The following is a 235,359-nucleotide window of genomic DNA, read 5'->3' as shown; positions in this document are numbered from 1 at the left end:
AGGGGGTCGAGGTAAACTCACACATCGAAAATATTTAACACCATTAAATATTCTGTGTCCATACACTAGACACAACTATAAATTCGACTGGCAATATTTACGCGTATTTTTTATACAGCTTAACAAACACATCGCATATACTATCCACAGAATATATACATAGAATATTCGATTATTTGCTGTTCCGCCAAAAGAATCAATTCTTTTTAGAAATTGTTTTTATTAGGTACTTTGACAAAATTATGGTAGAAATACATACAAATGAAACGTTAAGCTCCCATCGATTCTATAGCAACAGTTTTTATAAACGCGTTAGATCATTGATTTTTGATCTTTGCCAGAGGGGTAACGGTTAGCGAGGCAGGTCCTGTTATTAATGGTCGAAGTTATCAGCACATACTCCTAATATGGTTGGTTATTATGGAGTTTGGACCGTAGTGGCTTTGGGAACAGCCAGTTAATTCACCAACTTTGATGTATGTTACTTGGCAAACACAAAACAGATTCTATGTAAATTGTAACATACTAGCGGACGCCCGCGACTTCGTCCGCGTAAAAATTGATGTAAACTTCTCTACCTCTACCTTACCCTGCTCGTAAACCTACCCAACCCTACCCTACCCTACCCTACCCCTACCTTACTCCTACCCTACCGCTAACGCTAACCCTTCCCTCCCCCCACCTTACCCTACCCTAACCCTACCCGTAACCTATCCATACCCTATCCTACCCTACCCCTACCCTACCGCTAACCCTTCCCTACCCCTACCTTATCCCTACCCTACCCCTATCCTACTCCTCCCCTACCCTATACATTCCATATCCTTCCCCTACCTCTACCTTGCCCCTACCCTACACTACCCCTACCTTATCCGTACCCTACCCTACCCTAACCTACACTTTCCCTAAATTACCCCTACCCTACCTCTATCCTACCCCTTCCCTACCTCCTATCCCTACCCTCAGCAAAATTGGTCCAGCCTTTTGTGCGTGGTGCAATGACCAAAAGACTATAATTTCCCAAGCGACTTCTATGCTAATACTATAAAGATGTAAAGTTTGCGTGGTTGTCGGGGGTAATCTCTGGATCTACTGGACCGATTTAGAAAATTCTTTTACCAATAGAAAGCTACATTATTTGCGAGTGTCATATGCTATGTTTGGTCCTCATATTCATACGGGAACGGGAACCACGTAATTGAAACCGCGGGGCGTCAAATAGCGGCATTTCTGCGACTTTCAGAAATTTTGTATTATCTCCGAAACTATATAACTAATTAACATACTGTAAAGGGCAAATCTTATCTCTATAATATCCTTGTGATTATTAAATAATTTATTTTGATAAGGATTTAAGTTTAGTTGTGTAAATAATGACGTAAACCTTAGTTTAAAATTTAAATAATTTATTAAAGTACTAAAGGTACTATATCTGCTAAATTATAAAAGATAGATATATGGTGTTGCGGACTTTTTTGTAGAACTTTTAAAGGTTCAAAAAGCCTCCATACATTTATTTCAGTTATACGCAATGGTTGAGGCAGCGCATGCCAATAAGTAAGTTTTTCGGTCTGACCTGTAAGAGAAAACCCGCGATATCTCAGTAGTTATATATGATAGAAATATAAAATATAGCCTATAGCACTCCCCGATAACGTAGCATTCTACTGGTGAAAGAATTTTTAAAATCGGTCCAGTAGTTCCGAAGATTACCCAATTTCAAAAAAATGTTACAAACTTACAAACTTTACCTCTTTATAATATTAGTATAGATGTCATCGGGTGTCTACTGACAACTCTTCGTGGATATCATACAGTAGGTAGATGAAATTTCTCAGTTGATTTGATGACTATTTTAATAGGTTGTTAACACCAAATTAGTGATTAGCCCAGCAGGTATCAAGAATCCATGTTTTGATGATTGATGAACATATTTTGATGAAGTATTTTTTATTATTATCCTCTGCATTGGATCTGTGTTTGCATTGGATCATAGAGAGCGACAAAAAGTTGCCATGCTTTTAAGAGAGCGAAAGATATAAAAATTATAAATTACTTTTTGCTAAGTTTTGATTTGTCATAGACACATTACCTGAATTTTCAAAAAAAAAAACTACAACATTGGCTGTAAAAGAGTAATTTATTTATAATTCACAATCAAGACAATATGTACCCAAACGAATTCTGAACATTTTACAAACAAAAAAAAATATATTGATATACTTTAGAACAGCAGTACATCTTGTGACCGGACCTAATTGGTTTCATTAGGTACTTCCAATTTCTATAAATAACATTTTTTTTTATCAATATGCAGGCGCAATATGGTGGTATGCGTATACCAAACATTGCGCCCGTGATAGCACATGAACGATGTGTAACATTAAATAATACAATTAACTTCCTAATAATTATTCTAAATCGACTAAATATTTAGGTATAGACATGTTCTAAAATTAAAATAATAAAAAAGAATCATAGATTTCCTGTGGTGGCATTGAAATGTTTCACAATTGATAAATTCATATTACCCGAATCAATGTCTATTAAAAATTAAACAAAAAAAAAATAATTATTCACAAAAGCATTATACATAAATGAGAGCACCTGTACCAAGTAATTCAGGCCCCTTTATTCAATGTGACATTGAAATCGTAACTGCAGTTTTTGACATCAATTTTTTTACCCCTCCCCTAGATAGTACCACGAACTTTTTTGACCTAGTGGTCAAAACTAAAATCGCTGCGGTCGCCATTTTGACAAACATTATACTAAAAACGCGAAGTGTGACCCTCACCAGGCTAGTTAAAGTTTGTGGTACTACAAGTGGCAAATGTGACGTCACAAAAGGTATTTGCGACTTCAGCATCACAGAGAACCATGGCCCCAGTTCAATGCAAAAACTATTTATGAATAAACATACACCTCACCTGAACAGACACCACACGATTTTTTAAAACCAGGCAATTGCGAGATTTGTATTTCCAATAGTTAAAATACTACAATGATTATACACAATAATCATCGCATGGTATCGTCGGGTGGATAAGGGTTGCTATACACAAATCAATTTGACAATTTTTATTTTATGGACTTATTTTTCAGCCACAGTTGGCAATTTTATTCTCTACTAGCGGACGCCCGCGTGGAAATCAATGTAAACTTTTAAACGCTATTTCACCACTTTAGGGGTTGAATTTTAAAAATTTTTGAATCACATTCTTGAATTTCGTATTTTTTGTTACAATTTATGATCTAATTTTTAAAACTATAACTCTAAAAATGAAGGACTTTCCAAAAAACTTTTAACCCCTTTTTATTTTATTTTCGCAATAAAAAGTATCCTAGAACCTTCTCCGTCTTAAACTGTGCCAAGTTTCATTTGAAGTCATATGTAGTTTCAGCGTGATGCCCGGCCAAGAAAATCATGGACAGACAGACAGACAAAAAAATCGAAAAAAAATATTTTTGGCTTCGGTATTGATTATATAATGTCCTCCAACAAAAATTTTTAAAATTACTTCAATGTACACAATTTGACCTGTTACAGTTTTATTATCAGTATAGTTTTATTATTTATATAGAATAACATAATGCACAAGTTTATAGTTAAGAAGACAGGCACACTCTGTACATCAAGAAAATCAGATTTTACGTCACCTCTGAGGTTTGAAGCTGTATCCACTCTAGGCTTCTACTGAGAGTTTATAGACAGGGTTTATAGTTTATAAATAGGGTCTGAATAGGGACCCAAATGTTGGTCTAAATCATCCAATGAGGTAATTTTTTTTTTTTTTATAACACAATTGAAACCCTGTTCTGTGTATAGCAACCCCTATAAGTGTGCCAACTGCCAGTCCAACGGCTGATCATTCCCATTCAACCCCACTTATATTTATTACAATGTAACAAACCCATAGAAAAATTTACACCAATCAGTACAAGGTTGCAAGCCCCAGCCTACACTGTGACAGCTATGTACGTCGTATTGACAAATGACAACTAAATAGAGTCACAGATTAAAAAATAGATAAGGTAGTCAAAATACATCACTACAGTACATGCAATGAATTGTGCAAAAGTTCAAAATAACTCATGTATATTTTTCATAATAGTCCAGTAAATAATGTAAAAATATTCAATAAATTCATCAACTCGAGAAAAAATAGGAACATCTCTTGAACACTTGCAAATCACACATAAATAAAATTAATCAATATAAATATTGTTTGTAAAAAAAAACAAGTTGTGAGTATGTATGTATTAATCTGGTACAAACAGAATATTAGAGATTCTTATAGGTGCTTTGCAGAATATTATTATTATCGATAGAAAGTCCTAATTCTATTACAATAAATAATAATGAACTTTTGTGTATGTTCACTTGATTTCTTGCTAAGATTGATTTCTGAATGTGAATATTTTTATTAAGAGCAAACATTTATTTACCTTTTATCAAAGTAAGGAATGAGATTTTAATTAAATGTTGTCGCCACTAAAACTAAATATACATGCTTCGCTATACCCAGCCAAGCTTCGCTTTGATCCATTAAACTTGACAACTTCACCCCATTGGCCAGTACGCGCAACCAATGAGTTATCGGCGACGAACAGAAACTTTAGCCGCTTATAACAAGTATTGAGTATAGATCAAGTTTATTTGCAGAATACATACATGGATTTACTGCAGCAATTGTTACAAGGAAATCGTAACTCTCCAGTCACAGTATAGGCTGGGGCCACCGCCTAAGCAGTGTCAGCATTCACCCAAGCACACACCGCACTTATATATTGAGACTAAATGAGTTCTATATCATATAGCACAGTCTCTGAACAGTTTTTTTTTAAACGTTAAACACTTGTTACTCGCAATTTTTTCACTTCACACTCGAGTCACAGTAAACCGACTGTTAAATATTATTTAGTAATCAACTGTTTTAAGCGCGTCTGTAGATCTCGCCGCGCTAGTCCGAGCCGCCGTCGTCGGCGTCCTCGAGGAAGCTGAATTTGTTTGATGCTACAAAGTTCTGTAAATGTTAAAATATTTTATTTTATTGGGTGTACTCAAACACTTGGTCGCTAACTATGGGCCTCATATGAAGGCTCAGATTCACACAGCGGGCGATGGAACAAGCCATGTTAGGAGTATCTCAACGTGATCGAATCAGAAATGAGGAGATCCGCAGGAGAACCAAAGTCACCGACATAGCTCAACAAGTTGCGAAGCTGAAGTGGCAATGGGCGGGGCACATAGTTCGAAGAGCTGATGGATGTTGGGGTCCCAAAGTGCTGAAATGGCGATCCCGCACTAGAAAGCGCAGTGTTGGTCGACCCCCTACCAGGTGGACTGACGACATCAAGCGAGTCGCAGGGATTTGCTGGATACAGGTGGCTCAGTATTGTGATGTTTGGAAGTCCCTACAAAAGGCCTATGTCCTGCAGTGGACGTCCATCAGCTGATATGATGATGATGATGATGACTCAAAGGACACTTTATAACTATTTAAAAAACAACACAACTACCCCAGTATAAGTTAATTACGTGAGAGTATTGGCAAAAATGGAAATATTGCTATTGAATGAAGGTTTATCTCCTAATTTCGAAAAAATTACAATGTTGAACCATTTTTATTTTAAATTAGTTCTTCTCTGTTACCAAGTTAATTTATAGTGCATCTTAAATCATCATAAATATTTACCACAGTGCGCAACTTCACTGTAAGTTATTTTTACTTGTTCAGGAACAGTTTGAAGATCTGTTAAAATGTACTCTCAAGACAAGTACATAATTGCAAACTTATTTCGTGGTTGTTCATTACGAATATTATTTAAACGGATACATACCACGATAAAATGCCGACATTTTTTAGACGAGACATTAAAAATCTCGGCATTTTATCGTGGTATGTACCCGTTTAAAAAAATATTCGTACATAATTACAGTTGAGTAGTTATAGCGTGAAAACGTAAATAACAAGGATTTCGCTTTCACAGTTTAAACTTAAGTAAAGACACAGACATCTACTGTCATGTGTTTTGTATGTAAAATAAAATACTGAACATACCGGTTTCTCTTGCTCTTTCAACTTGGGCATGGGTTTATCGTCGGGCTCGTGTCTGTCGCGGCTGCGACTGTGGCGACCGTTGCGCTGCGCCTGCTCGTCTTGTATCTCCCGCGACGTGTCTCGAGAGCGTTTGTCCCGCGACGAGTCTCTCCTATCATCGTCGACCCTGTCGCGCCTGTCCTCGTACCGGTCGCGTCTGTCGTCCCTACTGTCGCGGTCCCTGCTATCGCGTCTATCGTCCTTGTAATCATCCCTGTCATCGCGTCTGTCTCTGTCGTCGCGCCTGTCCCTGTCGTCGCCGTCGCGTCGGTTTCTATCATCCCCGTCGCGTCGGTCTCTATCATCCCCGTCGCGTCGATCTCTATCATCCCTGTCGCGCCGGTCTCTATCGTCCCCATCGCGCCGATCTCTATCGTCCCTATCGCGTCGGTCTCTATCGTCCCTGTCGCGTCGGTCCCTATCGTCCCTGTCGCGTCTGTCTCGATCGTCCCTGTCGCGTCGGTCTTTGTCGTCCCAATCGCGGCGATCGTCTCGGTCGCGTCGGTCCTTGTCGTCTCGGGAATAATCGCGCCTGTCTCTGTCGGTGGAGTAGTCGCGTCTGTCGTCGTCGCGCCTATCTCGGTTGTAGCTCCGCGAGTCTCTGCCGCGATCGCGATCATCTATAATCAAGCATAAACAATTTCCTTATGAAAATGTACATGTAAACACAATAAAACTATTATTACATGATTAGTTACATTTTCATTACATTTATAATTCTGTGTTATATGATTTTTGTGTACCATTAACCGTTTTTGCAGTCACACAACAGAAGCTAATAAAAGAAATAACTTTTTCCGTTCTTAGTTCTTGGCTCATTTTTCATTAAAATGCTCCTAATGGTTGTAGAATAATGTTATATCAATGTAGCCTTCTTCGATAGACTGTAGAACAACACAAAAAGACGTTTTATATGAAAACTGTAATATTAGTAAAGATAATTTATAACACATTTGCTTGTAGAGTATCGCTTATTTCACCAATTTCAATATCGTAATGTATCTCATTACGCACATGTACCCTAATGTAAAGTAAAATGCACATGTGCCGTAATGTAATATAAAACCTTAACGGTACTTTTTTAATCTTGGCAAAGAGTAAGAAATTGTCAGAAAAGTGCTCAACATTATATTAATAACATTAACTTTGTGGAATAAAATATAATAATAATTTTGACAATAAATGTAAATCTGTATCAGAAACACAAAAATATTAATTTACTTTATTACTAATACTGGCTGTTTTTGGTGCATTTGTCTGACAAACGCTGATGTGCGCACTTTGTTATCTGTGCAAAAATGACAAGCGTATAAAAATGTCATCGGAAAACAGGCAAAGATGTAAATAAATTTTCAGAAAGTGTGTTTCCTTACAAAAGTGATAGTTATAAAACGTTGTATGACATACGTGCGTTTTGATAATTACAGCCTCTGCTTCCTTACTATAGCTCTCGCCTTTGGCTCGAGCTGCAATATCGCCACGGCTGTAATTTTCAACTAACGCACTGAATAGAATGTAATTAATATGTTACTAACCACGTCTTGGGGCAGGACGACGATCTCCTGAATGATCATTCTGTAATGCAAATGTTAAGTTGAAATTTAATACATAGGCATTTGAGTAAACTATTTTGTTTGTTTGAAATGTGAATTAGTCAGACGGTAGTGATCTTAGCTGTGTTTGATAAAAAGCGGCCCAAGATGGCTGCCATTACAAAATGGCGGATGACATAGTTTTTCATAACTCCTTCAATATAGATATCAAATGAAAGGGCTTGACTATTATAATATTATACATTATGACAATGTTTATATCCAAGATGGCCACTGCCACCTACCACAAAAGTTTACATATTTTTGTTATTCATCAAATGAATTGTCATCTTACCCTACGACCCCAGCGCTCTTTCTCCTCTGCAGCTTTCCTAGCTTCTTCCTCTTGCTTTCTTAGCCGCTCCTCTATTTCTCGTTCCCTAGTACATAAAAGGATATTAAAGTATATTTATATGTCACTGTTAGATTGTAAAAATTTATAATCTCACTTGTGATATTATAATCTGCCGTTATATTGTGAACTCAAAATACTGATTACAATTTAACGTGTTATTTTTCGGTATATCGGAAGTGAAACCGTTAAATTGTCAATCAGTATAAACCTTTAATCATATAGGTTACCAGATTTAATCAGTATTTTCAGTTCACGATATGACGGTAGATTATAATATCACGAGTGAGATTATAAACTAACGTATTTTACAATTTGTCTTTAACATATATATAGGTTAATTCTTTCATCATTAGAAAGCTACATTTTCCCCAATTAACAGGCTGTGTTTTATCTCCGTTTCATGGGAATGGGAACTACGCGAACAGCTAGTCTGCTAGTTAATAAATAAAAAAAAATATATAATTACTTAGCCGCTGTGTCGACAGGTTTGGCAGCTCCGAACACCTTCTCAGCTGGGACGGGCTTGGGCACGCTCTTCTCAGGAGCCTTCTCTTCCAAGGGCGCTCCGTCCGCGGGCTTCGTGGGCGTCTCCAGCTCCCGGGGCACAGTGCGCGGGAGCAGGTTCAGCTTGGGACGCTCACGGGGCCTGCTGTCTGGATATACATATTTGAAGTAATTAGGAAATTGAATTTTCATGTGTATCTATACTAATATTATAAAGAGGTAAAGTTTGTAAGTTTGTAAGTTTGTAAGTTTGTAACAATTTTTTGAAATGGGGTAATCTTCGGAACTACTGGACCGATTTTAAAAATTCTTTCACCAATAGAATGCTACGTTATCGGGGAGTGCTATAGGCTATATTTTATATTTATATCATATATAACTACTGAGAGATCGCGGGTTTTCTCTTACAGATCAGACCGAAAAACTTACTTATTCGCATGCGCTGCCTCAACCATTGCGTATAACTGAAATAAATGTATGGAGGCTTTTTGAACCTTTAAAAGTTCTACAAAAAAGTCCGCGACACCATATATCTATCTTTTATATTTTAGCAGATATAGTACCTTTAGTACTTTAATAAATTATTTAAATTTCAAACTAAGGTTTACGTCATTATTTACACAACTAAACTTAAATCCTTATCAAAATAAATTATTTAATAATCACAAGGATATTATAGAGATAAGATTTGCCCTTTACAGTATGTTAATTAGTTATATAGTTTCGGAGATAATACAAAATTTCTGAAAGTCGCAGAAATGCCGCTATTTGACGCCCCGCGGTTTCAATTACGTGGTTCCCGTTCCCGTATGAATATGAGGACCAAACATAGCCTATGACACTCGCAAATAATGTAGCTTTCTATTGGTAAAAGAATTTTCCAAATCGGTCCAGTAGATCCAGAGATTACCCCCGACAACCACACAAACTTTACCTCTTTATAGTATTAGCATAGAAGTCGCTTGGGAAATTATAGTCTTTTTGTCATTGCACCACGCACAAAAGGCTGGACCAATTTTGCTGAGGGTAGGGATAGGATAGAGGTAGGGAAGGGGTAGAATAGAGGTAGGGTAGGGGTAATTTAGGGAAAGTGTAGGGTAGGGTACGGATAAGGTAGGGGAAAGGTAGAGGTAGGGGAAGGATATGGAACGTATAGGGTAGGGGAGGAGTAGGATAGGGGTAGGGTAGGGTAGGGGTAGGGTAGGGTTAGGGTAGGGATAAGGTAGGGGTAGGGAAGGGTTAGGGTTATCGGTAGGGTAGGAATAAGGTAGGGGTAGGGTAGGGGTAGATTAGGGGTAGGGTAGGATAGGGTATGGATAGGTTACGGGTAGGGTTAGGGTAGGGTAAGGTGGGGGGAAGGAAGGGTTAGCGTTAGCGGTAGGGTAGGAGTAAAATAGGGGTAGGGTAGGGTAGGGTTGGGTAGGTTTACGAGCAGGATAAGGTAGAGGTAGAGAAGTTTACATCAATTTTTACGCGGACGAAGTCGCGGGCGTCCGCTAGTCCATCTATAAAATAATGATTTATATAAAAACGGCTGAACGGATTTATCTTATCTTGGTCTTGAAATGTTCGTGAAGGTATAGGGAATGTTTAAAAGGTGAGAAAAATTAGAATACTCTATATTTATAAAAATTAATTGCTGTTCGTTAGTCTCACTTCTTCTGATTGGTATTGGAAATTAAACAATGAGAAAAATTAGGATAATAGCCAGGGAAACCAAAACAACCCTTTTCTTTCCCATACAAATGTTTAAGAATCAAGTAGTAGGGGAGGGGTAGGGGTAGGGGTAGGGGTAGGGTAGGGTAGGGTAGGGTAGGAGTAGGGGTAGGGAAAAATTGCACATAAGTCAAAGCGAAGGTTGACCAGGTTTGCTAGTCTATAATATAAAAATGAATCGCTGAATGTGCTGTTAAGCGCAAATCTCGAGAACTGCTGAACCGATTTGACCTTTTTTTTTATTTTCTTGAAGAATGAGGATGGTTTTTACAGAGATAAAAAAATTTAAAATTGGATGAAAAAATAAAAGGTTTTTCTATACTCCCATACAAAGGATTTGTAATATGGGCCCTAATTTGAACTTTAACACCACACTTTATGGTTCAAGTGTGAGTGGACATGTTTTGGGAAGGCAAAGCAATTGAGTGACGTTAGGATATTTACCATGATTCATTTCTTTGTAAAATTATTATATAGAATTTATATTTAATGTTTTATAGACATGTGGGTATAGAGCGACCGAATCGCGCACATCGCACGAGCCGGTGTCTAGTTAACCCTCACTTTGATGTCGCGCGGTGAGACATACGAGTATGTCTCAAAACAAACTCGATATTATATCGAGACTGCTTCTTTTGGCGCAATGTTACACTTAGTAGAGACAATGGCCGACGTCAGATGCTTTTTTTAAAGCAAGAGTCATATCTTTGTGTAAATTAAACATGTACTTACTACCAATACTATATGGTATTTTTTTTTCTAGAAAAAAAAAATCGAATTCCATCAGGCTATTGCAGCCAAGCGGTGGCATATACATTATAAAAAAAACTTACAGGTCAAATAAACAACCTTACTTGATCTTTTTTGAAAAATTTCTAGTCTGATTTGAATGTGGAATAAAATGATTTATGTATTTTAACAATGAATTTTTAATAAATACTGTTATTATTGTGTAAAAAATTACCTTCTCTAGGTGGATCACGGTCCCTGTCACCAAAACCTCTGCCGCCAAAGCCTCTGCTTTCACGATTTCTGTAAAAATAAATAACCGTCTTAAAATCTCTTTTTTGTCGTCTGTGTTCGCATTATTATACAAGTAATAATTTGAGAATAAACAACATTAATTTGAAATAATTATATGTTAAGTTTTATTAAGGAATATGTAAGTTCTAATATTGTGTTTACAATAATATTCTTACCCAAAGCCGCCTTCTCTATCAGCTGTGCGGAAACCATCTCGACCACCATAACCGCGCTCTCGGCCACTGTAAATTAATTTAAGTAAAATATTAGCATGTCTATACTAATAATATATCAAAAAATCAGTTTATAGACGAGTGACTAATCACTAATGGATTTAACTAAACAAAAATCTACATTTTGGCACTTTTGCCCAACCTGAAAATACACTAGTTGGTATGGCCAGTTTCATGTTCTATAATATTCAGAAGTCCTTTTGGATTTCAATGTAGTGTTCTGGCTTTGACGCCTTTGACAGTCGACAGACAGCATGTTACCCAAAGGAATGTTCTTTACGAAACAAACCTTCAGTTTACTCCCGGAATAAATTGCTCATGTAAAAATAGTTTTAGACATACAATGCAATATTCATAGATTTTTATCTGTGTACACTGTACATGAGAGCCGTGATAACCCAGTGGATAACATCTCTGCCTCAGATTCCGGAGGGTGTGGGTTCGAGTTCTTTACCAAACAAACCTTCAGTTTACTCCCAGAATAAATTACTTATGTAAAAATAGTGTTAGAAATACAATACAATATTCATTGATTTTTAACTGTGTACACTGTACATGAGAGCCATGATAGCCCAGTGGATAACACCTCTGCCTCAGATTCCGGAGGGTGTGGGTTCGAATCTGGTCTGGGGCATGCACCTCCAACATTTCAGTTGAGTGCATTTTAAGAAATTAAACATCACGTGTCTTAAATGCTGAAAGAAAAACGTCGTGAGGAAACCTACATATCAGAGAATTTACTTAATTCTTTGCATTTGTGAAGTCTACCAATCCGCATTGGGCCAGCATGGTGGACAAGGTCTAACTCCTCTCATTCTGTGAGGAAACTCGAGCTCAGCAGTGAGCCGAATATGGGTTGATAATGATGATGAAACTACACATATTTCAGATTAGTATTACACATGATTAAAAAAAATAGCAAAAACCCACCCGTCGCGGTCTCTGCCATAAGAGTCCCGTCCCCCGTAAGGCGCGCGCGCTGCCTCGGGCCGCTCCGCGTCGCGCCACCCGCCTGGTCGGTTATCCGCACTCGCTGACAGACAGACAAACATGTAACGTAAACGATAAATGTTGTATAATAATTTTAATATACATTGCTTTCACACATATAAGAGCGATGCCCCTATAGGGCGTTGCGTTATGTTACGCACTAATGAGGCATCTACCTAAATGGCATATGAATTTCAATAAAAAAAACAATAACATGGTCACTCAGAGAAGTAACGAACATAGAGCAAGCTAAAGACTAGTCTGAATTGAGTTACAGCATAAACGCCGCGTCACAGATTGTGCTAAAACTGCCGGGCGCAGGGTGCTTCCAATGACATAAAGAGTATACTTCTATCCATAGAGCAATGATCATTTGGAACATTTTCCCCAAAGATATATGGATCTTTCTAATAATGAGTTATGAAAAGTATATAGAAAATTGTTATTTGTTGTGGTAACTAAATATAAACCACTTTCTATATCACACAGTTCAAAGCAATCATTTATTTAAAATTTTCTGTACATCCAAATTGATATAATTCTATGGAGTCCTCGAATAACCCTGATGTCATAGTTTCTGGTGCCCTGCCATCACTGTAAGCAATGCCTCCGTTTAGAAGGTTGAATTGTGCCCTTTATGCCCTTTACTCAGACCTTCCCAAGATGAAATGAGTAACGATAGTGTGAGATGCCATTACCTCAACTTACCATCAAGTTTTCTTATGAAATTAATATATCTTAAAACACGGCTTAAACTCACGTGATATTAGGTCGGAGTATGCCCGACTAGTTTCGAACCCATACGGGGCCCTTAGTCATGAGCTGGTTCTTGCATCGCGGCACGACCCAAACTGCGAAGCGGCTGCGCGACACGCTGCCGCACGCATTGCGCGCGCGGAGAGGGGTTGAGTGGTGGGGAGTTAAGGCGCCGTTACACTCTCCGACGGTTCATTAATGTCATCTTCATTAGACTCGTCTTCTTGTAAGCAAACCGAACTAAAGCTATCTTGTTCCAAGTTTGTTGTATGTGACAATGAAAGAAATAGCGGTTTCCACGCTGTGGGCAGCAACCCACATTTTAATCGGGATCATGGATGGTTGCTGCCCATGACATGCTGAAGATGACATTAATGAACCGTCGGAGAGTGTAACGGCACCTTCACTCCCCACCTCACAACCCCTCTCCGCGCGCGCAATGCGTGCAGCAGCGCGTCGCGCAGCCTCTTCGCCGTTTGGATCGTGCCGCGATGCAAGAACCAGCTCATGACTAAGGGCCCCGTATGGGTTCGAAACTAGTCGGGCATACTCCGACCTAATATCACATGAGTTTTAGCCGTGTTTCAGATTTATTATTTTTATTAGATAACTCAATGGTAGGTTAACATAATTTGGATTCTCCCACTATCAGAATATCATTATTGACAATGTATCCCAGTACTCTGTGTGTGCATCCTAAGTGTGACATTATAGCTTGCTCAATGTTTAATCACTTATAATCATCAAATTTCATCATTGTGACAGTTTTTATATATTAATACAGTGCCTCAAACCTATCTTGCCAGTGAGATCCCTTCTTGGTTTAGGCATTATTTATGCAGTTAAAACTACAAAATAATGAGAAAATTTACTGCAAGCAATAACTGAGTATATACAGCAAACTAAACAAAATTTATATAGGCCTGTTGGCCATGACAGTCTATAATTATACTGTTTCGTGACGTCACTATAATAAATCCCGTAGAAATGGAGCGATTGACAAAAATATTAGCTAACAATTATTAGTTCAACGTTTAGTATATCAAGTGTGTTAGTGACGTCACAAAATGGATGACAGCAGTTTTGATGTATGAAAACATTGATAAAATACATAATTTTTAAATCAAGTTTATTCATCTATTTCTTAACTTTTATTAATTATTAATATCGATATATTTCGAATCCTTATTCAATCTATACGAAATCAATATTGTTTATATTAAATTTGGTACTAGTAAACTAGCCTATCGTATCATTCCAGTTTTGGCCACTAGGTCAGAGAAGTTTGTGGCACTGTAATGAAGTGATAGATAGAAATGAATGATCATTCAGTACTCACAGTCTCGCTCTCGGTCGCGCTCCCGGTCCCGCTCCCGGTCTCGGTCGCGCGGCCCGTCGCGTTCTCTCGCGGGCACGGCGCGCGGCCCGGAGCGCCAGTCACCCATCGTGCGCTCCGGATCATATTCTCTATAGTATCATTATTTTGTTTAATACATTGTTCTTTATTTACTTAACCGTACGTAAACGTATGCCCGCGACTTCGCCCGCGTGGAATTTAGTTTTTCACAAACCCCTCGGGAACCATGGATTTTTTCCGGATAAAAATTATGTTGTTATCCAGAGTAAAATCTATTTCCATTCCAAATTTCAGCCAAATCGCTACAGTAGTAGCGTTGTTGAAGAGTAACAAACCATACAAGTAATCCACATAAACTTTCGCGTGTATAATATCAGTAGGATTTAGATTCTGGAGGGTGTGGGTTCGAATCCGGTCCGGGGCATGCACCTCTAACTTTTCAGTGGTGTGCATTTTAAGAAATTAAATATCACGTGTCTCAAACAGTGAAGGAAACCATCGTGAGGAAACCTGCATACCAGAGAATTTTCTTAATTCTGTGCGTATGTGAAGTCTGCCAATCCGCATTGGGCCAGCGTGGTGGACTATTGGCCTAACCCCTCTCATTCTGAGATGAGACTCGAGCTCAGCATTGAGCCGAATATGGGTTGATAATGAATGAATAATAATTAATTCACTTAATGATCTCTCAAGACTCAAGTCACAGTGTAGCGTTTTGTTTAGTCCGTGAATTATTCAGGGGAAAAAGTAGTCTATGTTCTGCTCCAAGGTGCACTTTATCTCTACACCAAATTTCGTTCAAATCGGTTCAGCGGTTTATCCGTGAAAAGGTGACAGACAGACAGACTTACTTTCGCATTTATAATCTTCTAGCGGACCGTCAAGCTTCGCATGTCTTATTTGCACTTCTTCCCTATCCCTACCTTACTCCTAGGTTAGGAGTAGAGTAGTATAGGGTAGGCACATAAGTCCAAGCGAAGCTTGACCAGCTCCGCTAGTATTAGTATAGATTAAAGCTCCCTTTTTAATAGTATACGTTTTTGTTACTAATTTGATCATCATTGTATGTTTCAGATACTGTCTGGGTTACAAAAAATAGGTAAACCCGATCACAAAAGTAGGTACTGTACTAAATAGATTGATAGTCTATATTAAACGCGAGCAAGGCCGCGAGGAAAGTCTATAATATATTAGTTCTATATTAAAAAGGTTTATTACCTGTCCCGATCGTTCCGACCACCTCTGCCCATGCGACGGTCATTGTCCTGAGTAGAGACCTCTATTCTGATTCTTCTTCCACTCACTAACTGGACATCAAAAATAAATAATATTATATTACGTATATATAAAATGTCAGGCAGTATATCTTTGCATTAATGAAGTGGATGCATTTTATTTCCACAAGTTCTTTCCATCATACATCAGCACATCCATCCACTCAAAATTAAAAGCCATATCAAAATTATGACAAAGATTTTTGCTAGGCATGACAAAAATGTTTTATTTAAGTATACTTCATTTATTAGCAACTAGCGGACGCCCGCGACTTCGTCCGCGTGAAAGTCGTTGTAAACTTTCAACTACCCCTATCCTACCCTACCCTACCCCAACCCTACCCTACTCCTACCCTACCCCTACTATACCCTACCCTATCCCTACCCTACTCATTAAGGCTGCACTTCTTTATTTATTCCCCCCCCCCCCCCCCCCCCCCGCGAGTCGCGTCGAGCGCGGCAACCGTTACACAAAAATAATCCATATAGTATGAATTAGTATTCACGCGCGATGGCTTAGCGTATTTCTTGTATAACTTTGGTGTTTCTTTACCGATTTTTATGATTCTTTTTTTATTGAATAGGTAATAATGTTAACTTTTTTAGTTAGGGATGAGTGATGAGTGTTATAAACATAAGAGTAGACAAATATAATTAGAAATCTCCGAACTGCTAAGCTATCGGGAGTTACACGTGTTATTGTGAGTCAACCATAAAAGATAGACATATATATGCTGTTGTGTTTTTATAGATAATTTTAAGGAGAACATTTTCGTCGTACATGATTTCTATGTAACTTTAGCCATTAAGGCTGTACACGCGACGGAAGCTTAAAAAATTGAGTAACTTCTCCCGTTTTCTCAACATTTCTCTTCACTGCTCTGCTCCTATTGATCGTAGCGTAATGAAAAGTATACTGCCCAGGAGTATGTAGAATAATTTTACCAAGTTTCGTTAAAATCCGTCCAGTAGTTTTTGTTTCTATAAAGAACATACAGACAGACAGACAGACAAAAATTTTACTGATTGCATTTTTGGCATCAGTATCGATCACTAATCACCCCCTGATAGTTATTTTGGAAATATATTTCATGTACAGAATTGACCTCTCTACAGATTTATTATAAGTATAGATTAAGTGTTAAGTTCTTTATAAGTTAGCCCTCGACTACAATTTCTCTTCATGGTAAGTGATGATGCAATCCAATATGGAAGCTGGCTAACTTATTAGGAGTTGGATGAAAATCCACACCCCTTTCAGTTTCAACACGACATCGTAGTAGTGCCGGTAGGATGTAACTAGCAACGGCCGAAGACTCCCAATTAGACCTGGACCATTTAAAAAAAACCCACAATCGGTCCAACCGAGGATCAAACTCAGGACCTCCATCTAAATTCAATGCACCACAGATACATTTTACAAAAAAAAATTATTAATTGTAAGTACTTACCAAGTCAGGCATGTTCATAGCGCTGACAAGACTCTCTCTATCTTCAAAGTCTACATCTCCAAAGCCTTTAAGACGACCGCCTTCTTTCGGGAGTCTCAGGTTATTGATCTGTGGACAAACAAACACCATTCGTATATCTTCAAATAACTAAATAGCCTTACTAGTTGAACAGTTAGGTCATTGAGACTTTGCTTTATACAAAAGACTTATTTTGACCTATTACCTAGCTGGTGAAAAGCCATGACCTACGGATCCGAGACTTGGTCGCTGACTATGCCTTAGTAGAAGGCTCAAAGTCACTCAGTGGGCGATGCAGCGCGTCGCGAAGCTGAAGTGCCGATGGGCAAGCCACATAGTTCGAAGAGCCGATGGACGTTGGGGTCTCAAGGTGCTGGAATGGCGACCCCTCACCGGAAAGCGCAGTGTTGGTCGACCCCATACTAGGTGGACCAAGGATATCAAGCGGGTTGCAGGGAGCCACTGGATGCTGGCGGCTTGAGACTTGTGCTTGGACTTGATGAAAGAGGCATATGTCCAGCAATGGACGTCCATCAGCTGATAAGGTAAGGTAATGAGAAGCCATGTATTGTAAGTTGATTCTCTCAAAATGAAGAACACAGTATTGAAAGAGATTATACTAGAAAGCGCAGTGTTGTTCAACCCACTACCAGGTGGACTGACAACATCAAGTGAGTCACATGGATTCGCTGGATGCAGGCAGCTCAGGATTGGGATGTTTGGAAGTTTCTTACAAAAAGTCTATGTTCTGCAGTGAACGTCATTCAGCTGATGATGATATAAATTTATTTTATGAAATTAGCTACCTTAGCACCCATATTACAAGCTTACTTTAGAGAAAGGTAGTGATTTGTATAATGTTTAAGTATAATAAAAATAAAGTTAACATCAATATTCTTTTATTTATAGTAAATTATGGTATAGTATGGTTTATTTGCTTTTTCAAATAATTGTTTTTTGAAAAAATTAATAAATCATTATTTCACTTTCAAATTGTAATAAATTAACCAAAACCTTTCATGTCATCAGCCAATTTAGATATAAATGTTATTAAAGACAATATATTTTTAATCATAAACTGGTTATACTGGTTAATATAGAGCACAGGTATAAGGCAATTTTAAATGTCTTGTTGACACAAATGTAACACAAGGTGAAACTACAATACATTCAGTGTTATGTTCAATAATAATTACAGAGAAATAAAAAACTGCAGCATTAGCTAAGTTTAACAATTCTACATGTTATGAATCACTGAGGACGCAATATCTTTTCATCCAAAAGTCCTCAGTGCCTGAAGACAAGTCTTTGAACAGTGTGTGTTGTCAGTGATGACCTATGGTTCTGAGACTTGGTCGCTATCTATGGGCCTCATAAGAAGGCTTAGAGTCACTCAGTGGGTGATGGTGCGAGCTATGCTTGGAGTTTTTCTGCGTGAAAGAATCAGAAAAGTTGATAGACATTGGGGTACCAAGATGCTGGAATGAAAACCCCACACCGGAAATCACAGTGTTGTTCGACCCCCTACCGACCATCTAGATGGACCAAGCAGCTGGATGCTAGCGGCCTGAGACCGTAATGTTTGGATGTCCTATGACAAGAGGCCTATGTCCAACAGTGGACCACCATCGCCTGATAATGAGGATGATGATGAGGAGGACTAGTATTCCAGCTAACAGGTTTTTATCTAGAGTAAGTACCGTACTGTACTGTAGTACCAACTGGAATTCCTTCTATACACAGTGTTGGAATAAGTCCTCAGGATAGGCAGTACATTTCTATAAAGTGCATGTAATTTTCAGCTACACAGGGCCAGACTGAAGGCGTAGAAGGCCTGGATTAATTCTTACTTCTTTACTTATGAAATTCTACAAAATTATTACTGTGAATGTTCCAAATCACCCTGATTCAATAAGAATGCATGTCTACATATAAACCTAAGTCAAGGTTAGTTAATTAATCCAAATACATGTAAATGGCTGAACAAATTTGAAAGGAATTTTCCAATGTTCTCATAATTATCATCATAATTAGCAGATGAATGTTCACAACTGGACTGTTCTGTGGAAATATCTAACACCATAATCTTAGCTGCCGTTATCTAAGTCTTCCTGCAACTTGGTTGATGCAATAGCCTAATCTAGTTTGCAACCAATTAACTGTTAATAGGTTAAGCTAGGTGGGGTTTGAACCAATACTGGATTAAGATTGATGAAGATTCATTGGTTTAGTCCAAGTGGCTTCAGATCACAAAGTCCTGGGATAAATCTTCATTTATCTACTTACTATAATAACAGGGCTAAAAATACTGAGCTTGGTAATGTTATACCTTGTGCTTCAGCAAGCATTTTAAGCATTAAGCATTAATAAGGCATTGGTCACAGTCATCATTATTAAAATCTGATAATAATTTTCATCTATGTCCACCAGTTTAGTTTGAAGAGCTGATGGCCGTTGGGGTCCCAAGGTGCTGGAATGGCGGCCCCGCACCAGGTGGACTGACGACATCAAGCGAGTCAAAGCAGGCGGCTCAGTATAGTGATGTTTGGAAGTCCCTACAAGAGGCCTATGTCCTGCAGTGGTTGTCCATCGGCAATCTGTTAGTCTACCTCTGTTAAAAATGGCTAATACACTGACCTTGAGTCCTGCAAAGAGCTCCATGATAGCGCTCTCTTCAACATCATAAGGCAGGTTGGAGATGTGCGCAATGAAGGGCGGGCGCCGCGGGATGGACTCATCGTCGACGGCCAGGCCTCCGCGAGCAGCTCGCGAGGCTGACGGCAGCACCACGGGCGCCCGATGCCGCGATGAAGCCGAGTAAGTGCTTTCTGACAATGGTGTAAACAAATATGTAATTGTAGCAATGACTCCACCAAACTATCTTTGTACAAACATGGAGGACAATACTGATGTATTTATTTTGTGTATATGAATTTTTAATAATGATGTAATGATATGTATATATCATAATAATTTTTATTAATTGGTGTGACATAAATAAATTTGTACTTAACTTCATTAAAGTTGATTTGAACAGAGAGATTTTTCTTAATAAAATCTAAAAGATTTTAAAATTTTCAACATCCATTCAGTGTATAGAAAAGGTACATTAAACTATCAACTTCTTATGAACTAATAATAGAAGAAGGTAAGTTTAAACTTTTTTATTTAAATCAAAAACTATTTCACTGAGGATTTTGAATTTTTTTTCATATTATGAGGCTAGATGTAACACTGGTGTTCTATGCAATCCCAGAATGCTGGTAAAGCTCAAGGGACTTATCTAAAACTTAATACAACCCATACTGCTGTATGCTTGAGAGAGTTGGCAGGCCTAGATGAGGCATGTGTAGGAACTCTAAGAGTCACAGAGATGAAAATGCTATGATGGATGTGTAACATCACACATTGTGACTGACAACTTAACAAGCACATCACAACTCCGAGGCCGCCCCGAAAAACGCTGGCTGGATTGTAAACTTGTACTTGTGTGCCAACAAACTTAAGGAGTTGGCCCTAGATCGGGCAAAGTGGGAGAGATTATGCCGGAAAACAGACCCCACAACTGGAAGGTGTTGTTCTAAGTTTGTTACTTTATTTATCATCAACCAGATTTAGTTAAATACATAATATATAGTAAGTAGTAGTTTGAAAACCAGATGTAATAAAATATATATTATCACATTTTAAAACCATATGGCACCTAGTGTTATCTGTATTTATGTTTTTACAATTCAAATATCTATTATGTATGTTTATAGTAATGATGAAATAGTAGCTTTATGCAGAAGCATCAAAAAATATGTACTTTAATAAAATTGTAGAATATAAAAAAACAATGTTTTAAAATTTTCGTCTGTTTTTGGAAGCACTAAACAAATTTTCATATGGTTTTGACAGATTATGCAAAGCCTGGAATGGTTGCAACACATTGACATTGTTTTATTGTATTACAGAGAGCAGAACACAAAGTGGTGCAGTGAACAGATTTGAAAGACAGAAGTCCTGGATTCAATCCCCGGCTGGGCCGTTTGGTCCAGGTCTAGCTGTAGGGAGGCTTTGGCCTTGGCTAGTTACCACCCTACCAGCAAAGCCAAGTGATTTAGCTTTCCGGTATGATGTCATGTAGAAACCGAAAGGGGTGCAGATTTTCATCATCCTCCTACCAAGTTAGCCCACTTCCATCTTAGATTGCATCATCACTTACCATCAGGTGAGATTGTAGTTAAGGGCTAACTTGCATAAAATATAGCCTATGTTATTCCCTAATAATGTAACTTTCTATTGGTGGAATTTTCAATTTGGTCCAGTAATTTTACATTACATTACATTTATTAAGAGGACAGATTTGTAATTTTGTACATACAAATCTGTTCCCTTTATAATATTAGTGTAGAAAATAAGATCAAACTCAAATATCATAATAAAATTCCAATTTTAATTAGTTTTTAACTTGCTACCTACTAAAACACAAAATGGAATGTGTAACTATTTGAGATATTCATTTAAATTACAAGCTGACTTCAATATTAAATCTTAAAAATATATACCACACTTAAAGCATACCTTTTTTATATTAATAAATTACAAAAAAAAAAACACCCTCAGTTAGTGCAGGGAGCAAGCCAATGAAAGACTAGTCTGAATTGAGTTATGACCAAAGCCATCTCGTAAATTGTGCTAAAATTGCTGGTCATGAGGGCTTCCAACAACACTGCATTAGCGCCTCCACCTTAACAAACTCGTCAGGCATCCTAGGCTCAACACAGCATCGAAATTTCTGGTTCCCTCACCTTCCTTGTAAAGGAAGCATCCGGCTAGAATGTATCAAAAACACAAAGACCTTTCCTCAGACCTTCCCGGGGTGGATGGAGTGACAAGCACCCAGCGTGTGCACCCCAAGTACGAGATTAACATTGGCTTGCCATTGCCCTTTATATCATCATTGGGTATGCAGGTAGGTATTCTAAAACATGTTAACAAGTTAAATGACAATCAACTCACGTTCTTCATCTACAGAATCGGCCCAATTGTTCGAAGTAGGGATTGTAGTGGACTCCGCAATGAAGTTTGTGGCGTCTGCTTTTATCCATTTTGTTTTCTTGGATTTCTTGCCTGTAAAATTAGGTGGTCGTTAATTATGTATCAGCGGAGCTACATAGAGTCTGTACGCGTGCACAAAGGGTGTATTGCGATGACGCATTGAGAGTGATCGACCTACTCTCTGATTTTGGAAAGTGGTTATTCGTGGACGGTCAGACATACATAGATACGTATTTCACAAACATCTGGCTACATTGTCGATATTTTAATCATAAACGGGAGATGCCTGTGAAATGAACAAGATCATAGGGACATAAATTATTGGAAATTAAAAGTTGAGAAATGTGGCCACGCGGTAAATCCAAACGTCCGCAAAGGTGAATTGATGACACGTTAGCATTACCTAATTAAAATCAATACTTGTTAAAACTAGGTTTTACACTTAGCAGAATATGAACTACATAATGCAAGCAAAATTAAAGGAAAAACACAATGGGAAATAGTAAATTTCGAGAGTTTTTCAAATGACAAAATTAATAAAACTAACCTGTAGCGGCCATATTACAAGGCTGGGGCCAGTGTTGCCACTGACAAAATCAATTTGAATTTTGATGTTATACCATATCTTAAAATATCGAATTCTACCAAATCTATCATTTCTTTTCAATAAAAAGTTTAACTTTTGTTAAACTTAAAACTATAATTTACGGAAGATTTTTTTTATTTATTGTATATAAATTATTTACAAATAAATAATTCAGTTTTAAAGTTAGGTCCATCAATTCACCTCTCAATATCCATTCGCCTCACCCGATTATGCTTTTCTTAGCGCATTCATTAGCTTATTCCTTGAGTCAAACGTATGTAAAGAAGTTTTACTTTAATAAGTAGACTTAAATAATGTCATTTATTATCCAATTAGCAATAGACAATGTTTATGGCAATACCAGTATGAGGTTGCAAAATACCAGCGGTAGATGTCGCTATCAGGTTTTTATTTCGTCTATTTATTGTGATTTTAGATATTGGCTGACCACAGACGAATAGTTCGATATGAGTACGTAAACTACTTATTCGGGTACTTACTTTAGGACTTCCATATGAACTTGTGAGAGCCTCTAGACTCTTTAATCCGGCCCTATCGCAAAATCCATTATGAGCAGATACATACTAACTATGGACTGCCTCCCTGCCAAATTTCATCTTTGTACGTCAAGCGGTTTTCGTAATTTCGTGAGAATGACCTTTCGCATTTGTATATTATGAAGACTAGCGGACGACCGAACATTATCTTCCCCGTTTTGGTCGGTGCTTTGGTCCTATTGGTATCTTGTTATGTAGCTTAAAGCCTTCCTCGATAAATGGGCTTTTCAACACAAAAAAAATTCAGTTTTAACCATTAGTTTGTCAGTAAGTAAGAAAGAAGTACGAAATTGCCTATAACAGGTGAGCAAATGTTGTGTGATGACGTCACGTACAATATCGCGCGCGTTAGCAGGAGTCGATATTTATGCGAACTTTGAATGCATGTAAAATCATAACTATTTGGTATTTTAAAATAAAATACATTTATCCATTGCCAGATCTAGTGGGAATTCTACTGAATTGGCAACTCTGACGATACGATTAAGACGAGTATCCACCATTATATTAACGGCACTTATCGTGCACTAATTTCCCGCCGAACAATAATATTATTTGCACGAAAAGAGCAAAAGTAAAATCCCGGTAACGAGCCGAGAATGTACGAATATTTGTGGTAGGTACCGAAATATCCTTTGACTAGTCGAAGGAAATATCCGATTAAGTCGTTTACATGCTTTATGGTGCTTCGTCTGTACTTGGCCAATATCTAAATGCACCCTAAATAGGGCGTAAAATCTCAGACGAAATAGTTAATTAATATCACAGACTAGGGTTGATCACAAACGGCTAAAAAGATACAGACAGCTTACTTCATAGAAACTGCTTAGCACATTTGAGAAATTTGAATTTCATTCATAATTTTAAAATCATATAACCACAAATTTCATTCATAAATTTATCCTTTATCTCTCTCATACAAGGCAAATCTTCATTAAAAATCCCTTTGCCCTCTCTTTCTATTCTATGTATATGTAGAATGTGCCTACACGGCGGAAACGGAAATGCTTGTAGTAATTTGAAAATGGTTGGAAGGGGTCGTAGGTTTATTCCGTAGTTAAATTGATTTGTGAAAGTAGGTTATGCCGTACTATTTGTGGTTATCCCATATAACCGCAAAATGTTACCGGTCTTCTGATATGCCGGTTTCGTTTATCTCGATTATTTATATTGTTACTAGACTTTTTCTTTTGTATGATAAAAAAAAGGCAAAATCTTTTATTTATTTCTTTAATAAAAATGTAAACATTTCCATGCAGTAAAATACTAAATTGTACAGTTACAAAATTATATGACTACTTCACAAAATATATGACAGATGTCGCGTAATTAATGGATATAACGCATTTAAACTGGATGGAATGTGGTCACTGCTCTTTAGTAAAAAAAAGTTCTGTCTCCTATAAAAATGCTTGAACCCCTTTTTCATTTTTAGTGAATTATTTATAACTTTTGCAATTTTAGTGAGCGGGCCTTCAAATTTTTCAAAAACTATGTATATTCAATTCCGAATCGAATGACACCTCAACCATTTTTATAGGAGATGGAGAACTTTTTTTTTATACTAAAGAGCACATGTAGATCAGACTAATATGATAGATACACCACCTTATTATTTATAACTAATTTGACTATTTTTTGTGTAATAATTATTTTTCTTTCATTAGGACCCGATTTAAAACACATTGTCCGGTAAAAAATGATGAAATCTAATTTTGAATCGAAAAAACCATTATTTTAAAAACTTGTACACTTATAGAGGGTAGTAAATTAGTATAAAACGTAGAATTGTAGAATTAGGTGGCGTATCTACCATTTGCGTTTTATCCATTATTTACGGGACGTGGCCTTGTCCGGGACAAGTTAACATGCACTCTGAGGCACAGGGTGTAACACCACTAAATTCCCAACTAAGGACTGAGAATTATAAGTCAAAATTTCTTAGATGAAAAGCTCAGTATCTTATATAACCCCGGACCTCGTGACCACATAGGGTAACCACTGAACCAGAGAGGCTTATGTTATAAGTATGTAAGAGTGTTATGTTAACATAATTGTGGAACACTATAACTAAGATCTTCGTATGACTTCATTTTCCCAAGTAAAAGGCAGTGTACAGTGTACCTCTGTAACTGAAGACGTCCGAAGCATAATAATTGACCTGTAAGGTAAAATTAAGTAAATTAGTATTATGTATATAAGTATAAAGTATTTCTCCTGGAAATAGTTTACAACTGTTAAAATTATTTAAAATCCTACAGAATTTATATACATAACTAGCTGACGCCCCCCGGTTTCACCCGCGTAGTTCCCGTTTTGGTGAGAATAGGAGGATAAAAATATGCCTATGAAACTCACAAATAACATGGTAAAAGAATTTGGAAGTCAATCAGTAGATCCAGAGGTTATTTAGTTCAATAAATATTAAGCCAGACTTCTAAAGGTTATAGTTTTTGTTAGCAATTTTCCTCTTCTTTTTGAATCTTTTGGCAAATTGGAAATATCTTAAATAGTTTTTGATATTAAAAAAACAAACCCCTTATATTTTAGTTAATTGTTTATAACTTTTGCAATTTTTGCAAGCAGCCCTTTAATTTTTTCAAAAGCTTTTCAAATGTGTTTCCGAAAAAATGACACCTCAATCTTCTAAGTTCTAGGAGAAGGAGAAAAAGTTTCAATCTAAATGGCGTTTGTGAACTAGAACTAATGGGGTGTAATGCCACCAACTTTCCAACTCACGGCTGATAATTATAACTAAAAATTTCTTAAAAGAAGGAAAAACTCAGTATCTCATTTAGCTCTACCCAGGATTTGAACCCAGGACCTTGTGAACACACAGACTAACCACTGGACCACAGAGGCAGTCATGTTGACATATGGAACACTATAACGAAGTTCTTTATAATATGACTTCATTTTCCAAAGTAAGGCAGTGTACACCTCTAAAACTGAAGACATCTGAAGCATATTTGACCTGTAAATTAAAATTTATTATCATGATTTTTTGATTTACCTTCGTCAAATTCGTAAACAATTTTTACCAAAATTATATTAAACTAGCGGATGCCCGCGACTTCGTCCACGTGGTAAGTTCAGTTTTTCACAAATCCCGCGGGAACCATAGATTTTCCGGGATATTCCTAAATTAATCCAGGGTAATATCTATCTTTGTTATAAATTTCAGCCAAATCGGTTCAGTAGTTGCGGCGTTAAAGAGTAACAGCTACCCTACCATACTCCCACCCAACACCTACTCTACCATACTCTACTCAACTCTACCTCTACCATAAGTATCCTATGTTCTTCTCCTAGATCTAAGCTCCTCTCTACCAATTTTTAGCCTAATCGGTCCAGCTGTTCTTGAGGTATAAGTGTTGTAACAAACCTGACTTTCTTTTATATTTATAGATTTCTCAGACATATTAGTTACAAAAATTATACTATTATATACCACTCATAATATTCCCACCCCACAAATGACAAAATTAGTCAAAAGGATTATCAGAGCGAATCTTCTAGTGTAGCCTTATTTAAATATTTGACATCCGTATCTATCTCCTGTATGGAGACAAGTCTGGTGCTGTAGTGGGCTGTTAGTTAATTAGTTAAATCAATACGTAATTACCTTCATCTTAAGTAATTTTTTATGTTCTCGGACACCCTCCTCCTACACCAACAGTAGCATATTCTTAACATTGATGGAAGCATATTGAGCACGCAGATGCCCAGTGATCCAGGTATTCTGAAAAATATTAGATAAGCATTTTAACAAAATATGAAACACCATGTGATATTATGATATACTAACAGACGCTTGCTACTCAACACAAATCCCACTGTGTTTTTCTTCGCAATAAAAGTAGCCGTGTTAATACAGAGTAAACTGTTCCAAATTTCAGTCAAATCGGTATGCAAGCCGCAGCGTAAAGGAGGTACAAACATACTTACACAGACACACACATTCGTGTGATGATATGGCTTGTTCTTGTTAATTAATAAAGCCTTACGTGATTCTTCCCTTGCTTTAAGATCACCAGATTATTGGACCAAAATATTTGCGCCAGTAATCCCTCCTGTACTCTCGTCTGTTTGTCGACTCCGTTTCCCACTGGGATTTCTCCTAGTCTTCCACAAAGTTGCTTGAAGTAACGGGGTCCACCGCATGAAAGTGAGAGTGGAGTTGAGGTGCAGAGGCTAGAGAGTTACACTTCATTTGTAACTCTTATATTGCGCTTGTCACCCCCATAAACCCCGAAAAATGGTATGGAGTTATAATCTACAGTTCATATTAATTCTCAGTCTGGAGTAGGGAAGCTGAAGTTGTTACACTCCCTTCCCTCAGAAAGCATTTCCTAATTTAATGTAATGCATAATTACCTTCATCTTATCGTAGGAACTTGGGTTTATATGTTTATCGTTTAAATCAATGGTTCTGGCACGTCCTCCTGCACCATCAGTAGCATAAGCCCGTTCAATGAAAGCCCATTGAGCATGCTGATTTCCAATGATCAAGTCCTTCTTCTGAAAATTATTACGGAAGCATTTTAACAAATGAGGAACATCATGAATATGATATACCTTGTTGTTATTAATCATATAATAAAATATATTTTCAGCGTCTTCATTACTATTATGAAGGCATTCTCTGTGTGTATCAGTTATTAATGAATTTATTGCAGCTACATTTGCAGAACCTTAATCACAGATCGTAGCTCTTAAAATAAATCCAGATTTAAATATTGCCTCAATTATTTCTCTAAGAATTCTTTTTAAATTTAAAGTCTTTATTCCATCACAGAGAAAATAATAAGGTAAAGGTATTTTCCAAGATGGAAATAAGCCACGTAACATAAAAACTAAAACTTTATCTGCAACATTATTTGCTCGTTCACCACCTATGTTCCTAGGTCTTCAAAACCCTCAATAACCCCAGAATGAATATTAAAAAATAAATTTTTGTTGACAGCCATTTCATCAAACAACAATATACACTGCAAACCCATAGTCTGTGTGTTCTTAGCACAATCAGCCAAATGCTGGAAAATAAATTCATTAATACCTGGTCTCACAGGTATTTTAGTTAATAGAGAGTTTGTAGTTGATTTGGATAGGAATATTAAATATTTCTGTAAGGCTCAACTTAAATAATGTAAGTGCAAAGATTTTCTCATCATTAGTGTATCTAGGAGATTTGACTTTAGAATCAGATAATCTTAACTGTGAATCCACTAATAATTTCCCAAACTGAGTTAACAAAGGATAATTTGAAATAAAATATTGTCCTTACTAGCACAAAGTTTTGACTATAATTGTTAGCATTTGTAAGTCTCATTGCGCAACATTTGTTTTAATGTTCTAATATTCTGACGTAACTTTTGCTTCCTAGGAGTTTCAAACTTAGCTGATCGAACTCTAGGAATTATGTCAGACTTTCTATGAGGCTTGTGTCTAAAATGAGGCCTAACATGCACAAAGGGATTCTGTGAACCAGAAGGCAGGGGATCAGGTAAAATTGAACTCTGTAAATATTCGGACTGGGATTGTGAGCCTAGACAGACACTATTTGTAGAAATATAATTGATTGTTCGTTAATATTGACATTTAATGCGTTAGTCTGCATTTCAGGCTATTTGTTTGTTTGTGAAGTAGTAGTTACATGGTCAACTATCGTTTATTCGTATTTATTAGGCCCGATGAAAGATACCTCTAGGAACTTGGAATTTGTAGGTGCTAGAACAGCGTTTTGGTTTAAATCACTAATTTCCAAATTCAAAGTAAGTATCGCAGACTTAGTTAACCTTAACCTATGATTAATAACATAGCAAGGTAAACAGGAATATTTACGCAAAAACAGGCAATTGATCAACCATACCTTCCATCTAGTAACATCAGTATATGGTACAGCACGTAAATTAATAGCTGTTTTACACTTAGGCACGCAACAGCGCTTCATTTTGAACGAAAAACAAAAACACTTTTGCACTTTTACTATCGAACACTGAAATTAACCGAGCACAAATCAAACTATAACTCTTTATTAACAATACTATACAATAATATACAGAAAATAAATAAATAGAAATAAAATCCTTGATAAATTGATTTGTAGTTTCCTGTAGTTCCACTGGTTTCACAGTTTCACTCAAGGAACATATTTACATTTCACTATAATTGCAGCCATGTTTTTTTACAAGGCAAAAATAAAACTTTAATAAAAAGGTTCAGCCAATCACAACAGAGCATAGACTGGCTTCGGTTCCGAAAATGATCGGATAATTAAAAAGGGATGGAAAAGGCATTTTCCATAAACACCACAATGTGTGCGTAAAGGATGGAGAATCCGTTAAATTGACGAATCTTTTGGCCGAAGGCACACTGGCGTGGGGTTGATATCGAGACGACGTTGCTACCAAATATTACCAATTTGTTCCGCGAATTCATATTGTTAATTAGCGGACACCCGCGACTTCGTCCGCGTATCATGTAATCAATGTAAACTTTCAAGCCCTATTTCACCACTTTAGAGTTTGAATTTTAAAAATTTTTAAATCCTGTTATATTTCGTATTTTTTTTTATGGTTTATGAACAAAATTTAATTTTTGTTTTCGTGTTAAGTACCGATGACTCTATATGGGACCACTACGGCGTCACCGGGGGGTTTGGGCGAGCGCAGAAGTATCACCTGATGAGACCCGAAGGCTGAAAAAAATTTAAAATTGTAACTCTAAAAATGAAGAACTTTCCATACAAACTTTCAACCCCTATTTAGTATTTCTTCTCTGTATTATGGTCTCAAACCGTGCCAAGTTTCAATTGAATTCATTCAGTAGTTTTAGCGTGATACCCGAATAACAAAAAAAAAAACACGGGCAGACAGACAAAAAATCGAAAAATATATATTTAGCTTCAGTATCGATTATATAATGCCCCCCAACAAAAAATTTCAAAATATCTTCGATGTACAGAATGTACAGAAATCGTATTATAAGTATAGATTCTAGATGGCGCTGGCGTCCGTTATGCCAAAGTAATTTTTGTTGGTGTTACAAATTGGTCTAAGTAAAATATCAAATTGCGTAATTAATAAATGTATAGAATTCGATCAGTTTTATTATAAGTATAGATTGTCATTAATTTACTCTTTGATGTTTGTTCAGTGGACGCTGCGAGTGATATATTATGTATGAGAGAGTACGCGTTTCGTATTATTTTCTGATAAAATGTTTGACGGATAGTGTCGTAATTGATCTAGGGGTTCCGCCCTCTCTTGTGCAGTAGTGCCACTTGATGGCGCTGTTTTAATTCTTAAGAAATTCGCGCTTACGTTAACGTGATCGTCACAGTATCAAACTGCCACTAGGCCCTCTGTATAATATGATGCATTAGCGAACATCCGCGATTTCGTCCGTGTAATATTTAGTTTTTTACAAATCTTGCGGGAAATTTGGAACTTTTCCGGGACAAAAAGTGGCCTATGTCACAGTAGATATAACAAGCAGTATAATAACTCGGCCGTATTTTTGAAATAAATACCTACAGCCGCGCGCTCCGTAAACATGTGATAGGGCTGCCCGCTTCCAGCATTTTAATTACATTTGCCAACTTTGTGTTTCCATTTAGTTATGTGATTGTAAATATACTTTTTTTTAAATAAACAAATAATATACTTTGTAAATTGTAGTAAAATAGGAAGTGATCAATAAAATGCGTGTTGTTTTTTGATTGGTAGATTTAAATAAGGCTGATACTAATCAATGATCTTGAAGGACCTTCATATATTTATTTTGGTGATGCCATCTAGGTACTACCACCACACTAGGTGACCAAATAATAAAAAATCAGTCAAGTGCGTGTCGGGCCACGCGCAGTGTAGGGTTCCGTAGATTATGTTAGCACTTTAATCCCTTATGTAATGCACAAAAATACCGATAACGATACCCCCACACTATAGAATAGACGATAAAAAATTGATCCTGACTTGGCATATAGGGAAGGAACTACAAAAAACAAATTGAGATTGACCGGGTTCGCTAGTAGTTTAATAAAAAAATCTGGATAGGTATATTAATATCAGCTGGCTCTTTACTCTTTTTATTCAAATACATTAAAGTATGAGCAACACAATAATGTTGTTAATTTCAAACAACTTCTCTACTTAACTTCTTTATTACATTAAAATACAGGTATACAAAACATACATGTCATAATATTTAAATCTATGTATTACATAATAATCAAAGAAAACAAGCAAAATGAAGAAGTTAATAAATAATTATTTAATAATATTATATTACCGTTTACGTCATTTACCTATTACATACACAATTTTATCATTGAAGCATTTATTTATATATATATATATTTTAAATTATGCCTTTAGAATACAAAATATTAATCAAACTTTATAAAAAAAATAACTTCTTTCCTAGTCGTCATAATTAAAAAGTCCAATACACTGCGTTCGTCACCGCGGCACAGTCGCAACGGTCTTCACCCCACGATCACCCCACGTACGAGGTGCGTAGGTATAGCTCGCGTTTCGACCTTTAGTATGAAGTCCACCTACTGGTTATACTGTGCCTATGTGTTGATCCAAGGAATAATCTACCTCCATTCTAAATTTCAGCCAAATAATTTCAGTAATTTCGATAAGAATTAACACTTTTGCCTTTATATTATTAGTGTGAAGCTTGATTAGTTGGTTGGTCCATTGATTAGACTTTGTGAATGCGGGTTCTGGGTTCGAGTCCTAATTCAGATACTGAGTTTTTCTTTCTTCTAAAAATTCTCAGCCTGGAGTTAGGAAGTTGGTGTCCAGCAGTGGACGTTTATCGGCTGATAAGGTAAGGTAAGGTTGTTAAACATTATAACCGTACGTCCGCCAAGCCGCATTGGAGCAGCGTCATATAGGGAGTATTGCATGATAATAATGTACCTATTACCTTTTGGATTACGAACGTCCGAGTTTTAAAAATGAACACTTATGGGTTCACTTACGTCTCTGTCCGTCTGTCACATTTAATTTTCATTGTACTAATTATGAAAAACTTACGTATGTCACAGTTAATTTTCATTGTACTAAGCAAAGCTGAAAATAGGGAGTCACTTTTGGGCACAAAATGGAAAACAAACAAAATTGGAAACTACGTCGTGTGGCGTTACAAATGAAAGAAGTAGTGAAGGAATCTCAATTATTTTTTTAATAAAAAAAAAATACCATCAATATTTCGAAACAACAGAACCTACAATTTTGAAACAATACATAATAATTCTTTCTACTAATTGCCATAATTATTATGTTTTTCCTTCCGCCTTTGTTATGAGTGTGTACGACAAAATAGTAACAACCGAAATAGATTATAGAATCTATGACCCCTTGGCGTTGAGTCAGGCTTTTGATCTACTTGAGCATTTTTTGACGAATTAAAAAGCCTAAACATATTATAATAGGTTTAGATCAATCAAAACGCATTCACCAGATTACTCAAGCCAAGCATGCGTAAAGAAGTATTACTTCAAAAACATAAAGATCTGTAGACGTTGGCATTCAAACGCGGTGTCCCACAGGGTTGAATTTTATCGCCATTTTATATCCTTACTTACATTTTTTACTAAAGTATCTCGATCACAGAGTACATAATACGTATACGTATCCGTACTTAGTTAACTGTTTAGTAGTTTAATACTCATAGCTGGGCATTAACTCGTTAATCCGTTAATCGTTAATTAACGAAGTTAACATTTTGATTAACGGATTAACTTTTAAGTTAACTTTTAAAAATGTTAACGGACCCGTTAACTTCCGTTAATGTGCAGAAGTCCGTTAATCGTTAATCCAATGCTTACTATTTACCGCGCGACGTGATTAACAGGTTTAGACAAGTAAGAAATTATGAAAGATTTTTTTCAAAGAAATCAACAAATTACTATATTTATGTCAAAATTATAGAAAAAATCAACTAAAAACAAATTATGGCACTTTTCCCCAGTGCTCACCGTTATTTTTGCAATGGGGATCTCACACAATGATATAAAAATGCAATATTAACCAGTCATATTAACGGATTAACGATTAACGTTAACTTGCGTTAATTCTTCCGACATGTAACGCTTTAACGTTTAACGAAGCTAACCTTTTTTGTAGCGGACTAACGATTAACGAAGTTAACTATTTGATTAACGGTGCCCAGCTATGTTAATACTAAATTATATAATTCTAGAAAATTTACTAAACTATTTTTGAAAGGAGCAATATATTAAATAGGCATATTAAAACATTAAAACCAATGTATTGTACAATACTTTTTATTATATACATCTTAATATCATTTTGGGTAAGTTTATTGAGTATATTATATGGTGAATTGATGAATTTTTAATTGGATCAACAAAAGCGTAACTCGACCCGCCGCGCGATCCGCAGACTGGTTCGATCTCTTTCACGTAATAAACAGGCTAAACGGAGAGGAGGATACTAAAAAACTTGTTCCGTATTCTGGAGTAGCCTGTGTCTGAATCCTTGTAGCCGCGGGTGACTGGGCCAGACGGCGGACACGATCTTCGTAGTTCGTGTATTGCGATAGATGGCCCATGGCGTTCACTGGCTGTGGCTCAGTCTAATCTAAAGTCTTTACTGGCATTCACGTCGCGCGCCGTTGTCGAGCGGACGTATCGCACGTCGTTCGCCGCTAACAGATTGCACTGTTTTTTGTTCGGAACTTTATATCAGACGGCTTTGAAAGCTCCGTCCGTTGTACGTTAGTACCAGTCGAATTTATCTCGTTAATAGTTTCGATTGTGACGCAAAAGCTGGTTATAACTCGGTGCAGTGATAACGGGGAGTGATGTGATTTGTGTTGTGTTTACGTTGCGATGTGCGTGGTAGTGTAGGCTGTAGATCATGGGGTATGCGTCGAACGGTGCGGGGCGGGCAGCGCACGAAGCGCTTTTGGCGCGGCAGGATGCGGAGCTCCGTCTCATGGAGACTATGAAGCGAAGCCTGCAGGCTAAAATGAAAAGCGATAGAGAATACGCTCTCGCGCTTTCCGCCGCCGCTGTACAAGGACAAAAGATGGACAAATGCGAAGAATTGAACGGTACGGTATACGAAAGCTTTATTCGACATTTCTCATTATTTGGATACTCTTAAGTTGCTTCGACAACGTTCTACGTTGACAGTATATATTCATAATTATAATATAGACTTGAGCTACAGTTCTTCTTATCAATGCAGGCACACAGTAATTACTTACTATAACTGAACAAACAAAGGTATTACTGCCTACCCTCCTAAAAATACCGTTATATTTCAAATTTTTACTTACACAAAGATATTGACATGTTAGCAAAAACCTGCACAAGGTATCTCTTGTTGCTACAATGCAAGAATTGTTTATTTCGATGAAAATAATAATTTGTGGCATTCTTACCTACTGACTGTCGCACTAATCTCTTTGTTCGTTTACTTGTTTTGTTCATTTGATTTGAGGTTAGTAATCAATTACCTACTTACCTGATTCGTAGAATTATAAAAATGTTTATTTAATAGGTTAATAATAATATGTTTTTTACATACTTTTACATTTATACCAAAAGTATAAATTTAGGTAGGCGCCTAGGCAACTTTTATTGCGTTTAGTTAATTTGGTAGTGACAGTATTCTTACTTCTTAATGTCTATTTATATATGATTTTTGCTTATTTATTGAAGTTTTCCGCCTACCTACTTGCTTTCATACAACAGTTTTTGAAGCAAGATCTTCTATTTTATATTGTTTATCTACTTTTGTTACGCTTACCGTAAATACAAATCTTTGCTAGATACTGCAGACTGCACTCCTTAATTAGAAATGCCTAAATCTCCTATAGATATCGGAGAAATTATTTTATTATCTAAGCATTCTTCTTTTCTTCTTCTTCATTTTGGGTTTTTTTAGCACTTGGCCATCCATGTGCCTAAGTATTTTAAGGAGAGAATACTACCAGCGCTACACAACTCTACAACACTTGAATTAATTAATCTCTAATTAATTACGTAGAAATAAAAATATTTACTAACGCAATAGGTGATGCTATTATAGACGTAATAAGAAACTAAGCTACGCGTTTTTCACACAGGTTCAGTGATCGCTTCAGCATGGAGGACAATGACAGAAGAATGGGAGAACACGAGCCGTTTGATCAAAGCTAACGCAGAAGCTCTAGAGTCGAGAGCTCTGGATCGTCTGATCACGCTTATGACTGAAAGACGGAAGGCACGCAAAGTTTACCAGGAAGATCACACCAAGATATCTTCGCAGTTCACACAGGTAAGTCTTGAGAATGGACATGTGTTATAGACATATAGGTATATTAGGATAAATTTTGACGGCCTCCGTGGCGCAGTGGTATGCGCGGTGGATTTACAAAACGGAGGTCCTGGGTTCATGTGTCATTAAAATCCAGAATTAATTCTTGACATTCAGCGTTAATTTTCACATCATATACCTACCTACTAAAACCACACCAAATTGGTTATATAATTTTCTAAATCAAATTAGATTTCGATTGCGCTTTTGATTAGGTTTTCTTACCGACTCTAATAAAGTTAACAATTATTGTTTGTATGTACAAGAGCAACCAACCAATCAAAATCAAATCATTTCTGCCAAAGACTCTAATATAGGTAGGTTTTTATACAATTTCTTGTCAACTAACTAACAGTTTACTACCTACTTAGCCAAGTTCAGTTTGCAGCTGTCGAGAGTTAAATAGGTACCTATAATATAAACCTCGAAGAAATCCTCGAGAAGTGAGAACGCGATAACAAGTTTGATGTTTTAAGGATTGATGTGACTTTTAGAGCAAAAAATTGTTTACATCTTTGTTACAAAAAGAGGTCATTAAGGATGCATTTATGTAGTCTTCAGTTTTAACAAGTATTGTAATGGATTTAACCAACCCACAACGCTGCTCCAGTATAGGTTGGCGGATTTAGGGTGTTAATGTTTGACTTTGTAATTATAATTATCTATACTTATAATAAATCTGTAGAGAGGTCGATTCTGTACATGAAATATATTTCCAAAATAACTATCAGGGGGTGATTAGTGATCGATACTGATGCCAAAAATGCAATCAGTAAAATTTTTGTCTGTCTGTCTGTCTGTCTGTCTGTCTGTATGTTCTTTATAGAAACAAAAACTACTGGACGGATTTTAACGAAACTTGGTACAATTATTCAACATACTCCTGGGCAGGTTATAGTATACTTTTCATTACGCTACCATCAATAGGAGCAGAGCAGTAAAGAGAAATGTTGAGAAAACGGGAGAAGTTACTCAATTTTGTAAGATTCCGTCGCGTGTACAGCCTTAATCGTTAAAGCTACATAGAAATCATGTATGACGGAAATGTTCTTCTTAAAATATCTATAAAAACACAGCAGCATATATATGTCTATCTTTTATGGTTGACTCACAATAACACGTGTAACTCCCGATAGCTTAGCAGTTCGGAGCTTTCTAATTATATTTGTCTACTCTTATGTTTATAACACTCAGCGGTCATCCCTAATAAGAAAGTTAATATTATTACCTATTCAATAAAAAAAGAATCATAAAAATCGGTAAAGAAACACCAAAGTTATACATGAAATACGCTAAGCCATCGCGCGTGAATACTATTTCATGCTGTAAGGATTATTTTGGGGTAACGGTTGCCGCGCTCGACGCGACTCGCGGTGGGAGGAATAAATAAAGAAGTGCAGCCTTAATGAGTAGGGTAGGGGTAGGTAGGGTAGGGGTAGTGGTAGGGTAGGGGTAGGGTTGGGATATGGTAGGGTAGGGGTCGGGTAGAGGTAGGTTAGGGCAGGGGTAGTTGAAAGTTTACAACGACTTTCACGCGGACGAAGTCGCGGGCGTCCGCTAGTCACTAATAAAGTTATAATGATTATGATCGCAACCAACGGCTTAACGTGCTTCCGAGGCATAGGGTGTAGCATCACCTACTTCCCAACTTCACGCTGCTTCTGAAAATTTCTCCATCATTTATTATTATCAACGTTATCATTAGTTCAACGGTACATTGTAGAGCTAGGGTCCCTCTTTATAGGAAACGGGATACCGGTTATGAAACTTAGACCATGCTGCTCCAATGTGGCTTGGCAGTATTTAATAGGTACATATTTAATTAGCCAGTTTGTCATCATACTGTTGGTGTATACCCTTATCAGTCCGCGCTATCAGCGTGTCGGATCACGTTCCGCTGTCGATAACGACGTTCACTGCTGACTCATTTGTATGTTCAGCATTTACTATTTTCTTGAATGTTGTGATTTTCTCCTCCACTGTGAATACCTATGTTGTCCCACTTCTGAAATTAGAACGAAGCAAATACTCTAATTTCCAATTAATTGATTTCAGTTTATACCTACCATCGAAATGTTTGTAAGCAAATGTGATTTTCGTTTGGATAGGTATGTATGTGGCATTATAAATTATCTAAACAAAACTCACAATTTCAGTTTTGGAAGTTTCTTTAAGGGCTATTTTATATTAGAGCAAAAAATATTTCAAATCATTTTTTGAGTTCAAATTAACAGCAATTCATTTTCATATAACTGATATGTTATCTATTTACTTTTACTCCAAGCTTATTGTCAAGTGTCATATCCTGTAAGAAACTAGACAACTGAATAGATACATAATAATTTGTACTATAAACCCAGCAATCAAAAATACTAAAATAGCAATAAAAATCCGCAATATAGTTGAAAAATAACAGAAATAACGATGGCCGCTCTACATCATATTCAGTGATTACCCGAAAGCCTTTGATACAGTTTCACAAAAAGATGATTAAAATCGGCCGAGCCGTTTCGGAGAAGTGCGACCACAAACAGTGTGACATTAGATTTTTCTATCACTCTATAAGTTGGACACCCAAAACAGCTGTATAATTTGTTACTCATGCCTATATGTATTTAGTTAACACGTTACAAAGGTTCCGATTTCCCCAATTCGTAAGCGATTATGTACGTATATATTTCCTAATCGTTGGTAAACATTTTCAATGATATATCGTCATGACTAGTTCAGTCGTTAGTAAAACCATTAAAGTGTTTTCCGTTATTGACCGGTTCGGCACGTTTCCTAGTCGGGCCGTCCGCTTCCTATCGCCGATCTACTCTTATTACTCGGTACCCGTAATTAGGTCTTAGAATGGTGCAAGAAAGAACTATGTCAGGGTCAAACTGCGACGGTTAGCTTTTCCAATCTCGTGGACGTTGGATACTGCGAATTACTTACTGTGTATTACCGCTTTAACTAATGGTTAAGGTAATGGACCGGGATAGCGAGTGCCGCACGCGATAGTTAAAGTTTCTTTTTATTTTTGAAAGAATATTAGCCATACTTTTTAAATATGATCAGTATTCCTGTTCTCCTCCAAGTAGTCGAGAAAGACTGTATTAGGAGCTTACCTAAACTTACCTAAACCGTTCAGGCGGTAAGGGTTTTTATGACACCGTATTAAAACTTTCCACTGGATACAGTGGGTCAAAACCGTGTTGTTTGGAAGTCAGCGACCAGCAGTGGACGTCCGTCTGATGATGATGACTAAAACTTTCACTGTGGCAGCACAGAGATATCATTAACTTCCTAACCTCACGCTGAGAACTTTTACTGAAAATTCATCAGAAGAAAGAAGGGCTCAGTACTTCATAGTTCAATCCAATCCAGGACCTAGTGTTCCTATAGACATAGGCTATGGCTATCCTTTGGATCAACCAGACTGTTTATATAGGTATATCAAAAGATGCAAAACAATGATTTGACCAATAAACATAGTTTGTCTAAATGGCGTATGGTTACGTAATTAACACAATGTCGAATATTACGTCCTTATTGGCAAATGTTCAAATATTTGGAGCAAGTGAGAAATGTTTTAAAGTGACAGTGATAAAACTACAAAGACACTGGTTCCCCAAATATCGAATGAACTCATGTAACTATTAGATATAACGAACAGATATTAATTTTCATAATAATTATAATTTAGTACCTATGATCTGTTATTTATATGGACAAAAATAATTATTGTGATGGACAAAATACATTGAAGGAGTTGTATCAGACGTTATTTTCTTTAATTATGATAAAAAAGCAAAAACTGAATGTCTGTATATTGCATAAAATTATGATGATAAAAAATATAAATCATCAATTTGAAGTCTGTCTGTCTGATCTATGTTTCGTTAATCTCCAAAACCACTAAACGGATTTCACAACGTTAACGAGAATTCTGCAAAGCTATAATGAATGATACTGGTAGACTGTTTCCCTGAAAAATTAAAATCATACAAGCACAAGTCATAATATGATCAAGTGATATTATCGCAGAAATCAAGGATTTATACACCTGATCTACACGGACGAAATTGTAAGTTTCGTCTATTAAGGTATAAACTATAAAGCTTATCAATTTCAAAGAAGAGCCCGTCGATTCCCATGGTATTTAGTTACGATATTTTGGTGTAATTGAATTAAACGTTCGAAGCGTTGTGTTGTACATTTGTCTCGGTAGCTTATGTTTTATGACTTGAAATGCGATAGTAAAAAATACAGCACACGTGTTCTTGGCCATACATAAAAATGTGCTAGAAAATTACATGCTTGAAACACATAAAAATCGTATAATATTATGAGAATTTCTTGGTGTATGTTACACGAAGTCTTATATTTTTTCATTGACATTGATAATGTTAAGTGCGTTTTAAACTTTGATTTTTTTTACACCAACATTATCATCAACCTGTTTTAGCGATAATTTACCCTATTTTAGGGTCAAACTTCCTTTTTCCCAAGAAAAGGAAGTTAGAGTCACCATCCCCCAGTTCAAGTTTGCAGCCTGATAATATTTGACTCCTATGTATACTAATCAGATGTTAACAAGCAGGAAAGACAAATGTGCTCTCAGAGGCACAGGAAACCATCATTCACACCAACTTCTCAATTCTGATCTTCGAAATAAACAAATCTCAAAATTTCTTAGACCAATCCAAAACCTTAAAATCCTAAGCCATAGGAGTAACGTCTAGACCCAATAGGCGGTTAAGTTATGTAACTAAAATTATGTAATAGAATATATTTACTAAGACAAATACGAGATACTATTCAAAAGGTAAATTCTACCACACGCCACGATTAAACTGGGTCACTCAGTATTATTAACAGCTGCAAACATCCAAGTAGACATCGCGTTGTTCGCGATTCTTTTGGCCTAGTTCCTGCATTTTATTCACTTTGTAACGCAGACACGAGCGGGAATCTCGATTTTCAATCCGCGTCAAGTAGTGGAATAACAACTGGGTCAAATCCGGTCCAATCAGACCGAGCCGACTGCGCTGTAGATGCGATTGACATATTGAAATTGCAGCGCTAACTTTCAATGCATATTTAAAGTTAAAGTATGGGAATACCAACAAACAACAACATGAAGAATAAAAATCACCAAGTATCTTTTTACAATTATCTTGGAATACCAATCTCTTAAAAATGTGGGATGAATAATTTCTTAAAATAGTAATTATTAGCGCTAATAAATAAGTATCTCATTGGGAAGTAGAAGTGAAAAACTGAAGTAAATAGCCCATAGTATAACCCACATGTTAATCGTACAAACGAAGGTAGCACAATGAGGGAATTCTTAAAGGAATACGTCAGAGTAATAAAAACAAAGGATACAGATTTTTTACTAATAGTAACAACAGAACAAAAGCTAAAAAGATTGCTAAAGAAGAAATCATCGTTGCACGCTATTGCGGGCGAAGGGCCAATGAACGATGACAGGTGCCGGGCAGCCAATCACAATACACCACAGAGCAGACTTTACGCGACTCACTTAGAACTTACAAAATTACCCATTTCATATCTTTCTCTAAAACATAGAAAGAAAGAAAGGAGTGAGCGAAAGGACATCCGCTACATGAGGCAATTTGTAGTCCTTTGTTGATTATTATTAGCTCACAATTTTAGAACTTTCAGAGCAAATTATAGTTCTTTGTACAGAATTATGATAAACAGCGGATTCAAGATAGTGCTAAACAATATGTAATTTACAATTCATTTAAATGCTAAAGACTATAAGTTGTATGCTAAAGATTATGTCTTATATGGCTTATATCGATTGGCATGCTATTGTCAGTACATTGTACACAATTGCGTACTAAAGTAAATGCCAAGGCAATGACAGTCAGTCTCAAAGACTGCATTTAATACAATAACAATATGGAAATATTGAAAGGTTCGAGTGATAAAGCTCGTAGAGTGATTAACTGTTATTAGAATTTCTTTGACGTGTTGCTAAGTAGTTCTGACGACTGCTTTTTCCTTGTTGTTAAGTGCCACTTGGGGTTTTATTAATATTGTCGTTTTTATACAGTAAAAAACATTTTCGGTCATAGTTCAATTGTTATTCGGAATGTGGAGTATGTATAAATCTTTGAGCAAGTTTTATTGCTAATGTTTTGGGAACTAGTTTAAAAGCAAGATTATTATTTTGTTTTGTACTAGCAACCTCGCTGTTTCAACCGCATAGTTCCTTTTGACGAGGAAATACGGGGATAACATTTAATGAACAAATCAGTCCAGTAATTTTAAAAAGTGTAGAAATCTTTAGATATTATTTGACGCTAAATAAATAAATCTTTTGAAATCTGAATGTGATAATAATAATTATTTGTAACACTCCAAAATAATTATTAGGGCACCATCCCAATTTCATACTCCAGTTATAATTTCAAACAGATGCTAGTCGTTGGCTGGTTAGTCGAGGCGCGAATTTCGCCCGTTTTATTTACAAGCCGAAAAAATTGGCACTTCGCCCAGCTCCACAGTAGTAGGTGGCCTTTTGTGATAAAAGTTTTAATATTTAGAACACAGGGAACTATAACAACGTATTCTGTAACAGCAGGAAAACACGAGCTTGTGATTTGGTAACTGATGATTTACTTATAATAAAAATCTGAGACATCGGTAAGGAAGAAACTAAAGCTAGGTGAATTGGAAATCGCTCAAGAAGAAACTAGTTAACTGCTTTGTATCTTTTACAAATGATCATATCATTATCAATCGTATAACCACTGCTAAAATAACATCTTGCCTGTATAAATTTCATGTGAAATGTTACAATATTTAATCAATGGCATTACAATAATTATGTAATCATAACAATCAATTTTAGAAATAAAAGTTATATTTAAAAAATCAAATAACAATTTGCAAAACTAATTTTCAAATGAGCTCAAATATGTAAAACATTAGTTCTTGAAGTATTCGGTAGAAGTAGAGAATAATAAAATAAAGCTTGAAATTATATATTGAAAACTGGTAGGATAGGTATTGTTTTGATGTTTGGGCGTTTTTATATTATTACCGGTTCATTTGTTTACTTTTTGTTTGATTTTGTTACCTATCTACCAGCAGCATTGTGTGTTATTTTTCACAAACATTGCTAAGCACATCGGCAGATTGTTAGACAGATGGGTCATTGAAAACGGCAGTGAGCACTATCCTCTAACCGACTCATTAATCTATCTTAAGAAAGTGAAATCCGCCGCCGATAGGTGAAAGTGCTGCTCAAACGGTTATCTAAATTTAATAACTAAGCTCAGGCAGGTATTATGAAGTCTTCATAATCGTGGACAGTTACTGTAGACGAGTTTGTGAACAATATAGCAACAGATGACTTAAAATCGTGACCATTGTAGACAATAGAGTTGCTCATGCCACAAAGGGCTTTTTATCTACAATTCCAGTTGTTCAAGTCCCTGACTCAATAAAGTGTCCATTTGTTTGTTGCTGGTAACTTATCTTTGGAATTTCCTTTTACCGATAATACTATCTGTCGTATGTATGACTTTATCCATGCAATTGCCAAGGTCATTGTATGGCTAGTTTTTATTAGCATAACAAGAAAATATCTTTATTTTGTTTTTGATATCTTTTGTTATGATTATTATGATATACTGTGAACATAAGTAGATATTATCAAAATTCGTCATCATAATGTGTACTAGTGCACCTCTAAATATTATCACAGATTGTCGATTATCAATGATTATAAAAATAAAATGAAAAACTGATCCTTAGCACATACAGGAAGGTACTTCAAAGTCTAATGGGCATAATGATTTAAAAAAAAAAACCGAAGCTCGCCGGATTTCAGTAGATTCTGCTGACGGTAAAATTACAGGCACATGAGATTTCGAGTGCCTTCAATTTCGGCGTAGGTAGGTCTAACCTACGCCTCTAAGACGTGTCTACACGCTAGGCACTGCGGAAGCTTACACATTTTAACGTCAAGGAGGTTTTCAGCTAGTTCCTTCAACTGTAACTATACAGAATCATAAAATTCATTTTGCGTCATAGTGGTCATAGTAATTACATCACGTTCTTAGTTACCAACTAATTTTTGCATCTATTACAATTATGACGTAAATGCATTTACCGTAGCCACTTGACCACAGTAAAGATATTACAAGCAGTATAATAACTCGGCCGTATTTTTGAAATAAATACCTACAGCCGCGCGGTACGTAAACATGTCATAGGGCTGCCCGCATGCAGCAATTTAATTACATTTGCTAACTTTGTGTTTCCACCTAGTTTTGTGATTGTAAATAAACTTTTTTTATATAAACAAATAAAATACTTTGTAAATTGTAGTAAAATGGGAAATGATAAATAAAAATGCGTGTTTTTTGATTGGTTGATTTAATTAAGGCTGATACTACGTCAATGATCTTGAAGGATTGGTCGTATTCTTAAACATATTTATTTCGGTGATGCCATCTAGGTATTACCTCCACACTACGTGAACAAATAAAAAAAAAGATAAATACCTTCATGAAATTGTAGTGATTTAAAATAGATAATGAAACAATGAACAAACGCACTAATTGTCCCTACGATACGATAGTTCCCCTAGATTTCTCTAGGATGCCATTATCAGATCCTGACATGAAAAAAATGGGACTAACCTGAAAGAATATTCATCCAAACAAAAAAGAAACGGTTTACAAATGACGGAAATATCGCTGTAAATACGATACGATTCTTTTTGGAAGTCGGTTAAAATTCTTGTCACCAATGCCAAGCTGAGCAAAAGTTTTATGAGCTTGCACATTAAAGTGCATAAAATCCGCCATTTTGATTTTTTAAAAACTAAGTTACCCAGTGACACTCGGCCTATCTAGACGAGTCTAATGACATATCATTTATCAGTATGTGTGCTTGGCAAATTTGTTCGTAACACTCCCGAAGGTCGGCGCGGTCCAGGAGGGGGGTAACGATGCCCAGCGCGTACGACTTCACACCCGCGCAGTCCTTTCCTCTCGTCGCCCGCATACAACAACAAGTCATAACATTCAAACACATACTCCTCCTTTGGGCTTCGCCGCAGTCGGGTAACAAAACACAAATGATCCGAGCACAGTCACACAATACATTGTACAAGCAGTCGAGGTTTTAATACAAGCTTATCGTACCTACTGTATCGTGATTCATGAACCGCGTATAGCTACATATTTCAATCGTGTCAATCACTTTCCTTTACTCTATTCACTTTATTTACTAATCCAGATACCTACCTTTATTCTGGAGATAAAAGGAAATACCTTATCCATTAAAAAATACAAGATTATGTACCTACCTACTAATAAGTAAATTTATTTTAAAGTTAACCTTTCAGAGTTTCCAGGTAACTTAAAAAAAGTTATCTCTGGATGGGATAATTTTGAATTCATGCATCCAAAAACGGCACAGTATTTCCTACTGGTCATAATTAAAAAAATCTAATACTATTAATACACTTTACTCTGTTAATACACCGTGCGTTCGTTCGTCACCGCGGCACAGTCGCGACTGTCTTCACCCTACGATCACCCCATGTTCAAGGAGCGTAGGTATAGCTCGCGTTTCGACCTCTAGTATGAAGTCCAACTACTGGTTGTAATATCTTTTCTGTGACTTGACCCTTGCCAATTTGTGTTGTTTTTCCCACGGTGCATTGTTACATTTTCATTGTGCTCCCTATAGATCACGTTTCACAATAGGTCATTTGCGTGCCGTTTCTTTCTATAGAACTAAATCTTGTCACTGTGAGCATATCTAACTGGTAATTTATCGTTTAGTTTCTATTTGCAACTTTTGAAATAAACTGCAGGTTCGTTGCTTAACTTGCACCTTGACCCTCCTGAACTATTACTGAACTGAAGTAATCTTCTTATTGCTTTTTGGCCGTTGGCCTTACCTATTACAATAAAATTTCGAGGATTATTTATAATTTTGTTATTCGTAATCATATCACTATTGGATTATTCAGTGGTCAAACCTGTGTCATAGGCATATATACTTTTTCTTATAAATTAAAAGCTTTTGTTGACAGGAATCAACGACCTTGAGTATCTAAAAGTTATATTTGCTCTTTCAAGAAAGCTTTAAATTCAAATTTGAATTCATTAATTACAATACCGTTTTAAAGATACGCGAATTTTTATCTCGATAGTGTAATTTTATATTTTTTTATTAGGTAAAACTTTAGGTACAGGAATTAAGATCTGTTTACTTAGCTTAGCTTTCAGTTTTTATGGATAACTTTTTGTTTTCAGTTCTGTCTTGATTAAATGCCTCCTTATAATTGTCTACGCTTTGTCTACGCTAATCTACGAGTATCTATAAAAACCTCATGAAGTTATGTTTAGAATGTGATCCGGAAGACAAGAGATAAATTATTAGAAATATATTTCAAGTTATAATAACTTGTTATAATAACTCGTGTTATATTTTTTTCTCTCAATATGTGTAATTATGTAAAATGTTCTAACAAGGACTAGATTCTGATTTATTATATCTTTGCTTTGAACAATAATACTCGTATTACGTTTCATCACTATTCATTTGATGTCACGTTTATTATGGAAGATATAAAAATACACACGGTGTCATCAACAATGTGTAATTTTATATCTATAATACAATCTGATATCGTGTTATGTTCTAGTTTTATGAAATATTTTATTTCCTATTATCTTATTAGATACTAGCCGTCGGCCTCGCCCAACGGTTTCACTCGCGTAGTTCCCGTTTCCGTTAAAATACGGGGGTAAAATATAGCATTTGATTATATTGACACAATTAATCTACTAATGATCTACAAACAGGGCAAGAATACAATAAATTAATTATTAAACATAAACATTAAAAATAATTGTTGACTACGCCGTCAACAATTATTTTTATTTCGTTTAGGTATTTTCCATGTGAAGTTAAAAGCAAATCTGATTGTCTTCATGTAGTAAGTTGTAAATAATAACTAACTATATGCTGAGTTCTAGAAATTCTAAAACTAAACAACACGACCCAGTTTATATAGTTAACGAATTCTCTCGACCATTAAGATCTGCATGATCGAATCTAGATCCAAGTTCTAATTTTAGCTTGATCTTTAATTTTGTGATTCAATTTTCTCAAATTTACTGAGAAACGTGACCTATTTTTATTATTACTTATTAATTTTATTTATTATTTTTGTATTTTCTGTAAATATCATATACCTATTTTCTTTACATAAAATTTAATTTTTCTAAGTGTACAATTTTAGTATGATTTTAGCAACACAGTTTGTCACAGAACGATGAATGATTATTTAATCTTAAAGGCATAGACATTATTGTCATTTTACCAGCAAAAATAGCGAGATATTGTCCAAAAAGTTGCTCTAGACGCAGTTACTGATGGTAGGGATGGTAGTAATTTATTTATTATTCGCATGGCCGCCAGAGCGATAAAATATAGTTAATTGGCGCAACAAAGTTCACAGAAAGACTGGCTCGCGGCCGAGCTTCTTGGAATTATATGGCGCACTGCTCTAAATAGTTCGTTGCACTGTCCCCAGCTCTCGCCTCTCAGTCTTCTGGTTTCGGTTTCTCAATTACGCATACATGTTAAATGCTTAATAAATCAAAGCTAATCAAAACTGCCTTACTTAACTGCATATATCTTGGACTCTCGCTATGTTTACCATTTTGTTATTGTTTATTCTGACTGACGAAGCGAATCTTAGGGAGTCTTTCGAGGCAAGCGGCCCGCGTTGTTTCAAAGTCCTTACTTTAGGTCTACTTGTATACAATATCTACCACCTGACTTTGACAGCAGTTGTCCTTTTGCTGAATTGCCTTATTCTGATTGACGACCTGAACCTAAGATATCGCTTTTTATTAGACTTCTTAAACGTGTGGAATGTTGATCAAAGGCGTACTTCCAGCGTATGTTTTCTGGCACCTTTAATCTAAACACTTTTAGGGCAAGAAAGAATAGGCACTATCTTCCTAGGCCTCATTATTGCTTCTCATCAAGCATAACTGTAATCAACTGCGACTATTGACAACAACAAACCATTGGTCCAGACAGTGCTGCATAAGTTAGGGATAACAAAGAGGATAAAGCCCCTGCATTCTTTAAAGTTAGCGATGTGACATCGTTGTTAGTGACAATCGTACTTTTTGGCATCCCATAGAACTAAAGTTCAAATTCTAATAAAACTTGTCATAGGCGAGTATTACATCGACGAGTATAATAATACCGGAATCGCCTGGTTGACTTTAAAGTACGAGTACTAGGTGTTCTTTATAACCACTAGGTAGACACAACAGAAGTATTCGGGGTTCGTTTCGGTTCGTTGTGCTTAATTAGTAAATTAAAGTTGCGATATTATCTTTTGAAACGTCAATATGAATTAAGAAATGATCGAATTAATTAATCGATTAACAACAAAACGGTTTTATTATAATCAATCATATTACGTAAGTTGGGACAGTAACATATGGATGCTGACATATTGAAACAATGCAAAGTTATAGAACGTGCATCGTAATTAGATGTAGAATAATGATCGTATTGTATTGTTTATACAATCGAAGTTCAATACTGGAGTTTTCGGTTATTTGAACAATAATCCATTTGATCGGATTATTGTTCTAAGACATATAGAATAGTTAATATGTCGTTTCTATGGTCTGCATAGTGCACAATGCATATTCACTGATCTATCTATCCTAGATCTAGATCTATTCACTAACTTTAGTAACTCTAGTAGATATACACTAACCAACTAGCTATTGTTTGTGATTCTTAAGTCTAAAGTTTCGCGCGTATTCAATATTAATAATTAAAATATTATATGTATAACACTTTGCTTAAGTTACTAAAGATTCCATGATTATTGTATTAAAGGAATATTAAAGAGCTAAGTAAGGTAATAAGTAATTAAGAATGACATTAGCTCAATTGAATTTCTAATAATTCTCTAAGTAAAATCGAAGGCTTAAATCGTTTTTGTTCTGTTTACTAAGTAAAGGCGCCTAAGCTTCGAGCTTTCATTTTCTATTTTTGGCAAGACTTGTCTTACTGGCTACTTGTTACTAGTACTACAATTTATATGAAATCTTATGAATTGAAAATATAAAAAAAGCAAAAATTAACATCGTTACTTAAATAGAAGCATAGTAAGAAGCTTGAAGTTTAAGCATTTAAAGAATCTTGTTTGTTGAGCGAGATAAAGATAAATAATAAAAAATTGAAAATTTTGAAAGCCCCCGAATATCATGAACACACTCTCGATCAAGTCATCAATATTCTCTCTATCGCAGGGGCCTCTTACGTGTAAAAGCTAAAATTACTAAAATGTAATCCTCAATCTCCTTTGGTTTGAAGAAGCTATGAATTCCCGTATATTCATAGGTTCTTCAAACATCTTTATGTTTTAAGAAATCTTTACCCTTCACATTTACCCCCCAACTAATATGATACAGGGCCCCACCCAGGCACGCTACGCCACTGGACATAATATAGGAAAAAAACATAGTGTACCTAATAATAACCTAATTGTTTTTCATAAATGAAACAATAACCCACATTTTACTGAAGTACGTAATCTCTCATTCCCACGCTCTGCATCTCTATTCAAGTTTAAACTGGGTAGTTATGTTATGTCATAGTACGTAATATTATAATTTGTAGTTCTCGCAACTTTACTTTGTTTCTATCATTGATATCGTTAATTAAGTTAGTTTGATTCTTAACTACAAGATAACGGATAAGTTTTACATTTGAATGTGATGTAAATTGGCGTAACCGCGTTTATGTGCAAAATAACAACCTTAATTATTCAAAATGTTCTAAGTTCTTTCAATTCAGAAAGCTTAGTATTTTACCAGCACCTTTCGTCAATTTTGAGACTATTACGGATAGTCTCGGTCCGAAAGACAGTTTAGTTGTCAGTTACATTGATTATTTTCGCATCAATGTAATTGAAAACTGTTTTTTCGTTTAATATAATAGTCCGCTGTGTAAGAATACAATAATGCATCAAATATATCGTCATTTGAGATGAAGGATCTCGAAAACAGTTTTTTTCATCTCTCTCTTTTGCCCAAGATATTGGGCAAAAACGAAGTATATTGGTAAGTTTCTCCTAGAATTAATTTTGGAAAACAGCTTTCAGCTTTTATAAAGTGAGGTCGGTCTGACTATCATAGTTGTGGCTCTCTAGTCCATTATTAATACATACTCGTATAGGTACGTGTATGTATAGATATACGAAAGAAAAAGAAAAGCTGAAAAAAAGTAAAGCTCAAGAATTTATGTGTTTGTTTGAACGCGCTAATCTCAGGAACTACTGGTTCGATTTGAAAATTTCTTTCAGTGTTAGATAGCCTATTTATTGAGGAAGGCTATAAGCTATATATTATTCCCGTATTCCAACAGGTACGGAAACCACGCGGGTGAAACCGCGCGGCGTCAGCTATCTATTATATATATATATAATATATTAATTAAAAATGGGTTGTATTGATACTTTCGATCGATTCTTTATCTATACCTATACATATCTGTTACGTTAAGCATTCTCTTGACCTCGAAACTATTAATTTTAACGAACTCAGACAGGTACCAAAATTTTATTATTCAAATGAAGCTAGGGTGAATACCTAGATGACTTACTGTGTTAAGGAAACTGGAATTACTAAAAACTAGTTTTAATACGACAAAAAATTTAATATTATATAGTACCTAGGGTTTTTAAAGTTTTATTAAATCTACTGAGACATACATTTTGACCTTTTGGACGTCTCACGCAAGTTATTAATTCGCGAAAAAAGCTTTCTTTTTTACATCATGTATGTCGAAAGTACCTAATGCCTGTTTGTTTAATACTGTTTTGTCTAGATTCGGCCATGGCTGGTTCAAATTGAACGCGATACAATCTTGCATCGCCACTTACCATTAGATTTCAGTCAATCTTTGTTTTAATAAAAAATCTGTAAGCTTCGCTTTCGATTATTTCAAGTTGTTTCGATTACATAGATCTCGAGTACTGTGTTGCGTTAATTGTCCTGGTCAAACGGTGGGTCAATTGACAATATCCTTTGTGATTGTCTTCGTCTAATTGTCCAGTTGAGACGTCGAGCTCGTGATTATTTGACTTGCTAGTAAGTTCAGTTGAATATCCATATCTTAACTTTTTAGCTTAATTTGTCTTTTATATATTACCAATATTTCCATTCTCTTATTAGTTGGCTAGACAGTGCTAGGAATGGATATATGGCTATAGTCCAATGGGTGTCTTTGAGTTCGGTTTTATTATTTTTGATCACTTAGTTAACTTGTTTGTTTGTGGATTATATTGATTATTTGAGGTTAAATAGGTATAGATTATGGGTTTAAAAATTAGACCTGGGTTGGGCTTTGAAAAACATACCTATTACTAGACTTTTCTTCCAAGAAATTTTCAACAAATAAACCCCGACTTAGGAAGTTGGTAAGTGGTTTAACAATTAACGCCTCTGTAGCTCCGAGAGAGCTCGTATCTTGACTGTTAATTTCGGACCCTATTATATCATTAACATCTAATAGAGTCAAATATAAAGAACAATTTGGTGTTAGCTGCAAATTCCTGTCCTATATTAGAAGAAGAAGTAATTACTTTTTTGCACACAAAATACAAAACAAATGAAATATCAAAATATAATAATTAAAACTAACATGCAAAGAGAGCTTTGTTGCTATAAGCAATTTCTAACAGGCAACCCCTGATACAGGACTATCGGCGAATGAGCGGGAAGGTGCTATAGCAAAGAGAGAAAGGGTGATCCTTATACCTCCCAATCGAAAGTGGCAGTCTCAATCTATTAGTCAAGCTATCACCAACGATCAAGCCCATTTAAATAAAAAGAAAGTTCGTTCAGTAAGTACGGCAAAGCGCTCTTTTTGCGTCACTGTATCGGTAATTGGTTAGTAGAAACTACAGACTAGGTAATAACCTACAACTCGTAATGCGTAGTCTAATGCAAAAACACTGTAGGGAAATGTATGCCACTCATTCACTTGATTACTAAGCATGGTTACCTCCTAAGTATGCAAAAAGTGACAAGTAAGGTTAAGGCTTTCCATTGTTTTCCCACCGCAAATCGTTGCCTTGACAGCGAAGCAACGGACTTTTCAATGTAATTGATTTATATCTGACAGTTAGTTCGAATTTCGAATAATATTCGTACATTATACGATCGACGAGCTTTGGCAAGTGGCCAACGGAATACTATATTATGGTATAACTATAAACATTAAAAATTAAATAACCAATAGTACGTTACCATCGACTAAAAAAACAAAATGTTTTGTCTTGTTTAAAAATTGTTGGTGACTCGTGTAAGTGCGAGATCGTTAATTACCAAATTATCTAAGAAATCCATGATACTCGTAATCTTAAAGGAGTCCGTCACAAATGTGACGTCACAAAACTTAAGCTCAAGCATTAACGTGTGACGTAATTTATGAATGGCTCCCAATTAGGTTATTATTATTAGGTTACCCCTCAATATTTCCCACTTACCCCCGACTATGCTTCTCAGGTAACTAATTCTGGCAATCAGAAAAAAATGACAGCACCCGTCCAACCTAATATATTAATGAAAAGATGGAGTAATAAAAAAAAAAATTGATTCGAATTTTAAACGGCGCGGCGAGGCGGCGCGTTCAAGCAACTGTGCCGGGGTTTATTTTGTTCGAGACTTTTGGTAAAGAGAACAAAAACTCGTGTGGTTCTTTTCTTCTATTTGCCTCTGACCTCGACTCTTTATTGACAATGGTTGCCGGCATAGATATTGTAGAGCCAAGATACAGCGATGACTACTATGGTATATTAACCAGTTCTTTTTACCCGACTCATAATTATTATCAGCCTTTTTTAACTCCTTACTAAAGAGACAGGTTTCCTTCTGTATCGTGGACGGATTTATGGAGGATTGGTGGATTTAGAATGATAATGTTAAATAATTTAATGACCACTACCAGATTTATTATTATTATAATGAGCGAGACCGACAGATTAATGTGCTCACTGAGGCACAATGACGTAAAACCACTAAATACTTTTCTGAAAAATTCTGAAAGTTGAAACTGGGTTCTTCTTGGGTTATAAGTACAGTACATATAACCCAAGAAGAACCCAGTATCGCGTGATCCTAATTTGGACATTGAATAGTTTATAATGTGACATTTTTAGCTGAAAATATTTTCTTATTTCATACTTTTCGGAGCTTGATTTTTCAGTAGTTTAATTAGGTTTTATTTAGCGGTCTATTTCAAACAAAGCCTTTACTACTTTGGGAAAATGGTTCAACTATGGGACCAGATTTTCAAAAACAGTTCCTTTATAATATTTCAATGGCTGTCAGAATGAAATATGGCGCGCTGTTAACGAAAAGTGTAGCAACCCGTACTTTCTCGCGTATGGTACCTACTACGTAGGATAACACAAACATACGTAGGTACATCCCACAAACCTCCAATAACTTGTAAATCCTATTTTGAATTACTCGCTTTTTTAGCATTAACAGTCCAAGTCCAAACTATAAACATACTTAAAATAATGTAATTCAAGATTTTTTAACAATTGTACGCCGAAAGGGTTAAGAATAGGTGGAAGTTTTTTAATATTAATCGTAAATATCTTGAGCTATACTTTTGTAAAATGATTATTATACTATTTATTATATTTAAAACATGCGAAAATATAAATAGAATGGGGTGAAATAGGGGTTACAGAGTTTACAGCGATTTCCACGCGCGGGTCCCGGGCGTCTCTAGTAGATAATATCATTGGGAGTTTTTTTACCGTCTGACTTTGTGTAAAACTTTCGACCTCCCCGCATTGTCATGAACCCATAGAGAGAAGAGATTAGGTGGACGCTATTCCTCGTCTATTGTACGACGCGGCGCGCGGCGGCTCTGTTTGCCGTTCTAAACCTGTCACGTGTTTTTTTTTAAATCACCTGTTTGCCCGTGACGAAGGTTCAATGTTTTCCTAACATCGCAGCATCTATCATATCTGATAATTTATCGATTTTGTGCGACGGATTTATTTAAAAAAGTTATTATTTTATTATATGGTATGGTATACTGGCTACATATTTAAATATTTTTTGTTTTAAATGCTTTTATGTATTGTTTATGGATAACTGCCTCGTTGCCTCAGTGGCTTCCTAGAAATTTTCAGTGAAAATTTTCAACCCGCAGTAGGCAAGTATAGGTGGAGTTAGGTACATTACATTACACCTGCCTTAGCTGGAGTGATAGCCCAGTGGATATGATCTCGGCCTCATATTTCGGAGGGTGTAGGTTCGATACCGGTCCGGGGCATGGAATCAGTTGTGTGTAAGTAGTTAAATATCACGTGTCTCAAACGGTGAAGGAGAAACATCGTGAGGAAACCTGTGTGTGTGTGAAGTCTGCCAATCCGCATCGCATCTCATACTGAGAGGAGACTTGAGCTCAGCAGTGAGCCGAATATAGGTTGATAATGATGATGATGATCCTGCCTTAAAAGCTTTCATAAAAACTCCTAATAAAGGGCAGGCATAGGCATACTACTATTATAATACTGAAGAGTTTGTTTGTTTGGTTGAATGTGCTAATCTCAGGAACTACTGGTCCGATTTGAAAAATTCTTTCAGTGTTAGATAGCCAATTTATCGAGGAAGGGTATAAGCTATATTATCCTCGTATTCCTACGTGATCAAGAACCACGCGGATGAAACCACGCGGCGTCAGCCAGTAAGATCTATTTTCTTTTGCACCTTCAATTTAAGTTGGTATATTTCGCGTGCAAATCGCAAGTTAACCGATTATTAAGTTACATCGATGTAGGCAGTTAGCAATAAGCCGAGCGCGCGGAGGGCAGACAATAGCGGAGCCTTCTGAGTCTTCTCGGAACCGGTTTGGGGGCCAGCGATCCGCCGAATTTCGTGCCGACCACCCATACCCGGGCCGTGTCCGTCCCGGCCGATACTTATCGCGTCCGTATTTATGGATAGGGACACCGTTTTTGGGTGATACCTTTGAGAAATAATGATATCCGAATAGCATAATTTAAGGAGCCCTCATATTAATTTGTTTTAAAAATCTCGTATCTTCTTAGACGAGTATTACTAGGTACCTATATTAAGAGAATTTTGAATAAAATTACCGATTTACATATGACAATAGTCCAAAGGGCGAGATCAATTCTCCTCCTCCTGTAACCTCTCGATGTTGAATCCGGCCTCACAATGCTACCAAGCCATCTGATAAGCCTGCATGCCTGTAGTAGGTACTAACGGCTTGACATCCGATAAAACTGATCGTGTGTGTTGATCTGCATGATGTCATGCACCTGATCAGGTGAGATTTGGATGGTGGGTGGCTATCATAACCGTGAAACTATTAAGTTGTATATGGTAGTATCCATTCAATGGGTTATCAAACGGCTTACACTAGAACTTTTTGTTTCATTAATATCGGATATAATACTTACGGGTCGGATACTTACCTAGAAGTTAAGAAAACTATACTTCGCGCTGTTGATAGTTAACTTAGATAACACTTAAAGCCATAGTACATTGCCCGATCTTTATGTTTTCGTGTTGGAATCGATTTCATACGTCTTTCAGACGTGTGTTCAAACCTCCAATCACCACGGGGGTGTCAGAATTGTTACATTTGGTCCACAAACACAATCTGTCTGACTGCCTCTTTATGGGGCCCGAGTCTCGCAAGAACTCTAGAGAATCATTCCACTCCTCTCTACTACATCTAGTTCTCGGGCTCCAGAGCAGTTAGCAGTACTTCTGCCCTAGTGACGCTGCTGAGGTCCCATTGAAGGTCCAATTGAGGCTTAGGTTACTACCACGGTATAGCAAATACACGATCTAGAATACCGTACACCTATGTAATATCAATGATGGTGCTTTTAAAAGAGCAACTGGTGAGCTTCTTGCCGGCTCTTCTTAGCAGAACCTGTCATGCCAACTTTTGGTAACCTCTACAACGTTTCTAAAGTGGTTGTAACCTGTGGCCTTACGGGTAATAGCCAATTTAGAAATTTTGAATTTCTTTACTAGTTGCTGATGTTCATATTTTTATTAAATCTTAATTACGACTTACAATTGGAAGGTGTACGGAGTCCTTTATCCATCCGTTTCCGTTGCATGGATGCGTGCGAGCGAGACGGAATTTGCACCGCTATTTGCTGCCCCAGTCACGCCTACTCTGATATTTAGTGTTGTGCTGGTACATTCGAATGTAGTTCATCGATCTTAAATACGATATTTGTGTTTAATATACAAATATCGTGTCTCCTATACAAAAGTTATGTTATAGGTAGGTACGTTAGTATCTATTGTAAATAAGACTTACAATTTTCAATGGTGTTCTCAACGTTGGCTGACATATCTAGTGCAAGTGATACATACTTACCTACTCGTATGTATAACCTAAAAGCCTCAAACATAAGCAGCCTTAATTGATAAAATAAATTGTTAGGACAATAGTTAAAATATGTATTTATTTCGTTACCTAATTTATTGAGATTTGCAATAAGTACGATTTCTATTTAATCGATTAAATCTGTCAAAAAAAATTTAAAAACATCTCATAATTCAAAACTTACTTCACAATCAAATACTTACTATACTTCAAAAACTGTTCCCAGTTCTGATTATGAACGAAAATTCGTCAAAATTGGTATAGCTGTATAAAGAATACAGATATTTAATATTAGTATGGAGACAAACTCGAAGTAATAACTAATAACTGAGCCTCGTGGGCGTCATAAACAAACGTTTGCCGCAAGTAACTATAAGTTTATCGTCTTTTATTATTTCTGTCCGTGATGCTCGGAGTGATAAATTATAATAAGTGACTGACATCAAGTTGATCGTAAATGAAACTGGTCTATTGATATCGCCTTGTCGCGGCCACATATAACGATCATGACGCATCAACCGAAATATATTGGCAGTGATTCTCAATCAGTACTCAGCATATGCGACTCTCGAATTTGTTAATAGCTTCTTTGTTTATTATTGTAGTAAGTAAACGATTGATAATCATTAACAATCAATGATGTATTATTATAAAATGTCATTGTTAATAAAAGAATCCGTGTACGCCATAGAACTATAATGACTGTACCTACTCTTCAATCCATGTTGTACGCAAGTGCAAGTGCTGATAAATTTAATTATGACAGCTTGTGCAAAATAGCTTAGCATTCTTGTAATTGTAACGGTCATCACCACACTTTTAAAAGAAAATGCAGATACTTAATTGAGAGTAAACGTTTTTTATTTTTGTAATTATTCCTATTTAAAAAATAATACTACCTATGTTGAATAGTCCACATATATTATTGGTAATCTTGATTATACATACTATGTACGGGATCGTATTGAAGCTGGGAATTATCTTAATAAATTGAAGTAATGATGTTGAATGACTAGAAACCTTAAAATCTAAACTTCTAAACGCTAACTTCTTTATTTTATCGAATCGATGTTCTATCTGACACTGAAATAATTTTCAAATCGTTTCAGTAGTTCTTGAGATTAGGTGCAAACAAACAAACTCTTCAGCTTTATAATATTAGTATAGATACTAATATTACAAAGAGGTAAAGTTTGTGAGGTTGTAGGAGATAATCTCTGTAACTACTGAACCGATTTTGAAAATTATTTGTAGTATAGAATAGAGTGTATTTTATCCCCGTATTCCCACGGGAACGGGAACTACGTGAGTGAAACCACGGGGCGTCTGCTAGTGTTACAAACACATCACAAGACCAATGCTTGTGTTGTGTTTCAACCACAGATAATAAACAATAATATATACGTTTTATCGTCGAAAAATCCCGAGGCAATAATCGTTGGCCAGCCCTTAGCCTTTGCCACAGTTCATTGAGTAAAACATATAGGTGTGTGTGACTGTGTGTGTTGACCGCTTCGATGCCGGCGGGCGAACACGATACTGCGTGTGTGTGTGTTTGGGCCTCGGACACTTATTTGTAGTAAACACTCTGAGAGTTGAGACTTGAGATCCCATTAGCGATTTGTCGCTCGATAAATGTATCGATTATTTTACAAGTAAAGCTTATCATATCGAAACGAATTTTGGCATCACAAAAATCATTGTCATCATCAGCCCATTTTAACGACCCACTATTGGACCTCCTTTCGATACGATATGGAGCTTAGACCACCACGCTGCTCCAATGTGGCTAGGTGGGCGTAGAGTTTGACACTGCAATGATGTTGATGTTAATGATTTATAGATTGGACAGGGATCTAGGAGCTCATGATCCAAACCCATATAGGCTAGTCACTAGACTAACGAGACCGAGGTATAACATGAACATGAAGGTAGAACCACAGAACAAAAAGCACAAGCTGCAAAATAATAAAAAAATCTTAAAAATCCAGCATCACTATTAAAGATATACAAGGAACCTTGTTTGTATCTCATCATCATCATTATCAACCTATATTCGGCTCACTGCTGAATTCGAGTCTCTTCTCAGAATGAGAGGGATTAGGCCAATAGAGGTCATATCCACTGGGCTATCACGGCTCAAACAACTCAACTGTATGTATACTTATGGTTAATGGTCCAGTTTCTAATGTAGGGAGGAGTCCTGTTTTCGTAGATTCATTTCGATTTTACTTACAAATAAACATTTTCTTGTATTTGCGGCATAACTAGATACAACGAGTATATGTTTTGAATAAAATAGTGAGTGTTCTAAATTGATAGTGACAAAAACTTCAGCAGCATAACAAGATAAAAATACGGCTCTATTTCTGCAGTTTGGTCCGGTTTATGGTAGCGAGTTTAAAATGGTCTGAGTCGTCGACCGGAAGGTGACAAAACAGAACAAAAAATTTGGAGACAACCTAGTATCTTACGCTAAGTTTAGAAGCAAAATGTGAAGTCGACGTCGCGTCGCCAAACTGAACCAGCAGCGTGTTTTATTAGCTTTTAGGGTTCATTTACACGAGCGGCGAACTCTACCGACGAACGCAGTCGACGTCTCGGCGGCAGACGACGGCGTCGCCGACTGCAGTCGACTGCCGTCGGCTGCCGCCGCGACGTCGCCGACTGCAGTCGAGTGCCGTTGGCTGCCGAGACGTCGCAGACTGCAGTCTACTGCATTCGTCGGTAGCAGCTTTTCTTTTTAATCTTTACAAGTTAGCCCTTGACTACAATCTCACCTGATGGTAAGTGATGATGCAGTCTAAGATGGAAACGGGCTAACTTGTTAGGAGGAGGATGAAAATCCACACTCCTTTCGGTTTCTACACGACATCGTACCGGAACGCTATATCGCTTGGCGGTACGTCTTTGTCGATAGGGTGGTAACTAGCCACGGCCTAAGCCTCCCACCAGCCAAGCCCTCCAGCTGCCGCTCGTGTAAATGAACACTTAGTCGTTAATTTAGATAGATATAGATATACACATCTACATATACATGTTTGTGTTTTCAGTAAGATTTTGGTGAGAAATATATTGTTGCACTGCTATTGTTAAGACGTGATAGCCCAGTGCCTCTGCCTCCAATTCCGAAGGGTGTGGGTTCGAATCTGGTCCGGGCATGCACCTCCAACTTTTCACTTGTGTGCATTTTAAAAAATTAAATATGTGTCTCAAACGGTGTAGGAAAATATAGTGAGGAAACCTGCATACCAGAAAATTCATCATGCTGGACTGTTAGTAATTAGACTCAAGTTAGGTAGAGTGTTTTATTAAATGTTTTATCCTTTGAAAATTCAATATTGGGATTAGGTTCTAGTTTAGCGACCCGAATACATATAATTAAGTTAGCTGTTTACTTTTGATTTATCAATTGTATCAACGTGGGAATACGGGGATAAAATAGCCTATTACTATTACTGATGTAATGATGTAACTTTCTAATGATGAAAGAATTTATAGAATCAGTCAAGTAGTTTTTGAGTTAAATCGTAACAAACAAACAAAGAATAAATAAATAAATAAATAAATAAATATACTTTATTTGCACACCACAAAGACAAAAACAAGTGAAATAAAAAACAAATTAGGAAGAGATCAGCATACAAAAGGCGGCCTTATCGCTAAGTAGCGATTTCTTCCAGGCAACCTTCGGTTTAGGAAAACTTAAAGACATCAGCAGGTGGCGTAAAACAAAAATAACCATAGTATTAGTAATACACATACATACAAATAATTTACATCCTAATACATAAACAATATTACACAAATACCTACAATAATGAATAAAATACATATCAAAATATACTAATAAATACCTTATATTGAAAAGAAATAATATATACAGATCGTCTTTACTGCACCAGATAATGAGACTTTACGGCATTTTTAAAAATGTCCAGTGTCTTTGATTGCCGTATGTTTAAAGGGAGAGCATTCCATAACTTAACGGCTTGCACAACGAAAGAATGTTTATAAAATTTCGTCTTATGCACGGGTAAACATAGAGTTAGTAATCGACACTGTCTCAGTTCAGACTGCACTCCCTGAAACGTAAATTTCTCCTTCAGATACACAGGAGATTTTGGATTAAACAACACACAGAAACACACAAAGAATCTTACTTACAAAGAATTAAATCTTTATAGGTATAAGTTAAAAACGATTATCGAGAAATCACCATTTTCATAACTTTATACCTACCGGCCTAAGAAAATTGTTTTCTTAGAATGAGCGAAGAAAATTCAAAGAAAAGGTCGACGTGCTAGACTGGTGGACAGCGCGAGGGAAAGTTAAAACTTTCGGAATACTGATCAATAAAAAGTAAAAGTGACTCTATGTCACTTGTGATAGGTACTTTGGGAAAGGTCCGCTAATGTAATGTAACGTAACTTTTTACAAATTCATTGGATGTCTGTGGCATTGCGTGACCAATTTTAAATACACTTACGTAAAGTTACATTATTCACATTACACTTGCCAATACAAATAAGATATTATACAAGTGTTTAACAAAAAATATCCACAAATGGAACAAAAACAATGAATACAATATTTTATACGTAATTTTATTGTTTATGGCTATATAATTCCATGACGATTACATATTAGCATTCATCATTAGTATCCTTTTAGTGGGTAACTTATCCCTCATCAAAGGCGAGAGAATATGGAGTTACCCACCATGCGTCTCAAACGGCGGGCGGGCTAACGTAGGGCCTAATGCTGGCCACTCATAATCCAATAAGTTCACGTTCCTGCAGCGCTTACGGCAGGACATACGATAAAATAATCGTGTGTTGGTCGATCAGTTTCAGTTTTTTACGATCAGTTTTATCGCATTTCCTGCCGTTTGCGCTGCAAGATCTTAGCTGGATGGTCAGTGGCTAGCATATTTAGCCCTTATTCGCACGACAGTTTTTTAACGGACCTTAAAAAAAGCGTTCAAATATAACAAAATGCATTACGATTTCCCAAGTATATACTTAGTACACGACAGCGATTTTAAAATACAACGCAGTGTTGCATTTTGGGCGTTGGAAACAGTTTAACTTCATACTATATTTGAACGGTTTTTAACGCCCGTTAAAAAAAACTCTCGTGCGAATGAGGTTTAAGGACACCAAATGAATAACAAGTCTCAGGCAAATTTTGTTGTATTGTAGGTGTAATCTATAAATCTACAGAACCAATTTTGAAAATTTGTTTACCAGTAGAGAGCCACGTTATTTGCGAGTGTCATAGGCTGTATTTTATCCGCGTATTCCCACAGGAACAGGAAATATACAGGTAAAACTGCGCGGCGTCCGCTACTAAAATATACATTAACAAGTAGTGTGTAGGTAAGCAACTCGACCTAGTTCAGTGATACCGTCTAGCAAAATACAATCATAATGTGTATTTTACCTGTAGTTTTGTACACTGCTGCAACTTCGTCATTAGACTTTGATATATTTTAACCAGAACTGTATAAGCACAACGATTCGTAGGTATTATAAGTCATTTTGTCAAGACAGAGGTCTTGTAACGATGGTTACTGATAACAACAAACACACAAGTTTGCTTAGCTGTTCAAATATCGCCGCTTTGATAGCACCACGCGTCGATGCTGGGAACATTTTCTTTTTGTTTTGTGGTAAAAACTAGTTACTACTGAATGAAAAGATTAACGTTTCTATTTAAAAGTGATAATATTTAAGTTACTAGCTGAGCCAGCAAACGTGTTTTGCCTTATCGCTATTAAAAAATAGGGGTTGATAGACTGGTCAAAATTTAGGGTTGTGTGCAAAGATTTAATAATAGAGATATGCTACTAGCGCATTAAAAATGCGGGCAAAAGCGGCTAATTGACCGAATTTCATTGAGTCTTTGAATAAGTGTCCGAAATATATCAATTAGTTTAAAAATAATTATGTATTTAGTAAATGTTTTCAAACGTCAAAAATTCATTTTCTGACGTCACGATGTTACTTGATGTCACTAAAGGAATAAACTTCAAACAGACTTATTTTGACAAACACTAAACCGTTTTTTAAATAAAAATTAATTTGTGAATACTAAATTCACGTCTCGAAAATAAATGATATTTTTTTTCAATATAATAGAACGATAATGAAAAATTTAGGACCATTTAAAAAAAAGTGACAACTAGTGATATTTCTACGGAATATCTTAAGAAACCATGTTCCCAATCACTAAGTTTCAACTAAGTTTCACTAAGTTAGCAACCCGTCGCTGGAGCCCTTTAAAAGTTTCATCTTTAACGGCAATTTTCAGTAATCTGAGCGTGAGAATTTGCATATTTTAAAATCGAATTTGCCATACAATCTAACTATAAATAATTTCAAAGTACCTACCTAATATACAGGTAGGACCTTATCCTTTCTTTTAATGCAAAATACATAAGTGCTTACAAATATCAAACAATGGAGTCGTTATCAGCAAGTAAGCGGTTTTATGTTAATAAAGCGGTAAATAAGCATGTTCAAGCAATGCCGAATGTTCTCAGAATCGGCGAAGGTATTTTTTGCATTAAAAGGATTTTTTGTAGGTAGTTACGCCGTGTGACAATTTGGGAAACCATTAAGTAAATAATATCAAGTGTTTTATGTAGGCTTTTGACGTGAAAGTCAGCTAAGTTAGAACTCTGTTAGAGAGTTAGAGAAGTGCTGCCAATTTAAGGTCATTTTGTTGGTTTTCGAGATTTTTTCATTTCTAATAAAATAGGATCACTAAATAATAAATTAATAAATAATTTATATAGGCTATGAGCATGCAATCTACAAGAGATATGTCTAAGAGCTCGGGGTTGCCATAGTTTCGTCATATTTAAAAACTGAAAGCTCTTGCTCCTACCATAGTATGGGTATGGTATACCTAGTACGGCAAGCAATTATGAAGTTTAGTATGGACCCCGGTGGCTTTAGGAGCTAGCAGGTTTCAAGGGTCGATTGTTATTGAACGGGGTTTTTCGAAGGGTTCCCATTAACACAGAAGCTAAGTCATCGGCTACTGAAGACATAATTTTTCTTATTAGCATAGGCTGTTCCAGCTTCCAGGTAAAGAAAGATAAAGGAAAAACGAAGACCTGGTCGTAGACGTACATCTTGGCTCAAGAATTTACACCAATATGAGTCTGGCAACAGTGAATAAAGTTAAATTAGCCTTAATGATTACCAACCTCCGATAGGAGATGGCACTAACAGAAGAAATACAGTCTCACAAGCTTTGAGCTTTTTTTAAATCACTGACTCAATCTAATATGCATGTATGCATCAATGTCAACAAAAGATAATTAAATTTTGAGAATTAGAGAGAAACAAATAAAACCAAATTACACAACATATTCTAAAGTAATAAAATGGCGCGCTAGACTAAAAAGTACGTGCCGGCACGCCATGTCAACGTCCTATGGTGTTTACATGCGACATTCGACAACAAAGCGAAATAATATCTACTTTGTATCCCGCCTGTGTTACATACAAAACAGCTACCTGCCATCCCATGCTCAACTGTTTGTGCCATTTTGTTTCACTGGTATGTAAAGCACCTTTTTATTTTATTACTACTAGTACTTCATAGGAACACCCAACAGAAAGTATTACACATAGATTTCATGATGACTTTAACTGTACGTTGTATTAAACTGTTGCAACTAATGTAAGTTCTCTGAATTAAATTTGACGCAATAATGTGGTTTCATTATTCATTTATTATTGTATTAGAGTCTCTTATATTATTAGTAGTGAGCCGTGATAGCCCAGTGGATATGACCTCTGCCTCCGATTCCGGAGGGTGTGAATTCGAATCCTGTCCGGGGCACCTCCAACTTTTCAGTTGTGTGCATTTTATGAAATTAAATATCACGTGTCTCAAACGGTGAAGGAAAAACATCGTGAGGAAACCTGCATACCAGAGAATTTTCTTTAGTCTCTGCGTGTGTGGAGTCTGCCAATCCGCATTGGACCAGCGTGGTGGACTATTGGCCTAACCCCTCTCATTCTGAGAGGAGACTCAAGCTCAGCAGTGAGCCGAATATGGGTAGATAATAATGATATTATTAGTATCTAGAATACTACGAGTATATTAATAGAAGAGGCTCCTTAATGGGCGGGATATAGAGCTTATACTTCACCACACTGTTTCAATAAGGGTTGGTGAAATTAGAGATAACGATCCCTATCAGATGTGCTCTTCGTGGCACGGGTGTGCTTCTTCCACTCCGCCAACTTCCCTACTCTGATTGTTTTTATTGACTGAAAATTTGTTGGAAAAAAGAAAAGCTCAGTACTTCGCAGTCCGACACAGAATTCGATCCCAAAACCTCATGATACCACTTATGCTAACCACTAACCACTGGACTAAGGAGGCAAAATAAACAATAACATAAAAAAACAACTTGTACGAAACCTCAAGCATCCGCTAGCATATTATGACTAATAAAAATACATGCAGTATAACCAATAACAAACTAGGAGCCGTGATAGCCCAGTGGACGTGACCTCTGCCTGCGATTCCGGAGGGTGTATAGATTCAAATCCGGTCCGGGGCATGCACCTCTTAACTTTTCAGTTATGTGCAGTTTAAAAAATAAAATATGAAATCAAACGGTGAAGGGAAAAACATCGTGAGGAAACTTGCATATTATCTGATAATTTTCTTAATTCTCTGCGTGTGTGAAGTCTCATTGGGCCAGCATGGTGGACTATTTGACCTAACCCCTTTCATTCTGAGGAAGAAACTTGAGCTCAGCAATGAGCCGAATATGGGTTGATAATGATGATGATGAATAAACCAGTTACTGGTTAAAATCTAGAACGAAAAACCCTGTTTCTAATATTTCGCACAGACTGCTGTTAAAAATAAACTGGTGGTTGCGTAAGCGTTGAACTTTTTGCACGGTCTTTATTAGATTGTGAGTTTATATCAGGTTATAGGCGGAGTGCATCTAATTGGCACATATCCGAGCCGTGGGAAGGGCCGCCGGGCGCAGGCAATGAATGAGTTTTAACAGGAAAATTTTGCTTTAAAACTTATGAAGTAATTGTACTTTACCTGTTAAGGAAAAAGTTGAATCGAAGTTTCGTTGAAGCGATATTTCATTCATCAACGTTACACTTTAAAGTTTTTTGGGGGTCAACTATGTTCGAAAATAGTGTCTGGCAGGAATGTTTGAGGTTAACTTTACACACGAGTATGTACAAGTATTGTTGTGTGTATTAGTGTAACACGCGTACATATATTTTTGGAAAAGCAGATTTTATCAAGAGTATCTGGAAGTAAACTGAACAATAGGTAACAGTTTTTTTTTTTAATATTTTACAATTCTTATCATCGTGTCTTGTCTGCAGAACCAAATTGTACAGTTAATGTTGTCCTGCCATGATTTCTTCTGCACACAACAGTAGAAAGCATGGCCTGATTGCTTCCATAAATCTCAATCAAATAAGAAAGATCATTAATTTATTGTATACTAGCGGACGCCCGCGACTTCCTCCGCTCTTAGACCTCTTTAATCCAGCCTTTACAGTAGTAGCGCAGTAAAAATGGAGTTACTTCTTCCGTTTTCCCAACATTTCCCTTTACTGCTCTGCTCCTATTGATCGTAGCGTGATGAAAAGTATACTATAACCTGCCCAGGAGTGTGAAGAATAATTGTACCATGTTCCGTTGAAATTCGTCGAGTAGTTTTTGTTTCTATAACGAACAGACAGACAGACAGACAGAAAGACAAAAATTTTACTGATTGGCTTTTTGGCATCAGTATCATATTATCACTAATCATCTCCTGATAGTAGTTATTTTGGAAATATATTTCTTGTACAGAATTGACTTCTTTACAGATTTATTATAAGTATAGATTATAAGTGAAATTAATCAGAATATTTTTTTCTAACTAAACTTCGCGAATTATGAATGTTTCGCACTGTCTTTCAGACAGTTGTCATATTCCTGCATGTATTTAATGCATGTCAAACTTGTCGTAACCGTATTGCGACACGCGCGAGTCTCTAGTCATTGGTGAAAGCAGCGACCACACCTTGCAATCGGCTTTTATGTTCATTTGCACTTAAAATCTGATCTGTCAACATCTGAGATGAGATGATAAATGAAGATCAAGTCGAAAAACACTGCAGAACACATACAGAATTAACAGGGTCTCTGGCAAAATTACACAAAGTTAGAATAGTTTGGCGACTGGGTACATTACTTAAACGATTGAGGACTAGATCTTTTAAACCTGCCATTTAAACCACCATTGTCTAAATTCCAAACCTGCCTTTAGCGCAATTAATTAAAGTAAGAGCATGGGTTAACAAAAGACGAGTTAAAATTGACGAATCATTAGCAGAATCCAGGTGAAGCCAAAACAGACATGACATTATCTACTGAAACACAGAACATAAAACACATAAGCTGCGCTGAAAGAAATGATTTGAAGGCTTGTATATCGACAAAGTTCTTACCTAACATTATCAACCCATTCGGCTCACTGCTGAGCACGAATGAATCTTCTCTCAGAATGAGAGAGGTTAGGCCACGCTGGCCCAATGCATACTTCATAGATGTAGAGAATTCAAAAAGACCAAGATAAACAAATGTCCAATGAATTGCTGGAAATAGATACATGTAGGTACAGAAAGAATAAGAATGCATTTGTGGAGTTAGTAAAAAGTACGCTAATGCTAGGTGTAGGGCCCAGACGAGGCACGTGAGGAATTTTAAATAGTATCACGTCATATGCCCAGGGCGTATCCCGTCGCAATATGTACTCGGTGAATTCATAATTACACCACTAGGAACTCCAGACAAACAACATTCTGCGGAAAACATCCTTTGTAACAAGAAGATGATAAAAGTTTTTAGATCATATATGCATTTTTTTTGTAAAATAAATTATGAGAAATGAATGTGGGAGGACAACAAAATATGGTTGGGGTGTGTTAGCAGCTATATGCTTTATCTAACTGAAGCCGCTTGGTTCCCGGTCCTGTAAGAATACGGGGATAATATACAGCCTACATAGCCTTTCTCGATAAATGGGCTATCTAACACTGAAAGAATTATGCAAATCGGACCAGTAGTTCCTGAAATTCATGCGTGTACAAGCAAACAAACAACAAATTCTTCAGCTTTATTAGTATAGATTAGTAGAAGATACGAGTAAGTATACCTTTGAGGATTTAGTAAAATAACACAGACAAGAAGACGACTAAATTATGAAGACAATGAAGCATACTCGTATTTGTCCTGAAAAAAAATATTTTCAAGTAGGTAGGTAGTTGAGGATATTTGCTATACAAGTAGATGGATTTTTTATCGCATCCTGTGATCTTAATATACAGCGGAGAGACCTATTCTATCTTTGACATACATTACATTTTTGATTCAATAGAAGAAATTCAGTGTTTAGCATATATTTGTTGGGTCGGTACGGTCTTGTACATATTGTTTTCTGTGTCTTTAGTGTGTTTTATCGTCTGCGCACGCGCCGCAAGAACGGTTGAATGACGTAGATACTCTAAGTCAACTAACCGCATTCGCCGAACTGTTATTGTTTGTCATATAACAAGTCTTATGTGCTCTGTGGTGTACATGATCGTATTTTCAAGACCTCGTTTTCCGAAACCGCATAGTGTAACTATTGAACCCACTCATCATCATCATCATATCAGCCGATGGACGCCCACTGCTGGACATAGGCCTTTTGTAGGGACTTCCAAACATCATGATACTGAGCTACCTGCATCCAGCGAATCCCTGCGACTCGCTTGATGTCGTCAGTCCACCTGGTGGGGGGTCGGCCAACACTGCGCTTACTAGTGCGGGGTCGCCATTCCAGCACTTTGGGACCCCAAAGTCCATCGGCTCTTCGAACTATGTGCCCCGCCCATTGCCACTTCAGCTTCGCAACTCGTTGAGCTATGTCGGTGACTCTGGTTCTTCTGCGGATCTCCTCATTTCTGATTCGAACACGCAGAGATACTCCTAACATAGCTCGTTCCATGGCCCGCTGTGGGACTCTGAGCCTTCTTATGAGGCCCATAGTTAGCGACCAAGTCTCGGAACCATAGGTCATCACTGGCAACACGCACTGTTCGAAGACTTTTGTCTTCAGGCACTAAGGAATTTCAGACGAAAGATGTCGCGAAGTTTCCCGAATGCAGCCCGACGGTTGGATTCGACGGTTCACCTCTTTCTCGAAATTGGACCTACCTTACCTAACTGGATCATATGTCCTAGGTATATGTCTACAATTTCGAGTGCAGCGTTCTCAACTATAACTGGGTGGAGCGATACATGAGCATTACACATTATTTTTGTTTTGGCCATGTTCATTTTCAGGCCCACCTGTTGAGAAACTCTGCTGAGGTCATTGAGCATGGTACTAAGGGAATTGAACCCACTAGGGGAATTATATTTTTTTTATAGAATTCAAAAGAAAACTTTCTGGGGCAATGGGGAGAGGGCTCAAAGGGTTGTCGTGTCTACCGGCGACCAACAAGATAGTTTAAGTTTAGACATTCACATTCAACGAGTTAGTGCTGCCAGATTTTATTTGACCTGGTATATTTAAACTGATAAAATTTCACAGGACAGTCTTCGAAGTCTCAAAACACAGAAGCAACTACTTACGACCATTACTCAGACAGGACTCGGGCGATCATCAATTAAAATGTAACTTACGAAACGTGCCTGCTCGCCACTCGACACAAATGATCGGCATTCTTGTTCAAACTGTCATCATAATATTTTCCCTCCATGTCTACCGATATCCGTCGTGTATTGTTTTTTCTTCAAATACCATCTCCTTATATTCTGTATTAATTGAGTTAATTACTACCGTTTAGTATTGAATATATGAAAAACGTGGGAAACATTTTAACTCAATGTCGAATTCGTGTGCCTGCCTAATATGGTTTTTATCCATTATATTATTATGTATATGTATACGTGGAAGTTATTAGATTTTTATGGTTGTGTTTATCTAATGTAATAAACATGTGTAGTATTTTCGTGCTAATCTTATCTTACTCGTATACCTACTGTTCTAGAAGTTTATCAGTAGGTAGGTAGTAATCTTAAATAAGCTTTTTTCGTTATCAACCCATATTCAGCTCACTGCTGAGCTCGAGTCTCCAAAGTGAGAGGGGTTAGGCCAACACTCCACCATGCTGGCCCAATGCGGATTGGCAGAGAATTAAGAAAATTCTCTGGAATGCAGGTTTCCTCACGATGTTTTTCCTTCACCGTTTCAGACACGTGATATTTAATTTCTTAAAAAATGCACTCAAATGAAAAGTTGGAGGTGTATGCCTCGGACCGGATTCGAACCCACACCCTTCGAAATCGGAGGCAGAGGTCATATTCACTGGGCTATCACGGCTCAAACTTTTTTCAGTAGGCTTAAATTACAGACAATCGTTATTAGGTTAAACATACTTGCATTGGAAGAACGTGGTGGACGTGGTGGTGATACGAGACGGAGATCCTAGGTTCGATCCCCGGTTGCCGATTTAGGTTTTCTTAATTGGTCCAGGTCTAACTGGTTACAGGCCTTGACCGTGGCTAGTTACCACCCACAAAGACGTACCGCAAAGCTATTAGCGGTCCGGTACGATGACGTGTAGAAACTGAAAAGGGTGTAAATTTTCATCCTACTCCTAACAAATTAGCCATCTTCCATCTAAGATTGCATCATCACTTACCATCAGATGAGATTGTAGTCAAGGGCTAAGTGGGCTATACAAATAGATAGGCAAAAATTAATAATGATGACAGTTTATGATATTGTTCTTCTAAGTCGTTGCGTACTTGTGTATAGAAATACGTTAACGGCTAACGTGCTGTCGGCGCTCAAAGTGGCTGGTCGGCGTGATTTGACGGGTTTTCTTAGAAAAGCGCTTTCTCTAACAGGTAGCGGCGAGTGGTCATTATGTGCATTGCGGTATCCACAGCCCTTGTTGTTTATGGCTTATCTATACTAATATTATTTAAAGGAAAGAGGAGTTAAGGAGGGGCAGCTCTTGTTTTATTTTTATTGATTTGCTGCATTTTAGAGTATTATTGCATAAAGAAGAATGCATTTTATTCAATATAGTTCTGTTAAGGTGCACATTTGAGGTGGAGGTTCAAAAAGAGTGTTTCAGTTATTAAATCGATTGTAATATATAAATATAATAAATACCTACTCGCCACGGGGAGGTAAGAGGTCATCTAGTGTCGTTGAAAGCGCTTCAAACTTCAGACTTCTTTTATTTCAATTAGGCTTAATTTAGCTATTTCGAAACGTCATGTATATGACGAAATAATATTATTAGTTAGTTATTGATGATAATAATTGCTCAAAAACTTAACTTTCAACAAAAGCTCAAAACAACATTGGGAACATTAAAAGAGTCAACAACTCCAGGACTTAATATCTCCGGTGCCAGATTTTAGATAAACCACCCTGCGCCAATGCTAGTTTACTGATTCTAAATATATCCAAGATTTGTTAAATTTAAAAATGAAAAAGAGAGAGTCATACAAAGAAATAAATCTGTCCGTAGCAATTGACCTGAAATTCAGCGAGACAAATTCGCGCCGAGTCCCGTTAACAGTTTACGACACGAATGTTTGTAACTGTATGCTAAAACGTTTTCGTTTTCACCGAGGAGTGCATTTGTTCTACTTAACATCGTAATAACGATAAGAGGAAATTCATGTTATTTATGACAATCTTAGTTAGGGTCATAACTCATTAGATCCACCCAATACTCTACCGAGCCGTGATAGCGCAGTGGATATGACCTCTGCCTCAGATTCCGAAGGGTGTGGGTTCGAATCCGGTCCGGGGCATTCACCTCCAACTTCTCAGTTGTGTGCATTTAAAAAAAATAAATATCACGTGTCTCAAACGGTGAAGGAAAACATCGTGAGGAAACCTGCATACCAGAGAATTTTCTTAATTATCTGCGTGTGTGAAGTCTGCCAATCCACATTGGGCCAGCGTGGTGGACTATTGGCCTAACCCTTCTCATTCTGAGATGAGACTCGAGCTCAGCAGTGAGCCGAATATGGGTTCATAATGATGAATACTCTACAATAAATTACCATCCGATATAAAAGAAGCTAAATCTATGTAAATTTACAAAAAGAAATTAAAATTTCATATATTGGATAAAATGTCATTGACAATACATGAGGCAAGGCGGAGCTCAGCGGTGCCGGGTGGCTTTAATGAGTTACGATCTTTAGAGCTTTAGAGGGATTTTACACGCTGTGCAAACAATAGTGCCTCTTTTGCTCAAGTGAACTCTTTTGATATACTAAAATGACTAACTAGTAAACTCTAGAAGAATTAAATGGAGCAGTTCATCGGAGAGCTGTAAAGTAACTACCTATTTAATATCTTTACGTATGACATTTGAAGCATTTCGATACACCTCTATTATGTTGTACTCGTAAGTGTGCTGTTCTACTTTTAGATTGTATATTTACTTATAAAACAGTCGTTAAATAAATAAAAGAATACCGAATGACGTCAGATACAGTATCCACGCTAGGACCTTGAATAAATATAATATATTTAGTAAATAAAATGTATGTTATGTACAAAGCATTCGTCATATTATATGTATGCAAAGAAAAAGGTTAAATACCATTAATGAACTTTAAACTTTAATAAGAATGACATTTGAAATATTGTATGTCTTGCATGCTCACATAGATCCTGGCCTTTTGTGGAGACCGGAGTATCGCACGTTACGTTGCTAGGTTAAGAGGAAAAGTGTACCTACAAACCCACCTTCCGTACCTATACAATTTACATATCACAAAAATATTTAAACGAAGTCAACGTTGTGTAATACAAACATGAATAACTGGGAAACGGGTTAGACAATTTAGATTTGGTCTTACGAAAGTAATGCGATTTAAAAATAAACAAAAGCCAAGCCTTGGTGTCAGAAGAGTCGGCTTCTGGCTCATACTCGTATTTTGCCTAAGGGATCAGCCTGGCTGTCCAACGCGGAATCGTGCCACCATTCCACGTAGACTTTATTTGTGTAGTTATTAGGATAATTTGCTCGTAGATTAAGTTTCCTATTTAATTATTTCTCATTAAAAAAAAAAACAAAATAAAAACATATTAGGAAATAGTTGACAGAACTAGTAGAAAGCTTACAACAGAGCAAAACCTTGCAGGTTAGGTTATGAAGATGTGTTACTAGCGCTGTCAGTCACTCTAAACTCTAAAGCAGAGATGAATGTGTCCTCATGTGTCTATAATTCCATCAGTTATCATTCCTCTGAAGCTCAGTAACGGTGCTTGGCGGCAGATAAGTATAAGCAGATCGACATACACCTTGGGGTGCTGTAGATAGTTTCGTAGAATCCCTTCGAAAAACACAGCGTTAAATATTAAACCTTGAGAATTTCTGGCGAACGGTTGCCACGGAGCTAATATCTGGCGACTATTGCGACATACCAAAGAAAATACGCTTGGTCGATTATTATCCTTCGAAACATGATGCTACCCAAAGCCGCCATGGTCAAACCCCATGGTTGCTGTAGTCACCAATGGTGTCAGCATGGGCTGACAAACTTTCACCTTTTAAAGGTAACGACGACAAAGTTCTGTACAACGAAGACCTGGCAATTAGAGGATTTTAAGCCAGAAGTATTTTCTTCGTCAAGATCACAGACAGTTTACTGATACAAAACTTTTTTTTTAAAAGAATATTTGTCATATCTTATTTTTTAAAAAATGACCAATATTTCCAAAACTGTAAACTACAGTTTGTTTGTAAGATTTCCACATATCTTAGCTAGACGCTAATTTATTCATTGGCTGCCATAAGCGAAATTACGAGCATCATCGATATCCGCTACCTATTATTATCTACTATTATAGGTAGTGACAAAGATGTAGTATGTAGGTCGCCATTGAGATTCTGTTTTATAATATGTATAATCAAAATAATCATTAACTAATAATAACCAGTATGATGTCATTTATGTAGGGCGGGTAATGGAACTGATGTGAACATTTTGTTTATTGTTGAATGTTGCACAGGTTAAAAGCCAACTTTTTTTTGTCTGTCTGTCCGTCTGTCTGAAAAATACTCAAAATTATGTAATTCAATCCCTTTTTAACCCCTTAAGGGCTAAAAAGGGATTGAATTATTTTATTATTGAAATCGTTTATGTTTTGACTTGCCATATAATAAATATAATTTTGTAAAATGATTAGTGGACTATTTATTATAAGTTATATAAAACATGCCAAAATATAAATAGGGGTTGAAATAGGGGTACATCGATTTTCATGCGGATTTTCCTAGAATGTACGTGCTTACATGTGTTACTGCTTTTTATTTTGTTTAATGCGAACAAAACGAAATCATAAAGTAACGTAAACAGATGAACACAACATTGTTCAAGGAAACAGTAAAACTGCCGTTAGTTTTATGTTGTTTGTCTTCAATCTGTGCCACGGTCTTTTTTTAATAACCTAAGGGCTTTGTAAAAGTAAATCCATTACGGTAACTAACTAACCACTAGACGAATTATGGTTATTCATCATTATTATCAACACATATTCGGCTCACTGCTGAGCTGGAGTCTGAGGAGAGGGGTTAGGCCAGTAGTTCATCACGCTGGCCCAAGACTGGCAGACTTCACACACGCAGAGAATTAAGAAAATTCTCTGGTATGTAGGTTTCCTCACGATGTTTTTCTTTCAACGTTTAAGACACGTGATATTTAATTTCTTAAAATGCACACAACTGAAACATTGGAGGGGCATGCCGGAATCGAAGGCGGAGGTCATATCCGCCGGGCTATCACTCTTTAGCCCTGTGGATATATAACATGGTTGTTACTATTGATAAAATATAATTATTGGCCCCTTTGAATAGCACTTACAGGGTGGGCCTCCCTTCATATAGAAAACGGGATTTAGAGTTTAAACCTATTAGGTACGTTACTCCAATGATAATAATGCTGAGATGTCCGATAGTCAGTAATCATGATCATCATATTTTGCAGAACTTTGGCGTTTTGCATGGACTTCCGAAAACAACGGTCTCGACCGCTAACATTCAGTTGATCCCTGCAACCTGCTTGATGTCCTCGGTCAAGGTAGCAACACTGCGCATACCGGAGCGTCCATTCATTCAATAAGACCTCAACATCCATCGGCTCTTCGAACTATATCACCTGCCCATTGCTACTTCAGCTTCATGAATCGCATATGTCAGTCATTTTGGTTCTTCTGTGGTCTGTGGATCTCACCTCACTGATTCGATCGCGCAGAAAAATTCCAAACTTAACTCGCTCCATCGCCTGCTGAACGACTTTGAGTATTCTAGCCCATATTTAGCGAAAAAGTCTCAGATCCGTAAGTCATCACTGGCAAAACGCAATCTTCGAAGAACTTCGTCTTCAGGCACTGTCATTCAGTAGTATTGGCAATATTAATATAGGGTTAGTTTAACAGTTGCCTAAAGCCATACCTCGGCAATATGACAGTATTAATTTCTTACCCTAAAGATTATTTGGGTTGAGTTGGGTTGGGTTGATCAATAACTGACGTAAATGATAATGATAGTTACCGATGGATTTTAACGTACTCTTCATGGCTCAGGAGTGACATTACCATCTTCCCAATTCTGTACTTTAACTAAGAAATTCTTGGAAATAATAAAACCTAATATTCCAAGCCAGGAGGTATAATTATGGTATTATGATATTTATTTTAATCTTAATCCGGGTGTTGTCTGACAGGTTTCTAGGTAGCTTTAAGCTTGCACAATACCTTTGCGAATTTGCTGCAACATTAACTTTCTCTTTTCGACTCAATATTAAGTCAACTCATTATAATAATATTGTGTTTTCTTGTTACTTTGGACATCTAGGAAACATCTCGATAATCATGATATGCAAAATGAGAAGTATATAGATAGGTATATACCTACCTATATTTTATTAGTAGACGGCCCGCGGTTTCACCTGCGTAATTCCCGCTTCCATGGGAATATTGGGATAATATACAGCCTATGTTCATCAGGGATAATGTAGGTCTCTAATGGTGTAACAGTTTTCCAAATCAGACAATTAGTTTCATGGCCTAGTCAATTCAAACAAACAAACAAACAATCAATATTATCTTTAAAATGGATAATAGCTGAACCGAGGACGTTGTCCTGCCAATGACCACTTTCTATATAAAGCTGCATAAAAAATTAGAATAATATGCATGACGTAACTGTCAAACTTTCCACGAATGATGTGGAACGATATGGCGCTTACACCCACAATGCAGCTCCAACTACTTAGGATACCATTTACATTTATTAAGGATACCATTTGTGTCCCTGACACAAATGTTTTTTCAAGTATATCTACATGCCTCATTCTCTGGGATGTTAAAATACGAAAATATTAATCTTTTTTGGTTAAACATACAAGTTTTTATATATTTCATTGTTAAAACTTTCTTTCGGGCATGATGGTGCCTGTAACAGAAGGCCTCACTCTTCCATAGCCAACATAACATCTGTATGTATTTAAATTTATTCTATATCTTAAAAGTTTTAGGATTTTAACATATGCGGTGTTATTAGACTCATCTCAGTAGAAGTGTCATTGGGTTTATATGCCGGATTTCCCGTTATTTTTAATTCAACAGTCTGATTTATTAATTTTTTCATTTTACTATTTATGGTGTATATATTTTTTTGATAAATCACAACAATCACTAATTGGCCTTCGTTTTATGTTTAATTAATATTAACACTGTACCTACATTTATTGCTGCTGTATTTCTTATCCTTGACACTTGAATCAATGTTACAAAATCATTTAATAGTTCCGTTAACTAATGTCGTAAATATAACCGAAACGATTTTTACATTGCAGTTAAAATAAATTTCTTTTGCCCAGTGTTACAATTACCGACGGCGCAAATGCTAAAATATGACCCTTTGTGTTCAGTTTAAGTCCCTATAAAGTTTTAATCTCGTCGTAAGGATTCCATTCTAAGAAACCGAATCAAAGCATTCAGTTATCGGTGTCTGCGAGGTATGAAAACCCCATAAAATTCATTACTACTACTATAACTATACTATAAGTAGATGACTTTCCAGTAGCGGGCACATCATAGATACAATAATGCATCACTTATTCTGAAGGTTCACTACGAACCTGTTTTTGAGAAAGAATTTTCCGTTTTATACAATTTTTACGTATAATGAATGCATACCTAAATTGACTTTGACCTAGACCTTAGTCATTGTGCTCGCCACTGGACTGAATCCTCTGAACTTATTTAGTGAATTATTAAAAGACAAAATAAAAAATAATCTTTACGCAAAATAACTCATTTCATGTCCAATAAGAAACATATTCTATGCGAGTAGTTGTGTTGAAAACTGAAAAAGATATTTTACGAGTAAAAGTAAGCCGCAATTTCACCAATCACGTTTTGCATTAAAAACAACACTAAATGTTGTCTGCCAAAAAAATATATTAAAGTTAGTTTAGCAACAAGCACAACGACTTAAGTTAAAAATCTTTTGATGGATCGTTATTAGAGTTTTCCATGAGTCGACAACAGTAAAAATCAAGTCTTGGCTATACTGATGGCCTTGATGGCCTAGTGGCAAGCTTCGAATCATGAGGTCGTGGGTTCCAGTCCTGTACTGGGTCGGGCTATAAAAATTGCGCTTTTCTTTCTTACAAGAAATTATTAGTTGGGCAGTTGGTGGTGTAACACCAATTTGGTCATTATTATTATCTTATATGGATGTCATTCTGTACTTGGCATTTAAGTTGGGATCAGCGTTTTTCCATTCCGATGTCTTAACCATCTAAGACATCGTCAGCACTGCTCAAAGACCTCCTCCATCTTCCAATGAAAGTCCCATTAAAATGATGATGGATGATGATGAATTAATGTAGGTTGATAAAGCAAGGCATGCACCAGAGAATTTTTCTAAAATTATAATTGCCAACAGTGTCTACATGGCCTTAAAAAAACGACCGACCGCTTTCGCGTGATTGGACGTTTTGCATTGTAGTAAAAAGTGTTGTTCATCGAATGTTTTCTATGTACACTTGATATTTTTTACCGCATTCACTTTCTGGCGGTGTCAATGTGACCATTATGTTGAAAGTGAGATTTTGGAAGCGATCAGTGTATTATTATAATCCCACAAGTATCACCTGTATCTTCTACAAGTAGGTAGAGATTACCTATATCCACAACTAACTGACCCCTGAGCAAAGAAAGTTATTTATTCCTTAAGAATAAGAAAAAAAAATACTGATGTACTCGTAGGCCGGCGATTTCACTAGGTTTTCGGGTACATCTCGTTCCCGTGGCAATATTGGGATAAATAATGACTGTGCATTATTCCGGACTATTATTAATCTCTTTGTGACAAATTTAATTTATAATCTAAGCAAAAGTTTTAAAACCTTTATTAGTAACTAATGAGTATTAATCTTTAAGTATACATATATATTATAAACTGGCGGATGCCCGCGACTTCGTCGACCTGGAAACACACAGCACGTATTAACCCGCTTTTTGAACCACTGTGACTATTGTGGAACACCCCATTTAAATTCGTTGCTTAGTTTAAAATACCTAAGCGTACAATTGCAAGCATTATAAAATATTCTATTATTTATTTTTTTCATTTCTTATAATAGATAGTGACTACCTAAAAAAAAATATTTACGAGCAAACCTGTGAAGAGAAATGATAATCTGATCCTTCCGAAAATTTTACTCTGTATAGTGGATTGACACTTCATAATGCAACCGCGTCATAAGGCCAAGGCTACATTATGCTGCGAAGCGTTTTGCAATACGTATAGGCGATCAAAATAAACTCCGAGCTTCACTATACGTTTCGGTTTGTCGGTCGTAACAGTATGTTATCGTGTTAATTTTTAAATCTTAATAGATTTCATTTTTATTGCATTGCTAAATTGGAGGAAACATCGTGAGGAAACCTGCATACCTGAGAAATTTCTCAATTCTCTATGATTATTCTGCCAATCCTCGTTTGGCCAAAGGCCTAATCCCTCTAATACTGATAGGAGACGAGAAGAGACTCGATCTCAACAATGAGCCGAATATGGGTTGTAAATAATAATGATGATTGGTAAATTTATTAACTTGCGAATTGATTCGATATATTAGTTAAAAAAACTGTATTTTATATTGTCCTGCCGTTTCTAACACATCCATTGTAAAATTTCGTCTGTACAGTGTGTACGTCTACTGCTGGATTTTTGTAAGGGCCCTCGTTTAATGTCATCAGTAGTACTAGTGAAGGGGTCAACTAAAACTGCATTTTCCGCTGCGGGGTCCCCAACGTCAATGTATACACGATCTTAACTGATAGATATGTGATGCGTGCAAGTCACGTGCGAATGGTTTCGGTGTATCAGTTTAAAGTTAACGGTGTATTGTATTGTACTGATTAACATAGACTGAACTCTCTATTCATCTGACTACAGGTCAATTTACTTCGTTTAAAATTTACATTTTGTTTGTAAATAATAGTACTTTTGGACCCCAACGTCCATCGGCTCTTCGAACTATGTGGCCTGCCCATTGCCACTTCAGTTTCGCGACTCGCTGAGCTATGTCAGTGACTTTGGTTCGTCTGCGGATCTCCTCATTTTTGATTCGATTACGCAGAGAAACTCCAAGTATAGCTCGCTCCATAAGTTTTACTATAAAATCATAATCAATCAGCTTATTAAAAGGGTTTAATATTGTGCCAATTATGTCCCTGTAAAAAGTGGATTTGGAGATTAAACTTGCGGGTTCCAATGCGGGTTAGCGGACTTTGAACGTTAGTTTGTAAGGATTACCATTAAATGTTAAAGATTATGACTGATACAATGATTTACGGCGCTCTGAAGACATCAGAATATTTTTCACAGCAGTCGGGTTTTATATTTTCAAATTATTTTTTATACTTAATAATTATTAGCTAAACCATTGAGGCTTTTATATATTAAACATATGACTAGGTATTTAGTTCTATAAGTAACCTATGATCGTAACACGATACTAAAACGTCTATACTCTATATACTACATATTTCTATGTAGTTACCTATCACTTGAGCCGTGATAGCCTAGTGGATATAACCTCTGCCTCTGATTCCGGAGGGCGTAGGTTCGAATCCGGTCCGGGGCATGCACCTCCAACTTTTCAGTTGTGTGCATTTTAAGAAATTAAATATCACGTGTCTCAAACGGTGAAGGAAAACATCGTGAGGAAACCTACACACCAGAGAATTTTCTTAATTCTCTGCGTGTGTGACGTCTGCCAATTCGCATTGGGCCAGCGTGGTGGACTATTGGCCTAACCCCTCTCATTCTGAGACGAGACTCGAGCTCAGCAGTGAGCCGAATATGGGTTGATAATGATGATGACCTATCACTTATTCACGTTTGCTGCAATTAAAATGCTAACTTTACACTTACCTAGATATCTAATGTTTTGTTTGTTTCACAATCGTACAACGTTTGCATTTTCGACTATATTTAATGAAATTATAACATGGTTCAAGTTAATACCAAACTATGTAAAAGTCGCAAAAACCGTCACAATTCATTATAATTATAAGCAATAAATATTCATCGAATCAACTAGTCCTGTTGGTACAATGTATTATATTAATACACAATGAGTATATTGACATTACAAGACACGCTGTCAGCCTTCCAGTGGAACCGGAAATGTTTGGCATACATTCCCAAGCCTGCGCTTGCGTCACCAATCACGATCGCCGGTTCGTCTCGTCACTGCCGCGTGTACATAATTAATTAGTTAATTTGAGTTTGCAGAATATTCACCAACATTAAATATTCTATTAACAGCCAGTTCAGTGGTTAGCCTATATGGTTTTGGATCGCAAGATCCTCCTTAACAACCCATATTCGGCTCAATGTTGGACACGATTCTCCTCTCAGAATGAGAAGGGTTAGGCTTTAGCTTTAGTCGTCCACGCTGGCTCAATGTGGATTTTCAGACTTTACACACGTAGAGAATTAAAAAAAATCTCAGGTATGCAGGTTTTTCCTCACGATGTTTTTCTTCACCGTTTGAGATAGATGATATTTAATTACTTAAAGCACATTACTGAAAAGTTAAAGGTGCATGTCCCGGACCGAATTCGAACCTACGTCTTCCGAATCTAAAGCAGAGGTCATATGCACAAAAATTCTGTCTGGTGTTGGGAAGTTGGCGGTGCTAGACCACCGTACCTCGGAGAGCACATTAAGCCGTTGGAAAAGCATGGATGTGGATATGGAAGTACTTATGTTTTATAATTGGTCTTAAGTTATTAGCTTGTTATTAGATTGCTCTACTTACCGTGAGAGACTTTCATGACTATAAATAGTCTCTTTATAAGTAGGTACAAAGTAATTATAATTGATCTAAAGACGTACAGACGATTACGTTTGAATTTATAAGTAAAAATATGATTTCGTGAATATGTAAGATAGGTCTAATCATAATTTTCATTTTGTTCGCTTCGATAATGACATAATTAAAAGAAGGAATCGACTTTGGTTCAAATGTGGTTTAATGCTATGTTGCCAATTCGCGTATGGTCCAAAATGAATTGAACTATAATTTTATGTACTAATTAGAATAGGAATAAGTTATAACCGTTATCAACAAACAAAGTGAAGTTACTTTCTTACTTACTACCTATATAAAGAACTTAAAATGTGGACATTTTACATCACGTAGCATCAAGTCGGTATGTAGGTATGTTCCTACATTAAATTGGATGTATTTACCGTAAAATTAAAGTCTGTCTCTGACAAAGTATTGAAAGCATAACATAATTAAACCTAATTAATTGTAATATAGAGTAGGTACTATAAAATTACAAATCAACCACATATGTCAAAACTCGCCGACAACGTCTTCCGTGAAAAGATTTATATCATGTTACTCTAAATAAGCACAGTGTTTTTATTGCGAATTTTATTATGCTATGCTATTCGCGCATAATTAATACCTACTTGTGAAATACGTAGGAATTTGTAGATTAGGTATTTCATTAATTAATAATGAAGCTAAGTGATAAATTCTTCGATAGATAAAAAGCACAGTTTTGTAAGTTTAATTCGTAAACCAAAATGAAGTATGTATATCTGTAGGTTTGGGTTTCTCTCTCTGGGGTTGGGGTCTCTTTCTGGATAAAACTAGAAGAAGAAATATTTAATTGCATACAAAAATAAATAAAAAACATTAAAATATAATAATTTAAACTAAGAACTAGCGTGCAAAGGCAGCTATAACTAATCCGTTAACTAATCTCTCGTGTAACCAGGCAACCCCTGGCGAGAGGATTTAAAGAGCTAGATCTAGATGCTAACATATTTTACCAATGTATTTAGCAATAGTATTATAAAAACATCAATAGAATTACAAGTATCGAGTATAACGCTTCTTTACCAGTCGTGTACCAAATATGGAACGAATAAAAATATGAATTCTCCCATTTTAATTGCAATTTGAAATTACCGTACCTAATACATTTAATCTAACATGAAAAGTTATATAAATAAATCATTTTTATTTGAATGTTTAATTTTGTGAGTTTTTCTCGACAGGAAGGTAGGTATTTCAAATCTGCGGTAGTAAAAATTCAATTTTAAATTCATTTCATTATCATCATCATTTTCAACCCATATTCGGCTCACTGCTAAGCTCGAGTCTCCTCACAGAATGAGAGGGGTTAGGCCAAGTCCACCACGCTGGCCCAATGCGGATTGGCAGACTTCACACACGTAGAGAATTAAGAAATTTCTCTGGTGTGCAGGTTTCGTCACGATGTTTTTCCTTCACCGTTTGAGACACGTGATATTGAATTTCTTAAAATGCACACAAATGAAAAGTTGGAGGTTCATCAGGTTTACGAATTCATTTATTTCAATTGAAATTGAATTGAAGCAAAGTTTACAAACACTTATGAAACATCAAGTTTGTCTGTTTTTAACGACGGTTTGTAAAGCAGATCCTACTGAGAAGATAACTTAGAAGTTGCTCTTTTGATCTGTTTAATTAAATTATTATCATTTACAATATGATTTAATAAATTATTAGACTTAATTTACAAATTATTAATACTTCTATTTCCTATATGAACATGGAAGCCGGTCTACTATCTCCATCATCCTTGTTATTTCAAGTAATTCATTAATCGTATAAGTTACTGAAACACTTTTGACGCTTTAAATTAACGAAATTAGAATGTTTATTACCTGCTAATTCTTAGTTTTTTATTACACTCTTATGTAAAGCATTTGCTTAAAATGCATAATTAATGCATTTACTTAAATTTCATGGAGATTTTAACATCTTGTGACCATTAAATCTGTTCACACTTGAGTGTATATTTTCACGTTTGCTTTACGAATGTGTTTAATATATTTGTAAAGATAAATGTTACCGTTAATGACGAATGTTTGTTTGTTCATTTCATTTTATGTATCAATAAAGAGCGAGAAGAATAATAATTTAAATTAATGAACGCTTAGGTAACAATATTTCACTTTTCACGAAAATCTATCTATACCGGAGTTCCGCAATATTTTTTGCGATAGTCAATCTATATACAGGAGTTTCCCAATATTTTTTGCACTAGCAATTACATCGGAATACGCAGATATTTCTAAACAATTTTAAGTGAATAAATGTAAGCTGTGTCATAAATATGATTTTACTGATTTATTGTCATTTTGTTAACAGCTCTCGGAAGAGGTGCAGAGGAAACAAAGCGAGTACCAGAAGTGCTTGGAGTCCTACAAGCAAATGAGGGCGAAGTTCGAAGAGAATTATCTTAAATGTAAGTATCCACTTACTTCGATACTTAGAAGAAGAAGAAAAGAAGAAATACTTTATTGCACACAAAAATACAATTATAAATTAAAACAATAAAAAGATAAATTAAACTTAGCATGCAAAGGCGGCCTTATTACTAAAAGTAATCTCCACCAGGCAACCCCTGACGAGAGAACTTGCGAAGAAAGAGCTTATAATAATAGTCACAGAAATAGCTTTATGACAACCTTTCGCCCTTAAAGTCTGAAGAGCTAGGTACCACCATTAGCTAAATGTTAAAGAAATTTAGCTGAGGACACTATCTAATGTGGAGCTTTGCTACCTGTAATGACATAGCAACTATGTCATCAAAACTTCATAGTTGCTATGTAGGTCTAGGGAAAGAATATAAATAGGGAACTAAAGCTAACATAGCCCAATACCTATACAAATCATGCCCACGTGGAATGGTGTCAAGGATACTGGACTACTTCCGCCCTGGACAGCCAGGCTGATCCTTTGCCCAAAAAATGTAAGTATGTATGCGCAATAAATGTATAGCCCTTTTGTCACCAGTCGAGGCAACAAGCCGCGGTGAAATGAATCAGTGTTTTTTGGCACTGCGACTCCATCGCCCAAGGGTCTCCAGGGCAAAAGGAATAAATATGTAATACTCAATCAGAAAGGCCTACTTGTGCCTTTCAGCTTTTTCTGCTGCGGCTCCCGGTCTTGACTCTGTGTCTGATTTACTGATTATTCTTGACGATACGATTTGCCCAGAAATATTTAAAGTGGCAAAAGTCCTTTTTATTTTTAGTAGAGGTGGGTATAGTTGCCAACCATACTTACCAATGGAAGCTGCATGATCTAAATTCCTTCTTTCTTTCTTTTTTCTTCTTCTTTCAAAACTACAAATGCCGGGGCATCACCGGCTTCCGCTTTATTACTTCACCCGAGAGCAAATACATGGTTAACCTTCGCCCCGACAATTGACTTTTAAACGCCATTTCTCTTTCACATTCAATCCATTAGCCCATGGCACTCATATTTCATTTCCATTACGTCGGCCGGTGAACACAACGCGTCGCCCACGCTGATTGCCGGCCAATTGTTCCAGCTCAAACACCCAGGTGCTAATATGCACTGCAATCGGCGCACATGAAAACATTTACGTCTATAAACTGCGTTACACACGTTTGCACATCTAAATAAATTCAAAATTCATTTATTTCAATTAGGCTCAGTTTACAAGTAATTTTGATACGTCAGTTAACTATTTATAAAGGTTCTACCACCGGTTCGGAAGGCAAGGTCTGCTGAGAAGAAACCGGCAAGAAACTCAACAGTTGCCCTTTTAAAAAAATCATACGATATTATAATTTACAATTGATGACAACATTACAATTTCTTATAGTTTTACTTCCTGTGTGAAGGTGGAAGCTGATCCAATGGCCACCAAGCATCTTTATCATTGAGGAACTCATCAATGGTGTAGTAACCTCGACTAAGTAAATGTTTTTTGACACATTGCTTAAAGCTATGCATTGGCAGGTCCATCACAGTCCTGGGGATATTGTTATCTAACGGTAAGCCGTGGTAATATTTGACTCTGTAGCTATATTATTTCTTCTGTGAGGGCCTTTTCCAATAGCATAGCGTGCCTTGGAGAGGCCCTATATCAAAATTAGTTGCGAGCCCCAATGAGGGGTAAAAATTTCTCACAAAAGAAACAAAAATGCTAGCTTTAAATAAATATGAAAGTGAGTTAACTTTTGTGGGATGTTTCCCAGTTTCCAGGAAAAAAGATATTTTACCTACTATATTTTTGCTTTTACACATAAGGGGCCCTGTAATTCGGGGGCTCCGTATCATTGATACGGCTGATACAGCGGTACGCCCCTGACCTTTTCCGCACTTGATCAGGTTGCACGTTATGCATGGATCCGCTTGGAGCTTAGAAGCCTATCATTGTACTTGTACGATGGCTTGACGTACTAATATAGCTTTTATAAATTCTGTGTTACCCATTTCCTGCACAGTAAAGAGGCCGGACTTATCATCGAGAGGTGGTAGTTCGACCCTCACTCGCTGGACTATTGTGGTACGACAATAGTCCACTCCTAACACAGTTTTTTTTAACTAATTGGAGGGGAACGAGATTCTTATAAAATATTATTGTATTATGGTTTCTGATATATGGATTTCATGAATAGAAGTACAGTTTGTAACATGTAGTATTATGCGCATTCACTCTTGAACGTTTGCCGCGATTCACGATAATAGTACGTATTATGAACGTCTTACAGGCGACTGTCACTGTACCCATGCTATCTGAAAAACACTTTAGGTGTCACTTTGCGGTAGTTTATCATATTTGTATTTGCAATTAAATATTGTAGTCAACATCTTCTGAGGATGCTCTGGTTTTGTAGTGAAAAGTAAATGTACAAAGAAGATTTTCGGGGATAATAGCAAAATAAATCAATTATTATTGTTATTCACTGTTCATGATGGATTGTTACGAAAAATACCAGTTGCTAATAAAACTAAAGCTCTTGAGTTATAGAGACCTTGATAAAAATACCGGTTGGTGGCTGCACGTGTACCACTGGCTTTAAATCAAACCTGCCCACAATTTGGCGTAGGGTAACCGAGCCAAATATCGGCCCTTTACACATTTTTTTATAGTAATTAAACACAGACTATATTCAAAATCAAAAACCATTTATTTCAAGTTGGCTCAGTTTACAAGCACTTTTGACACGTCAGTTGACTATTTGTAAAGAGTAATCTACCACCGGTTCGAAAGGCTACTGAGAAGAAACCGGCAAATAACTCAACAGTTGCTCAAAATCATACAGTATTATAATTTATAATTATTGGCAACATAACAATTTCTTATAGTTTTACTTGCTGTGTGAAGGTGGAAGATGATCGAATTTATTTATTTATTTATCGTACAAAAGCGTCATAGACTACAGTTAATAATGAATGACCTCTAATCGCCTTTATTTATAAGGAACTCATCAATTTTAACACATTGCTTAAAGCTATGCATTGGCAGGTCCATCACAGTCTTGGGGATTTTGTTATATTATAGGAGCTGTGACGTGTACAAGGTTCCTAACTAGATATGCTATTATACGCAAAAATTTGACAAAATTCCAATACGGGTCTGAAATTAAGTAATGATAATTTAGATTGTGTCTCTATTCGATTGTTAGACGTTTTTCGAGGTGAGACATAAAAAAATCCAATACCAAAATCTACGCACGTGTACCACTGGCCTTAAATCAAACCTGCCCACAAATCGGCGTACATTAACTCGGAGATATCGGCCAGACCGCACCAGTCTCAGCTTAACTGGCGCCAGCGGGACGTAATTTCGCAAAAGCAAACCTATTTATCAGTACACATGCGAACTCGAGTAGCAAGATTATACGTGCAATTATTCACGCTATTTTAAACACTTCCCATTTCACGTACAGGCCATTTTAGTGTGCACGTCCCGAGTCCGTGCCCTATGAGTGGTGTGACCATAAATTTTTGCCTCAAAGCGGGACATTCGACTGTAATAGACTATAGCGTCGCTATTCGGGTGCGTTTTAAAAGGCGTTATACTTCAAAATTGATATCGTTGTATAAACAAAGATAAGTTAGTATCATCGTTTGTAGAGATAGATTAAAGGCGTTATAAAGAAAGATAGAAAGATAGAAAGCTTTTCTAAAGATAGAAAATAATTTTATTAATTTTGTAATTTTATAAATGCTGAACGTTTGTTAGCTCATGATCCATTCAACATAGGGAAACACACTACAGTAGGCAACAAGTATGGAGTTTGGATCGTGGTTTAATTTGGATCCTCAATTGATTAAATATGAAACTTAATTTTTAAAAATTACTTTTTATATGTATATTATCTATACTTAATATTAATAAGCTAAAGAGTTTGTTTGTTTGTTTGTTTGACTGAACGCGCTAATATCAGGAAGTACTGGTCCGATTTGAAAAATTATTTCAGTGTTAGATAGTCCATTTAACGACGAAGGCTATAGGCTATATATTATTCCCATATTCTTGCAGGAACGGGAACCACGCGGGTGAAACCTTGCGGCGTCAGCTAGTATTATATAAATATAAAAGTTGTTTCTGGTAGACGCTTAGCTTCGATCTTTGATCTTTATCAAGACTCTTCGAAAACTGCTCTTTCCCTCCAAACAGGTGAATACACTGTGAATGTGTTAGGTCTCAATCATTCATCCAAATAAGACTGTCTCTACTAAAGCAGCATTTATGGCCACGTCATCCTTAATGCTGCTTTAAATGCATTCATACAAATTGCGTGCGAGAGCTGTTTCATCAATGATTTTTTGATGTCATTGCACTCGGTGTCCGTTCATACGCCACTTTACAATGTTTATAGCGTTTACGCGATTATGGAAAATGTATAACTAACTTGACATTTACGCACCGTTAGAACCGTTTCAGCTTTATTAGGTCACGTACGCAATGACTAAGCACCGTATGCGCTATTCGGCAATTCGGTGGCTTTCAGATAATGAATATCACCGAACTAATTGGCATATTTTAATGAGCCGTGATAGCCCAGTGGATGACCCCTGCATCTGATTCCGGAGGGTATAGGTTCGAATCCGGTTTGGGGCATGCACCTCCAATTTTTCAGTTATGTGCTTTTTGAGAAATTAAATATCACGTGTCTCAGACGGTGAAGGAAAAACATCGTGAGGAAACCTGCATACCTGAGAATTTTCTTAATTCACTACGTTAAGTCTGAGAATCCGCATTTGGCCAGCGTGGTGTTTGGCCTAACCCCTTCTCATTCTGAGAACAGGCTCGAGCTCAGCAGTGAGCCGAATGATACCTAATAATAATGATGATGAATGAATATAAATAAGAATAAGGAATATTTCTTCATCCTTGCCATTAAACTAGTTAAACCCATATAGCTGGCCCCTAAGGTAACTTAGGGGCCAGTGGAATAGTTTCTTTATCTATGGCGAGGCTAGATCCATTATGGACCTTAACTTGACATCGACTTTGCGAGGCATCTCAATAGTTGAAGGAGCCTGAATTCACTACCAGTTTTTGAGAATAGGTTTTATCACAAGCCAACAATGCTCCGCGGTTTCAGATTTTTGTAAATATTTTCTTTTAATCTACGAAAAAGTTGCTTAACTAGTTTGATTTCCTTTTCAGGTCCAACCAGCAGAGGCGGTCGTAAGTTGGACGAGACGCGCGACAAATACGGCAAGGCATGCCGTCGCTTGCACAGAGCACACAACGAGTATGTGCTGCTGCTGGCCGAGGCGACGGAGTGCGAGCGAGCCCTGCGCACCGCCTCGCTGCCGGCGCTGTTGGACCAGCAGAGGAGGCAGGGTGAAGCCACGGCTTCCTCATGGTAAGGTGTTGCCTGGCAGTAATTTTATAGCAATAATTGACAAAACTATAGGCCTATTGTAATATCCTGAATACTCTCCAAGAGCATGGAGCAAAAATTAAACTCTAAGCTTCTTGCATATCGTAAGTGCATTGATCCCCTTTCTGAACTTCCTTTACGAAACCCGGTTTCGTAAAGAAAAGTCAGCTGGAGGTCTTCTTTTGTATGCAACTCATGTTTGGGGTGAGGCAATAGACAAGCACGGGGAGGCCTTTGCTATTGACATATCTAATACATTTGACGTACCTTATTACAAGTTTGTATTTTCACATACATACTAGTAATTTCTGTTTGATCTGTAAGGTTTTACAGAAAAAAACGGAAATTTGAAATTTTCATTTGTCTTAGGAAAGGAATCCTGGTTGAAGTGGTCCAGAGGTCAGACTTCAGCACGGACAAGTTCAGGGAGATTCAGTCTAAAGTAGAGTCAACCGTTCAGAACCTGAGGCCGCAAGACGAGTACAAAGAATTCATGGAGAAGTACAAGTAAGATTAACATAGACGTTATTAAGACTTGCACAGAATTGCTTAAAAAATAAATTTATTTGAATATACTTGAGGATTGTGACATGAAAAAACATCTTAAATAAAATTTTGGGAAAATATTGTTTGATGTGAGAAAAAAATTACGTGTCCCCTGATTGTGTAATCGTTTGTTGACGAATTGCTTTCCACTATAGAAATGATTTTAATTTTTGATGTCAAAACAATCTTGGTAAAAGCTAAAAAGGCTTTTGGGGATTTGCTTTTCACCAAGTTACATATTATAACCGAATTATTATTTTCAGATCACCCCCTTCAACTCCAATTACCTTTAACTTCGACGAGAGTCTTGTTGAAGATACAAGCGGCAAACTTCAACCAAACCAGCTCACAGTTGACAACCTTACAGTGGAGTGGTTAAAGGAAAAGTTAACCGAACTGGAGTCCAGTTTACAGGAGAACAGGGAGAAACAGACAGCTTTACAGGGACCCGAAATCATTGGAAATGGTGTTTGTAAAAATAATAATACAGGGATGACGAATGGTGTTAATGGGATAGATAGGTGAGTCAAAATTATAAATGTATAAAAGGCAACCGTTAGTGACTGATCTGTCATCACTCAGCTCAAACCACTGAAAGGATCGCGCTGGAATTTAGCACGCAGATAGCAGTAGGTAATTATAACTTAGGCCTCCGTAACGAAAAGATTTTCTGAAATCTACTACTCTATGTGGAGTTGTCACAGAACATGCGATGATTAAGGACTACAAATATGATTGGTGAAGAGGATTCCGAATACTTAATCGATTTTTAACATAGACTTTGCAGTTGACTATTTTGTAGAATTTAAATAAACGATGTCTTTTTATTTCTCAACATTTTCGAAGATTGATGTAATTTAACTATTGATCATCAGTGATTCAATAGGAAAACCAAATGTCTCAATATTTATAATCAAGGAAAATCGATACAATATGTTACGTGTAGCAGAATTTACATTTATCTCAATCATGGTCCTTGACATCTTACATATTCGTATTAGTCACAAAAAACAAGCCTACTTATTTATTCAATATTAACATGGTATTTCAGTATATTTTATGAACCACTTCTTACTCTTCCAGGCATTCACCGCCACCAATTCCGGTAACAACACCTGAGCCGATGAAGTTGCTGGAACTAAGAGTGTCTGAACGCAAATGCGCCAAACAAGCTGAAATGATTCGAGCAGCTTTAGCAGAGTTGGGTTGTGAAGAAGCACCTAGTGGCTGTCCCGATCTATCCGCAGAAGTTGTAGGCGTCGATAGTCTGGATGGCAGCTCACCAGATCATCAGGTATATTTGTTTTTCAATGACAAGCATTGGCGAATCTAAGATTATTTCCTAGGATGGACATGGCCCCCGCCATCAAGCCTGTTATTAGTATCAAATTAGCCCAGAATCCTAGGGTGGGCACAGGTCCAGTGACGATGCAGTCTATGAAAGCGAGCTTATTTGGAATAGGTACAATTTAATTTTACCCATACTCTTGATGGTATGAATTCATTCTTAGAAAATAATGGAGAACAAGCTATCACACATTACGTTGTGGGAATTGAAACAGGGTTTCCTTACAAAAGAGAGATCGATATTAGGTACTTATTCCTAAGCATTATTTTATAAATAGCTCTAAAATTATACCGTATTGTATTATTCCGTATTAGAGTCATATCAGATATTATTCATTTGATAATTCTAGCCCATGGAGATTTAGTGGCCAATTAGTTCAGTATTAGTTGACTATGACGATATGAAAACGAAAATAGTATTACAATGACATAATGCAATTGTAGATTCTGAATGATTTGTTTAGGTCACTTTATCTCATAATCTTAAGGTCGAAACTTTAAGCGGCAAGTCTTTTGATATTATAATATTATCTTGTGTAACGTTATACGTAACTACCTAGCTACCTTTTAAATCAGGCACTTTTGAGAGACTCGTTGCTTGTTCGATAAAATCGATAGCACTGTCACATTACAAGCAGATAATGGACCAAATTAATTCATTCGAAAGTAAAGAGTCCTAAGATAAATTGAAGGATTTACATTAGTATAAAAAGTACGTCACTAAGGATGAAACAGTAATTTCACAGAATGTTATTTAAGTCTGACCAAGTAAATAGTAATTTTTGTAAAACAAATTGGTAGTTTTGTGGTTATAAAAGTTAAAACTAGGCATTGAATTGTCAGGACGGCGCGTCACTCGGCTCGAAAGCGTCGATGGATACTTTGCGGTTGCACCTGCATTCTATCATACCACCAAAGCCGTTCTTCAGACTATTCACGCGTCCCTTCCGACGCAAATCCGTTCCATCAAGCCCGGCGTTACCGCCAAAAACGTACAGAAGCAGCAGCGAAGGACCCTCAGACTCGGTAAAATTGTTGTCGACGCTCCGGAAACAGAGAGTGGTTTTGAAAAGGCGTTTCCGCAAACGCTTAGATGTCTATGTTCAATGTAAAGTGCAGAGTGATGTGTTTAAGAAGCGGAGAAAGATCCGCTGTAAATGTCCTAACCGCGTGGTGAGTGCCACTAACCAAACGATATTCGCACGCATGTCACGTCTAACATGCATGATGACGACGATTAGGTAATTCCAGTTCTCTGAGGAATTATGTTGAACTGTAGGAGCAATCATCAGGAGCTTCTCAATGTCTTCTATTTGTTCTTGTTTTGGTTAGTATTTCAACTTGTTCCCACGATGAAGATTTTCCGATCGATCGCAGTTTCAAGAAAGAGATAGGCATTTTTCGATTCATCATTATTATCGACGTTATAATATATGTAGTTTGAGAACCACCTTTGGCTGAAGCGATGTTTTTCTTCAACTATTAATTTACTAACCTAAACCTTTAAAGAGTATGTTAAAAAGTTAGCAAAAACAATACTATGTACCACATACATAGTTCTTAGTCCAATAGATTTCAATTACATACCTACTTAAGTTTTCCAAAATGCACATGTGGAAAACCTTTTTACGTACGTGCGCTGCGTTTCCCGAATTTCTATTTTCGTATTTCAGTCGGCGTACTGACGAACTTCACACCGGAATATGGCTTCATATAAAATTAAAATAGCATCGGTTCGCTCTAAAACTCGATTTCAAAATCAAGGTGAAGACGCTTGAGTCGTTCCAGAAATGTTTCTCGAGTGCGTCGTGCGTGTCAGTGGGAGATTTCCTTCAAGTTCAGACAATTGCGGAAAGTCGTTGGTCATCTACAAAATGATACATCGGTGATTTTGGTTTAAACTCTTTCTGGAATAATGGATCCCTTTGAAATGTATATAACGCAAGCGGATTTGTTGCCGCCGATACCGATACCGCGGCGGAAGAAGAGGTTGAAACAATTGCAGTTGGAACTTGAATTGGAACTCGAGAGAGACGGTGTATGTCACGCTTTTGCTGTGGTTTGATTTTTAACCAACGTGTTCTGTGCATGGTTTATGATACTAATTATACAATTGTTTTGTAAAGTGTTCCTTTTATAAAAAAATATGAAAAGTTAAATCGTATTTTACGATATAAAATAAGTAGGTACTAGGTTCACGTTAATATCTTCTTACAACATACCCAAAGAGCAGTTGTAATGAATACGTATATTTTTTCAAAGTTTTCCTGATATCATCAAACTATTTTAGTGAAGAATAAATTAACGCACCGGCTTAGGAATTATAAGCACTGCACCAGCCTACGCACATGAAAATGTGTCATTATTAAATGTAACATCAGTTAGTCATCTCCTTCTTTCTTATGTCAACAGGTCAGTGTGAGTGAGACAGAGCGGTCACTGGTCGACCAGGAATGGTTTCATGGGGTGCTACCGAGAGAGGAGGTGGTACGCTTGTTGAGGGCGGATGGAGATTACCTGGTGCGGGAAACGACGAGGAATCACGCCAGGCAACTAGTCCTGTCCGTGTGTTGGGGGCAACACAAACACTTTATTGTACAGACCACGCCAGAGGTAAGAAATATTTGATTAAAATAAATCATGGCATAAAAAGGAAACTAATGTTCTTGTCAAGTAGGCTTGACCTTTGAAACTTCACAATTGTCTGCCTGTAGTGTACACTAGTGTGTCTACTACCTTTTCAGAAAATAGGTACATTCTACTGAGAAGAGCCGTCGCGAAACTCAGCAGTTTCGTATTAAATTAAATTATATTAGCGGTTACCGGTTGCGTGATCCAATGAACTCCAAGTCACTTTTATATCAATGATCCTTATCAGTCAGAAATTTGTCGATAGCACTAACTTATTTTAATTTCTAGATTGTTTTAAAAACTCAAGATAAACATTAAAGATTGCTTCTAGTTTGGTGACCTCTATTATAATCAACCAATCCCCTACGTCGATTTCAACATAAGAATATTTTCCAGGGTCACTACAGATTCGAAGGAGCAGCTTTCCCGTCAGTAGCAGAACTGATAGCGTGGCAGAGAGCGAGCGGCGTGCCCGTCACTGCGCGCTCAGGAGCTTTGCTGAGACGAGCTGTGCCACGGGAGACGTGGGAACTTAACAATGACCACGTGCAGCTTTTGGATAAGATTGGGCGGGTAAGTAACATCATCAGCAGCCGATGGTCGTTCACTGCTAGACATACTCTCTTTTTGGCAGCTCAAGAACATGGTGTTATAAGTTTAAGTATACTTATAACACCATGGTCTTAAGCTGCCAGCATCCAGAGGCTCCCTGTTATCTATAGATGTCAACGGTCCATTTAGGTTAATTTAAATAAAAAAGAACATTGTAGCTTTTGCATTAATATCGAATTTTTGGCATAAATGAAATTTCCTTTTTGAATTTCCCCACAAATGACTATGAGAATAATTTCTGTATCTAGTCCTAACTTCCAACATTGTACCTACCTAGTTACATACTTGGTTCCATAAGTAATCTTCAAAGAAAGAACTAAAATCTGAAGACGAAGAAAGTTTCATGTGTTTAATGATTTCCTCAGTGATGGATGTTTTGTCGAAAACTATGACTGAAGTCCAGTTTTAGATGTTAAAAGTAAACATAATTAATTTTTCAAGGGTAATTTTGGAGACGTCTACAAAGCGCGGCTCAAGACTACAGGCCAAGAAGTGGCAGTGAAGACGTGTCGCGTGGCACTCCCTGAGGAGCAGAAGCGCACATTCTTACAAGAAGGACGCATCCTCAAGCAGTACCAGCACCCTAACATCGTCCGCCTTATTGGCATCGCAGTACAAAAGCAACCAATCATGATTGTCATGGAACTAGTCTCGGGTAAGCATACCTACAGGATACAAAGTTGCACAATCATTTCGCATAATAAATAGATTATAAATAGATTATATAATTAGTTATAAATTTTATTTAAACGGGTACATAGCACGATAAAAAGACAAGATTTTTATGTCGATATTTCGAGCCAGTTGCATGGGATCGTGGTCACGACGAGACGACGGGACGTTTAAAAATCTTGTCTTTTTATCATGGTATGTACCCGTTTAAATAATATTCATAATGAACAACCACGAAATAAGTTTAAAATCATTAGAAGTTTAGTTATATTCCATACCAAACTACTGCTGGTACTTTTATATTTAATAGCCAGCCAATTAATAAGCCTTAACGAAAATCCCTTGGAAAGAGGGTAATGGTCTACTTTCCCACGAGGACCAGTCGGCTTGGGAAATGGTTTATATAGTATAAGCCATAATTCTATTTGGGACACATTATCATCACTGGACATTAACAGAAAGTATATAAATATCCTGAAGTATATATATAACAACGCCACAAGCAGAGTTAAACTCGAAACCAGAGAAGAAGAAATAAGAATAGAAAGGGGAGTAAGGCAAGGTGATCCTCTGTCACCAAAACTCTTTATCGCTGTCCTGGAGAATATCTTCAAACAACTAGACTGGAAAATGAAGGGATTATATGTGGGCGGTGCCTATCTGAGCCACTTGAGATTCGCGGACGACATTGTTATACTCTCCGAAACATCGAGAGAATTAGGAACTATGATACAGTCACTGGTTAAAGAAAGTGCTAGAGTTGGACTTGAGATGAATGCTTCCAAAACAAAAATAATGACAAATAGCCAAAAAATTCCTATAAACATATATGGCAACTACATAGAATATGTGGATAAATATATATACCTGGGTAAACAAGTATCTTTCAGCACAACAAATAACGAAGAAGAAGTGGAAAGAAGGTGTAAAATAACCTGGAACAAATTCTGGTCCTTGAAGGAAATTTTAAAAGGTAATTATACTACAGATATGAAAAAAATTGTAATTGACACTTGTCTTTTGCCCAGCTTATTGTATGGATGTCAGACATGGGCTTTCACGCATACAGTGAAAACTAAGCTAAGAACAACACAAAGGTCGATTGAAAGAAGTATACTAAAACTAAGGAAAATTCAAAAAATAAGGGCAGAAATTATCCGACAAAAAACAAAAATCACTGACGCTGTGACACAGGCTCTAAAATTGAAATGGCAATGGGCTGGGCATATATCAAGAATTAAAGACAGTAGATGGACCATAAAAGTCACAAACTGGAAAGGTCCACCTGGAAAGAGAAGCGTCGGCAGACCAACTAAAAGGTGGGCTGATGACATCATTATCAAAACAGGGCGAGAATGGATGTCTCTCGCAAAAGATAGAGATTACTGGAAGAAGAAAGAGGAGGCCTTCACCCAAACGGGATCCACATCACAAGAAGATAACTAACCATACTAACATTAGAATTAATATATAGATATAATTATAATTTAAACTAACACACCTAACAAACGTTTGAAATGTAAATTGATGTGGAAATAAAAGGCTTTATTATTATTATTATTATTAACGAAAATCCCTTACATCTTGCTTAATTTAATCTAAAATATGGATTAATTTAGAAATATCAGAAAGTATTTTTTAGTTGCGTGTTAAACGCCCATGTAAATTACGAGCATGTTAGCAGTTTAAAGATTAGTACCTAGCCTATATTGAAAGAAATGGCAATTTATGTGAATTCTTCCTAAAATGCTTAGATTTTATTCTTATCTATTGTTTTCAGGTGGATCTCTCCTCACATTTTTGCGAACAAGAGCATCAAACCTCAGTTCACGATCACTGTTGGCAATGTGCCGGGATGCTGCTGGCGGGATGCGATACCTCGAGTCCAAGAACTGCATCCATCGAGATCTGGCTGCCAGGAACTGTCTGGTGGGAGACGATAATATTGTGAAGATATCCGACTTCGGCATGTCGAGAGAGGAAGAGGAATACATCGTGTCTGGTGGAATGAAGCAGATACCTATCAAATGGACGGCCCCGGAGGCGCTTAATTTTGGTAATTTCTATAACTAAACTATTAACAACCTAATACAGTAGAGATTATTGAATAATTATCTTGATGGGAGAAGTTGCTGGCAGAAGAGGCGTTGGTCGCAAAAATGTCTTGTTTGATAAACATCAGAGAGTCACAGAGTGGAGTGGAGTCTTCGCCAAAAATAAAGAAGAGTTTACGAAGCTGATTGCCAACCTTCGCTAGTCGGAGAGGCACTCGAAGAAGAAGACATACAATATCATTTTGTTTTCAAAAGTAAATATAATGTATTCTTCTTGATTTCAGGAAAATACACCTCTCTGTGTGACGTGTGGAGCTACGGCGTGCTGATGTGGGAGATATTCTCCAAGGGCGACACGCCCTACGCCGGCATGAGCAACTCGCGCGCCAGGGAGAAAATTGACAATGGTAAGACCACATAGCTTAGCTATATATAATCCTGTACGCCAAAGATACGCAATTTAATCTATACTTATAATAAATCTGTAGAGAGGTCAATTCTGTACATGAAATATATTTCCAAAATAACTATCAGGGGGTGATGATCGATACTGATGCCAAAAATGCAATCTCTGTCTGTCTGTATGTTCGTTATAGAAACAAAAACTACTAGACGGATTTTAACGAAACTTGGTCCAATTTTCTATATACTCCTGGGCAGATTATAGTAAACTTATACCTACGCTATGATCAATAGGAGTAGAGCAGTGAAGGGAAATGTTGGTAAAAAGGGAGAAGTTACTCATCCATACATTTTCATCCATACAGGTTTCCGTATGCCCGCGCCGGAAGGATGCTCAGAGGATGTGTACGCTTTAATGCTACGCTGCTGGGAGTATGAACCGGACAAACGACCGCATTTCCATCAGATATACACAATCATAGACACCATATACAATAGGTAACGTTATATTAGCAACTAGTAACGTTATTTTATCCAAAGGTAACGTTATATTAGCAGCTGGTAAACGTTACATCATCAAATCAATCAGTACATCATACAACAGTTAGGTATATTGTCGATAGGTAATGTTACTTTAGCAACTGGTAACATTAATGATTAATGGTAACGTTACATTAGTAACTAGAACTGGTAACAATAATGATGACCAATGGGTAACGTTACATTAGTAACTAGTAAGTGTAAAGTTATATCAACAATAGGCAATGTTACATTTTCCTAGTGTAACATTTTCTGTTACAACTTGGGAATTTCCCGTTGCATACGTTTGGTTGTATAAATTAAACACGGAATATTGTAGGCCCTATTCGGTTGTAAACAAATCCCCATATAAATGTAACTAAATGAAAGTGTAATGATGAACCTATTTAAAATAGGAAAATCCTATTATAATTTCACAATTTTTCCCGTTAAAACTAACCTCGTTTTTGAAGTATTGGATTAGTTCTGAAATATATTATCTATAATGTATTTTATTATGTGTTAAGCCAAAATACCAATGCTTAAATTTCGATTGACTGATTTCAATGCATATATTCTGATTGAAAAAACTGTTTCGACATAGAAAAAAATTTTGAATCCGAAAAAAGAATATATCTTGGTCACCCTAGGAATTTTTTGAAAACTATTAAAATGAGTTTTAGATAATTAGGTGGTGTATCAACCACATGGGTTTTATCCATTAATTACGTGACACCCAGTATAATAATTTACTTTTTGTATTAATGACTGTTTCAAGTCTGAAATCCGAAACAGGGGTCCAATACAGGGGTCCAATACTTTACAGGTAATATACACAAGTAGGTATATTTTGTGTCAAACTCGGTTTTCATGATTTTGATTATATGTTAAGAGTATTAAGTGCCTATGTAGTAGGTACATTGTATATTATTTTGTACTTCTTTTTTGATATTATGTCAGTAAATATTATAATAAAGTATAAATTCACCTTATTTACCCTAAAAATATTGTTATGCCTTTTTTATGTAACACAAACTAAATTAAACATTTGGGACACATGGGTAAAATCAAAAGTACATTTTTTTCCCTATGGGACATCGTCAAACACTATTATTAAACTTGTCGTTTTAGAGATTTTTATTTAACCGACTTTGAAAAGTTACGGTGCCTATTGTCAATTACAGCAAAAATATTCAAGTATTGCAAGTAAATAATGCAACTTACGAATATTCCAGTAATTAAATATGAAAACCACGAATTTTGAGTTGGTAAGATGCTTATGATAACTCGACAGTCAATCGAGATCTTGTACTAATGGATCTATTTCGTGTCTGAGATAATTTTATATTAAACTTAATTTCAAAACATTTGTAATTTTTCTTTATTTGTAAAAAATAATTATAGTGTCATTTAGTTTCGCTTCGTTGCTATACAATTTATTTGATAGCAAGTACAACTTTTTGACAACAGATGGTGTGAGTAGGAAGGTACCTATATAAATATATAAATGATATTTACATTGTGTAAAATACCTACTCGGTTTTAAATAAATGGTATAGCAACGCAAATTGGACATCTGCTATTTTTTATTATGATTATAATAATTATTATGTATTAAATAGAGAATGTGATAACCTTACATAGTGCTTCCATTTATTTTATATTTTAAAGCTAGTATTATGTCATAGGTATTAAAATATATGTAACTGGAAGTAAGATATAATTGGTCTACTTCAATGAGTGTTTAGTATACTCAGAGGCACAATTATCCCCCTCTTTAATATGACGCGAGTATATTAAAGTGGTTAAATTGTGCCTCTGAGTATATAATAATTATAATGAATATATGATGTTGATGATAATACTGTAAATATACTTATATGATATTAATAAAGTGCCACATAATTTTGAAACTGTTTTTTTTTCTCAAAACCATTAGTAACTAGTCTCAAACAAGTAAAATGTAAATATCTAACAAGGGTTGAAACTAGTAAGAAAAACCCCATTCATTTAGTACTAAAACGTCTAGTCTATTCTAGCGTTTTTCAAACATTTTCTGAATGAAGACCATATTTCCCATTAACCATGATTGTATTCAAGCGCAAGCCTAATTAAATTTTTTCATTATCATCATAATAAGCAACCCATTTACGGCTCACTGTTGATCACGAGTCTCCTTTCAGAATGAGAAGTTAGGCAAATAGTCCTCCACGCGTGGCCAAATGCGGATTGGCAGACTATTTAAGAAAATTTTTAGGTATGCACGTTTAATCACGATGTTTTCCCTTTACCGTTTGAGACACGTGATATTTAATTTCACAAAAGAGCCGTGATACTGACAGCCCAGTGGATACGACCTCTGCCTTTGATTAGGGGGGCGTAGGTTCTAATCCGGTCCGGGGCATGCACCTCTAACTTTTCAGTTTAAGTGCATTTTAAGAAATTAAAAGTGGTAATTGAATAAAACAATGTGTTAAATAATAATAATCATTTATTAAACATATCAGTACCATATAAAAACGTTATAAATACAATTTTATCAGTTCATCGCTGACAGCAGATGGCGTTAGTATACCCAAGTCGGTAAAAAGGAGGGTAATATACGCGGGGGGTGTGTAGTCGACCAAGGGGTGTTGTTTGGAGAGGTTGCCGGACTTGAGCGCGCTGGAGAGGTATTTGAACTCCTTGGGTATGTCCCTCTGGTTGAGAGGGTACACTCTTGAGAATTTGAAGCTTTCAGTGAGAACATACACTGGTTTCTTGAGTTCTAGCGCCGCCATTGCCAGGGTGTATGTGCCAATCTGTTAATAAAGAGTCATTTTAGCTCGTCTCTTCGATTAAAGAAAGGAGTGGTGTCCTACGAACTGGTAGTCTCTACAAAGTCAGACTTGACATATCAAAAGTGCTCATAAATTAGACCTATTTAAAATGAACGAATTTTGATTTGATTTGATTTAATTTAGAGTTTAGCAACACTTCTCCAATGCAGGTTGGTTTAGGGGGCTTTTAACACCAATTATCAGCAGAATGGATTTAAATCCCCTATAGTTTCACTGTAAAGGAACTAGTCCGCGAGGTCATGGGTCCGGTCCCTTCTCCCTCAACCCTTGTAGTTCTGTGTTAGGCTAATTGGAATGAGATAATCCATATTTCATAGATATGGCAAATTATATTTACAAGAAAAAAAAATGCACACGTTTTTATTACTTCAGTAAAGAGGTGAAAAACAGTCTTACTTTTGCATTTATGATATTGGTCTAAATAGAATATTTGGATTAAGACATTGATGTCTGTCTCATTCATTAGTTCATTACACTAATCTGCCCAACTGCTAAACATATTTCCATGCAATTTTCTCATTTAGTTTAGCTAATTTACAGGCTTCAATGTGATCACAGTAAGAGATTAATGAGCGAAAACACCAATTTTTTTTGTACACACCTGTTGCTTTTGTATATTTAGATTGCTTCAGTTTGATCAGAGATTTATATGCGAAAAAATCAAATGTGTATAAAAACTTAATATAATGTTAATAAAAAACCATTTTTGTTTACCTTATTAATTATCCCACCACTCTCCGTGACCCCTTCCGCGCCCAACATCACAATATCAACTTGCTCCATGATGTAGCCCACCGCCGAGTCCAGTATGAGCGTCGCCTCGATACCGGCCGCTACTAGCTCCTTGTGCATGCGTTCTCTGCAAGATATAATAGCACTTTGAGCACAACTGATGACAGCTTAATAATGTACTAAATGTGCAACATTTCATTTGAACACAGATTTGCACATGTTAAAAGAAATGTTTAATTTTCTTGGATTTTTTTCTGATTGAATAATTGGTGCGGGCTCCATAATCTAAATGGACATCACAGAGTGTTTTGAACAAGCGCAGAAGCATCAACTGGTGTATCTGAAGGCAGAAAAAGAGACCGGCGGAACAACTCTCTGGGTGTCTCAGACAAGGCCTAAGCCTACTCCTGATGTCCCTGTGACCTTGGACTTTTTTTTTTAAAGTAAAGCGACATTCTGCCTCCTAGCTCTCTCTATTTAACTGACCAGAAAAATGCACAAGTAAACAGAAATTGGACTCTCACTTACCCACTGTTGTCTGGACATGACATTGTTACAAACACTTCAAACCGTTTGTTGTCCTCCGCAGCTTCTAACATGGCTTGAAGTACTACTCTCGACCTGGAGTGTGTTAGGATTTTCTATAACAATTAAAAAACGAAATATAATCCAACATTTCTACCTACTTCTGCATCATCATCATTATGATAAACGTTGGCTGATGAGCATATTGGCCTATTTATACCTATTATTGATTAACCTGACCTGACCTAAACAAGGCCTTTTGTCTTATAGATCAGTGAGGAGGGAGGTTAGAGAGAGTTTCGGAGCTTCTACACTGCTCTATTAAATGTGTTTAGCTTAAGAGTGAAAATGTTTAACACTGTAAACAGGATCAATGGGGAATCTGAAAGTTTTAGAAACCATAGGTAATCTGATTTCTGTTAACTTTTATTAGAGAACTTTTCAAAAAGTTGTAAAAAGTAAACTTCACTTACACATCCATCACTAATAAAAGGCAGCGCTTGTTTAGCAACCTTCCCCCGAGCCTCTAAAAGTGTGTCTAGGAAGATCTGTCCTCTCTGCAACATTATCTGTTCACATTCTTCAAATGACTGAAAAAATATGAAAAAAATTATGAATTAATACACACTTTACTGCACATTTAGCTTTAGAAAGAAAGAAAATAAATTTATTCAAATTTAAAAGTTACAAACAGTATCCTTAACTAAAGACAGCATGTCTGTCTGTAACCCTTAAAAAAGAAAGGGTGTACAGCTCAGCATATGCCGTGTACTATATACAAGCATAACACACGGCGCTGATTTTCAGCTGAGACCCGTGTGACGCCACAGCTAACATAACAAAAATAAAAATGAAAATGAAAACAAATTCAAGTGAATTAAATTCAATTAGAAGCAGCAAATATGTTTAAAAATAATAATTAAGTATCAATTAAACTACAGATGTTTACAGAATTTATAATGTGAAGTGTATTTATTTCTTAATGTATAAAATATATATCTAATATCTTATCTCTCTTTATACCTTAGTACTTATAAATTACGAGAATAAGACATGTGATAGCCCAGTGGATATGACCTTTGCCTCAGATTACGGAAGGTGTGGGTTGGAATCCAGTGTGGGGCATGTACTTCCAACTTTTCAGTTGTGTGCATTTTAAGAAATTATCATGTGTCTCAAACGGTGAAGGAAAACATCATGAGGAAACCTGCATACCAGCGAAGTTTCTTAATTCTCCGAGTGTGTGAAGTCTGCCAATCCTCATTGGGCCAGCGTGGTGGACTAATGGCCTAACACCTCTCATTCTGAGAGGAGACTCAAGCTCAGCAGTGAGCCGAATATGGGTATACTTGATTTAAAAAAAAAAAATTTCTTTATTTATTACATAACCAACAAGAATTTACTATTATTATTATTATTATATTGTGACTTTGTTATTATTGCATGCATTTTAAAATCTTCAAGAATTACCTTGTCATCTAACTTGGCAAAGGTAATGAACCTCATGAAGAGTTTGCACCCTGAAGACACAGCAGTAACAGGCTGGTCACAGTGTCTCATGGCATCCACAGCCAATTGGAGATTGAGGTGGAGCTCTCGCACTGTGGTAACTAAGTAACAATTTGAATTGTTAACCCTTGAGCTACCAGGGTATGTAGCCAAGTTACACATCAATTAGCTTTCTACAAAGACTATGGCTTTGGAAACTAAAAAAATATATGAGAATGATCATGTGATATATCAATAATGAATGTTATTTATTAGTTTCAAAACATTAGCCATTGTGGAAAGATACCCATACATTTATTGCTTTTAAAGCTTTTGAGGAAAGAAAGTTGATATGCCATAAAAAATCAGGCAATGTACCCAAGTTGTACAAGGTCTGATTTTTTAATAGGTGCATAAACAGTTTGTCTATCTAGTAGCTCATGAAATAAACTAATAATATAAAACAAAATAGCACATAATATTGTCATTAAATGTTACATAGAAGAAATATTATTAATTCAATATTATTAAATGAATTAAAATTAACAAGAGCTGTATGGTATATCAAATAAGTGAATCAAATAGTAGTAAGTCTCCACAGATGGACTTTTCTTATAATTATTTTTAAATCTTCAAATATCAAGGTGGTGCATGTCACACTCCGTCATTCATAAATCACACATTATACCATTATAGGTACTTTTGGTATAATTAGTGGAATAAGTATACCTTGGTACTTTTCTTAATAGTTTAATTCAACGGAAATTGTAGTAATAGCTAGAAAAGCAGGTGTAATACAATATTTCGCATAATTGCATCATCAAATCAAAGCATTTTAGTAATTTTTTTTTTAATGTTTTTATTTATTGTTTTTTTTTTGTGTGCAATAAAGTATTTCTTCTTCTAATTTCACGAAATTTATGACAGAAGTAAGCACAGTGGTTTATTTATGACTTTACCTTTATACTTTTCTATAACAGTTAGAAGTGTTTTTATCGCAGCCACACCAGCCGAAACGTCTGCCTCTTCCTCAAGGATTTTTAAAAATATTTCTTGCACTTCTGTAATATTCAAATTTAATTAATAAAATATAATAAGTAATAATCAAGTTTTCACATTTCCACTTCAAAATTCCTTACCTTCTTTCTTCATATTGTGAGAATAATCGGGGCCTAAAATAACTGAAATTTGTTTTATGATTCCCTCTTTTAATTATAGTAATTAATTAATTGTTTCATTACTTTATGAATATTTTAAAAATATTTATTCTAATTTATAACCTCCAATTTTTGGTCATTTGTTAACGTCACGCACAGATCACTATAACTAATGTCATACGTCAATGTCATTGTCAATTGTCAAATGTCAATGAGGTTTAGGACTGGAAGCAGAGTTGCCAATACCAAGAATACCAAGAAATACCAAGAAGCGAACAATACCCTGAATCGGGAAAAGACTATATATCCCAATATAGGAAAAAAATATAATAAGGTTCTTTCCAGGGTTGATTTCTCAGGCCGGACTATGAAATATTGGATTTTTGGAGCAATACTTCTATAAGCCCGCTTGACTTAGGGAATAAGCTGGTGAATGCGTTACGAAAAGTGTAATCGGGCGAGGCGAACGGACGATAAGATGGAGAGATAAAGAAGTTTTACTTTAGTCTAAGCACTTATTATTTTTCGCTCAATTAATAGCCGAAACCTTTGCAGTCGCAGGTTGGTGGTGTCACTCCTCCATGCCTCGGAAAGTAAGTTAAGACTAGTCGGTCCCGATCATTTCCATTAAAATTCTGATCTGATAGATGATAGTGATGGTTTCAAAGTCTAACAATATGACACTAAGCCGTACGTAGCGGGTGTTCCAAATCGCCTCTCCCACCTTTTGAGGTCTACCATAAAGGTGGGAGAAACGATTTGGTTTGGGATTAGGTCTGGGTCTGCCAATAAACCTTAGATAGACTGACGATGTCGATCTCTAACCGACTTCATTTATCTTATTTTATAAGTATTTACTGAGTTAATAATCACGCCATCTAGTGTTAAATAGACTCAAAACCGCCTGAAATATTTTTCATGGATCATCGATTAACCGGGTGCTTCAGCGTAAAACAAGTCTGAAATAGTTTTTTTGTATGGATTAGTAATTGGAAGTTCCTACAAAAACTATACCAAGAACATAATAATCAAGGGAAGGGAATTCACGGTCACTGACGATTGCAGGTTTACCTGCGCTCATACCACCTAACTATTACAGTAAATCGTGATGTTGGTACGATAAGACGCGTTAACTTAATTCTTTGTTACCTTGTTTTATAAGTTCATGTTAAGTGTTAAATAAAAAAAACTGTAAGTGAATAAACTAAGATGGGAAATTCCGCTTCCCTGAAACTGAATGATAAGAGAAAATGGCAGTAAGTTATTGAGAGATTATTCTTGATTAATGTAAATCTTTGTTGAATACTTATAATTTTAATTATATATTATTATTTAATGTTGTTTTTATTCATAAGTGAAGTAGTAATCAATTTAATAGTTATATTATTTTATTTTGTTATAAGATAATAATTCATTTTACTTTACCTATTATTTTTTGTTAAAATAAAACAACTCCAATTAAACTCATCAGAACAGCAATAAGAATTTAATTATTATTGTCGCCTTTATAAATCCGAGTTTGACTATGTAATTAAGTAGTAATTCTTTATCTATCTACATTTTGATATTTACAAAAAAAAATATCTACGTATGTTTGTATTTTGTCTTATTATCGCGAAACGCGGCCAACTTACAAGAGCGAAACTAACAGTCACCCGCACCATGCTATCTGAAAAACACTTTAGGTAGGTAAGTCAGGCATTTGCTTACGAAAAGGACAATTTGATGAAGTGGAACCAATGTTGCATGGATATTTCCGTCAATTTGTAGGTAGACCAATTGTACTCGTATGTTAAATAATGCTATAATCTTGAACGATTGATGGACCTATGTTACCTGCTACCTCCAAAACCTACCTACCAGCCTACCATCATACTTCCTACGATAGCCTGACAAATTAGCTTTTTTAAGATTGAAGTTTCAATTTTCAACATCAAAAGCGCCGGACTCACGCCGAGAGGTCCCGGGTTCGAACTCCGCACGCTAAGATGTCGTACCCACTTCTAACACAGTTTTTTCGACTAAGTAATGGGGAGGGACAGGAATATTAGTCATAGCGGACATAGAATTCAGTTTTTCACACGCAGGAACCATGGATTTTTCCGAGAAGAAAAGTAGCCTATGAGTTAATCTAGAGTAAATCTATTTCCATTCCAATCAGCCAAATCGCTTCAGTAGCAGCAGCGCAAAGAAGAAACAAACATATACACGCCTACACACTTACAAACTTTCGCCTTTATAATATTAGTGTGATACCAAAATATGTGCTAAATTAAAAAAAAAGATGGCAAAGATCTGGTCATCACAGGCTTAGACCATAAGCATTCTAGAACACTGCAAACGCTCGACGGAAAGTAAAAGTGAGGCCGTTCGGTTGTTTGGTTTACGATTACGAGCGAAGCGGAGCGCCATTGTGTAGCGGCTTACAACGTTCAGCTGAAACTTCCTTTTGCTTTCAATTGGTGTTATTGATTGCCTCTGTGATTTTGCGTTTTTCCGCTCGGTCTGGTGGTGTTAGGTATCGAATAACTGCCTACGTAATACTTACTATCTGCTATATTACTAATCTATGTGTGCTTCTATACTATTACAGAACAAAAGATATATTATATTTGGTTACTAGCGGACGCCCGCGACTTCGTTCGCGTGGAAATCAATGTAAACTTTCAAGCCCTATTTCACCACTTTATGGGTTGATTTTAAAAAAATTTTGAATTACATTATATTTCGTATTTTTTTATGATTCATGATCAAATTTTTTAAAACTGTAACTCAAAATGATGGACTTTCCATACAAACTTTCAACCCCTATTTCACACTCTTCTCATTTTATTTTCGCAATTAAAAGTATCCTATAACCTTCTTCGTATTATGGTATTATGCCGTGCCAAGTTTCATTTGAATTCAAAATCAAAATCAAGTTTCATTTGAATTCAAAATTTTAAAATCATTAGTTTAAAATCATCATTTGAATTCATTCAGTAGTTTCAGTGATACCCGAATAACAAAAAAACACGGACAGACAAAAAATTCGAAAAAAATATTTTTAGCTTCAGTATTATATAATCCCACCCAACAAAATTTTTCAAAATATCTTCAATGTACAGAATGTACAAAATGTACAGAAGTCGTATTATAAGTATAGATTCTAGATGGCGCTGGCTTCCTTTATGCCACGCTAACGTTTGCTGTTACAAATGGTATATGTAAAATCTCAAATTGCGAAGAAGTTTATAGAAATCGACAAGTTTTATTATACGCATAGATAGATAAAAAGCGCTACTATTACTTGAAATTCTAATATCAGCCACTGACGATCAAGTAAACATGCCTGTAGCGCTAACGGCTTGACGTCCGATAAAACTGATCGTGTGTTGGACGCGATGCGTTTAACATTCATGCCGATCGCGACTAACACACTATCGGTTTTATCGGGCGTCAAGCCGTTAGCGCTGCAGGCATGTGAGATTACTGGATCGTCAATGGCTGACTTAATGGATACAGCTATGAGTGAAGTTGCGAGCATCCGCTAGTACCAATAAAGTACATTAACGTTATCGCAACTGTAAACTGTAGGTTTATAGCGTATTAACACTCAATTTATTCCTTTAGTAGTTATTATACTATATACTTAGTAAGATGGAAAAATACTAGACAGTTGTAACTTTGTATGAATCTAGTAGAATCAGTAATTTTTAGACATAAATAATATATGATCAGAGACATAAATATTGAGAGTATTTAAAAAAAGTCATACCTACTTACTTGCATTTTAAACAGTAGCATGTTCTGCTCCAAGGTTCCGTTAATCGCTCTATCAAAATTCATCAAAATCGATTCAGCAGCTTACCCGTATAAAGGTAAAGGACAGATTTACTTCCGCATTTATAAAATTAGGATGGAAGTTGCTATTTATCCAACTGACACTGAAATAATGTATCCAATTATTGTGCATATTTTAATGTTTTAGAAAACATTGTGTTTATATTATTTACCTACAGTCCCAAGGCTAGGCAAGTAAAGTATCTATACTAACGTTGAGTTAAGCAGGAAAAACACATGTATTAACTGTAGGTACCTAAATATTTATTATTATGCGGTCACCTACGTTCCGGGACACAGATGTATGCAGATTAATGCCAAGAGGCAGAATTAAGCATGTTCTGGTACATCTAGATCTAGGGCTATTTATTATGCACCCGGTTAGAGTAGGTATAACTTAGACGGACATACCATTCCTGATCTTGAACAATGGATCAGCAGAAAGCATGGCCGAATGTCATACCGACTTACACAGTGATTCACCGGAGATGGTGTTTTTGTGTGCTACCTTGCATTTATCGGTAAAAGAACAGTCGCAATCTACTGCAACAATATCGGTGATGCAATTCACACCATATTGCACTGTGGAAAGTAGGAAAATGACAGGAGAGAAGTTTCTGCAAAGGTGGAATTATGTGTAGAAAATATACTACCTAACTGGAAAATCATTAGTAACCTCCTTGATAATATTATAGAGGAAAAGGAGCAGGAGGATAAGAGGAGGAAAACAACAACAACAACAACTTAAGACATAGACGAAAACGTTACTGTGTTATTGGCTGAAAGGCGGGTACACCGCTAACAAGGCGGCAAAAGGGGTTTTAACCGAAAGAGTCCGGCACTACCCTTTAGGGTGACCATAAGGATTTCCCCTCCTGAAGGTTAAAAAAAAGAGTAGGCAACACACGTCTACTCTCTCTACTCCAGCAAAGAACTTGTGCTTTCGTGTTGTGGTGCGGAAGGACGGAGTTCCTCTTTCCTTATTATATCTCCAAATAAATGGAATGCTCTTCTAACATTCATTAAATCCGCTACCTTCAATGTGGTATCTTTAAACCAAGAGTAAATAGCGTTAAAATCCCTAAGGATCTATAGTCAAGCACGATCCACCATTGGCACCACCGTTAGGTACTATCAGGCGTTATTGTAGCTGAGTCCCAGATTATGATATAAAAGAAAAAACATACTCAAACATTAATTTGATATGATAATGTCATCAAATAAAAAATACCATAGCTGTGTTGTGCTACCTGCTGCCTACACATGGTGATACGAAAAAACTGATGACTCACCGGATCCTAAATTTTTACAAGTCATTGCGACGAACTGTCTGATTCTGTGATGATTGCGTGTTTGCCCGACTTTCTATCAGTCTAACTGTCAGCAAATTCGATACAAATTCTGCATCTTCATCTTGTACTTTTACGTTGCTAAACATTTAGTTAAATTAATATAATACCTTATTATATTGCTTTACTTCTACTTCCGTTTAATTTGGATGAAAAACTCTAATGCAAGCCACTCACCATCCGATAAGTCCACGAGCCTATAAGCACTAACGGCTTGACATCCGATAAAACTGTGAACTTGTGATCGACCAACACGTGGGATGATGGCTGGCTGATAGCATCGATCCAAAACGAGGTACTAAGCGTATTATAAATGCTGAAATTATATGAAAATGCTCTTAGTACCTTTATTACTTTTCTGATTATGTACTTGTAAGTGCCGTAGGCTTCTTAATGAAACCTCGGCATTGTCAGGGAGGATTTTGGGCGAGCGCAGAAGCATTGCCTGATGGGCCCCGAAGAACTTCAGCTTTTAGATGAACAGTGAAACTAGAATAAAAGCTTCTTATTTGTTGATATAGATAGTAGATGGCACTGCTACCTACTACCCAAGTATATTAAGTCTTTTTTGCATACGACTGAACAGCGCCGGACCGAGGTAAATTTTAGAATGGAGCGAGATCCAATTATGGCGCCTTTCCTGTTTGCTCCTAACATTATATACTAGAGACGTTTGAAAAGTTCGTAGCCTAACGTATATCGGAATGTCATACATTTTTAACCGACTTCAAAAAACGGAGGAGGTTTGAAATTGAAAAGAAATAAATTTCTTTTCGGTCTTGTCTTTACCATTTCGGCGCCCCCTAGGATTTGGCGCCTGGAGCGACCGCTCCGTTCGCCGTATGGACGGTCCGGCCCTGCGACTGAAGTATAAACACTTATACTTTCAAATAATCATAATACAATAATATATAGTAACGTCAGCTAGCTGTGGAGTGTAAAATAAAAGTATGTTTCCGGCATTATTACTTACATTTCGTAACGTCACGGTCACAAGAAACGACGAAACAAGTAAGTCAGGGTTTACCGCCAACCGCATACGACTTATAATACTTCTAATGTTTTTTTGGTTTTGGTAATTCCTAATGTTTTACGACTTTGGTAAAAAATAAATATGGCACCAGAATTATGTTACCACACTGTAGATACTTCGCGACATCTTTTCGTCCGAAATTCCTCAGTGCCTGAAGACAAAAGTCTTCGAACAGTGCGTGTTGCCAGTGATGACCTATGGTTCCGAGACTTGGTCGCTAACTATGGACCTCATAAGAAGGCTCAGAGTCACACAGCGGGCGATGAAACGAGCTATGTTAGGAGTATCTTTGCGTGATCGAATCAGAAATGAGGAGATCCGCAGAAGAACCAAAGTCACCGACATAGCTCAACGAGTTGCGAAGCTGAAGTGGCAATGGGCGGGGCACATAGTTCGAAGAGCCGATGGACGTTGGGGTCCCAAAGTGCTGGAATGGCGACCCCGCACTAGTAAGCGCAGTGTTGGCCGACCCCCCACCAGGTGGACTGACGACATCAAGCGAGTCGCAGGGATTCGCTGGATGCAGGTGGCTCAGTATCGTGATGTTTGGAAGTCCTTACAAAAGGCCTATGTCCTGCAGTGGACGTCCATTGGCTGATATGATGATGATGATGATGACTGTAGATACTTATTAATATGTGCAATAATTACTTATGTTTAATGTTTACAAAGATATACTCGTATTAGTTATTTCTTTTAACATTTTTCCGTAATTTGTGTTATTACTGAACTTAATATTTTCCTCAATCAAACCCTCGGTATAAATTATAATACACGTTTTATATAATACAGTATATATTTAACGATGCCCACTTACAATAATTACTTGATAATATACAGATCGGACTACGATTTTTTTTTATTTATGCAATCGTGGTTGTGGTCGTTGTGGAAACGAGCTGAGTATGAGTCGACCGAAACATTTTTAACAGTTCTTTTTTTATTCTTTTACAAGTTAGCCCTTGACTACAATCTCACCTGATGGTAAGTGATGATGCAATCTAAGATGGAAGCGGGCTAACTTGTTAGGAGGAGGATGAAAATCTACACTCCTTTCGGTTTTTACACGGCATCGTACCGGAACGCTAAATCGCTTGGCGGTACGTTTTTGCCGTTAGGGTGGTAAGTTAGTAGGGTGGCCTCCCACCAGCCAGACCTGGACCAATTAAGAAAACCTCAATCGGCCCAGCCGGGGATCGAACCCAGGACCTCCGTCTTGTAAATCCACCGCGCATACTACTGCGCCACGGAGGCCGTAATTTTTGAATAGTTGTTTAATTACTTGAAACAACTATTCAAAAATAATTACCAAGTATATAGTCAACGTTTATACAATTTTTCAGCACGACGACGATTTTTTTACGACTAAATTGTACTGAAGGAAAATTTTGTGTTTTGTAGAAAAATCAATATAACTTAAAAACCGTAAAATTCGGCTAACATATATTGTGATAATTTAGTAGTCATTGATGTCAGCTATAACCCTTTATAGTATGCCGTACTATTTACGTCTAGCTTAAGCTTGGCTATTTACGGGGCACTCTGTATGTACAGCTAGCTTAAGCTTAAGCTTGGCTTGACTTGAAGCTTCAATTTCTTAGCTATATTAGCTATTAGCTGTATAAAATTTTTATTTTCGTTCGTTCATGTTGTCTAAAGACTTTATGAATACGAGTAACTTGCTGATCATTCTAATAATAATTTGTTTAAGCGCGTGCTATGGGGCTGATATGAGAGATAATGTTTTAATACGAAATCGTGATTTTCTTGTATCAATTATGATTCATACTATAATCGCATTATTACAATTAACATATTTATATTGCAAACTCTAGATGATTAAATCTTTTGTTATTTATATGACTAGTTATCTAATATTAGCGTATACTCGCGTATTCGTGCATTCGAATATTTTTAACCAAAGTTTTAATACCATAGATTGGCTATATACTAAATTCAAAGATACAAAAATATTATTCGAAAATGGCTGATCTGGGATGGAGTTTTTGAAATATACTTAATCTCTCCACCGATTTTCAATAATATAATTTTAAAATAAAGTATTTTCCTTCAACGCTTATTTCATGTCTTGTAAAAAAACATCATGAAAAAATATGTATCAAAATGCTCAGCCATATAATGTAACGGACGGACAGACTTACTTCTACGTTTTATTAAACATGGACAATGGACATGGATAAAATAGTAATTACAATACACACAATAAGTACAAATAAACTGCTCATAATCGTGATATTATATTATACTTTTATAAGCATGCTTTCAGGCGATAAGAGATATAATGTAACCAAAATAAAAATAAAATAAATAATAAAAATAATAATTATTCCATGTGTCTATCTTGATACATCTAATCACAAAAGTACATGTCTGCTTGTACTGCTAACTTTAGATAATATTGTCATTTTACAGCAAATATTATTGTAATCCCACATGATGGTGACGATGCATTAATTTTAAGTAATTAACTGTAAAAAAACATTGTATATTCACAACGTTACAGGTTTATTTTAGAATGTTTCCACACACTACCCCTAAGCAGTGCGTTTGGTACCAAACGCTAAATCACTTGGCTTTTATTTTGTTTTCGGCATTATGGTAGCTAGCCACGGCCAATGAAGTAGGCCGTGCCCTGGCATAACCTACTAAGTACATTGGCATATAACCTGTTAGATCTGAGTCAATTTCCTCCTTCTCCGTGAGTCGTAGTACTCATGTGTGAGGGTTGTGACAACCTCCATATCTGGACTCCTTAAGATGTTGTGCCATCTTTCTCTCCGGCTGTTTGGAGAGCATCGTAGATAGCAGACTCGAGTGTGGTGCGGATCTGGTCAGATTAACGCATCAGGCTGCGCCCCCGCGTCCTTTTTCCTTCCACCATGATAGTAACAACTAACTTTTCAGATTGCTTCCGTCTTTCCTGGCAATGTGTCTGAAGTACTCTAGAATACGTTTGAGGCGGATGGTAAAGAGCCTTGTTTTAACTTTGAGCTTGGCAAATATAGATGTGTTGGTCCGAAATGCAGTCCATGGGATCCGCAGCATTTTCCTCCAAATAAGAATTTCTATAAATTCTAAATTGACCCGATATAGAGATATATTTTATTAATTAAACATTTGTATACCTGTTTCTTGTAAATAAATGATTCTGAAATTGAACTCTGAACCTTTTTTAGAAACTCAATTTTTCGTAGCCCAATCTAGGACCTCATGAAGCGAAGCCTCATTGGTTAACCACTGTACCAATGAGGTAGCATTACCCTAAGTACATCTACTTACCATTTGTATACATACCCTCTCTATTTGTAAACTTGCAGGATGATCTAGGTATACCTAGTGCAAAGATATGGCGATATCACTGCAGTAATAGCTATGACCGAGCTCTTGACCTGATCTTGCCTGTGACACGCGCATGCATTCATCAGTTACGTACTTACTGATAGTAATTGCGATAATGATCGTGACAGACAAGACGCATTTGATTAATTACTTTCAACTGACTCTATTTTACAAGGTTCTATTTAACTTATCCTGTTCGTATGATGGAGAGTCTGGAGATTTGTTACCTGCTACTAAAAGCATCAATGATACAATCTTTATTGTTACTTACTTACAGTGGCAGCATATACTTCTAGTAGAAATCTTGTGCTTAAAGTGAGTACGACAATAAATAATTGAACTGGGGCGGGGATCGAACATTAGACCTTTTGCATTTGAGACCGTCCTTAACCATTGAACTATTGAGGCCTTTGGCATGGCCATTCAAAACAAAGATAAAAATACCAACATGACACGATCTCATCATAGCTTATCATAATACTTGAGTGTGATTTAAAATAATTATTTGTATCGTAAAAATGACATGCAGAAATTGTGACACGTATGGATCACAACTTCTGTCATAATTGTGTGATGTCATGTATTAATTGAATGATGACGGAAAGTTAAATTATTCTTGATGTTGTATGAAAAGGTATCAGATGGAGATGATAATGACCGCGACATTTTTCACATGACCCGACCCAAAACTCGAAACCCAGGTAGGTCGGTAGACATTAATATTTGTGAATACAAAAGTACAATCCATCTTTTTGATGGAAATATAGGTACTATATTTAATGTGAGCATTTTCTATTGAAATTCAATATTCTTATTTCAAACCAGGCTTGAGTCATTCGGCAGAATTGATGAAATATCGCCAATTGATTTACCGCTCCGGTTAAATAATTGAAATTAAGCATACTCGTAGGATATGTCTACACGCAGAGCTTCCCAAAATTTTTTTTATAAACAACTTTCTAATTTAACAGGTTCCAGTGGACCCCTTGCTAATTTTCTATCCAAAACTCGACAAAAAATGTGATTATATTCACCTATGAAAATTTTTGTTACAGCTGAATCTGTGAAAGTGTTCAAAAAAGAAATTTGAGATTTTTATTAAGTTTAATTCATTGATTGTGCTGTGAGTGGATGACAAAAAGTAAAATTGTGAAAAGTTTTACCCAACTTGAATTGAATTCTTGGATTCTTGAATTTTTGATATGATTTGATGGAAGCAATCATTTCACAAATTATTTTATTTAGAAAACTTCTCATTCGGTATGAAACCAGATAAATTTACGAATCTTCACGATTCGTAAATTTATCTGGTGTCCCCCACTTTTGTGTCACGTTAACGTAGACCCCCACCGAGTCTTCCGCAGACACCTGGGGGTCCATCTGGACCACTTTGGAAATCGATGGTCTAGACTCTAGATTGTACAGAGACCTATCGGATATTGATACCATGCCAGTACGGGATATGGATGGAATTTTGTATTTCTTCCAAGTCAGTAGGTACTATGTCTGCATCGTCAATCGTCACTTAACATCAGTTGAAAATTTGAGATCGCAATAATTAACTCGTCGTTGAATATAGAAAAGTAAATAGCTTTTCTACATAATATGTAATCGTGTTGATATAGGTAGGAATTTACCCGCGTGATTATAAAACGGGTCACAGCTATGGTCAGATGTGTTAGGCTATTGTCACAGTACAAATGCGAAGATATTTTCAATATTATCTAATAGAGTCGATTTGTTTCACTTTTTGAGGACGGCAGTTTCTATGAAGAAGTTCACCTTCGGCTGTATGTACCTCTAAAGTCTAAAATAAATAATGGATTTATAGATACAGTAAGATGTTCTGTGGGTACAGTCGCAATGATTTCTAATAAATTTTCGGATTGCTCTATTTTGACTCGAAGCTGCACTAGAACTATCTATATTAATTTCGATTTTTTTTTGGTCTGCAAAATTCGACTTAAACTCCATGTAAAAAAGATCTTTTCTCACATAATTCGAGGCTGAAGACTGTGCTTAATCTTTTTTTGCTTCGACGTCATCGATCGACCAAGAAATAGGGAACATAATTTCAGCAAAAACATTTTTAAAGAGTCTAATTCCGTTCTACAGATGGAAACCCATATGGATAAAGTACCACAAGTAAATAGTGTTACGTACGGCTGTAGCTTTTATCTAATTGGGAAAAGATTGGTATCTGTTTGTTTGTGGGTAAAGATTTTTTTACGCCAATACTAGGTAGCTTCTGCTTTATCAGTCATCTCTTCGGTAAGATAAGCAATAATAAAATGATTTGAAAAACATCGAAGAAGCTAAAAAAATAGTTACGCATCGCTACGCTTATACCTTAACCGCGACCTAAGGATGCGGAATCAACTGTTTACATTGATTTGGATTTAATTAGTAATTGCAAATGGCGTGATGTATTTAACAAGATCAGCTTCGCTCCGACCTTCAGTCGTCATTTAGAGAGCGCGAGCTCTGTCTGACACTCAGTCTACTTGCTCATAGTACTATTCCAAATTAAAAAAAAATATTATCCTATAGAAACTCCTCTGTGATACACTTGATCTCGTAATTCAAAAATGGAATTCCTCACACGCAAAGTCAAATCTAACGGCCAGTTTGACAAACGTCAGTTGAATGGCGCGGGCGATCTATCCAGGCATAAGTCGTAAGTCTAAGCTTTTTAATATATTGAAATCTTTAAAAAAAAAGTTTATTTATAATTAAAACATGTGTTCGCGATGCAACTCGAAGCACCGGTCAGGAAGAGCAACGTACGTACAGATAATTTGGTAGTAAGATGCGTTTGTGTGTGAAGCTTATGAGACGTCAGCAAAACTGTAGGGTAAACTTCGTAACGCGTTACGTTACGACGTCACTCTGTCTGGCTTCCCTTTCTCTGACGCAAACGGCAGCAAGTTTAAGTTATTTCTTCTCTTGAGCATCCCGAGACGCACACGTTTATTTTTGGGGTGTTATAAGTTTGACGTGTCTTTCTGTCTGTCAGTCTGTTTGTGGCACCATAGCTCCCGAACGGACGAAGTGGTTTCAATTAAGTTTGTTTTGTATTGAAGGTGACTTATGGGTGAGTGTTCTTAAGCATGTTTGATGAAAATTGGCTAAGCCGTTTGAAACTTGTGGGGGAGTGAAAGTGGGGAAGAATAACCGAATGTCTGCAAATATACTCGAGTGGGGTGTCAAATGAAAGCGCACTGAAAGATAATATTGATGACTTGATCAAGAGTAATTAATAATTTCATGACGTTTTGGGGGTTTTTCAAAATGTTCAATTTTGATGACGTTCTTTTAGTTACACACTAAAACGCGTTTATGTTGTCACCCCCATAACCTCATCCAAAGCCATCTTCCGAAAATAGAATATCTATAACTAGCTATATCAGAAGCTTAACAGACCAGACCTCAACCAATTTAGAAAATGTAAAATTCTAAATTGACTACAGCATGGACAGGAAATCGAACCTAAGACTTCTTTTTTGAAAACCTATGCTTTAGAAATAGCGCTAGGTAGAGAGGTCGTCAATAATTGCTGTTAAATAGGCCTAAAACATATGTTAACAGATATCAAAGCTGCTATATATGCTGTCACAAGCAGAACTCAACTTTGGTAATTTACTATACATATAACTAAGTAGCTGCGATCATCTTCATCATTATTAACCCATATCCGGCTTACTGCTGAGCTCGAGTCTCCTCTCAGAATGAGAAGGGTTAGGCCAGTAGTCCACCACGCTGGCCAAATACGGATTGGCAGACTTTACACACGCAGTGAATTAAGAAAATTCATATTATGCAGCTATCCTCACGATGTTTTTCCTTCACCGATTGAGACAGGTCATATTTAATTTCTTAAAATGCACGACCAGTAGCTGTATGTACCTACTTCAAATTTTCGTAGACTTAACTACGTACTTTGTTTAATTTATCTAGGCTGGTTTATAACTGTGTACTTATTACTCAATAGTCAATACCTACTCCATTAAATCTATACTGTCGCAACTAATTGATACGCATTAGTTAATATTAATTAATAATAATTAATTATCAATTGTAGTTTAATAATAGAAAAATATGTAAGAGGTACAGCTTTTTGATAATGATGCAGTGGCGTGTATAAGGTTTTTAACTAGGGTATGCAGTATAAGTAAAAATTGACGGCTTCCGTGGCGCAGTGGTATACGCGGTGGATATACAAAACGGAGGTCCTGGGTTCGATCCCCGGCTGGTCTGATTGAAATTTTCTAAATTGGCCCAGGTCAAGCTGGGGGGAGGCTTCGGCCGCGGTTAGTTACCACCCTACTGACAAAGACGTACCGCCAAGCGATTTAGCGTTCCGGTACGATGTCGTGTAGAAACCAAAAAGGGGTGTGGATTTTCATCCTTATCCTAACAAATTAGCCCGCTTTCATCTTAGACTGCGTCATCACTTACCATCAGGTGAGATTGTAGTCAAGGGCTAATTTGTAAATAATAAAAAAAAAATGGAAAATTCCTTGTCTATATACTCTGTGGTATAACATAGGTTTGTATTGAGGTCTTTAAGGTAAGTAGGTAGCAGCGAAGAAGAGTTCATGCAAGGCGATTCCCGTCGGGTTACTTTTCAAAATCCGTGCATATTCATTGTTGTACTGTATCTAGATATGAGAAACCGGAGTTTGTTGAAACCGCTGTATGAATTTCCTTTTCTTTGGGACGGCTTACCTTCATCTAAATACCATCCTTCGCCACTGGTAGGCAGAGCTTTTTTGCATCTATGGAGTGCATGATTGATGGACAGGTTCTCGTGGTCTCGTGGTTTTTCTGTAGGTACTTAGATACAAATAAAAAATTCCAAAACAATAAATTACTATTTACATAACCACAGGTCAATGAACCCAGTTTAAAAACTATCAACTTCATTGACCACAATTAAAATCGTTTTTACATCACATTAAAATAGAGCAAAAAAATATGAGTAACAATTGATTATTGTTTAATTAACCACATAAAAAATGTGTGGAGAATAATGTAGATAGTGGAGTTCAAGGGCCAACGCCATCTGTTATCGGGCGGCCGCAACCTCAAACACGTGGTTCGTATCTAGGTAATGTAATCGCTGAAAATTTTCCTGTTTTCCCAGGAGCGAGACCGCAATGAGTCCAGCGCCCCCCGCGCCTCGAGACAAAAGCGGCGCGCCGTACGCTTCCTCCAAACAGTCGCTCGCTGCTGCCGGCCGGACTTGTACGTACGACATGGAACGCGATCGCATCGGTGTGTGGGGCTCCGGGGACGGACAGTCCAACAGCAAACTGTCCGGGCTGGATCGTCTGAAGCATCCCGGACTTAACAAGGTAAACATTGCAACACATAAGTTTGATGTTGAAGTTGTAAACTACGCACACTAACTAGTTGTACACACACATCTGACATTACCATTTGGCTAGGTCATGGCATAGGTGATACACGCGGTAATGTCCAGCATTTCTAAATGCACTTTTATTTTTTTTTATCTACATTTCAAAAAATAAAGTTGCGTCACACACCAACAACACCAACAACTTTTTATACGAAAGTTATAAGAAACCATTTGACTAGAGGATACTAGGGCATAAGAAAATTCATGAGGAAAATATGCAGCATTTTTGTTTTTTTTTTTAATTTATGAAGTAGGTACTAGCGGACGCCCGCAACATCGTCCGCGTATTTTTTTGAAAATTCGCGTTTTATTTTAAATTCTTTAATCACATAGTATTTCGTCTATTTTTATTATCATTTATATTTAAAACTGTAACTCTATAACTCTCTCTGTTACCTCTGTAACTGTAACTCTAATAATGAAAGACTTTCCATACAAACTTCCAACCTCTATTTCAACACCTTCTATTTTTATTTTAGGGTCAAAAGTACCCTATGTTTTGCTTTAAGGTTTCCAAAATTATTCCAAAATTCATCTAAATCGGTTCAGCCGTTTAGCCGTGAAAAAGTAACTAACAGACAGACAGACTTACTTTCGCATTTAATATAGATTATGCATAATAATATAGATTATGAATTTCGTATGGTCCATAAGAGTGACCCAATAAGCGACATTAGCATTCAGTTAGGTCATGGCTTAGGAACGGAAGTGTTGAATAAAGCGGTTGTTGTTTTATTAATTAAAAATATAAAGGGTTATTCATTCTACCCATTCACTTTTTAACAACAATGCATTTGTCTTTACGATACTTATGACTTTATTCGCTCGTAATACCGGAAACAAATAAAATATATGTAACTATAATTGCAATTTCGTCGATGGCAAATAAACATCGTATCGATGGCGATGGCGATCGTAGATCGTTAGATAGGCCACAAAGCGTCGCAGAATTGTCATTAGTTTCGCACATTGAGTACGTCATCACTCGTAAAACATTTCTCTTTATTCATGTTGTGGCTTGTGTTTTAACACTTCCCAAATGAACACGAAGGCATAATTAAGGGATTAAAATGAAAAAAAAAACAGTCAATATTTTTTTAAGTCCATATCCACTCACAACATGCGCTTGTTACGTACCAAGATACGAAGTGCGTGCACGTCTTTGGATAATGACATAACATTGTGCGTTCTTTAACATGGAAGGGCCCATCTAAAGATTTATATCGATGGTGATACATATAAAATCATTCATTCAGTAATGGAGGATGTTTTGCAAGCGCGACCAAAATACAAGTTTTGCGATTCATATTGCAGTGTCAACATTACTCGTGTTGCACAACACTGCACCGCTGTTGCGTTTGCAATTACAAACAACATAGTTTTGTTTCAAATTAACTAATTTACATTGTAAATAGTGTCGTAAAAAAACGTAGGAAACGATTAAGTTGTAAGCTGTACAGGTTTATAATTATTTCCCTGAAAAATATTTCCCATCTAAATCGGTAGTTTTGGGAAACTCACGTTCATACAAACATTATTTTAAAATTATTGTGTATATAATTTTGAAATTAAATATCACGTGTCTCAAACGGTGAAAAAAAACATCGTGAGGATACCTGCATACCTGAGAATTTCCTTAATTTTCTCCGTGTATAAAGTCTGCTAATCCGCATTTGGCCATCGTGATAGATTAGGGCCTAACCTCTCTCATTCTGAGAGACGACTCGTGTTCAACAGTGAGCTAAATATGGGTTTTTAATGATAATATATTTTTTGAAGTCGGTTAAAATCTACAAATCACGGGTGTCGAGTAAATATGCTAAATCGGACCGGTAGTTTTGAGAAAATCGCGGACATACAAACATTTTAAATAATTATTGTGTATCTAATTTTTTGTACATCGGTTATAGCCTACAAATCACGGGTGTCAAGTAATGTAAACAATTTTAAAACTTATGTAGTTACAGAGATATGCGTGTCCAAATAAACAAACTTGTCAGTATTATTAAAATGTTAAAATATGCGATTCGTCAAGAGTTTACTAAAACAAGGGCATTGCTACACTACTAAGTAGTTTCTTATATACCTAATTGTTTTCCTATTGGTTTGCTATTTTTGGCAATAAGCTTGTTGTTGGTTTTCCTTCAGCGATTTGAATTAGGAAATCCCATTAAGATTTCCAATCACACAGCCGAGTGATCGTTTAATTACGTGAATGTAAAATTAAATAAAATCTATATTCTTAATGAAGGCTGGCAAACATTTAAAACAAGCATGTTTCATCTATTTAAGGAAACTAGTCGACGCCCCTTGGCTTCAGCCGCGTAATTCCCGTTCTTATGAGAAAACGGGGATAAAATATAGCCTATGACACTCACAAATAACGTAGCTTCTTAGTGGTAAAAGAATTTTCAAAATCGGTTCCTTAGTGTACCACAAATATCAGTATAGAAGCGTTAGGTAGATAATGTTGGATCTATACAAAGTCTAGAGACTAGATACGGTAGTGTTGGATTATCTCACAATAATAGAGCGACAGTGCACATGAGTTTAAGTAGACACTTGTGCATTTCATTTAGAATTAGCAACGCTGGAATCTTCTTCTTCAGTGATTTGCATATTTTGAAAATTCGGCCCAGAGGAAAATTAGTTGATATAGGACTACAACCTACGAGTAGGACCTCGCGATCCGTTGCCGCGTAGGCTAATCATTGAACCAACACGCTTATTCGAATCGAACTTCGAAGAGTAGAGTTTGTCCTGGATTCGAGTCCTGGATAGGACTGCGTAATATTTTGCTTTTACTTCTCCCCAATGATGTTACTCTTACGTCCCTGTGCTTCGGAGAGCACGTTTAGCCCAGTCACTCATTATAACATCAGCTGCTATTGTGAGTGTTAACGTCAATAAATTATCATCCTAAAACCCTCCAACCCGCATTGGAATAGCGTGGTGGGCCTAAGCTCCTAACCCCATTCTTATAAAGAGGGAAGTCTGGTTAACGGGCCGTTAACAACAGGTGGATTTAATTAAAAACTATAGAATCTACAAGCGAGCGAAAACGCAGTCAATAGCCAGAAACTATATTGTACTCTAGCAGTTTAGTGAGTACTAAAATCGATAACCAGTCGACAGCTATTGTCCCCACCCTACAACAAGCGCAGCAGTATTTGGTTCTCTTTGTATGTCGCCTCTGATTTGACCTTTTACAACGGTTTTATGGGGTACCCGGTCTTAATTATAAAGACCCTTTCAGAGTTTTAAAAGCTTTCGGATATTGTTTAGCGAAGTACGGGAATATAATGTGATTGCGTATCCTACGGCCTCAAATCAAAACGTAACTTAATTTATATTGTTTAGCGAAATACCTTTGCGGAAATATAATTTGATTGTGTATAGGGACCTATGGGCAACGGGCTTAACTCAACACGTAACTTAATTTAAGCTCTTTGATTTGTAATCGCATTTGGAATGGATATTTTTATATTTTACATAAATAAATTTTCTACTCTTTTTTTTTTATACACCGCCAGAAGTCCGAAAGGTAGCGGGAAAATTCTCGAAATATTGGCCAATCGATAGTTACTTACAAGCGTATCAAAATTTCATAATTACGTGAAAACAAGCAAAGATGCAAATTAATTTTCAGAAAGTGTTTATTCCCGCAAATCTTACTTATATTGTAATCGCGAAAGTTTGTATGGATATATGTTTGGATGTTTGTTACTCTTTAACGGCGCAACTACTGAACCGATTTACTCTGGGTTAACACATACTTTTCATCCCGGAAAAATCCAGGCTTCCCGAGGGATTAGTGAAAAACTAAATGGCACGCGGACGAAGTCGCGGGCGTCCACTAGTATGTTATAAAACGTCGTATGACATACGTGCGCCTTTATAATTACAGCCTCTGCTTATTTGTAACCCTCGCTTACGGCTTGGGCTAGCAATATCACCCCGGCTGTAATTTTCAACTTATGGCACTTATATCTTAATAATCTTTAGATATAAATATCAATAATAATTAGATGTGACTGAATAGGCCGAATAAACGCCGATCAGCGTCTGAGTCGTCTTATAAAATTGCAATCTTATAAATATAAAACTAATAAATGGAAAAACTTAAAATCACATTCCTATATATATTTGTCTTTTCTACTTATACATCTTTTATTTCTTTGCTAAAGAAAAACAAACTTGGAATCTACACGGAAATATAATAAATCTATACGGAATAAGTACTTACTATTTTATATGTACCCAGGTATTGGTATTATGTTACAAACATGTAAAATCGTACTAATATACGATGCGGTCTTTAAACTAGATTGTAATACAATTACACAATCATATCACAATACAGTAACCTGTACCTACCTACCTATATTTTCTATTATTCGTGTAATAGATACCTAGATAAATTATATACATAGTAATACATACTACTTAAAATATACAGTAGGGGCTATTATGTATTCTGTGGTAGGCGTCAGAACTGACCATCATGTGTACTTATTGTATTCATGTAATAGTTATGTACTCGTATTTCTACTGCGTTATTTATTTACACTACTGTGTAAGGAATTAGAGTTTGGCTATGAAAATAGAGACTAAAATCGAACGGCAAATTTTAACACAAAATGACGAGGCGAGTAATGGTTATAGTAGTATTTTTAAAATTGGTTTGGTTGATTGTATCGAGTTACTAATCATAAGAAAATAACGTCGTGGTTTAAGGACTTATAATCAAAATGTTTAATTTTTTTTTTACTCTTGAAACGTGGTATCACTAAAAATGGAAAAATAAAAAAAAAATATTAAAAAAATAACATCGTGCTACCTTCTGATTTGAAGGCGGTACCAAGTTATTGATGTATTAATTCAAGCCGTTTAAATCATAAAGGTTTAGGATTTTCAGACAGTTCTTTTAGAAACGGCTTTAATTATTACATCACTAACTTGGTACCGCCTTCAAACTGATCACAATGTAGCACATAGGATGTTATTTTTCGCTTTTTAGTTTATTAAAAACATTTTTGTGATTTTGAAGTCGGTTGTATTTTTTTAATTATTTTTTTTTATTTTTCCATTTATTATCTCATTTTTTTGAGACGGCTCTAACGGGATTTATGGAAAGTTGACATTAGTCGTGGGCCTTCGCTAGTCATAATATATGAAGTATTTCATATTTCTATCTTTTTCTTTTTTTTTTTGAATAAAATAGTACCTACAGATAAAGTTTGTTATATAGCAAGTAGAGCAAATATATCGCGTGATGGCTTCCTGTGAAGCTAAGCGTTATAAACACATGCCTATATCACTATATTGGCACATTGTCGATTATCGTAGCTATGGGAACTAGATAACACTATTCCTTCTCAAAATTGCTCTATGTAGTTCGTTGTGTTGCGCTAAACGGTATAGCAGCAGAAACGCGAGTGAAAATACAATTTCCAAACGTAAATTCCTTTTTCGAATTTAGCTGACAGTTTAAATTAAAATTTCTGAAGTAAATAATGGACTCGTTTCGAAATTTAAATACTTTTTTACTAGTTTTTGACTGCCAATACGGTTCTGGGTTCTAGATATTTTAACAAATTAAAAATAATTTTTTTTTAAACATACAAATTTCAATAAAAAAAATATAAATCTCAACAAACGCCCGCGTGAAATTCAGTTTTCAGTTTTTGACTGCAAACACGGCCCTGGATTCTAGATGTTTTTACGAATTACAATTTAATTGCTATTTTTAAACACAAAATAAAATTCAATAAAAAAAAATTATAAATCACAACAAACACCCGTGTGAAATTCAATTTTCAGTTTTTGACTGCCAACACGGCTCTGGGTTCTAGATGTTTTACGAATTAAAATTAAATTGCTTTTTTTAAACACATAAAATAAAATTCAATAAAAAATATAAATCACAACAAACGCCCGCGTGAAAATTTTTTTTAAAAATTTACAAATCCTGAAGAAATCAAGAATTTTTCCGGGCTAATAGCTTAGTGTCCATCCAGGCTATACCTACCTAATCTGTCTCTATTTTAAATTGAATTCAAATCGACTAAGTAGTTTTTTCGTGTAAGAGTAACAAACAACCAACTTTCGCATTATTAGGATTAATAAATTTTTCTAAAGTTTATGAATGGATTGACAAGATTTTTGTATTTCCGTCCACATTACCTCGCCGCGGTTTAATTAAAGAAATACTAATGCCTCTGGCATTATTTATTAAGTGATTAATATCCGATATCCGATACGTGTATAAATACCCCACCCAATTAATCACCCAATCCACCTTGTGTGTAACTCTAACTATCTAACTCATTGTATATCTTAGATGGTAACCTAGACTTTGCGGTTGCCTTGCTTTATATAAATAGTTAGGTCAAGCTAACAATCACTGTACCTGTCAGACATAGGTTTTAAGTGTTATTGGAAGTGGATATGACATACGAATGTGAGGTAGATACTACCTACTTGTATGAAATATATTATCTATAATGTACTCGTATATAAGTCGCCGTAAAATTGTAAATACCGTTAGTTTATATGTAATCTATCTCGCGAGATTGTGAATGCTTACAATCTAACGTTATTTGGTCAATTGTAAGGATTTTTTTTTATTTGTACGTTTACAGGCAACATACTGCTTACAATCTAACGTTATTCGGTAGATTGTAAGGAATTTTTTACAAATAAAAAAAATACCTAACCTAACCATTGGTTTTTGAGCCACTCAAGTTCAGGTTCTTAGGAGTATGTATGGAGTCCTCAATCTATCGACTGTTCACAATCTCGCGAGATAGATTATAAACTAACGGTATTTACAATTTTGTGACATATACAAGACTAGCTGATGCCGCGCGATTTCACTCGGTAATATATAGCCTATAGCCTTTCTCGATAAATGGGCTATCTAACACTGAAAGAGTTTCTCAAATCGGACCAGTAGTTCCTGAGATTAGCGCGTTCAAACAAACAAACTCTTCAGCTTTGTAATATTAGTATAGATGTTCCGTAAATAGTACGATATACTTTGCAAAATGATAGCTTATTTATGTACAAAAATCAATATACTTAACTTAAAAAACCGTAAAATTTCGGCTAACATATATTGCGTTATTTTAGTAGGCCTTGGTGTCAGCTATCACCCTGCAAAGTATGTCGTAATATTTACGGGACACCCTGTATAATCTTACCTCACGAATCACAATATATTGATGAAAACGGCCATTAAAATACGACCTGTAATTTTCAAGTTTATTGCAAACAGACAGACAGACACGGCAGAGAAATTTAACTAATAAACTATTGAAGCAGAAATTCGCGTATTTTGGAATATCCGTATTTTCGTATTTCGTTCGTTTCCCCAAAACACGTAACTCATTTAGTTTGATTGATTTACATAAGACTACGTCATTATTTGGAGAAAATTGAAATACCTACAAGATTAACGACCGGATTTACTATATACACGCTTTACTGACTAAGCTAAGTTGATATGTCTCGAAGCGAAGTCGCATTTCATCATACGTTTGCCGTTACGTCATTACTATCGTATAGCAGTCTACTTTGGCAATAATATGTGTCTGTGTATGAGTAAGTAGGTATCTATATAGCAAGCTGTCGTTAAAAAGGTTCGTGATCTTGAGACTTGACACATTCTGCTGAGTTTTAAGGCCAATGTCGCACAGTTAGACGTCATGGTAATTATGAACGATGACTGCTCGAAATACGACTAAAATCGTAATTAACATGTATTGAAGAATCATCATCATCATATCAGCCGATGATCGTCCACTGCAGGACATAGGCCTTTTGTAGAGACTTTTTTGTAGAGACAAACATCATGATCCTGAGCCGCCTGCAGCCAGCGAATCCCTGCGACTCGCTCGATGTCCACCTGGTGGGGACCAACACTGCGCTATCTAGTGCGGGGTTGCCATTCCAGCACCTTGGGACCCCAACGTCCATCGGCTCTTCGAACTATGTGCCCCGCCCATTGTCACTTCAGCTTCGCGACACGTTGAGCTATGTCGGTGACTTTGGTTCTTCTGTAGATCTCCTCATTTCTGATTCGATCATGCAAAGATACTACTAGCATCGTTCCATCGCCCGCTGTGTGACTTTGAGCCTTCATAAGAGGTTTATAGTGTTGAAGAATATTAACATGTATTAAAAACTTAACGATCAAAATGCCGAACTCAAAATTCAAATGATTCATTTCTAGCTATCAAATTCCTTAAAACTTTGATTTTTATGGTGCACTGAGGTAACTGACTTTTCAGTTAGTTAGCGGTTCGGAAAGCATATTTAGTGGAGAAAAACTTATAATTATAAACGAATCCAATTTGAAATGAACGAATGTGATTTAATTAAAAGTCACCCACCCAGAAGTAACTGTCAGTAAAATATTCAAGCAGTCAACGCTTCAATACACCCTTGCTCCGATTGCCGCTAGGAACTTTGATTAAATGCCTTCTCGACGTGACCTCAGAAAGGTTTAACCTTAATGTCTCGATATGTGGAGCAAACTTTCAACTAGGTTACGCCATGCATTTACTGTGCCAATCGTAATTCACACACGTGAACTTGTGAATGTCGTTTCGCTTGTAATGTCTTTGATTTATGTAGGTAGGTACTTGTGTAGGTACTTTATAGTGGCCTAGAACTTTGTACCCGTGGAGTTTCTGAGTGATTGACATAAAAACATAGTTTTTTTTTTATTGTTTTACAAGTTAGTCATTGAATGTATTCTCACCCGATGGTAAGTGATGATGCAATCTAAGATGGAAATAGGCTAATGTGTTAGAAGGAGGATTAAAATCCACACCCATTTCGGTTTCTACACGACATTGTACCGGAACGCTTAATCGCTTGGCGGTACGGTAGGGTATTTTGTATTGGAATGTGAATTCTTGTTTCTAAATAATAATCCATATTTCATCCTATTTAAGTTTTAATTTTTCGACAAAAGGTTACTCATGCCCTTTTCTGGGGATCCTACTCGTATAGGTATATTTCTACCAAAAATTGTTAACTGGTTCTGCTTAGACATGATTTGATGTTATATTAATATGGACTTCATCACAAGTAACACAGAAAAACTTTTTATTAGATCATTTTTGAAAATTCTAATTCATTGAGATTGTCATAAGAAGAATTGCGAATTGCGAAGAAAGTATTTATTTTAATTTGTATCAATTTGGACTTTACAGATATATGCTTACATAACTATTTATAGCTTTTAATTTTCATAAATGATTCTTCATCGATCTCTACGAATAGTCGTCTACGACATCGGTAATTTAATACTTGCAACAAGACAAGTAGGTTATTGGTCTATAATAATGGTATTGGTATTGATCGTGCACCCAGACATGGCGACTATATTTTCTTATATCCACTTATAATAGGTATGCATTATTAGACTAAAGACATAACTATGACTTTATAATTTCATATCACTTGCTTCAGTTGTTAAACTGCAATCGTCGGAGACATGTCTTGGTAAAGTTGGATCAATTGAACCTAAAACGGCTAACGGCTACAATAAAAGTGGAGATATTACAAAGTGAAGATACTGTACTTTGTATAATATCTTCACTTTGCAGTTCAAAGTGTTTCTGTTTTATTGAGCGTATTAAAGTGGATAGCTGTTTGAACTCGAGATTTACGAGACGTCGTCTTTCTTCACTCCCCTAAATGTTTAATTAATGTCGAAGGGAAATTCTTGCTTAAAATTATCTTTAAAGGCAAACTTTATTGTCTAGTTGCAGTAATTTTGGTTTATGATGTAGATTTTGTTTTATGGATATGATAAATAATGGCCTAGATTTTCTCTGTCATTAGGCATCAAATGGTACTCCAACTTACACTAATGCCTCTCTTAATAACTCTTTTAGCGTAACCTGCTTTTGGTTAAATCGCAAAATCTTTTAGATTCTTTACGATAAAAACTCGAGTCCTTGATCCTTCAACGTACCTAGAAGCATAATTAATTAGTGAACACCAACCCAGATAAAAAAATTAAAAGTAAAACCACCGGAATTTTAAATAAATTTGCAGGAAGTAAAAATACCAAAATTAGGAAAAAATATCTGAAATCTAACTTATATTTAAGATTTGCTAATTAATGAATAATAAATATTATTATCTGATGTATAACTAATTAAGATAAAACAAAAAATAAAAGAAACATAAAAAGATACTTTAATTTCAACAAAGAAGATCTCTACCCTGATGGAGTGTTGAAGAGGGTCAAATAAAAAATGGACAGAGATTGGTGGCAGTTGACTCCTCGACGGGAACTCTATTCTGTGCCCGACAGCCTGGCGGCACACGACTCACGGGTTTGTTGTTGTTGTTTGCTTTGTTGTTTTCCTTTTGCATTATTATTGCTCGTTGTTGTTTTAGCGAATATTCACGCTTATATCGTTTGGTCAAGCGATTGTGTGAGTAAATATTGAACTTTCCGTTTACACTGAATCGCAATATCAAGTGTGTTGTACTTCAATGCATTATGAGTACTATGAATTGTGATTACATACTTAATATTAGGTAGGTACCTACCTACCATTTACGTTTATTTATTGCTATACGCTGTGGGCAGCATAGGGTAAACAAAAATGCAGTTTATCTAGGGTAGGGGTAGAGTAGGGGTAGGGCAGGGGTAGGGTAGGTGTAGTTTAGGGGTAAGGTAGAGATAGGGTAGGGGTAGGGTAGGGATAGTTGAAAGTTTACATCAAGTTTCATGCGGACGAAGTCGCGGGCGTCCGCTAGTACCTCATAAACACAAAGGTCAACTTAGAGGCATTTGAGGCGCTTGCATTCTCCAATCCCATCGCAAAAAATGCACATCGTGATGCGAGTATTGATTCCCACTATCATTAATGGCATGGCTTTTGATTGATGAAATTTTACGTTTCAACGAACGTGATTGATTTAATAAAATGATATAGTACTGTGAAAAATGGTGTGAACGCACGAATGTTTGCAGTTGGATGTGTGCGTACTAAAATTTTCGAAGTACGAGTACATAGAGGGTTGCCAACATTTTTTCAGAAAATATAATATTTTTCATATTTAAGCTGTAAAAAATATAGTACACACATATTACAAGAAAATATAGTATTTTATAGAATAAGCAAAAAATAGACGAAAATAATTTTTGTAGTCTATTTATTTTAAAATCAATATATTTTATTAACACTTCTTACATTTTTCAAGAGGTTTTTTTTCTTAAAATAAGAATGTCACATGGATTTTTCACATTTAATTTTGAAATGAATGAAAAACAACAATAAGACTGACTCGTTCGGATATCCTATACGCTACTATTGCTTCAAAAAAAGAGTATTTTTGCGTACTTTATATTTCAACAGTATATAGTACGCAGGCCCAAAATATACTTAGTACAATACGATATATACGGTTGGCAACCCTATGTATATTCAAAGACCGGTGCCGGTCACCGCACGGTCACTTCGTTCACGTCACGGCCGCGCCTCCGGCATTTTATAATTTCAAATTACGTATTCGGTGCACGGATTGAACTTAAAATTTGATATACCTATTATAGCGAGCGCCCGTAATTTCGTCCGCGTGGAAGGAAACCCTTGGTTACCATACCAGATAAATATGGCGGAGTTTTTTAGAGCTTATTGAGGAACGATTTCGTCATAGATACATGATTTTTGCGTAACTGTAGCGTTTACGCAGAAATCAATAGAAGGGTGCCGCTGAAAGTTGGCGGCACGAGACCGATGGTGTTTGGAAGTCTATACAAGAGGCATTTGTCCAGCAGTGGACGTCCTTCGGCTGATAATGATGATGATGTTGAATCATATACGCAGCGCACGCGAGAAATTCACGTTGTAGTCTCATTTTTCTGATCCTAACATACGTATCGTATGTTATTAAACCTACTAATAGGATAGCCTTTCTTGATGAATCCAGCACTGAAATATTTTGAACAATTTGAACCAGGGTTAAGCATAAGTACGTACTCATATTCATACTCCCAAATGATGGATAACTGCCAACAGTGAATTTATGAGAACAGATTTTAAACACTTTGATTTTGAATGTGGTGTTGTGAGCAATTTATTTTTTGTTAATACATTATGTAACTAAACACTTTATTAACTGCATAATATTATAATCATAAAGTACCGACCTACCTACCCGTTTGTGTTTGTTTGCTATAATGGAGGGATATTCATGTGGTTTTTTTTAATAGTAAAAGGAAAATTATATTATACCTCAGTACAGTCATACAGTCGGTTAGGTTGCTTCCTCTTTAAAAAACTAAAAAAAAAGCTAAGACACTAAGACCAAAGAAAATCGTAAGAATTATAGATAGTTAACCTTAATGTCATTGTCTTTATTTAAGGTTAACTTTCAACAATTCCTATGATTTTCTTTGGTCTTAGTGTTGCGAATGCAAAACCGTCTGGGAACGTAAGTCCCACTAAACCTACAAAGGTAAATATTTGTCTGTATGTAACTCCTTCACGCTGCAACTACTGAATCGATAAGCCTGAATTGGAAATATACTGTACCCTAGATTACCTCGTAGATTTTTATCCCGAAAAAATCCACGGCTTTCGCGGAATTTGTACAAAACAGAATGGGGATGATGACTAGGTTGGAATATATTGATTTTTATGATACATTCGGGTGAATAGGGTCAATGTTAACTAATTTATTCATAAAAAGCAAAGACTGTCTGGATATTTGCAAAATAAATGAGATTATAAAATTTCAAAATCTATTAAAAATCTTTTATCGTTATTAGATGAAAATTCATACAGTTTTAGCTTCCTTACATTAAATGTGACTTTTTTAATAGATGAACTATAAACATAAACGCACAAATAACAAAGATATTAATAATTTTGTTTGAATGCACATACAAATCTAACGATCATTACATTACCTATGACGTCATTAGTTCGTGCCATTTTGTATGGGGCGTTTTTCAGGGATCCGCGGCAGCGCAGCAAATCTGACTCTTTAAGTCCCTGTAGCTCCGAAAGTAATGATCGCAGATACCCTGTTCCTTTTACAAAATTGCTTTACTATTAGCATACTCTTAACTTATATACAATTTAAAAAACTGTCATCATCCCTATTCGCAAACGAATTTACAGGCGCTAACTAAAGATCAATAAAAACAAAGTGCACGCACGTATTCATAACACACTATTAATTATTAATAGCTCGCAGCTAATGCGTCAACATAATCGCGTTATGTAACCGATTTGTTTCCAACGTGTTCCACAAACCATACGGAAAACAAAACATGTAGGGAAGTAGCACTGGATTACTCATTGTTTATGTGTGGTTAGTACCAGCTGACGACAGTAATGGGTATCTAGATATTTTTTATTCAAGGACCATTAGCGCTTGTCGGCGAATTCACTATGACGAGGCAAAAATAAATATGAAACTAAGTCCTTCTGTTAGGAGTTAGGACCGTCTAAATATTGTACAAGATCCGTTATTAGAAATATATACCCTCATCTGTTTTTTTATTGTGATTAGAAATAAATGATAGATAACATTCACCTTGACTCATTGCACATAGGTTGCCTGTTCTGAAGACTCAGGATGTAAACAACATACAACTATATATATATATATATATATATATATATATATATATATATATATTTGGAATACAAATTAACCGAGAAAGCCAAATTTTTATTCATGAAGAAAATTGATTAGGTTTCTGGGAAGATGATTTTGAATCGACAAATTGACAATATAGGTGGTACCTACAGTATAATAAATATCTACCTAGTACCTACGTATCAATAAATCAAGGAACAACTTGTGAGATTGCCAATTTAGCATTGTAATTCTCGTAACTATGACAATCTAGATGCTTTGGTTTTTTACGAATATCATCTCTAATCATAAAAAACATTCCATAGCGGGAATGTATGAAATCATATATTGTTAGACAAACAATTCGATGTTGTATTTAGGACATTGTTTGATTAATAATGAAATCGGAAACTCAGACATACTTTACTTCGAGTACCTAACTCTGTCTGTACGAGTGTGGTCATTGGCCTACATAACGGACGTCCTAATGGAAACATTTTGATTTTACTCTTGATAACTTCATTAAATAAGAATAAAATCACTTGCACAAATGTATACTAACATTATAAAGAGATAAGTGGTGTTGTGTAATCTCTGGATTTACTGAAACGACTTTGAAAATTATTTTATTACTTACGTAGATCTATTATGTCATAACTCTCATCTGGGGCCACACTAACGGGAAACGCCGTGAATTAAGGCGTTAAACTTTAGTGTAGCCACGATTTAACGCGTTAATTTTCACCGGGATTGACGTTTTCCCTTAGTGTGGCCCCAGCAATAGGCTGTTTTATAGTCGTATTCTCACGGAAACAGGATGATGATGATTCAAATTTAGCTAGTCCACTGAGGCACACATGCACATTCTGTGTTTATTTATACAGGGTGCTGGGGAGTAATTATCATAACTCTGGGATTAAATTCTTTACCGAAAATTAATTAAAAATGTTCAAGGAATATGTGTTCTAAAATTAATATTTTCGGGGTAAATAATATTTATTTTGTAAATAGATCTTAAAATATGTCCCTTAATACGCATCCTTATCATTATGAAGTAGCCAAGTTTTACGTATTTTAAAATGCAAGGTATTTTAAGATTAAGGCGTGTGTTACATGGATAGTCGGAATTATTTGAATTTCTTTGTATGAAAACATAAAAAGTTTTTATTTTTTGGTTACAAAAATATTAGTTATGCCGTTTGGCTCCTATAAGTGGACTTGTCAACACCTTGAAGTTATGGGAAATACTCCCGAGCACCCTGTATAATGTTATATATTTATGTAATAGGTATATAGTTTTTACACTTCCTGAACATATAACTCGATAATAATCGACATTGTACACAATATTTAGTTATTATTTGTTTAAATAACTTTCATTGTTTTACTATGCGGCTAAATACGGCTAATTCCGTTCGCCATCTTTGTTCGCCTCAGTTTAGACGCGTTAGTGACATATCTAATAGTATAAAAGCTTTGGATTTGGGTGATTGAGTTACGTGTTTGTAATCCTGGAGTTTCCTTGTCCCCAGGGCATGGCGTTCACGATCGAGGAGCGCCAGGCGATGGGCATTCACGGGCTGCTGCCGCCCAGGGTGAAGAGCCAGGAGGAGCAGGTTCAGCTGTGCAAGCTATCCATCGACAGATACGCGGACCCGCTCAACAAGTACATCTACCTCATGGGACTACTTGTGAGTCATCATTCTATCATATACGAGTATACTTAATAGATAAACATAAGCATCTACTTAGGTACATGTTTATAGTATACTAGTGACCTGCCCTGGCTTCGCACGGGTGCTATGTAGATACTAATATTATGGTTTGTCTTAGTCGGGTATCTTTATAGCGCTCCCTGATCGCTGCTCATTACGCTAGTTCGGACTACTTTCGCATTTCAGTCGAGTAGTGCTACTTGCAGTGAGCCGGTTATGGGTTGATAATGATGATGATGATGATGTATGACTTCTGATCAAAAAATCAAAACAGTCCGCCTGAAAATTGCGGTGCTTTCGATTAGTTTTATGCATAGATCTCCTATTAAAAAGTGGATGCACAATCAGCGACCAAAAAACGTCCCCACTCAATGAGTGTCAACCTTAAACTCAATACTTAAGGTTGAATTTTCTCTGAATTTGGGAAATTATTGAATATTGGACTATATGTAAAGACATTTAGGTATAATATTTTTTACCAATAATAATTCTAAAACTATCAAAGTTTTTAAGTGAAATTTTCTACATGATTGTGCGTCCTTTTAGTATAATAAGTCAATGCTTTTATGAGAAGTATATTTAAATTTGGAATTATCCTGATTAATGCAAATAGTTTTTTTTGTATGACGTAATTAGCCAGTCATACCTACTTGCCTGTTGGCTGTTACCTACCTATAATTAGTGGGTGTTTACTATGTAGAGAGATTTCTGATAAAGTGATGCTTGTTTTAAACTATACGATAAGATAAACATAAATAACTTACACATACCTATAGGAACATCATTACAAATAAACAAGATTTTCTAAATACTTACCTATTTACCTAGGTTTTATTCATATGACTCGGTCAATATAAATTTTTTTTAAAAAATATTGATTATTAATATCTAGAAAGTCCTGTTCTTTTAGTTTAATGTTTATAAGGACGTTTTATAAATACTATTATGATTGGAAAGACTTCATACAAACATTACAACGTAGAAATAGCTTTATACGAGTCACTGATTGTTTGGTTACTAAAAGGAGAGACTGAAATGACCCGGCAAATTTAAAAAAAAAATCTACTAATTGTTAAAAAAACATCAGGCAGGTGATACACCTATACAAAACATTAAAAGGCAGTATAAAACTGAGTTATTCTAATACATTATGGACTATAGTTTTGGGAATGCCATTCGAATGTTTATTAAATTTGCCGGACGATTTCAGTCTCTACTTTCATCTGCCAAACTCTATTCAATGCAGTGTTACCAACTCTCCAAAATATTTACCCCTAAAGTTTGTGTCAAAGACCCCTAAAATCGCTTTAATTATTGAGTTGTCCCCCTAAAAAGTATAAATTCATAATAATTTTGAAATAGTATGCTGTAATATGTTTCAAAAGTCTATATTTAATACAGACAAAATATTACGTCTTTATCTGAAGATTTAGATTTTTTGAAATCATACATGTTGACAATGAATAAATTTAACAATTTTTTTTATTCGATAAAAATTGCTGCCAGTTGCCTCAGAGTGGTTGTAGAATAACGTATTATATGTCATTATAAGTCGCTAGGTCAAGAAAGAAATATTAAAATTATCATCAATTTAAAAATATTAAAAGAGTCAAAAAATCCCTGAAAATACCCCTAAAAATTTCAGACCCCTAAAAAATCCCATTTCACTTAATTGCCCCCGAAATCTGGGGGGGAAACCCCTAAGTTGGGAACCCTGATTCAATGTTCTTTTTGACGTCATACAACCATATCGCGTCAGAGACAGAGAAAAATTATTATCATCTGTAATGGCGGATAAATATCATAAGCATAATGTTATTGAAATTATTGATCAGAGAATTAATTTATTACCGTTTTCGATAACCTATTTTTCGTAATCCATCGCTACGGTGCTTGGGCACATTATTGCATTGTCCAATATACGTTTTTGATCAATAGCAACGTTGCTAAGCAACTTAACGATAGATTAAAATTTCTATACAGTAGGCCTAGCATACGACTAACGACGTATTAACTAGAGTGAGTTTAAATTTATATTAATGGTTTTGGAAGAGTGAGGCCTTCTGTCACAGCCATCGTCATGCCCAAAAGAAGATATCAACAACGCTATTTATAAAAACTTGTATGTTTAAACAATAAAGACTTGTATTAGTATTGTATAAATAGACAAAATAATTAATGGCATAGGTCTCACAGTCCCATCTCTTTTATCCCAAGTCCCAATGAAAGATAGCGATATTTCCGGGTGCGCCGCTATTGGTTAACATTTGACTTTCTCTTCAAGTCGTTGGTTGCCTGCTAGGCCAACAGATTGGTAACTGCCGTTAAATGTATAAAAAAATAACAAGCGGACTCTCGTGTCTTCTATAGTTTGGACGTTGGTGGTGTTATATTCGCCTTCCTCAGAGAACAGCTCGTTAAGCCGTCGATTATTATTATTATTACCAAATCCTAATTAATGATACCATTGGAGCTGCGTGATGGTCTAATATACAAATCTCCTTTCCTAGTTCGATGCTATATTCGCCTATAACAAGTTTTATTAGAACCAATTTGAACTTTATTTGTATGGGATGTCAAAAATAAAATGTCATTAAAACGAAGTTGGCTAGGAAATGAGCGATGTGACATCGCTGTCCCTTTACAGAATGCAGGGCCGGATCTGTACTTATTAAAGTGTTTTTCAGATAGCATGGACACAGTGACAGTCATTTAAATGACGTTCATAATACGTACTATTATCCTGCGTTGTGGAAAATTTTCAAGAGTGAAACGAACTGTCACCAGCACCATCCATCAAACGAACTGCAGGCTATTAAAAACATACATACAGCCGAACGTAGAACCTCCTCCTTTTTGGAAGTCGGTTAAAAATAGATTGATGATCATGACTCGTACTTTTTTCCAGGACCGCAACGAGCACCTGTTCTATCGCTTCGTGGGCGAGAACGTGGCGGAGATGATGCCGATAGTGTACACGCCCACGGTGGGGCTCGCGTGCCAGAAGTACGGCCTGGTGTACCGCCGCCCGCGCGGACTCTTCATCACCATCAACGACAAGGGGCACGTGTACGACATGCTCAAGAACTGGTGAGAACATACAGAAATTACCGTCTTGCAGAGTAAAGTCGACCTAATTACTATTGGTTAAAGTTCACTTTGATTTGTAGAAAGTTGAAGTTTAAATCTGTTTATGTCGCCATTTAGTGCTGCCGCGCACAAGAGCCTATTTAAGCAATGGTTTAGGGCATCCAGTCTAGGGAGGCACCAGAGACGACCGAAATAAAAAACCAGCGCATGAAAGTTAAATCAATTTCAAAATCCGGACGCTTTAAGAACGCGCAGCGCGTCGGTACGACATGGATAAAATTCGAAGCGCAAACGAGACGCCGAATTATGACTTTCACGTGAGTGAAAAGCACGGAGCGATTGACGCGCGACGCGAATTTTATGACGTGAGCATCATAAAAAACCATTTTTACCTAATTGCAAGTAAACAACATAACGAAAAATAAAATAGCCATGTTCAAGATATATACCTAATTTTCTATACAAAACAAAAATTTAAGAATATAAGTTTGCTTTTCCTGAGATTGAAAGCAAAATGTGAGCAAAACATGTATTTTTCAAAAAAATAAACTACCGAGAAAAGTTTTGCAAATTGTGTATTTTGTATAATCATAACGAAGCTAACACTTTGAAATATCATTTACCCAAATATCAGGCTCTTAACTTTTCCAGAATCTGAGATCCAGAACCATTTGTAACCACCAAATTACATATTGCACACTCTTAAATTGTCGATGATTGGTACATATTCTACTTATGATAGGTACGTAGGTACCAATTCTTTGTAGTTTACTTAAGGATAGGGGGCACACAGGGTAAGATTGCCGTCACCAACAGCTACGAGTAGAACTCAAAGAGTAGAGTCTAAAGAAAATGTATGAAAACTATAGAAAAGAGGTCTGTGGCGGTGTTTTGTGCATGTCACGTGGCAGCCGTGTGCGGTGACCCTAATCTTCGTAGCAAAGTTTCCGGAGTATAAATGATGACAGTTTTGCTTTGCTTGTACTAATGTGTACCTAAAGACAGGAGTTGATATGGAGCGATGGTGTGTTACATTGCAAACACTTATTAAATTTTCATCTTCAATGTTTTTTAGATGAGAATTTCTTCTGTATAAATATACCTGTATAATAATTTAACAATCATGTGTTTCTGCTATTACATTACTTTAGTTTACACACACCGAGCCGAGGCACGCACTGTTTGAATGCCCAGGTACCACAGATGTAAGAACAGCCGCTGAAGGTACTAATGAGGGGGTAAACGCAAGTAACCTCATCTCACGTATGCTGTCAAGTGAGGAGCAGTGGCAGAAGTACGCCCATATGCTTCGAACCACAATGAAAAGAAGGGAGGAAAAAGAGACAGAACAAAAGAGAGAGAGTGAAAGAAAACAACAGGAAGGTCAGCACGAAGAAATGCATAGCGGTTCCGTGCTGACCATGGAGTCCAGGGAAGGTTATTTTTAGTCCGTGCAAGTCGGACATACCCTGCCGACTGTCGGCAGAAGTCCGAAGGGATTTTTTTCCTACCTGAAAAAAAAAAAAAAAAAAAAGTTTACACACACATACTTGCTTTTCCTCACTGTCTACCTCTGACTAAAGATGTAAAAGATATTTAGCCTTGTATACGTATTACGTAATAACCACTACTAAATAAAAATCAAAATATATGTGTGACGTAAGTAAATACGTCATCGGGAAAACTCATAGTGCGTGCATTTGTGCGTAAAGGCACCACAACTACCTACGTTTCATATATTCATTATTATATATTTCCATGGGTTTTTATCAATGTTTCAGTACTACAGGAAAACAAGCCCCTTCGTTTTACCTGTTACCATTGGCTCACAAATAAGCAGACTTTATAAACATACCAACCGATACACTTTTGATTATTTTGTAACGGTTTCATTACAGAATGCGTTCTACAAACGTGGAATAGTTTTCTGTCCCATTTATAGACATGTCATGTATGTCCATAACGGTGGTTATTCTTCGTCTTCCACAGCATTCCAAAATATTTTCAAAGTCAAGTACAATATCAGCAAGTGACTCTCATTTACCTACTTAATCTCCTTATGCTAAATCTTAGACACTCCTCAGAAAAAAAACCTTATTTTAGACCCATAGGTACTAATATATATATAGGTACTAAAAACTTGAGAGGTGTCAAGGGACACCCAGGGTTATTATTTTTTATTATTTACTATGTACAAAAAAACCTGTATACACTCAACAAAAATAATCGTCGCGACACCACACTGTTCATTGCGAAATAGAAAGACGAAACGAAAATAACTGGCTTGCTTTCTATGAGAGAGAGAAAGAGACAGACATACAGAGAAATAAGCGCACGCCGCACGGCTTAAAACTATAGCAAAAAGTGTCGTTACAATTTTTGGTCTTAATTTTTTCCGAAGCCCCCTTTCGCAATGCGCGATAAGGAACTTCGTCCCAAAAATTGGGCCCCACTACTATCTAAACTGGTTAGGTTTTATAAGTAAAATATTAAATACATGCTCAGCTACTTTATCATCAGCTCTTTTACGTTTTCGAAATTTTCCAAGTTCAATCGATCGCGATTTTCTGATAAGAATTCGAGGGCTCCCGTAACTCGATGGTGCCGGGTGCGTTGCACCACCGAGCCCCTGGGTACCTACGCCATTGTTTCTAACTAAGCAAGGTTACCTAAACATGTGTAATATGTCATCATATCACATGTGTGTTTGATAGGTATAGGAGTGGTGCAATGAACGGAGATTGAACTAAGGACCTTGTATGTTTCAGACTACTGACTACCTTAATTATCTAAGTAGGTATGTAGAATGTAACGACTACCTACCCAATTAAGTATGGATTTCTTTATGAAACAACATCATTTTTTAGTTAAAATATAATATTTTTGTGCTTAATTAAGATACTTAAAATTATTATCTACGCGGAAGGACCATCAGTTATGTAATTCCTTATTTTTTTAGGTTTCAGCGCATTGTTCTTTTAATGTTATTAGGTAAGTTAAGTAAAATAGGTACCAAACATATATATATATTGGTGGAAAATGTTCTATTTCATAAAAGCAAGATATATACTTGGGGTATTGTACAACAGGAAATAAGACGCGGAGTGACATCCGACCTTCCGTTCAGTGAGTAGTGAAAGTGCAATTACCTACAGGGAAAGGACTCGTAGGGTTGTAGGGAGTCAAGAAGTCCTGGGGAAACACGCAACACACATAATGCACTTATGTACTTGGTGTAGCCTTTCCTCGACGCATACCGTAACTCGTATGTATACAAGCGCGAGGTCGAAAAACCATAGTAGCTGGTGGGTTGCCCCTTTATCGATAAACTATTAAATCTTACTATATATATTTTTACCATCAGGCCGGAGACGGATGTGCGAGCTATCGTGGTGACTGACGGCGAGCGTATCCTGGGCTTGGGCGATCTGGGCGCGTGCGGCATGGGCATCCCCGTGGGCAAACTGGCGCTCTACACTGCACTGGCGGGCATCAAGCCTCACCAGTGCTTGCCCATCACTCTGGGTGAGTGGTTATTCTTCTTGTTTTTAAGTCCTTTAACTTCTTTTGGAAGTCCGAAGATTCAAATTAAAATCATTTCGTACCTAATAAAAACTTCCAGCGAATCCCTGCGACTCGCTTGATGATGACAGGGATTCGCTGGAGGCAGGCGGTTCAGGATTGTGATGTTTGGAAGTAACTACAAAAGGCCTATGTCCTGCAGTAGACGTCCATCGGCTGATATGATGATGATAATTAATATAACTTGAGCGCGATCCAGTGTCCAGGGTTAACTTTGTCTCCGAGGCACGGAGTTACAACACTGGCAACTTCCCAACCCCGAAATGCAATTGAAAAATTTGCGGACGAAAAAGCCAATAATTATTTCCAAACCAGGGCTCAATATTGAAATCGTGAACGTAGTCGAAAAGGCTAACAACTGGATCAACTTGTTAGTTAAAGTTCTTAGTAAAAAGCATAACGTTGCTATAACTCCTGTATCCCCATTAGATGTCGGCACGAACAGCCAGACGATGTTGGACGACCCGCTGTACATCGGTCTGCGGCAAAGACGCGTGCGCGGCGCAGCCTACGACGAGTTCATCGATGAGTTCATGCAGGCTGTGGTGCGCCGCTTCGGACAGAACTGCCTCATACAGTTCGAGGACTTCGCCAACGCCAACGCGTTCAGGCTGCTGGAGAAGTACCGCGGCAGGTCAGTGCTATTTATCTATAGACAATCTGCATCACGGAGCCTACAACCTCGCAGTATGTTGGGAGCGAAAAAGGTGCGAACGGCAATGTGCGCGCCCGTCAAGAAACGAGTGTACTTTAGCGACTGAAATAAAACTTCTTTGGCTCTCCCTCTCAAATGTCCATTCGCCTTGTGCAATTGCACTTTTGGTAACGCAAAAAAAGCATTCCCCAGCTTCTGAGCTCTTCAAGTCAAGTGTGCTCATAGAAGTTATACTTATATTTTTTGAGAAATAGCAAAACAAGCTCCTTTTTAAAGAGAGCCAAGCACGCAATCTTGGAAGTTGAAGGCTTGCCTACTTTTAGATAGGTATTCTTTTCACCACCATAAATAGTAAATACCATATCTTATCAATTACCATTTATACTCGTATTTATTGTTTTAGTTTCATTTCCTTGCATTTTAAGTCTAATTCTTTGACTACTTGTGAGAGATTTGTGCAGCTATTTCAGTTTCTAAAGAATAAACTATTATGCTTGTAGGTACTGCACGTTCAACGATGACATCCAGGGCACAGCGGCGGTGGCGGTGGCAGGTCTGCTGGCCAGTCTGCGCGTCACCGGCAAGAGGCTGTCGGAAAATGTCATCGTGTTCCAGGGCGCTGGAGAGGTATGCTATAAGCACTGTAAAGTCAGGAATAGATGCTTATTCGTCCATTTTCTACTGCAGGGTGCATACTTTCTATAAGGACTTCCCAACCTGCGACTTTTTCATATTGTCAGTCCATGGGGTGTCAATGAATATTTGCCTTTCCGGATCACTTACCTACTTGACATTTTCATGAATTTAATGGTCTTTATTTTATGCCATTCCAGGCGTCGTTGGGTATCGCGGAGCTGTGTGTGATGGCGATGAAGGCGGAGGGCACGCCGGAGGCGGAGGCGCGCGCACGCATTTGGATGGTGGACTCCAAGGGACTCATCGTCAAGAACAGGCCCGAGGGAGGACTCAACGAACACAAGGAGAAGTTCGCCAAGGACTGCCCACCCATCCGCACACTTGCTGAAGTCGTGAATATTGCCAAGCCGTCCGTACTTATCGGTGAGTTAAGCAAGATAAACATAGCTATCCTACTCGTACAAAAATACACACATTTGTTTGGATTGTCTACTTTCATGGCTTACTGCTACAGCTATCCCAACATTACAACCTTGGATCTAAATTGGTTAACGATTGCGTATTGAAGGTAAACTAAAACCAAAGCTAAAATAAACCCATTCAATGTAACCTGGGTCGGGGTTAATTAAACTTCCAGATAACTTCAAGATATAAGCTCCCTATGCATTTCCAATGGTCCCCAAGTAAAATGCTCCGAGTTGAGTACCTAAATTACCTACCGGTCAATCCAAATAACATGGATGTTTGTGAACGTGTCTTGTCGGTAACGTGCAGGCGCTGCAGCCATCGGCGGCGCGTTCACGGCGGACATCCTGCGCACGATGGGCAACAACAACGAGCGGCCCGTCATCTTCGCGCTCTCCAACCCCACCAGCAAGGCGGAGTGCACCGCTGAGGAGGCCTACTCCAACACTGACGTAAGTTTCTTCATAGAGCTTCATAGAGCATATTTCTTTGACGGCCTCCGTGGCGCAGTGGTATGCGCGGTAGATTTACAAGACGGAGGTCCTGGGTTCGATCCTCGGCTGGGCAAATTGAGATTTTCTTAATTTGTCCAGGTCTGGCTGGTGGGAGGCTTCGGCCGTGGCTAGTTACCACCCTACCGGCAAAGACGTACCGCCAAGCGATTTAGCGTTTCGGTACGATGCCGTGTAGAAACCGAAAGGGGTGTGGATTTTCATCATCCTTCTAACAACTTAGCCCGCTTCCATCTTAGACTGCATCATCACTTACCATCAGGTGAGATTGTAGTCAAGGGCTAACTTGTAAAGAATAAGAGTTTATTGACGGCTCTTTTCAGGTGTTCTGATCTGGTAGTAGAGTCATTAAACAGGCATCTCTTGCCGTGTGCTCTCAGAATGCAAAGGGTTAGGACACGCTGCCTAAGTATAAGTTGTCGTACCTAGATACTTCACAAACGTAACATCGCAAAGTTACGTTTTGTCTTGAAGTTTCTCATCCAAAAAATTCAAGGTGTGTAGAAAAAATGTGTTAACGCATTGCCAACTAAGCAAACTGTCTCTCTGACTGGGCCGCCACACAAGATATTTCTGACATCAAACATAGCTTCAGTAGATCTCCACGGTAAAAGTCGGTTTCAAATCCGAGAGGTCTAGATATCTGAACCATTGGCTATAGTTGTACCCACTCCTCGATACTCTAGGACTCTAGGTCTTTTCAGAGTACCTTAAACGAATGGTTAGACATATCTAAGGTTGGATGAAGAATACCTATTATTTCCTAAAAATGATTGACGTAATATATCCGGTGCAGGAGCGCGCGATCTTCGCGTCAGGCTCGCCATTCCCGGACTACCGCACGAAGGACGGGCGCGTGCTGCGGCCCGGACAGGGCAACAACGCGTACATCTTCCCCGGCCTCGCGCTCGGCATCCTGTGCGCCGGCCTCGTCGACATCTCGGAGGACTTTATGCTGCTCGCTGCTGAGGTGAGTTACTAACTACTGGCACTAACGAAATTAATGTAGTGTATGTGAAAAAAAATAATAAATGATCAATGTGACCATTACACAAAAAGGAAAGTCACTGTCTCTCTAACCATGCAATGCCCGAACACATTTCAAGATATGTGGACAAAAGATGACCCACACGATGAAATGACCCGATAGGGAAAATAAATGATGGAAAACCAATGAGACGGTCGGCAACGGCAGATGATATCATTCAGGTAGTGGGAATAGATGAGTTTTGGCAAAATTGTGTAAAATATTTGTGTTTCAGGCTCTCGCTGAAGTGGTGTCGCAAGAGAATCTGGACCACGGCAGCTTGTACCCGCCGCTTGAAGACATTCAGGAGTGTTCGGTCAGAATCGCCAAGAAAGTCATGGAACACGCGTACACTACTGGTAAGAATATAATATTATTATACTTCTTGATACTTTTTTTTATTGGAGTTTACTCCTTAAGAATCAATTTTTTCACATATAGCCCCCGGTATGAAAAAATATGGGCAGTAAAATTCGATGAACCAATGACAGCGTTACGTTTTTTGTGCGCAACCTATTCTGCGCACCTTTCACCGTGCGCTGCGCCTTCAAACGGCCTATTGATCCTCGATTGCGCGCACCTTTCACTTTTCAGGCGTAAGGTATTGAAACGAACATAGTGTATGCTGCGGAGCAACATACACCTATTTAGACAGTCGATCTGAAAGAGTAAACTCCATTCGTGCGTCAGACCTGACACACACATTTTTTAATTTTATGAAAAAAATAAACAACCAGGCTTACTAATCAAACTCTTTTAGACACAATTTAGACCGAGTTAATTGGCAGGCTAAGTTGTTTTCTTTTTTGAGATATATTTTTTTAAATATTTTTTATAGGTAAAGCATCAGTTCAACCACAGCCAATCGATATGGAGGCGTTCATTCGCGCGCAAATGTACGACTCGGTGTACACGCCCGCTCTGCCGCCCGTGTACTCGTGGCCCGACGACTACAGCGGGCCGCAAGTGCACGCCATGTAGACTGCCGCAGTATGAGAACTTATAGCGCCTCCCGTCTATGACATCCTGGTACTTGCGTCCTCATACTCGATCCAAGGTGATAACAAAAATGTTAATTTAAATCAATAAAAAAAAAATTATGTAATTTGGATACAAATACAGATTGTCATGATTATTTTTTTAATATTTTTTTTGTATTTTTTTCTTGTTTTTAAATCCATACATTAAATGAGTAACCTGGGATCATTATGTAGGATGCATATTCGCTGCTGTAACTTAAATATATCCTATTTACTTATTAAAATTGTTGAAAATTTTTGAAAACAAATAAAAAAAAATTAAGCGACAGCAGCGTTTTTTGGGACGTATTAAGCAATATATTTATTAATATTTAATGATGTTACTGTATTTAATCTGTGTACCTATATAAAAGTTACCAAGGCTTAAAGCAGAGTGTCAATATAATCGCGATGAAGCAATAAAAATGTTCATAGTGCATTTCATTTGACTTAAATATCTTTTGATGCTACTGAAAATGTTTGAAGGCAATATTTTTTAGCAAATTTTAATTTTGGATAATTGCCGCGAGTTGTTCAGATGTAAAATACGATAAGCAATTAATATTAAACGAATTAGAAAAGTAATGTAATAAACATTCAAAGACTTGGCAGTAGTGCAATGCCAAGCTGTGACGCCGAATCTATTTTGATTGTGATATGACGTGATATATTTTTTACCTAAGTATTTCTATTCAAGTGTTGTAAATTTTATTTGAATACAAGAATAAATTTATTGCACGTCTACAAATTTTGATATGATGCGACGTGTATGTACGTTTATATTTGTAAGTTAACGGCTATGATGAACAAATAAATTGTGATGTGGGGAAAAATTATATGAGCAATACATAGTCTTATGTATACCTAAGAAATTAATTTATATTATTGACAATTAGGCTACTTGATCTTTGTCTATTTATAAATGAGGATAATACAGTTGAACATTCCAATTTTTAAATTTTAATGTTTCTTTATTTTAGTTAACTATATTAAAGTGTTATAAAGGTTACACAAAAATTTTAGTTTCAGTAATAGGCGATTTTATTTGTCTTGAAAAATTCGTAAAGCATGATGGAAATAGACGTTAAATTGCGCGATTCCAATGCTGTCGTAGAACTCAAAATTATTAATATTTTTTTTTTTTATTCTTTCCCATGGGGAAAAGGCAAAGGTATTACACTGTACAGCCATTCAAAATTATTAATATTATGATCGCTTATAAAATCTGTATTGTAGGACCTTATTCTGTGGTCATCTCTCACGCCCGCGCGCGCCGGCTGCATACATCGGTCCTAAAACAAGTCCAATTTGTGGATTTAGAAGTACTTCTAGGACCAACATGTCAATTTCTAGATTCATACGTTGGACCAGTTGTCATAAGGCCAACGTGTATAGCCGGCGTTATAAAAACGGCGCACAAAGTTAACGATCAAACATGATTGACAAAGTTTCTTGTCAAAACTTGACTATTTTATTAGGTAATGTTTGACAATCTGCAAAAAAATCCGGAGAAGATCAAATTGTTTGACAAACACGTTTGATCGTTCACGGGGAGTGACAACATCAGATCACAAAGTCCAATATTACTTCAGCACATTCATTAATAGTTCTGGTTTGTTTTTTATATGTATATAGTAACTAAAATGTACTATTTATTTGTGAAGAGGTTTTGTGATACGTTGAGGAGTTCAGAGACTAATGCGCAAGTGATTTATTCAGATTTGTTCAATGTTTTTTTAAATTTTTTTATTGTTTCCTAACCAATTTATAAATTGACATTAATTTATTTTGTATTAAATTATTTTCAATGGCGATGAACGTTGTAGGTTTATTTGACAAAAATGTTTGAAATTGACGCAATATTGTTTTAAATTTGTAAAAGGATGAAAATAAAATGTCATTAATGCACATTTGTCTTTTTTATACCCTTCCCAAACGGCAACCTTCCTATTCGTCATCAACCCATATTCGGCTCACTGCTGAGCTCGAGTCTCCTCTCAGAATGAGAGGGGCCAATAGTCCGCCACGCTGGCCCAATGCGGATTGGCAGACTTCACACACGCAGAGAATTAAGATAATTCTCTAGTATGCAGGTTTCCTTCACCGATTGACACGTGATATTTAATTTCTTAAAATGCACTCAACTGAAAAGTTTGAGTTGCATGCCCCGGACCGGATTCGAACCCACACCCTCCGGAATCGGAGGCAGAGGTCATATCCACTGGGCTATCACGGGTAACCCTTCTAAACCTTCCTATACTTCATTGAAAATATGTTAACAAACGCCCCGCATTTTCCGTTCCCATGGGAATACAGGGATAAAAAGTTTTCCAATGCGGGATACAGACCTTCAGTTTTAACTGTACAGTCGAACTGTTATACGTAACGAAAAAATTAAAATGTGTTACCTCTTTTTAATATTTGTTTACAATTTACATAATTAGAAACACAGGAGTTATAAAGATTTTTGAAAGCAGCGTGCATATCCGTTTAGTAGTTCTGGAGATAGGAGATTTATATAGACAGACAAAAATTTTAAAATTAATTCATCCTTTCTGATGAATTTTCGATATTTGAAAAAATTGTACAGCCAAAAGTATTTGCCCTCTTATTACGAGTACAACAATAAAGTATTATTATTATGTACGAGTATAACAATAAAGTAAAGGTCAATAGGAAAATTTGTAACTAAAGTAATATATTTGGTGAAGTTTGTTAACTTTTGCTATTTTCTGTTAAGAATTAAAAGCAATTTTAATAGTTTGACTACAACAAAGGGACTTTGCCGAATGTAAAATGAAAGAAAATATTTTACAGACCAACAGTCTTTATTAAAGATAATTATTTCATTAATCATTACTTTTATAAATACAAATTGAGAAGTACCGTTTCACAACAAAATAAAGCCTATAATTACGCAGTTCAAATTATATCACTTATCACTTCATAACAAATGTACATTGTATGTATAGACGGGCCGGTCCGGCCGGTGCGGTACGGTCAGGGCACGGTCTGCGCACGGTCAGGGCACGGTCAGGCGCGGGCGGGCGCCTCACCTGCTGAGCGAGTGCGAGCGCTCACGCGAGCCCGAGCTCTCACCGTTGCACCGCGCGCGGTCATTGCCTGCAACACAATCGGTTACTGATTAATATCACTGTTATACTTACTGCATAATATTATCATTCCATGAATATACCCTGTATATATATGTCGGGGCTGACCACTCAAGCTACATCTACCACAGAAGTCACTGAAGTCACGGAGCGTAGACAGAGAACCTCAGAACATCCGAACATCCACATCGATCGCACATAGATTAATATTTGAGAAGTTCATAGTTACTCGTATTAATTCATAAACATTTTAAATAGAATAGAATAATTACAATTCAATTCTATTTAAAACTAGCGGACGCCCGCGACTTCGTCCGCGTGAAACTCGATGTAAACTTTCAACTACCTCTACCCTACCCCTACCCTACCCAAAAAGTATATAAAAAAAGTAAAAAGTATCCTATGTCCTTCTCCTGGCTCTAAACTACTTCCCTGCCAATTTTCAGCTAAATCGGTTCAGCCGTTCTAGAGTTATAAGTGGAGTAACTAACACGACTTTCTTTTATATATATATAGATGTTTATGTTGATGTTGATGTTTATGTTGACAGACGTCCTGAGGTTCTCGGTCTACGCTCCGTGACTTCAGAGACTTCTGTGGTAGATATAGCTTGAGAAGTCAGCCCCGACATATAGAATAAGATATATAAAGAAAGATCTACGTATATATATATCTCGCTATTTATCAATAACTATTGGGTATATTTGCTATTCTGTGGTTCTAGATGAATTGCAGGAAAGTTCAATTCAATAAATAATAAGAAGTATGTATAACAATTATTTTCACGCCACATCAGTAAACCTCCATGTTGGCATGATTTATACATTTTCAAGCAGTAAGCCCTTAATTAATTTTTTTTAATCTTAGCTGTTCACTAAACACACTAAAATCCGTTCACAAGTTTCAAGTTAATAACTTCAGACAAACAGACACGGCAGGGGCTTTGCCTTACAATATATAGATTATAGAGCTTAAACAAAATTAATTAACAATAGCAGTAATATAATTATTATTGACATAGGAATAATATATTTCTAGCAATAGTAAATCAAGCCAGCGTACAAGCTGCCTCAACTTCAGCAAATAATTGTGATAATTTGCTAAATAAAAATAAAGGAACACATGAACATGAATCAAACATGACAGTGATATGAACTAAATGATATTATGATTTTTAAATAAACACTATGAATGTGAACTATGAGTGAATTCATGCTAATTTACTTGTCAATGCTTCAAACTTTGTGAGAACAGTGCAATCATTCCAACTTTACGCTGCCTAATAGAACAAAATACGGTCATTACAACTTTTAATTATTTTCAAACAGCCGCGCGTCTAATGCATATAGAGTGGAAAAAATATTCAAAATTACTGAGCAAATATGCCAATAGCAGTAAGTCTAATAAAGGACATCTCGCTTTTAACTTAGTCGAATAGAAAGGAAAGGTTACGCTTTGGCCTATACTCAAACGTATACTAATCAAACAGACATGATTTATTTGTTAATGAAAATTATATAGAAACCGCATAACAGACTCCACGCCAGCGCAGTTTTTTTTTAAATAATGTTAGTGCCTTAGGCTTTAAATGGGACCTCAGCGGCATCACCGGGGTGAACGCAGAAGCATCGCCTGATGGAGCCCGAAGGCTGAAGCAGAATACATGGGCGGGACGACTCTAAGGGCGCCTCCTCTGAGACTCGCACCCCGGCTTAGAGGACCGTTCTGGTAGGGAGATTAGGCGTGATTGTATCAGTTCAGACGCCCCTGAGATTGTGAGTTAAAAAGCACAATATGGTGACAGATCACCCTATCGGTGACCTTGATATTTGACGTCACTTGTGTTGCTTGGGAAGTAGTTTTTGTCATCTTAAGGACGTGTTTTGGACGTCTAATCGTGCGGGGTGTGACAATAGAGGAGTGCGAGAGGGGTGCGAGGCGGATGCACGCTATATTGAAAATGATATGCCTTTGCTGTCTGTTTCTCATTCACTCCCGCCAGTCCTCATACCCTGCACCTGTACTGCGAGGGGAGGACTTTATATATTGGGTTGGCTATAGTAATTTAGTCTAGACAAAATGCGCGATGCATCAATTGATGTCATATTGTTGTACGCAAAACAACAAGTTTTACATACAGATACAAGTTTTAATGACCAGATTTCGCTATGAGCGTAAAATTAATTAAATAAAACGTGGAAAAGAATATTTAACAGAAAACTAAACAACAACATTATTAAATATTTCCATGTAAAATAACACAGTTTGTAAGCGAAGTTTATACACACAGACACGATAATTAATCAAAAGAACCACATGTTACACCATGTGTTTTGTATATTAAACGAAAATAAATAAGCTGTCGGAAGCATCTAACAAGGTAAAAGTGGCCTGACCTAAGAAATGATGGCCTTGTAAACTGGAATCCTATAACAAAGAATCTTTATCACACATCGGCGGGTTTATACTATATGGTGCTAAACAAACAAAATATTAATTTTGCGTATTTATCCAAAAAATATATGTAAAAATTATAAATTAGTGTTTCAAGAATCGAGTGGTCGAAAGCTAGTTGTGAGCATCAAACTAATTTAAGTCAAGTATTGAGATTATATTTCCAATGATTAAAACAATACATTTTATTCCAATATCTTTTCTACAAACAAAGGTCGACTAAAATGTTTCAAAAAGTATTCAGTTTGTTTATTTCATTTAATCCTAACTTTAAATCTTATGCCATATTTGTACCTCACATTACTGAGTGACAGTAAATACATTATAAAAAATCACTATGTCGATTGTATATTTTAAATTTCGTTAATAATACTACTCATTTTTCATTGTTGTGTTAAGAAAACTATACACTAAAGATGATGGAACTATATGATAAAAATATATTTTTTCGGTTGATAACTAATAACTAAGATTAGACTACTTTTGATGTAACTAAATGCGTAATGTGTTCGCGCTTCAGCCGAGATAGCTTAACATAAAACTGGCTACATTCCACACACAGTCCTTTGTAATGTTTACCTGTGTCCGAATCGGATGCTAAAATAGCATAAAAAATATCTTGTTTTATCAGATTTCGATATTTTAAATATATATTTCAATTTAAATGCACATTGTATGTATTAGATTCAATGCATACCGCTTACGGGTTAATGCAATATAAGAGTAGTCCATCTTTAGTCCAACTGACAAACTTAGAAGTATAGTTTTTTATTTAAACATTTTAACTGCTGTAAAATTTAAAAGTATCGTGAAATTTTTAAATTTAAGGTAAGCATTTTTTATTATGTTCGAAGTTGTCTGGTGTATTTTATCAAGATGATATTGTATTATACCTATAGTTTTATTTTGTGATGTTAAAAATTACAATTAAATAGATTTAAAAAATTCAAAATTACATACTAGAATTATGTTAACCTAGTTTCAAGTTAAAAATCTAATCTAATAACTAACTATATAGCTGCACAATCTCACGTGATAATCAGCAATGACAGCTTGCTGAAGAAGGGTGCGATACTAGTTCTTATGTAATTAGTCTGAGTACTGTTGCAACTTCAGAGAGGACTGGTTGCTTGGCGCGGTGTGTACTGCCCCTCTGATAGGGTGGAGGACTCACCTAGCCTCTGGTGCACGGGCAGTTTGCTGAAGAAGGGGTGCTTGAGCGCGTCGCGCAGCGTGATGCGCTGCGTGGGGTCGTACTCCAGCATGCGCGCGATCAGGTCGAACAGCTGTCTGTGCTCTTCGCTGTTGCCTTGCAGGTACCTCTGCAAAGATACATCATCCAGTTGAGGGATAATAATAATAATCATCATCATCATCATCATCATCATCATCATCATCATCATCATCATCATCATCATCATCATCATCATCATCATCATCATCATCATCATCATCATCATTATCATCATCATCATAATCCTAGCCTGTTTAGAACTGCCTAATCATCATTATCAGCCTACTTGAATGGCCCCTCCCTTTAACTCCTTCGGTCATATTATATTCTTACAGGACCGCCGCTATCACATGTAATAAATTACAGATTAATTGATAATAGCAGATGGAACGCACAGAACACGACGGTGTCGTACCCGTCACAAATACAAAATTCAAAAACTAATACATTCTCGCGTCAGCATGACTCTAAGCGTCGCATCAGTAATTTTCAATATTATTCAAGAAGAATGGCGTCTTCTGTTTTTAAATATTTAAAAAACTGTTCTCAAAAACTAAAGAAATAAGATGGGAGTATTTTTTATTAGTTATTAATGATTATTATAGCAATTTACGTAATTGTTTTGTGTCAAATTTTGAAATACAAATTATGAAAAATGTTTGTATACAGCACGCAGTTTGTAAAGACTCACTCTGTTTCCTCTGTGTTATAAATAGACAATTACAATTTCCCAACACTGGACTGGGCCAACAAAATACACTAATAATAATGATGATGATGAATACTAGGATTTGGTTCTTTGGTTAGCGGGCTTAGCGTCTTAATTTTTTACTTTATAAGAATCACTATCAGATTTATTACTTAATGATAATGGAAAGTAGTTTACGTTTTTCTCGTGCTTATAAAATATATTAAAAAAATCATTAACATCGATCGAGATTATAACAAACTATAATAATAAGTTATTAAGTTTGGATATAAAAACGGCTTACGAGTCATCTTTGTCATATACACACAACTTTTGTTTAGTAAGTTTAAAAATTCGTTATGATTTCTTCAAAAGCAAAAATTTTAGGCCGCTGAAAGATTGGTTACATTCTTCATCTCGTCTCATTGTTAATGAGCAATAAAAAAAACCATTTGCTAAGACTAAGACCAGTGGGTCTTAGTATAATAGCGAATTATTTTTATAGCATGTATAATAAAAAAAAGAGACTTACCGACAATGGTTTACAATTTTCTCTAACATATCGTCCAGCCGACGACTTTTCATCCCAATCTAATTTACTATGATAGAAATATTTTGTTCTTGTTTTTCTCGCCATTCTGAAATAAAATAAAATCATATGGTTAAAAAAAAATCATATAGTTTAGGCGTGAATATGTAACAAACAAAAAGTCACATACGCATTTATAACAACGGCTAGTTTTTGGGTTCACAATACAGTACCAAGTTGAATAAGAATAAGAAAATAAGAGATTTGTAATTTTGACTAATCACGACTTTTGTCAGTTTTTGAATTATAGTGAAAGTTGACGGAACCAACAGGTGGCTTTACTAATTTATTACAAATCTATCACCTATAAGAAAATAATGTTTCTAAAATCTTTTAGAAACTAAAGTAGGAATATGGTGGCCGCCACGACACATCTCGTGACGAGATACGAGTATATAAATATACTAGCGGACGCCCGGACTTCGTCATTTCGTCAGCGTGGAATTTAGTTTTTCACAAATCCCTCGGGAACCATGGATTTTTCCGGGATAAAAAGTAGCCTATGTGTTAATCCAGAGTAAAATCCATTTCCATTCCAAATTTTAGCCAAATCGCTTCAGTAGTAGCTGCGTTAAAGAGTAACAAACATCCAAACATCCATATTAGTAGGATAGTAGGGTAAATATTATATAAATAAAATTATGGGGGTAATTTTTTGTCAAGTTATGAGATATCGATAACACCGCTCACTTTTACATAGCAACAGAACGAAAGAGAGAGCATTATTTTCCATTCCGCCGCTATTGATCGACAAATATTTCGGGACAAATAAAATTGTCCTGAAATATCGCGTTTCGTGCATCTCAGACTAGGGTATTCACGATTCGCAGCAACATAGGCTAACCAATAGGCCATAGAGCAGTTAGTTATGTACCTGCAGGGGATGGGCCCCAGGATGCGCTCCATCATGGCGAGGTGCTCCCGGTTGTCGTGCGTCTGGAACAGCGTGTTGCCCTGCTGCAGCTCGAACATGATGCAGCCGATCGACCACACGTCGCACGGCTGCGACCACCCCAGCTCTGCAAACAATATGGTTCATTGTGTAACTTTCACCAATTACTCTTTTCTCTTCTTCTTTATTTTTCCTCTTCAAACAGTGCGTGTTGTCAGTGATGACCAGTGGTTTCACAAGACTTGGTCTCTAACTATGGGCCTCATAAGGCTCACAGCCGCACATGAGGCGATGGTACGCACTACGGAGATTCTCTGCGTGATCGCAGAAGTCAAGGATATAGTTTAACGAACGAAGCTGAAATGGACGGGGTACTTAGTTTGTAGAGCCGATGGACGTTGGAGTCCCAAGATGCTGGTATGGCGACCCCACACTAGAAACCGCAGTGTTGATTCGCTGGATTCAGGCAGCTCAGGGTTGTTATATTTGGAAGTCCCTACAAAAGGCCTAAAGCCCTGCAGTGGACGTCCATTGGCTGGTATGATGATGAATGAATTACTATGTCGACGACAAGTGTTTTCTACACTTGTCCCTACATTCGAAAGTCAAAAATTTCTAATATATCGATAATTACGAATATTATCCTCCTTCTGATGTTAGAAAATTTTCAAGTGTTACAGTTAGACTGATCACTGTTCACTGTAGAAGTTCAGTGTAGAATTTTGTTATTAAACACTTTTTAGTTATTAATATTATATTATTTATTACTTATTTCTTAGGGATTATTTAATATTATAGGTTACAATAAAAGACCACACTAAAACCGGTTACCAAAGTGTTGTGGTCATTTTCTCAGTTGCTGTCATTCAAACTTTATAGACTTTTTTTTTTTTATTCTTTACAAGTCTAACTACAATCTCACCTGATGGTAAGTGATGATGTAATCTAAGATGGAAGCGGGCTAACTTGTTAGGAGGAGGATGAAGATCCACGCTCCTATCGGTTTCTACACGACATCGTACCGGAACGCTAAATCGCTTGGCGGTACGTCTTTGTCGGTAGGGTGGTAACTAGCCACGGCCGAAGCCTCCCACCAGCTAAAAGACAACACAATATAATATGTTGCCATTCTTACATCTTCCCCCTTCAAACAAAATTATAATTACTTACATAATTTTATCTCTCCCTTTTTAAAAAAATTATAATTTTACCATTTTATATATCATACATAAACATACATAGCGAGTCGCTAGTAATAAGTACAGATTATTTACCTAATATAACCTCTGGCGCCCGGTAGTGCCTCGTGGAGACGATGGTGCTGTGGTGCTCGTGGTCGAAGGTGGCGCTGCCGAAGTCGATGAGCCGCACGTCGCTGCGCTTCACCCGCCGCATCTCGTGCTTCTGCCGACGACAGATAGCTCGTGTTAATCAGGGAATTAACATCATCAACAATCAACTTTCGAATATTATGTAAGAACTAGCTGACGCCGCGCCGTTTCACCGGCGTGGTTCCCGTTCCCGTAGGAATACGGGGATAATATAATTATAGCTTTCCTCGATAAATGGGACACAAAAAGAATTTTTCAAATCGGACCAGTAGTTCCTCTTCAGCTTTATAATATTAGTATAGATATTACGAAAATGTTTACGTCACAATTATTATTGTTATTATTATTTACACTTGACTATTAGGTGCGGGGGGATAGTGCCTGGTGTCTTGAAACACAGGTTTTTTACCCAGTGCGATCTCCAGTCCCCACATTATCTAAATATAACCTAACACAATTATATTGTCATATATGAAGACGTGTGCGCGCGGCATCGCTACCCCTCACCCGACCCCCGCTGACAATCGGGAGTGTTACGAACGAATTTGCCAAGTTATACAACTATCAAATGTTAATGGATGGCTTACGGCGGCTACAAAGAGTATGTTCTCTAGTTTAAGATTTTTTAATCTACAAGTTATCACTTGACTACGAGCTCACCTAAAGTTAAGCGATGATGCAGTCCAAGATAGAAACGGGCTTATTTGAAAAAGGTACAATTTTATTCTACCCATACCTCTGACGGTTTCAACACGGCATCGTATCGTAATGGTAAAGCGGTACGTTATTGCTCGTAGGGTGGTAGCTGGCCACGGCTGAAGCCTATTACGGACCAGGCCTGAGTCAATTTAGAAAATATTAAATTCTAAACTGACTTGTGCCAGGAATAGAACCCAGGACTTTTCTGAAGATAATAACACTTCCAACTGCACCAGAGAGGTCGGCAAAACATTGAGGTCGGTGTTCCAAGTTAGATGTAGTGCTGGTACAGCAGCTAAAGCGTAAAGTAAAGAGATAAAGCTTGCAGAAATGCAGAAACAATCTCTTACGTAGTGGGAAAAAGAATGAAAATAAACTTTTATCTAAGATAATCGTCCCAAGTAGGAAGAAGAGCATGGACGAGGGAATTGATAGCTGATCTGAAACGCTGATTTAACAGACAGAGGTGGATCGCTGGCTGAAGCAGGCGTTTAGTGGTCACAGGGTGTTCAACACTTATCTATTCGCAATTTCAAAAAATTGCTACTTCTGCGGAGAGGACGACACCCCAAGAGTGTGCACTGAGATCTGTGGCACAGGGGACACACAGCGCCGAAAACTTCCAAAATTTGATAACGCGTATGCCGAGTAGCGGAGAAGTTTGACACACTTACGCACAAATCATAAGAGAGACAGTGAGGACAAAAGAGATTGAGAAGGGAAAAAGATGAGATGAGGAAGAGAGAAAACTCTTAAAAGCGGGGCATGAAGTAAAGCATTGAGTACAGAAGAGGTTATTTTAATCCGTGCAAGTCAGACATGCCCTGTCGACAGGCAAGAGTACGCAGGGATTTTTTCCTCCTCCTTGAGGAGGAAAAAAAGCACACTGTACACAATTCGGTACGTACCTTCTTTAAAGTATTATATATACTGACGATCTCGTAGTCGCTGTCTACGAAGAGTATGTTCTCGGGCTTGAGGTCGGTGTGCGTGAGCTTGTTGTCGTGCAGGAACAGCACGCTGTACACCAGCTGGTACGCGATGTGCCGCACTTGCTCCAGCGGGTACGGCTGGTAGTTGTTGTCCTTCTGAAATAAACAAACACGCTCGTATTCAGAACGAGTTGGAGACAATCGACGGAACTTGTATAAGACATTAAGTGCAAGTGTACTTAATGCATGTGTAACGCTTAGTACAATGCTCGCCACGGATCTTTATGTTTGTGAAGTTAGCTGCAGAATGAGTATGAGAATTCGTACAGACGCAAACACACCCGCCCGCGCTGTGTGTACCGTTATTGATTCATTGCGCAGTTATTTTTGCTAACTTCACAAACAAAGATCCGTGGCGAGCACTGTAACAAAACTGATCCGACTGAAACCAGTTAAGAAGTTTTGTACACTTGTAAACTTGTAAAACTTTCAACAAAAGTGACCAAAGGTGTACAAAACTAATTATCTCTATTGTGAGTTCTAAACACAAAAAATCCAGGCAAAATATCATTTAGTGCTAAAAGTTTTCGATTTAAAACAACAAACCGACACTTGCATTTATTTGTGGATAAAACGAAATTTTCCAAAACTAATTTGTCAGTAAATATAAATTGTCCTGTCGTAAGCGCTTAACTTGTCTAACGTAAGTAATTAAATATATCACGGAAGTCAACTATTTATATGCTTATGAAATTATATTACAGTGAGTATAAACCTATCGACAGAGACATTACATTAGGTACGAAAAACAAGTTACTCACCAGGAAGTCAAATACACTTTGTCCAAGCATCTCAAATGCGATACACATGTGTCCGTGGTACTCGAACCAGTCTAACATCTTAACACATAAACTGGAAACAAACAGAAAATCACAATTAGTTTCACATGTTTGTAATGCTATTACAAATATACTATTAACTAAATGAATATTGAGGGTATATAATTGTCTTAATGTTAGCACATTCATACTAATACATGCCCCGCAGTTTCACCCGCGTAGTTCCCGTTCCCGTAAGAATGGGGCATAAAATATAGGCTATAACTAACACTCATAAATAACGTGGCTTTCTAATGGTAAAATAATTTTCAAAATACTGTTCAGTAAATTCAATGATTACCCTATTACATACACAATATCACAAACTTTACCTCTTTATAATATTTAGATATTATATTAATAGGCATTTAATAGTTTTAAGTTTTGCGCATAATTTATTTTTAGATTATAGACGTATATAGTAATGATGTAAAGTTAGCCTATTTGAATTAAGATATTTCTATTTCGGATCGACACATTCAAAGGCGCAAAAATAATAATTGACAATAATTTGAAACGACCCGCCAATCATGTCTTCTCTCAAAATATATCTTCTAATATATTTAGACTGTACCCAGAATAGAACGTAAACTCAACTGCAATAAGTAAGTGCCTACATGTATAAAAGGACCGGACGTCGATTTATTAGTCAGCTGGCAGCACCCTTAGTACAATTTTATATATTTGTGTAAAACGATATTCGATGTAGAATTGCTTTCATGCATAAATATAAAGCTGAAAAAGTTCGTTTGTTTTATGAAACGCGCAAAAAAAAAAAAACCATTTATTGAGAAAGTGTGACATGACGGATAGCAGCGACAGTATTGTACCATTATTTTCTGGTAGAGGAAATACTTCGAGCAGGTCCCAGAACTTGTGACCTTGGGAGTAGCTTTAAAGGATTCTTTCAGAATGCAAAAACACCTACTTTCCCTGACCAACATGTACTTCATGCCCACACTAAACAATTTGTGATAAACAATAATTACAACACAAAACATTATTGCACAAAATCACTAACGCGACTATAACAAACAACTGAGCTCAAGTCATCAAATACCCTTGATGACTCGATAATTTTACCGAAACCGAGGGGCGCAGCTAGTAACGAAATAAAATCAAGTAGGTATATGACAAAGGTTTGATATAAAGCGATGATGCCTAAGTTGAGGCGCGCTTGCCTAGAAGATGCCTATATTTACTCTTGCTCTAAAGGTGCTCGAATCATACACCAACTAAATACCTTACTGATGTAGTTGGTAGCAAAAAAAACGTAGATGCCATACGTCATTGCAACCACATAAGGATGTACCCAAATAAACAAATTAGCTACAGCTAACTAGCTAGCTTTTGAAATGTCAATAGTCAAGACCGTTCACAACTTCGTTATTATGTCACAAACGACTTCAAAAAATAATCTTTTAGTTCAATCTCTGAGAGCTTACGAAAACCACCTTCACGGCAACATATATTATGCAAACTCGTCCTAGGGACACAGATCGTGAGCGAGACAGTGAGGAAACATCTTTTTGCACGTATCGATTAAGAAGCGAAAGATGAAAAGAGATCCAGTTATCGGGGCGTGCGGTGGAAGCGATAGGTATTTTAGTGTTTCGGTTGACACCGGTCGGTGTTTCTGGCGCTCGGCCAGCGGCGGTCGGCGAGCATCGCGTCGCGTACAGCGGAGCAAGGTCACATATTGACACCAGCGTCAGCCTAGCCGTCATCTGCCCTCACAGGAAACTATCGATGCGCATTGATTTTTTGCGCTCGTAGTACGAATAGCCGTGATATCCTAGTGGGAATAGTAGTGATAGCCCAGTGGATATGACCTCTGCCTGGGTTCGAGAATCCGGTCCGGGGCATACACCTCCAACTTTTTAGTTTTGTGCATTTTAAGAAATTAAATATCACGTGTCTCAAACGGTGAAAGAAAAACATCGTGAGGAAACCTGCATACCAGAGAATTTTCTTAATTCTCTGCGTGTGTGAAGTCTGCCATTTCTCATTGGCCCAGCGTGGTGGACTATTGACCTAACCCCTCTTATTCTATTTATTATTATTATTATAGAGGAGACTCGAGCTCAGCAGTGAGCCAAATATGGGTTGATAATGATGATGCTGATTGATTTTCAACTGATCTACACTGTAGGCGGTCAGTGCCGGGTTAAGGTAACTTCATGCCCTAAGTAAGCTTCCTATGTGGCCCTCCCCCTATCCGTAAGTAAACTACTGATAAATAATACTTAATTAAACAAAAATGATAAGTACCATAGGTAGAATATGTATTTTAGAAGGAATGCCCTAAGCAATTGCTTAAATAGTTTATAGGCTAATCCAGGACTGCAGGCGTTGCGTAGTTATTGGGACGATTTAGTTAAATAGTGTTAATTGATTGATTTGTTTTGATCTAGCTGTTATTTATCCATTAGAGGTATAATTGCGTCATTTGCTAATTAAAGATTACCTTCTGATGACAAATAATATCGAGCGCGTGTCTAGATGTATGTTTCGTTTAAATACAACTCATCACCTCAATTGGCTGGATTGAGGTAATGACGAATCTTTAGACTTATTTCAAACCCGTACAAATATCCCTGAGATACCCAAATAAATACTACTAACAATAAATTGAGAAACAATAAATGCAAAGCTTTCTTAATTAATAATGTCAATTATTTATTAATTAAATTGAGAATATATTTAATTTTTGCGCTATTAATGCCATAAGATCACACCCCGGGAAAGAATAAAATACTTATCCGATTTTCGAGATTAAATTAAGAAATGGAATTGAATTTTATAGGCAAACTTATCAAGCTGGTAAGCAGGTTAACAATTATATCAAAACAAATATATTTCTGTATTTTTGAATTTGGTCAAAAGTCTAATACTCGGACCAACAGTTCCAAACATCTGCAAAGTCTTCAATATATGAATATATGATATGATTCAATATATGATGGGCGTTCGAAAATAACTCTTAACTCACACGTATACAGTTCATTTAGTACTGTACTAAAATCAATTTTTACTATGTCATTTAATGGGCGCCCAACGCCTTGAGCTGTGAATTTACAGTTTGATACTGTTTTATTAATAAACGCGGAATAAGCAACATCTTCGTTTACTATTTATTTGCGGCAACTACAATGTCAGACATGCCTGTGCCGGAAACAATGAAAATAAGAAGATAAAGTAGGTTCCATTCTTTCCACTTGAGATATTTCAAGAAGAAAATAACGGCTTATAAAATAACCAGCCTGTAAAGCCCATGAAGCCACATTGGATCAGCGTGGCGGGTCTAAGCTCCATATTAACTAGTGGACCGTTGAAATAGACTGTTAAAGGTGATTAATTTATAAAAACACATCAACAAAATTAATTTAGATAAAAATAAGAATAAATAAATAACTAATACTTTCAGGGACGATTTTAACACATTCTGTTAAGTGTTCACAAAATTTTCTTTATTATCTATGCTAATATTAAAGAGTTAAAGTTGTTGCTTGTAGAGGTAATCTCTGGATTTACTGAACCGATTCTGATTTTTTAAGCCACGTTATTTATGAGTGACATAGGCCATGTTTAATTCCCATATTCCTACAGAAGCGGAAACTATGCAGGTGAAACCGCGGGGCGTCTACTAGTTTGTCATAAAGTAAGAAAGTGACAAAACTTACGAAGGTAGTGAAAATCAGCCACAAGTCTTAACTTGTGCCCGTGTTTATAAATCAGCCTATTTTTTTATCAATGGCCAAATCAGGGCTAGGCCTTTTTCCTTACAAGAAATAGGAAATTTAAAATTTTAACCCTCCACGCTTCTTCCGAGATGGATTAGCGGTTTGCGCGTTTAATATTATTAAAGTACGTACATATATATGATAAAAATTAATATACGAGAAAGTTGAAATATACTCACTTTTTACAATCAGGGTCAATGTCAGCTAACTTTTCTAAAACATTAATTTCTAATTTTGCAGCCTCTCTGTACTTCTCAACATTCTTAATTATCTTGAGAGCCATCCTGTGCTCCCTGAAAACACATAAAATATACCATTTTATTTATGCAAATACAAATATACACAAAATATAAAAGGAGTAGGTACTACTAATAAAAATTAGTAGTAGGTACTCCTAGGTAAAAATTCCATAGTCTTAGAAAGATTATTTTTAATTTTAAATACAAGAGATACTTTGTGTAGCAGTTTCATTTAGCAAACCATGGCATAAGTCCTATAAAGTAGTTGGAATATGTCTGATCTGACCAATAGATAATAGGAAGATTCTGTTCTCTAGATCTAGTTTGGGCATACTATGACAAATATCAGTGAACATATTTTATTAATGAGATTTGTTGTTTTTGTATTCAGTATATGGTATGAGTTTTCATAGTTATTCACAGTGTGAAAGGATAACTGGGTTCTCAAGTGTTATGTGCCAGTTTCTTAAACATCCCCAAACTTAATTTATTTGTATTTCATTATCAGTACACAAGTACTAGCAATAAATCCCCCTAGTCATCAGTGCCTATACTACAGCCTTTCTTTAATGAGTACTGTTTACCAACTAACAAATTAAAAATGAGGGTATAAATCACTAATCATTTCACACCTAATAATAATTATAATTAACTAGTTCATAAATTAATGAAAATAAATTTGAATAATAAGCTTAGAACAATTAAATAGGGTTAATATATTTTATATAACATTTTATAAACAAACCATATAGAATTTAAAATAAATAAGTTATGAAATGACATGCATTTATTACCTTCATTTCAAATTTCTTTGTTGGTAAACAGTACTCATCAAGAAAGGTTGTAGCATAGTGTTTTTTCCGTTCATGATTGTACCAGTAATACTGTGCAGCTTCTTCGTACAATCAATAAATACATTATATTATTATATTAAGTAAAAATTAATAAATCTCATGCATTAAAAAACTGCAAATAAATACAGTTACAGTCCGATACAGTTTTCTCGTACCCATTGTGAAAGAATATAAACTTCAGTAATTAGTTTACAACAGTTTCATTAAATATTAACATTATTTTCTACATGGCAACAGTATACAGCTCCTGCAGATTATTGACACCTGACTCGAATGACGTTTGTACTGTGTTTCGTTTGATTGTTTGGTAGCCAGGTGTCAAGTTAATGTGCACGAGATATATGTCTCATTGTCCGAAAAGAAATATTTATTAATATTAACGATATTTTGACAATGGCCGGCAGAGGAATGGCGATCGGCGAGTGGCTAATATAAACAAATGAAAATAGAACTCTATTAATCGATACGGAATGCTATGCCAAACTTTGTTTATGAGAGACGGTATTTTAATATCCACGAGACTCATTGATAAATAACATTATGGAGAAATTAATTAAAAGTAACAATCTGTGTTGCAAAACCGCGCGAACTAGCGGATGATAAAAACTAATACAGTCTCTTTTCTTTACGATATTGCAAAAAAGCATTAAATATGAAATAAATTAATTAATTAAAATTTTTTTATAAAAAAAATTATATTCCAAACCGTTAGAAACAGAGTAAGATGCTTGAACCCTTCCATGTAACCCTTTTACATTTCGATTTTCAGATAAATAAACAATTAGACACCATTGTTACCAAATTGTTACTATGTAAATGGCATAAGTGTACAACAAATGAACCATAATCAAAAACTAATTATTCATATACTAATATTAATATTAAATAAACATATCCAAAGCGACAACTGTTATATTATGTTCACCAATGAATTGAAAATATGAGACACCAAAATATAATTAAAATATTCATAAAAACGTAGACGTTCATCGAACCGACATTCAACGCAAATATCGTGTATAGTTTCTTCTACCTCAAAAGTCACTTTAGATGTGATTATGTTTACACCACAATAATCTTTGTATTTGTAAACTTAGCCCTCATTCGCAGTCATTCAATGAAGGTTTACGGAATCTTGGCACAGTTATACAGGAGTTATACAGGGGATGGGTGATATAGAATCCCGTTTACAAACAAATAGTTGCAAACACTTACAAATAGATGATAATTTCTATACACATTTCTGCTTTGCTAACACTTCACTAGTTTCACACACAGTCAGTCGGTTGACTGGCGCTTGTCTGTATACCGTATACCTATTACAATCACAGCAAAACTGTCTTTCAAAAAGAAACCGGAGTTTCTTTCTCACAAATCTACAATCATAAATAGTATGCGCCAAACTTAAAGTCCGTTCTAAACACGACGCGTGGGGATGTAGTAGCAATGTCCAAGCTGACTAGACGTTTGCTAGCGCTCAAACCACTCGACGAACGTCTACGTTTAAGAAACTCGAAAGAAGTCAAAAATTACGCTTCTCTTATAATTTACTTTCATTTTATTGCTCGTTTTTATTACTACTTTCATTTATAACATCACAAAGTTGTATCAAAATTAAGATACGAGCAGGTATTATAAATTAAAATATAGCAAAATAAAAAAGAAAGTGTGTAAGGAAAGAAACTTGCAACTTACATTTCCAAGTCCTTCACCTCGACCACCTTGCCGAAGGTTCCTTCACCGAGGGTCTCGATGATTTTGTCTGCAAGAAACCAAGGCACGACGATTAGATCGCTGTACACGGGACAAAGTTATGCTGGAATCTCGCGTTGGTTTTTTCAAATGTTATGACAGCTTTGACATATACACAAATCAAAAAAGAAAAAACATTTAATACAAATAAACTATGTATCACCGGCTGTCATCAGCAAAACCAACGGATCGTATCGCCAACATAACTTTAATGAATTATTAACAGAGAGTTAAAGATGTCGCAGTTATTTGAAAATGAAAATAAAAAACCACAAGCGGTAATTAAATGTAACAAAAAGAAAAAAAAGTTTGAAATCTCAAATGATCTGGGCTTGACTGATGGTAGCGACAATATTTTTGTCACACCGAGTTTCTGTCCTCTTTAAAAATTGCTAGTGTATGTGTGTGTGTGACGAGATTTACATGAGTGTTTAGTGTGTGTGTGTGTGTGTAGTGTATGAAGTTGACATTGGTAAGGTACGGTGTGGACACGAACATCTCGCTCCCATGACATATCCGGGCCAGTACACCAGGTGGCCGTCCTTGTCGTCCTTGACGGATGAGCGTGCTCGGGAGCTCTGCAAGCGCCGCACCGACCGCCGCCGCCGCCGCCGCCAGCGCCGACACGCCACACGCCACACGCCACGAGCACCACCAGCGCACCAGCCAATGCCACGGAGAGCGCCACGTTCGCCACGACCCGAGTAGTGTTGTACCCAACAATCAGACAATGGAACGGTTGCCCGTCAGACAAGCGACAATTGGTATGGTGTGTACATGCTGTTACACAGCCGCGGAAGGACGTGGGACCGCGCTCGGCGGACGCCCGAGGGCTCAGCTCGGGTGCCCGCCCCGGCAGCGCCGCTCGGAGGATCGGGAGGGGTTGGGCGGACGGGTGCTGGAAGAGGAGTGACATCCTCACACACTTTTCCCTTTCACCATAACCTAGCACTCACTGTTTCATCATAGTTATTCAGTATTCAATCGATTCTGTCTAAGACTTGTTATTATGTTATTCACTTGCCAATAAAAACATATTCGCCGGTACTACTAACGTTTCCATGTGGAGGTACGCCGGGATTCTTTTTGGTTTTTGCTTTAGAAAATAGATTCACGCACAAGAAGGACATGTTAAATTTACAAACACTCACAAACAATTTAAATACATGCACTATCATGGCAAGATTGTTTTTTATTTACGTTACACTGTCTTGAACACATTAAACTCGTAAATTGTGACTGACATTTGTTATGCAGTGCACAATGCTAAAATGACATTTTTTATTTTACTACCGTCAAAAATTTTTCACTCGCATGACTTATTTTTTCAAAGAATAGTACTTGAAACGTTTGCAAAATACATACAATTCTTTAGATTTAAACAATTATTTCAAAGAATCTGTAATTACTTTTAATTAGTAACATTTAACTAAATATTTAGAGCGATAAAAATATTAAGATTTATATTTGTAAGAATAAATAACTTTGAAAGAGTGTTTCATGTATGCCAACGCATTTATATGACATCGGTATGGTATCACGCTGTTTGTTTGTCCGAAGCCTATGTTGCTTCGAAACACGAGGTCCAGGATTCGAGTCCTAGGTCGAGCTATGGAGTATTGAGCTATCTTTCTTCCTAGAAATACTCAGCAAAGTTCTCAGACCGAAGTTAGAATTATAGTTGGACTAGACCCCCTTACAGAGCACGGCACGTAGTTCAATCATTATCATTAACATCTGATAGTCATAGTCATACAATTACGATAAGCTTGCGGACTGGCATGGTGGGTCTAGGCCCCATAGCCTGTCTTATAAGGAGGAAAGCCTGACGCTTTAATGGGCCTTTGAAATAGACTGATAATGGTGACGGTTGATACTATTAAACATCACGGACCAGGTATAAGTTAGCGGCACACAGACGCAAGCGGGTTTAGCTCGTGCTTACAGGCGGCGTGGCCGCGCGTCGCGTGTGGTGGCGCGGCCGATGGGGCCGCTGCCGGCCCCGCAGCTCAGGGGGAAGCGCTACCACATCACCAACTCCGATAGGCTCCACTTTCCTCGGCATCAGCGCACTGGACACTCCATTCGGTTCCTTCTCTGTGATGCGACTGTAAACTTCGTCCAAGTGCGCATACTTCATTATGAGGCTTTGAATTTCTTTTCGCCGCGTTTCGCGTTCGTTGAGCACGCGGTCGCCGACCGGAGTCTTGTCGTCGTCTTCGTCGCTGGACGGAAAATATATTTGCTTCTGTCTGCAGACGTCGTTGACGGGCGAGGAGGCCGGTGTTTTGGTCAGGTTCAGCTTGGCATCGTTGGCTCTGTGTTGCGGGGGCGAGATCAAGTCCCGGGCGCCCGACTGTATGCTGATGTCGATAGGCCTCAGAGACAGTTTGCCTCGTTTGTTATCGCTTGCACTCTTTTCGACTCTGAGGGATCTTCTGTGATGTTTGCGATACACGCTGTCACGGTCTTTCCCGTAGAGAGGACGTTCTTTAGGAGTTAAATCGAACCCATTCTTATCACTTTGTTTATGACTAGATAAACGACGATCGGTCGTGTTTCTGAACGGAGTTTTATCTCTAGTTTTCTCGTTCGACAAATTGTTTCTTTTGAACGAACTCTCACCGAACACTGCCGTCGTGAAACTTCTCATTAGACCTCTGGAAAAAGTCGACGGATCAGGTTCCAACGTTTTGTCCCGATCCTCCCTTTCCTTCCTAGCCCTTTCCTTTTTCTGTACGGCGATTCTATCTAGAACAGAAGAATATTTATCTTCCAAACGACTACGCGTGGTACCTAACAAAATCGTGCTATCTAAATTGTTATTATTAGTTTCCTTGAGAGGATATCGTTTAGTGAGAGGCGATGATTTATTATCTTTCATGTGAGCTCTCCGGAATGAGTCACTGCGGCTGAGAGCGCTAATACTCGGATGGGAATGCACAGGTGATGTGTCGATTCTGGTTTTGGGCGAGTTGAGGTAACTCGAGTAGTGTCGCTCGTCGCTGTACTTCTTCGCCGCGGCGGCCGCTGGGACGTACGACTTGTACGGGGACATGTTCGCCGCGGTCTCGTACCGGCGCACGTTAGACAGAGCGGAGCTTTTGCTAGAGAGTAACTTGTCGTCGTACCGGTTACGGGCTGCGGTGAGCTTGGTGTCGACGATGTTTTCGTTTTTCTCGGACGGACCTCTGCGCGTCAAGCGGTTCATGATGCTGGAGTATCCGTCGGACAGCAGCTGCGTGACGCTGGTGGTGGAGGAGCGGTTGTAGCGGCGCGGGCTCGTCGGCCCGTTGCCGCTCACGTTGGCCATGTTTGCGGCGAACAACTAAACTATACGAATGTAAAACACTTCAACCCGGGTGTATCACATAGTAATTCTTGAAAATCATACTTCCACGTTTACAGGTTGTACGATGCCCTCGAGCATTATTAATTGGGCTTCACTCGTGGCACATAGGGCTCAGGGCTCAGTACTGATATGTATCGGGAGCGGGCGCGAAGGGATGTGAGAGAGATCAGCGGCGCAGAGAGTGCGGCCGTCGGTGCCAAGTAATGGTCGCGGACTAAAAATATCAGCAACCCGTGGGAGCGCCCTCCCGCGCACTCCGAGGTGCCGCCGCACGCGCATTTTCGTCGCATTACACCCGCCACTCGTATAAATACTCCTTTTACCAAACTTAATACATTTTTAATGTCATGTTTGGATTACGGATGTCATTTCTAAATTGCTTGGAGAGAGGCCTGGCCCAAAATATGCTGATAATGATGATATAAATTATTTGTGTATCAAGGCATTTCTTTAGTCTCAGCTGTGTCATTTTCACCGACACATTCTCATTCTAATTATATTTCACGCGACGTTTCTAAAGTGAAACGTATTTGTACAGCGGTTTTTCTTCTAAAAAGGGATAACAATTTAGCACGCTGTCCCAATATCGTATTTTTACTCGCGCCTGCAACACAGTTTTTCCTTGGCGATAGCATTAGGCCCGAGAGCCAAGACGATTCTGTCAATAGGTAAGCGGTTACTAATTGGGTCAGTGGAGCGGTGTATGAAACTGAACAATTAGTTAGCACGTGCGTGGGCCACGGGAACACGAATGGATCGCATCTTCCCCTTAATCTGTCACTCGGAGTTCAATGTTTATCTCTAAACGTTTATCGTGTGCGATAAACATAATCTGAATTAATATGTATTTTATCAGTTATTCAAATCCAATTGCAGGTTGTGAAATCGGATGCAAGCATCGAGACACGCGATGGATATCTCTCATATGACACGAATACTTTGCGTGGCGTCTCGTGCTTATCGTATCGTAACAAACATTTATATTAGTTGTCTTATCATCAAGTGTGGATGCTTCTCAGTTTTTTAAATGTTCAATGATGAAATATTCCTTGTTTTATAACATTTTGCGATCCACAATTGTGCCGGAACAGTCGTCCGTCCGATCGGCTTGGCTCAGCGGAAGCGTCAGTATCGTGCACATTCTGGACATTGTTATCGTTCGTCGATTTCATACCACTTGCATACTGTATACCTACTGTATCGTTGTATACTTTCCCCGAGCTAATATTTTCAACCGCGCGCCGCATACATTTTTTAACAAATACCAGGCTAATAATGGCCTCGTAAATAAACGTTGATCGATATCTATGCCAAAGAAATACACACAGAATTGGATATTTCTCGAAGGCACTAAATAATTTCTAGATCTAAGAATGCATGAATTTTGCACGTTAATTGTTATAGATTAGTTTAAGAACGCGGACTTCGATCAAGTTGTGGTATTTTGTGAAGAAAACGTGTGTTTTATATCATACGTAGTTTTTAAAGGCGGTGAAGAATTGTTTACAATCTAAACGGATTTTGATTGAACAAAAAAAAAAAAGCAAAAACCAATAGTAAATAGGGCAATACTTATATTCCGAGTAGAGTATAATTTATCAGCTAATATTTAAACTAATCATAATAATGTAGTAGGTATATACGTTGAACATTTAAAGAAAGTTGAGGTTAGAAAATAATAAATTTCTTATAAAAAAACATAGGATTATGGCAATATTCGTACCTCGGGAAAAGAAATATCCTCTGTCACAATATAAAGCAGATATGGATACAACTTCTGTGCAAAATCTTTAAGGGCGTTTACAAAGTTAACTGACATCATTTTGTGCGCAAAATAGCTCAAAGTCAATAGTAACAACAACACTGATGCTAGAGACTTGTCAGCCAACATGAGCGAATAGCACAGCTTTAAAACAGTGTACATTTTGAGCGCTCGGCAAACACATTTTATCACATATGAAATGAAATGTCTGTTTGTAGAGACGCTTTCATTGCGCCAGCTGTTTACTCTGTTAGCAACTGCACGGCACAATAAGACGGGGCGCAGGTAAAACGACCCCCTGTGCGATTGGTCTGAAGCTAAACAACCCCACCTTTGTAATGACGGTTGTGAAAACACGTTTCGCCTTGTGATAAAGTTAAAAATTGGTTGATATTGAAATTGCATCCCTACATTGTTATTATACTGTTATCAGATTTCTGTACACTATCAAACGTTAATCCTGCCACGATAAACAAGACTAGACTTGGAGACTGACCTTGCCCGCGATTTTACTACACGCGCCGTCGACGTCGAAAAGGATGTCGGCGACGACGTTGAGGAGTTTCGCGATATCGTGCCACTTGCAGCCGTGCTCCTTGAGGAACCTCTTGTACAGCTCATAGAAGGAGGCCATGCGGAGCGGCAGGCGGATCCTGTCGTGTTTCACTGCGATCTCTGTCATATTCGTACACTAGTAATCACTTCACAGGTGTGTGGTGGAGCGAAAAGCGTAAGGGGCGAGCGGGTAGGCGTCCGGCTGACTAACAACTGCGGCCGAGGCTATTAACCGAGTGCACCACAATATTAGCTCAGCTGTATACACGACGCGTATATTAAATATTATACACTTTATTAGAATAAATACAATAAAAATGTAATAAAAACAACTTGTCACAGATAAGTCAGCGGTGTGATCAGTTCGCGCCTGTCAACGTCTAAACGTAAACTGAGAGGACAGTCGTCGTCGCACTCCAATTAAAACATGGTTAATGGAGCGAACAATTCATTGAAAGCTTTCGGTTGAAACAGGATTTATCCGCGTGTCAAATGTACCGACCGATATAATTTGCAATTGTTTTATATTTTTTCCTTAATTATATTTGGATGAAGGGTTTCAGAGTTCAACCTACATTTTTGGACGATGATTTCGCAGCTTATATCTATTGAATAAAAATATTACATACAGCTATCATGATCTATTTGAAAATCAAACACTGCTGCAATTATTGACATGTTTACATCAAATTATAGTTGCAGGGGAAAAAAACCAATTCCACGAAGACGTGGAGTAATTTTAATTTGTCAAACATTGGTCACAAGATAACACTACGGTTGTGTAAAAGTTCAACCACATGACCCTAAGTGTGTCCAGACATGGCGTTCGCTAAAGGTCCGACATCCGCGTCTATTGCCGACTGATTAGTACCTACTACCTACGTGATGTTGGTCAACTAAACCAGTGATCACGATACGTGCGCGTGTTAATAAAGCGGTTCAAGCCCTAACGACTAACCATATAGTGACATTAGGGAACTAGTATTGTAATACTTTTGTTAAACGTAATTAAACTGTAGGTAGGTGTCAAATTGCATGAGAGACCTCAGCGGTTCAAATAGTGAACTAAAACAAACAAACAATTTAATAGTTGCAATATTGACACTATTCATTATAGTCCACATTCTACAAGATTTTTGAGTAAAAGAAGTAAGTGAATATTGACATCATGTTCTTAAACAAATAGAAACATGAAATGTCAAAAATGTCTGACTCTTTTGTTGAATAGTAGGTAAATAGACATACAAATCTCTGCTGCAACAAACATACCGAAATTCGTTATACCTAATACCTACTCCTTTCAAAGTTGATGATTCAAAATGTATTCAGCTCATTTATCTCATGTTCGCAGTAATGTATCATTTTGCAGCATTTGTCATTTGTTTTGCCACGTCATATATTGTTCAAATTGTGTACCAAATGCGACTGGCCTATTGTCTTGACATGAGACGAATTTCATACGTAACACAGACGACTAATTTGCTTCGCCCTCTAAAGTCTTTGAAATTAAATAAAATACCCACGTACTTATTGTAATTTTCCTTTCAATCATAAAATAACAATATAATTACTAATTCGTTGTATTTGGCAAATTATTTTATTTCAATTTAAACTTATTACATACCTAAGAAATATTCTAATAACGGTTATCACAAAGGGTTTCCTGATAGTTTATATCACGAGGTTTATGTAATCTTCAAGGCGACAGCTACAAGATCACAACTGAATGCACAGTTAATTTATAGAGTTTTAACCGTTTAATTAATGATTTTGTTGTGTTCAGTAGGTAGATATAGCCTCAATGTTGATTGTAAAGCCTGTGCTCATTAACTGCATAAAAACTTTTATATGACTGCATAAAATCTATTAATTGACTTCTACTAACAATATTAAAGTAAATATTCTCAGTCTATTGATTGATCTTCTTGGGAGCTTGAAATCGATTGAAATTTCAACGATTTTCTATCAATAGCAAACGCTAATAACTAACTAACAACTAACGTGGATTATAGTATCCTTACAAACGCCAGTAACTAACGTGGATTTAAAGTATTCTTAAAAACGCCAATATTTAACGTGGATTATACAATTAACCTTACAATTAACCCAAGGTATAATCTACTTAAATAAATTGAACGTTAGTTTCAAACAAATCTGTAATATTCAACAAATTTTAAAGTTTGTAAATAGTATAGATAGAATGCATGCGAAATATGTAAACGAAGATGTTAGTAACTGAATCACGCACCGACTGAATGGACTCGAATGCAATTTGGCACACTACTATACTATGACTTATATTACATCCCACAGGATTTAAACTTTGACGTGAACGGAGTGTGATCAATATTTTGCTAAATACCGCGGTATTTAAGTTTGATTTATCACGTATAGTTTTCATATATAGATTTTTTTATATAAGATTTGCGTTTTACCATGATCTCACCTGATGGTAAGCATAGATATAGACTTGCCTAGATGTCTATTCACTATTGTTTTGAAGATACCCAAGTTGCCGCAAAATGTTCTCTTCGCAATAAAAACGTCACGTACATCGGCTAGCAAAGAAGTGAAAAACAAAAATATACGCTCGTTAGTTTGATGCAAACAAATTTTACGACTTCTCAGCGATTTGGCAGAGACCTTGAATCGGAAATTCAAAAGCGAGCTACAAGTATATGTCAACTAAACGTCGTTTTCAATTATTTATCAGGATTTACGGCACCGTCGCCAATTATGATTTATGAGAATTATTACAAGAAAACCCCATAATAAAAACAAAATTTAAAAGTTTCTATACTTAAAGAACAAATGAACGGGTAATCCTGACACTACAGGATTTAAAAAATTAAAATAACACAATTTAAATAACACAAGAAAATCATTTCGAAACTCGATTTGCTAATGTTACTTGCTACTAAATTAAATACGAATCCGTCCAAACGTACCTAATACCTACGCTGAAACACAAGTTGCAAATTAGTTATTTCATAAGGACATCGATTACACTACTACAGTGAGAGGACGCAACGTAAAGGCTGAAGAAGAAAGTTAATGCAAACTGCCAACGAAGCGTGAACATTCGCAACGGCATGACGATATCGGCAGAACGACAAGGCCGGCCGGAAGGAACAGCGCATTAACTAAACACGATAGGCTAACAGAGTATCAGATAGGTTAGCCTGGGCACGGGCACACTTATCTGAACCTTGCATGCCGAGCGTATTAACCATTCGCGATAGCACCCCCACTGAACTTGACCTTGGGGTGCGCCTAGTACCTGCTATCACTAAATTGCGAGTTTGCTTTGATTAGCGTTTGTTTTTTCAATACGACTACAAAATCATCTATCCTCATCTTAACACATTACGTTCACAATATTTATTTATTTTAAAGCATTTCTCGATTTAAAAAGTCAGTCAAGACGGCTTGACGGCTAGAAGAACTAAAGTTAATACTTTGAACAAGTGATTTTTTGTATTCCGTGCCTTATCATTGTGTATTTTTTTAATTAGATGCGGGAAGTTTTAGTACCGGTAGAGAAGAACCATCAGTCACGGTGATTGTTTTATCAGTATCAGATATCATTGCTACTGCATGGCCCTCTTGACAAGGTAATTATATCATGCGGGATCTTTTTTACGTTGTTTTATTTATAACAGTTTGTGATAATCGAATAGGAACATTTTACTTCTTATTTCATTGTCTATAAATAAAGTTATATGTTAAATCCTTTAAATTTCAGCTTTAGTAACTTATCTACTTCGGCAGTTAATTTGAAGTATAAAGTTAGTGAATACGAAACGATCTCATTATTATCATATCAACATTAAGATAACGGTTATCTTTTATTCTGAGTCAAAATAATAGAGTCAAAAAATAGTGCATAAATTTTATAAAATAATATATACTTTGTATAGTTAGTATCTGGCACAAGGCTCGACAAACTCCATGGTACATGACTTGTCACGGTAGTGCACTCTAGGTCTGCAGATTCATACTTAAAAAGATTGCGAAGGTCGCTGTCAAGCCCGTGTTAAAACTGGTAGCCTGCGAAAACTGGGTCACAATAACAAGCAGAACGTCTTTAAATACAGTGAAATTATAATGTCAAAAACTTGTTACAAGACTGTTTTGTTCAAAACAAATGGTAGAAAAACTAAAATTGCTGCATTTAATGAATCTAGTGAAAGAACCCAACTTCCTGACATTGGACGCCGAGTATGAAAATAAATTGAAGTTTAAAAAATAGACCGTTTTGATATAAATTAGTGTTTATCACATTCGCCGGGAATGTAAGATATTGCCGGGAATTTTGACGTTATGCCGTCTGCAGTGATAAAACAAAGCATCTGTCGAAACGTCACTGTAACAGAACACTGTTTACACAAGAATGTCCGTAATGAAATCAAAAATAACCGATACCGAATGGCTCCAGAAGGTTGTATTAACATGTGAATTTACAAACATTTACTGACCAAAAAAATCAAGCGCCGTTTTTAAAACTAAAATAAAGCCAAAGATTATAATTTTCAAAAAGCTTCAGTTGATTACCGATTGTTCAAACTGTACAATCAGTAGAGCGAAAGCCGTGTGACGTCATCTACGATCAGATATACTTCGTACTGTCTCTATCTAGGCCAATTCAATTTATTTCAAAGCTCTCTTAATGAATGTTAAACAGGTGGAACAAAATCGAACACTAATAGAGCTCTCTATATAAAACAATGAAATTAAAATAGAGTGAAAGTTCAAGTTTAGCAATTGAAACATTAAGTACTTAAGTTTTCATTCAAATTTAAGGAACTTATTACTAATTTACGAGTATTGTTCAAGAAGACAGTTAGCTAATACTCTTTAGATTGTAGGGGACAAATATGAAAGTACGAGTAGGTACAGATTTTAGCTGACGATGAAGGTCAAGATCATTTTGTTAAATACTTGTGATGCAATTTAAGATAGCGTCAAATGTACTCGTTAAGCGTAAGTCGGTAAACATTTACAACATATTTTAACCAATACAGTTATGTTAAATTAAATTTTTAGACTAGATCTAGAGAGATCATAATATTACAATCATTCTGTTTAGTTTGCGGTAAGTTCATATGATAGGAGAGAAGAGTTCCATGCCACAGCTAATTTTGTCAATTTCTAATTTGATCAAGGCCTATTAGAGATTTCCACCATTAGAGTTAATATCATCGATACACCAATAAAGTTAATCAAGTTCGTCTTATTGACCAATTGTTTCGTCTTATTTTGTTTCAACCATCCAGGACAGGTCAAGGCCTGGGTTTAAAAAAATTGTCAATTGAATACTTAAGAGAATCAATTGCCATTTCGCATTTAACTTCATAGGCATTTTAGTAGTAGTAGTAATATCAGTTATAATTTAAGATTAGTCATTTTATAGGTATTTCGACACAACATGCCTATTGCTCAAGAGCTCGGAATCAAGTTTCTGAATCATTTACGATTATGTCTGGCTGAAGCTGGATTCAGCGAGTATCAATTTAACAATTCCAAACAATTGAAATGCTAGCGCACATGTTCATTAGACTTGATTAAACGTGTGGAGTACTACACGCTTTGAAGTATATTTTGTCAACACACACCCACCAACATTCAATAGATTATGTATAGATATATAAAAAAATATCTACATCTAATTATCCAAAAATAATATGTCGGGTATTATAAGTTCTTTATAAGATTTTACACAATTTCGGCTAGACAGGGTTCATATTCAGAATTCCTTGGACGATGATGCGATGATAGCTGATAGAGTGGGCGGCGCGCAGGGGGTAGCGGGGGCGGGGGGTTAATACAAAGCGGTCTCGCCGACGCTCCGCCTAGGTGAAGGTAATCGTGCTATTTCCGTGCGCATGCGTGAAAAGTTTGCAGAATAAACGCGACACGTGGCGCCATCTAGCGACCGCTATTGGAATTTGCATACTCGATGCCAGCTGCTGTGCTATTTTCGTCAATACATCTAATAAGCAATATTGTTTACAGCTTTAGGTTTATAAGATTGCGATTAATTTTATTAAATGAAATGGCTATAATATATCTTTCGTATTTATAATTTCCCATACTATACTAACTAGTAAGTGGTACTACTTATTAATTGTTGACCAACATAAAAACTTGGAAGATTCAACAAATTATAGTGCTGCTGATCTCTGTCAACAGAAGGAATTTAAATCGTGCATTTTTGTAAAACGGTTTTAAGAGCGAAAGGATTGCGCTCGCACATGGAATCCTTGACCTAATTATATAATTTAAAATAGATTTAATGCCGCCATCTCATTGCGTAGTTGTTTTAACAGTCGAAACGAGTAAATGTAGTATCAAATAAAAATTACTATCTGTTTTACATACTGCAGTTTCAAAGTTCATTTTTATAATAACTAAAAAACCTACGCGCCTTTTAAATGTGTGTACATAAAAGCGATAATAAACACACTTTCATCTGTCAATTTAATTATGCAAATAAATTAATAAAATACTATTGAATAGCATTGATTACAAATTGGTATAAAAAATTCAATAGAATATAAGTTAGCTGACCTCTACTTCTTTTGGTTGTTTATCAGGTTTAAGCTGCGAAGGCTGCGGCGGAACAGCCTGCAAAGACTGTGCGTACGAACACGACGGCTGGGGTTCAGACGTTGGTTGATTTACTATAGCTGCACGCTGCGTAGAAGATGCTACGCTGTTATTATGCTGTCGCACTTCTTCCGCATTTTGGACTAGTATTTGTGGCACTTCTTGCGCTGCATTCGCTTGCGGCTTGCGTTCATGGTTCACCGTTTTGTTTAACCACGCAGGTGGCACGGCCGGAGGATTAGGGTGATGCTTGAATATTGGCGTTTTTACAATATCTACACTATTTACAGGAGTCTTATTAGGAGTCACAAGTTTAACGCTGTTGTTCTCGCTATGTACACTAGGTGTTGCTTTGACACTTTTGGAGACTACAGGTTCACACGCAACCACAGTACTTTTAGAATCCAATTGTAATTGTTTTTCATTATTTTTAACATTATGAGGCACTGGTGGAAGTTTTTGGGTCAATTGTTTTTGTAATGGAATGGAAGGCAATTGATTAAGAGGTAGACTAACCACTGGATTAACTACTGTTACCACTTTTGGTCCATTACATTTATTATTAACTATACTAGACGCTGTTTTATCATCATCAAGTAGATCATCATTAATCGGAGAAATTTCATCTCTGCTTTGGGAGAAATCTGTGCTATCACAGGATAGTTCATCTAAACTTTGGGCTAAGTCAAGTGCTGAAGCTTCATGATAATCAGTTGAACATGGGGAGGTGTCGTCACTGGTATCGTCACTTCCGCATTCCCTTTGTGAACTTTTGCTACTGGGCATAAACGCTAAACTAGAAGTTACGTCGTTAGAGATATCTGCATTGAACGATTCAAGGTCTTCACTAAGAGAAGACTCTCTGTTTGTATTAGAATCCACAATGCTAAGCTTATCTTCTTCATGCAATGCATTATTTGGTACTATTTCAGACGTCACAGGCCCTGTTCGCTCTTGTTGATTCGTAATAATTTTATTATATTCCTTTGAAGAATTAGAATCATAGTGCTTGTTATCTGTCTCTGCTTCAATGTTTTCAGCTATGTTATTAGTACAAGGCTCAATTTGTGAAGCTTGCTCCACTTCTGGGAGACTCATGTATTGAGGTATGTTAGCATATTCTAAATCGCTTAAACGCATATATTGGACGCCAGCTTCTTCCGATGGTATTTCGAACTGTGGTGTATAGTACTGGAAAGAATTGTTTTGATTTCCATACGTAGACCATGGATCATTTGGAGGTATTAGTGGTAGTCCATCATAGTAAACACCAGGATTTAATTCTGGATTCACAATAAATTCTGGCTTATACTCCCAAGTAGGCACGAATGAATCTTCAAAGGCTAAATAATTTTCTGGTAACACAACCACATTCTCACTTAAGTCGTTGGGAGTAATAGCATATGCACCTTCATAAAAAGGATTATTTAAGACAAGCGGAGGAGGTTGCAATGGTTGCATAGCTATTTCAGCTTCAACAAACATACTATACTTTGATAAATCGGGTTCAGATCGTCGGTGTCTAAATACGCTATCATCCAAATAGGTTTCATACGTTGGTTCATAAATATCTGAAATATCAAAACTACGCGTACGTCGTATATAACTATACGTATGATACTGGTCATCTAGATGATCTTTCTCGAACACGTGCTTGTCTTCTTGGTCACTGAACGGTTCATCATAGTTAGGTACACCCACGTTGTTTATTTCGTCCAAGTCATCCGCATCGTTGCTTTGGTCAAGGACAGCATGCAACGCAACGTCGCAAGTAGTTCGAGGCACAGTAGGGTCACTGGGTAATAGAACTACTCGCGGCAAGGAGGGCGGGGGCCCGCTGAAGAGCAGGTTGTTGGGAGGTGGACGCGGCGGTTGGGCAGCCATTGCTCGCGCTGGCCGCCCGCGGCGCGAGCGTTTGGGATATTAGTGCGGCGGCACAGACGCGCTGGGCGGCCGGCTGATCTTTCAGACTGACTGAAGGCGTACCGCGTGACGAAGGCGAACACAAATAGAACGGGCGCGAGCGTGAAGAGGTCGCCGTCTCTCGCTCGCGTCTTCATGGACGAAGGCGCATGCGCACGCGCATTCGGGTGCCAATCCTGTCCCGCATGTTCCTCCCGCAGGCTTCTGTGACGTGGTACGCATTTTTCTGGTTCCGGACCGTAGAGCCAGTTATTTTACGAGTTTTAAACGCAAGTCTTAGACAGATTTTCGATTGAATACAAATGTCGGGTATAAGTGATAGTGGACGTTGGGTTTGATAATTCAAATAATCCATTCAAACATCCTCTTCAATAAACCATTAAGAAACGATACTAACCTGCTCTGGGGGTGAACGCGGCGACGACTCGTCGCGATGGTGCCTCCTCCGGCGGTGCGAAGTTGGCGAACGCCGATGATGAGATCGTTTAGAACGCTCATTCCGCCGCCTCCACGAGTGCTCCGAGCTGTGAAATCAGCGATCAATAGGCTGTAGGGTTAGTGAACGGGGACTACGGTACATACATAATTGGTAAACAAAGAAATACTGAGGTGAGGTTTGAGTGTGCATTAGGAGCGAATAAATACGTTACTAACGTAGGCGAGCGTTCTTCATACTCGTAAGCGGAATGTAGATTTATAAGTTGGTGGAGGCTGTCAGGCGGCGGCAGACAGCAAGCGCGCAGCAGCGCCCTGACAACGTCCCAACGTTGGCACCCCGTCCCTATGCTTTTAATGCATTATCTTATTTTCCAGCATGCGTAGATGTCTACAAATGTTATAACTATTGTGAAATAATTTGAAGATCTTTTAATGAGATGTCGAGTGTAGGTATAAGATTGGAAAAAAAGCCAAGGTTACAGTGAATAGTAACGGACGAGGTAAAATAGCGGCAACGGCTATGACATAGTAACAACCGATGTTTGTTATGTCACTGAGAGACGATCCGGCGCGCGCTGCGTTCGCGAATGAACTGCCAAGCAAGCGGCGCCCGCGCACCATAAACGAGCTAAGGCAATGCCTGTACAATCAATGCCCTTTTTACGAGACGCATCTAGAGAGGAACAATCAAACGCCACGTCAGCTGGCCGCTATGACGGCATTAGTTTGCATTTTACACAATATTTATTTGAGGAAATAAACAAAAACGACCGACGCCGCTGTTTGATAATTTATCACTTATGTTTCCTCTGCTTACCACAAACTTTGGGACCTTACAAGAAGATTCACTATAACAGAATCGAGCGACACCATATCTATCCAGAAAAGAACATGTTTAATAAACAAATCAAACTACATAAAATAGGAAGTAATGCACGGGCTGCATGTAAGAACGTAACAATAACAGAATGACTAAAGAAAATTATATCTATACGTTCAGGGTGGTTCAGTACCACTAATAGAATTACATAGGTACAATATAATTGGTTTACGTAGGTATGGAGCGAGATAAAACAATAATGCGTGAAAAGACAAGGATATGCAGTTGTTCATCTATAAGTAATTTATGCACAAATATCTCACGGTGATACAGTCTAAAGGAATCAAAGGTACAATCAATTCAAAAGTTATTTTTGGTGATATCTTCAAATCAAATTTGAAGATTTTCTCATTTCATCCTTTTTGGATATTCTAGGTACCTAATGTGCAATACCTCGTTCTCAAGGACATCTGAGGAAACATAGGTACTTCTCATCAAAAAAATCGAAACAGTCCGCCTGAACTACTTGCGGAGTGTTTTGATTTTATCAAGGAAGTAAGTTTTATTATTTATTTTTAGACATTCGTATTTTACAGTTATAATCATACGAGTATGAATGAAACATGAAAATCATTTTAAATCTAATTAAGGCATAAACATCCTCACACCTGCCTTTTTGTATTAATATTAGATTTCTAGCAGGTGAGTTGAGTCACCTTGTGAATTCATAGGTAACACGAACATTCGATACCCAGTTTAAGTTAATAGTTTGCTACCTATTTTGTTCTGTAGTCAACGATTAATTTAAGTTCAATGTAAATTATATTAACATCATTGGTTTTTCGTACACAACATGTGAATTTTAAAATGTAATGATGACACTTTCTTTAAATAGAAAATAGTAAATATTTTAGGTTTGCCTACTTGACTTTAATTGACCGAGAGACTGTGATAACCAAACATGCTTCATTTTAGGAAGGCTAAAAAGTTTGACAGCCTTGGTGCATCTATGCTCCGCGCCACGAAACAAGTCCCGTAGACGTAGAGCTAAATGTCTTAATGGCGCTCATTGTCATTTGGTAATGGCGGTCATATTTTCATTTTGTATAAGGCGCTGTCAATTTTAATTCAGGTTTTAGCCGCGGGACTTCCTTAACTTATATTAAATAATACCAATATATTTCGGACCCTTATTCCACGTATTAAACGAAATTAATATAGCTTATATTAAATTTCGTATGAGTAAACTACCCTATTATGTAATTTGGACTGTGGTGGCTTTGGAAGATAGCTGGTTCCATGGTCCAGACCTTCAACAGTAAAATACAACAGTGTATTTTCTTTAAAAGAAATTTAAAGGCCTCTAACGAAGATTAAAAAAAAAAAAAAATCGTTTATTTCACTTTCTAAATTTACATAAATTAGTGCGAGTTTGGAACCTTCTTTTAGGAGTAGTAAAACTACCTTTGTATTAGAAGGCTCCGCTCTTCCATAGCTGGTACAGAAATATTAATTATATCATCTAAATGAACATTACAAAATTAAAGTGTGTGTGTGTGTGTGTGTGTATGTGTGTGTGTGTGCGTGTTTTTCAGAAGATTTGCTACGAAGCTAACGGTCTGGCTTCTGGAGACATGATGCCTCATGATATCCTGTAGAAAATATTTAATAAAGATTTATACTTAGACTATTAAAGATCTGGAGTCTTGAAACATGCTACCTTTCAAAGCCACCACTGCTCTTGTACCTCTGGTAGGAGCATTGGCAGGGACGTGCATTTCATAGATACAAACATGCACTGCCTACCCTGCGGATTCAGTAAAAACAGAAGGAATTTTCCATTTCTTACGATTTGTAAGTGTCTACCCTAATTAAAAACCTTGTGTACGCCACTAATCGTGGGCTGACAAACGTTCAGCCTTCCTAAAATGAAGCATGTCTGGCTATCGCAAGCTCTCGGCCAATTCAATGTACATTCGTTCCAGATTCATTGTCATAATACATGACATTGGCAGAATACATTCCGCTGTGTTGGCACTCTATAGTGCAGTGCTATAATGAAAGTAGGTATAAATTCAGATGAATACAGATACAATGGCTCGTGTGAGGCTTGGCCGGTTGGCCGTGTTGTTTCAAGTGATCTATAAATAATAATGGGCCAACTCAATAGACGAATCTAAGAATACTTTTATTTATGATTCACATTCATGGTTTAAAAATATAACAATGTTTGTAAACGAATAATACTAACATTATTAAAATAAGATTTTTAAATGTCTCGGTGGTCTAGTGATTAATTTGCTTGGCTTAGTCTAAGATTCGAGTACCGGATCAGTCTTACTGTTTGACTAAGCGTTGCTTTATTACCAGGTGTGCATAGAGTGAAATCAGTAATATACCTAATCATCAAAAGGGTAGCTAAAATGTCATTTTAATTGATTTACTCATCGAGGTTTTAATTTATTAAATTGTGCAAAGTCACGCAAAGTTAGCTTTTTTGTTCAGTGTTGCTATTTAAAAACAAGAAGTACGTAAAGATCCAAAGTCTGTTCAAAACTTTCAGTATCATTTGATATTAAACTACATTATGTTTAGCCTAATGATTTAAGTTTTTCTTCTTAATTTATTGAATTATCAAGATTAGGGTACCGTACAGAGACGTTAAATCGTAGGACGCCAGCCCTGGCCCATTTACAAAATTATTAAACTCCCAAATTGATCTAGCTGGAAATCGAACCCGAACCCTTAAATAAAGCACAAATGCGGCAGTTGAGTGAGTAATAACCGTTAAGCGTGCGACATTGCCTAGCGCCGGTGGTCAGGCGGGCACGGGCGCCCCATCCGACATCGACAGGTTGAACTTGAGCGCGCGCTCGCAGACCTTGCTTGCATGCGTTACAGTATACTGGTATGTTACGTAAATGCTGGTCACTCCATGTGTTGGCACCAAATTTTTTGTTCGATTTTTATTTGTATTCTATACTAGCGGACACCCGCGCCTTCGTCCGCGTGGAATTCAGTTTTTCACAAATCCTGCGGGAACCATGGAGCTTTTCGGAATTAAAAGTAACCTATGTGTTATATCAGAGTAAAATCTATTTCCATTTTAATTTTCAGCCAAATAACTTCAGTAGCCGCAGCGTAAAAGAGGAACAAACATACTTACACACACACAAAGTTTCGCCTTTTCGTGTGAAGTGTAACAAGTTAGCCCTTGACTACAATCTCATCTGATGGTAAGTGATGATGCATTCTAAGATGGTAGCGGATTAAGTTGCTAGGAGGAGGATGAAAATCCACACCCCTTTCGGTTTCTACACGACATCGTACTGGAACGCTAAATCGCATTGCGGTATGTCTTAGTCTGTAGGGTGGTAACAAGCCACGACCTCAATCGGCCCAGCCGTGGATAGAACCCAGAACCTCTATCTTGTAATTGTAAATTCACCGCGCATAACACTGCGCCACGGAGCAGGGGCGTAGCTACCGCCGTATGAGCCCTGGTTTTAACTCTTGAACAGCTCGAGTTCAATAGTTGGAAACATCCAAAATAGGTCACTGTCATATTTACTTTTAACGAGCTTTTCCGTTTCTTTTGTGAATAATCTTTACCCTTCATTTGGGCCTCCCAACTTATTTAGATACTGGGTCCCTAAAAGGCTCGCTACGCCACTGCCACGGAGGCCGTCGATTCCACTTATTATGAAGTCATTTACGATTTGCTAAAATATAATCTGCACTAGTACTACAAAAATAAAGAAATTGACGCCAAATTCGGCCAGGACACGAAATTATGTACCTACGACTATTTATTCTATATTTCTACAAAACACAAATGTTCAGTCGTGTTTTATTCAACCATAAATAATTATACTCTCTTGTTGAACCCTCGTAACTTTAATTTTAAGTTTTCGACTAATTATTATCACCATTATCTTATATTATTATTACCTAACGTTTCGAAAGTGCTTATAAACTAAGCCTAATTGAAATAAATGAAAATTGACATGACTTCATTACACTGTACGACTGTACGTATTGAATTTGTAACCAGTAGTTACAACATCCAACTAATTCAAAGCAAACCTGAAACTAACAAGTTTGCTCTGTAATTTATCGATGGCGCTTCAACAATTCTCTCAAGCAAGTCAAACAAAAATGGTGAAACCGTCTGTTTTTTACTAAAGATCAGCATGGACAATATGATCCTTGTTCTATCTAAATTATACAAATAAAGAACATCATAGCGATCGCCTCATAAAACTTTCTTGAAGTAGGAATACGTCTATTTGCAGTGATTACCCACTCTAAAGACTACAAACGAACGAAAGAGAAGAAACTCTATTATCTAAATTGATTATTAAATCGGTGTCCTTTTTAAATAAATGTTTTTCATAAATAGATGTAGTTTAATAATAAACTTGTATAATAAATAAGAAAGTGAGTTTATTTGTTTGTAACATTATCACGCCTCACAACTGTTCAATTTTCAAATTCATGAAATTTTCAATAAATACACGGCTACAGAACCTAGTTTTTTGTATACCGTAATATGTATATTATTCGTCCGGGAGAAGTAGATACGAAAAAAAAATCTTTCTCACGCGAATGATAACTAGTAAGAAAACAAATGAGCAAGACTCAAGGACATATTAAACGTTTTTAAACCGGATAAAAAAAAGCTAGATTGTCTGTCGGTAGCAACGTACAGAAACATGCGTCACACGACGCTCCTCGCGAATAACAAACACCGGAACATTCACTTTCGATGGCACATCAATATTGTAATTCAACCTGTGATGTGTTTCGTTGTGCGACTCAGTGCTATACATCGACACATGTCCGATAACGTAATCAATGAACAGTCAACAAACTTTTATTTATTTTTTGTTTTTAAAATATCACACACATTATCAAAGTGATACTGTAGCCTGTGTTATGGGTATACTTAGTGTGATATTGCAATATCACACTAAGTATATCACCTATAGTAGAAGTCTAGAATGAAAGGCCTTTCTAGGATTTGAAAATACTCACAAGAATGGAAAACGGGGAAGCTATAGGATTTCAATTTACCATACTTTTGCAAAAATCGGCTCATAGTTCGTGCGCTGTATGTAGTGCCTGTATGACGTTCATAATACGTACTATTACCGTGAATCACGGCAACATTAAAGAATGAAACGAACTGTCACCGACACCATGCTACAGCGGACGAGGTTGTATTTATTATCAATAACCAACAAGCAACCTTATAAAATATAAAATGCAAACTTAATACTGATTTTTGCAGTATTGATAAAATTTATAAGCAAGTGTCGGCCAATTGTTAGGGGCATATTTGATAAAGGAAAATGTCTTGGAAGGAAAACACCCCACTACCATGGTTCGCTACGTTCATTTTGTACGAGTCATCATGATTATATTAAAAAGTTTGAGCAGTATGGTCATTAATAAATATTTTGTTCCTGGGCCATGGACCACAACTAGTACCTAGTCGTTTACATAATACGTACTTAATTAACAAAATATCGGTGACGCGATACGTTGTCGCATTTATATTCGAGGTGTGATGTATTTCGTTATACAAGATAGAAAACCGGCCGTCGCGCTGAGCAGTTTCTAAAATGTTAATGTGGGAAAACGAGCTTTTAAAAACTTTTAAAAGCGTGAGTTTATAAAAAAACCAGTTCTGCTTAGACAGTTTAACGATCATTGACTATATTTGGCTGAGCGAAATCTTATTGGTATGATTTTTTATGACCCACCGGAGTGATGGTTGAATTCAGAATTATATATTTTAATTTTTCCCATATATACCTAAGTACACCTGCAGTTGCGGCATTTTATTTACGAGATGCGCATTATCGTTATCTGAATATGTTCGAGCGAGTTGACGAAAGTTGTGAAGAGGAGTCGCAATTCACAGTATTAGTGAAAATGAATTTGAAATTATAAAAATTATTTTATGCCTCGACATGCTCATAATATAATTTAGAAGCAAAATAACGTTTTAGTATTAGTTGATAGAACAAGCAAATTACGACCATAAAATAGTGGAAACGGAAAACTAACAAAGATACACAGTTCTCAGGACATATTAGGAACACGTCAAAAACGCTGCCCTACATCCAACAACCATATAAGACTGCTTGGCGGTAGAAATAAGCATAACTAGCGGACGCCCATGACTTCGTCCGCGTGAAACCCGACCCCTAGCCTACCCCCTACCACACCCCTACTCAACCCTTCCCCTACCCTACTTCTACCATACACCCTACTACCCTATCCATATACTACCCCTACCCTACCTTAAGTATCCTATGTCCGGCTCCTGATTTTCCTCCTATCAACAAAATATCCAGCCAAATCGGTCTAGCCGTTCGTGAGTTATAAATAGTGTCACTAGCACTACTTTCTTTTTTATAAACGAACTCTACCCTAAAGATATCTAGAACACAATATAGGAGTAGGTATATTATAACACATACAAAGCCATTGATAACGACGGGGATCGAAATAAAGCAATTGACTGCTAACGAATATTGATTCCATCCGCGGCGTCAGCAGAGACATTTTTAATTAAACGGAGCTATCTATTACTCGTTATTTTAGCAGACTCGTACAGCAGTAATTGAAACAAATGTCGTGTACCTAAAATAAGCTAATTGAAACAGATACTAGCTATAGTAATTATTTCAAGAGGTCGTTTGTATACGAAACTGTATACTAATTAAGATTAACGTTGTGTTGGAAATTGTCGGGAGTGAAACTAAAAAGGTGTCTTTTTAATGTTAAGTTAGAATTTTGAAATAATAAAATCTATTTCCAATTTTGCAATTGACAACAAAAAGAAGATGTTCAAAATTCGGTCCACTTTTCAAAACGATAAAGAAAAATAAATTTACTGAAAATCTTGTATTTTTTAATACATTACTCCATTAGAATCTTAGCCAAAATAATATTCGCCAACAGGGATAATAAGCCTATTTGATTATTTTAATACTGACTGTAGTAATTCCTTTTTGATGCGTATTTTACTGATTGTCATGTCTCTTTCCAAACGCCGGCTGTCAATGTCAAAGTCAATCAATTAATGAGATGTCATTGTCAAATACCATTATTCTAACTTATGAAACACTTTTGAAGCTTTAAGTTTGACTATTTGTAGAATCTACGACCGGCTAGGAAGGCAGGTTAGAAAAGTGTTCTCAGTGATAATCAGTTTTAAATGTACTGCACTGACTATGTCCACTAAAATCAGTTACAAAAACAAACAACTTGAGCCCTTTCCTTTCTCAATCAAAACTGACTGAGCAATTAGATAGCAACATAGTATAAGTTGGCAAAAAGCTAATTAAGCAGCCGCGTTCCGGTGAAGGGGATCGAGTCAAGATCAATTGCAGGGCAAGTTTACATGGGACGTGTATCTACCAATGCAACAGATAAAAATAATAACTCATAATTATACCTAATTGCTATTGCTTCCGGTTTCGAAAATCAATTAAATTTCGCACAACTAGTTTTGTAATTTAGTCTATACTCGTAAGAGGTAATTTTGGATCTACCTACGGCATCGATTTTGATAATTCTTTTAACACTATAATGCCACGTTATTTGTGAGTATCATAAGCTGTATTTTATCCCCGTTATCTCACGAGAACAGGAACTACGCGGGTTTAACCGCGAGGCGTCGGCTAGTATTATGTATAGATTGCCGTGATTACTATGTCACCATTGTCGGTGATAATTTTATAACAACAACAGTTCCAAATAAAATGTTTTTTATTATGTAAATATAGGCATAGGTTTAACACCATTGCATTCTCACCGGGCAGGTTTGTCAGGGAAATATCAAATACTCGGTATATGAAGGGTTTTTACCTATGCCTCAGGTTTACAGTTTACATTACTGATAAGCATATATGCATAAGCAAAAGCATGCACCTAGCAGTGAGCTTTTATACGCGATGAGATGCTTTTGTTAGTGAAAAACAGTTTTCTATGTTTTCAGACGTACGAGTATGTAGGTTCTGTTGGTATATTGCCCTATTCTTTTGTGCATCTAACTATAGTGCCGTCCGTTAGGCATTTTTAATTTACGTATTTACAATAAATAAACTAAGTACCACTTTGGTACCAAACACACAACAATCTTTTGATTTTATTTAGGATCTTTTCATTTTAGTTTAATAATTAATAATATTTTTTTTTGGTGTCATCTGTGTATTGTGTGTGTGTCAAATAAACAAATTATCTTTCTTTCTTTCAAACTGTTATTACAAATAGCGTCTACTCACTTGCATCAAAAAGGCGTGGTGGGTTTAATACCTACATTTCTCGACTATAGGAAAGGGGACTGCATTTTGCAGTGATATATGAACAAAAGCTAATGACTGGCTCATCCTGTTTTAGAGTTTCGATAAGGCAATAGGGCAAAGTGGTTGTGTCATTATAAATTTAGTTGGGTAATGGACGAGCCTAATAGAGTAAATTGCACTCTGCCCTCTAAATAATTAACATCCTGTTATATGGCAAGGATTAACCTACACAAATGTTAGAACGTGCTTGTATAATCGTAATGGTAAAATTATCTTGAAAATAAATAACCTAATAAATAGAGTTATTTAATTATATAAATTAATCAAAATAAGGCGAAAATTAAAGTAAAAAGAACAGAACAAGGAAATAACATAAATAAGTTAGTAGTTAATTAGATAACGTTTTAAAATTATATAATAACATAGCTTCCTGGATTATTATACATTTACTTTTTGAATATATATACTTTTTGTATCTACAACATGAAACGACAAAAAAAATGCGCATGCAATTTTGTTTAAATTAACCACTAGAACATGGTGAATTTAAAAGTAGTAATATCTCAAATTATATAAATTTTGATAAATTCTAGGCTACAATTTGTGATAGTGATAGGTATATAACTGTCCGCCCACCGTTACATAACAACAAAGTAACATAAAACATCTTTACGGTCTTGGCATCTAAATTAAGAAAATTATATTACAGTTAAAGAGGCTGAAACTGAATACATTTATAAAGAGCTATTACGATTATTATCGTCACACATAATACATTGTTACTACTAACGGTTGCCAGTGAGAGTACCTACTAGATATTTCTTCATATTTTTTTGGTAACAGATCAAGAAGGACACTAGGTAATTGTTATAATGAACTAATTAACAGTATTTAATAATTATTAACGATGTAGAAACTAGAAAGTTGATTTATTTAAATTTTGCTGGCGAAATAATAATAATCAGAATTCGTCTAACTACTATCAGCCTATTTTGAAAGGCCCATTATAGGAGCGGGGATAATGGAGCTTAGATCCACAACGCGGCTTCAATGCGGATTGGCGGGCTCAATTAGGTATAATGTTTTCTAGAACTACTGCACATATTTCAAATAAGAATAGAAATTCTATTACCATTTGATAGGTACATAATTAGCGATGAACATTATGTAATTATATATGTTTAATTAAATCAAAGCAGCAAAGCTATAACCATATTCATCGGACTAGTTACTAGATCGTCCCTCTTGAGATTTAGCTGGTCGTGCACTGATTAAATGGTTGGAACACTAAAACAGTGATGGCTAAACTAATCGTCTAAAGTTCTAGATATTAAATGCTAATAAATTATTTTAATACTTTAAATGTATTATAAGCTAACATATATAATTTTGCCGTTTTGCTCTGTTTAAAATATAGGTTAAACAAGCATTTAAAGTTGAAGAAGGTGAAAGTTGCAATTTGCGATAAGTGGTCACTGTCGCCGAGGCGCCGCGCGCTTTCAGATTCAGTTTGCACAAACAAATAGGTGTCGGCCGAGAGATTTATCTCAAGTACAGAGCTACTAACCGTACAGTGAAGTGTACAGATTTGCCCTTTTGTATTAAGTATTATAAATTAACTCACCGATATGTAGAATTGTATATTTTATCACCGTAGTCCTATCGGAATAAGAACTACGCGTGTAAAACTGCAAGGATCTGCTAATATCAGTATGGAGAGAGAACATAGTAAACAAGTAGGTATTATAGTACGGTCTTATTAAATATTGGATAGAAGCAGGCGTTACTTTGCGGAAGTTCATCATGATTATATAATGATTTATTTATTTTGCTATCATCCGCGAAAATTCGGCGAACCCATGCGACAACGTCACCCAGGTCCGACAAAATACTCTTCCTTAAGTCCTTTTGCATTTGCATTCCTTTTGAAATTGCAAAGTCCTTTGCATTTGCATGCAATTGCAAATCTTTGCAATTGCACGTTGTAGAGTCAACATCTCCTGAGGATGCTCCGGTTTCGGGGTGAAACGTACGTAGAGAGTATTTTGTCGGACCTGGATGACGTTGTCGCATGGGTTCGCCGAATTTTCGCGGATGATAGCAAAATAAATAAATCATTATATAATTACGGTCTTATTGTTTATAGCAATATCTGTCAGACAACCTTTGGATATAAAGGATTATTATTTGTGCTAATATTATATGAGCTAATTTTTTCATACTAACCACCGCAAACTTTTACTTCTACTTACAACTTTCCCAGTAGATGTTATGATATATTGACATGATTATGCTATATTCAAGTAATACAGTCGAAAGACTTTGAAACCTGTGTGTGTGTGTATGAGTACACGACCAATTTACACGTTTTTATCCGTCGATATAACAAATGATTAGGAGGCAACGTGCAAAAGCGAATGTCAATGTTAGTAGAAACAGCTAACAGGGGAAAGTGAATTCACTTTTCTTTGTGTTGCTTACTTACACGATTCAAATATCGTATAAACTTCGTAGTGAACGTTAAAATAGTAATGACATTAACTGAATAAATAGCTCAAAAGCCTTTTAGAAAACTCTACAGAGAAGCAAATAACCCAATAAGAATTTCTTAACTTAATAAACTGTAAGGTCCCTCTTTGAAAGGAATAAATTTTTACCTTTTACATATATTTCTTTTTAAACTGTTCTCTCTGATTTTATTTTATTCTTTACAAGTTAGCCTTTGACTACAATCTCACCTGATGGTAATTGATGATGCAATCTAAGATGGAAGCGGGCTAACTTGTTAAGAGGAGGATGAAAATCCACACACCTTTCGGTGTCTACACGGCATCGTACCGGAATGCTAAATCGCTTGGCGGTATGTCTTTGCCGGTAGGGTGGTAACTAGCCACGACCGAAGCGTCCCACCAGCCAAAAGAGCAAACATCAAGAGAAATCTAGTAATATATTGCTACGAGTATTTGAATGAAAACATGCAGCTGACGACAGAAAGTCTATCTATACTAATATTATAAAGCTGAAGAGTTTGTTCGTTTGATTGAACGCGCTCATCTCAGGAACTACTGGTCCGATTTGAAATATTCTTTCAGTGTTAGATAGCTCATTTATCGAGGAAGGCTTCAGGCTATATATTATCCCCATATTCCTTCGGGAACGGGAACCACGCGGGTGAAACCGCGCGGTGTCAGCTAGTATTGTATAAAGTTTCAACAATAGCAAGCGCTCCAAGTCTTTGACCCAAAGCTTGTCGAATCTCTACGCCAATCATCAAATAAATGAAGCGCAATACAAATTAAAATGGCAAACAGAAAACGCAACGGCGGAAAACGATAAGTTTGTATCAATTAACGGACGCGGTCAACGTTCAGTCAAATACGGTATTCGTACAACGGTTCTTTATTTAGACACTCCGAAGTTCCGAACACGTGTGTTGTACTGAATCATCTCGCGCCTATTTACAGTGGACACCGATGTTTCCTGATGTCATAACATTTCGCACGTAGTACGTATATTTGACGGCCTCCGTGACGTAGTGGTATGCGCGGTGGATTTACAAAACGGAGGTCCTGGGTTCGATCCCCGGCTGGGCATGTTGAGATTTTCTTAATTAGTCCTGGTCTGGCTGGTGGAAGGCTTCGGCCGTGGCTAGTTACCACCCTACCGGCAAAGACGTACCGCCAAGCGATTTAGCGTTCCGGTACGATGCCGTGTAGAAACCGAAAGGGGTGTGGATTTTCATCCTCCTCCTAACAAGTTAGCCCGCTTCCATCTTAGACTGCATCATCACTTACCATCAGGTGAGATTGTAGTCAAGGGCTAACTTGTAAAGAATAAAAAAAAAAATATGTATTTTAGGTGGCATTCCTCACAGGAAACACATTGTTGATCAAAATATTAGGCACGGTTCATAACAGGCGTGGTGTATCGGTGAATGGAGTAGGCGTGGCTGGGACAACGTTCTAACTTTCAACAGTGTCTGTCTGCCCTATTTTCTTCATAGGTATATGACCTGTACCGTAGTCTATGGAAGAAATACCCATTTAATCAGACAAAGATTTTAAAAGAGCAATGGGTTCCTTGTCGGCTCTTCTAGGCGGAACCCGCTTTCTGAACCGACGCTAGTCATTACAAATAACTTGACGTTTCAAAAGTGCTTTTAAAGTAAGCCTACTCAAAATACGCGATTGTTTGAATTGTGAATGTTCTTTTCGTCCACAATAGCAAAGTTTATTTCTCTTTCCTAGATAAAATGTTAACAATTCACAGGTATTTTCCCGCGGAGAATCGAACGAAGCAAAGACGAGCAAGCGACACTTGAAAACTCCTTTATGTGTGTTGTGAAGTTATCATTAAATCAGATATAAAATAATGCTGCTTGGCAGAGATCGTCAATAATTTCTGATTTCTCACGCCCACCACAGCATCGGAGCAGCGTGATGGGTCTGAGCTCCAAATTCCTCTAATATAAGTAGAGATAGATTCTGCAGGTGGTCCATAAAAAACAGGCTGATGTTAATGCTAGCCACTCATCCATCCATCCAATAAAACTGATCGTGTGTTGGTCGCGATCTGCATGATGTCATGCACATAATGACCAACACACTATCAGTTTTATCCGATGTCCTGCCCGTAGCGCCGCAGGCACATAAACATATCGGATGGTGAGTGGCTAGCATAATGTGTTAAAACAAATACTAACCAGAATTTTTTTCGAGACACAATCATCTATGCCAATTCCCATAATCTTTAATTTACACATTATGCTCAAAAAGGGGTACAAAAAGCTACCTTTTCATGTGCCTATTAGTATTTACACATAATTTCACAGGAAAGTGTAAAAAACCATTTACGAACCTCTATAAAAACGTTAAGACTGTTTCATCGCGAGCAATAGACAAACAACAAAAAATGGTTGCAGTGATAAATCAACCTCAAACCAGATAAAATACTAATTCGTTCGCCAAGTCTAACCCTAATGCGGCAGAGGTCAAACAGTTCCGTGCAAAATTTTTGGTAGTCTCCGGTAATAATCGTTAAAATATACAAGCTTGTTATATAGACACATTTCTAGGTCAAAGAAGAATGGACCATTAATAACTGAACGGACGATGAAATTATTATTAATATGAAAATACAAAAACGAGTTCTATAATGTTCTAGACTTCGCAGTGTTCACAGATAACATACAGCTCCGGTGGTATTATAACGGGACCTTGTAAGAGGAATATGTAAAATGAGTCCAAACATGAACGTACAATGTTTACTGGCTACTAGTTTAGAGACTAAACAAAGTTACAGACTAATAATAATTTGATACGGCACCATAATGGTACCACACGGTACAATAACAGTACTAAATAATGGGCAAGATTAATATTTATTAGGGGTTCAGTATGGTAAATACTTCGAGCTGAACCTTATAATCAGCTCTTATCAAAAAGTCGAAATTTAAGAATTCAATTCCAAGTGACGAAATGTTTAAATTCGAGTGCCTATTAATCACACGAAACGAAACAATAAATTACTATATCAACGAAAATTCGTGACGATATTAAAATCACAGCAATTTATTACTCATTTCCATTATCAACGGAACTCGTTTATCAGTAGCCGTCGATAAAGAAAATGAGTAAGGGTTACTGTAATAACTTTGACCACAAAAAATATCTATTAGATAACATAATATTTCGAAACTAGCTTCTAAGAAGAAACTCATTATCAGCCCATTTTTATGATGGTAATGGTGAACAGGGCCAAGGCTCCCTCCTTCGGAAGAGGAGGATGAGGAAGGATTTGAAGCTTAGACCCACCACGCTGCTTCAATGTAGGCGCTTAGGAATAAGGATCGTCCTAACTCAAGTAATACAATATGGAACACGAATATTAAAAAAAGCGATCAACCTTTACTAACGCAGATTAAAAAAGCCGCGGGAATGAAGGAAAGGAAAACGCGGGATGCAGTTTCTTTACACTAATTTAAGTTTCCTCGCGTGCGGCCATACTATCATTTACGAATGAAACTTTATGTATAACTTGTGAGCATTAACTTGACAACTGGCTTTTAAACACAGTACAAACATCATTCGAGCCAGGTGTCATGTTGATCCGCACGAGCTGTATAGAGTACAAAGACGTAACGCTAAGCGAATTTTCGTTTCTGTACGATACTGCTAATAGAAATGTTACTTCGCAATCGAATTGCAATAAAAAGAGGATATACGAAATACTGGCTATAAGGATATTATTTTATGCTAAATGAAGATTATTAAGTAAAGCCAAAGTGCAGCACACACGAATCAAAGTTAAATGTCAGAAGTGGAACAACTAATCCAAATTTCAATGTCACTCGAGAAAAACACGCGTGGAATGTCGAGAATGTGCGGAAGAATGGGCAATATATCATAACAGAAGTCCAAGGTCCACCGATGCGCCAATTGTGTCGAGCTGTGAATTTTTGGCACAATGACCATAATCGATCTGGGCCGGTGCAGTGCGGTCTCTTACGAAATCGAAAGCCACCGCTCTTCAATGCGAAACGAACTGCGACTGGTCAAGGATTCCCACCGCAAGCCGCTGTGTGCTTATTAAAAAAAAAATGTATCGTACGACCTGTTAGTTTCACTAACCTCGTTTTTTAGGGCAGAACGGTTAACGTGCCAACCTATATTGTATAGCATTGCCGCAGCCCGCAGGGCGTACCAGATCCGGCTAAGTGAGACAGATTTATCGGATCTTTGTTACCGAAAATTCGCTTTATTATTGCCATATATAATATGACACCGTAAAATTTTAAATACCGTTAAATACCGTTAGATTATAATCTATCTCCCGAGATTGTGAAATGTCAAAATATTGTGAACCGCAACATTCTCCAAAAAACCGGAACTAAAGTGGCTCAGAAACCAAGATTAGGTTAGGTTAGGTTTTTTTATTTTATTTGTACATTCTTCCTTACAATCGACCAAATAATAACACGTTAAATATTATGTCGCAGTTCACAATCTTTCGACATTTTCAATCACGCGAGATAGATTATAATCTATTGGTATTTACAATTTTACGGTGGCATACACAATATAACAGAAAAAAAAGATAATATATTTTGTTTATCATGTTATATTTTCTATTTATAGTACTCAGTGGTATCAATATCATGTGGGTTTAAAAACCTACATCTGCAGCTACACGAGTGAGCGGTTTAACTATGTGGTTAATAGGCCAGCCAGCCTAGTTGTCGACATACAAACAAATGAGTAATTTATGTTATACCAATACTTTAATATCAAGAACTTTATATAATGATAACTTCCATTTACGAATGATTTTTTATTTTAGTAACAGGCCTAGGCCAAGTCATGGCCTGTAATGAAGAATAGTTCTGTGTCTTTTGCCTACGTAATGCCTATTCTGATAAAAAAAACCTGTGTCATACCATAAAGCAGCTGCACATGCGTACATTTGCGTTATGGCATATTTTTCATCATTTACATACCAGTTATGGAATATAATAACAGTTATGAATATAACTATTAATTCTTGCTCTATCCCACGCTTTAGTCTTTTGCCTACATAAATTAAGTTATTTTTTGTTTTGTCCAACAACCTTGTTCGTAGAAAAAATACAAATTAAAAAAATGCAATTTAAAATTATATAGATCGCACTATACAGTTGAATGTTTTTGTTTTAAGTTTATGTATACCTACGTAAATAAGCAAACAACAAAAAAAGAAAAAAAATTAGCGTAAATGATTTGACGTGATTTTTTTAATTCTCATTGTGAATTTAATTTAATTAGAATTACATAAGGAAGAATTTTTGGTTAAGTACAAAATGATGCATTAGGCAAGTAGATAAAATCATACCAACAGTATACGATTAATAATAATCATCAAATTAAATACAATTTTAATTCCAATTATTCATTGTCAGTTGTATTCAGTCTAGCGTGCAGTATATGGAATTATGGATATTTTAGAGGAACAAGAAGTATGTTTAGGCGCATACTGATTGCATTAAGCCAACTACGTACGTAATTACACATACAATACCAGCCTTTAATAATAATATTTCTGCATAATGTTTCTATTGTAAATTGGTATAGAATTTACATATATGTAATATGTATATAATTATGTATTTTATAATAATTCATAAATACAAAACAATACACTGCCAAATCTAAATCAAAAATTTTTAATGAGTAAAATAAAATATGAAACCCCTTTTGTCATACTAAATTAATTATATCAATAGCGATTATCACACTAATATTATAAATACGAAAGTTTGTGTGTAAACACACACAAACTTTCGTATTTATAATTTTAGTGTTCCTCTTTTACGCTGCGACTAATGAAGCGATTTGGTTGAATCTTGGAATGGAAATAGAATTTACTCTGGATTAACACCTATGCTACTTTTCATTCCGGAAAAATCCAAGGTTCCCGCGGGATTTGTGAATGAATTTCACGCGGACATTTTAGTCACTAAATCAGTTACATTCTACACTTTTCAAAAGTTCTCACATTAAAGCCTACATGATATAAGTATTGATTTGATTTGATGCGAATTTTTGGCTGTTTTCCCTTAGAACAAAACAATAATTAAGTAAGCCAACAACCAATTTTCGAATTTCGAAGCGAGACTAACAAATGGAAGTTCTTTTTTATGTACAAATATAAGAGCATAAAAAAAATAACGCGTCAGGCATTCCTATTTTTTACCAACATTCATTTTCTACGTACGGTCTCCTACATAGAAAACGAACGTCGACGTCGGCTGCAGTTCGGCGGACCAACCGGCTGGCAGGCAAGGCTGACAAGGCCGCGCCGGATGAGCGATTACTGTGAACCGTGTCAACGCTGGAGTCGAGACTAATCGTCCGCCCGCGTTCTCGGGTCAATGACAAGCGGTGCCACCAAAAAAGCCACATAAACGTTTAATTAAGCCCAATAGAGACGTACATTCCGTGTGCGAGAATAAAATTAGACACGACCTAACGAAGCTTATGGGTTGCTGAGCTCTTTCTAATTCGAATCTTAAGTAATAAATAAAAAATTAAGTACAATAGATACTTATCTTTCGTGTACGAGAATGAAATTAGACACAACCGAATAATTTCTAACGAAACTTATGGATTGCTGCATTGTTGTGGGAACACTATGATTGACGACATCATTATATGAATTACTTACCTTTACTAATAAATTAATTTAATTAAAAAATAATGTAGTATGAGAATGAAATTTAAAATCTCTTTTGACTCCATCGCAGCGAGGCACAGTCCCCAAAACTGTGAGACAGCGTTGCTTCTTTGTGTGGCTAAACTATTTGGACTCTCATTTCGTGACCGATACCTGTGCTACGCTAACTCTACGATACATCACCTAAAGCAAAATATAAAAACGGAGCGTCGCACGATCACCAGCTTTGCACCGCACAGCCGGAGGAGGCACAACAAAAACAGAATCACCCGTTGGGCACACCGTCTGGTACTGTTACATCAGCCAGCGGCGGCCGGGCACGGGCGGCCCGCGCACGCGTGCGCCGGCGGGACGCGGGCGGCGGGAAGCGGGACCAGTCCGCAGTGAAAGTTGATCAGCGCGTAACGCGGCCCACAGACGATCAAGCCAGCGGCGATGCCTGCAGCGCGCACAGGGATGTGGGCAGTGGAAAAATATCACCATTATCAGCCTATTTTAACGGCCTATTACAAAGACCTCCTTATGGTAGAGGGGCTATGGAGCTTAAGCTGCTCCAATGGGGATTGGCGGGCTTAAGGTTAAATTCATGAACGATCACTATCAAATATTAATGATAATGATCGGGACCGCACGAGGCACGGCAGTGTAACACTACCAACTTCTCAAGTCCGGTTTGAAAATTTAACTAATTATTTCATTAAAGACAGAAAAGCTCAATATCTATAAGTTCGATCCAGGATTAGACAGAATTACACATAGGCTAGCTACCTAGACTAGACCAACGAGGCAGATAAAAATATCGAAATATGGTTAAGATGTAGTTTCGACATTTTTTCACTGCCCACATCTCTACACGCGTTACAGGCAGCGCTGCCGACATGATAGCCAGTGGCCGGCGTAACTGCAAGCAGCTCCTGACATTTAGTCAGATGTACGTGAACTGGCCGTTAATGCCACCGATTATGTATCACTATCACTACACACGAGTAGGTACATGTTACTAGACTTCGCGTGTACCATCATTACATACATGTTATGTAGATGCACGTGAAGCCAAACTACCGATCTGTCTGATCGAATAAAAACGCAAGGATTTTATTATAGGTTTCATAAACAGATAAGGCGATTTACATAAGGTTTTCCTATGTTGCTACGATTTAACATGTAGAGAAACAAATTTAATAATGTCAATCAATGTATTCGAAACTATCCTGGTTAAATCTCTCATCATCTAAAACGAGGTACAAAGGTTAGAACCGAACATCCTTGCGTGACACAATTGCCAGGGACACATCCTACGATGCTCTGCTTGAGGCATGTGTTACCATACAAAGCATGCACAATCAAGGTCAATCATACATTTTAGACCAAAACACAGCGCGGAGGCAGAAATAATCACTGCTATAATACTAGACATCTCTGACAGAATGAGCTCTAATACTATGCAATCACTAATATGTTTACATTAGTAGGTATGTACTATATCATCATTTTACCTATGTTAGGAACATGGGCTGACAAACCTTCAGTCTTCCTAAAATGAGGCAAATCTAGGCTATGTAGGCTCGCGTCTATATATACGCGGGTACGCACTATAGGTGCACATTGTACAAAAATGGAAAATTCCTCCTCCAATACAGGTACGTTACGAAATACGAATCTTCAGGGTATACATTGCGTTTATGCGTCTATGAAGTGCATGCCATAATGTAAACAAAGCGATGGGGGTAAAGGCAAACAACACAACAACAACAACAACAACAAACTCTGGCGTACGTCAACCCGCATACGCGTCCAAACTAGCAAATGATGTAAACACAACAGGGTGAAAGTTGTTGCAGACTGGATACACCATAACATCTATTGATAAGAGGAAGGAGACGAACGGGTGTACGCAACGTGTATAATTTGTCATGTAACGATAAAGAAAATTACACAGTAATTAGTGTCACTTTTACGACTCGCGCAATACGTTATATGTAAATTGAAGTGTCGCAAAAAAAGATACAGTAATATTACAATGTTTAGAGACATTGTAACGGCTTGTTATGCCTGTACATTAGTCTAGTTATACAATATTATAATGTTACTCGTAGATAAAAAGCCGCAAACTACGCCGCAAACGTAAATAAAAGCGCTTTCTCTCTGCTGTCGCTAAGTTAATTATCACTTATTTTCCTCAAGATTTTTGTTTTCTCCGCATAGAAGCATATTTTATTTAATGATGAAAGTTGAAATGAAACGTTTACAAAATATACATATACTTATAAAAATCATAGTGTCTGGAGTTCGTAAGAGTTCAAGCATGTTCATAAAGAAAACAATAGTAACGGAATTTGTATTTCATTCAAGGTGTAATCCTGCTAATGATTGCTGCAAATTAAACAGTTAGAAACTTTAAACCGCCAGCTCGTATTGGAATAGCGTAGCGGGTCTGTGCTCCAAATCCTACGTGAGTAGAGACTTTTGCTTAGCAGTGCGCCACGTTATTTACATTGATGATTTTAAAACAAAATCAAGGCCTGTAGCTATGTGGCATGAGTCATGACGATTCTCTTTCTACAAATGCTAACGCTTCATAAACTAAAAAAAAAATATGGGATTGACAGATCCGCTCGATAACTTGATCACGTGACCTGTCGATATTAAATGTCATTCCCATACATTTCTGGTAGTTTTTGAAAAGTTTGCGATTGTAGAAAGAGAATCGACGTGCCACATGGCTACAGGCCCTGTACCCCTATCTATGGCTAAATACGTATAAATTAGTATCTCTAAAGTATCTTTGTTTGGTTCCACAGATAGTAAGTTTGATACAATGATTACTTAGTTTACTACGGTACCCCAACTAATGTGTTCTGACATGCGCGTGACCAATTTTAAATCTGATATACAACAATAAGATCTTTATTTATTTTTTATAATAAAAGGTTTATTGATTATATCATTGGTAAGAATGACTTGATATAAATTCCATGTTTCTAATTCGTAACAAATAGCCGATACATTTCAGTCCAAATTCGTAAACTTGAAAGGAAAACCAATCAATGACTCATTTACCGGACCGGCCAGTTTTATTTATTATAGTTTTATCTATTCTATTTCACAGATACACAAAACTAATGACTTTACGTATAACATTAGCAAATCTCCACTTTTACAAACAAATCGTGATTTTAACTTTAACGGCATTAAACAAAGACTGTGTATTTTCCATAAATTGTCGTCGGACGTAAATTACGATTGGACAATCATATTAAACGAAATTCGCAGTAGGTATATAAGAAGTTCCAGAACTATACATCGCCTAACTAATAGTTTTTCATCTTATTTCAACAGTTCTTAATCAATAATATATAAAAAGCAGGATAAATCTGTACTAGTATTATAAAACGGGAGAGTTTTCATTTATAATTTCAGAATTGCTGAAAGAATAAGAAAGCGGCACAGACAAAATTAGAAAGATAGAGGTCTGTAAGTCATTTAGCTAATTTAAAAAAGATGGAAGCGGGCTAACTTGTTAGGAGTAGGATGAAAATCCACACCCCTTTCGGTTTCTACACGACATCGTACCTCTAAGTCGCTAGGCGGTGCGTCTTTCCCGGTAGAGTGATAACTAGCCACGACCGATCCCACCACCCAAAAATCCACGAGAATCTACGGAATTGAGACCACGGGGAACTATTTTTTAACTTAAAAGTAAATCTTTATGAATATGCATCAATTTTCTAATCAAATATTATCCAAACACAATGGACTTGACGACAACCTTTATCGCCTAGAGAAAGATATGTAAAAAGACAAATACAACTTACGTCATAATGTTAAAACCAGGTTGACAAATCCTTTACGAGTCAAACCGGGACGAGACCTTGAGGCATTCACTAAAATGCTATCGAGACGAATCAGTAAGTTATAGCCGAGAGAGATCGCCCACGGGTTTGCGAATGTTTGCTTGTTATTATTATATCTGCCTCATTTTGTAAGGCACACGTTTTATTAGCAATCGTTGAATACTAATCCTATTGTTTATTACGGAAACAAATATTTACACTACACAATAAATAAACAGATATACAAATTGAACTAAATAACGAAGAACAGTGGATTGATTCATCCAATATAAATGTATAATATATTTATGTTGCATTATGGTTTGGCTAAATTCAATATGTATTTTGTAGAATAACGAATAAATAAAAAATAAATAACTTTTATGACATTCTTCTTTCTTTAGTCATTAATAATAATTTAAATAAAAAAATCAATTGGATTGCAATTATTTCAATCTTTACCGTTACCGGTAAAACAAAAGGCAGATATCACTTTTCAAAAGACTAAAATATGAAAATAATAAAAATTTATGCAATGTACAAAAATGAAGCTGTTGATTTTTTAAAACGCATAAACCATTTATATACTTTCTGTTTTACAACTTGACAGTCATACAAACGGTTTCTCTTTAGTTATTACATCATTATCAGCTTTTTATTTTAATTTTCAGCTTTTTTTGTAATTTTTTGAACACAACCAATTTTCTCGTCTCGATAGCAATTTTATTCACTTTTCTCTCATGTCACGTTTGTGGTAGGAGTCAAATACGCGTATACAGTAGAGCAAGTAGGGAATCGAACTTAGAAACTTTGAGATATTAATCGAACTCTATATCTGTGAGTTATTCAATCCTAATAAAGTTCAATGACTGAGTCGGTACTTAATGCTTACGTATGCTAGAAAAGTTTGAAAGTTCAAGGTTTTGTAAAAACATAACTAAATGTGCTTTGTTATTGTAATAAAATAATAAAAATTTAAAAAAAGGAAATAACAAATCGCCATAAAAATAAAACCGTTTCGTTTCCTATGAGTAATAAATTGTAGGCACCGAGGTACCCGTGGAACAGAGCTGACCATTAAATCTGACATTTGAAGCTTTTCTTGAACGTTATATTACGAGAAATAAAATAAAACAAGACCACTTGAATAAAGGAAGGGATAAAGACCCGGCATGACTCACAGCGTTGTGCAATGACTTTGCATAGCCCGGTCGCTGGTCGCTAGAACTTGCCTCTACTTAGGTCATTTATTATCATATCTCAGGTAAATAAAAATCCAGACACAAAAAGTTAAGTATATCTATCATCAATCTTAGTATTCCATTGCAAGCTACATCTATTCTATAGAGAACATGGATTTGACTCTTGGCCTACCGCCGACGCAGATCAAATTTTAACTTTTAAGCCTAATATAGAATTTGAATTTGGTTAGCAAGGTTCAAGGTAATTAAACTCTAAAATGAACATATAACAAAATATAGACGATACTGCCAATAGAGATAGGTATGTAAACAAACTAACTATAGCTGTTACTGAAAGTTTCTTGAAAGAAAGAAAATCCCAGTAATGTTTTTTAGATTGCCTAACTCATGGCTCCAACTCTAAATCACACACCTGAACTCGCTAGAGACAATACTTCTAAAGTTATGATTAACAATATGTACTCAAAAGCTTCTGAAATGCAACCCCTTGCAACGAATCCAAATAGATCTTTAACTTAACTTCCTTTCTAAGATCAAAATTAAAAGCAACGCTAAGTACGCTAAAACTGTCCAGAGAGATATGAACTTTCTTTTGTAGTGGAAAACTTCAATAAAATCCGTTAAGTACTTATTGAGTTAAGCGATCTCAAACAGACAGGCACTCGATCCTTACTCAAACGCCGTGCTTGACCTTTTCAAGTTCCATCACTCGAACATTTTTGCAAACCTCACTAATTATGGCTAATATTACCAATATTCTTTTAATTAAATCGTACTTGTTTGTTTGTTTTGTCATCAATAGCGTCCCTGATTTAATTTTCATTGCACCAATTTGAATGGAATTAGTCAATTCTGGATTCAATCTATATTCGTAATAGTTTTTTGAACGTATGTTAGGAAATATATATATTTTCAAAAAATTTACAGGGGCAATTCAGAACGACGAATGAACGAAATTTCTTAAAAAGTTATGTTTGTTCGCAAAATAACATTTTATATAAATATACATACACTCGCGTTACAATAGGTCTATTAATAGAGAAATAGAAAAACGCAGTTCACGGACAAAACTGTCACAAAATAATAACATGAAACCTAAACACAGACAAACCATCAATGACTAATGTACCATAAAAAATACCAATTGCTCCAACACTGTAACCTCGTTTTTTATATACGAGTCTTGATACTCAATTGACTTGACATAGTTGTTTAAATAAAAATGAACATATCGAAGGTAATAAGCAAGACATTTCATTGTGCTGCTAGAGAATGTTAGAAAAATATATATAAACGACAACTAACAACGTACGACACTAAACGTGATATTATTATAGACCACAACCTACTTACAAACTAATATCATAAAGTTCCATTAAAGACAAATAAAGTGACAAAAGCTTTACTAAAAATTATAAAAGAATCTAAAAACTTATTCTCTAAACAGAGCTACAAATAAAATATCTGTATAAAGATTGAGAGTTCATTTGAATTGCAAATCAATAGGTAACTAAACTAAGGTTGCTATGGTTGGCGAAACGAGATTTGTAATAGCGCTCGGCAGTGCACTCTAAACCAGTAGCAGAGTCGATGCACTCAGACTCCCGGCAATAAGCTCGGCTGGTTTTGATTATTTTTCTCTATTTATATTGCAGGCGACATACGCTGGTATTCATTGCTATAGCTTCGCTTGACTTTAGGTTAATCAAACATTGTTGTGTTTACACAACTACGACGAAAACATCGTAATTCTTGGCTCGTATTGTGAACTTAAACCGTGGAGTTTTAAGGAAATGTTGATCGTTGTTTTTGTTGTAATTTTATCCCTATGACCAGTTAATTTTTCGATTCTGTTGTCATCATTAACATCATGACACTTCTAAATATATCAAGCTCCTGAGCACACTCAAGGTATATAATATTGATTGGAAGGATGTAAAGGGATATATGAATGTTAGTAAGAGATCTAGACGTGTGCAGTACATACGAAACGCTCCACTCGTGTTCGCGCATACTCTTCTGGAAAGCGGCGGACTTGGGCGTCCACGCGTTGACGCCGAGGTAGAGTGCTGGCAGCTCGGCCACCTTGACTTCGAGCCGCTCCGCCAGCCGCTGCTCCACCACACACTTGGGCCCGCTGGTGAGCGGCCGCGGCGGCTCCCGCGCGCCGTGACCGTTCAGTTTCTCCCCGCTGCAAGACGTCACGCTCTTCGGCCCGTCCGTCGTGCTGACTAATTTGCTCTTAACGGTCTCGGTTTTACCGTAACTTTTATATTGCACCGATTCTGTTCCGTTCGCGACTCGCGAATACTTCAAAGAATCGTACGTCTCGCCGTTCTGGCTGCCGTATTCGACGTTGTTCAGGTTGACGTCTCTGTCGAAACGTTTGGACGCCACGTCGTAAGCGTTCCGCTTCTTGTGGCACTTGTAGCCGAAGTCGAGGCTCTGTTTGAGGAAATTATTTTCGAAACTAGTTTTACATTTAGGAACATTGTTAAGGTAATCGCTATAACCTAATTCGTTATTGTGTAAGCCTTTATCACAGTTCTTTTTCAGCGTCTCCTGGATGTCTACACCGTTGCCGTTAAACCTCCCGTACGTGAAGCTGGCGGGCTGGCTGCTGTCGATTTTGCTATCGCTCTTCAGGGTGCATTCTGCGTCTTTGCTTTCAAACTCGTGTTTGACGAGAGCGACGCGCGACAGCTCCTCGCGCGGTTTGCCGGCGAAGTCTGCGGTGGTGATGTTGGCGCGGCTCTGCTCGCTGGGCGCGGTCCACGTGTCGTGCTTCTTCCTGTCGCCACTCTTGGAGGACCACGCCTTGGCGAGCGCGGCCTTGAGCGCCTCCCGCCTCTCGTGCACGCTGACCCGCGGGTACTCGTGGATGGGGACGATGGCGGGCGCGTACAGCGCCGAGCGCGGGGTGGCGCGCGTGATGCGGAAACTTCTGAACTCCCTGTTGAACTCCGAATTCAGAGAATAAGCCGGTATTCTCGAAGTCACCATTTTGAGATCAAAATTTCCAGTCGAACGTTAAACGTAACAAATTATTTAGTTCACAACAAAACTTGTTTAAGCAACGAGCTCACTGAACACATGTCGGCTCTACCTGCAACGTGACACCGACGATGGAAATGTGTTGAACGGGCACAGACACGAACCGTAACCGTCGCCGCGAGATGCGTGCCGCTCTTCTAGTTTAGTGGGTCTCGCGGGCCCAGAGTCGGAGCCAGGCTGCGGCGGTGTGGGCCGCGGCGTGCGACCTTCGCGGTGGGCGGCGGCGGCGCGGCGGGACAATGCACTGGTCAACGAACCGCCCCAGTGCACCGCGCACCCGCTCGGGGCTTGCATAATGCGCGCGTTTATGCAGTTATGCCATTAAGCGTTAACAGCGTACACACAACCGAACGCGACTGACACACGAACCTCAACATTACGCGCCGCCCGGTGATAAATTCATCAAATTGTTGATAACGATAAGACGTCGCTCCCGCGTAAACTCGTTATGTGGAGCATGTATGCCGTATAAGTGCAACAAGTGTCGCCTTGGTGCGCCCCCGATATGGCGAGCGGCTGCCATATGGCCCGACCTCACATCCTCGGCCGCTCAGCTGCCCGACACACAACGCCACTATCGAAACGCAAACACTTTTCTGGGCCAACGAAACACTTGTTGCATTTATTACCTCTGTTTACGAATGACTTCAATTATTATTATCAAAATATACTGTAACACTTATCACGGTACATATTGTTTTCCTTAAACAAATTTAACTTTAATTGTAATGTTATTAATCGCTGTTATATTAATTTATATACGCTATATAAATAATATATTATATATTATAATCAAGACGCGTTATTTATAGGAGTAAATAAATAATGCATGAACGTATTGTGTCTATAACATTGAGATAACACAGCAAAACAATCTCCTCATTGAAAGACGTGGTTCCGTTCAGCACATTTCCATCGCAACCCTAAAGCCAAGCACTGTGACACTGCAGCCCGTGGCCTGCACTACAACGAGCGGCGCCGGAAGCGAGTGGAGACGAAGGCATACCTTCTCGTCCGCGCGCGAGAACTGCGTGCGGCGTGCGTGCACCGCTGCTACTCAACCGAGTACTGACTGAAGGGAGGCAACGCACGCTCGGCGGCCTGCGAGGACCCCACCGCCGGCCGCCTCTCTCCTGCCGCCGCCACTTATGACTCTAACGCGGAGCAATACAGCCGGAATCGCAGGAGCACTGACCTTCGCTACCGCTGCACCGCGCGCCTGCTTGCATCTCGTGCTATATCTAGTCGCGCAACCATTGCAACTAACACTACTTCCAAAACACGCCTAACAACCTACTCGCACGTATACGGTATACGCGAGGTTGCATATGTATGTACGAGTTACAACTAAAGGTCAATTGTATATCATATAATTTATGCGTACGCTTTGTAGTAAGTAAGTCAAAAAATTGTGTATTAATTTAGCTTCGAGAAGTATAATTAAATAACAAATCCAAATTGATGGTTCATTTACAACGCTACGGTAGGTACAATACAATTGAAATGCAACTTTCCATGAATGTGGCTATATTTTTATTAGATTTCGAGTTGAGATGCAGCACATTCGCCAATTTAAATAAATAATAATGCAAAAAACCACCTACATTGAAATTACTTTCAATTTTCTGAAACGAAAATACCAACCTAGGAATAATAGGTTAACTGTTTACGTAGACTTTGAAATTAGATATTGTTCATCTACCTAATGCAATAAATATTAATGCACCGAATAACTAAATTACATCATCAAAATTTGAGTTACTTTCTTTTTTCCAGAAACGAAAATACCTAGTAAGTAGCAGCAAAAATGCAATTAACAAAAAGTTTTCTAACATAAGTATCGCTGTAATTTTTCCACCGTCTGCATTTGCTGTATACAGCTGGTAGCGCTCAGCTTCGTTACTCTCGCGAATGCGAAAAAAAAACCCGCTGAATTTGTTAATTAAACCGTCAAGCTACAACGATGAAAGTAATTAATGTTTTTCAGCCTATTCGTGTCGTACACACTTTTGTCACTTGCGAAATTAAAATAATAAAAACCTCACCCAATATTTCTTTGTATTTTATAATGTAACTGCTTTATGTTTTACCTGTAACAAAAAAAAAATTTGATTAAGATTATTTCTATACATGATAGTAAAAGTAACTTACTCGTATATATTTATGCTGCAAAGTATTGATATCGGAGAAAAGGGTTGACGATGGCAGTCTTTTTATTACTATTTGATGCGTTTAACTTTGTCTGCGGGAATTTAGGTAACATAGTATCGGAAACTCTTTACAAGATCTGTTGCCAAAATTTATAAAATCAGCTGGCCTATTCACTAATTTGATCTTCATTAACAACTTATTAAAATAAACATCAAATCAATTGACGACAAAATGCCTCTACATACTGTAGATGACATTTTGATGATAGATGATATCCACCAGTAAGCACCAGACATTTGTTCCATAGAATCTCAATTTCGTATACATAATATGTCAAAGATATTGCATAAGCCTACGGACAGATTTTTATAAAATTTCGACATGATTGAGTATCAAACATCCAAACTTTTGCATTTTACATGTCATATCTTAAATGATTGTTATACATTTAATAAAATAATGTCATACAAAAAAAAAGTAAAAATATTGTTCATGTATTCAATAAATAAGTCCCAAGTAAGAATTGAGAAGGAATAAAGCACGACAATACGTATATACGCATGGAAAATCTACGTTTCATCAATATGAATGTATTGTTACAGTTTTCCCAAATAAAAAAAGTCGCTTTCGAGCTAACTGCCACTGTACACGTACAATGTACATCAAACATTCATTGTAGTCAATTTCAGCGATAAGGTGGAAAAAAAAACTGTTCGTAACAGATTCTTTCTTTAACTAAACATAGTAGTAATATATGAGAGAATGCAATGATAGATGTAAGTTAAATAAGTTTTCTAAAAGAAATATACGAAATGCTATTTTGCGATTGATTCAATAAAACTCTTTTTTTATTAGCCAAACCATTTAAAATGTCCAATAGTCCTTGTCCTTTCTGATTTAATGAAATCCCTTCTAATTAATATTGTACTAGGAGTGGATAACTACGACAATAGTCCTACAGGCGAGAACCGAATTCAACGGTTCTCGGGCAAGTCCAATCCCGTGACCGTTGGAACAGTGGCGTGCATAAGGACTTTACTAGGGTATGCACGATACATACAAAATGGAAAATTCTTTCCTCAATCTAGGTTCGTAATGAGTGCTCAGGTTAGGCAGTGCAATTTTATACCTATGAAGTGCGCGCTACTGCGTAGAAGTATATCATTCGGACACTGAACTTAATTACAAAGTAAAAGTAAATTGTAAAATAAAATAAAGTTTAGGCAAGTAAATAACGGAGGCGTATTTAGCTAACACTAAGCTTTTACACCTATTAGAATAGTCATTACTAATTAGGATTAAGTGATTGTAATTTGAAAGCGATTGAACTACAATTAAAAGAAACCTAATCATTGTTCTTACCACATGCGGCCGATAATAATAAATGAAGTTCATTAAAAAAAAGAAATCATTAAATCATTATGCGAAGCGAGGCACAGAAGGTCGATACTGTTTCGAAACATAACTGCATGTTAATATAATATTATGCATTTGGGCCACTGGAAAAAAATAACAACGCACTTGACTACAAACGTATTATCGCCTTGTTAAAGGTTTTATTATTAATAATTGGATCGACGTATACAAAATATTACATTTATTTGCTGAAAGAAAACTGATATTTAATCTGTATTTTCTATATTTCTGAAATACTGAAAGAAGTGTAAGATAAAAATAACTACTTCGAAAATTTTTTCATGTTCGTTTTGATCAGAACTTGATTACACATTGTCAAAGAGCTTAAAGAAAATACTGCTTTTAATATAAATTCAAATAATACTTTTTTTTTCATTGGTTGAAATTTTGGTTTGCAAAATTCAACTTTTCTTTTTTTACCCAGAAAAATTAAAGTGAAAAAAATTAACCAAAACAATGAATAGATGTTGGCAGAAGGTTATCTTATCTGGGAATACAGTACAAGATATAATTACACAGATAAATAATGCGTCACATGAAATCCAATAAGCCGATTTTTTTTTAAAAAAGAAGAGTCAACCGATTATGGAACAATGATTGACGAATCCATAAATATACTTTATTAATAACAAAGAAACTATTTTTAATGCGCAATATTCCGAAGAAAATATTTCCATCCTGGAAAGAACTAAAAACAAATGTAGTTTTTCGAATTTTAAAGTTACTTGGTCACATGTCCTAAAATGAAGATTTGGTTGCGCCTTTGGTTAAAGATGGTAGGAAAAATCTTCGAGGGATTTACGATAGAAGGACCTAGTGAAGGCGGCAACCCTCGAAGCCAAGTGTTCCAGCTACGCAAACAACGACAAAAGTGTAGGAGTATTCGCTTTACACATTACAGCCACCACTTTTGAAATAAATTTATTATAGAGAGCAACATTTTAAATAAAATTAAATATTTACCCAATTTATCTTACAGGTGTGAAAACTTTAAACTAAAATTTTCTGTGACCGAAATATCTGACAAGTGAGAACCCACACTAAGAAGAAAATCCATTAAAAATATATTTTCGAGAAACGTGACAAGGCTTTCTGTGTACTACGCTCCCAAAATAGAGTGAAAGTTTGAAAGTAAATTACACATAAAACAAATCAAATTAATAATAATCTACAGCTAATGCGACATAAATAACGTCGGCCTACGTTGTGTTACTGAGAAACATCAGCGTTTCAAATGAATACGGCCAACGTTAACAACTAACTGATCGAAATTAATAAGGATACATGACAATCAGGCCTTTCTCCGAATCAAAGATGCGTTACATCTGTGTTGTTGTATCGATTTTATATTATTTGACGTATACAAATGTTAGATAGTTGTAAGTACGTGTTATGTTTCATGTTCATACAGTGATTCCTATCGGTGTTATACTACTTATGCTATAAATGAGAAAGTTCGTATGTTTGTTCTATTAAGATCGGATATAGGGATTCTTTCCGAAAAAACTATAGAAGTACGCAGCTAGCGTATAACAAAATTATAATTGCTTGATATAATACCAACCATTGCCTATAAGATACCTATAGCCTCATTTGAAGCTCCTATTAGCCGACTAAGCGAAAGTATGTGCTAAGTAGAAAAAGAGGTTCAATTACCACACGTTATGTAATATGAACCTAAGTCCTCTCAGTCTTTATTTCACCCATTGAAATTATTTCACTCAGTGAAACGGGAAAAAATATCTCGTACATTTCTCGTACGTTTTTTACAAGTTATTTATTACCTGTTACTTTCAAAAACAAATGCCTAATTTGGAATTGCTCACGTCTGCGTTTCTACGAATATGGTATGCACAATAAAGTGACAAATTACAAGCAATTCTGAAAAACGTGCGATCGCTTTCCATGATTCATTACAAGTAGAAAGGACTTTTGTATACTATTTATTGTTTATCACTTACATTCTACTTGGAGCTTCAACAGGTGTATGGTTAAGGGCCTCCCCTTTCAAAGGTAACGGATTGGAAACCCTTTGAAATATTGTCATACCCATTCCATAAAGTCTTTACGATAAGTTACGAGGGGAAAGAATTCCACTAATAAGTATTATAAACGCGAAAGTTTGTATGGACGTTCGTTACTCTTTCGCGAAAAACAACTGAAATATTGGCTGATATTTGCAATGGAGATAAATTTTATCCCGGACACATTTCCCGCAAATGAAGTTAAGGGTGTCCTCTATTAAATAAAGAAAGAAAGATTTTTATTTTTAAGTAACGCCACATATAACATTCTATAATATACATACTAGTATTGTTAAAATCATCAAAATTTAGGTAGGAAAGGTTTTCTCAGCTAGGAAATGTATCGATGTTCTAAATACCTAATACCTGAGCGCATCCTGCTGATTTTCTTTTAAAACCTATCGAATATAATATAATGAAAATGGTCGTCGTAGCAGCGATTAATCGTAGTATTTTGGAATAAATATAATTGGAATAGATTTATGTAAGACAAATCATCATAAATCTATTCCAATTATAAATCATTATTTGTTATTATTTTATTTGTAACTTGCTGACGTCCCGCGGTTTCACCCGCGTGGTTCCCGTTCCTGTAGGAATACAGGGAATATATAGCCTATGGCCTTCCTCGGTAAATGGCCTATCTAACACTGAAAGAATCTTTCAAATCGGACTAGTAGTTCCAGAAAAATGTAAAAATTGTTTCAGTGTATAGCTCATAGACATGGATGTACGGACTCACAGGGCTTTACGAGGGCTTAATCAATGTAAATAATACGAACAATTAGTAACTCAAACTAATAAATGGTCGCTTAAACGATTTAACATTCGAAAATCCAAACACATAAATGTTGGTATAGTTAAAATATGTTAAAGACACGAAAGAGCTATCTATGGGGAAAAAAAATATTTACTTAACCTAAAGCTCTAAGTGCGAGTTCTATTTATACATTCAAAGCATAGTTACATAGAGGCGGCCTGTTCAATATTTATAAACGTGTGAGAAACGACATGGCTATACAAGAACGTTATTATTGCTAATTCAGTAGTTGAGTGTGTCACTGTCAATAATTACTATGCGCGCCGATCGACTAGGCGCCCCTTGGGGTCCATTTGTCGCATATTTATTTTAATATTTATAGAAATCGTGGGATAAATTAATCAGAAATACAATTTCCGGGCCTTCACCCACGATCGGCAAGATTTGAGTGACATTTTATTAATTAAAAAAAAACTAGCTCGGAAAAGTTCAAATATTCCGTAAACTTTTTTGTTTTGTATCGTATACAGTCAAAAACAATCTTAATCTATTTGCAGATTCCCTGAGGTTCTTATTTTGGGTCTTTTATCTGGGATTTATCTGTGTGGCGTTTAAAGTAAACTTTTATAAGTTAAGTTAAAAATTAAATTCGTAATGCAGTCGAAGTTCGTAATTAAGTAGGAAATTGTGTAATATTAATCGTACTTTGTTAATCAAGACAATGATACAATAATTTTGACATAGAGACTAATACTTTTTATATTGCGTATTGATCACAATTCGGTAGGATATATAGGAGGATAGTAAAATATAAATTAAATTTAAATCAAGTAGCAATGTAATTATTACAAAAACTTTGCGTTAACAACAACTTATTAAATTTGTAAGTAGGAGATTTACTCCTCAAATACACATTTTACAATAAGGTTAACGAACTCAAATAAATGTTGTACAACATTGCGAAAGAAGTTACCGAAAATTAGCTATGACCTCTCTGAATCAGATTTTCCTCGACGACCGTTAGGCTCGCTTTCCGTTAGGTTTTTCTTACGCCCGAAACGGCCAGCGGACGAACGGACGAATTAATTATGCACACCAAAACAGTTTTTACAATGAAGAAAAACATTGTATTATTGGCGCAACACAAATCGGTCCGCTCGACCGAGTCAGAGTCAGTCGGTGGTATTCAATCGGTGGCGGCACGTAAATGGTGGCAAAAAAATAATGGCACCGGAGGCGGTGAGTAGCCGACGAGCGGCGAGGTCCAATGACCCAAATGGTCCAGTACTGGGCCGCCTAGCTAGACTAACGAAAGAAAAATCGGTCGCCGCCTCATCGCTCTAGCGCGCGCCATTGCTTCACCTCATTGTCTCTCGATGTTAGAAATTACGAGGTGACAGCGTGAAAAGAATGAACACAACTAACTTTAATGTCCTCCCGGCTCGCTCTACAAAACGGCACCTAGATATTTTCACTGCAATGGTAGTGTCTCTCATTTATACTTGAATATTGTTCGACTATGTACTAACTAATATCAGCGTGGCGCAGTGGTGTGCGCGGTGTTTTTGGTCCTGGGTTCGATCCCCGGCTGGGCCGATTGAGGGTTTTTGAATTGGTCCAGGTCTGACTGATAGGAGGCTTTGGCCGTGGCTAGTTACCACCCTACCGACAAAGATGTGCCGCCAAGGGATTTAGCGTTCCGGTACGATGTCGTGTAGAAACCGAAAAGAGTGTGGATTCCATCCTACTCCTAACAAGTTAGCCCGCTTCCATCTTAAATTGCATTATCACTTACCATCAGGTGAGATTGTAGCCAAGGGCTAACTTGTAGAGAATAAAAAATAAGCCTGGTTATAATTAAATGTTACCAGACAAAGTCACGATTACATGTTTAGCTTTACATAAAATAGCGTTATTTTTTTAATTTTACTTAATTATTTAACTAAATAAAAAATGACAGTCGAAGGTTTCGCTAAGTATAGTCAAACACGAAATAAAGGCAAAAACAAACACGTGCCCATCTTCAAAAGATTCGTTATAACCCTTTCATCATACAAGTCACGCGTCACATGTCAGTATTAGATAAATTCGTAACTGAAAAAGGCAGCCACACAACAGCGATCCTGTTAGCATAGAAAAGTCGATTGTATTCAAAACAAAAAACGAATCGTGTACGCATAATAAGGAATCGTTAAAATGTTTTCAAACCGCCTCAGTGATTCAAGCAATGACCACAGTGAATTAATCCTACGCCGTAAAAGGTGCTCCCACAGAAACCTGATCCGACAGCCACGAGTCCAACACAATCTAAACAATTTATCAAAATAGCACCTATAAATGGACTTCCTGGGATACGTCTCGACGACGCCGTGTATTCTATGTCCAATCAGGAAGGGACTCAAACGCAAATAAACGATGACGGGTACCGCTAGGCTGGTCAGTACATTTTACTACGTAGACTTAGACATCGCAACTTGTACGGAAACTTCCCAATACATTTGTAAGCATCAATAAATTTATGGACAAGATACTAATCCGAGGGGTCCAAAATTCAATCCCCATGCGTTGAACTTTTGAGGTTTTTCGCTTTCGCTTCGCAATTCGCTAAATTGGAGGTGATCGAGGAATGATTGCCAGATTTCTATTCGGAAAAATCGTATCCTTCAAAGAGAAGAGTTGTTATTGAACATTGTCGAGCCAAAATTTGGAAATGTCTCAGTTTTAGAATAAAATCTGAGGGATTTTCGTGTTTTGTCTGATAAAGGTGGCGTTGCCACACATTATTCATTATAAAAATGAAGACTACTGGACTTCCAAATACTTAACCACTATTATGATTACCTGGTTACCTGTTAAATGGATGTATATTTGACTCAGTATTCATATTTGTCAAAATTGAATAAATCATAAACGTGTCAATTTAATATTCCTTTCACAGTTTTGTTTTTGACCGAAATGACCAGATATAGTACAAGATAGAAGGCTAGATGTCTAGCTATTTACTATTGCCTTAAAGGTATTTTGTGAATTGGTATGCGGAATGGTAGTTTCCATAGATCATTTCTTAACGGGTATCTCTGAGACCTGGTTTCTGAGATTTATCACTTACTTGAGTAACGCGCCTGAGTTTTGGGATTCCTATTGTTTAATGTTAAGAAATGTATAATTTGTTTATTATTCCACTTATCTTCATTTTAGTTAGTTGATATATCTATTTATCTTATGCTAGTCCATTGTCTTGAGTCGAAAAATTATTTGCAATAGAGCAAAGCTTAGCAAGCAATAAGCTTGCTTGCTAAGCTTTACACACACTCTATTTACATTATATATCTTTTATATATAGTTATTCAACTTTTTTTTTGTGCATAAAATCTAAATATCAAAGACTGGAGACAAAATAATGCATTAAATTAACTTTTTCATTACTGCTTGTCAATCGATTTTCCTAACAATAACAATTTTTAGAAATTGTTACTTCAGGCTTTCATAAATTTAGTAGATCCAGAGATTACAACATCACACACTTTACCTCTTAAAAATATTAGCATAGATGATGGTTTAAAATCAAAACAACTAACTAATAAATAGACACCAAAAGTACTATTTTCTGATATGTGTACAACACCGACTTCATCTCAAAAACCAATTTCAAAGTTGCGTTACCCATCAAATAATTTGTAGTTTATCTGGTAGTGGTATAATCTGGCTTATACATTAGTCGTGTACTAAATAAAGTACGTAAATACGATTTGATTTCAAGAATTTCTACCAATAAATCATACATTAAAACGGCACTCGCTATAAGATCATCCGGAAGTCAAACTAGGCATTAATTCATTGGGAATATTGATTTGCTCATCATCATTACCTCGTCAGTAATGGACGGACGTGTTTTTATTCGTAAACGTTGACTCGTTTCTCGGTAATTATAGCACATTAGCGGAAGGCGGAGATGGTCATGTATTTCAAAAGTTAACACAATAATAACTGAGTTAAGAATAACGGTTGTTTATTAATCATTGAGGTCAAAATTGGTCATACGCTGACACGCGTACGCGGTAGGTACGTGAACATTACTCTTTCACATTGTTTCATCATTTCTCTACTGTTGTTTTAATTTATACAGCCTACATATTGTAGAGATACATAACACCGCAACTTATAGAATAGAATAATGATACTCGTAGAACAATATGTAAGCAAAAAATGTCTTATAATCTTGTGACAAATCTTCATCATTAGCCCCATTCCAATTGATGGGTATAAGATTTCCAAATTATATACAAAACCTAAAACAACAACAAAGTTCCAAATGGAAATCACAATACATTAGAAATACTTGAGAATTTTTCAATTTTTTCGAAGATCATCATCGGGGTCAACATTCTTCATTCACTAAAAACGTGGGTACTTGTACCTATTTTCGCAATAAAACATGATTCGTCATTCGCAATTACTCCAAATTAATTTAATGGGTTTTCTAAGGAGGCACTTTAATAACACCCGTTTAATGCTGTCAATTTTTTAAAGAGTTACTCCGAAGGCACTAACCAGTAGATCCTGATTCAACACCCACGAAGATCATTTTGTATCGACATTTCCAAGAATAAACAAACTATGCAATTTAAAGTATTGCGTAAGCCTTTCACGACTACTCGCTAATATAATAGTAGCTTAAGTACTTTAACAAAATATCATTACAGCGTTAAGTTTACTACGTCAAGTATAGTTAAAATAATAGCGACAATAAAAATATATACATATACCATACCACAAAAAAAAAAATTACGTTAAATATTCCAAAGAAGGTGCCTTCCAATTATCATTAACACATTAAAAAAGACAGAAATCTCGCCAGTACCCTGTCGGATCTAATGCGCGGTAAGGCAGACGTCTAATTACATTAAAAGGTCTGCCTCGTAAGCAGGACAGGAGAAATCAGTCCGTCGACCTGCATTAAAATACCTTTGCCACAAAGACATGGCCGTTGTTCTTCTGAGAAGAGCAACAAAGATCCTGCTGCACGTTGTGACTCACTGCATCACTGGTCTGTCGAGTTTACGATCCAGACAAAAAGGGCTAAAGAATTCGTAATAATATGGTGGCAATTGAGATTTTACTCATCGCCTCACTGACACAGTTCCCATGTATTCGATATCGATATTTTGGATACCTTTAACAGTTTTTTTTATTTTTTAATAATGTATTGATTGTCCTTTACCTTACAAAGAGATAAGATTTGATTTTTTGTTTGTTTGTTACGAATAAGCTTCTCAAGTGCAGAACCGATTTTATAATTTGTTTCACTAATAGAAAGCTTCGGTATCAGCGAGTAAGGATATTTAATCCCCGTACTCCCACATGAATGAGAACTACGCAGATAAAACAGACTAGTATTAAATAAAAATTCCTTAGTAAGTAAAAACTAATTGTAAAACATGTCCGTTTTTCCCGGATACGCCCTTCTCGTGATTTTAAATTAATCAAAAAGAAAAATAAGAGTAGGTAACCTAATTAAAATTTATAAGGCTGTGAGAGTTTTACGGAAAAATACACAAATGAGTCAGAATATTCAACACCCAAAAATTCGGTTTTCATCAAACGGAAGCGAGCATTTTACGGAAGCTTTATGTCGCAATGGTTTAGATAAGACAAATGGGGGGAAATCCAGTTCTCGAGCGTAGATCGTGGATACTTAAACGAGTCATCGGTTAATGGGACTTTTCCGAGTACAGATACCGTTATCAAAAATGTGAGAGTAATTGGGGCAGAAAGCTGTCAGCACGCTGGCGTATGGTACAGTTTGATTCGTCGAAGAGCCGTGTAGGTGTTGCCACATGACTACCGCGGCGGACCGTCATCCTTCGGTACAAGAAATTACTTGTTCCCATAATTTATATTCGGGGTCGCCGTCACAGTTTATGATGAGCACATTAGAAAGGAGATAGCAATTGTATTGGTATGTAAAAAAATGATTCACACGTGGGAGGCTGTATAATACGTGTTATTGTTAAAATGTAATACGATCCTTCCAAGTAAAAGTTCGAGTCAGTATTACAGTATAGGTACGAGTACATTACAGTGTATCATGAACTACTTTTTCTTGAATTGTTACGTTAAGTAGAACGCCATATGAGTGCGCTTTTGCGCTATACGTACCTATGACAAAGACGTAACAAAAAATTAAAACATTGAGGTCACAAAAAAAACCTGTTGAGTTATGACCGTCGCATTTTTCCAAATTGGTTTTCCCTTTTATTTTGTTTCACATCAGTTAAATAAGTATAAAAGTTATACTGAGATGAATCACCATTAGTTAACTTGGATCTGAAGGATTCTCGATTTACGACGGTGTAATATGTTGGGTAGTTAGATTTCCAGCACCAATTAATTCGCTGGACAGACCAAGTGAAAACCGCTCTCCATGGTTCGCTCTACGAATGTGCTAGGAGAGTCACACTATGGGAGGAGTGGCGTCGGATAGTGATTAGTGAGGTTTGCCACCAGCCCTAAATGACGACCACGACCACTCTGTCAAGAGAGTAGCGACAAAGAAGAAATTTCCAGCTGATGTCAAATTAGCAATTAATGTTTGACTCAGTTCTATCTACTCTACTGGTCTGAACTTCGCACAGGGCTAGTTTCCACCATAAATGACTGAATATTATGAAAAAAAAAAAAAACAGAACAAGGCAGAAAATTTTGTTTTACTAGCATTAAATCCATCAGAGTTTCAAACTCAGTTAAATAAAAGGAATCGTACTGAATAGGTTATAATTTTATATAATAAGTTGTTGCACAAACGTTGGGTCATTACTCGGTGGATACTGTTTTGCATGTAAAGGAAAATAACAGAGCAGTTTACGTTTAATAACGAGCACTTACAGCACTTACTTACCTACAGCAGAACTAGCTTATGCCCACAACTTGGTCTACAAACCAATTTGTAAACTAGCCCGCTCTTCATATAGATATTTACGACTGCAATGTAAATAGTATTATGTCTCCCAAAGTCAAAGTTAAGTTTATTTTGGTATTTTTAATTAGTTAAAAACATTGCTCTCTCTAGTGTTAAAATATCAGATAGGTGTACTTTTCATATAACATATTGTAGGCTATTTATTTTCAAGCTTGTAGTGCAATGCTGATTGGCAAACTTTACACACGTAAAGAATTAAGAAAAATCACGATGTTATGCCTAATTCTCTCTTTCTGAGAGGAGATTCGCGCTCAACAGTTAGCAGATAAAGGATTGTTAATGATGATGAATTATTTTTATGACAAGTAAAATAGCTTTTACAATTAGTTTTCATAACCAGCATAGGTGATGTCTATCGTGCCGATCTGTTGCAGTCTACTTGATAAAGTATCGCCATGGTCGTGAACCTTGTGCACACCATCGAGACAAACACGCCTCCAACTCAGTTGTACATCTGAATGTATAAATGTAGATAGATATAAATGTTATTGTAAACTAATGAGGTACATTTCCTTGGAATCTAAATAAGTAACTCTACGATTAACCCTATGCGGCAGCAAGTCATTAGCACCTGCGTAGACAGACGTGACTCAGATGATATTATCAATTAAATAAATTGTTCATACTTTATTACTATCACATCTTATATTTTAATAAGAGAAACTGTAATAAAATACATGACTAATTCACACTTTCAGAATTTTAAAAAGATTGTTTATTTTCATTTAATTATTTAAGTGCATATTGTATTACACATTATCGACAATAATGTACTGAAATTATTTCTTTGCACATGAGCATGACATATTCAATGACACATGTCAGAACCATCAAATATTCAACTTAGTTAAAAGCAAAAGTTGGGATAAAACTACGAGTGATTGTCTGAGTTACTTTCTAGAAAAAATATCAGCCAGGATTTGGAGATTGCATAGTAGATATACGAGTAAGCTCTTTCTCTTCTATCTTCTCTTTTTTCTTTCTTCAATCTTTCTCTCCTAATCAAGAGATACCAGGTAATGAAAATTTCAGACCGTCGAAACGAGATAATGTACCACACAATTTGTAGGACATTGTGGCTGTTGTATAAGTCTATTGGTCTATTGCCCTGGTGGCAGATATGCCACGAGTAAGTAAATAATAAGATTTTCGTCGTAGTCATCAACCCATATTCGGCTCACTGCTGAGCTCGAGTCTCCTCTCAGAATGAGAGGGGTTAGGCCAATAGTCTACCACGCTGGCCCAATGCGGATTGGCAGACTTCACACACGCAGAGAATTGAGATAATTCTCTGGTATGCAGGTTTCCTCACGATGTTTTCCTTCACCGGTAATATGGAAATAAGATTTTGCCCCGTTTAAATTTTGAAAACGTAATGTTTTTTTTTGTCTATACTAATATAGGTAATCACTGGATGTACTGAACTGATTTTGAAAATTCTTTTACCACTGGAAAGCCACGTTTTTTGTCAGTGTCATAGGCTATATTTTATCCCCGTATTATCACGCGAACGCGAAATAAACAGACGAAACTTCGGGGCGGCGTTTATAAGTGCGTGAAACTGTCACTCGGCAAAACGGAAAGTTTTAAAAGGAAAAGTCGTCAGTGGAATCAGTTCAGATGACAAACGATTGCAGACAATGTGCAATAGCGCGGGTGGCGGCGGTTCACAATCAAGGTCGCGGCGCCTGCTAAGAAAGACGTTTGAAAACAAAAGTGATCACGGCTCACGCACACGGAATTACTTTATTATGTAAACAAAAGCCTTTCGAGACTTTCGTCGAACGGCGAATAATAGCAGAACACCAGACGCCTACGTGTGACGGAGAAAATATTGAAGTGTCTAAATAAGAAATTACAGCTAATCTGAATTGTATGGATGACACATCCATTGTTGCAAATAATATAGCATTGACTGGAACAAAGAATGATATGAAAGCTACAATGTTATTTTTTCTCTCTATAGTTTTTTAAATATTACGAGTACCACACATGAAGGACAACGATTTCATTTGTAAATTAACAGATCGATATCCTCTGACGGGCTTAATGGGTATTGTTATAAATAATATTTATGGCTAGGAAGATGATAAGCAAATCTCGAACTTGTTGTACGACCTGCGTCCTACACGCAGAAAATACAGACGAGAACAATTATATTTCCATTCGTATGAGTTAAATCATTTAACATGTTACACGGTGGAGTCGGTAAACCAGAATCGAGATAAATACTTCCGTGAAGCGGTCGATTTACCGAAAGATTGTTTGCAGTGTTTTAGTGCGACGCCTCCATTGATTTGTGAGCGATACGTGGGCGGTCGATGCATTGCCGACCCATACACGGCAACCTTGTTTACCTACTTGTCTTCCCTTTATGATAGCCGATATTGATCCGACAAGGTCCCTCTCATTAAAACTCGTGTATTTGGAGTGCAATCTCTTTTGTAGTCGCATCCGCCGATCATACGAAAAGGTTGACCGGCAAAAATATAGAGAGATATTTTGGTATACTACTTTCTTTTAGGTGTCCACAGATAAGCACTACATACGAGGACACGTTTTAATGAAATGGATTATTAATTTACCTCTTAAGGTATTTTCAAAAAAACGTGGAATACCTCGTCGCAGTATGTGATGGAATTTCCCCCGGAAGAATTGTATCATTTCTTCCGCGGAACTCGACGCGGGTCTGATCACAATGAATATGGTAAGCAATGCTGTTAAAGATAAAACTACAAAAACGACCTTTATCAACTTGTAACGCACGTTCCGAAAAGGAAACAAATGATCGCATTAGCATAATCGACTAGGAGCTGTCACGGTTTGTCTTTATTTAGTAAGCTAAGCGAATATACCCACCGACTTAACTATTACTACTGGGATTTTGAATAATTTTTCAATAAAATATCACATCGAGACAGTAATACCGAACTTCTTGTAAGGCCGAGTAGATTTAACTGTGATGAGAACTTAGGAATTGTTCCATAAAAGTAGAAGTTTGTTGCCTTTATTTTATCAATAAAAAAATCTTTATTAATTTAGAGCGTTTGATCATTATGATACATTTATTACTGTGTTCCACAATATAAGTAAAGTCGGCAAAATAAATGAAGTTACGAGGGTGCCAATGTAATACTGCACTATAGGTCTAGAGTGATGGTCTAGAGTGAGGTAGTTATGACTACCTTCATCAATCTTGATTATCTCTCGCATACTCAGACTAATTACATGAGGACTAGTATCGCACCCAAATTCACGAACAAAACTGTCTGCCATATTCTGTTTAAAACGAGCTTAAGAAAATTTGGAATCTATCTTTTATTAAACTAGAAGTTACACCGTCTTACAACAATTAACTACACAAAAAGTAGTTTAAAGAAGCTCTTTAACTGACGAAACACGATTACAACTATGAAACATCGATTCTATAGAGACAGTTTTTATAATCGCATTAGATCGTTGATCATATACTTTGACAGAAAAGTAACGTCTAGCGAGGCAGGTCCTTATCTAATTAGTCTGAGCTCGCATAACCTTAATAATTAGTAATGTATCAGATCAGATACACTGCTTTAGTTTCTGATAAGCTCAATAAAGCCTTAAACACAATTTGGTACCAAGTTGTTTTAAACATATATATGTATACGAGTACGAGTAAAAATCTGTCTACCTGGCCCTTAAGAATCCGTTCCTTGAGAATTGTGAAATCAAGATTACAATTAAGCAGGAGAGCTAGATTATTGTAGTTTTAATTCAAGATCTTACTAAAACTATACACTCAAGCGTGCTCTCTCATCCATATGGGTTAGCTGTCTAAGAATGTCGATTTATGGATTTATAATGAATCCAGAAGTTAATAATACCATGAACAGGACCGACATGTCGTACTCTAAAGCACTAACTTCTGAAGTTCAAGTTGCTAATGAGAGTTCCTGAAGATTAACAAACCGTTAATAATAACCATTTCACGAAGCCAATTTTCAAATGCAAAAACTTACCAATATCTTAGGAGTATTCAGCTTTTGCATTTTTATACATCGTGAATTTCTCACCAGTTCTTAGGTTAGGTAGATTGTTGTCGCAGTGTTGCGTGATGTTTTTAAATGTATGCGAAGTGTGGCAGAGTGCGATGGTCAATGTCATTGCCACTACACGCGGCGGGAAGGTATCGCTCCGAACAAAGGGCCATATCTATGACTCAAAAACGTGATCAAGTTTTATTATGCGTCTTCCTCCGTGCATCGCGTAACACAGACAAATTTGTTTTTTATCTCTTTTTAATTCAATTTAAATTCTTTGTTGCAAACTTAGGTAGTTGAGTTAAATTCAATTGAAACTTTGTTGCAAACTTAGTGAGTTTCAAATACATTGGTACATATTGTAATCAATTTGTTTAATAAACGTTTTTCCTCTTGTAACAAAACATCCGTTTCTTTTGTTATAAACTATTGAATGCGTTACATTGCGGGAAAAGAGTACAATACATTTGTTATTAATATGAATTGAATTATTACTATTTCATGCAAACAATTACATTCTCACTCTTGCAACTCATATCTAATTTTAACCGGACTGTCCTCGCGCCATTAAGTCTCAAAATTCAGTTAAATTGGCTGACCTCAAAATTGAGTTGATTTTAATTAATAAAAATCGTTATCTAAAATAAGGACATACCGTTGCATAACAACATGTTAATGTGACCCACATATTTTAATGTTTTTACATTTCAGTGGGCACAAATGTGAATTCATAACTGTTATTAAAGTGAAACCTATTGTTACACATGTGTTTTTGACAAATTTGGGTTAGCGCAATCATTTGGCATTGGCAAATGACTCAGTACACAAAGCTAACTGTATCGGTCTAGGTACGAGCATGTTCTAATTACCTAGTTTTTGAAGATCAAATTACCTACTTTTTCAACCTGTGTTTGAGCTCGTCTTTCATATGTTTATCTTTAGTCTATCATCTTATAAAAATATAGCTTGTAAGCGTGAAATTATGTTTTACATAACCTCATTAAAGCATCAAATAAATATAATTTTAACATTTCTTCTGAGTGTAGACTGTAGATGAAGACCTTAGTACCGTAAAAAGTTATCTAAAATAACTCTTTTAAAATACTCAAAGCGTCGTAGTTAAGTCAAAGAGAAACGCGGTGCAAAGAATTCATCTTTTTATTTTCCAGCATTTTATTTAATAAATACTTTCAACGTCAAAGTTTTTGTGCTCAAAACAGCACTCACTAAAAAAAATACAACACAAACTCGACGAATTGTTCAGTTACGAAGTGTTGTTTGTTTACAGTGTCAATAGCATATTGTTTTGCATTCCTGTGCCAATAAATCATTTCAAATGACTATTAATCGTCTCAAGTGAAAGTTGTAAGTGTAGGTATATAGTGTATGGCGCAATATATCTCATTGCGCCAAGAGCAAACCAACTATACGCTATCATGATGATCTACCACATGTGGCACATCATACTCATCTTGAGACATATTTCTTAACACTCAAACAATGCACTTTCACGGGGACGGGGCAGACAAAAGCTGTACAGTCCAACTTGGGCAAGACAATAGCTCAAATTAATTATCACTTTAATGTCCGTGTGACCTACTTATCGTGAGTTACAGATACGAACGACCCACGCGGCGGGCACAGAGGCCGTCGAGCTATACGCCCAGGTGAAGATACATCTGTCAGATAACTATACTCTCTAATATATGAGGAGTTCAAGAGCCAATCACCTTCCTGGAACATAACTCACTTTTGCAGCTTGCCTTTCATATACAAAAAAAGTAGAGCGTTGCAGTGACTGTGTTGTAGAAAATCTAGGTAATCAATAATAGAAAAGTTGCAAGTATTGATACACTTTATTTTAGTTAATTCTTTAGTTAATATGAGTAACTTTTATTCTTAATTGTAATTATTATTATTATTTTTTCTTTCTATGTACACACATTAGAATTTGTCTCTAAAATGCAGCACATACTGTTCAACTGTTCTACCACAATAAAACGAGTTACATAATTACATTAGACCTTGTGGTCTGGTAATTTGAAAGGGATCGATATAGCGCCTTGCACCTTGCCGTGCCTGTTATGCTTTTTGCTTGAGGGTTGAGCCTGAAACACAATACTATTGTATTGGGCTTAACTAGTTCCTTGAAATACATTGCATAAATATCAAGTCTTAATATTCTCTGACAACATGATAATGGGGACTTATTGTTTCCCGGGCAAATTATTATCCCGATTAAAACTTTTATACGGTGTTAAAACAATTTGAAGCATCTCGATGGACTCCGTTCAGAAGTTGAAACAATTATAATAACGAGTCCCAGTCGAGTACATTAGTTCAAATTTGTTTAGGAATCGCCAAAACTAGTACCACCACCTTTAAATTCAAATTAAAAAAAAATAGAATGAAGTAGGTTAAAATACTCTATGCGTGTATTCTTTAAGGTTGATGTGTCTGTGTCCGTTACTTGGACCAACGTAGAGTGCACACTCTGTAAACATAGAGCGCTAAATGAGATTGTCTTAATGACTTCTGACAGCCACATAATAAGGCCTATTCTGAACAAAAGACCAAGTACTTGACATGGGAGTGTAAATGTTTTCTTTGGGAACATTGTTACAACGTTCTACTTATTATCATATTTCAATTTCATCAAATCAAACTGATAAGAGTTTAAATATACTTATAACTATTATAAAGGCGAATGTGAGTTTGTTTGATTGTTATGCTTTCACACCTAAATCACTTAACGGGTTTCACTCTTATCAATGGGAATCTCCATTACCAATAAGTAACGTAGGCTACCAGTTTTTATTCCTCTTTTGCAGAACGTTCTTTCGGAACGAAAAATTAGGAAATCTCCATTATCAGCAACTAATGTACGCTACTAGTTATAGATATTACCAATGCAACGGGATTTATACGCGGGCGAAACACAACTGGTAATAAAATAATTATACGATTGAATCATTTCTACGGCAAATAATAAAAAAAGCAGAGTGAACGTGTCTTGTGTTCTTTTCACCGTTACAATAATATGTCACCAATAAATCTTAGTTTCAGCTGTATATGGAAAACGTCCAATTAAATTAAAACTAATCAATGTCGTTGCCTAAAACAAAAAATAGTGAAGAGTGGATAACGGACGAAACTGTATATGACCTACTTGTGATTTTGTGACTCAGTTATATGGAATCAAATCTTTGCACTATACGCATGTAAATTCCTCGTGTGGACCTGTTTATACGCACCTACTAGTGCACTACAATATTATAGGTTACGTTTAATTCTACTCTACATGTATAACGTTTAGCTCATACTTTTTTTCTAATAATAGTTAAACCACACTCTAATACCACGGTTAAGGGGTACGATTGGAATTCAACAGGTCTTGGATTTGTTCCTGTCGTTTGCACTTTCTGGTACCCATCCTAATGTTTTCTTAGATCTACCATAAATTTCGGCTTAATGGAAAAGGGAAAGGGGATATTAATGGTCATCTATATTTAATACTCATATTATAAGAATCTACGCAGACAGCAAAATTAATCCAAAATTTACTGCTCACGATAAACTCGAGTTAACTAACTGACTCTATCAATATTATTTAATTTAATTAATCCACCTTCAACCCACAATCAAGAAAAAAAAAAACGTCCCCACAACGTTCGTGTGAAAAATATTTCACACTCTGTACACAGCGAGCAAATCTAAACCAATCAACGTGTTTTCTAAAAATGTCTCTCATTAAGTTGGTTTACGTCCATTTCCTTTTATAAGAGTAATTAACTAATGTATATTAAATTATTAAATAAACTTATACATCATCACGGCCGCCGCAGCCCGCATTGGGTGCTTTCACTTGCGTGCCCGCCCACTGTCTGCCAAAGGACGGGTTCCGACTAGAACCGTTCGGATACGTAAGAAACATTTTGGAGGTGTCGAGAAAAATAAAAAAAAAACAGAGACTAATAAAATAAATTAAAATTTTAAATTAATTAGTCTTTCGTAATTTAAAAGTTTCGTTTCCTAATTTGATTGACATAGCAGTAGCGAAAGTTAAAAATTATTACACGCCTTATAATTATTCAGACGGAGAAAGGCTGTATAATGTCTTCTTGGATTTTTTAGCAAAATTGGTTTAAAGTGTTAAAACAGCATCAAAGTTATGAGCTAGTTTCCAAACACGGCGAAATTAATATTGTTCGTCATTCATCAAATCAACGTCCCCTGTTTGAATTTGAACTGAAAATGATTTAGTGTTCTTTTTTTTGTGATTTCGTAATTTTAAAATCTTCAAATTGAACTTTTCTATGAGTATTCTATGAGGTGCCAAAATAAAATATCACTAACAACGTAGTTGCCATGGAAGTATGCGATGTCACTTCGCTGTAACTTTACAGAATGCAAGGGCTGCAAGCCTGAATGTGAATGTTTGCGAATGCGAAAATTGAAATTATAAAGCTGAGATTTTTATATTTAAATTGACCACATAAATGTGCGAGATCATAATAATTTGCCACGAAAATATAATTCGTTTATTCGTACATCTTCGCTCAACGTCCGCTCCATAAGAATTTTTGTTCGAGTAATCGTACAAAGAAAACTAACACGTAGGCGTGATTATTTAACTTTTTTCCGTCCGTTGCTCAATTGTAAGTGTTATTGCTTCAGTTTCAGCAATTAATTAAAACTATAGTTGGTACACAGTGTTGTAACGGAAATTAATGAAGTATTAAATAAAGTACAAGTGCATTCTGTTAAAATATGACTACACGCCATGTTGAAAGCCAATCAACGGATTTTGCGCAAAAACGGCTGGAGACAAACTTAAATTAGATCCGTTGACGCAAATTGCAATCAATCTGAACACAATACGGTTTGAGTAATCGCAGTTCTTGCACGTGGGTCGTGTAGTCTCAGAGACAGACTTGTGACCTCCCTTATTTACAAGCTCCTATTTAATTTGCCATATTAGTATGTGTAAGTCAAATCTTCAAATATTCCACTTCTCTTTAGAACAATTACGAATTGATTGAAGCTTGTTTTTGAAGCATGCATTTTGTATGTATTTAATATACATACAAATTCATATAATTGCTGGCGAACTTTGACCGCGTGAGAACAGATCATATAAAATTTCATTCTCTACTTAACGATTTATGGTATGGTCCACATACAAGTGCGTCCACTGATCTGCATCGTGCAGATCGCACGAATCTACCGTAAAATTAAAAATCCGATGTATCTGATTCTCACGATGGGGATATGTGGACGCATATCTTTACAGCTAATACAATTTTTTTGAAACGCTTTCCTAAGGACTTTTATACAAACGAATTGCCTACATACAAGCCTACATACTTCGATCACCACTAGTTTGACATTATGACGTTACTACTTTTAACACGAGCTTGGTTAAAAAGAAAGGAGAATAGTGACCATGTGTAAAACATACCTACATGTACCTACTTTAATTCTAAAGCATTCAACTGTTATTGACAGCAAATGCATTAACATACCGGAGAATTAACTAAAATTAGAGAAGGCGAATGAGACCGCCACACTAATTCCGCTGTGGCAAGCTAAGTGATGCAACGGCTAACCTCAGTGGTTCAAGAAATCTTCCTTTGTACGTATAATTCAAGCATAGTAATATCGTAATCAAATCAATTGATCACGGTGAACTTCATCAAAATGTCACATTGGATTGCTGCAATATATTAATGAAACTTTATCCGTAAGTACTTAAGTACTTCGGCGATATAATGTCTAAACTAGGCAAAGTAGTAATGGAGGTATTTGTGACGGGGAAGTGCTACCAAAATGATTTTTTGCCGCCTAGCAGCATAGCTGTGCATATGAGGCTTACATCTATGCAATTTAAAAATAAGACCGTACACAATTTAACAGTTGTTAATATCATATTGTTATATTGCATATGCACTTATATAAATACCAAAATAAAAACGTTGCATGTACCTATTGCATCAAGCATTCACATTTTATGGATGTATGTTTAACTAAATATTTACCTCTTAGTAAGTAAGGCTGAGTAATTGTTGGCAGTTAGGAAAAAAACTATGATAAATCTAGACCAATTATTATTATTACAGTGCTCTGAATCGATTACTTTCTATGAGAACAGAGCGTTCAAACAATGAATAATCCCATCGTTATACTTCTTGTGTACAATACTTAAAGTAAACAGGCTGTCTTCAACTCGCGCTTACCGAGACAGCTGTTTTCATCTGGGTTACTGGAGGAAAGTGTTCTTTGTAACGTAATCGTATTCACTGCCAAGTTTTACATTATCTAATCTAATATAAAAGTGTGTGTTTATGTAAATTACAACAGTTATGTAAAATAGGAAAGTGATTTTGTGTGTTTAATATTCCATTCGAACTTGAATTACTATCTAAACAAAAGTATCGTATTTAAATTCATGTTGTTTATAATGACCATAAACTGACATATAAGGGCTGACTCTAATTGGGAAAATATTAGTTTATTTAAAGAGGTAGTCGTATATTCATTTGTAGAAATTAACTTTTGTTGAGGTGGAATATCTACCACTTGTTATTATTTAAATTGTGTCCAAAAGTAATCGCACCAGTTTTCAAGGATTGTGGTTACAAAAAGGTTAAAATATTACAATAATTATGATTTTTCTTATAACAATCAACAACGAATATAATTATTAAGTTTAAAAATCCAAGTCACAAATTCATCAACACTAGAGTTGCCACGAACAGTGATTTAGTCGAATACCGAATATTCGGCAACGCTGTCGGCCGAAGCGAAAAATATTCGGCGCAGAATACTGAATAGTAAACGAATTTCCGTGACAAATCACCACCATTGGCAACCACTTTTGGGAGATATTATATACCAGTAGCGAAGACTGAAATTTTCTCGTAGGTAACCCGTTCTTGTGTTTGTTTTAGTCTGAATGTGTTTTTGGCTGAGTACGTTAAATTATTTACGTCCCCGATAGGAATCGGGTTGTTAGGAACTATCGCCCCTGGTTATACTTCTACTAGCGGACGCCCACGACTTCGTCCGCGTGAAATTTAGTTTTTCACAAATCCCTCGGGAGCCATGGATTTTTGAAAAGTAGCCCACGTGTTAATCCAGAGTAAAATCTATTTCCGTTCCAAATTGGTTTAGTAGTTGGGCCGTTAAAGAGTAACAAACATCCAAACAAACATTCGCGTTTATAATATAAGTACGAAATATTTGTAAGATTACGCAGCGGCTATCTTTTAGTTACCAACTCCTCCTCGTAGATATACGCTAGAATGAGCAAATTTATCTATAGAACTGAAAAATCAAGTTAAATTTATTTTGTTCGCATTAAGCTCAGTGCCGACTTTTACGTCGGCGAGTTTTTAATAACCGACTATTGATATTTTAAATATACACATCGTTCTTTGTACGCGTGCACACTCAAATAAGCGCTCAGCGAGCGTGAAACGATCCGCTGCGACGACAAAGGTCACTCATGTGTACCGAGACCGACACCGACTGACCATGTATTGGAAAGCATAAAAACCCGCTCTCCATAGGGTTGAGTACTCAGTGGACAAGATAAAACCAGACTGCTGCCGTTTAAAAATAGTAGTAGCAAAGCGTTTTGTATTTCAGTGATATCTAAAAAAAAAAAAAAAACTAAAATACTGTATAGGGTTAAATATGACCAATATTCTCGTTTCCCGCCCATTAACCATTCGGAAAATACAGTTAGTATTTGTTACGACAATAGTACAGCAGGCGGAGATCGTACCCACGATCTCTCGGTGTAGAGTTCGGTCCGGCATGTTTACCGTTGAGCTATTAAGACTAATAATGTGTTTCTTTTTATTTATTTATCACTAACATTATTTTTAATTAAAAAACCACATTATTTTTAATACCCACATATTTCAAAATAGCTACGCCAGGCTATGCAGCGGCAACCCTAACACATTTTGTTTATTTACATATTATTCATTAAAACATGTATAAAAACTATATATTTTTTTAAACTCGATGAGGGAGGGTCAGTGTTGGTCGGGATCTAACACCACGTTTTCCATTACTGATAATATTTTGTACCTATATTCCATGAATATAATACATAACAATCATTACATAGTAAAAGTTTTAGTAATAGCTTGGCAACTTCGTACGTATTAATGAAAACTCACGACTGACGCACCTCACTTCCCCGCACGCACGATTTCACACCCGTGCAGTCTTTCCCCTCGTCGCCCGCATATCATGGGAGTGTCATCAACGAACTTGCCAGACTATAGCGACAAGTTATCGCTTGACTGTCATCGCCATCGATGCACTCAAATATGGCAGTGACTGGTAATAATGATCATTCCGCTTAGACTACCAAGGGTAGTTATCATCCTTCCTACAACTAAATAGTTGTTGGAAGCGATCGCTAAATCGAAAAAAAATCCGCCGTTCTAAATACTGTTCAGTACTATTGTGAACTAAAATAAAGATTATTTTAGTTCACTATAGTATTATATTACATATATTTTATGTAAAAATGTATACGCTTTGTGTAGGAACATTTTGTACACGTGCATGATGACCGTATTTAATGTTATCGTATCTAATTATTTGGATAATTTAACAATTAGGGTCGATTGAACTCCTTTTATGTGTACAAGTCTATTTTGTATATACGAAAGCATATTAATGTATAACACTAATTATTATTACACGTTTCTGTCCTTTTCTCAAGAGAAAAGTGTTTACTTAATAAACAATTATCCAATTTCTTATTTTGGTAATTAATAATTATGTAATTGACGTCCAAATTCGTTCCAGATTCTAATACATAGCGAAATATTACATCAAAATTACAAGTTTGAATATTTGATAAAGAATGAACTCAGTTTGGTAACATCGAGGAGATCTACTTCAAGTTCAAATCTAAAATCATAGATCATCTGTAATATACCCATAATTTTAGAACGCATCAAAATTATTCTCTGACAACATAAACTACTGCTTACTTATACTTTGAAATTGTCGATTACATCAATTTATACAAAACTTCATGTGCATCAAAAACTTTAAAAATTGTCATAGTATCATGTCTCTATATCTACAAACCCATGAAATATATCGGACTACCAATCCCCAAGACGATACATCAAGCTACGAGTAGAACAGAAACAATAGAAAGTGAAAATAGAAAAGAAAAATACGTAATTGTGATAAATAATTGTAATTTCTCACTTCATATCCGAAAGCCGAGATCCTTTCGCCAGTTACCGGGTAAATACAAAACAAAAAACAATATGGAACACATAAATCTGAGGTTAAACAAACCTACACTCGCTTTCGTCGCCCAAAATGGCGATAGCAATAACGATGAGTAATGAATAGAGAGCTGCTTTAATTCGCGCCGCTGCCTGCGCCCACGCTGCACCGAGCATCCACTCGGAACAATACTCAAGTGTAGTGATGTTACCACCCTTCTTACTTTAAGCCGAATCGGTAAATTATATAGACTACGATTCGGCCAACGATTGTTAGCTTAGTGTTTTTATCAGACTTTAAACGAGTGAAGAGCATCCACTCGGAACAATACTCAAGTGTAGTAATGCTACCACCCTTCTTACTTTAAGCCGAATCGGTAAATTATATAGACTACGATTCGGCCAACGATTGTTAGCTTAGTGTTTTTATCAGACTTTAAACGAGTGAAGAGCATCCACTCGGAACAATACTCAAGTGTAGTAATGCTACCACCCTTCTTACTTTAAGCCGAATCGGTAAATTATATAGACTACGATTCGGCCAACGATTGTTAGCTAAGTGTTTTTATCAGACTTTAAACGAGTACCGAGCTTCCACTCGGAACAATACTCAAGTGTAGTGATGTTACCACCCTTCTTACTTTAAGCCGAATCGGTAAATTATATAGACTACGATTCGGCCAACGATTGTTAGCTACGTATTTTTATCACTTTTAACGAGTAAGAGGGTTTAACGTATTTAATAGTCCCATTCCTTGGCATGTTCTACAGTAAACCTATACGTATAAACATAATGCATCGACTCACTAACGTTTTAAACGCCGAAAGTAAATAGATACATATGACGACATATATGGCAGAGTTTGTATTGTAATGCTGTGGTTTAAATAGATCCTTCATTCGAGTAGTCTATCAATTCATATTTTCTAAATTGCCTCAGTCTGAATACCGGTAAAGTCCAAGTGCCGCCAAGCGATTAAGTGTTCCGGTATGATGCCACTTAAAAACCATCAAAGATATGGATACAATATTTTTTACCTATCATCTTAAATGGTTGTTAAACATAAGGTGTAATCGCAGTCAATGGCTAAGTTGTCATTGAATAAAAAAACAAAAATATTCCTAAAAACTTATAGCAACTCGTATTGATCCGCTATGATCCACACTTGTGTCATACATTTTTTTTTTTGTTAAGTGCTTCAGACTTGAAAAGGAAATCAGACGGACAATGTCTCAAGTAATCCTTTACGAGATCTCGAAATTTTAAATCACGCTGTGATATGTAACATGCTGTAATAGAACAAGCGTATCACAACAAAAAGTCGGTAGTTCCGACATAAACGAATCGAATGTAAAACGTCGTCACATCCCTGCTGCTAACTGCTTACTGGTTTACTTTCTCGATTGACTCACACCGATTCTTTGTACACGTCTAGCTATTTGAATTAGATTAATAACCACTATTACTCTTGGGATGTGCTCCGTGGGTCAATACACAAAACTTTCGTTGACACTAATACAAATTTCCTACTCTGCATAATAAATAATAAAGTGAACATACATATTTGGAACATATTTAAAATAACACGGAACATGTTTTTAAAGTCCCTAGCGATTTTACATGATTTTACTGTAAAAAGGTCGTATCTTATTTATTTTATGTTTAATAACTTGAGAATAAGTTAAAAAAAATTTTTAGCAACATTGATTTAGACAAAGTTGAATTTTCTTACTTACTTCACCGCACCACCGCAAGTGAGATACGTAAGGGGCTACTTAAACCCCGTATCGCATCGACCGTGTTAATTCAAAGTAACTCATATCAACCCCAACATAATATATTAAAAAAAAATATTTGTTTTATTTGTAGTTGCATGGAAGTCAGTTTTTATTAAAAATAAATAAAACTTGTCATTCGTAATACACGCAAGGCTTTATTTTATTAACTTTAACGTGAACCATAATAGGTGAATTATTATTTATCTTTATGACTAACAATAACACTCGTATATCTCTCATTTGTACATTTATCGATGTTAATACAAAATACAAAGATTGTGGTTTACAAACAAAATAATATATATGGATCTGCAATCAAGACGACCCTGGAGAGGGCGACGTCCCCGCAAATCTTTGTACGTGCCTCTACAATAGTCATCATATAACAAGCAAATAACTCAAAATTAATATTATTTACAGTAAAAAATGAGTGAGAGAGGTAAGATCAATGGTTGAACAACTCGCCGAAGGGCACTCCAATGTGGCTGTGCAAATAATTGACGGCCCGCCGTGTTTAATAACAGAGAGTTTGAAGCGAGCGGAAACCAAAATTTAAGACTTCCGTGATGAGGTCGACTTGATACAACACCGACTCGTTGGCCTTTATTTTTGATATCCACCGGTTTTCATTGTCTAACCGAATGAGACCTATCACAACGGCTCGGTACAAACTGACGCATATTATGATTTATGAATTGTGAAAAATGAGTTCCGCGAAGCCAAAAATGAAAGCCCTGAGACTTGAAGATGAACAAATCTATACTAATATTATAAAGATGTAAAGTTTGTGGTATTGTAGGGGGTAATCACTGAATTTACTGAACCGTTTTTGAAAATTCTTAAACCACTAGAAAGTCACGTTATTTGTGAGTTTCATAGGCTATATTGTCACGGGACTTCACGACTAGCTAGCTATTGACT

The 235,359-nt window shown here is 36.6% G+C and overlaps 5 protein-coding genes and 1 long non-coding RNA gene across 14 annotated transcripts; 2 read left to right on the top strand and 4 right to left on the bottom strand.

Annotated features, from left to right (window-relative positions):
• Positions 1-2,121: 2,121 nt before the first annotated feature.
• On the bottom strand, positions 2,122-23,011 carry LOC112049763 (eukaryotic translation initiation factor 4B). 2 transcript variants are annotated; one of them, XR_008251119.1, is made up of 15 exons: positions 22,964-23,011; positions 22,378-22,488; positions 20,011-20,201; positions 17,356-17,463; positions 15,849-15,937; positions 14,613-14,740; positions 12,458-12,560; positions 11,471-11,536; positions 11,236-11,303; positions 8,518-8,704; positions 7,992-8,076; positions 7,640-7,679; positions 6,066-6,724; positions 3,352-5,027; positions 2,122-3,130 (listed from the first exon to the last, which is right to left on the bottom strand). XR_008251119.1 is itself a non-coding variant. In XM_024087795.2 (14 exons), exons 1-14 carry the CDS (start codon positions 22,974-22,976, stop codon positions 4,965-4,967), a joined length of 1,911 nt encoding a protein of 636 aa, XP_023943563.1. In that variant the 5' UTR covers positions 22,977-23,011; the 3' UTR covers positions 2,122-4,964. The 2 variants fall into 2 exon arrangements, 1 of the variants encoding a protein (XP_023943563.1); XM_024087795.2 differs by having other exon boundaries at positions 2,122-5,027.
• A 1,762-nt stretch (positions 23,012-24,773) lies between these two features.
• On the bottom strand, positions 24,774-29,945 carry LOC128198403 (uncharacterized). Of its 2 annotated transcripts, none has more exons than XR_008251121.1 (4): positions 29,048-29,945; positions 27,937-28,922; positions 27,185-27,301; positions 24,774-25,720 (listed from the first exon to the last, which is right to left on the bottom strand). It is a non-coding gene; the product is annotated as an uncharacterized LOC128198403 (long non-coding RNA). The 2 variants fall into 2 exon arrangements; XR_008251120.1 differs by having other exon boundaries at positions 27,937-28,080; positions 29,432-29,928.
• Positions 29,946-34,160: 4,215 nt separating this feature from the next.
• LOC112049740 (tyrosine-protein kinase Fer) lies at positions 34,161-99,428 on the top strand. Of its 3 annotated transcripts, XM_024087758.2 has the most exons (14): positions 34,161-34,656; positions 35,677-35,867; positions 83,223-83,319; positions 88,513-88,714; positions 89,102-89,239; positions 89,542-89,799; positions 90,362-90,572; positions 91,469-91,651; positions 93,038-93,238; positions 93,653-93,829; positions 94,310-94,523; positions 96,321-96,596; positions 96,879-97,001; positions 97,362-99,428. In XM_024087758.2, exons 1-14 carry the CDS (start codon positions 34,461-34,463, stop codon positions 97,496-97,498), a joined length of 2,604 nt encoding a protein of 867 aa, XP_023943526.1. In that variant the 5' UTR covers positions 34,161-34,460; the 3' UTR covers positions 97,499-99,428. The 3 variants fall into 3 exon arrangements, with proteins under 3 accessions (XP_023943526.1, XP_023943535.1, XP_023943551.1); XM_024087767.2 differs by lacking the exon at positions 91,469-91,651 and having other exon boundaries at positions 34,163-34,656; XM_024087783.2 differs by lacking the exons at positions 34,161-34,656; positions 35,677-35,867; positions 83,223-83,319; ... (3 more) ...; positions 90,362-90,572; positions 91,469-91,651 and adding an exon at positions 91,705-92,663.
• Positions 99,429-99,988: 560 nt separating this feature from the next.
• LOC112049772 (translation initiation factor eIF-2B subunit alpha) lies at positions 99,989-104,423 on the bottom strand. Its single transcript, XM_024087803.2, has 7 exons — positions 104,240-104,423; positions 104,060-104,161; positions 103,083-103,222; positions 102,086-102,202; positions 101,616-101,728; positions 101,070-101,214; positions 99,989-100,316 (listed from the first exon to the last, which is right to left on the bottom strand). Exons 1-7 carry the CDS (start codon positions 104,250-104,252, stop codon positions 100,038-100,040), a joined length of 909 nt encoding a protein of 302 aa, XP_023943571.1. The 5' UTR covers positions 104,253-104,423; the 3' UTR covers positions 99,989-100,037.
• Positions 104,424-105,355: 932 nt separating this feature from the next.
• On the top strand, positions 105,356-147,475 carry LOC112049783 (NADP-dependent malic enzyme). 2 transcript variants are annotated; one of them, XM_024087822.2, is made up of 12 exons: positions 105,356-105,513; positions 118,968-119,178; positions 134,399-134,557; positions 137,490-137,671; positions 141,036-141,196; positions 141,683-141,887; positions 142,409-142,535; positions 142,742-142,967; positions 143,319-143,461; positions 144,318-144,491; positions 144,784-144,907; positions 145,387-147,475. In XM_024087822.2, exons 1-12 carry the CDS (start codon positions 105,467-105,469, stop codon positions 145,527-145,529), a joined length of 1,902 nt encoding a protein of 633 aa, XP_023943590.1. In that variant the 5' UTR covers positions 105,356-105,466; the 3' UTR covers positions 145,530-147,475. The 2 variants fall into 2 exon arrangements, with proteins under 2 accessions (XP_023943590.1, XP_023943582.1); XM_024087814.2 differs by lacking the exon at positions 105,356-105,513 and adding an exon at positions 116,283-116,498.
• Positions 147,476-148,376: 901 nt separating this feature from the next.
• LOC112049794 (dual specificity protein kinase CLK2) lies at positions 148,377-207,198 on the bottom strand. Of its 4 annotated transcripts, XM_052883910.1 has the most exons (13): positions 207,048-207,198; positions 204,975-206,093; positions 179,564-179,690; positions 165,462-165,543; positions 164,909-164,975; positions 162,300-162,413; positions 158,321-158,411; positions 157,476-157,655; positions 155,812-155,941; positions 154,520-154,664; positions 153,589-153,694; positions 152,309-152,456; positions 148,377-148,690 (listed from the first exon to the last, which is right to left on the bottom strand). In XM_052883910.1, the coding sequence occupies exons 2-13, from the start codon at positions 205,988-205,990 to the stop codon at positions 148,620-148,622; spliced, it is 2,277 nt and encodes a 758-aa protein (XP_052739870.1). In that variant the 5' UTR covers positions 205,991-206,093; positions 207,048-207,198; the 3' UTR covers positions 148,377-148,619. The 4 variants fall into 4 exon arrangements, with proteins under 4 accessions (XP_052739870.1, XP_023943620.1, XP_023943611.1 ...); XM_024087852.2 differs by lacking the exons at positions 179,564-179,690; positions 204,975-206,093; positions 207,048-207,198 and adding exons at positions 151,077-151,107; positions 177,205-179,540; XM_024087843.2 differs by lacking the exons at positions 179,564-179,690; positions 204,975-206,093; positions 207,048-207,198 and adding an exon at positions 177,205-179,535.
• Between the last annotated feature and the right edge of the window lie 28,161 nt (positions 207,199-235,359).

The sequence above is a fragment of the Bicyclus anynana genome, chromosome 10 (assembly GCF_947172395.1).
Source record: "Bicyclus anynana chromosome 10, ilBicAnyn1.1, whole genome shotgun sequence".
Lineage (NCBI taxonomy): Eukaryota > Metazoa > Arthropoda > Insecta > Lepidoptera > Nymphalidae > Bicyclus > Bicyclus anynana.
This window is presented reverse-complemented; position numbering and strand designations above follow the sequence as displayed.

Bases quoted from the DNA above. Each gene is read 5' to 3' on its own strand.
- LOC112049763 (XM_024087795.2), bottom strand. The intron at 20,202-22,377 runs GTGAGTTGATTG...CACCATTGTCAG, and splicing joins CGATTCTGTAGATGAAGAAC to AAAGCACTTACTCGGCTTCA. The intron at 11,537-12,457 runs GTGGGTTTTTGC...ATTAATTTACAG, and splicing joins TATGGCAGAGACCGCGACGG to TGGCCGAGAGCGCGGTTATG.
- LOC112049740 (XM_024087758.2), top strand. From the start codon at position 34,461: ATGGGGTATGCGTCGAACGGTGCGGGGCGGGCAGCGCACGAAGCGCTT. The intron at 35,868-83,222 runs GTAAGTCTTGAG...TTTTGTTAACAG, and splicing joins TATCTTCGCAGTTCACACAG to CTCTCGGAAGAGGTGCAGAG. The intron at 93,830-94,309 runs GTAAGTAACATC...TAATTTTTCAAG, and splicing joins TTTTGGATAAGATTGGGCGG to GGTAATTTTGGAGACGTCTA.
- LOC112049772 (XM_024087803.2), bottom strand. The intron at 103,223-104,059 runs GTAAAGTCATAA...ATTGTTACTTAG, and splicing joins TGTTATAGAAAAGTATAAAG to TTACCACAGTGCGAGAGCTC. The intron at 101,215-101,615 runs GTAAGTGAGAGT...TATATCTTGCAG, and splicing joins TCATGTCCAGACAACAGTGG to AGAACGCATGCACAAGGAGC.
- LOC112049783 (XM_024087814.2), top strand. From the start codon at position 116,410: ATGGAATTCCTCACACGCAAAGTCAAATCTAACGGCCAGTTTGACAAA. The intron at 134,558-137,489 runs GTGAGTCATCAT...ACTTTTTTCCAG, and splicing joins TCTACCTCATGGGACTACTT to GACCGCAACGAGCACCTGTT. The intron at 144,492-144,783 runs GTGAGTTACTAA...TTTGTGTTTCAG, and splicing joins TTATGCTGCTCGCTGCTGAG to GCTCTCGCTGAAGTGGTGTC.
- LOC112049794 (XM_024087843.2), bottom strand. From the start codon at position 179,127: ATGGCTGCCCAACCGCCGCGTCCACCTCCCAACAACCTGCTCTTCAGC. The intron at 165,544-177,204 runs GTCAGCTAACTT...CGGCGCTTGCAG, and splicing joins AACAACCAAAAGAAGTAGAG to AGCTCCCGAGCACGCTCATC. The intron at 152,457-153,588 runs GTAAGTCTCTTT...GTATCTTTGCAG, and splicing joins AAAATTGTAAACCATTGTCG to AGGTACCTGCAAGGCAACAG.